Raw genomic sequence first — 254,182 nt, 5'->3', positions numbered from 1 at the left:
AAGATTTGATTGTGTTTAATGGGTCCCTAACATACAAATTCCATGGAGATAGTTGAGATCTCAATGATGGTAGAGCAAGGTGTGTTTGACCATCAAAATAAAGGCTACAAGAAAGAAAAAGGAAAGAAAAGAAAGAAAGAAAGGGAAAGCAAAGAAAAGCAAAGATACCCCTAATTGCTTCCCCCACCCACACTTCTTTGCCACAATGATGCACAAAATTAATGTTTTTTTTTTTCCTCAAAAACTCAATAGTTATTATTTTTCAAACACACATGTGACACAATAATTTATAAATCAGTAACACATACAATTCTATATATAAAGTCAATTTAAATAAATTTATGCTTGACAGATTAAAAAAGATAGAATCACTTATCACACAAATAGAATTCAGAGAGATATTGATGGCATGATGCATGTTTGGTTAGCTTTGCCTTGTTTCCTGAGTCAAAGGTGTTTTTACACTCATGTCTTATGGCATTAGTGTATGCAGGTCATCATGGCAAAATCTTTTTGTCCATTGGCTGTGTTGGTTGCTATTTTGGACTTTGGAAACTTGAGTGCCAAGAGATACAAAACATCTCTCAACACCAATTGTCAAGTCGATGCCTAGTAAAAGCAAGTCTGGGCTCACTCATTTCAAACCTCCTCCTCACTCTTTTAAGACATATCATCACCAATTTGACTTCTCTCTCTCTCTAAATCTATATTTGCCTTACTCTCTCTCTCTCTCTGTCTCTCTAAACCTTTTTTTTAAGAGATATAACTTTTACCTAAATTCCTCTCTCGAACTCAAACACCATGACTGAATTTTAGTGGAATTTTGATGTCATAAGAAAACTATGAATTGAATTACTTTCTTTCTTTTTTTTTTTTCAAATACCCTCATCTTTTAGATTAGTATACATGAATTCAGAAAAACTAATAAAATAAACCTTAAAACTCATGCAGTATAAAAAATAATACTAGTAGAATAAATTAGTTGAGATTATAGTTTTAAAATTCTGAATGAAAGTGTCAATCGACCATTTAGTTGTATATTTTTTTTTTATACCCAAATGCCTTCAGCATAATAGTGTGCCGCCTTCGTCCTTACTTAGCTACTAGATGCACTTCTTTCTTCGATTTTGCCTTCTCAAGAAATTTAAGAGAATAGTTCGTTCATTATCCGACGAGTTTTGTTATTGTATGGGTTTTTTAGGTATTAAAAAAATAATAGATCATTTATGCTTTTGTCGAGGGTGTAATGATTATAATAGCCAATCAACTCATTTTAATAGCCTTTTTCGCAATTCATTTCATGAATTTTATTTATGTGACCAAATTTTAGTTAGGTCTAGTGACCACCCTCTAACATAAGCAAATTAAAAAGACACCAAAATGAGGTCTCCATCTTCATAATTTTGTTTCTATCCTGTCACAAGTCATCCCTTTAGCATCCCAAACAACCGGTCAGCCATTCATTTCTTCGGCAACTAAATATATATAATTTTTTTGATGATAGATATTTTTTGTTAATATAAAATAATTTTTATAAATATTTTAAATTATTTTATAATATTATGTCATAAGCAAAAGTTTATTAAAAAACAAAAAAAAATCAAAAGTCTAAAATAAATTTTTGAGTTGCGTAAATTTTCCATACGTGGGGATCTCACAAAAACTCACAAACTAAATAACTCTGACATTTAAAAATCTTTTCGAATATTTAAAAAAATAATAATTATTCATAAAAAAATTTAATTCTAAAATAATTTCAGAATATTGGAATAAATATCATTCATAAGAATCATAATTCTAATGGGTTCCAAAATGTCAGAATCCTAATTCCAGTTGGATTAGGAAAAATCAGAATAAACATTATTTGTAAGAATTGTAATTCTAATAAAATTAAAAAAAAATCAAAATAAGCATAATCTATAATAATCCTAATCTTAGATTAACTAAGATTACTCCATATCTCTCTATAAATAAACAATCAATCATTTTTGAAAATGTACGTCTCTAATACTGATTTCAATACAATTTTTATTATTTTTAATGTCTGACTTAAGTATCAGAGTGTTTGTACGGGAATTTCTTCGCACCCTCTCATTGTTTTTGTTTTCATTCAACAAATTTATTATTGTATTCAGACAACACATAAGTAAATTGTTATGGGTATTTTCCGAACCATTTCTTATGGGCTGGACTCAACCCAGCAGGCCGACCCAATCTCCTGAAACCCAATGAGCCCAAGGCCGAGCTCATCAAAACAAGGTCACACGGCGTTGAGACCCGAGCTCAGAACGTGGAACCAAGCGAGCTCTCAGCTATGCTTCCATCTCATTGGCCTAATTGTTCAGCTCGCATAACAACAAAATTACTGAATAAATGGGAGTGAGACCCATCTATTTTACCTGAGGCAAACTAGATTCCTAGTAATACGGAATTCACTCCCAATTTTATGAAATTAATAAGGACACTTTGTCCCCCGTGACATTATCTTTTCATTTATGAATTTTGTGAAAATTGTAAACACCCCACATTATAAATAAGGGTCAAAAACACCATTGTAAGGAATGAACAATAAGAATGATATATTGTTACTTTGCCAGAATAATTAAAGAATAGTTGTGAACTAAGCATCATTCTGGCCGAACCACGTAAAAACTTCTCTATGTGTGACTTATTATTGGTTTTCATTAGTTCCTCTTTTTTGCATTTGTGCTCATTTTTCTTATTGCGAGCCTATGAATTATTGTCGACCAATTCCGAACGTCGACATATATAATATTATTTTTAATTTTTACTTTTAAAAACCTTAAATACAATAATATTATGAAACACAAATATTTAATTCTCTTATGTTGACAAAAATAAAAATAAAACAGAAAAACAAATAAGTAGAAACACACAAGACCAACCGATACAAAAAAAACTTGGGTCAAATCAAGCATGGGGGCATGCCCAGTGGTGATAACTTTTGTATGGTAGTCCAAGGAAGGGGCCCACATTTATCATCATTATGTCACAATACATCCAATGAGTTCAATAGCTACGGAATAAAGAGTGATTTAGGTGGTATTTTAGTAGCATGCATGAGCTAATATATAAAATTATATGATGGGTTCTTCTACAAAGATGACATAAAAATTTACAAAATAGAATAAAAAATAAAATTACCCTCGCTCACTTTACAAATTTGTAAAATAAGCCATTGCCCTATTCTCTCATCTCCCCTCTTATGATCGTTGCCTCGCCGTCATGTCTCGTTGCCATGCTGTCATTGCCTCGTTGTTATTGTCGACTCGCCTCACCAATCGTCGCTGCAAAGGCACGACGGCGAGGTGAGGACAACAACGAGGTGACGATCGTAGAAGGAGAGACGAGAGAGCAGGGTAATGGCCCACTTTATAAATTTACAAAGTAAACGAGGATAATTTCATCTTTTTACTCTCATTTGTCAAGCTTGTTTGGCTCTCAAAAATTTTCGGTATATGATTATTGCTATCGGTTGGTGTTACTAAATTGACTGTAAGAAATAGCTGGACACGAGCGGCCCTCATAAATGTCACAGAAACATTGTCGCTACTCTTAGAAGCATCACTGCCTTTGCAGCCCAAAACGTATGTACCCTCTGCAACCTCACTTTTGTCCTTCCAAGTTACCTACAAAAAGTTATTTATTTATTTTTTTTCCTTCCTTCTCAAATGAATAAAAATTTATTGCTAAAGGCATTAAATAATTTTTGTGGCTTTTGGGCAATTTTATAACTAATTTGGGAAGCATGGTGGTCTAAGCAAACTCATGAAAAGCGACAGCTCTATGGCGTTGCGTACGTCCGATATGGGCACGCACGCTTTGGCTATTATTATGATATTAGGGAAAATTACACCAATTTGTGTTTAAGACTCTCTCTCTCATCTTGGCCAATGGCCACCCGCCATGTATGGTAGTGCTTGCTAGGTTGAGCCGCCTCTTCCTGGAGACAGTGTTATCAATTATAAAAACCATTGCCAGTTGCTGTTTGTTTCTCCTCCCGCTCTCTCGAAATTAGCAGAGAAGGTGCATGGCTTGTCGGTTAGACCACAGTTACTGAATTAATTTATAAATTACGTAATTTATTTTTTTTATGTGTTCGATAATATTTAAGAATTTAAATATTATTTGAAATAAACTATCTCGACTTTTTTAAATAAATTTTTTGTGTTGATCAAATAAATTAATCATTTATCCTCAAACAAAACACATGTTTCTGTCGACATTCATGATTGGTCGATCGTGATTCGTAGGTTGTAATGAGAAAAATGAGCACAAATGTAAAGAAGAGAAATAGATAGAACAAACAATAAGCGGTATGCGGAGAATTTTTACGTAGTTCGGCCAGAATGATATCTAGTTCACGATTGTTATCTGGCTATTCTGGCAGAGTAACAGTTTATCATTATTGTTCATCCCCTTTTTACAATAGTTTTTTACACCTATTTATAGTGTGGGGTGTTCACAATTCACATAAAATTCAAAATAATAGGATAATGTTATGAAGACAATATTTCATTATCAATTCCACAAAATCGAGAATGAATTCTGCATTAACAGAGATCTGGTTTGCCTCAGATAAAGTAGGTGGGTTCCGCATTCGTTTATTTCTTGACCTTGTTGTTATGCGAGTTGAATAGTTTGGCCCACGAGATGAAAGTATCGCTAGGAGCTCGCTTATTTCTAGGGCTTGAGCTCGAGTTTCAGCGAGGTGCAACCTCACTCCAACGACCTCAGCCTTGGGCCTATTGGGCCTCAAGAGATCAACTCGGCCTGTTGGGTCGAGTCTACCTCATAAGATAGATGATCTGAAAAATACCCATAACAGTTTCTAACCCTATTCTTCTTCATCTCTCTGCCTTCTCATCCATCGTGCGCCATTGCCAGACTCATCTTCGGCTACCTCCAATCTCCATCGTAGCCTTCTCCATGTCTGTCATCGTCAATCATGCCCTAGCTCATCGCACCGTGCTCCATTTGCCTTTATTGATGTCGCTCCAATTTGTTTTTTTTATTAAATTTTAATAATTTATTAATTTTTTAAAATTAAATGTATAATTATATAAATAATAATTTAAAATTATATTTAGTTTATAAATTTAAATGTTACTCACCTTTTAATTTTTAGTCAAAGTTTAAAAGATGCAAAATAAAACGGTAAGCCAAACAGCCTAAGAAACCAAACCTTCGGAGTTACTGCAACTCTTTCTCTTTCTCTTTCTCTCTCTGATAGACAGTTTCTGCAAAAATTTAATTCCAACTGCAGGCACCAAAACCTATGCAAATTGACCGAAGAAACAAATTCAGAAGCACTGTTTTCAGGGAGCTCAAATTCCGAGACCACCAAAATTTAATCAGTGAAATACAACTACGAATCCCCATCCAGATTGCCCCTCCTTTCTTCTTCTTCTTCTTCCACTTCCCAAAGCAGATCCAACACAAAAGTCGCTTCCGATTCGGCCTCACAACTTTCCATGCCATGTATTGCGTGCCGGCCCGCTTCTCTCTCCTCCTCCTCATCTCCGCGATTCTCCTCGCCAGACCTTCCTGCTCCGTCGGCGTGTTCGCGAGATCGTTTCGAAGCTTCGCCGCCGCCCGCCCTTCCGCTGCTGCTTCTCCGATGAACGGCTCTCGTGGCGGTGCTCGGTTTGGAGATGGAGATGGCGGCGCAATCTTTGCCGATGATAAGAGGAAAATCCACACCGGTCCCAATCCTCTTCACAACCGATGACTACCGCATAAAACAGTACCTCTCTCTCTCTCTCTCTCTCTCCCTCTCCATTGTTGATTGTTGAAAACCTCTCTCCTCTCTCCTCTCTCAGCGAATCTGTTTTCTCTTTGTAATTTAGAAGAAAAATGTATAAATTTTCATATAATCTGAAAATTTTGTACTGAGATGTTAAATTATGATATTAAAATTATTACCTACATGCAACAATAATTAATACATGCATATCAATGATACTCTTTTGTTTCTAGGCAGCATATATATATATATATATATATAGTCTAATTATAATCATCCTTAATAACTTTGTCATCTTCTTCTTATAATTTCCTACTTCGAATCAACTTGGACTATGGCGGCATTTTGATTTTATGTAGAAACAGAGGGTATATATATATGATATCATGATTCCTAGATAGATAGAGCTCTGGAATTAAGTGACAAGTGTTCCAAATTAATTAGATATAGATGAAATGCCATTTTTTAAACTTAACATCCTATTTGGTCTAAGAAATGGGACTTGAAAATTTAATTAGTTTTGCCTGTAGAACCACATTTTTGACCCCCACTTTTTGGACCACATAAACATTTTTGTCCTAACACTAACACCTCATACATATACTCCTCCTTTTAGTCCTACAAAAGATGTAAGCAGATTTTTTTATTTTTTTGTAAATTAATGATACATTTTTTGAATTTTGGTCATTTGTTTCCAACATCTCAATTCTTGAAGTTTTCAAAATTAGTCATCTACTACTAACAACATTAAGTAAATTGATCGTATATTGTTGAATTTTGAGTTTTTGGCTCTCCTCCTAATGTTTTGTTTGTACCAAATCAATCTTTTGAACTTTCATGAAAAGGCCACGATGCCCTCTTAAATCCTATATATATAATCCCTGTGTAAGAAACAATTAAAGTTAGTTAAATTAATTTAAGTTATGATTATTCTTATAAATATATATTTAATTATGTCAAATTTAATGTAAAATAAAAAAAAAATAAAACTAAACAATTGTCATATCCAACTGATGGAATGAATTCCACTTAACCCCTATATTTGCCAAATCTTTTGCCTCCATATATATATAAGGTTGTTTTGTGTGAATTTACTCATTTTTGATGAAAGTATTAGCAAGTGATTTAGCTTTCACTCTTGTTTGAAGTAGAACAAGTTGGTATTTGTTATTATTGTGAACTTTTCTTATGCCAATAACTTACTTACAAACACCTCCTTTATAAGGATCACTTCACTTCACTTCCAAGGAAAAATACAAACAGTTTAACTATAATCTACTTTAGAGAAGACGTTAATACAAAGGCACATTTTTCCCTGTTTGTTTTATTCTTCTCTATTTAATTTCTGGAACTTTAATTTGGAAACAAATTCTTTTATGTAGTTTTTTTTTATTTTATTTTACATGATAATAATTTTTAAACTAATTAGAACATTTTTTTTTATTTTCTAAAATTGAGGTGCTTTTGATATAATCTGTTATCTGAAAATGGTTTTTGAAATTAATTCATCAAATGTAATCTAATTTACCTAAAAGAAAATTATATTTAAATAGATTTTTTGGGATCATCGTTCTTGCGTGGCTTCTGATACTCGTGTTCTCGATTACGTTAGGGGAGATAAATCGTAGATTGGGCCTTTAGTCATTGCGCAGAGCAAGGATCGAACTCGCAACCCACCGTATTGATACTGACATATTACTTATTCGACCACTCAATCTATGTTTGAGAATATATTTAAATAGATTTCATGTTATAGCATATCTTTGTCTTCGTTATAAGATGTTTAAATTTACACAAAGAGTCAATGTCTCATGTTCACTTGAGAGTGTCCTGCTCTCCCACAAAATTTGAATGGCTAGGTTGTTAAAATCGAAATTTTAAGTTGAATTAAATTTTGTTTATAAAATTAAATTGTAAAATTATAAGATTTTAAAAAAAAGTTAAAAATTTCTTTTTAATATATGTAAATATAATTTTATAATAACATAATTTAATAAAAAATAAATTAATATTACTTAATAACATAATTATTTCAACTTTGTTTCTTGTTATGAATGAAATGCATGTTACCTATTTCAAAATAGCTCTATCTTTTAATTTTAAAAATATTAAATAATATAAAATTTATAAATATTAAGTCCATTTATCATCATTCATTCATTCATCCATTCATAATGAAAATTTCAAATATTAATTTATATAATGTAAATTCTTACAAGTCTTATGAGTCGTAACCTAATATAATTATAAAAACAATACACATTGATAAACTTCTACATTATAAGTAATAATTATAATAAAAACTCCAATAAATATTTAATTCTTTAAAGAAACCATCAATAATCTACTTTCAAATTAAGAAAACCAATAATAATCAAATTAATGAAGACAAACGAAGAAGACACAGATGAAGCTGTGGCAAACAACAATCATCGATTAAACTAAAAAATTGCAAAAGAAAAAACAAATGAAAAAATTGCAAAAAGAAGAAATAGACGAAGCTGTATAATCTTTTAAGCTGAATTGACGATGGCACCGAGCAATCGAAGCTGTGAATCAATTTGTGTTGCATGAAAATAGAGGCATTAAGCAGGTGAGCACGAAAACGTCAATTTGTGTTTAGGAATCGACGATGGCTCAGCTGGCAGGTTGTGTTCGTGAATCAACAACACTAGCAATCGAGGTTGTGAATCGGCGACAACATTAAGCACTGAACAACCATGCAACAAGAGGAAACAATGGAATGTTGTGAAGAAGGTGTTTGAAAGAGATAAGGGTTCGCAGAAGCAGAGGGCATCCCTTGAATCATAATTAATACTATGTTGGTTAGAGACAAAAAATTCTGTCTCTAAACGAAATTTTTTTGTTTATAAAATTTATGTGCATGAAAGTTAAAATTGGTAAAATCGTTGTCTAACTCAAAATTCTACCAATTTTATTAGGTTAAATTGGGATTCACTCCAATTCTACTACAATTTATATTTTATATGGGTATTGAGTCGTTTAGAGGTTCCGAACACGTAAAATTGTAAGAGTTGAATCAAAATTTTGATAACCATGACAATAACACTCAATTTTTACTTAATATAATAACCAATTCTTCATAAATTTTGCAATATGATTTAATAATTAATATAACAATCAACAAAGTGTTATATTAGTCATTGTATTTTAGAAAATGCCAAATAAATTATTTTACTTTCAAAAAATTGCTAGACATTATCCATATTGCTAGTTGTACTTTAAGAAATGATAAAGAAACCATTGTGTTGTATCATAGGCAAAACCCCATTAAGAGATCAAAAAAGTCTAAAACTCCAAAATAACTTTTTGGGTTAAAATGTGCAAATTTTCTTGTACGCCAAGAAAGGGGAGATCCTACACAACACACAAACTAGATAACTCCAATATTCGAAAATTTATTTGGAAAGATAAATGTCATCTATAAGAGATATGCATTATTTGAAAAAAATCATAATCCTACCAACGTTAGGAAAATGCAAGATAGACATTATCTGTAATAATCCTAATCCGATTAACGTTAGGAAAAGTCAAGATATACGTGATCTATAAAAATTATAATCCTAACAGCGTTAAAAAAAGTTAAGATAGATGTTATCTGTAAGAATCATAATCCTAACAAAGTTATGAAAAGTTAAGATAGACGTTATCTGTAAAAATACCAATCCTAAACTATTTTGGATTACTCCATACCCTTCTATAAATAGGTAGACGCTCATTCTAAGAAATGCACGTCTCTAATACTAGTTTCAATATGATTTTCACTATCTTAATTATTTGATTTAAGCATCAGAGTGTTTGTGCGAGAATTTTCTCACGTCTTTTGACTGTTTTCTTTCTTGCAAACTTAGGCAGCTTGACGATGACGTTCCACATCAAATAAATTTATTGTTGTATCTCATTAACAACAATTGGTGTCGTCTGTGAGAGACGTTCAAAAAGTCTAAGTACACTAAAATAGTTCTTATACTATCTCAAGTCGTGAGTAACTGACATGACGAAGAGCATCCTATTGTAGATAGCTAGATCTCTTAATACTAATCTACTAAAATTCTGGGATTCACGAGAATAATCCAATCTTAATTAGCATGCTCATTATGATTTCAAAATCCTCATCACTTTTTGGTTCGAGTTTGGCCATCCCCTATGCTCAAACTGGGGAGCCAACAATACTATTCTAAAATGATAGAAAGGTTTTATTCAAGATGACTGACTTTTATACAACAATTCATCTGTGAAACTAAGGTGTGGTACTACTTAATACTGTCTTTCCATTTTACCCTAATCTATCTGGTTGATAAGTCTAAGGAAAACATGTTCAAATTGCAAATTACAAAGCCTTATTATTTAAAACCAAATATCGAAGCATGAAATATGTGAGAACAATCTAGGGCTCATTATTCAAAAATCTAACATAAAAAACACATAAAGCACGAGAATGATTTGGAATCAGAAATGCAAAAAACGTGAGAATGATCTGGAATCAAAAACACAAAAAGCATGAGAATGATTCAGAATTAAAAATGCAAAAAGCGAGAGAATGATTTGGAATCAGAAATGCAAAAAGTGTAAGAATGATCCAGAATAAAAAACCCATAAAGTGTGAGAATGATCTAGCATTATAAATAAGGGCAAGCCATGATACAATCTATTTTTTCCTCTGAGAAACTCGAATGAAATAGTGGGGAGCAATTATTGTGCCATAGGCAAAAATTTATTAAAAGACCAAAAAAGCCCACAACTCCAAAATAACTTTTTGAGCTAAAATGTGTAAATTTCTTCGTACGACGGAGGGATCCCACGCAACGTGCAAACTAGATAACTCCGACATCCAAAAATTTCTCCGAAAAGATAAACGTCATCTATAAAAGATAGATGTTATCTAAAAGAATTCTAATCCTAACGGAGTTAGAAAAAGTCAAGATAGACATTAACTATAAGAATTTTAATCCTACCAGAGTTAGAAAAAGTCAATATTGACGTTATCTGTAAGAATGTTAATTCTGGGCTACTTTAGATTATTTCATGCCCCTTTATAAATAGACAGACACTTATTCTAGAAAATGTATGTCTTTAATATTGGTTTTAATATGATTTTGATCATCTTCAGTGTTTAATTTAAGTATCAGAGTGTTTGTGTGTGGATCTCCCCATGCTTTCTAACTGTTTTCCTTTGTACAGACTTAGGCGGCTTAAAGACGACATGTTTCATCAAATAAATTTATTGTTGTATCTCGACAACAACACATTGTATTTTATTTTTAAATCAAGGATCATATTAGCGATTATGATAAATGTCGTCTTACATCATCAACGATGTTTTAATTCCATTAGCAATATCAATTATATCTATAATTAAACCCTAATTCAAAAATTACATTATAAATGAACATGATTGCGATCTAAGATTAATGTCATATGAGACGATGGTGAGTTTACGATGCTATTCGAATCTTACCTCGGTACCACAATAGCTAATATGACTACGAATATAAAAATATAATAATTTATTTAATTATTTTTAAGATATAATGACTAATTTGACCTAACATCAAAATACAATTATCAATTTAATACTCATACCTCTAGATGTATATCATAATGGTCAATAACGTACCCTAATTCGGATCAATTTTACAATTCCCGCCGTTACAATCGATTCCCAAATGAACATCAATCTGTTATAAAATCAAAGTATTTAACAAGGTAATTTCAGCGGCCGCAAGCACATAAGAAGGTGTTTGAAAACAAGAATATTTTCTGGGAACTGATTTTGGAGGTGGTTGGACACTCAAATCATCAAACAATAATTGAACAACGAGGCAGTTAAGGTTGGGTTGCCTATCAGAAATTAAGAATATTACTTAATACCTTAACAAGATGCTGCTAGAACATGTAACTTTAATTTTCTCTCAGTGACATAATTGTTTTGTGTGACTCTAAGATAGTAACTCTAGTTATGTCAGAAGAGATAAATCGTAAGTTAAATCTTTGATGTTTGTGCAAGGCGAAAATCAAATTCGTAACCCATCAAATTAATATCGATATATTACTTATTCAACGCTAGAACTTTAATTTCCTCTACAAAAGATTAGTAACAGTATAAAGAGATCCATATTTTCTACACTTCATGCATCTCCAACATATACAACAGTTTGGGACCTAACAAGTAGGAGAGGCGACCAAACCACCCACCATTCAAAATTACCTTGGGCCTTTATCCATCACCCTTAACATCTGCACTTTTAATGATTCATGGCAGCAGGCAGGCTTTTAATCCATCACCATTTCAGAGTGGGTACATGTAAAAATAACCAACATGGCCCCCCTGTACCAGACCGGGACGAAGAGACTAATGATGTATTGTTGTTGATGTTGATAGCTTAGAGGTCAAATCAATCTCTCTCTCCCTCTCTCTATATATTTTTGATACTTTTAATTTTTTTATATGATTATTTAAAATTTTTATTATTTTAATTATAATCTACATTTTTAAATAATTTAATTTTTATACTTTAATTTTTTTTGTAACAATTTAAATTTTTTATCGATTCGATTATACTCCTAAACTATACATTTTAAAATCAATTGCACACCTCATCAATTTATGATATAATTGCATTTTTATTATTTCAACTACATTTTTGAAATGTGTAATTGATTTAAAAATATAATCAAATCAATAAAAAATTTAGATTATCACACAAAAAAATTCAAAATATAAGAATTAAATTACTTGAAAATACTATCACGACCTGTTTGTTATTTTTATTTCTATTTTTACTTATTTTGAAATGACAATTAACTATTACTTTTATTATCTAATTATTCTCAATTATGGAACGATTTAAGAAATTATATAATAATAATTAAATAATAATTACTATAAATGTAGTAACTGTTCTATAGAATTGTAAACTACTTACATATACGACCATAACCCTTATGGCTAGTGATGGCAATATATAAATTATCAAGTTTATTAAATTTTCTTTTTTTCTCTCAAATTTTATCTATTTTTCTCTCTATATAAATTATCATTTCTATCAGTTCTCTCTAATTTCAATATATTCCCCCCTCAACTCTTGCTATTTCTCCCTCAATTTTCAATTCTATCTTTTAAATCATCAATTAGGACTAGGGTTCTAATAAATGCATGATTCAAATGTATAATTAAAACAACAAAAAATTTAATTGGCCATACGAAAAAAGAAGAAGTGAAAGTGCAGGAATAAAAGTATGAGTTTGGCCATAACTTAGCACTCGTAATTCATTATGGCTCGGATGGTTCTCAGGTGCAATATATAATTAACACAGTATCAAATTTGCTGTAAAAACACCAATAACTTCATGAATAGAACAAGAACTAGACAATGCTTAGTATGCATCTAATGTTCCCTTCTCACTAATTTAACCCTTTGTTTAAAAGCAATTGACTAGAAACCCGCAGAAGGTTTTAGAAGGAAAACATAATTTTTTATAGGATTGCAAACGAAGGTTTTACTTGGCACAAACCAAATTGGTGAAAGTCATATGCACGTGTGAAGAGCCAGTCCTCAAATTTGGTAATAAAATATAATCAGACAGAAAATAACAATTCCACACAAAGCAAAAAGGCCCATAACTAAACCCAGAATGTTCAACACCATATTTCAAAACTGCTCCATAACATAATCAAACAAGCTAAAATTTTAAAAGTACAGTCAGTCAATTTATTCTCCAGAACTCTTATATGAACTCAAAAAGCTTCTGGCCGCATCTGGACTCAACTCTTCATACACCTACATGATTGGTTGATTAATAGTTCATATATAGTGAAGTGAAATAGAAAAAAAATTAGTTCATCAGAATTGTCAAGTGGTGCTGGTTCACAAAGACAAGTACCATTCTTTAGATATTACAATATGCTTACAAGTTTCAAGTGAATTCTCTGGAAAGCCTTGCAAAGTCTTTCTGCCTCTGCTGCACCCACCTGTAACATGTGCACCAAAATTTTAGCTTTGATCGCAGTATTGACTTAACATTTTTCCTCTAATTGCATCCATTGTCGCGTCCTAATAAGATTTTTGAAAAAAAGACAAGGGATAAAAGGATGGCCTAACAAGAACAAATGGATAGCACAATTACCCTGCAATTTCTTCACAAAGCAAAGTGACAAAAAAATTTTAGTATGTAAGCCAACTTGATAGGTTATTTGTTGATTAAACCCCTTTAGGAGAAAAGCATATTGACCACTTTCAACTTTAGCCTAATTGCAAAACAAACTACAATATCATTGGTCAACAGGCACATGGAAAATGCTTGACTGAAGTTCTTGATTCAAACAAATTTGATAAAATCACGGGCCTTTGCCAACCTCAATTATTATTAGGCCCAATCCATGGTGTTACATTTGTACTTGGAGCAGCCTAAAGCTAGCCAAACATCAAAATGACATCATATCCACTCCAAGTTCAGCCCAAAATGGTTTTGCATGTGAAAATTGACACAAGATGCATCCTATCAGATCTATAACTATCTTGTTAATTTATAAAGAAAAAAAATTGACAAAAAAGAAATACATTGCAAAATATTGATTCTCCCATGGTGTTGCTCTCCAGACCCATCAACCAATTACACATCCAATTTATACTCAATCAATAGAAATTCCCAATATCGTTTTGATCTATACAGCAATAGACACTCAGACTAAGACCAATTTACAAATCCGATTTGTAATTAATTCATAGAATGCAGTCCCATGGATCCATAAACCAATTCCACAATAATCAAGAGCAATTGTCCAGGATTTAAATTCCCTTCGAAGAGGTAGAAAAATAATAATTGCAGCTAATTAGAAAACCAAGCACTATATGAGATTAATGAATGCAAAGTGCATCTAGGAATTATCATATTGACTCCAGCAATCCAAGATGCATGAGCATGGGTACAGCCACAAACACAAACAGAAACAGAGGATATGGTGACTTGAGAAAAAAATACAAGACAAAACACAATAGGGATACATCACCACCACCACCACTAAGTCCTAATCCCACTAGGTGGGGTCAGCTACAAGGATTTTAACTCATCAATTCTCTCGGCTCAATGATTGCATCTTCGTTAAGGTTATGATATCCCATGTCATGCCTAAGAGTTTGTCACAGATTCTTCTTTAGTCTTCCTTTACCTCTTTTGTTTGAAGCGTTTTCCATTCTATCCGCTCTCCGCCCATATGCACCCATTGATCTTTTTCTCATATGTTTAAACTATCTTAATGGGGTTTGGGTAAATTACATTTAGCACCCCTAAGCTTTGGAATAAATATAGTAGTACCCCTCACTACTATTCAGAAGTCGTATTAAATTAACTCTTCAGGTTAGATTTTTGTTATGCGAAATACCACTGAAGTTTATAAAATTACATAGTTTTCTTAACAATTATCTTACAAAGGGGAATTTAGTGTAATTTCTAGAATGTGGGGGTACACAACATAATTTAGTGAAACCTAAGGTGCGAGGAATGTAACTTACCCTATCTTTAGGATCCATTTCGACCTTCTTACGTATAACTCCATTTCAAATTCTTACTTCTCTAGTATGGTTGCATATCCGTTGTAACAACCTCAACTCATTTACATGCATATTGTGCACATGTTGGTACTTTTTGCCAAACATCTCATGTTGTATATCAAAACTGATCTTATAGCAATTTGATAAAAATTTCCTTTTTGTTTTCTAAAGAAATTTTAAGATCTCATAAGATATAGAAGCACCCACTTTAAGCATCACAGTTTTCTGTACATACTAAAAAATCTCTCCTTTTTGAACAATTGATCCAAGATCAAGTGTATCCTCAATGCACGAGACTTCTTGCTTGGCGAGGGTCATTTTTATATGTAATTGTACCTTTACTTTGTAAAGAGCTTGCTTTCACAACTCAAACTTGTGATTTGCCAGTCACAGAGCAGCAACCTTATTGTTGCCACCAAGACTTGCACTTTTCTTAAAACAACTTGATCTCCCAATCTCACCACAACATCAATGCATCTATTTTTACAGAACTTACATTCCATATATTTGGTTTTGAATCTCAATAGGCACAACTTCAGGGCTTTAGATTCTAAGGCGTCTTATTCCTCATCATAGCTGATCCCAGGCTCAAATGAAATATAAAAATTGCATTTGGTAGCCTACAACTAGTGTAAAAATAATCAAATCTTTTCAGCATGGATTTTAGACAAAAGGGATTCAACAAGAGAATTATCTTTTTGGTAGTTATGACTTGAATAATATCCAAAAACTATAATAAGTAATCAGAATATACCATTCAATTTAAAATTATTAAAAGTAATATACCAGATAAAAGTAATACTACTTCATCCATCATGCACCACTAGACCAAATGCAAAAACCATTTAAATTCAATAGTATAAAATTATCAACCAAAATTAAATAAACTACAAGTTAGAAAGAGAAAAAAAAAAAAAAAAAAAAAAGATCAAATCTCATAAGTTATTGCAATTTTCAGGAAAACTGGTCATCAGTCAATATTCATAGTAAATATCAAAAGAGAAATAATAAGCATGCATAAGTTCAAACTTTGACTCAACTTAACCAAGTCATGACCATTGGACAAGCTGCTTGATACTTAACGGGTTCCATGAGTTATCACCAATGTACAAGCCATATGGTGTACTGGGTACAAATTTGACATGCCCACTGGTTATGCATGTCATATGCATGTGGGATACAAAAATTGAACTAATTTTGGATTCCATAAATAACCACCTGTGAATACTTGTGCACCTTGCTTGCATTTATGTTTCATGTTTCCCCTGGTTAACTCACAGCATCAAGTCTTGATGCAATCCACAACCCTTTTGATCAGGATAAAGGGCTGCTTCATGAAGCACTTCTCATGGTAGATGAAGAATGAAATATGTATTATCTGGTGGCTTCAATTGTGGGGTTCTTTATTGGTCTCAAAAGCCAGTCTGAAGTGGGATGTATAAAAATAGGGACTTCAAACATTGCAGATGCACCAAGGCTGCTATCTGCTGGATTTTTTTAGGCACGAGCATCTAGATGAGACAACCAGGTTGCCTAGTAAAATATAATTGATGTTGTTGAATGGCATTTCAAACAAAATTACAGGTGGACGCCAGTAAGACTCGGAACAAGGCCAAAAGTATGCAAAGACCATGTTTTAATCTACAACGACGACAACAATCACAAGCCTTAAATCCACTAGGTGGGGTAGGCTATATGAATTCTAGATCTCCATCTATTTCTATCTATGGAATATCCTCTGTAAGGCAATTGTACTTCTATTGATTTTTTTCTCACATGCCCAAAAGACAAATAGGCATAGGTTAAAAGGATCATAAATTTTCATCACAATATAAGAACTGTCAACCAGCACCAAATTTCCATTAAAAATAGTGTTACAAAAACAACAAAATGAGTATATATGCCAAATTTTCAATATCAAAGTGGACCCAACTTCATCTAACTCAATCCCAACTACACACACCACGTGGCACATTGACATGTATTTCAATGTTTGAGTATTTCTTGAACATGGATATGAGATCCATTTTGGACTCTTCATACTACATAGGTTAGATATGAAATACATCATCATGAAGAAAAAGAAGGGTTTAGATATGCCAATACAAATTGGATATTCTATCTTTATTCCTGTGACACTTATCAGCAAACATCATCTTAATTAATATGAAGGACATTAGTTAAATATCAAACACCTAAGAATAGCTTACTATCGGACAACCCAATCAAATGTACTCATTTCACATAAAATGAAAGACAGGAGGATGATTACATTCACATTATAGCATTGCAAACCCAAATACATTCTTCGTTATCAAGCAATGGGGACTTAGTTATCAATGAAAAAAGCTTATCAATGAGGAAATTTTCCAAGTCAATGTTTTTGTAAATTAATTATCATGCTGTGAATATCCCATGTTCATAAAGTACAATTTCAAATAAGCATTCTTACCTTCTTTTCTGCAGCCATCTTTAATCTTTCCCAAAATGCATCTGTAAAGACACATCCACATAAAAATGTGAACTATAATTTCAGTATCAACCATGCAAATGCAGAAAGAATGTGTGCAAGTAGTCAACTGTGACGTGCCATGTTGAAATGTTTGCCTAAGGATTAGACTCGGACTCGGTAAAGTTAGGCCGGATAGAAGGAATTAGAATAAGTCTTCTAGAAGCCTGTTAGTTAGGGGTAGTTTTGTAACTGCAGGTGGTTGGAATAATTCTTGTAAATCCCACCCTCTATAGTCTATAAATAGAAGTGCTCGGGGGGGTCTCATTTTATTCTGTTTTTGCGATCTATCTTGTGGGAAGAGTATGTGTTGTGTATGTGCATGAGAGTAAAGGGTTTTTTTGTAATCTCTGGGTAGTGCTTGGTCTGAAAATAGGGCTGAGAGTGTGTTAACAGCATATGTAATCTTTGTTTCTGGTTTTCAAGATAGTGAACAGCAAGATCATACCAGTCTGGATGTAGGTTCTCTTTCAAAGAATTCCGAACCAGGATAAATCCTTTATCTTGTGTGTGAGTGCCTTGATTCTGTGTTGATTCTTATGTTCCTATTTTTTGTTCTTAATCGTGAGTGAGATATTGTGTTTGTCTTGAGAGGAAATCGAGTGTGTGTGTTGACAAGGATTATTACAACATGCCACCAGATAAACAAAAATGACAAGTGAAATAAGCCTAGAGAGAGAGAAAGAGTATAATGGGCTAAACACATAGGAAAAGAACAAATTTAAGTAATCACAGGACTATTGGGGATTAATTCCATGAATTATTAGTTGCATTAGATTCCAACAGGATTAGAGGTTTTAATGACAAAAAAAAGAAGAAGCATGTGTTTAGCTACATATTGAATCTCTGCTCCTCTAATTCAAGGCAGCTTCCCTTTCATATGCAGGGCGGCTGGAGCTTATCCGTGCTGTGATCCAAGGAGTGGTTTGTTTTTGGTGCTCCATTCTCCTGGTCCCAGCTGCTGTCATTGACCAGATTTTTAGCCTATGCAGGTGCTTCCTCTGGAACTCCAAGGCCTCCCTTGTCAGCTGGAAAGATGTTTGTTTGCCTAAATGTGAAGGCGGCTTGGGCCTTAAGGATCTTAAAAGTTGGAACTCTGGTCTGCTTGTTAAGATCCTATGGAACATTCATCGCAAGAAGGACATGTTGTGGGTTCAATGGATCCATCATGAATTCTTGCACTCGGTCTCCATTTGGCAGAGGCAGGCCCGGAATGATGACTCCCCTCTGATGAAGAGGATGATGCTTATAAGGGATTCTATGTGTGAGGTGCGAGGTTCAGCAGAGGCTGCGATGAGCCTGCTTGAGAGCTGGGCCAATGGTCCTCGGTTTGATGTGCAAGCTGCCTATGAGTTCTTTCGGTTGAAGGGACAAGTTAAGGTGTGGGCGAAGACTGTTTGGCATCCCTGCCTTTTTCCTAAGCATGCCTTCATATTATGGTTATGTGTCAGATCCAGCATCCGAACTCATGATAAGCTCTTATTTCTGGATATTGACCGCGCCTGCCCCTTGTGTAATGGGGTGGAGGAGACTACTAGCCATCTATTTTTCCGATGCCCATTCAGCTCGGCAATCTAGGAGCATATAAGAACATGGATAGGCATCTCTAGAGGCATGACTTCAATCCCGAGTGCCCTCAAATGGCTGTACAAAGAAGCTAGAGGATCCTCTTGGATATGCAAGGCTAAGAAAATAGCCTTGGCCTGCTCGGTTTACCAAATTTGGGTAGCTAGAAATCGTTTAATTTTTTATTTTGTTCAGCCTTCTGTGGAGGAGCTAATTCATAGGATCAAAACCTTTGCATACAAAGTAATGTTTACTCTGTATCCTTATGTTTTGGACCAATTTGAAGGCCTTGTTGTTGGCCTTTAGGTTTTGGTTGTTAGCCATGTTTCCTGGGTATGCCCAGTGATTACTTGTACATTTGATCATTTATACATATTTACCGATTTGGTCAAAAAAAGATATACATCAAACAATTACAATAATTCTGCAAAAAAATTATCAGAAAATAAATAGCAAGTAATGAAATGAAATTGTCTTTGTTTCAACATAAAATGTTATCCTGAAAATATTTTACCTATTTTCCGTTGATTGGCAGTGAAAAAAAGTAAATAAAATATCTTACAAGAAAAATTATTTTTCATTGAAGGCCAAAAATGACTAAAGATTCAATTTAGTGTAAGTCATTTAGATACTCAACTGCTTCTCTCCAAATACATGAGTTACTTGAATTTTCTTCTCAACCAGGCATGATCAAAGGCGGATATATTCCAAGGGATCAGATAGATAATTTACATACAGATTTTGTTGCTTTGTTGGTAGGTAATCAATAATGAAAAAGAAGAGAATTTTTTTTTAATATTAGATATCTGGTTCCCATGCAGACAAGGCAAAATACATTCTAGAAAGAATGGCATTAGTAAAAAATACCATTTATTGAAGTTCAATTTGTTATTCTCTTGGCAGCAAAACATAGGAAGGCAGAGTAGTACTAAGAATTTGTGTTATTAGTGCACATTCCATAAAGAAAAAAAATGAAGTTAAAATGTGAGAAACTAAAACTTGTGTCACAAATGCACATTGTGTCTTCTTTGATGCAAAAAAAAAAAAAAAAAATAGTATTGGATATTTACTTTGATGTTTATTTAAAATCCTAATGATTTATCTGAAAGTCTTCTTTGATAAAAATATTTTCCCAATTCCAAACAAAACAGAAAAAATAAGAAGGAAAATATATTTTGGTGCAAAAAAAAAAAAAAAAAATACATGACAGGAGTAAGTTTGTTAGAGAATGTTTTGCATTGCAACGAAACAGACTAATTGTTACCAGAAGTGAATGGGTTCTTAAACCTCATCATGAAACTCTACAAATAAATATGCTTGTCAGGATAAATGCCATTAAACGTGTTTAGCATGAGAATACCCTGTTTAATTCCTTGAATTGCAATTTCTTTTCTATCAGTCATATCCCATACATCCTGCCTTTCCTTTATCTGTTAAGACAAGGTTATAGATCAAAATGTAACCTCTACAAGGCAATGAGGGAGTAACATAAAGTTGTTTAGAAGAGTCCAGCAGTAGCACCTTGTTTTGTGCTGATTGAGCAGTCAATCTTCTTGATGATGCAGAGTTGGCCTAAAAATGTAAAAAGTAAGTTGAAAACAGTAGTGGTACGAGCTAGAACAGATCAACATATTAACATTTATGCCTACTAAAGTTCCAGAGCATATATCAAAACCAGAAACATAAGCCTATGTTGAGTGGCTAGGCTCTTCTAGTATAACTTTACAATCCTTACAACATAAGCAATCGTTTTGTCCAATAAGAAAGTAGTCTATTTGGGTGGCTGATAAGCCATTTTTATATATGAATAGAAGTTCATCCCACTTCTTGAACATGATATTATCTATGATGAGATCATGTGCAGAAAAGAGAACTAGTTTTCTCAAATTGTATTGCACTAAAATTCACTCTTTTATCTTTTTAGAAAAGAGCCAACTGGGAAATAAACTAAAAAGAAAGTTTGTTGGAACAAAATATTCATTTAAAAAAATGTGAACTGAATAATACTGTAGTCTTTTAATTTGTTGGAACAAAAAGCAAATCAAACCTCTAAATATGGATTTAAAAATTTTACAAATTCCAATGTATACATTTCATGAAAGGTTCTTCTTATCTAACTGCTACTAGTAACTAGAAATAATTTCGTGAATAAAACACAGATTCAGCGTAAGTCTAAGCCCACCCAACTAACCATAGTGACCATTCCGACCATTGACAATATGAAAAAACCTATTAAATTTTTGTTCCTCCTACCTTAATAAAGACAGACACAGTCATACAGTACTAAAGGTAAAAGGTTAGAAGATTTCAATTCATTATGCTATTGATTAAATCAGAGTACCGAGAATCTATGTTGAGCAGAAAGGTCTCTCAGTACTCATTTTATTATTTTTCCCCTTCCCTTTATGTGAAAATCTAGATCTTACACAATCCATAACAAAATCTGCATCCATTTAAGAAAAATGGATAAAAGAGACCCAAAAAAAGGGGGGGGGGGGGGGGGGGGGGGGTAGTGTTGTGAACTTTATTAATAAAGAAAAGAAAGAATTGCAGCCAATGGGCATCTCGGTTTTTACCCTTCAAACCTAAAATATAGAGCTTCGAACAATATGATATGACGCGTACTTAATTAGTTTCAGAAATTTTACAAAAATTGAAGGAAGAACTATTCAAGCAACAACATTCGAAACCATTTCTGTCTCAGGCAGGAGTTACAATGAAAACCCAACACAAAGGATCGCGAGGGCAAGTTAAGGAAAAACGAAAAAGAGGCCGATAATATGTGGATGTATTGTAGGTATAGTGTGTGGACAAAGAGGGTTACTTGATACTGATAATGGCGAGGACGAACAATTGGGAAGAGATTGAGAATGCGTTCGAATTCGAACTCATCCATTTTAGCCTTCTCCTCCGTTAATTGCTTGCAGCCTCTCACCCTTCTGATCAGTCTTCTTCTTCCTTCCTCGCTCAATTCTGGAAAACTCTCATTATCCTTTCTGCCAACAGAGTCTTCTAAATACTATTATTACCCTATTATTTTCTTTTTTTCCCCGAGTATAGGGATAATTTTAAGGAAAAATGCTATTGGTACACCTATTTTGTACACCTTGAGCTATAAAATGGGATATTATGACAAAAAACCCCTCATGAGGCGCATAGAGGCGCGTGAGGCTCATGGAGAGGCGCATGGTATTTTGGTCATAATACCCCTTGTGTAGCCCAAGATATACAAAAATGGTGTACATGTAGCATGATCCAATTTTAAGAGGGAGGGTTTTCTTAATTTAAATAATATTATTTTAAAAAATATTATTTTAAAAAATATTATCAGAATATATTGATCCAAAGTTATTTATTAAAAAAATAACAAGCTCTCATCTAATATGTCACGATCTAGGGGTGTTTGCGGTGCGATTTGGTCAGTCTGAATTATTTTTAGTACGCCAAACTACTAGTGCAGTTTTTCAACTAAACCAGACCGTGGTTTGGTTTAAGTTCGGCCAAACCGCACCAAACCAGACCGCATTTGCGGGTCTAGTTTGGTGTGGTTTACCGCAGTTTGAAATGTTACTTAAAATCACTAAAAAAAATATTTAAAAATGATAAATAAATACACAAATATTGGTAAATAAAAATAATTAAATGTAAATAAATAAGAGCAAAAAATAAAGATAAAATAGTGTAAAAAATAAATAGAATGGGGCTGTCAATTATTAGATTTTTATAATAATAATTTTTTTATAATTTTTTTTATTATTTTATTGGGTGGTTCGGTTTAAAATCGAATCGCCAACTGTCCAAACTGCAAATCACGCGATTTGGACAGAATCCAAACCGTTTTCGACCGCCAAAAAAAAAAAATCGATCAGTTCGGTTTGGTTCGATTCGGTTTGGCCGGTTTCTGCGGTGTACCGATTTTTTTGAACACCCCTATCACGATCACACGGAGTGTGGACGATCGAGAAGAAAAACTCTATTAAGGATAACAAAACTTAATTTTGAAATAAACGCTCATTTTAATAACGTTTTATAGATTTCTATAATTAAAAGAAATCAAGTAAAATGATTCTTTTTACTTTTAAATAAAAGGATTATTCTACTTTGCCCGAATTAGTTGACGTATGAGATGACTAAAAATATCAAATGTCAAAAATATCCTTACCTAGAAAACACCGCACGCATGTTTAAATAAAATCCGAGTGAATTTCTTCTATCCGCCAAAGTGAACTGGGCGAACTTCAACTGTGTTGAAGTTTTCCAGCGGATTTCATCTGCGATGAAATTCGTCCAATCCACAGATGAAGTTCGCCCGATAATTTTTTGGTAAATCTGTGCGTCAACCTTTTTCGGGCACTGTAGCACAGCTCTAAATAAAAATGCTCTTGTGATCAAGTGTTTCTAATTTTGCAAGAGCATTTCTACTATTTTACTAAGCATAATATGTTAATTTTTGTTATAAACACTCTTATGAAGAATGTTCCTATAAGTATTATAATGCTCATCACTTTAATTGATTGAAAACAAATAAACATTCACCACATAGAAACAAACATGTAATTGACAAATCAAACCAACCAACAAAAAAAAATAATTAAAAATTGACAAACAAGCACTCACTAAGAGCATAACACAAACATGTAACGTAAAATTCAAAAACAAATAATTAAAAGGCATGAATTTCATATATATTTAAAAAGAATAATGTTTATAAAGACCTCCAAAAAAAATAAATTATAAATCTAACTCGATTGACAGGTATTTTTATTTGTCTTGTGTTGTTGATTGGATCTTAATATATCAGTCTCGATATTGTCCATTTGTGACATGTTAATCTAACAATATTAGACAAATAAACTTGTGATGTTGATTCCTTAATATTAATAAATGTGACTATATATTTGTTGAATGGAGTTTAGAGGCCTAAGTGTCGATGGAAGTTATGTGTGACTTGAGTTGATGGTAGTGAAGACATGATCTATCTCATATAATATTTATCGACTTTTCTACTATTTCATCTTATCACCATGTAGTTTGATTTGGACATCATCACCATGGGTGACACCTGATTATTAATGTGATCATGTATATATTTCATTTCTTTTTTACATATGTGTATATATATGTATTTATCTTTTTAATTAATTTCTTTGCTCAAATATGCTACTTTCTAATTTCATACACACACATGTATATATATTCAACCAGTACTTTGGTCAAATATACTATGATATTTAATATCAATTTAATTTTGCACTTATTAAATCAAATAAATCTTTAATTTCCACTATTTTGTAATATGCACTACTATTCAAATTCTAATTGAATTCATGTCGGGTCTAATTACTTAAAGAGAAAATTCTCAAAATAAATCATTATCAAATTACTTTCCTAAACCACTTAAGTATCAAAAATTTGAATAATCATCAATCAAGCCTATTTAGCAATTATTTTCCTTGAAAATTAATTCTCCAAAAGTTCCATCAAATTTGATAATTATACTAACACTCGAATTCCCAAATAAACTATTTGATCATTTCTTTAATTTGATAATTAAACTATTTGGGTCTCGCGACCAGCTCATGCCTCGCGGCCAATCCGGATGCTTGCCGCAAGGCTAGAGCTCGCGTCCTGCCTTTAGCCGCGAGGCTGGCCCTCGTGGCCATCCCTTGGCCAAGCGCTGCCTCACGACAAGGCTGGGGCTCGCGGTGGTGCTGGCCCTTGCGGACAGCCTTTATCTTTGAAAAAATGTCTTCATTTTCCCCCATTTTTCATGGCACAACAATTACCCCCCACTCTTCTGTTTTTTTTCTTTAGACAAAATGAAAGAGTAAAAATATCAGCCAAGGAGTCGGGTCTAGCACCTAGACTCAACCAAGGGTTCCAGAATACCCAAAAGATCTTACTTCGATTGGGGGCTAGAGTACCAAATTATCTCTGGGCAACCATGCCCTCGATAGATATGCTCCACTGTGGAATTCTTGCCGGGTGTCTGAACTTGCTAGGAGGCCTAAGCGCCAGATCAATCAAGGAGTCAAGTCTAGCTTGGGAACATAACACCGAACTCAGTTAAGGGATCCCGACGAGCCTGCGGGCACAATCTTAGGAGCGTCTGGTGATCCCAAGATGGATCATTGTGTTCTCTATGTCTGTCTTTCGGGGTTAGTTTACCTCAGGCAATCTGGGTTTGGGCAGTGGTCTGGCGCGAGATTCCCACCAAACATCCGAGTTTGCTGGGAGACCTAAGCGCCAGATCAACCAAGGAGTTGGGTTTAGCTTAAAAGGCCTAACACCTAACTCAAGCGAGGGATCTGGGTGAGTTTACAGGCATAGGCATTGGATGTTCTGGTGATCCCAGGCTAACTCGTGGTCCTAAGCACCAGATTGCAACTGAGTGTCTCAACTCCGATAAGCGAGATCATGGTAGAACTGTCATAGGGTTGTCGCCTCTTCATGCATTCCTTAGGCCAGTCTACCTCATGGAATTTGGGTTTGGCCAGTGGTCTGGCACGGGATTCCTACTGGACATCCGAGTTTGTCGGGAGACTTAGGCACCAAATCTACCAAGGAGTTGGGTTTAGCCTAAAAAGGCATAGCACCGAACTCAAATGAGGGATCTGGGTAAGTCTGCGGCATAGGCAACGGATGTTCTATTAATCCCAGGCCAACTCGTGGTCATCGGCACTAGATTGCCACTAGGCGACTTAACCTTTGGGAGCGGGCTTATGCTAGAGCTATCATGTGATCACTTCATTTCTTTTTCGCCTTCCTAGGGCCAGTCTACCTCAGGAAATCTGGGTTTGGCCAGTGGTCTGGCATGGGATTCCTACTAGACATTCGAGTTTGCCGGGAGATCTAGGCTCCAGATCTACCAAGGAGTTGGGTCTAGCCCAAAAAGGCATAACACTGAACTCAAATGAGGGATCTGGGTAAGTTTGCGAGTAAAGGCATCGAATATTCTGGTAATCTCGGGCCAACCTGTGGTCATTGGCACCAGATTGCCACTAGGCGACTTGACCTTTGGAAGCGGGTTGTGCTTGAGTTGCCATACCTGCATGACACATACAAATAATCTAGGCCCATGGAGATTTTACGTGGTTTGGCTTATAGTTTTGCCTACTCCACTGGAATACAGGGGGTATATTCTTTTATTCTTTTATTGGGAGATGTTATTACAATGGAAAGTTAAAGACAATCTCGGCCCTTAGCTGGGTCAAGTAACGTTTCTAATGGCAAGCTCGACTCTACGTCTCGCGCTTCGTCCCCTTTCTTAGGGTTAACGCTGGGAAGTATTTCTCAATGCGCACGGTATTCCAAGATTTTCCTATCGCCTCGCTTTATAGTGTCGGTAGTGTGTACCTGTTGGGGCCTAACATCTTCTGAATTTTGTATGGTCCTTCGCACTTCGTGCTGGGTTTCCCTTCCTCTCCTATTATTTTCCCCTGCATCCAAAATTTCCATTTGGATGATAAACTATTCTGCTCGGTCGAACAACTCAGCCACATAATTTGGCTCGGAGAAGGCTAAGGATCTTCTAAGCAGAGCATATGCAGTTTTGTTCAGCAAGGACGCTGCCAATCCGACTGGGAGATCCCTTACTTCTTGCGTCGCGGCTCTGAATCGCTTGATGTATTGCTTTAAGGATTCATTCGACTTCTGCTGTAAGCTCATTAGATATATTGCACTCTTTTTTTTCGGGAGATAGACAGAGAATGCATTTAGGAATTCTTTCTTCAATTGTTCGAATGATCGTATCTGTCCTACTGGTAATTCAGTGAACCACTGCTACGCTTGTCCTGCCAAGGAGAGTGGAAAAGCCCTACACCTAGTGACCTCATTCCATCCATGTAACACGGCCACTGCGACAAAATGTTGTAAGTGTTTCTCGGGATCCTTCCTTCCTGAGTATACTGAAAGCTGTGGCAGTTTGAACCCTGGTTGTACTGGTTGCCTCTAGAGTTTCTCTGATAGAGGGAACCCTTTTGGAGGAATTACCTTTGGCACCATCATTACCTGTTTCTGCTCTAGTACTTCTTCTATGAGGAGTTTGATGTCAGACACGCTGAGTGTTTTTTGTTTCGCTTCATTTTGGCAAAGAGATGGGTCATAAAGAACTCTTGAGTAGGTGTTTTCTGTTGTCTCTCTATACGTGCGAGCTTTTCTTGCCCTCCTGTTATTTTTCCTTCTTGAGTCCGTTACTTCTAGGACTTGACTATTCAGCCCTAGAGGTCTGATTCTTATCCCTTGTCGAGGGGCCCTTGAAGGGTTGTCTTAGGATCTCCGATGTTCTGCTCTCGTATCGATTTATCCCATGTGGGGAATGTGAATGTCTGGCATTAGTTCACGTAACAAAGCAGTGACTTCCTGCAGTCTTCTCATATTCTCCTTATTGTTTATTCTGAGTTCATTATTTTGTTGTTTTAGCTCCTCAAAATTCTTCCTCAATAGTTCATAATCTAAGAGTAAGACCGTGGGTGGAGTTATTCTTGAAGTCCCCATGAGATTTCTATTTGGAATTGAAGACTACCCAAAGGAGTGTTGTTCCTGACTAGCTGGTGCTGCATGTGGGACTTACTTCTCTCACCCTATCGCATATCTCCTTAATCTAGCTATGTGTGCTTCTCCTTGATCTGAACTCTCCATGCCTCCAGTTCGGTGGTATGATTGCATTCGAGTACAGGAAAGTTCCAGGAATGCACATCGTTGTTAGAGTGATCTATTGAAAATTCTGGTGCTGTAGAGTGTACCTGATGGGGGCCTTTCGTGGCTCCCATCCTGGTACGAGCGCTCCGTCGGGCGGGGTCAAGCGGGTTCACCTAACCGGCTGATCTTGTCCCTTTCGGCATCTTGTGTTAAGATTGGCTTTTTATTGCGTTTCCCATAGACGGTGTCAAATTGTTGTTGCCAAAATACAACGATTAAAATTTGTGATGTGGGTTCTACTCGGGCTCAGTGTCGGGTGAAGTCAGGTTGCCGTAAGAGATGTTGCCTCAAGGGAGATTGCCGTTAGGATGCTAGCCGTAAGGATTCGCCACTAGCTCTTGCCATAAGCTCTTGCCACAACCTCTTGCTACTAGCTCTCGCCACAACCTCTTGCCATTAGCTCTTACCACAAGGTTTTGCCACTAGATCTCGTCGCAAGCTTTTGCCTTTGCCTCGAGATCTCGCCACAAGCTTTTGCCTTTGCCACGAGGTCTCGCCGCAAGCTTTTGCCTTTGTCGCGAGGTCTCACCGCAAGCTTTTTCATTCGCCACTAGGTTCATCGCAAGGATTTGGCTTTGGTGATGCTCAAAAAATGGGTTAGAAGGCTCGCGGGAATCTTTCCCCGCGAAGACCCCGATGCCAAAGTTAGTCTCGAATCCCAATGACTATTCACAAAAATCGTAAAAGTGCATTCAAAGTGTTTAGATTTTACCAAAATTGGAATGTTTATTAATGTCCTGTAGCTGGGTATTTATAGGGCATGATTGTCAAGGATGGCGGGCGTTGACACGTGTCGGTTGTCGAATAGGCCAAATTTAATAAAAGAAGGGAGAGGTTGCCACAAAAAATTACTGTGAGGCAGCTCGCGGCAGGCTGCCACAGGCCTGGCATTCAGGCTAGCCATGGCTCGTGGCAGCCTACCGTGAGTTAGCCCTCGTGGTTAGCCTGGCCGCGAGGTTGGCCATTGCGGCCAGCCTTGCCCAAGGGAAGGCCTCACGATAGGCTGCCGCGAGTTAACCCTTGTGGCTAGCTTGCGGCTAGGCTGGTCACGAGGCTAGACCTTGCGGCCAGCTACCGCGAGGCTGGCCCTCGCGGCTAAACTTTTTTTATTTTATTAATTTGGAAATATTTCTCATTTTTCCTACCAATTTTTCATGGCACAACAATTTCCCCCCACTCTTCTGTTTTGTCTTTAGACAAAATTGAAGAGTAGAATATCAGCCAAAGAGTCGAGTCTAGCACCTGAATTCAATCAAAGGTTCCAGGATTCCTGAAGATCTTAAGACGCCAGGGGCTTTAGGTACCGGGTTATCTTTGGGCAAGCATGCCCTCGAGACATAGGTTTCACTGCGGAACATTTGCCGGGTGTCCAAGCTTGCTGGGAGGCCTAGGCGTTGGATCAACTAAGGAGTCGGGTCTAGGTTGGGAGCATAGCACCAGACTTAATCAAGGGATCTCGACGAGCCTGCGGGCATAATCTTTAGAGCGTTCGGTGACACCAGGATGGATCATAGCGCACTGGCTATTGTGTTCTCCATGTCTGTCTTTCTGGGTTAGTTTTTACCTCAGGTAATCTGGGTTTGGCCAGTGGTCTAACACGGGATTCCTGCCAGACATCCGAGTTTGTCGGGAGACCTAAGCGCCAGATCGACCAAGAAGTTGGGTCTAGCCAAAAAGATATAGCACCTAACTCAAGCGAGGGATCTGAGTGAGTCTACGAGCATAGGCGTCGGATGTTCTAGTGATCCCAAATCAACCCATGGTCATAGTCACCAGATTGCAACTGGGTGACTCAACTCCGATAAGCGAGATCATGGAAGAACTGTCATAGGGTTGTTATCTCTTAATACCTTATGTGGGGCCAGTCTACCTTAGGTGATCTGAGTTTGGCCAGTGGTCCGGCGTAAGAATTCTACCAGGCATCTGAGTTTTCCAGGAGACCTAGGTGCCAGATCAACCAAGGAGTTGGTCTAACCCAAAAAGGTATAGCACCAAACTCAAACGAGGGATTTGGGTGAGTTTGTGGGCATAGGCATTGGATCATCTGGCGATCCCGAGCTAGCTCGTGGTCATCGGCATCGGATTACCACTAGGCGACTTGACCTTCGGGAGCAGGCTTATGCTAGAGCTATCATGTGATCACTTTACTTCCTTTCCGCTTTCCTAGGGCCAGTCTACCTCAGGGAATCTGGGTTTGGCCTGTGGTCCGGCGCGGGATTCCTACTAGACATCCGAGTTTGCCGGGAGACCTAGGCGCCAGATCGACCAAGGAGTTGGATCTAGCCAGAAAACATAGCACCTAACTCAAGCGAGGGATCTGGGTGAGTTTTCGGGCATAAGCATCGGATGTTCTGGTGATCCCAGGCCAACTCGTGGTCATCGACACGAGATTGCCCCTATGCGACTTGACCTTCGGAAGCAAGTTGTACTTGAGCCATTGTACCTGTATGACACATACAAATAATTTGGGCTTATGGAGATTTTACGTGGTTCGGCTTATAGTTTCGCTTACTCCATAGGAATACACGGGATATATTCTTTTATTTATCGGGGGATGTTATTATAATGGAAAGTTAAAGACAATTTCGGCCTCCAGCCGGGTCGAGTAATGCTTCTGATGATAGGCTTGACTCTACGTCTCGTGCTTCGTCCCTTCCCCTGAGGTTAAAGTTGGGAAGTACCTCTCGAGGTGCACGGTGTTCCAAGCTTTTCCAATTGCCTCGCCTTGTAGTGTCGGTAGTGTGCATATGTTGAGGCTTAACATGTTCTGAATTTTGTATGGTGCTTCGCACTTCGGGCTGGGCCTCCCTTCCTCTTCTATTACCTTCTCCTGCGTTCAAAATTTCCATTTGAATGATAAACTGTTCTGCTCGGTCGAACAACTCAGTCACATAATTTGGCTCGGAGAAGGCTAGGGATCTTCTAAGAGGGGCGTATGTAGTTCCGTTTAGTAGGGCTGATGTTGCCAATTCGATTGAGAGATCCCTTACTTCCTGCCTCGCGGCTCTAAACCGTTCGATGTATTGCTTTAGGGATTCATTCGACTTCTGCTGTAAACTCATTAAATATATTGCACTCTTCTTCTTGGGAGATAGACAAAGAATGCATCTAGAAATTCTTTCTTCAATTGTTCGAATGATAGTATGTGTCATGCTGGTAATTCAGTGAACCACTGCTGAGCTTGTCCTGCCAGGGAGAGTGGGAAAGCCCTGCAACTAGTGACCTCATTCCATCCATGTAACACGGCCACTACGACAAAATGCTGTAAGTGCTTCTCGGGGTCCTCTCTTCCTGAGTATACCGAAAGATGCGGCGGTTCGAACCCTGGTTGCATTGGTTGCCTTTGGAGTTTCTCTGATAGAGGGAACCCTTTTGGGGGAGTTACCTTTGGCACCATCACTACTTGCTTCTGCTCTAACACCTCTTCTATGAGGTGTTTGATGTCAGACACGCTGAATGTTTCTTGTTTCGCTTCATTTTGGCAAATAGATGGGTCATAAGGGACTCCTGAGTAGGTGTTTTCTGCTGTCTCTCTATACGTGGGGCTCTTCTTGCCTTCCTGTTATTTTTCCTTCTTGAGTCCGATATTTCCGGGACTTGACTATTCTGCCCTAGAGTTCTAATTCTTATCCCCTGCTGAGGGGCCCTTGGAGGGTTGTCTTGGGATCTTCGATGTTCTGCCCTCATATTGATTTGTCCCATGTGGGGAATGTGAATATCTGGTATTAGTTCCCGTAACAAAGCAGTGACTTCCTGTAGTCTTCTCATATTCTCCTCATTGTTCATCCTGAGTTCATCATTCTGTTGCTTCAACTCCTCAAAATTTTTCCGCAATAGTTCATAATCTGAGAGTAAGACTATGGGTGGAGCTATTCTTAAAGTTCTCACGAGATTTTCATTTGGAATTGAAGACTGCCCAAATGAGCGTTGTTCCTGACTAGCGGACGTTGCATGTGAGACTTGCTTCTCTCACCTTGTCGCATTTCTCCTCAATCCGGCTACGTGTGTTTCTCCTTACTCTGAACGCTCCATGCCCCCTAGTCCGGTGGTATGGTTGCATTCGAGCACATGAAAGTTCCCGAAACGCACTTCGTTGTTAGGGTGATCTACTAAAAATTTTGGTACTGTAGTGTGCACCTGATGGGGGCTTTTCATGGCACCCGTCTTGGTACGAGCACTCCTTCGGGCAGGGTCAGGCGGGTTAGCCCAACCGGCTGATCTTGTCCCTCTCGCATATTGTGTTAAAATTGTCCTTTTGTTGCATTTCCCACAGACGACGCCAAATTGTTGTTTCCAAAATACAACAATTAAAATTTGTGATGTGGAATCCACTTGGGCTCGGTGTCGGGTGAAATTAAGTTGCCGTAAGAGATGTCGCCTTAAGGGAGATTGCCGTTAGGATGCTCGCTGCAAGGATTCGCCATTAGCTCTCACCACTAGCTCTTGCCACAAGCTCTCGCCACTAGCTCTTGCCACAAGCTCTTGCTACTAGCTTTTGTTACAAACTTTTACCATAAGGTTTCGCCACTAGATCTCGCCGCAAGTTTTTTCCTTCACCGCTAGGTCTCACCGCAAGCTTTTGCCTTCATCGCGAGGTCTCGCCGCAAGCTTTTTCCTTCTCCACTAGGTTTGCCACAAGCTTTTGCCTTCGCCGTTAGATTCGCCGCAAGGATTTGGCTCTACTGATGCTCAAAAAATGGGTTAGAAGGTTCGCGAGAATCTTCCCTTGCAAAGACCTTTCGATGCCAAAGTCAATCTCGAATCCCAATGACTATTCACGAAAATTGTAAAAGTGCATTCAAGGTTTGAACTTTCCAACATTCCATGCACATTTGCACTTCCAACCCTTAAGCTATAAGCTCCCTTATTGCTTTATCCTACCTAACTTAATTTTATATTAATTAAGTGCTCAAATTTTTTCACTTTGTACTCAACCCGAGAAATATCATAATTTCTTATTTACTTCCCTTATTCAAAACACATTAGATTTAAAATTACTTTCCTCAAAAACAAATATACTCATAAATTACCTTCAACACACCAAATCACTTATTATTTATTTTTATATTTTTTTCCAAGGTCAAGGATGTTACATGAGGTTGGCCATTGCGGCCAGCCTTGCCGCGAGGCTAGCCTTCGCGGCTAGCACCTGCCGCGAGGCTGGCCCTCGCAGCTAAAATTTTGATAAAATCTAGACACTTTGAATGCACTTTTACGATTTTCGTGAATAGTTATTGGGATTCGAGACTAACTTTGGCATCGGAGGGTCTTCATGGGGGAAGATTCCCGTTAGCCTTCTAACCCATTTTTTGAGCATTAGTAGAGCCAAATCCTTGCGGCGAACCTAGCAGCAAAGGCAAAAGCTTGCAGTGAACCTAGCGGCGAAGGCAAAAGCTTGCGGCGAGACCTTGTGGTGAAGGCAAAAGCTTGCGGCGAGACCTTGTGGTGAAGGCAAAAGCTTGCGGTGAGACCTCGCGGGAAAGGCAAAAGTTTGCGGCGAGACCTAGCAGCGAAGGCAAAAGCTTGCGGCCAGATCTAGTGGCGAAACCTTGTGGCAAGAGATTGTAGCAAGAGCTAGTGGCAAGAGCTTGTGGCGAGAGCTAGTGGCAAGATCTTGTGGCTAGAGTTAGTGGTAAGAGCTAGTGGTTAGAGCTTGTGGCAAGAGCTAGTAGCGAGAGCTAGTGGCGAATCCTTGCAGCGAGCATCCTAGCGGCAATCTCCCTTGAGATGACATCTCTTATGGCAACCTAATTTCACGCGACACCGAGCCCGAGTGAACCCCATATCACAAATTTTAATTGTTGTATTTTGGCAATAACAAAAAGAAAAATAGGCAAATGTCCAAAATGGGTTTAATGAAGGCATTGTGTGTGTTTTAAAGAGAAGGGAAAGTGGTAATTAGCTAAGGGGGTGGTTAGAGAGCTAATGGCAACCCATTCCTCCCCCATACCTTCTCATTTTCCTTGTCTTTTCTTGTTTTCTCTCTTCTCTCCTCTCCCAATCGACCATCTCATTTTCTTCTTCTTCTTCTTCTTCTTGTTTTCTTCATCTATTTCTTCATCTTCTTTTCTTCTTCATCCATTGTTAATCTCCATTGAAGCTTCAAGTGGAGGGATTGCAGCTGGCTGTTTCTTCTTCTCTTGGTTCATGCATTATTAAGGCAAGTTCCCTTACCTTCTTGTTTTTTTTTTGGGGGGGGGCAAGTTCTCTTTCTAAATTCAAGTTCTATTATTTCCTTTCGTTTCAATGCAAGTTCTTGTTCCTTCTATGTCCATGGTGTTTTTCTTTGTTAATGCAAGCTTTGGTTCTTTTTCTCTCTTGGGTCAAGTTGGTTTTCTTCTTGGTTCATTTGTCTTTGATTCTTTTATTTTCTTAGAAGATCCAATCTTGAATCCAAATGATTGGTGGGTCTTCTTCTCATTCCTTTAAAACTTTGTATTTTATCATGATGGGTCTTTTTGATAGTTGTTGTCAGGGTTTAGTTCACCCTAAATTTCTCAAAGGAACGACACTTTGATTGACTAGGAATTTTAGTGAAGCAAGGTTTTGGTGTGCTTTGTTTGGGATATTGAGTTTTGTGGGTTGTCGTTGAATTTTCAAGTTTCAAGCCACTATCTATCGACTAAGTGGTTTCTGTTAGTCGACTAAATTTTTGCATATGTTCTTAAATGCTTGTCATAATTTTCCCAAACATTTTGTAGTGTTCAAATGAGCCTTAAAATGCTTCTTGATGATTTGTGGGTGTCTTAAGAGGGGAAATTTATCATGTGCGATAAGAAATGAAAACCATGAGATTTTAATAATGAATTTATACGATGAATTTGCTCGATATTGAGAAATGTGATGACCTTGGCATGGAAATGATTATTATCGATTCATGCAATGACATGTAATTGGAATTGCAATAAGTGATGCTTGAAATATTTAAATGGGCATGATAATCATCATGTGGGATTTTCCATTAATCATTTATGTTGGCATATACTCTTATGTTCATGAGAAATGGTATGGAAATGAAACTCAACAAATGATGTTAAATCTTTTGGACGAAAATATCAGTGGCTTATGGGAGGATATGATCTTGAAGTGTCTAAGTGAACATGATGATCATGATATGAACATCTCTACTAAAGAAGCATGTATGAAATATCTACTTGAAACCTTCATTGCATTGCATGGTGATGTTGGGGCCATGGGTTGTATGCATTTGGGGGTCATGCTTTGTATGTGGTGGGAGCGTGAGCATTGGTATGACACAATTGGCCTGTGAGTGCTGACTTGTGTATGATAGATGAGCATATGCATGTAGAGCATTTGCATGTGTGAATTACTATGTAGGTGTAGTATGGCCTGATGCTTGGTTTATGGGGACCTTGTTATCACGTTAATGTTGCAAGAGCCATTGCATTCCTTATATGCTGCATTACATGGTGGTGGAAATTGGCTTGTAATTGTGATGGGTAAGACTGTGGGTTGAGTCTCACAGTAGCTAGATCTTGTGATGCGTAAGACTGTGGGTGAAGGCCCACAACAGCTAAATCTTGTGATGCGTAAGACTGGGGGGTTGAGACCCACAACAACTTGTGACCTTGATGAGATTGTGAGTGTTGTGGCACATGATGACGGGGGTGATGGATATAATATCTATGGATGTGATATGAGAGCCTTGGGCTCATGTTATTGATTTGGTAGTCTGTCCTTGGCTATTGGCAGGTTTGTATGCAGGTCTTGGACACCAATGTGTGCATCTTTTGTGGGCCCCAAGAACCCTATATGTGCATTTATGATTATAGCTTGGCATTGTTTTATATGAGCACATGGCATGGTGTGTGATATGGCATATGATATATATATATATGTATGCATGTGAATGGAAGGCCTTGGGGGTCGATGTGATGCATGAGAATCTATGTATTCATGAGAAATGAGATGTTGCATAAAATGCATAATGATGATGGCATGGGGATAATGACCATGATGGGGAACTATTAAGTGATTCTTATTTGTATATGAGGAGTCGGGTGTACTCTATTTTTTGTCGATCCATGCTTTGATTCTATTGTTTCATTTGTTGTATATATACTTGCTAAACTTTGTGGTTCATCTTGTTTATTCTTGTAATTCCAAGTAAAAGAAAGATAGTTATGGAGGGTGAGTCTAATGGGGCTAAAGTCCAAGTCTAGATGTGTATAGAGACGTCTCAGCCAAAAGGTCATTGGGAGAGTTTTGTTGGTGTGCATGTAAAGTGAGGATTTTATTTTGTAAATTTTCATTAATGTCCATGTATTTTGATTTGTGTAGCCAATGTGCCCAAAGGGATATGTAAATCCAATTGTCGTTGGAAATGTATTATTTTGGCTCATGATGATCAGTAAGCAAATATAAAAAAAAAAAAATAAAAGTGTTTCATTGAGTTATTGTTCTGTAACCACTTTTGTGACAACCTATTTTTGAATTTTCTATGCTAGTAGGATTATCCGGGAGAGGGCCACTACATTAAGAATGGTAAGATGATCATATGACCTTTTGATGAATAATGTATGATCTCTATTGCTCTAATGATATCTAAAAATCATTACAATTTTATCGAATCCATCAAACCACACCTTAGAAGATTATTTCAAACCATACAAAGCTTTCTTTGATTCATAAAGTATTCTTGTAGTCTTATCAGATGAAAAATTACAGGGATTCCATGTAACTTATTCTTCAAGATTTTGATGTAGAAATGCATTTTTCACATCTAATTATTGTAAATCCCACCTTGATTGGTTGTATAAGATAGAAGGATGTAAGGGTAAAGTCATGATATTTAAGTAGTGGGGACAAACAACGATAACAAAAAACGTAAAACTTAAAATTATACAACAATTATCCACATTGATAAAAAAATATTATTATATAACTAGAGAACGTGAGAAGAGGGAGAGAGGATATTTAGAAGGAACTGGAATTATAAGTAAAATTATCATAATAATCTAAGTTTTCAAAATTTTTTGAACCAAAAGATTAGTTGGGGAACAAAAATGTAAACTCAAAATAAATATAATAAATTTTAAAAAAAATTTGTTAGGGTAGTGGGGGCAACTGCCCCCATAGTGGATCTGACATCGGAAGGATGCAAATTGAATTAATCTTGTCTAATGGTGCAATTGTTTCTTGATAGTTCAAGCACAAGGTATGGGTGAATCCTTTTGTAACTAATTTTAATTTTGCCTCGAGCCTTTCAACTCTTCAATTTCATTCATGCTTAACCATGGATACCTATTTACACTCTATTGCTATCTTTCCAACTAGAAAAATACAAAACTCTTGAGTATCATATTTTACCAAGGCTTTTGTTTCTGCCATCATGGTCTCCTTCCATTTTAGATCATCAATAACTTCTTTCTAATCTCATGAGATAAAAAAGACAAAGAAGAGACAAATATTTTATAGGAAGGATACAAAACCATCATATTTTCTAATCTCACGGATTTTTAATTCAGGTGCTGTCAACCACATATTTGGTAATTGATATGTTACTATATAAAAAAAAAAAAAATGACAATAAAAATAAAAAAGTTAAGCTAGCCCAAAAGCCCATAGCAAAGGGCTATTTCCAACTTGAATAATTTTCCCCCTATGCGGGGGCTCTCATGTAATGCGCAAACTATATAGCACTGACATCTAGAAATCTCCTCAATGGACCCACAAAAAGGATATATATTATCCTTTAGGAATCTCAATAAAACCTTGGTTCAAAAGGGTTAAATGTTATCTATTAAAAATCCTAATTCTAATAAGATATCAGAATATTGAGATAAACATTATCTACAAAAATTTCAAATCAAGGAGGTTTAGGATTACCCCATTCTTCTATATAAATAAGTAGGCTCTCATTCCATCAAAGATATGTCTTTGATACTTGTGTGAATACTGCTCTTGGACGTTGCATTTTCAGCGTTTAACTTAAACATTAGAGTGTTTACACGGGGATTTTCTTGCACCCTCTAATTGTTCTATTTCTTGCAGTCTTAGGCGACAATAGCCTCGGACGACTTGATGACGAAGTTTTTTACTTTATAAATTTATTGTTGTATTTTAGCAAGAACAATAATAATTCTTAGGTTTTTGATATCCATAGCTTGGGGTCTTTATTTACTGGTACATTGGTTGATAGTTCTCATGCCTCAATTAATGATATTGGGAGTGCAAAACCCTTTTCTATGTTGCCCTTGTCATATGTTTTTTATTTTCCATAATGTACCTTCAATTTGCTTTCCATCATTATACTTACTTGCAACCTAGACTACTCCATAACCTTTTTGTCCAATTTTGAATTTGTCTAGGATTAAAGGATTGGATGGATGATTAGAACTGAGTGTGAGTCTCAAGGATTATACGACTTGTCTTGAGGATTCTAAGTTTATTGTTGTTTAGGGCACCCATCTGTAGTTAGTTTGAAGAAAATGGTACCATATTTGTCTAATCTTTCATCATTAGAATGTTAGTCATGTCAACTTAAGAAACACAATTATAGTCATTTTCCTAGTCGAGTCAATAAGTGTGTTAGCCTTCCTTTTTCACTTGTTCATCTTGGCATATGGGGACTTAGTCTTGTTTCTTCAAAACAAGGGTTTCATATTGATGATTTCTCATGAACTATTTGGGTATATCTAATGAAAAATCGATTTGAGTTATTTTCCATCTTTACTACTCTTTTTGCTGAAATTTCTAACTAATTTAATATGATTATTCGTACTCTTCATAGTGATAATGCACTAGAAATACTCACACGTCTCCTTTTAATCTTACATGGCGTAAAAAGGCATTTTCACCAAACTTTTTGCCTTGGCATTGCCTAGCAAAATAAGGTTGCTAGACGGAAGGATCATAATTTCATTGAGCTAATGTTGTTTTGACAACTTATTATCTCATTAATTGGATGCCGTCTCTTGTCCTTATCAAGTAGGTTCCTCATTCTATTCCTTTTTTTCTTAGGTTGACTTATAATCTTTTCCACTTTGTATATTTGGGTGTACTTTTGTTTGTTAGCTTGCTCCTACCCATGAAATTGTTTGCTATGTCTCTCAAATGTGTTTTCATTGGTTATTCTTGTCTTTAAAAAGGACATCGATACTACTCCCTTTGAGTCATCTTGATATATTATTTCTGTTAATGTCACTTTCTTTGAATCCACCCTTTACTTCCCTCAATCCACTACATGGTTTGAGTCAATGTTTGTTAGTTTATCACTATTTATTCCCCTTCTCGATCCTTCATCTCTGTATTCCTCCTCCTTTCGGCTTATTCGCTCAGATCTTCAAACGTACTAGCATTGTCCTCAACCTTAGACTCACTGTTGGAGCTAATAGTAGATGCATCCATGGAGGCCATAGTTATCTTAATGGACCATTGCCTTCATCCTCCCTGCTCTTTAGTATGCCCCCATTTAGTTCCTCTCTTGATCTTGACTTATGGTAAAGGAGAGTTTGAATTTGCTTACATTTACACTACACAAGAGATTGAATATAAAGTCACATTTTATCATACACAATAATATAATAAAATAAACATAAAAATTATGAAGATGATTAAGAAACATGTTGAAAGCCAAAGGCACACCAAGTAATTTGTCTCATGCTTTTTTGTTTGTTGAACAGATCACCAAGAAAGTGGAAAAAAGAGAACAAGCTCTATCCACACCAAACCAAACTACTGTAACAATTAGATGATGAGAATCTAATATAAATAGTTGAAAATAAAATTCAACCAATAAGTATTTAAGATTAAGAAGGACTCATAAGAGATTGCCGGCATATGCCATTGATCCTGATGGAGATTTGGTCATCATGTAATGTTTGCAAATTGTGATCCAATCCAATCGCATTTGAGAGCATAGTTCAAAATGAAAAAGTGGATAAAATTCTAAAAAGAGGAGATGGCCACAATCAAGAATAAAAGAAGGGTGACACAAAAATGGGGTGCACGTCCCCGTCAATTTGGGGGTAAAAAAGTCACGAGTCTCTCTTCCCAAGCCATTTCCCTCTCTCCTCTCTCCCCTTCCCTTGCTCTCACTACCGACCCTTTTCGTCGCCACCTCATGTCTCAATGCCTTGTTGCCACCTCATCTTGGCTCTTGCGCGCTGACCATCGCTATATTCTCCCTCTTTGCAACGAGATGGGGTGGCAATGGCAATAAGAAGAAAGCAATAGGCTTGTTGAAGAAGAAGAGAAAAGGGAAGAAAGGAGAAAAGAGAGGACAAGAGAGAGATGGGGCCCACAAAATTGACGGGGCGTTAAAAGACTTGCCAATTGTTTGAATATTGAAATATTATTTAAGATTGAAGATGATGCTAGGGTGACAAGGAAGATACTTTGGATCAAGGGCGATGTTATGTTAGCTAGATTAATTATCTTAGTCTTACCTACAATTTATGCGTCTTCAGTTACAAACTCTCAGAAGAACTGGCTATATATACAAATCCATCTACAAACCTATATGCGTCTTCAGTTACACTACAATGCATTGAATCCATAGCCTTGATTGGTTGCTAACCCAACCAGAGACAGACATCTCATAACTATCAAGCTGAAATTTGAAACAATTAGAAGCCTATTGTTACTCAAGCACTCAGCTATAACCTTCAAAACAAAATTCACTAACAAATGATAACAAACTCAAAAATAATTCGAAGGTGGAAGAAAAAAAAAAAAAAAAAAAGAACAGAATAATTACAGTATGGCCGCCAAATGGCCAATCTAAAGCCGAGAAAGCACACGATTAAATTGTAATCCAATGAGATGTATAAACAATTCTAATTTATGAAATCCCAGTTAGTGATCTCCTCAATGAGCTAGATTCAGTAAATTAAAAAAATATATATTAATAATAATCATACTAAATCTTAATCCCATATATATTAAAAATACATTAATCACTCAGTTTTTCTGTGTGTCCTCATGGGAGTACCCTACTGATAACTTGCGAAAAATATATAATAATAATAATAAAAAAGAAAAGCACCACGAAGAAGAAAAGAAAAGAAAAAGGAATGGAACTGAGCTGCTGATACCCATTTCAAGTAAAAATATAACCCATGCGATGGGGTATCACTCTTTGTAGTTTCTTTTCACTGACAAGGCTTAAACTTTCAAGTGTTAGTGCATGAGACGCTATAATATATTTTCCAGAAAAGGAAAATGAAGAAGTTAGGACATGTGGATGCGTTCTCTTTCTAGGCTGTCAAGGATGTCAATGCATTTCTTTAGCAATGATTTTGCCTGCTCATTTTTTTCCGCTGCGAGCTGTTGAAGAAGCTCACTCTTAAAACTTATTTCTGTCCTGTGCACTGCTGGATTGGCGCTGTAGAGCTCAGTTAATTCCAGAAGGCACTCCGAAGCAGCGATATGAACCTGAATCATGCAATTAGTAAAATATCAAATGGGTTCATAAAAATCATCATTCCTAATAGTATCGTAATTGTGTCCAGCAATTGAATGCCACTCAGATAATTTGGCCCCGGGGGTGTTGGGGGTTTCAGAAGGCATTAGCTATTTCGCTTCGGAACAACTACGTTATTTTCCAGGAAAACACAGCTATATGACCCTAAAATCCATTTCAGGGTAAAAGGAAAGTTTAATCTGATGACTATAAGATCATCTTTGTTGTATTGACTCAAAATGTTGGGCAGGTAAGTACCAACGCTGTGACGGGGATGAATATGTTGTGATGTATGTAAAATTATACAAGAAAAGACAATACTAGAACTGAAATTATCTGATACAAGGTTGAAGTTGTGCTTGTTAAAGATAAGATGTGCAAATGTGATTAAGATGATCCAAATAATGAGAAGAAGATGATAATAGATGCACCTAAGATGCAAGCAAACGGAATGGAAAAAGTTCGAAATAAAAGACGTAGAAAAAGACCAAAAAGGCTTTATATATATATAACATGAGATATAATGGCCTTTATAGAAGATATGACCATGATTAGAGATAAGTGGAGTGCTAAAGATCATATAACCGACCTTACCTAGTAGGATTAAGGATTGTGAAAAATAATGATGATTTATGAACTATCTCGACTTTGAAGCCGTTTGTCTATATTGAAGTTATTTATCCAAATACCAAGGAAAAGTAGTGTTAATTATTATTAAAGAGTATGTGGCAAAAGAATAAACAGAAAAATGGACATACCTGGGCAATCTTGATTGCGTATATGCATTCAACAACCTTAGGTGATGCAGAGTAGAATAACTACAGAAAAACAGAATAACAAATTAGATTCCAACAGAATAGCATATTTAGCTGGCAAAATGAAAAGATTATCCTTGGACTATGACAGTACCTCATGCACGAAAGTAGTGATAGCAGCTTGCAAGGAAGCTTCTTCAGAGTTGTGCAGCCTTGAGCCAAGTTCTTTTATTAACAAGAAGGCTGACGTTTTGACTGCTCAGAAGATTACCATAGTTTATTAAAAACAATTCCTAGTTGTAAAATAAGGGGAAAAAAGGAAAAAAGAAAGCAGAAAAAAGCAAAAAGCAAAAAATGGATGCAGAAAATACCTGTCCAAGGAAAACCAGGTGACAGCAGAATTAAGATGACATTGACAAGGTTATTCTTCTGTTCAAGAATATCACTTACACGCCCCACATGGATGCATGAAGTAATGCAGTCAACAACCTTAGCATGAGGAATGGAAGTGTCTTCTGTCTTGTCTTTTTCTGAAGCCAAAAAGTAATGCCTGAACCAACTTGTACAGACTAAACCCCTTCTGTTCAATTTACGAATTCTACAGCACTACATTTAATGAAAGAAACAGGAACAAGAAGCAATACTCCTGAACTTTCTTGGTAGTTGGGAACAATCACGACTAAGACCTGCACGTATTCACCTGATTTTTTTTTCTTCCAAAAATTTGCACTTCTACGTCCGTATGTGATTGATTGATTACATGTATGGAAGGTTTGTTTGACTAAATAATTATTTGAACTATTAAACTATTAATAATCTGTTAAAATTTATTTCATATGCGAAATTGAATTTTCTCAATTTATTTTGGTAATATGCTTGGTCACATTTACACTAATAATATTTTATAAATTTGAAATCATATGGAATTTTGGTGAATTCAACTAAAATGAAAAAAATATTGGCTATGTTATGTTTGGATGAGTAGAGAATTTTAACCTTGGAAGTTAATTATCTACCTTTGACCAAACATATGAGTAAGGAATTAAAACAGGAAATCACTCACTTAATGATTTCTCAACAAATGTAATCAGTTAATGCCACCTTAATGCATGTCATGACCTAAATCCTACATTGCCACTCTAGCACTTTTGGGTGAGGATTCATGGCGTTACAAATGGTGTATCATCATTCCACACTATTGTTGTCGGCCCCATTGGAGACACCAAAGTCAAGGAAACTTGGGCTAGGGTGGTCCCTGCCACTCCTGGGGGTTATGTGATTGGGAGGGAAGAATGTTACATCCCACGTTGGCTGCAGATGGAGTGCCACACAAGACATATGTCACACCTAGAAACTCAAATTCCCTAGATTTTGGTTGACAACCCTAGTCTGTCCATCTGTTTCTAGATGATATGAAGTGAAAAATTTCAGTTTAATGCTTACAGAATGCCATAGGTTTTTCCAAAAATAATTAGTGAATTGAAAATCTCAATTAGAAACTATGGTTTCAGGAAAGCCATATCATTCTCGCATTATTTACATTTTCACAGATGACTCAAGTGTTGGAGACCAAGCTTGAATTAAAATATTAGCATGTAATTACCTGATTTAACATCATCACTTGTCAATGCTACTTGACCAGATTTGGTAGGGGCACTTGAATTGCTGCACATCTCAAATAATGATGGAAAGACCATATTGAAGAAATCCGGGTTCTTAAAGGCTTTAACGACCTGAAAAAACGGAAAGCACGAGAAGCTAACATGTCTTCCTAAGAAATATGGGTGGAACTTATTATATTCAAGCAATATTATAAGAGATAGCCCCAACATGAGAAATTCATGAAAACAAAAGAACACTAACCTCTTTCATGTCATTTGGAAAAACCGTCTGAGAATAAATAAATTTGCCTAATTTGAATGAATTGTTTGTTTAACCCAATTAACCAATTAATCCAATGATAAATTACATGTAAATAAATCATTTCAGCCACACAATAAGCACGCACAATTATTACATGAAAACTTAAAATAGGGTAAATCAGAACATAGTTTAGTAAAGTAATTAGCTATCAAGAACTGAATAATGTAGACTACTCAATCCTAAAGGGTACCTGATAGGACCCTTGTTAGTCACATGTACCAACAAAGAAATAGGAGGGAAGAAGTAGGGGGCAGAATAGGATATTGGGAGAGGGGGAAAGTGACAAAAACAGTTGAAGGGAAAAAAGGGGAAGAGCAGCCAAGGGAGCATGGCTGATAGCTGAGGCCGTTGGAGGGGAGTGTCGCTGGATAACAAACTATAAATAAGAGAGGCTAGGAGAATATTGGGGGGGGGGGGGGGGGATTTTGGTATTGAGTTCTTGGGAGAGTTAAGGGCCTCTCGAATGCCCTGGGTGGTCTTGTTCTTGACTGGAAATCCTGATAGTTGTTGATAATTGCTTGCTGTTTGAATTTTTCTAATTTGGTTCCCATCAATTTGGTATCAGAGCATTTCGATCCTAAAGGTGAACTTGACTGATCCAGTCGGTGATTTGGAGATAAGGGTGGAAGGCATTCCACTGGGAGATGATGCCATGAGGAGTGCGTTTCAAAAGATGGAGAGACACCTAGTGAACCTGCAAGAGCTGTTCGTGAGGATGCAAGCGAGATGGGAAGAACAAGAGCGGGCGAGCAAGAGCAAGAGGAAGAATGAGGAGAGACGAGAGGAGCAAGAGAGAGAGAGAAAAGGGAAGCGAGATAAGGAAGACCAACCTGCGGGTTCACCCTTGTCAAGGGAGGGAACGCCAGTAGCTGGAGGGAGAAGTGGCGAAAGGGGCGACTGGGTCGATGGTGTCGGAAGGCAGCAGTATCATGGGAGACGCCTGGAAATACCCATCTTCGAGGGAGATGATCCAGATGGATGGGTCTTTAGGGCTGAGCGCTACTTCATGGTGAACCAGCTGTCTGATGCAGAGAAGTTGGAGTCAACGACCTCATGCTTTGAAGGAGCGGCTCTGTCGTGGTTCCAGTGGGAGCAAAGACGACGACGGGTGAGGAGCTGGAAGAAGCTCAAGGCGATGTTGAGGGATAGGTTCAGGACTGCGCAAGAAGGCACGGTGGATGAGAGGTTCCTTGCGCTTCGACAGTGGGGGTCTGTCAAGGGCCACTTTATCAACGGATTAAAGCCGGTCATCCGAGCCGAGATGAGGGTGTCGAGGCCGATCGGGCTGGAGCAGATGATCAAGGATAAGATGGAGGGGATGCAGAAGGGAGTCGACGCTAGAAGAGGGGAGATGCAATCGACGGAAAAGAAGGTAGCAATCATGCTGGACCAGTTCGCATCGACGAAAAAGAAGGTAGCAATCATGCTGGACCAGTTCGCATACTCGAGGACAAAGTGGGCGGATCAAGAGCGAGAGCGGAAGAGCAAAGCGAAGGAGGGAGATAGACCTTCGGAATTTACCCAGAATTCTGAGGGATCACCTGGAATCGAAATGGGCAGGGAGTTTGAGGGTGGAATTGGAGGAAATTGGCGGCTGGAAGTGCGGGGAAGAAGGCTGGAGATGCTGAATTTTGAAGGGAAAAATCTGGATGAATGGATTTTTCGAGCCGAAAGATATTTCTCTATCAATCAACTGTTCGAGGAGGAGAAAATCGAGTCAGCTGCTCTGTGTTTCGAAGCAGGGGCTGTGGCGTGGCTTCAATGGGATACTCGACAAAAGGGAGTTCGAAATTGGGAGGATCTGAAGATCCACCTAAGTAAACAATTTCGATCTTCACAGGAGGGATCAATGGAGGAGAGGCTGTTAGCCCCCAGGCAGGATGACTCCATGCGGGAATACTGCCTCCTCTTTGAGACTTTGGCGGCTCGGGTGGGAGAAGTTTCAGTGGCCATACTGGAGGGCACATTTGCTAACAAGTTGAAGCTAAAAATCAGGGCAGAAGTTAGGGTGTTACGGCCATTAGCTCTATCGCAAATCATGGAGATAGCCTAGCAAATTGAAGACAAGATTCACATACTCCAAGCCCAAGTGGGTCTTGGACCACCTGGGAGCCCTACGATTTAGCAACAATTTCCTACTTTTCACCTTGAGGACAAGGTGAGTTTCATGGGCGGAAGTAATGATAGGACCCTTGTTAATCACATGTACCGGCAAAGAAATAGAAGGGAAAAAGCAGGGGGCATAATAGGATATTGGGAGAGGGGGAAAGTGACAAAAACAATTGAAGGGCAAAAAGGGGAAGAGCAGCCAAGGGAGCATGGCTGATAGATGAGGCCGTTGGAGGGGAGTGTCGCTGGATAACAAACTATAAATAAGAGAGGCTAGGAGAATATTGGGGGGGGGGGGGGGGGATGGTATTGAGTTCTTGAGAGAGTTAAGGGCCTCTCGAATGCCCTGGGTGGTCTTGTTCTTGGCTGGAAATCCTGATAGTTGTTTATAATTGCTTGCTGTTTGAATTTTTCTAATTTGGTTCCTATCAGTACCCTAATGCCTCAGGTGTTCGATTGAAGAACTTGGAAGTGTGTCAACCTATTAATGAGCTTCACAACATTGATTGTTATGACACAATTCTTCACGGATTACTAGATTGTTGAGATGCACAATAACAAATGAGTCAACAGAGAACTGGACTAGAATTAGCACTCTTCTTGAGTAGAACTCATTTCAAGATTAATCTTCTATGCCTAATGAGTAATCAAAACAACCACAAGTTTTTCGTAGTTTGGAGATTCTCCAGGATGGTAGGGCAAGTATTGAACTCTTGTTTGTAGTTAGGGATTCAAGAGAAGCTTGGTTTCCTCTTTTTAAGAGCTTCCAAGTCCAAACTGACTCAAATTTATCAAAAACTCACCACCATTAAAGCTATTGTTTGCCCCATTTAACAGAAAAAATTCAGCAGTCATCAGTAATGGCAGCCAGCTACAGCAGCTCATAATTGTAGCTTCAACTCTACTTATGACCAAGAAGATATTTTATTTACAACATTTCATGAAGTACAAAGTCATAGAGATTTACGTCTTATTTCAAACGTTGCACAGAAGCATGATAGTACAAAAAGAAACGACCAACTCTGAAGCTGTCTAAAATTGTATTCTTTTCCTCAGCAATTTTGTGCCACATGAATGGATGTTAGACCTTATCTTGAGAGCTGTAAAATCAATTTCTAAACCATCTCTAACTGGTCTAATGTTTTCCTATACAATCCATGAGATCTAAACAAATAACAACTTGAACTAGTCCTAGTATTGGCAATATGTAAGAACTTCCAACAAGCGCCTCTGTAGAGAGATTTTATGCCAACTCCTAAACAGTCTCAAATTCATCTAATTTGCCATGAGAAAAAAAGAATATCTAAGGTCTAAACAACAACTTGAATTGGTCCCAGGACTGGTGAGAAACTTTAACACTGCTTTCATACAAGTTAATTAATCAACTGGATATGATCACATAAGCACCTGTAGAACAAAGTAAAATTGGGGGAAATGAGTTGCAGGATAATTTATTGAGGTTAGAGATATTGTATCTAAAATAGATCTAGCTCAGCTTCTTCCAGTGTATATACTTTTAGTAGTACTCATAAATTATATGAGGCCATTGACACTATCATCTATTGCTATTTGAAATCCATTTTAGGTGTGGCTAATAACTATATTTCCTCCCAAAATGACACCGTTACTATTTACTACTATACTTTGACACAGGGTTGCTTCCTGGTCGGTTTGTTCAGACACTTGCATCTTGATCTTGATACCTGCTAGAGTGAAGACAGGACCTGGAAGGGCTGAAGGGGAGTCCTCCCCACCCAGGAGATGCTGCTCTAGAGGAAAGCTAACTGGCGGGGGATATTCATGATTGAACCCTTTGAAATGCCCTATTCCTTTTGGTGCCAAATCGTGAATGCTTTACCTTCATTCTCAGTCAGAGAGTCAGAAATATACCCCAATCAAACAAGGTGATTTAGCCTGTTGATCCAAAGCAGCAAGAAGGTTGACATTGGTTTTGTGGCACGTGGCAAGCTAAATGTGATTCACTCAGTGACTAATCAAGCGTTAATATCATTGGCTGGATAAGCATACCCCACAATTTATAAATGGAAACTCAAAGAAGCAGCTTTTTTCTCAAGAGGGTGTGACACAACACCTTGTTTTCACCACTACTCCATTGGAGGACACTCTATAAAGTGGTGGTAGCATATTCTAATAGGCATATTCCTCCAACTTTGAAGTGTCAGTGAGTGGATGTGACTCAACACCATGTTTTCACATACTTCTATGAGGATACTCTAGAAAGTGATGGTAACCTATTCTAATAGGCTAATCCTCCTTTAAGTGTCCGTTATGGAAACTTTAACCACCCTTTGAACCTTTTGCTTCCATTCTGCACATTCACAGACACAATGACGAGGATGAAGAATTCTAATTATTTCAGAATTTAGTTGTTCAGGAACTTCAGATGATAGGAGTCCTAAGTTCTTATTTCCTACTTTAATTTAGCTTCCTAGTTTGATAGGATTTTAATAGTAAAACAGATTAAGAAACCCAACAAGATTAATGTATCTTCTGCAAAAGGTATAATGAGGACACTTGCATGTCAATATAATATGGAAGCAATTTCTATAGACCCAGCAAATCTCTTTGATCATTGTATCTGCACTTTAACATAAAATTTTCTATTTCCTTCCGCTTTCTCTTTTTTTGGACTAAGATCGGAGACATTGGATACCCAATTCTAAAAGAAAATAAAGGACTTCCTTGTTCCTTCTTTACACATTCTTATAAATTGGACGACCTGGTCTAACTTTTGATTTAGTACCTGAGTAAACTTTACTTCCTTATATATTTGTGATACTTATTGCAAATATGGGAAAGCAAGAAAAGTGAAAGTTCTGGCCCCTGAGGGGGTGGCTTAGTGGTTTGAGAGACATATTTTATACATAAGATTCACAAGTTCAATCCCTGGGAGAGCAACTCTTGAGTGTTAAAAAATGTCACAACCTCCCACACCATCATATGCCCTTAACGGGGCTGGGGTCAGGCTATGGCTCAAATCTTTTAGGAGAGCTTCCATCCTTTATGGGTCCTTGGGGGGTAGGCCATTGTCACATTAGGTAGGCTGTCCTGCTCCTCCCCTCCCCACCTTCTTTTATATATAAAGAGGATAATAAAAAGAAAGAAAAAGGTAACATCTTAAGAAATTCTTAAAACTACCCATTTGCTAAGCACTCAACTTTTTCCTAGTTTTAGATGGAGCAGGCTATATACTTTTCAAAATGCATGTGTGGCTAGTTTTATATTTCATATTAGTTAATTTGTTCATTTCAACCAAATGAATTGATTTTCTCACCAGATAAGATATGTAAAAAGGCATCACAAGAAGTTAGCATTCTTGTTTTTCTATACAGGGAGAAGCAAGCAGGTGTTCCTTGGAAGCTCAAACACTTGGAAAATAGAAATGGATTTTAGCTATGTTAAATTCTGACAGTTTTGCTTCTTTTTTTTTTTATCTTTTAAATGAGTTCTAGATAATAAAGTAGATAAATGAAAGACCAAGTGAATTATACTTTCCAATATGTACATGATATTTACCTGCTCTAGACAGATAAAAGCTGCTTCACGATATTTCTTGACTTTCTTTGTGCATGCAGAAGCCATCAGACTTAGAACAGCATTTGGTGTGGTAGGATCATTGGCTAATATTGCTTTTTGGCAAGAAGTACACAGAGCAGCTAATGCATATAACAAAGCGTCCTTCCCCTGTCACCATATTGACAATAACAGGAAACTAGTAAACCAATCTACAATAATCTGTGTGTGTGTGGATAAGCTAACAATGTACAGTAACCTTGCTGTACTAGTACAACCTAGAAGCAAATTCACCACCAAAAAGATTGAAACATACATCTTAAAAACTAATAACCCTTTTTTTTTTTGGGTTGGAGTGAGGGGGAGGAGAAATTTAGAAATAAGAAAAGAGTACCCTGGCCCTTGATAAACATGAAACAAAGGGGAGACAATACTAAAGATTAATATATATGCACCCAGAACAAAATGAGGAAGAGAAATATGAGCAAGACAGCTGAGAACTGAAAGAGACATTGGAGGACACTCTTCAATACGGGATGAAACATAAAAAAGACAACTAGATAAACACAGGGAATATGATTTATACAAACAGCTGTTTTATTTGGAAAACAAATGAAGCCGGAGACTTAACATGAAATTTGAGATAGAACAAGTCACTGGAATGACCAGGGTATTTTTGGGTCTTGAATCTGTCATGTGAGCTTCAATGATAGTTGACAAAGGGAGGGAAACTAAAGTACAAACCCTTTAAAACCTAAAACATGGAAAGGATGTATGTACAATGAAAGTAAATGGGAGTTCATTCACTGGTAAGTATTCCACAAGTTGGTGAAAGACAAGAACACAATGAAAGAACAAAAAACATTTCCCAACGGATATATCAAGGCTGCAGTAGACAATTTGGTATTAATGTCTAAAGAAAGAATATTTTGTTACAGAATTGAGATATGATTATACTTGGATTAGCAGAAAGATAAGATAGTAATTAAGTTTAACAAGAGAAAATTATCTAAGTGACAAGTATCCTGCAACTTGAATGACTAATGGAAAAATATATTTCATTCTAGTTTTATTTTGTTCATCACATAGTTGATATTGTGAAACCAACTTGTACAACATGGAAACATGAATAATAGTAAAGCATCAACATGTAAAAGTATGAGCATAACAGAGAAGATAAACTTAAGGTGATAATAAGCAGCCATACGAGAAATGTTGAATTAAAAACTTGGTTATGCATAATAAAGTCAGGGTGGTTCTACTCGAGATAAGATGTGTGAGACATGATAAGATGATTTTTTCATGAGAGAAGAAGACTGATAGAGCCTCCATTGAGGAGGGTAGATGGAATGAAAAAAGTTTTTAGCAAAAGAGGTAAAGAAAGAAAGAAAAATTTGGCAGGAAACTCTTAGGTATGATAAGAGTTACAAAGGCTTTATAGAAGATATGAGCTGTGGATAGAGATCATTTGTGAGCTAGAATTCATGTAGTTGACTCCTCTTAGTGAGATTAAGGCTTGTCATATTGTAGAAAAAAAAGAAAGAAGAAAATCCAATATTGGTGTTCATCAACTTGGAGGAAGTATTAGAAGGCACATTCCAGGATAGCACATCAATTTTTATTTTTAAAGCAAGGGGTATTCCACTAGCCAAGGTGGCTAAAACATTGGGTTTAATTCTTGAATTTGGAGGTTATTGGATAACGATAAACTGTTTATGGTACTTAGTTCAATTTAACAATGAATCTTGTTCAGATAGAAACGACAGACCAGGGAAGTTGACTAACAGAAATTGAAGAAATGCTAATATCTGAAGCAATAAGCACACTGAAAGAAGATAAGGTCAATGAGCAAATAAGGGAAAATGGCTGACTTTTTATGATCACGTGATGAAAAGAAAAATGGAAAAGTAATTAGAAGTAGAGTTGATTAAAGTAACATATTACATACAGGTAAAAGGAAAGCCTCAATGAAGAGTGTGTTCCAATAAGATGGATATAGTAGTCCATAACCAATAAATGTCATGATTCAGAATTGCCCAGTAAGAACTATAGAGTTGTGATAAACCAGGGCTTATCTGCTGGCACGGGCATGTGCTGCATATGACATTGATGCACATACACTTTTTGACCCACTAACATGATCCCACCTTGCAGCAAATGTGGCTTCAATTAAATTTACTTTTGACTTCGTTCCACAACTGATTAAAAAGATAAAATGAAATAAGTAAATAAAGAAATGCAAATTTTCTTACCTCCCATAAACGACCAGGAAGTTCCTTCATAAGAGATTTGAGAAGAACCTCAATGTATGGAGATAGTGACTCACCCAAGATTTCACTAACCTTGCTAATAGCTTGGGCAGACTGCATGAACAAGTCAGATGTGTGAAAAAAAGAAAAAAAAACAGAAATCACTAGAGTTGGTAACAATCATCTCAAGATAAGTAAACTGCAGGGCAGTGGAGAATTTGTGATATTTAGAGGCTCAGATTGTGGGAAGAAGGGAAGATAAGGCGGAACATACCTTTCTTTTGCTTGCCCACGATGATGACATAATTCCATCATTAGTAAGGGATACAATTTCTCCCAAATACAATTGAAGAGTGACCCGCTCACTGCTCATATTTTCTTCCCACAATTCCTCAAACAAAGTAGAAACATTCTTGTCATCCTCAAATCTGCAAGAGAATTAATTTGTTATATTTCCTACCATATTGGCTTCAAGATTAACTAATGATGATAGCATGCCAAAAAAGATTAAAAAAGGAAAATTTTTCCACAAATTTTATTTTATCAGAGATTGGATATATATGTAGTTTCCAATTAAGTTCTTTGACATTCAAAAAATACAAAACAATGTTAACATTCACTCCAACATAATAAAAGACTTCCCTGTTCCCTACTAAACTTAAATTTTGAGAAGGATGGCACATCAAGCATGGAGTATGCTTCCAAATTTATTTTTTTGGGCAGACCGGATTGTTAAATTTCAGTTGGCAAATATTAGGTGTGGTATCATAAGTTGAGTGCCAAGAATCAAAGGAATATGATGTGGGTAATGACTATAATTTCACAAAATGTAGGACAAATGAAGGCGTGACCCAACAAAAGTATATGCTTTTATGTATTTTATTCAAAGATACAACCAAGAAAAGACTCCAACTTGTTTTACATGCAATGAGATGGGGCATAGAAGCATAGTGTGAGCAGTTCCAAGGCATGAGGGCAGAATCTATGTTTCAGATGTGGCGAGCTAGGACATCTAGCTAAGGATTGTTCGGCAACTAGGAAAGATTGGAGGCAACATACACAGCCCCAGTTGATGCAAACAAATGATGCCCAACAGTATCGAAATAGTACTATGCTGTGGCTTGAGGCAATGTAGGAATGTCATGAATAGGGAAGCAAGGTAATATTTTCATCTCTATGTCTGCTTGTGTGAGATAGCATGATAGTGTCTTACTATGCATGACTTGGATGATGCATTAACACCTGCATATGTGAGTAGAGTCCTAACCTAGAGTAAGACCAAGAGAGAAATGTTGCCCAGTGTTAACAGTAAATGGAATGAGATTATGCCTCAAGATAGATGCTGGTATGTTGGGAGTTAAGAGATCAATCGAAATCCCCTTTTATTAGTTATGTGATGTGAATACCTTTATACCCTTGAGGGATGTCTTAATTTGAGATCGTGAAGGTAATCAGAATAGTGCTATGAAAATGTGGTATAACTGTTGCTAAATTTCAAGGAAGAAGTTCTTATAACGAAGGGAAATTGTAACACCTTGCTGTTTCAGTGTGTTGAAAGCTCTTAAGTGAGATTACATAAGCTGGATTTAAGCCTAGAGTAGGCTACAATGCTCCTTAAAACTTGAATGGGTGCAGGTGATGGTAAAGAGCCAGCATAAATGGATGAGTATAAATGGTCAACAGTTAGTAGGTTATGTGGTGTCCATTCTGTTAACTTGTGTAGTACGGGTTATCATTGTCATTACCTACCATGTCCCATGGACTGACTTGAGTCACAAGGTGTGAGGCTTGTGATGGATGTGAAGAGTCCTTAATTAGCAACGCTTAACCCTTTATCTCATTGACATAGAACCTGTGCCAACAAAGTACATTTCTTTTCATTTTCAAATCCTTAGGGTCAATAGTTGATGTGACCAGTTAACTCTTCTTCCTTAGTTTCAGTTCAATGGATTTCTTGAATAAGACCCAAAAAAAAATGAAAAAAAAAACAGTAAAAAAAGTTCCATGCATGAAAAATGTTGGTTTAGTGCTCTATCATGTTTATATATTAAACACTTCTATGACATTCTACTGAAGAAAATATGAAAGGGACCTAATTTTATAATTCATATCCTTGACACGTGATTCATCTGTTTGACAATTACCCATTTGTGATTAACAGATCTAAACCAGAAAAATGAAGGTACATAACAGGGCACAACGCATCTTGAGATGATGACTCTGAGCAACAAATGTTGATACAGCAACAAACAAAAGTAAGTGTCCATACTCTAACCTTGAAACAAAAATAACAGGAACAACCACAGCATGATATCCACTCAATACATCTGAGGCCATGGACGAACAGCATTTCAATAAAATTGCACATGAAATCTGAGCATTCCTGTCACCAGAATGCAAGGCGGATGCATCTTCAATTAATTTTTGGGCCAGAGATGGAGCTGCATACTTTAGAACTATTGCACAAGCATTTCCAAATGCATGTTTGGATGAAGCACTTTTCTCCTCCTTAATGACCGGAAACAAAATCTTCAGTAGCATGCTTGTGAACGGTCTAATATCAACACCAACTTTTTGAACTAACAAACTAATGAAGTTTGCTACACCAACCCTGCGGCAACAATAGTAAATTGGAGAAGACAACTGTAAGATATTGATTGTCTGCATTCATCAAATAACAAAAAAACTGTAAAATAAAGAATCCTATCAACAAATGAAATTGTACTAAGTTTTTTGGTTAGATGCTTATGGATGTGATGCTTAATAAGATATTAGCTAGACATGAGCATATTCTGCTAAGAGGGGCTGTTCTCCAATATGCAAGTAAGAAAGCATACCCATCTCAATAAAGCAAATATCACATTAGTGCGATCTAGCTTACTTCTATGACAGTATTCAGCATTTTACATCTAAAGTGACAATTTTAAAAATTTAAGATTAATTATCATGAGTGTTAACATATTCTCCTATGACATACTGTAAGAAACTGAATAATTCCTTGATATGAACATATGTACATGATAAGTCCTCAAGGAAAGGAACTACATAGGAAACCTATATCACACAAGAAAGGAAAGATACATGTGTACACATTTAGGATTGAGTGTAACCCTTGAGCCCATAGAGAGCCTTCTTGAGCCTGCAGACTTTCCCTGCATCCCTTTCTTGAAATCCAAGAGGCAATTCCATGAAGATTTCTTCCTCCAAGTCTCCATGTAGGAATACATTCTTTACATCTAACTGCTGTAGCTTTCATCCAAAATAAGCTGTTAGTGAAAGAAGAATTCTCACAGTAGTCATCTTTGCCATAGGGGCAAATGTCTCAAGGTAATCTATGCCATAGGATTGAGTGTAACCCTTGACCACTAATCTAGTTTTATACCTTTCTAAGATCCCACCAGCCTTGAATTTCACATTAAAAATCCACCTGCAGCCTACTGGTGTGACTCCCTTTGGTTTGGATACCAACTCCCATGTCTGATTCTTTTTTGGTGTTCTTATCTCCTCCAGCATAACTTGTCTCCAGTTCTGATCCTTTAAAGCCTCATCAACTGATTTAGGAATCACAATGGAATCCACAAATGCTAGGATGCTCTTGTGGTTTTGGGAAGACAGCGGTAGGACAGAAAATTGGCTAAGGGGTGTTAAGTACAACTTCTAACCCCCTTTCTAATAGCAATAGGAAGGTCTAAATCATCAGGAAGTTTGAACTGAGGTTGAAGGCTATATAAAGTCCATACCTTGCCTAGGAACTGATGTTGGTGCATGCTGAGTTTCCATAGTAGGTTGCCTTCGTTTGAATACATAAGTAGATCCTTTATACCTTACCAAAGATGGCAGCTTACTCAATTGATTAAGATAAGAACTCGAGATGGATTCTATCTTATCAGCAGGTCCTCCCTCTTCTTGTCCCTTGTTAGATAAATAAGCTTGGTTCTTTGATGCCAGGCTTTTGAAGCCTGCCATTCGGCTTAGAACAAGCTCCTTCCCATGAAGCTTAAATCATGTATCTTAGGTGTGCCTAGGCTTCTTACAGTAAGTACACCATAGCCCTTCTCTATTGGAGGTTTTAGTTTGAACTTCTGCTTTCCCAGTTCTAAGCCTTGCTCCTCCTCCTTTATTTGACACCATAGCTGAACCTTCTGAGTTGGGTTCACTAAGCATGGCTACCGTCTGATTCTTTTCACTTCTAACAATAGCAAAAAGCTCGTTAAGGAAAGGGAGTCTCTCTCTACCAAGAATTTGCACTCTAACCTGGTCAAATTCTGTGTTGAGGCCGGCTAGGAAGTCCACAACCCTATCCCTTTCAAGTATTCGGTTGAGGGTGGCAGCATCCTCACCGCACACCATTTTGATGTTTTGATAATGGTCTAACTCTAGCCACAAACCATTCATCCTGTTATAATATTCTGTTACAATCAAGCCCCCTTGTTTAGTGCTACTAATCTTTGTTTTAACTTCAAAGATTACTGAGACATCTTGGATCTTAGAATAAGTTTGTTTTACTGTTTCCCAAATCTCTTTTGCTGAAGCCAAAAATATATAATTTTTACTCACCTCGGGTTGCATGGCATCCACAACCATGACATAATCTGAGAATCTACAATGTCCCACGCCGGGAAGGTAGGATCAGAGGCTTTAGGAGGAGGGGCAGTCAAGTGACTGATCTTTCCACAACCCTTGAGAAAGGTCCTTACTAGCTAGGCCCATTGCAAGTAGTACCTACTGTCTAGGTCGTAGGATTGATGTATTCCAGGCAGCTCTTTGGCTCCAGCTTCGGTCGGCTGATCAATTGGGGCTAATTCTCCAGTTGCCATGTATGGGGTGACTTTTGAAATCTCTGACATGCTCACTTTTGCAATCGGGTGAGCAACAAGGTAGTAATGAAGGCTTGATCAAAGAGAATAGGAGAAATAATAGAGACGTGTAATGAAGGCACACTAGGGTGTAGGGACACTAGGAAGGAATCGTAGGCTTTGATACCATGTAAGAAACTGAATAATTCCTTCATATGAACATATGTACATGATAAGTCCTCTTATAGAGGAGAAAAGGAACAACATAGGAAACCTATATCACACAAGAATGGAAAGATACATGGCAGACAATGCAGGAAGATGTGAAGCAGAAGCTGAAACAAGCTAACTCCAAGTATAAACAAGCTGCTGATCGATATCGCAAAGAGAAGTTGTTTGCAGTAGGTGAGGATGTGTTGGTGTTTCTGTGCAAAGAGATGTTCCCAGTAGGCACTTATAGTAAGCTGCAACCCAAGAAATATGGCCCTTAAAACAATCTTGAACAAGATTAATGACGATGCCTATGCCACGTGGGTTTGCCAGATTCGATGGGTATCTCCAAGACGTTCAATGTTGCAGATCTTTATGCCTATCATTCCTCCGATGGACCCTTGTATCCTAATCTTCATGGTAACTTGAGGTCGAGTTTTTCTTAGCTGGAGAGGATTGACGTGGAACGTCTTACAAGTGATTTTTTTGGACCAAATAGACAAGCAAAGACAATAATGTCTTGCAAGTGGGGGGCTCGTTTAGGCATGTTTTAGGGCCCTTACAGTTTATTTTAATTTGGATTGACTTTCTTTTGATTTCCTTTTCCTGCTTTAATTAGGATTTCCTTTTCTTGATTTAATTAGGGTTTAGGGTTTAGCCCATAAATACTCTTATTTTGAGTTTATTGGGCAGCTTGAATAATATCAAACCTTTTCTCCTAAATAGGTTCGTTCTTAGTTTTAACGTGAGACTAGTTATTACGTTTCCATGTTGCATTAAGGGCAATGTGGGTAGGGGTTTTGCACTCTTGATACCCTTAATTGAGGCTTGGAACCATCAACCAGTGTAATAGTACGTAAATACCTTGTGCTATGGGTATAAGAGAACAAAGAATTAAAACTAGATACGTGGTTGGTAGAACCTGAATCAGAATCCATGGGCTGAGAGAAGAGGATTGGGTAAAACATACCATGGGATTACTAGTATGGGCAAACGATGTAATAGATGAAGTAGCTTGTTGTGTAGCATAAAATTGAAGGAATTAAGCGTACTCTCCTTTTGAGATAGCCACTGGTAGAATTCTGGATATCTAAATTGTCACTAACAACTTGAGCTGTATTGGCCATGTGAGGTGGGGGACGATGAAGGTCCTAACAAGTCTCCCTGGTGGGGCCAATACGATATCTAAACTAGAATGGTCACCATGACAACCCCTCCATTACCTCCACAATTAGAATGGGATCCAGTCTAAGTTATGGCAAGGGTAGATTGTTCTTTAGGGACTGAACCACCATGATCAACAAAGACCTCTGCTCTAAATAAAATTATAGAGCAACATATATGGTACATATGTAACTGCTCCATAGGAGTCAATTATGAATTAGAAACTGCCAAACAAGGAAAAGAAATATCCTAAAAATAAAATTATAACAAACTGTACACTCTAATGGAAAATTCAAAATTGAATAACTAAATATTTTCTACACTCCCTCTGGGTTGTAAATGTTAAGTAAATCCATCTTGGATCTCATATCCTCAAACTAGATCTTAGGTAGAGCCATGATTAGAATGTTTGCAATTTGAAGAGCACTAAGTATGTAGGAAATATTGATAGTCCCATCTTCAACTTTTTCTTTTATAAAGTGTCTATTTATTTCCACATGTTTAGTTCAATCACGATGAACTAGATTTTTAGCTATGCTTATAGCAGCTTGATTATCACACAATATATTAATTTGATCACTTGATACAACTTTAAGTTCAAGGAGCAATTACTTTAACCACATTCCTTCGCATATTCTATGAGTCATTGCTCTAAATTCTGCTTTGCACTACTTCGAGTGACAACTGTTTGCTTTTTGCTACACCAAGTTACCAAGTTTCCTCATACATAAGTACAATATCTAGAAGTTGACTTGCGATCAGTAATAAAACTAGCACAATCTGCATCAGTGAATACTTCAATATTCCTCTTCTTAGTCATTTTAAAGTATAGATCTTCCCAGGAGTTTTCTTTAGGTATCTCAAATTGTGATACAATCAGTTCATACACTCTTTAGTGGGATTGTTCATAAATTGACTGGCTACACTTACTGGTAAAACCAATATCAGGCCTTGTATGTGATAGATAAATAAGTTTACCAACTAGTCTCCGATATCTTCCTTTGTCAGCAAGAGCATTTTTCCTTTTCTCTTTATCTTTAGTTACAATCTCCATTGGAGTATCTGAAGGTTTGCATCCAAGCATTCTGTCATGACCCTATGATCAATAAAAGGGTATTATTGTAATAGGATAAAATAGTTTGTTAGGGATATTTTAGCAAGTGGTTAGAAGCACATGGGAGCATGTGCTAGGCTGTTAGAAGGCAAATATGCCTATAAAAGATTGCTGTAATGGTTTGTTTTGTTATCCAAGAAATTAATGAATTGAATCTGATTTTCTCCTCTTCCAAATTCTCTCCCCTTTCTTGATCTTCATCTCCCTTTTTTTCTGTTCTCTAATCTCCTTAAAACTTCTTCTAATCTCTCCCTCATTCTTCCCATTTCCTCCCTAATTCCCTTCTGTTCTTGGCTTAGCTGAATCGGATTCTTCCGATTCCAAACTGATCCTAGGTTAAGCCCTAGGATCATGACACATTCTAGTTTCCTTAAATAGATCAAGAACATACTTACGTTAAGAAACTGCAATATCTGTCTTGGATCTTGTAATTTTCATCCCAAGAAAATATCTCAGATTTCCCAAGTCTTTGACTTCAAATTCGTTTGCAAGAAATCTTGAGTTTGCTAAATCTCCTCTTCATAATCTCTTGCTAGGATTATATCATCTACATACACAATAATAATAGATATTTTTCCACTAGGAGAATTGTTTATAAACAAAGTATGATTAGATTGACATTGTGAATAACCAAACTTCTTTATTGCTTTAGTAAATCTATCAAACTAAGCTCTAGGAGACTGTTTGAGACCATAAAGAGATTTCTTTAACTTATAGACTTTGTTTGAATTTGTTTGATCCTTAAGACTTGTAGGTATCTCTATGTACGCCTCTTCTAAATCTCCATTGAGAAAAGCATTCTTGATATCTAATTGATGTAATTTTTAGTTATTATTCACTGCAAGAGTTAAAAGTACTCAAATTGTATTTAATTTAGTAACAGGAGCAAAAGTCTCTTGGTAGTTAATACCATAAACCTGTGCGAAACCTTTAGCAACTAATCGAGCTTTGACCTTTCAACACTTCCATCTGCTTTGTGCTTAATAGTAAAAATCCATTTGCATCTAATTGGATTCTTTCCAAGAAGTAAATTGATTACATCCCAAGTTCCATTCTTTTCAAGTGCTCTAATTTCTTCATTTATAGCTTGCTTCCATTCAGGTATCCATAGAGCTTCTTGTATATTATTAGGAACTTGAATACCTGTGAGTTTAGTAGTAAAAACACGATATTCTAGGGACAACTTCTTGTAAGATAGGAAATTGCATATGGGATACTTTGTGCAAGACCTTACACCTTTTCTTTGGGCAATTGGTGGATCAAGATCATCTAAATATACCTCTTTAGAATGAGAAACAGTGTTACCTTTTTGTGTCTCTTTTGGAATTGAATTTGGTTCAGCTTCATGGTTAGTAGTGAGTTGCACTTGTTCTTCTATATGTCCTTGATCTTTCTTCCCTCTAGAATAGACAATTAACTCTTTGTTGTTAACAATTGAAGGAATACTCAAAGGCTGTAACTACTTTAAAGGAACAGTCAAAGACTAAAAATTTGACTGATTTTCAGTGATATGAGACTTTGGACTAGGAGTAGTAGAAGGAAGGACAGTAGCAGGAGATGATTCAAAATCCCAAAACCAAAATTCTTCAAAATTATCACTCTCCCCTTGAATTTTGGCATTAAATTGAGTTTGAACCAAGATGTGGAAGTTTTTGAATAGTTGACCTACCTCGGATTTTTCTTTCATGAGAAATAACCATGAGAGACAAGTGTGGTCATTTTTAAATGAAACAAACCACCTTGCCCTGGTTACACTTTTAATTTTAGAAAGTCCCCAAACATCATTGTGAATTAATGAAAAAAGATGAGATTCTTGGTAAGTTTGACGCGGATAAGAATTATGACCATACTTAGATAATTGATAGATTTCACATGTAACATCAATTGAAATTTATTAAATAAGGATGTAAGGAGTTCTTTGAGATACAAAAGACTAGGCTGACCCAAATGAGAGTGCCATAACATAATTTCACTATCATTACTAGACCTAAGAGTTGAAAAAGAGCATTTCCCATCAACTGTCTTTTGAGTTTGTCTTCTAGAGGACTTGTTCACGTTGAACATATAGAGCCCCGAATGTAACTCAACATTATCAATTGTAGAAATAGAAGTATTTTTGAATATAGAATATTCTTTGTATATCTTAGAAGCTATGTATATTCTGTGTATATTCTTCTTTCTGTTTTTGTTATTTTCCTTTTGTATTATTCTCTTCCTCTATAAAGAGAAAAGGGGAATTAGCGTGTAATTATAAGAAATAGAGAAATATATTTTCTTAGCTTTGTTTAGATGGTATCAAAGTAAGAATTAGGGATTAAATCACAGCCATTCACTGTGAAACCCTAATTTCTTCTATCCATCTGCTATACCCAAGATTTGCCGCCACCATTTCACTGGCCGCTTGTCACCGCTGCATCCTTAGGCTGTCGCCGCCCTTACATCGGCCACCGCCTCTAAGATCCGGCCATCCCGACCACTGTCGGCTCTATAGTCGTTGTCGTTCTCCAGTGGGTTCCCACCTCTGGAACGGCTTCGGCCTTCTAGCCTCTCCGTCGTTCGTGCCGCTACATCAATCACCCCTATCCACGGTCGCGAAGCTCGACTATGCATCGCACACCAGAGCCGCTCTATCCGCCGTCCTTGGTCGCGTTCATGCTGCCCCAATTCACGCATCAAAGCCGCCCTTGGTCGCTGTTCTTTGTTGCTTCTTTCACCCAAATACAATCTGGTTTCTATTGTTGAGATTGGGGACCTGGGTACCCAGATCTAAGCGCCCAAATCCGTGGGTTCTTACTAGCGGGTCCAAATCCGGTCACTGTGTGCAGATCCGGCTAGTGCTCTGCCTTGTTTTTGCTGCCCTGATCCTTTTTTTTTCCAGCCACCATGACTGAATCTGCATCTTCAGTCACTTCGACCTAGCGATCCTAGCCTTCTCAAGATCAGTTTCATGCCGATCCGGTCGCTGTTCGTTTCTTGATCAACTTCTGCAACTGCTAAAGCCTAATTTGTCCCCTGGTACACCCAATTGTTCATTGGCCTATTCAGGTAGAAATTCATTTGCCCTCTATAGCTCTTTTCCATGGATCATTGATTCAGGAGCATCTAATCATATGACTGGTTCATCGCATCTATTCAACTCGTATATTCCTTGTTCTGGTAGTGAAAAAATAAGAATAGCTGATGGTAGTCTTTCACCTATTGCAGGTAAAGGTCTCATTAAACTTGACAATATTGATCTTTAATCAGTACTTCATATTCCTAAACTTGCCTGCAATCTTCTATCTGTTAGTAAACTCTCTAAAGACTGTAACTGTCGTGTTATCTTTTTTGATTCCTATTGCATTTTTCAGGCCCAAAACTCGGGGAAGACGATTGGCAGTGCTAGAGAAATAAATAGGCTCTACTATTTGGATGGGGGATGTCTTGCGTAATAAAAAAGCTCACGGGTTGAGTGGAATTAGTTCTACTTCTGTTTCTAATCAAATAATGCAATGGCATCTTAGGCTAGACCATCTTAGTTTTCCTTACTTGAGATATTTATTTTCTATGTTGTTTAAAGGAGTGGATCCTTTTATGTTTCAATGCGAGAGTTGTCATTTATCCAAAGATCATAGTGTTAAATTTCTTCCAAAACCCTATTGTCCTTCAAAACCATTCTATTTGATACATAGTGATGTTTGGGGCCCTTCTAAGGTCTCCACTTTGTCTAGCAAAAAGTGGTTTGTTACTTTTATTGATGATCATACTCGAGTGTGTTGGGTTTACTTACTGCAAAGAAATTAGATGTGCCTAGAACTTTCAAGGATTTTTTCCATCCGATTGAAACTCAATTTAACACAAAAATCTGTATTCTTCGATCTGATAATGGCATTGAATATTTTAATGAATCTTTGGGGATTTTTTAAAGGAAAAAAGAATTTTACATCAATCCATTTGCCGTGAAACTCCCCAACAAAATGGTATTGCTGAACGGAAAAATCGACACCTACTAGAGGTTGCCAGGGCCATCGTGTTTTCTATGAATGTCCCTAAATACCTTTGGGGTGATGCAATTTTAACCGCTTTCTATCTCATCAATCGTATGCCCATTCGTGTTCTACAGTTTCAAACTCCTTACACTCTTTAACACAACTATTCCCTCTATGCCATATATATTCTAAGTTATCCTTAAAAGTTTTTGGATGTACTTGCATTGTTTATATTCCTCAAATATTTCGTTCCAAATTGGATTCTATAGCTGAAAAATGTGTCTTTCTAGGTTATGCACCAAATAAAAAAGGGTACAAATGCTTTAATCCTGTCACCAAAAAAACTTATATTAGTATGGATGCGTCTTTCCTCGAAACTCAACCCTACTTTCCCAAAAATCATCTTCAGGGGGAGCACATTGAGAAAGAAGATAATTTTTTGCATTCTAGTGTTGAGGAGGATAATTCCTTAAAACTCTATGATCCTCGTCCTATCATGATTGGTGCTCCTCTCCACTTTGATGAACAACTCAAGGATATAAATGTCCCAAATATTGTGGAACAGGGTGTCTAGTTCACAGGTGCCTAGCATGATAGGATTGAAACCAGGGGGAGAATATTCCTGGTTCAATATTCCTCTAACTATTGAACAATCGACGTCTTCGAATGATGGGCCTTCCGATAGTACTTCTTCTTCTCATAGTAATTCTAAACTCACTATTTCAGATTATTCTTCATTTGACTTGTCCGATCTTGATGTTCCTATTGCTACCAGGAAAGGAGTGAGATCTTGTACTAAACACTCGATTGCTAAGTACCTGTCATACCAAAAATTGTCTAATTATCATAAGGCCTTTCTTTCAAATATTTCTAACCTGCATGTCCCAAGAACAATTCAGGATGCCCTTGGTGACCCAGATTGGAAGTTAGCAATCCAGGAGGAAATGAGTGCTCTTAGAAAGAATGGAACTTGGGAGATTGTGAACAAACCAGAAGGTAAAACAATGGTAGATTGTAAGTGGGTATTTATTATAAAACGTAAGGTAGATGGGAGCATAAAAAGATATAAAGCAAGACTGGTTGCTAAGGGATTCACCCAAACATACGGCATCGACTATTAAGAAACATTTGCTCCAGTAGTTAAAATAAACTCCATTCGAGTTCTTCTCACCCTTGCAGTGAATTTTGATTGGCCACTCCACCAATTTGATGTAAAGAATGTCTTCCTAAATGGTGACTTAGAAGAAAAAGTGTTTATGGATCTTCCATCAGGATTTGAGAACAGGCTCGGTACAAACAAGGTATGTCATTTAAAAAAATCCTTATACAGTCTAAAATAGTCTCCGAGAGCATGGTTTGAAAGATTTGGAAAGACAGTGGAAAGCTATGGTTACATTCAAAGCCAAGTAGATCACACACTATTCTTCAAGCATGCTAGTGATGGTAAGAAAATAATTTTAATTGTCTATGTGGATGATATAATAATGACTGGTGATGACAAGGGAGAGATTGAAGAGCTTAAGAGGAGATTAGCTCATGAGTTCGAGATCAAGGACTTGGGTCCTCTAAAGTACTTTCTTGGGATGGAATTTGCAAGATCTAAAGAGGGGATCTTTGTCAACCAACGTAAGTATATTCTGGATTTACTCAATGAAACAGGAATGCTTGGGTGTAAGGTTGCTGAAACTCCCATTGAACTCAACTTAAAACTTCAACCTGTCAAGGCCAAAGACGTGGTAGAAAGGGAGAAATATCAAAAGCTTGTGGGTAGACTTATCTATCCCATACTCGACCAGACATAGCCTTTGCTGTAAGTGTTGTAAGTCAATTTATGCACTCACCTGGTTCACAACATTTTGAAGCTACTTACAGAATTCAGCGGTACCTAAAGGGAACCCCTGGGAAAGGTCTAATTTTTAGAAAACATGGACATCTTCATATAGAGGCTTATACAGATGCAGATTGGGTAGGCAGTATAATTGACAGAAGATCTACATCAGGGTACTGCACCTTTGTGGAAGGTAATCTTGTTACTTGGAGGAGTAAGAAACAAAATGTGGTGGCCAGAAGCAGTGCTAAAGCCGAATTTCGTGCAGTTGCCCATGGCATTTGTGAGGTCATGTGGACAAAGAGGTTCCTATCAAACTTGAGAGTCTCCACTTCCCTACCAGCTAAAGTTTATTGTGATAATAAAGTTGCAATCTCTATTGCTCATAATCCAGTTCTCCATGACAGGACGAAGCATGTAGAGGTGGATAAACACTTTATTAAGGAAAAAATTGATAATGGAGTAATTTGTATGCCCTACATTCTAACAGTTGACCAAGTGGCTGATATTCTTACAAAAGGATTACACAAAACTCAGTTTGAGAAACTTGTGAGCAAGTTTGCCATGGAAGATATCTTCAAGCCGACTTGAGGGGGAGTGTAGAAATAGAAGTATTTTTGAATATAGAATATTCTTTGTATATCTTAGAAGCTATGTATATTCTGTGTGTATTCTTCTTTCTTTTTTTGTTATTTTCTTTTTGTATTATTCTCTTCCTCTATAAAGAGAAAAGGGGAATTAGCGTGTAATTATAAGAAATAGAGAAATATATTTTCTTAGCTTTGTTTAGACCAATCATCTGTCATGAATTCAAATCTTGAAAAAACAATGATTTGGGAAAAATTTAGTAACAATTCTTTTCTCGAGGTAGCTGACTAATAGATAGTAGATTACAATCCAGCTTTGGAACCAATAAAATTGATTCAAGTGTAAAGTTCTTGGAAGGATAACATAACTTGTACCAAACACTTTTGATATGGAACCATTGGCAATACGCATAGTGTAATTTTTAGAACAAGGTTGGAAATCTTGGATTAAAGATATATCCACCAGTCATATGATTAGAAGCTCTAGAATCAATTATCCAAATACCATTGTTGTCCATCCTTTTAGCCTTAAGAGGGCAGTGGTTGGAGTGATAGATGTTTGTTGAACTTGGGAAATTAACTGTTGAATAATTTCCAATTGTTCTTTGTTGAATTGACGATTTGGAACTGCAATAGAATTCTCCTTTTGCACCCAAGAATTCTCCTATGTCCATGACTTTCTTTCTTAGTTCTTGGTTCCCAATCAAGGGGTTTGCCATGGATATTCCAGCATGTATCTCGAGTGTGTCTTGCCTTTTTGCAATGATCGCACCAGGGTCTGCCTTTCTTGGTGAGATGAGCATCTGTACCCTAAAAAAGCATGGCAGAAACTTCAGTAGTTAGTGGCTGATTTGTTGTGCCCATCATCACCTTCTTTTTACTTTCTTCACGTTGCACTTTTGAGGCAACTTCACGTAGATTTGGTAGAGGTTTGATGGCTAAAATCCACCCTCGGACTTCATCTAAATTCTTGTTAAGACCCAGGAAAAACTTATAAATTCGCTTCTTCTCAATAATCTTCTTGTATTTTCCAATATCGGTTTGACGTTCCCATGCCGTTGTCTCATACATTTCAAGTTGTTGCCAATATCTTGTCAGTAAACTAAAATATTGGGTGACAGTGAGATCCCCTTGATGAAAATCATGGAGTATTCCTTCAATTTCAAAGGTTTTCGCTGCATCTTTCATGTCGGAGTATGTCCCCTTGGTGGCTGTCCAGATTTCTTGTGCCGTCTCGTAGAGAATAAAGTTTTCACCGACTTGATTCGTTATGGAGTTGATAAGCCATGGCATGACCATATTGTTCTCTGTCTTCCACACCTTGTACATTGGATCATCAGTCTTCCATTTAGGGGCAACACTAGTGAGATAATCATCCTTTCCTCGACCACAAATGAACATCATAACTAAATGAGACCACTGCAGATAATTGTGGCCATTCAATTTATGTCCGATAATAAGAAGAGCAAAGGAATCAGATCCTCATGTTGGGGTCGAAATTGAGGGAATTTGAGAGGAAGAAGAAACTTTAACAGTAGAGTCCATTGTAGATGAAAAAACACGAGAAACAGGATCCAAATGCTCGATGGAATAGAAATGGAATCAGGTACATAATAGAGAAGAACAAATCAAAATTATCATATGCAAATTTGGAATGAAACCAGTCACAAACTTGGAATGAACAGATCGGTGTTACGACTGCTTTGATATCATCTAAAATTTGACAGAAAATCAACTTCCTTTCATTCAAAATTTACAAAGCAATATATATGGTATAGATGTAACTGCTCCATAGGAGTCAATTATGACTTAGAAACTGCCAAACAAGGAAAAGAAATATCTTAGAAATAAAATTATAACAAACTGTATACTCAAATGGAATATTCAAAACTGAATAACTACATATTTTCTACAGTAATAATAGGTGTGGTGAAAAAATACGAGACAATGATGATGATTGGGATCTTGGGTGACTAGGGTATTGTTGGCCTTGGTTACCATGGATGGAGATCAGATTTGAGATGCGTGAAAGATAGTCGGTGACAAGGATATTGTGCAAGACAATAAGATTGAGTCAGATTTAGGTCGGACTTGATGAAGGGGTGCTAGCGTCAGCAATGGCGACTCACATCCTAGTGAGGATGATTGACAACAGACAATTTGCTTGGGTGACTGGCAACCGACAAGGTTGAATGGCCGTTGACGAGATTGACCATGCAATCTTGAAAAGGCATGTGAGGATAGCTAGCAACGAGGACAAAGTCAACAATGAACAGTGTTAGCGATAGTGGCAAGGGCCGGCGATTGAGACAAGGCCAGCGATAGACGACGACTGTGATGGATGGTGGCTGTTGCTGCTTTTAACCTAACTAGGGTTAGGGTCATGGCTTTGATACCATGTGATAAGACAATCTATATTTTCCCTTCACCATTGAATGGTATGTACAACCTTTATATGCATGGACTTAGACTACTAAAAAAGGAAATAATATATCCTACATATATTCTGTATATCTCAATCTCAATACATATATTCTATATCCTACATAGATTCAATATATCTCAAGATATATGGTTACTATATTGTAGTACCTTGTAGAGAAACTATATAATCATGCCTTAACAGTTATAAAGGCTTTACAACGTACCTCGTGTTCAAGCCTACTCCAGATCGAACCAACTGAGCAAGACGAGGAACTAACAGCTCCAACGATTGGGTATCCACAACATCTATGCAACGATCAAGGGTTTCCCACATTGGAGAGCTTTTGGCTATTGAAATCCGCAAACTTTCAATTTTCTCCATTTGTATTCCAGCATTTGCTGCATGTAACTATTAGAAAAGGGGAAAAAAAATCAATGCATATCATAAAGAATGAAAAAAGAGGGGGAGAGGGGGCAGAGCCATGCAGGAAGATCTACTACAAGAGTTACATCATAAGACCTCAGATGAGCTGCATGTTCCAAAATGTGTGACAATATTTCAAATATCAGCATGGTACACAACAACAGACGCACCTGAACATAATTGAGGCCCTGGTCTTCAAGGCTTGATAAGCTTTCCAGCATGCAACAAACCAGATCAGATAAATGTGGACGAATTGCTACTCCTGCTGCCTGAAAATAAGACAGAAAATCTTAATATAGATCAATGAAGAGTTTCTGGTACAAACACAATTATATGTACATCACATGACAACTCTTAATCAAATGGCAGCATAATTCATTATTATATTATTCAACCATTTAGTAGTTGAAGTGTGGAAGAGGGCGATGGCAGCATTAAAAAGGCATCAAGAGGGAACTGGATCTGATCAGCTATAAAATCTTGGACAAGAGAAATCTAACTGTTCAAACATATTGAGAACATGGTGAAACATCAGATCCTTCAGAATAAAAACTTTCAATCAAATTCATAATGAAATTTGAATGAAAGAGCAGAGTTTCCCCACTAACCAAATAAATATAACAATAGTTTAGTTGTCATGCTGGGTTGAATTTCATTTGTCAAGAGCTGCAAAATAGAGAAATCCCCAAACTAACGTTTTACACATATACAAATGAAGTTTACTTTATCCACCGGTAAAAGTGCAAGAAAGGAAGTGCTTGGGTTTATAGACTCATCAACTCTCATTTAACAATTTAACATTTCTGGATTAAAGCATCCATGATGGAGTAGTATTTTAAGGCAAGAAGGTGATTATAATATATGAGTTTATAATTTGTTGCAACCAGTCAAAACTAGAACTGAGGCATCCAGAGTGCATAAGAGAGGGATTTTACATCTCTTATTACAAAAAAGTCTCTGTGTTGTTACCAAATGGGAAACAAGATTTCTTAGGTGCAGTGAATAAATTTTTGCTGTCTAATGACTGTTAAAGGGTAAATTAGGTTGGTGCTCTGGTGTAGGGCCATCAATATAGTGATGCCACTTCAAGATAATAAGTATTCTTCGGCCAAACAAGCTATTATCAACTGTTCTGAGAGGGTGCAGGAGGGGGCGGGGGGGGGGGGGGGGGGGGTGGGGGGGGTGGGGGGGACAGGAACCACATGGAGTGGGGACACCTGACTACTCAAGCAAGCAGGAGGACTAGAGAAGAAAATAATGGACAAGACAATTAATTTGGAAAATAAATATAAAGCTATAGACTGATGAAACTCAACAGTCATAGGAACCAAGATGACAGATAAAGGTCATCGATGCTACAAATCCCATGGATTATATTGGTAAACAAATGAAGACGGAGACATTAAGAGATATAACATTTCTAAAAAATATGGAGAAATTAGGTGTAATTTGCATAAGAAAAAATTATGTCAAATCATCCCAACTATTAATTCTAAAGAGTTTTGAGTGTAAATGGAAGGGATTAGACTTCCAAGCCATATATTAAGCAGATTCTTCAACAGGAACAGAAAAAGAAGGTTCTTTCATTTCATTTTAACATAGAAGGTTGAATACATATTAAGTGGCCAGAAACAATTTTGATGAAAAATGAAGAGCTTATTTACAAGAAACAGAACATATGAAGTGAGAAATTGGTGCCCCTGAATGATATGAAGCCTTCATATTGAGAATTAAAACCCAGTTTATAACAGAAGAGTTTAACCATGAAACAACTAAACATTATCTACACTGGTCTAATATCTCTAAATCTAGATAAATACCTTTGTAAGTTTCATAACCATTGCAATGGATGCCTTGCGAATATTGTCAACTTTACTCATTATTCCTTCTGTTAGCAACAAAGGCAAAATAATCTCCATTGCTTGTCTTGTGTCTGATGTTTCGGTCAAGGAGATATCACATAATCTTGTTGTTAATGAAGTAATGGCACGGCATAACCTGTCACCAGAATTGCGAACTGTCTCCTTTATGTCATCCATAGCACGAAATGCAGCTGTCCATATTCTTTTCAAATGCTTTCCAACCTGTATTACAAGGATCCATCAAAATATTAGAAACACATAATCACAATGATTAGCACTAATTATTGAAATGAGCCTGGTTTAAAGTTTTGCAACAATGTGCTATTTGACATAAGAAAAACATCAAAATTATTTGGAACTTCATGAAAATGTAAGAAAACAAAAAATTAAACCTGTCTAACTGTAAAATCCCAGTAAAAGATTAAACCTATCTATAAATGCAAAATGCCAATAAAAAAACTATTCAGTGCACTTTAATGAAAGGTTGATCCCATAAAAGAAAAGTGTGCTGAATCTAAAAATAATGTGGCCGAAGTTAATATGAAATGGAAACTAGTCAATTCTATTAAAATGTAGAAGATTTTAAGATTTTAAGGAAAGTTAGACCCCAACAATGTAACTTATAGAAACTTATGAAAACCACAATGATGATTGATCCCAAAACAACATCTATGAGGGGTTGGACATCAAATGAGGCTTAAGGAAGAGACCAGCCAACCTGGAAGTCGACTTTAAACATCAAATGTTCAAGGCAGGCAAAATCATTCCCTTATGTTACAGATTTCAGACCTCATGTTGACAATTGTTTTGGAGGATTTAATGGATGAATTTTTGTACAAAGTTTTAGTATATTGTACTCCAAATTGTGGTGAACTTAGGATGACAACTGGTACGAATTTTGGTGGAATATTGGCTGAGTAGGAATTAGGTGAAGATGGTAACCCAAGTAGACTGAAAGAGGAATAAAAGTTGAAAACTTATCTAAGTGTCGGGAGATAAGTTTTATTTTTTAATTTTATCTGATTGCTCTAATCTTGTTTTGTTTTTGAATAGGAAGTTATGGTTAAATCTGATCCATAAGTGGGCTGAGTCTTTATCTTTACCTTCTTGTCTTTGTTTCAAATTAGGTAGTTAAGTTAGAATCCTATTTTTAAGAAAGTGGGTGGTTGACTCTTCAAAAGCTATATTGAGTCTTCTTCTCCTAAAAATAAGAAATACGATTTTCTTGCTCAAATTCTGTCATGGTTTCAGAGCTGTTGGCTTTTTTCTAGAACGATATTACTCTTCTTCGTGTCCTTATGCCCCGCAAACTTGTACTATTGCAAGGATGAGATTCTACCCCATTTTTTTGACCCGAGAGATTAAGCGATTTTTACCTAAAGACCATGTCCACTACAACTGAATCCAGCCGTGCATCTAAGGCACCTGTTACAATACCTGTCAACGGAGAGTACAACGCCACAACTCCAACCGGGGAATTGCAAAATATCCAAACAGCCTATGGGTTAAATGGTAAGAATTGTCTGAAATGGTCTTAGTTGGTTCGCACATTCTTGAATGGAAGAGGCAAGTTGAGTCATTTACTTGGCACTAGGCCTAAGAAAGGGGATCCCACATTTGAAGCTTGGGATGAAGAAGACTCTATAGTAATGTCTTGGCTATGGAACTCAATACTTCTAGAAATCAGTGACATTGTCATGTTTCTGAACACAGCTTAAGAGATTTGGGATGCTGTTAAGCAGACTTATTCTAAAGTTTGGGATGCAAACCAGATTTATGAGATTAAAACTAAAATCTAAGCTACAAAGCGGGGGAATCGGTCAATCACAAAATACTTCAATCTTCTGCAAACTTTATGGCAGGAGATGGATCATTATCAGTGTATCAAGATGACATGTAGTGAGGATCTAGCTCTTCTCAAAAGGTTTGTTGAGAAGGATAGGATTTATGAATTCCTTACTGGACTGAATATTCAGTTTGATGTAGTGAGGGTACAAATACTTGGGAAAGAAGACTTGCCATCTCTAAATAAGACCCTAGTTATTGTTCATGCTGAGGAGGGAAAGAGAGGAGTTATGCTTGATACTCCTACAGTAGATAGTTCAGCTCTAATGACAAGAATAGTGACTCTACAACATCCTAGTTTTGAACAACAATCAAGTGAGGTTAAAAGGACACTTGATGGATCTCAATCAAATAAGGATCTCTTACGGTGTACTTATTGTAAAAAGCCTAGACATACCATAAAAAAATGATAGAAGCTACATGGTAAGCCTTAAGCTGAGAACAAAGGGTCATCAGACAAGCAGAGAAGACATGAGCAAGCATATGTGGGAAACACTCAGCAAATTAGGGAAAGGGATTCTCAAGAATCACTAACTGAGTTTAATAAGGAAGAAGTTACAAAGCTGAGATAGTTACTTGGGTCCTAGAGAAACCAACTGGATTAGGCACCTGTACCTTAACCTTTTTAGGTATTTCTTCCTTCTCTTATGCTCTAAATGCCTCGAATGTGACCCTCTCAGGTGTCTAGATCATTGATTCAGGGGCCATAGACCACATGACTTGTTCCTGTTAGTGTTGGTGCCCTAATGGTAGATTTAGATGGCATCTGACATTTATAATTATGGGACTAATGATGTAATTCTTGCAATATGTAATAAAATATGTTTTCATATTTTAAGGTCATATCTTCATTCATAACTCTCCAATCATTATATATGAATGAGTCCCTAGATTTCTTGTTAAAGGTCTTATTCTTAAGTGTTAAGAATATGTGACAATTGACCTTTGTAATAAAGATATCTTAATGATCATTAACAGTCCTTAGACTTCTCAGAAGGGGATTATGATTAGTCGATTACGGACTGACACATGGGATATTACATCTGATTAGTATGAGATGCTAATGATAAAGGATGGTGAGTCGCATGCCATAATCCATGAGATGGATATGTTGGAGACATTATCGTAGCTAATATATTGTTTTGTATTCTATTATAGCAGTTAGTTGCTTTTTCTGTTATGCTTCTTTAAGTTGTTGCTGTTAGTTTGTTATTGTAAATAGCTATATAAATAGCTATTCCTCTGTTTTATAATATTCATTGATCGAGGTTCATTTTCATGATTTCTCTCTCTCTTCTTTTCTGCTTGTTTAACTGAGAGAATAACATTCACATGGTATCAGAGCCTTAACTATCGTCTACGGCTTCCAATCGGAACCCTAGTGCCTCGTCCTTACCTCGATCAATGTGTTCTTCGGATTCACAAATTGATTTTCCTTCTGTTGCGAAATCCTTGAATTTTGTTCCGATCAAATTAGACAACAGTAACTACCTATTTGGGAAGGCGCAAATCCTAGCCACTATTTGAGCCTTTGATTTGGGTCCGTTCATTCACAACTCGTCGTCGCCATCAAAATATGTATCGAATCCTGATGCAGAAGTAGAAGGTTCGGACACAACGATTATTAATCCTGAGTACCTCATGTGGATTAGGTCAGATCAGCTACTGCTTGGTTGGTTGTTCTCGACAATGGATAAAGAGGTATTAGCTCAAGTAATTCATTGTGAATCTGTTGGAGAGGTATGGTCATCTCTTGAAACGCTTTACTCTCAGAAAACTATAACACAATCGTTTCAACTAAGATAACAACTCAGATCTGTTAAGAAAAATTCTCTGTCAATTAATAATTACTTTACGGATCAAAACTATCGCTCATGCCTTGTCGGCAATTGGCGAACCCCTAGGTGACAAGGATTTGTTGTTAGCTATCTTAAATGGACTTGATCATGAGTATGATACTGTGGTGAGTCTAATTACGTACCAAATGGATGAGATTAACTTGGAGAAAGTTCAATATCTTCTTCTTATGCATGAACAACGATTAGTTACCAATAACTCAACTGTTTCATCTTCGGTTAATTTTGATGCTGTTAATGTGAACGTTGCAACATCTGGATCTAAATCTGGTAGTAGTTATCCTAATCAAAATAGAGGAGGTTTTTGAGGAGGAGGATTTATGAACCAAGGTGGTAGAGGCCGAGGTCGGTTTAATAACAATAAGAGGTTTTACTGTCAATTATGTGGTAAACCAGGTCATCTTGTAGACAAATGTTATCATCGATATGACAAAATTTTTCAGAGAAGTCCTAGTCAGTTTCAAAACTATGAACAATTCAATCAAGGTCAGTTTCAAAACTATGGACAGTTCAATCAAGGCACTAATAGTGGTTTTCAAGCTGAACCACAAGCATATTTGGCCGGTCCTAGTGAAGTGAATGAAGTCTTTATGTTTGATTTAGGTTCTTCATCTTCTGCACATCAGTCATTTGCTCCATCTGCTGATGTTCAATCTCAGTTTTCTCCTCCTCCATGGTTTGTTGATTCTGGAGCTACTAATCATGTTGCAACAAGTCTCAACAATTTGTCTCTTTCATCTCCTTATCATGGCAATGACAAGGTTACTGTTGGTGATGGTAAGAGTTTGCCTATCTGGCTATCTCTCATATTGGTGCAAGTCATTTATATACTCACACTCATCCTCAGTCAGTTCTTTCCTTGTCTAATGTTCTGCATGTTCCTAAAATGAAAAAGAGTCTTCTTAGTGTTTCTCAACTTACAAAGGATAACAATGTTGTTGCTGAGTTTGATTCAACTTCTTGTTTGATTAAGGACAAAGCCTCAGGTCTGGTGTTACTCCGAGGAACACTTAGGAATGGTCTATATCAATTGGAGCCTGCGTTGATCTTCTGTGCCCATATCCAAGACCATTAATTCTTCCAAGATCTCAACTATTGCTGCCAATCTTTCCTCCAAGGTCGTGGATGTTACTAATTCTTTTTCAAATAAATCCACAAAACAACAGATTGTTCCAGATCTGCCTTTGAATGTAAATGTAGCTCAAACAAATTGTATAGGACAACAGTGGCATGCCAAGCTCAGCCATCCCACTTTTCATGTATTGAAACATGTTTTGAATAAAATTCAAATTGATTGTTCTAAATCTTCAGTTCCATTCTGTGATTCATGCAAAATTGGTAAATCACATCAATTTCCTTTTGAAAATTGCCCTATTACTGCTAAGCAGCCTCTGGAATTGATATACTCAGATGTATGGGGTCTAGCACCTATGCTTTCTGTTGAGGGTTTTAGGTACTATATCATTTTTGTTAATGCCTACACCCGCTACTCCTGGTTATTTCCGTTGAAATTGAAATCTGATTCCTTGCAAACTTTTATTACTTTTCACAAGCTTGTTGAATTATAGTATAATTCTAAGTTGAAAGCTTTACAAACTGATAATGGGGGGAAGTTTAAAGCTTTTCTTCCTTATCTTCAATCTTGTGGGATTCAACCTAGATTTTCTTATCCATACACACACCAACAAAATGGTGTGGCTGAACGCAAATATCGTCATGTTACTGAAATGGGATTGATCTTATTGACTCGTGCTCAAATGCCTCTAAAGTTTTGGGCAACAGCTTTTCAAACTGTTGTCTATCTCATTAATCGCCTTCCGTCAGCTGTGCTTCACTTTGCCTGTCCCTTTAAATTACTCTATCTCAAGCAACCTGATTATCTCAAATTACAACCGTTTGGTTGTTCATGTTTTCCTTATCTTAGACCTTATAATAAACACAAATTTGATTTCCGTTCATCTAAATGTGTGTTTATTGGTTATAGTATTGATCAGGCTGGTTATCGATGTTTGCATCCCACAGGAATAATATATGTCTCTAGACATCTTGAGTTCAATCCTCTTGAATTTCCTTACTCCTCTCTATGTCTACATCCTCAGGACCTTCAACTGAACTATTTCAGTCTCTTCCTTTTTCTTATTCAAATGTTCCTCGGGTGTCTCAGTCCTTGGTTTCACCTTTATCAGCTGCTGTCTCACGCAATTCAAGAATCTCATTACATGAAAATTCTGATCCTTTATTTCTTTCGTCCAATTCTCCGTTCATTCAACCTTTTAAACCTAAAGTACCTAAATATCAGTTACCTCCAGCTCCATCTATTCATCCTATGATCACTCGATCAAAACAATCTTTTGTTACCTCTCCTCATATCTTGTTAACTTCTCTTGAACCTAGATCAGTTCATGAAGCTCTTTGTGATCCTCACTAGACTAAGGCTATGCAGGAGGAGTTTCATGCCTTGTAGTCCAATCAGACATGGGAGTTGGTTCCCTATTCTTCGGAAATGAATCTTATTGGGTGTAAATGGGTATTTCGGGTCAAATACAATTTTGATGGATCTATTCTTAGGCATAAAGCTCGTCTCGTAGCTAAAGGATTCCTTCAAAAATCTTGGAATTGATTACAATGATACTTTCAGTCCAATTGTAAAAGCACCCACCATAAGAGTGTTGTTTTCATTGGCTCTCACTTTTGGTTGGGATATACAACAAGTTGACATCAACAATGCATTTCTAAATGGGGAATTGACAGAGAATGTATATATGTCACAGCCGGAAGGATTTATAGATGCTCAGTTGCCTAAGTTTGTCTGCAAACTTAAGAAATCCCTCTATGGTCTCAAACAAGCTCGAAGAGCTTGGTACACCAAACTTAAAACTGCACTGCAAGCATGGGGTTTTGTTCAATCAGTTGCTGATGCTTCTCTGTTTATTAAGCGCTCTTCTAGTGCAGTGTTGTTTCTTTTGGTGTATGTTGATGATATCCTTGTCACAGGGTCAGATTCTCTTGCTCTTCAGCAATGTATTCATGATTTGGATCAGCATTTTGCTCTCAAAACCTTAGGATCAGTCAATTACTTCTTAGGTTTTGAAGCACATTGCGATAAGACTGGTTTGTATCTTACACAATTGAAGTATACTGTTGATTTGTTAAATAAAGCTGGTATGAATGATTGCAAACCATGTAATACACCAGTTAATTTGGCAGTCTCCTTTACTGATGAAGGTGAACTTTTTCCAGATCCATCCTTGTATAGAACTATTGTTGGTTCTCTTCAATATTTGACCCATACTCAGCCAGATATCTCGTTTGTGGTGAATAAGTTGAGTCAATTCTTGGCATCCCCTAAATTACAACACTGGACAACATGTAAACGTCTTCTTAGGTACTTAAAAGGTACTATTGGTCTTGGACTATGCTTTAAATCTTCTCCTGATATGACTCTCATAGTCTTTACAGATGCAGACTATGCTAGCTGCAAAATATCTAGAAAATCTACTAGTGGTATATGTGTGTTTCTTGGTTCCAACTTGCTGGTTTGGAGTTCTCGTAAACAATCAGTAGTGGCTCGGTTTGTGGGTGAAGTTGAGTACTGTGCTATGGCTCAAGGTGTTATTGAAATCATGTGGCTGCAATCACTTTTCACTGAGTTAGGTTACAAGATTTCTACTGTTCCGATGTTGTGGTGTGACAATCTAGTAGCAAAATGCATAGTTGAGAATCCAGTGTTTCACTCTCGGACTAAACATATTAAAATAGATGTGCATTTTGTGAGGGAGAAAGTAGAGAATAAGGAAGTGGAAATTTGGTATGTGCCTTCACTGCATCAAGTTGCTGATATTTTTACAAAAGGTTTACTGAGAGACAGATTGAAGTTTTTATGTTCTAAGCTTGGTCTACAAATCTCTCCCGTTTGCTCTAATATGATAGCTAATCTGTTCTTGGGCAAAGACAGCAGCAAGACTAATCAGCAAAAAGTTATTCTACCGGGAGGTTCAGATTGAGGGGGAATGTTGGAGACATTATCTTAGCTGATATATTGTTTTGTATTCTGTTATAGCAATTAGCTGCTTTTTCTGTTATGCTTCTTTAAGTTGTTGTTGTTAGTTTGTTATTGTAAATAGCTATATAAATAGCTATTCCTCTGTTTTATAATATTCATTGATCGAGGTTCATTTTCATGATTTCTCTCTCTTCTTTTCTGTTAGTTTAACTGAGAGAATAACATTCACAGGATATAGTATACATATGGGTAGGTGTTAGTGAAACATTTACTGAATGTGACGCACATGATAAATCACATGGTTGAGAGGATCTATGGTCTATCACAACCTTCAATTGTTACTGGTCCTTAGACCGGAGGCAATACAATTGTCTTGTATGTTAGTACCAGGGATTTGCCGTTGCTAAAAACCATCCGATTACTGGATGGGACATACACTGTGTGGTCCCTATATAGTGGCATATGGAGGCAGGTGATTGTTAGTGGGATCCATCGATCTTTGGCGTTAGGTGAACATCCTATGCGATCAGTGGTGGTCTTGATTGTAAAAACCCCTGACAAGGGTACCCTTGATTGGAAAGAGTTCTGATGTGTAATCTCAATCACACCACACTGATTTTAGCATTGTCATCGAGTTAGTGAGTTTGATCAGTACTCGATCGGGGTGATAACTGATGGAGGGATTATAGTACATGATAATCGAAAGCCCAAATAGGTTTTATTCTGAAGTGAGACTTCATTATTGGTAGGATCGCTCTGACATAATACTAGTTGTCACTTAGGGTCTTTTGAGATACATCGAGGAGATGGAGAGATCCTTGTTTTAGACCAAAATGTTTGGTCAATGTCAAAGAGTTTGACATGTCTTGATTGCTACTTAGTAGTGAACCTAAAAGGTCACATGCATATCCGAGTGTGATGGTTGACTAAGCGATTAAGGCTGAAACCGTAATTAAGAGTTAATGATATTACCGTTAAGAGTTAACGGATTGAGTTCAATGATTAATTTATAAGGAGCAATCGTCGAGAGTTGATGTGCATGCCGTTATGTATTAACGAGGGCCTTAGTGTCATTATGAGATAATGAAAGTGCTATTAAGAATTAATAGCGAACGTAGATGCAATTTGTGGATGTTTTTGATAAAGGGACCAAAATGGTCAATAGCCTTTGGGAACTATCGACCGTTCCAAGATGAACTATTCACAGTTTCTGTCGATTGCGTTGACAAATTGCATGATTGTTTATCAATTCGTGAGGCGGAAAGGTTGGGGCACATGGCAAGGGTGAACGAGAGGAGGACGACGTGCGTCCTCTTGGTCTCCTCCATGTTCCCAGCACGATTTCCATGTCCCTTGTCTGTTGTGAGAATATTTAGGCAGCTAGGGTTTTGGGTATTGCATATATAAGCAAGTTGAGAATGCAAGGTAGTTAGTAGCATTGAATTTCTCTCAACCCTAGCCTGAATTCTTCTCTATCTTCAGAGCTCGAAAGACCCTCTGATTGCCCTCCTTCCATTGCTCCCCTTACTTCCTCATAGCTATTGTAGCTTATTGTTCTTGATTGTGAGACTATCAAGCTTGAGAAGCCACTTTGATTTGAACCCACTTCATTTCCAGCCCTAATCTCCCTTTGTCTCTCTGCCTAGCACAAAGAAAGAGTGTTGGGATTCACTATCTCACTAGAGCGTGGACTAACTAGGCCTCCCGTGTTTTCGGGAAATGGTTTGGTCTAACTGAAAGATTGTTCGGAAGCAGTTTGGAGCAAGGAGTTGCTGCCATCAGAAGGATTTCAACCTCTACATTGACCTTTAAGTGTTGAAAGGTATACCTACTAAACCCCCTATGGCATGGTTTAATTTTGGATAGCATATGGACATCGAAACGAGTCTTGCAAGTTGATTTTGGTTTATGTTTCTGCTGCCATTTTATTAATTTTTCGAAAAAATATTGAAAATCTGATTAAACCCTTGCATTGATACTCTAATAATTGGCGTTCCTCATCAGTTCCTCCCAGAAATTTATTTCATATACAGTGTGTCCTAGCAATAGAAAGATAACCATTGCTGATGGCACAAAAACCACAATAGCCGACCAAGGAGATGTTTACATCAATGACTCTCTCATACTAAGAAATGCCCTGCATGTATCCAAGTTGTTCACTAATCTTATTTCAATTCAAAAACTCACCACAGATTCTAACTATAGGGTGGTTTTTCATTCTTCTTATTGTGAAATTATGGAACAGGACATGAGGAAAATGATTGGACATGCTAAAGAGAGAGATGGTCTCTACTATCTTGAGGAATCTAGTGGACAGGAGGATAGGGCAGCTTAGTTCTTGCCATTATCTTTTCTGACTGAGTCCTCAAAGTCACGTAAAGAAAGAATCTAGTTACAACACCTACATTTTGGTCATCCATCTTTTAATGCTCTTAGATTGATGTTTCCTTTATTATTCAAAGGATTAGTTGGAGAGGTTTTTCATTGTGAAATATGTGAACTTGCAAAACATAAAAGAACATCTTTTCTAGTTAGTATGAAAAGAAGTTCTTCTCCATTTGCTCTTATCCATAGTGACATATGTGGTCCCTTACCTATTTCTAATATCACTGGGGCTCGGTGGTTTGTGTCTTTTATTGATGATTGCACTCGTGTCATCTAGGTTTACCTTTCGAAAAATAAATCTAAAGTGAGTTCCATATTTCCAATTTTCTATAATATGGTGAGAACTCAATTCAATGTTGATATTAAAAGAGTTTGTTCTGATAATGCTAAAGACTATTTCAATCAGTCCCTTTCTCCCTATTTTCAAGCAAGAGATATAATCCATGAATTCTCTTGTGTTAATACCCCTCAACAAAATGGGGTGGTTGAGAGGAAGAATGGTTATCGTCTTGCCATTACAAGAGCCCTTCTATTTCAAAAAAATGTTCCAAAATAGTACTGAGGGGAAGCTATTTTAACTGCTACCCATCTTATTAACATGTTGCCTTCAAGAAACCTTAATTCACAAAGCCCATAGTTTTCAATCTCCAATGGCCTTATTCCTAGAGTGTTCAGATGTGTAGCATTTGTACATTTATACTCTCAACATAGGAGAAAACTTGATCCTAGAGCTCTTAAATGTATCTTTGTTGGTTATTCATCTACTCAAAAAGGGTATAAGTGTTTTCATCCCCCAATCAAGAAGTTTTTTGAATCAACTGATGTTACATTTACTGAACAAAATCAGTACTTTGCTCAACCTTCTCTTCAGGGGAAGACCTCAGTACCTGAAAATAAGGCCAGCGATCTCTTCCTTCCTGAGTTTGCAGCCTCATCTATTCCCTCTGTTCCATCCCTACAACCTGTTGTTCCACCTTTACAACTTGTGTCTAATAATCACTCCCAGACACAAGAATTGATGCAGGAAGGACCAACTTAAGAGCCTACCCACCGTCCACTACAAGTATACTCAAGAAGAAAGGGACCAGTTGCTTATCCGATACCTATTAAATCATCAGACTCTACCCCCATTCTTGACTTTGGTCATAATAAGGTAATTACTTCTCCTTCTACCTCTCCTAATGAGATTGAACCTATTGTTGAACCATCTAAATCAAGTGATAGTGAACTTCCTATTGCTAATCGTAAAGGAACTAGAGCATGCACAAAGCACCCTCTACACCTATTTATGTCTTACAAAATCCTATCCCATAGTCATAAAGCTCTACTTACTAACATAAGCTCCATTCCCATACCAAAAACAATGTCTAGAGGCATTAAGTGATGAGAATTGGAAAAATGCTACGAAGGTGGAGATGCAGATGCAGATGCAGGCATTTGAAAAAAACAAGACATGGGATCTGGTAAGCTTGTCTAAAGGAAAAAAAACTAGTGGGATGTAGATGGGTGTTTACAGTTAAATATACCTCAGATGGGTCATTGGAAATGTATAAAGCAAAGTTGGTTGCTAAGCACTATACCCAAACCTATGGTGTAGATTATCTTGAAACATTTGCTCCGGTTGCAAAAATGAACACCATAAGAATATTGTTGTCTCTAGTGGCTAATCTTCATTGGAAATTGCTGCAATTTGATGTGAAAAATGTCTTTTTACATGGAGACCTAGAGGAAGAGATTTATAAGGAAGTTCCACTTGGGTTATGTCCAAGTGTAGGAAAGGATGCTATATACAGATAGATAAGGCATTATATGGCTTGATATAATCTCCAAGGACATGGTTTGGAAGGTTTACCAAAGCTATGCTCAATTTGGGATACAAACAAAGTCAAGGTGATCATACTCTATTTATAAGACATTATATTTTCGAAAAAGTACAATTTATTGGTATATGTGGATGACATCATAATGATAGGGGATGACTTGGAAGGAATGGAAAGCCTAAAGAAGTGTTTAATAAAGGAGTTAGGCAAGCTGAAGTATTTTTTGGGTATTGAAGTGGCCCATTCTCAACAAAGGATTTTTATATCTCAACAGAAATATATCATAGATTTACTGACAGACATAGGCAAGCTAGGGTGCAGACATGTTGAAACACCTATTGAGCCTAGTCATCGACTTGGTGATAGCCTAGAGGATGCAACAACAAATAAGAGCCTCTACCAAAGGTTAGTTAGGAGGCTCATCTATTTGTCACATACTAGACTTGACATAGAATTTGTTGTTGGCGTTGTTAGCTAATTCATGTGGCACAAGATACCTATGCATTCTTGGAAATGACATAGACCTCTCCTGTGGTTAAAGATACGGTGAAATGACCAATTTTCCCTTTTTAAAATCTCTCCTGAATTTTGGACGTGGCCAAACTAGTTTAGAGGTTCATCCATGGCTTAACCTAGTTCTCTTTCTCTCACAACCCAAATGATAGTTTCTTTGCAAGAATGCTAGCAATTGTTGGGTTCCACCAGAGAGCGTGAAAGAAAGATAGGAAAGGTGAGAAGGAGGCATAAAAGAGGTTGTCATTTGCTAAAGAAGATGGGTTTCATCATCACTAAGCCCTTTCTCTCTGTATGTATATCTTTCTTTACTCTCTCTTTGATTCTTGCTTGAGTTTGCCTATGGCACCATTGGTGATGGTTTCTTTTGTCTGTCTGTCTTTCTCTTTCTCAAACGAGATTGCGTTCTGTTTGTGACACCCCATAAATTTATTAATAAACATAGGAAGAGGGTACCTGACACTTCAAAACATGAGGAGCTATTATTAGACAGTTTCTGAAACAAAATATTTAAGGTGGCAAGCCAAGCAAGTGAAAAACCTCAGGTAAGCAGCTGAATTTAAAATCAGTTTTTGGGGACTAGATTAAGGGATAAATATCTGCATTTTTAATATGTTATTAGGCATAAAAAGAGGATTCCAATGATATGGAAATTAGTAATTTTGGTTAAGAATTGAGGAAGTTGGATTAAGGATTAAATAAGGGGATTATGGTTAATTAAGCAAGAACTAGTGAGGTTCCAGCTATAGGGAATCTGTAGAAGATTTTAGAAACATGGTGAGGTGGCTGAATTGCTGAAGCATACAGGTGAGGTGTCTTCCTACCTACACGAACACTTGCATCTATGGCTAGGTGGCAACAAAAAAGACAAAAGGGTGGCAGGTGCTTCAGTTGAAGCAGATAGCTGGCTGTCTCTGCAGGAAAATGCCACCAAACAAGAGCCAAGTGGCAGCCAGGCTGTGTTAGAGTAGTTTAAATATCATGTTCATGTTCTTTCTCTCAGTTAGCTATATGTATATTGCTCTTTGTATTTTCAGTTAGTTTTCAGTTCGTTCCTTTTTCAGTTAGCGGCTGCCTATGTGTATCTTGTTATAAGCGGTTGAGCTGTCTATTTAAAGGCAGCTCATCTTCCGAATCTATTGAGGCTTGATTATTCTTCTATCAGCTGAGTCCTATCTTTCATTCTCTCTATTTTATTTCTGTCCTAGTTGTTTCTTTACATGGTATCAGAGCTTCGGTTCGAAATAGTCGATGGCCTCCAATCATGTTCTCGATTCTCCCTCGTCTCCCTCTCCTCGTTCTTCTTCTTCATTATCGACTGGATCTCAGTTGGACTTCTCGTCTGTTGGTAAGGCGTTGAATTTCATTCCGATTAAACTCAATTTCAGCAATTATATTTTCTGGAAGGCACAAGTTCTTGCTACGGTGCGTGCATTCGATCTAGTGTCGTTTCTCAATAAAACGACACCTCCTATGAAGTTTCTGGCTCCTTCCGATGGTGAAGAAACGGAAGTTAATCCAGCCTACTTGAGCTGGATTCGATCCGATCAGCTTCTATTGGGATGGCTGTTCTCAACAATCGATCAAGAGGTCCTTGCTCAGGTGATTCATAGTGAGTCATCGGTTGAGGTATGGAGTATTCTAGAAAGTTTGTACTCTCGCTAAACTATAGCCAAATCCTTTCAATTAAAACAGCAGCTAAGATCTATGAAAAAGGACTCTGTCTATAAATGATTTCATTCTCAAGATTAAAACAGTCGGACACACTTTGGCAGCAATAGGTGAACCACTTAATGATAAAGAATTGTTGCTTACAATTCTTAATGGTTTAGATCAGGAGTATGAGACAGTTGTGAGCCTTATTAATGGATGAGGTCGATTTGGAAAAGGTCCAATATTTGTTATTGATGCATGAACAAAGACTTTCAGTCAAAAACTCCACTGCCAATTTTGATTCGGTCTCTACCATGCATGTCAATGTGGCTTCAATGCCTTCTGCTCAGAATTATAATTTCAGTAGCACTCGAGGAGGTTCGTCTCAGAGAGGAAATGGATATGGTAATAGAGGAGGAAGAGGAGGTCGAGGGAGGAATTCAAATAGGAGAATTTACTGTTAGTTGTGTGGTAAGCCAGGCCACTTTGTGGATCGCTGTTATCATCGATTTGATAAAACATTCCAGCGGCCATCAAACACAAGTTTTGGCAGATCTGATGGTGGTAATCCAACACAGTTTATTACTCAGCCTCAGTTTATGAATCAAGTTCCTTCAAGAGCTTACATGGCCTCCTTTAGTGACTCTAACGGGAACTACACTAATAATATGGCTTCAACACAAGGCACTCACTAAGGTAGTTCTTCTAATTCTTTCACACCTAACAACTTTACAGCTTCTCCTTCCCTTCCCGATTCAAAATGGTTTGTTGACTCTGGAGCAACTAATCACATCACCTCCAACCTTAACAACCTCTCTTTACATGCTCCCTACACTGGTGGCGACAAAGTTGCTGTTGGCAATGGTAAGCAACTTCCTATTAATCATGTTGGCACCAATTATTTGCAATCTCAACCAAATTTAGTCCTTCCATTATCTAATGTTCTTCATGTTCCTAGTATGAAGAAAAATTTGATTAGTGTGTCTCAGCTTACTCATGACTATAATGTGGTAGCTGAATTTGATTCCAATGTTTGTTTGATTAAGGACAAGGCTTTCGGACCGGTGCTGCTTCGGGGACACCTTAAGGATGGGCTTTATCGTTTGACTCCAGCATCTTGTTCTGCTGGTGCCAACATTCCTGCTTCATCTCTAGACACTTCTTTAGTTTCTTCTGTTTTTCCTTCAAAAACATGTAATAAACTAGCTATGTGTACAAGGTCAAACTCATTTTGTCATGAGTTCCCACATGTTGTAAATGCTGTTCAGCAACACACTCAAATTTGTCAACAATGGCATGATAAGCTGGGACATCCTTCAATGAATGTACTCAAGTTTGTGTTGAATAAAATGGGAATTTCTTGTTCAGGTTCTGATTTGTCCTTTTGTGATTCTTGCAAAATTGGAAAGTTAAGCTAGCTTCCTTTTTCAAGTCATGACATTACTGCAGTTAAACCCTTGGAATTAATTTATTCTGATCTCTGGGGACCAGCCCCCATTTTGTCTCTAGAAGGCTATAGGTACTACATCATTTTTGTTGATGCATACACTCGGTATACTTGGATATATCCCCTAAAGCTTAAATCAGATGCTTTGTCTGCATTCACTGTCTTCCATAAGTTTGCAGAACTTCAATACAACACTAAGCTTAAAGCTTTGCAAACTGATAATGGAGGGGAATTTCGAGCTTTCTTGCCTTATCTTTGAACTCATGGCATCCAATCTAGATTTACTTGTCCACATACTCATCAGCAGAATGGTGTCGCTGAACGTAAACACAGACACATCGCTGAAATGGGATTAACTTTGTTGTCTCGTGCTTGTATGCCTCTTCGGTTTTGGGTGGAGTCCTTTCAAACAGCAGTTCATCTTATTAACTTGCTTCCTTCTTCTTCCCTCAAGTCTTTGACACCATTTGAACTGCTATATAATAAACAACCTAATTACTTCATTCTTCAACCTTTTGGTTGTGCTTATTTTCCCTTTCTTTGTCCATATAATCAACATAAGTTTGATTTTCATTCAGCCAAATGTGTTTTTCTTGGCTATAGTCATACTCAAGTTGGTTACAAGTGCTTGCATTCATTTGGGAGAGTATATGTGTCTCGGCATGTCCATTTTAATCCTAGTGATTTTCCTTATCCTTCTTTGTTTTCTCCTTCTTCATTGTCTTCCTCACCTGTTTCTCACGGATATTCTACTGCATTTCTAGAACCTATTTTCACTCGCTCTAATTCTTCATGGTGTCCCTCGACTGCATCAGCTCCGGTTCCCACACAGTCTAATAGTCACATAAATGTCTCCTCTCTGGTTGTAGAACACTTACAACAGTTGCCATCTAATCCAGCTTCTTCATCTGCACCTCCGTCTAAACCTAAGACCTCCAAACCTATTTTTGCTCCCTCTCTTCACCCTATGGTCACCTGATCCAAGTCTCAACAGTTAGTTACTCCTTCTCCTCATGCCTTAGTGAGTTCTGTTGAACCTAATTCTGTTAGTGAGGCCCTTTTAGACTCACGATGGGTTCAGGCCATGCATGAAGAATATACAGCCTTACAGAAAAATCATACTTGGGATTTGGTTCCCATGTCTAAGGATATGAATCTGGTTGGCTGTAAGTGGGTGTTTAAAGTGAAATATAATGCTGATGGTTCTATTATTAAGTACAAAGCTAGGCTGGTTGCTAAGGGATTTCATCAAACCCCGGGTGTAGATTATGCTGAAACCTTTAGTCCGGTTGTTAAGGCACCAACCATTCGTGTTTTGTTTGCTTTGGCAGTTACCTATGGTTGGGACATCCAACAATTTGATGTCAATAATACTTTTCTCAATAGAGACTTAAATGAAGCAGTTTATATGGTTCAACCTGAGGGATTTGTTAATTCTCAGTTCCCTACACATGTTTGCAAGTTGCAAAAGTCTTTATATGGCCTCAAACAAGCTCCTCGAGCCTGGTATATGAAGCTGAGGACAGCATTACAGTCATGGGGATTTATTCGTGCTATGTCAGATGCATCTTTGTTTGTTAAGAAGACTGCTAGTTGTGTGCTTTATGTGTTGATCTATGTTGATGATATTCTACTCACTGGTTCTGATAATGATGCACTTAAATCATGTATTAGAGCATTGGACACACATTTTGCTCTTAAAACTCTTGGTTCGGTGAACTATTTTTTGGGTTTTGAAACTTATAGAGACAGCAGTGGTATCTACTTAACTCAGACTAGGTATGTTCTTGACTTACTGAAAAAGGCTGTTATGCATGATGGCAAGCCATGTGGTACTCCTTTGGCTGCTGGAGTTTCTTTAACAGATGAAGGAGAACTAATTTTCAATCCTTCTTTGTATAGAACTCTCATTGGCTCACTGCAATACTTGACATATACTCGCCCGGACATAGCTTTTACAGTTAACAAGCTTAGTCAATTTTTGTCTTGTCCTAAGGTGCAGCATTGGTTGGCTTGTAAGCGTCTTCTTCGATACCTAAAGGGCACAGTTGGCTTGGGTTTGGTTTTCTCTCCATCTCAAGATGATTTGTCCTTACAAGTGTACACGGATGCCGACCATGCTGGCTGCAAAGTGACTCGGCGTTCTACCAGTGGCTTTTGTGTTTATTTTGGCAAGAATCTCATTATTTGGGGTTCCAAGAAACAGACTGTTGTTGCTAGGTCTGTAGGAGAGGCTGAATATCGCGCTATTGCTTTGGGTGTGACTGAGTTGATGTGGCTGAAAACATTGTTTCAAGAGCTAGGCTATCCGTGTGCTGCTGTTCCTATTGTGTGGAGTGATAACTTAGCTGCCAAAAGTATGTCCGAGAATCCAGTTTTTCATTCTCGAACCAAACATATTGAAGTTGATGTTCACTTTGTTCGCGAGAAGGTGGAAAATGGTGAAGTAGAGGTTCGATATATTCCTACAACTAGTCAAGTGGTTGATGTTCTTACAAAAGGACTGCCTAGAGACAGGTTTAAGTTTCTACACGCAAGACTTGGTTTGGTGTTGTCTCCTGTCCATGCTGGTTCTACCGCTGCTGCTACATTCTCCACACTTGGTCACTCAACTTCTATGGAGTCTGATTTGAGGGGAAGTGTGAGTAGTTTAAATATCATGTTCATGTTCTTTCTCTCAGTTAGCTATATGTATATTGCTCTTTGTATTTTCAGTTAGTTTTCAGTTCGTTCCTTTTTCAGTTAGCGGCTGCCTATGTGTATCTTGTTATAAGCGGTTGAGCTGTCTATTTAAAGGCAGCTCATCTTCCGAATCTATTGAGGCTTGATTATTCTTCTATCAGCTGAGTCCTATCTTTCATTCTCTCTGTTTTATTTCTGCCCTAGTTGTTTCTTTACAGGCTGCCATGCACTCAGTTGCCTCAGCAGAGAAGTAGGCTGTTTCCCTTGCCTATGAATAGGCCAGACCTTTTTTATTTCAAGAGAAAACTGAAATGAGAGTGGGAAGATCTCCATAAGAAAGAGCTTTAGAGTGAGAAAGTTGAAGGATGTAAGGAAGTTATGCTGGGAAGCGAGAAAGGAGCTGAGAAATAAGAAAGGTCTGCTAGAAAGCTAAAGGAAGCTTGAAGAAACTAAGTCTTAACTTGAGGTAAGTGCATACTTATGGTTATTGTTCAAAAGTAAACCAGTAATCCAATCTATATTCTCTTAGAGAAGCATTCCCCAAATATATACAGTTGGTAGATAAAGAATAGAACAGAAAGCTAATCTCTAAAATCGGAAATTCCCTAAACCTAATTTCCTATAATCGAGTCTACTGAAATTAGGAAACAAATAATGGAAAGAATAAACTGAATCAAATCCCTAACAGCCTGTGATATAATCAACCGAAAATATAGTTTCCTAGGAAAGAAAATTGTATATTCTAATACTTCCCCTCAAGATGATGAGTGAATGCCTTGCATTGCAATCTTGCTTATTAATCTTTGACACACGGTGCTAGGAAGTCCTTTTGTGAGAATGTCGGCAAATTGATCACCGGTGGACACAAATGGGGTGCAAATTAGGCTACTATCAAGTTTCTCTTTTATAAAGTGTCTATCAACTTCAACATGTTTTGTCCGATCATGATGTACCAGATTATGAACAATGTTGATAGTTGACTTATTATCACAATAGAGCCTAATAGGTTCCTTCCACTTGATTTTTAGATCTTCCAAGATTATCTTGAGCCATAGTAATTCATATATTCCCCGAGCCATTGATCTGAGCTCAGCTTCTGCCCTTGATTGGGCTATAACATTTTGTTTCTTACTTCTCCAGGCCACAAGATCACCTCTTAGAAATGTGGAATGCCCTAATGTTGATCTTCTGTCGACAATCAACCCTGCATAGTCTACATTAATATAAGCCTCAAGAGACAACTCTTCCTTTTTCTTAAACAATATTCCTTTGCCTGATGTCCCCTTTAAATATTTTGCAGAATCTTGTGTATTGCTTTGAGATGTGTTTCTTTAGGATTATGCATGAACTCACTTACCGCACTCACAGCATAAGCTATGTCTGGTCTTGTATGTGACAGGTAAATAAGTCCTCCAAGTTCCAACAAGCCTTTGATAGGACCCTTTATACACTGCCCCATCTTCTGGGACATCTCCAAGTTGGTGATTAGGCTCTATGGGTGTATCAACAGCTTTACTTCCCAGGCTACTAGTTCCAGTCAACAAGTCTAGGATGTATTTTTGTTGGGATATGAAGATACCCTACCTAGAGTGTGCAAGCTCAATACTCAGAAAATATTTCAACCTGCCTAGCTCCTTAATCTCAAATTCTTCGACCAAACAACTTTTTAATTTTTCCATTCCTTCCATACCATCTCTAGTCACTATGATATCATCCACATATACCAGCAATGCAGTCACTCCCCTTGAGACTACGTGGTTTACAAATAGAGTATGATCACCCTACTCTGTTTGTACCCCATACCACACATTACTTTGGTGAATCGCCCAAACCATGCCTCGGTAATTGCTTCAATCCATATAGAGCCTTTTTCAACTTGCACACCACATCTTCCCTTGTCTTTGATTCAAAGTCAGACGATACTTCCATATAGATCTCCTCCTCAAGGTCTCCATGTAAGAACGCGTCTTGACATCAAACTATTGCAATTTCCAGCCTAAGTTGGTAGCCAAAGATAATAGCATTCTCACAATGTTCATTTTAGCCACTGGAGCAAATGTCTTAATATAATCCACTCCATATGCTTGTGTATATCCCTTAGCAACTAATCTTGCTTTGTACCTTTCTAACGACATGTCTGGTCTATACTTCACTATGAATACTCATTTGCATCCCACTAGGTTCTTCCCTTCAATAATTTCACCAATTCTCATGTTTGATTTTTCTCAAGTACTTCCATCTCTGTCTTCATAGCATCCCTCCAATTCTCATTACCTAATGCTTCGGATAAGGTCTTGGGTATGGGAATTGTGTTTAGGCTGGTGAGGAAGGCTTTGTGTTTAGGAGACAGGCTTGTATAGGGCATGAACAAGTATAGGGGATGTTTGGTAAAGGTTCTTGTTCCTTTTTTGATAGCAATAGGAATGTCAAGATCACTCTGATTGGGTTCAATTACACTAGGATTGGGCATAGTGGTTACCTCAGTGGCATCAGGATTAGGACCCTGTTTGGATGATGGAGCTTGCTAGGTTAAGTGGCTGGTGTTTTTCTTCTTGAATACATCTGTAGTGGACAAGTCGATGTTGGTGGTTGCTCCCCCTTCATCATTTCCTATGAGTCACTTTGAATGGATGACTGGAACTCAAGTGATGGAATAGGAATCGAATATTGGCTCAAAGAAAGGAATTCAAGGAGAAAGAAATCATTGTCCTTGTCTTCTAAGAATGAAGTCTCCCCCTGAAGATAAGTATGATCAAAATATGAATTATTTTCAATAAAGGTGACATCAACGGACACAAGAAACTTCTTTATGGGAGGATGATAACACTTATACCACTTTTGGGTGGAAGAATAACCAACAAAGATGCATTTGAGAGTACATGGATCAAGTTTGCCCCTATGTTGAGTGTGTATATGGATGAAAGATATGCAACCAAAGACTTTTGGGAGCAGCCCATTGGAGGCATTGAAACTTGGGAAGAATTTTGTGAGGAGTTGTATTGAATTGTGGGAATCTAGGCTCCGTGAGAGTAGTTTGTTTATGAGGTGAGTGGCTGTCAAAACTGCTTCTCCCCAATACAATTTTGGGACATTCTTTTGAAGTAGAAGGGCTCTTGTGATAGCTAGGAGATGACCATTTTTTCTTTCGGCCACCCTGTTTTGTTGTGGTATATTAACACAAGAGGACTCATGAATTATGCATTTTTCTTGAAATAAGGATGATAAAGATTGATTGAAATAATATTTTGCATTATCATAACGAAATCCTTTTACTTTTGACACCGAATTGGATTTTGACCATATTGTAGAAGATTGAAAAAAGTGTGCACACCTCAAATTTGGTTTTTAAAAGGTATAAGCAAGTTACACGAGTGCAGTCATCAATAAAAGAGATAAACCATTGGGCTCTAGAAATATTAGGAACAGTTGAAGAGCCACATATGTTCCTGTAAATAATTGCAAATAGAAGAGAACTTTGTCGAGAGTAACTAGTAAAACCAACCTATTTCACTTAGGGTAGAATTACCCAATTATATATAGTTGGTTAATGAAGAGAAGATCATAAACTAATCTCTAAATTAGGCAATTGCCTAACCATAACCTACAGAAATTAGGAAACACATGCACCTAGAATACAGCCAGTAAAATATAGTCAAGATAGAGATAAGATCTCCTAGAAAAGGAGTATGGAAATATGGATCTCGGGATCCTCTAACACTCCCCCTCAAGATTGTGAGTAAATGTCTTGCATTCCAATCTTGCTCAATAATCTCTGACACACATGGCTAGGAAGTCCCTTTGTAAGAATATCTGCAAGTTGATCGCCAGTAGGCACAAATGGGGTGCAAATCAAGCCACTATCTAGTTTCTCTTTTATGAAGTGTCTAGCTACTTCAACATGCTTTGTCTGGTCATGTTGTACGGATTATGAACAATATTAATAGCTTATTTATTATCACAGTAGAGTCTCATAGGTTCTTTCCACTCGAGTTTTAGGTCTTCTAAGAGTATCTTGATCCACAGTAATTCACATATTCGCAGGGCCATTGATCTGAACTCTGCTTCAACACTTGATCGGGCTACAACACTTTGTTTCTTACTTCTCCAAGTCACATTTGAAGTAGTGTCTAGCTACTTCAAATGTGTAATACCCCGATGTTGATCTTCTATCAACAACCGACCTTGCATAGTTAGCATCAGTATAGGCCTCAAGAGACAACTCTCCCCCTTTCTTAAACAATATGACTTTTACTCAGTGTTGTTAAAGGCGCGCCTAGGCGCAAGGCCCTTCAAGGCACAGCCATCTCGCCTTGCCATACCTAGGCGAGGCGAGATCCAGCCAGGCGTGCCTAGGCCCTTTAGGCGCACCTCCCTCAGGCACACATCCATCAGGCGCAGCTGATTTTTCAGCATGTTTTATTTTTTAAACATTTTTCTGTTAAAACTTAAAGAGAAAGAAAATAATAAAATACAATATTGAAAAGTCAACAAAACTCAAAAATATCATGCTCCAGCTCATCTGATTTCTAGAAGGCCAAGAGACTACACCTCCAAGGCTCCAACTCTCTTACGCAACACTCTCTTCTCTCACGCAACGCAGCAACTGCAACTCCTCAAGTTCTTCTCTAGTTTTCCAGTTCTAATTGAGGTGCTTCATTGCTTCTCCAGGCTAAGGTAACATATCGACAATCCCTGATTCTTCTCTTCTTTTTCTTCTTCTTACACTGCTGGTAGCTGCTAGCCTGCTTCTTTTTTGGCAATCCTTGTTGCTTCTTCTTCTTCTTCTTATTACGCGGTTGCTTCTCAATCTTACATTGCTGCTATCCTTCTCCTTCTTCTTCTTCTTCTTACACGGCTGCTTCTTACGTTGTTGCTATCCTCTTGCTCCTTCTTCTTCTTCTGCTATCCTCCTTCTTCTTCTTCTTCCGCTGCTGCTAAACTTCTTCTTCTTCTTCTTCTTCTTACACTGCTACTACTGCTAGCCTGTTTCTTTTTCTTCTTCTTCTCAATCTTACATTGCTGCTATCATTCTCCTTCTTCTTCTTCTTCTTCTTTCTTATTCTTCTTCTAGTTTATTATGTATATCTAGTTAATCCTAATTAAAATTTAGCCATTTAGGACCTATTAATGGTTTAAGGTTGATCATTTAACTTTTTCTTTTAAGTTGACTGTTGACTTCAAAGTCTTAAAACTAACATTTTTTGGTGGGTTTTGCTTAAGTTTAATGACATTTTTAGAACTATTTTGTTGTCTTTTAATTATATATGTCAAATACTATTTTTTTTTTTTTTATTTGTGGTGTTTAAATGTCGATTCCTTTTTCTGATTTGTTGAAATATGGTGGGATTTAATTTGCTGAAATTTACAGGTATGTCATGAAGTATGTTTATGTTGTGATTTATTTAATATATGTTGAATTCTTGAATTTTTTGATAACATAAATGTTGATATGTGATTAGGATCTATTTTATGACATATTATTCAATTAAGAAGTATATTTTTCTTTCTTCTTGGTCAGCATGCACCTTGCACTTGCCAGGCGCACGCCTCGCCTTGCGCCTTAGGCTCCAAGACCCTTTGTACCTTAGTGTGCCTTGGGCTTTTAACTGTTAGTGTAGGTGCTCTAGACCTAATCAGATTGGACAAATTGTACATTGACATTTGCAATCATATTTATAAAGAGTTATTTAATTCTACAAGAAGTCGTTCTATTAGTTTCTTGTTATTAATGTAATGATCGGATGAAACTAGATAGAAGTCCATATGATGTATGCTATGATTAATATGTAAAGATGTGAGATGATGTATCACAGTTTCTCGACATCATTAAATGTCCCAAGTTGTAGCAATGTCAAGAATGAACATTGACAATTGCAGTAAGACTTGTATGTGCTATGTTTTTGTTATGTGATAGCAATGGGGGTCTCACACCCATAGACATGGAGATGCCTAGATAAGTATATAGGTGACCAATGTTGGAGAACGTGTCACTGGACATGACTCGCCATGAGATTCCATTTTGGTTATATATTGATGGTATTCTCATACAAGATGGGTGTAACTAATCCTTTGACTTGAGGTTATCATGGTCATTTCAAAAGAAGATTGGTATGCTTTGACATCGTTTCGATGGGCCTAGATAAAGGCTGCAAGTGGGCGATTGTTGGGCATATCGTGAGGCTCATGGAGATGGGTGCATAACCAAGATGGGACTTATCTATCCCTTGATAGAGGATGATGTATCTAAAGCGCCTTTGGTGGATATTTACTTTAAATTCATGACCATGGTGAAAGAGATCGATAAGGAGTTATTGATTCACTTTCTAATAAGTGAAGCTATCCAGATGACCGAAGAAAAACTCATGTGATCATAATCAAGCAACACATTGCCAGACTTGAGATCACATAAGATACATTGACGAGATGATCGAATTACACGGTAACCATGCTCGTGAAAGGTTATTTGCGGATTATGAATTCTTCTGAATAATTGGGTAGGCATGATGCCTTGCTAGAGGCCAATCTTGTCTTATGTGTTCGTATCGACACATTGCCAACATATTTGGAAGCCTAATGAGTCATACGCAATAGGCATGGTCCCTGGCTTAAACCAGGAGAGCGGACGTATGGTTAAGTGAGACACTTCAGCAAGAAGTTGTGCCGTCGTAGGTTCTCACGGGAAAAGAATAAATAGATGTAATGACATTGATATGACGAGGGGTCGTCATAAAGGAAAGAGTTTCCTAAAATAACAATTGATTAAACTAGAAAGGAGTTTCTAATTTAATAATTTGGGCTTAATTTAATACTTGGGCTAAATAAAGTACTTAGGCCAAATATTAAATTAAATTAAATATTTGGGCTAAATTAGATTTGAGTCAAATATTAAATAATAAATATTATATTTGGGCTAAATTAGCTTTGGGCCAAATATTAAATATTTAGACTTAAATTAGATTTGGGCCAAATATTTTATAAATGAATTTGGGCCACTTTAATTTCTAGTTGGACTAAGATTAGCCCACATAAGGTTCTAGTTGAACTAGGATTAATGGGCTACCCCAATCCATGTCTATTAGGGTTTAGAAAACCCTAGGAGGTTGTTCCTCTATAAATAGCCCTTTATGGGATGCCCAAATTAAGCTTTTATTTTATGGTTTTCAAGAGTTGAAAATCCGTTCTTCTCCGGTCCATTCACAAGCCTTGTTAGGAGAAGGAGCTAGCACTCCCATTTCACTCTCCTCGCTAACGGACGTGCGCTGCATATCACAAGTTAGAGGCCGGACGCTTGGACGGCTCGAATCTGCGAACGACTTAAAAATCTAAAGGTTAGATTTATTTTATTTTGTTTGTGAATGTTATAATTTCGACGTTGATCCAGTCGCTGGGATCGGGGTAAGGTTCAAAATTTTTGAACTACGCTGCTTGCCCGGTAGCGATCTTGCTTCACTTTCATTAACAACACTGGTTATAACCCAATCTCACATTGGTAGTCTATTGAGAAGATCTTGGGTATAAAACTTGTTAAAACTTGGGTGAGGATTCAGGGTGTTCACACAACATGACCAGTCAATTGTGGAGGTTGACTACAAGCAATCGGAGGTCAACTGTTTAAGGCAAAAAGTTCAAGACCTAGACTATAGAGGGACAAAATCAAATATGGGGTCGACTTCCTACTACAATAACTCAGGTTGACTGATGGTGGGAAAGCCACTTTTGGAGGTTGATTAAAGATGCAAAAAGAGCCAAAGAGGGAGAAAGGAAATGGATTCACACCATGCACAACAAGAATAGAAGAGGGACTACTAAGCCACACTTGTGCCACATGTACACACCCAACGGCTAGACAATGGGGACAATAGCTTCCCATGCACGTTATCTATTGTTCCATCATCCACTGGAGGATGATATTCAGCCAAGGCAAGAGAAAAGGGTGTGGGGTTGTAACAGGTTATGGTACCGAGGGGTAAAGTAAAAAAAGAAAAAGAAAAAAAAAAAAGAAATCTCACGAAGCAACAAGTTGTGGTATCAAAGCTCTAGATGAGCTGTTACAACAGTTTGTCAGGTTATGCCTTCCAGTAGGTGAACAGATTAAAATGATAACTAATTAAACATTTTGGAAATATAAAACTGTCTCACTCTACAAAACAAAGCCAACCTGATCAAATTTCCGTCCTTGGATAATATCTGCTAAAGCAAGACAAGAAGATTCACGCGAACGCCACAGCCTGGATCCACATTGTATTAATAAATCCTCAATAATAAGGTCAAAGTGTTCATCGATGGTTCTCTTAGAGTCTGCCACCAGTGATTTCCAGATGTGGGCCATCGCATCCTAAAGCAAAGGATTAGAAGCAATAAGAACAGAATAAAAGTATTTATTAAATTTTGTTGCCAGACTTTTCCGTACCAAAAAAAGAAAAGTAAAAAGAACTGCACATACCGAATGCAGTGAATCAAATATTGGCAAAACACAAAAAGAAACCACACTTTATATTCTGATCAATATATACCTTACTATAAAGAACACAGAAATGTATACCTGCACATTTTTATCAGGATCATATTGGTAACGGACAAGCCTTGGAATCAATAAATGAAGGTGAGGTTGTAGAGCATCCCCTGCTTGCTTGGCTATCTTAGAAAAACCAAAAGCAGCACCCCTCTTGGAATTTAAAGAAGCTTGATAATTAGCCAAATCCATGAACTTATAAATTAAGTCTGGTTGCCCCATGTCATTTGCCAGATTGCAAAGCTCCTTATAAGTGCCAAGTTTTCCTCCACTGGGACTTTCACCAACAGTGCCTTCTTGGAATACCTCTGAATCTTCTACAAGCTAAGCAGATGAATGAAGTTTTAAAAACTGAGATCTTTTATTAATTGTTTCAATTCTGTTTTCTTTTTATGTGGACAGCCAAAGTCAGAGCAGAATACATATGAGAAAATGATATAGGAGTTGGTGCTCACCTTGACAGCTCTTTTCCTTTTTCCTGAACCAGTTAGTGTGCCGACCAGTGCATTTACTAAATTTTTCTTCATAGATGCATTGCCAAGTTCATATACAATACTCAGTCCTTGGGATGCCAGCTCCTGTGTGAGATCATTTTGCTCACCTAATAGGTGAGTAAATGCCTCCTGAAATCATGTCAATAAGGTTTTGAATTATGTTAGTCTGTAAAGCTGGTTGGAGAGTTACCTACAAATTTAATAGTAATAGAGTTCATATCACCTAAAAAGTTATTCAAATCATTTGTTTAACTCATATACGTCACCATGTAAGAATGCATTCTCGATATCAAACTGTTGCAATTTCCAGCCTAGGTTGGCAGCCAAAGATAATAACACTCTTACAGTGTTCATTTTAGCTACTGGAGCAAATGTCTCAAGATAATCCACCCCATATGTTTGTATATATCCCCTAGCAACTAATTTTGCTTTGTACCTTTCTAATGTCTCGTCTGATCTATACTAATGTCTCATCTGATCTATACTTCATTGTGAACATCCATTTGCATCCTATTGGGTTCTTCCCCTTTGGTAGTTTCACCAACTCCCATGTTTGACTTTTTCCAGTATTGCCATCTCTACCTCCATGGCATTCCTCCAATTCTCATTGCCTATTGCTTTAGAAAAAGTCTTAGGTATGGGAATTGTGTTTAGGCTAGTGAGAAAAGATGTGTTTAGGAGACAGGTTTGTATAGGACATGAACAAGTGTAGAGGGTGTTTGGTACAAGTTCTTGTTCCCTTTTTGATGAAAATAGGAAGATCAAGGTCATTTGGATCAGAGTTAGTGACAAGTTCAATTCCAAGAGTGGGAATGGTAGTTACTGTGGTAATACCAGGACCAGGACCAGGACCAGATAATGTAGCCTGTATAGGTTGAGGAGCAGGCACTTTCCTTCTAGAATACCACCTGTAATGGACAAGATGAAGTTGGTGGTTGCTCCCCCTATATCATGTCTTGTGAGTCCTATGCGTTAGAAACCAAAGGAATTGAAGAGGAAGGAAAGTCGAGAAGAAAGAGATCTATGTCCTTGTCTTCCAAGAAGGAAGTCTCCCCATGAAGATAAGGACGATCTAAATAGGAATTATCTTCCACAAAGGTGACATTAGCTAACACAAGAAACTTCTTAGCAAGTGGATGATAACACTTATATCCCTTTTGAGTGGAAGAATACCCAAAAAAGATACATTTAAGTGCACGGGGATCAAGTTTCCCCCTATGTGGAGTGTGTATATGGACAAAAGATAGGCAACCAAAAACTTTGGGGGCAAGACCATTGAAGGCATCGAACCCAGGAAAGAATTTGGTGAGGAGTTGGATTGGACTATGGGAATCAAAACTCCTTAAGGGTAATCGGTTGATAAGGTGAGTGGCTTACAACCTTTCCCCAATATTGTTTTAGGACATTCTTCTAAATTATGAGATCTCTTGTAATAGCTAGAAGGTGACCATTCTTTCTCTCAACCACCCTATTTTGCTGAGGAGTATGGACACAAGAAGATTCATGAATTATGCCCTTTTCGTGAAAAAAGGATGACAAAGACTGATTGAACTACTCTTTGGCATTATTAGAACGAAATATTTTTATTTCAACACTGAATTGAGTTCTAACTATATTGAAAAAGATTGGAAAAATGGTGCACACCTCAAATTTGGTTTTCAAAAGGTATAACCAAATCACACGAGTGCAGTCATCAACAAAGGAGACAAACCATTGAGCTCCAAAAAATATTAGGAACAATTGAGGGACCCCATATATCATTGTGGATGATTGTAAATGGAAGAGAACTTCTTTTATTAGTGATAGGGAATGAAACTCTCTTTTGTTTTGCAAGCTCACACACATCACAACGGAAATCCTCAACATCTAATCCTTTAAACAATAAAGGAAACATCAATTTAAGAACCCTAAAAGAGGGATGACCAAGATGAAAGTGATGAAGCCATAGCTTATCTTTATTGGACTTGGAGGACTCAACTATGAATGATAGAGGGGAAACTCTCCCTTTATTAACTTGTCTACTAAGATCTTCAAGATAGTAAAGCCCATCTCTCTCTCTAGCACGCCTAATCATTCTCCTCGTGACTTGTTCCTGAAATTCACAAAAGGATGAATGAAAAATGACAATACAATTGGAGTCTATGGTAAGTTTTTAAATTGACATGAGGTTAGTGCAAAGCTTAGGGACATGGAGAACATTTTAAGGGGTGAGGTGACTGTTTATGAGGACATCTCCTTGATCAGCCACAATTGTTACTGATCCATCTGCTATGGTTTTTTTCATGTGCTGGGATATGGTGTATAGGATATAAATCTATGGAAGGAACAAATCATATGATATGTGGCTCCTGAGTCAAGTATCCAGGTATTAGAAAGGGTTATATCCAAAGCATGAAAGGCATGAGAAGAGGAAGACATACCTGTAAAGGCTAGAGTGCAAGTACTTGTCCCAAGTTTCTTCTCCAATGACCCCAACAAACTTCTTAGTTTTTCAATCTCTTCCCGGTTGAGCTCCACTGGACTTGCCTATTCTTGGAGTTTTTCCTTCAGTAGGTTGTTGGCTACTAGCCACATAAACCAGTCCTTGTCCTCTTAGTTGCCCATTCTTAGAAGGCTTACCATGGAGCTTCCAACACTTCTCTATGGTATGACAGGGCTTCATGCAATAGTTGCACCATAAGGAGTCCTTGTTCATTTCTGATGAATCAAATGGCTTCTTATCCTCTCTAGATTGCTTGTCTAAGCTAGGACTCTTCACAGTTATAAGAGTTGAGTTGTCTGTAGAGGAAGTCTCAAGCATCACTCCCCTCCATCTTTCCTTTGCACACACAATTGCAATTGTTTCATTTAAAGAATGTAGATCCTCCTTTCCAAGGATCTGAACTCTTACAACATCAAACTCTAGATTTAGGCTAGCAAGGAAATTATAAATTCTTTCTTTCTCAACAAATTGTTTTTGAATAGCTACATCATCACTACATTTCATCTGAATGTATTGATAGTGGTCCAACTCTTGCCACAATGTTGGCAAGAGGTTGGCATATTCGGTGATTGACCGAGATCCTTGCTTGGTAGCCATCACTTTTGTCTTGATCTTATAAATTTGAGTAGCATCATGGACCTTGGAGTACATGAGTTTAACTACATCCTAGATTTCCTTGACAATGCTTAGGAACATAACCATGTCATTGATCTCTAGAAGGATGGAGTTCCATAGCCAAGACATGACCAATGAATCTTCTTCGTCCTAGGCTGCATATGTAGGATTATCCTTCTTAGGCCTGATTCCAAGTAGATGACTCAGCTTCCCTTTGCCATTTAGAAACGTACAGATTAATTGAGATCACTTCAAATAGTTCATTCCATTCAGTCGATATGTTGGCTACATGTTCTGCAACTCCCCACCCAAAGTTGTGACACTGCTTCCAACAAAAGGTACCTTTGTTGTATTGCTGGATTTGACTGTGTCTATCATTGTTCAAGGGTTTTAGGATGCTACTAAAGTGGATTAGATGCCAAAACTAGCTACGACCAAACAAAAAAGACTGAAGGCAGTGCTCAATTCCAGGAATATGGACCTAGGGCTCAGATACTATGTCAAGAGTAACTAGTAAAACCAATCTATTACACTTAGGGTAAGAATTACCCAATTATATATAGTTGGTCAATGAAGAGAAGAACATAAACTAATCTCTAAATTAGGCAGTTCCCTAACCATAACCTTTGGAAATTAGGAAACACAAACACCTAGAATACAACCTATAAGAAATTGTCAAGATAGAGATAGGATCTCCTAGAAAAGGAATATGGAAATATGAAAATATGGGAATATGGATCTCGAGATCCTCTACCAAACTTCTTTTGAACAATAAAGGAAACATTAATTTAAGAACACTAAAAGAGGGATGACTAAGATGAAGATGGTGAAGCCAAAGCTTGTCTTTATGGACAACTCAATAATGAATGATAGAGGGAAAACTCTCTCTTTATTAAACTGTCCACTAGGTTCTTCAAAATAGTAAAGACCACCTCTCTCTCTCTAGCATGTCCAATCATCCTCCTTGCGCCCTATTCTTAAAACTGACAAAAGGATGAATAACAAATTACATTGCAATTAGAATCTATGGTGAGTTTTTGGATTAACACAAGGTTGGTGAATAGCTTAGGCACATCGAGAACATTTTTAGGGTGAGTTGATCATTTATGAGGACATCCCCTTGTCCGGCCATAGTTATTATCGAGCCATTTGCAATGGTTATTTTCCTAGTACAAGGACATGGTGTATAAGAGATAAATCTGTGGGAAGAACATGTCATATGATCTTGGCTCCTGAGTCAATTATCCAGGCATTTGGAAGGGCTATATCCGAAGCATGAAGGACATGAGGAGAGGAAGACATAACTATAAAGGTGAGAGTGCAAGTACCTATCCCAGTTTTCTTCTCTAATGATCCCAACAAACTTCTTAATTTTGCAATCTCCTCCTTGTCAAGAAAGACGTGGGAAAGATGGTTTTACAATCTTATTCCCCTTTGAAGGGTAGATCAAACTATATACAAGACTTCCTATTAAATTAGGAAGTTTCTAAGAAACCAAATAAGAAAGTTACCAAACCTAATTTTAGAAGGAAAATGCTATTGGTACACCCATTTTGTAGACCTTGGGCTACAAAATGGGGTATTATGACAAAAAACCCCTCATGAGGCGCATAGAGGCGCGTGAGGCTCACGGAGAGGCGCAGGGTATTTTGGTCATAATACCCTTTGTGTAGCCCAAGATGTACAAAAATGATGTACATGTAGCATGATTCATTTTAGAAACCTATATAACTGTAGGATACGACAAATAATGGAAAGATACAACCACTAATAGAAATATACAACAATCCATCTTCTAGAAGATACATTCTATGTTTTAGGAAACAAATAATAATCATTGCCAATCAACGCTGATTTGATCTTGTCGGAGAATAAGGACAAGATCTGGTCCTTCATCGTCGACACTCCCTCTCAAGATTGGGAGTGGATATCATACATCCCAATCGTGCTCATCAACCTGTGGAACACAACTGCTGGTAGTCCTTTAGTTAACACATTCACCAATTGGTCACTTGAGGAGATATAAGGGGTACAAATTAGGCCACTGTCCAATTTCTCCTTAATGAAATTTCTATCCACTTCAACATGTTTTGTTCTGTGATGTTGGATTGGATTATGGGCAATACTAATTGCCGATTTGTTATCACAGTAAACCCTCATCGATGCTGTCCACTTAATCTTAAAATCATTCAACAAAATTTTTAGCCATAGTAACTCACACATCCCTAGAGGCATGGATCTAAATTCAGCCTCTACACTTGACCGAGCCACTATACTTTGTTTTCTGCTTCTCCATGTGACCAAATTCCCCCCTAAAAAAGGTGCAATATCCTGATGTGGACCTCATGTCCACAAAGGATCCTGCATAGTCAGCATCCGTGTAAGCCTCAAGTGACATGGCCTCTCCTTTCTTGAACATAATACCTTTCCCGGGGGTTTCCTTCAAGTAATGTAGGATCCTATACATTGCCTTTAGGTGAGCCTCTCTTGGTTTGTGCATGAATTGGCTGACCACTCCCATTGCATAGGCAATGTTTAGCCGACTATTAGCTAGATAAATCAACTTTCCAACCAGCCTTTGATAGGACCCTTTCTCAACCATACTATCTTCTAAGACTTCTCCCAACTTGTGATTTGGTTCAATGGGAGTTTCCACTGCCTTGCAACCAAACATTCTAGTTTCAGTTAGGAGATCTACTATATACTTTTGCTGAGAAATGAAAATTCCCTCTTTTGAATGTGTCACTTCTTGACCCAAAAAATATTTCAACCTCCCCAAATCTTTAATTTCAAATTCACTGATCAAACACTTCTTTAGCTTACTCATGCCTTCCTCATCATTGCCAGTGACAACAATGTCATCCACATATACTATGAGAATTGTCACTCCCCTTGTGGCCAAGTGATGGATGAATAAGGTATGATCCCCTTGACTTTGCTTATATCCCATACTAAGCATCACACTTGTAAATCGGCCAAGCCAGGCCCTTGGGGACTGCTTCAGTCCATATAGGGCCTTTTTTAGTTTGCATACTATCTTCTCCTGTGTTGCTGGGCCATATCCCGGTGGTACTTCCATATAAACCTCCTCCTCTAGATCCCCACGCAAAAATGCATTTTTTACATCAAATTGTTGTAGTGGCCAACCTAGAATAGCAACCAAAGATACAAGTACCCTGATTGTATTCAGCTTAGCAACCAGTGCAAAGGTATCTAGGTAGTCTACCCCATACACTTGTGTATACCCCTTGGCCACCAATCTTGCTTTGTACCTATCCAATGACCTATCAGACTTATATTTCAATGTATAAACCCATTTTCAGCCCACTGGATATTTCCCTTTAGGCAACTGCACAAGTTCCCATGTTTGGTTCTTTTCTAGGGCTACCATCTCAGCCTCCGTGGCATTCTTCCAATTCTTATTCCCTATTGCTTTAGGAATGGTATGGAGATTGGTAAGGAAGGCTTTGTGGGGGGATAACAACTTAGAATAGGATAGGAATAAATGTAAGGGATGTTTGGTGTAAGTTCTAGTACCCTTCCTAAGTGCAATTGACTAGTCAAGATCACACTTAGAGATGTTTGTTTCACGTATGGGTTCAATAGGTTTAGCAGGCCTATCATCAAGTATTAAAGGATTAGCAAAAGAAACCTAGTGATTTTTTAGAAGGATTGACAGAATTGTCAGTGATGTCTGTAGTAGGATTAGGGCTTGCTTTGGATGTTTGGGCTTGCATAGGAGTAGAGTCTAGCCTTTTTCTCCTTGAATACACCTGCAGCAGTCGAGGAGTCCCTAGTGAAGGTTCCTCTGATGTCATACCCAGTGAGTCCCTCAGAATAGGAGATGGAATTGAGAAGGATGATAGGTTAGGATCAGGAAGAATAAGAGGCTGATCCCTATTAGTCAAAGGTAGATTCTATTCTTGTGAGTTAGGATGTCTAAAATAAGAATCATTCTCTACAAATGTTACATCTGCTGACACATAATTTCTTTGAAGGAGGATGATAGCATCGGTAACCTTTTTGAGTAGGGGAGTATCCAATGAACACACACTTTAGAGCACAAGGATCTAATTTTCCTTTGTTAATAGTAGGGACATGAACAAAGGCTACACACCCAAATATCTTGGGTTTCCAATAGCTAGACACATGAACATCAGGAAAGTGTTTGGTTAACAATTAAATTGGATTGTGAGACTCGAGATTGTGAGGGTAGTCTATTGATAAGGAAGGTGGCTATTAGAGTTACTTCTCCCCAATAATGTTGAGGAACATTATGGTGGAATAGAAGAGCTTTGATAACAGCTAGGAGGTGGCCATTCTTTATCTCTGTCACTCCATTCTGTTGAGGAGTGTAAGGTCATGAAGAATCATGAATGATGCCCTTCTGTTGAAAGAAACAGATAGGGATTGGTTGAAAGAATCCTTGGCGTTACCAGACCTAAACTGTTTTATTTCTACTCTAAATTGATTCTTGATCATGTTGTAGAATATAAGAAAAACATTGCCTACCTTAGACTTTGTTTTCACTAGATATAACCATACAACCCTTGTGCAATCATCCACAAAAATAACAAACCATTGTGCCTCAGAAATATTAGGACAGTTGATGGGCCCCAAACATCACTGTGGATTAAGGAGAAAGGAGATTTAGTTCTTTTATTAGATGGAGGAAAAGACATTCTCTTGTGTTTTGCAAACTCACATTAAGCAAAATGGAAATTCCTAATGTCTAGACCCTTAGATAATTCAGGAAACATCACCCTAAGAGTTAGGAAAAAAGGATGACCAAGTTGATAATGGTGTAACCACAATTGGTTTTTGTTGAATTGAGCTAGGCATGACACAAGAGGAATCTTCTCCTTTTTTGTCTTGCTCACCCAGTTCCTCAAGGTAGTAAAGTTTAGCTCTAGCCCTAGCAAGCCCAATCATCATCTTCATACCCTGTTTTTGTATCTCACAGAGATTTGAATGAAAAACAACACTGCAATTAGTGTCCAAAATGAGTTTCTGGATAGAGATGAGATTGGTAAACAATTTAGGAACATGAAGGACAATTTTAAGGGTGAGATGTTCACTAAGAAGAACATTCCCTTGACCAACAACAGTGGTCAAAGAATCATCTGCCATTGCAATCTTTTCGGAGCTAGAACAAGGGTTATAGGTGATGAAAAAATGTGAAAAAGGGATCATGTGATCTGATGCTCCAGAATCTAGGACCCAAGAATTTTGGTGAACAATTTCCGAAGCATGTAGAGAAAAACAAGGGAAAGAAGTACCTGTAAAGGCAAGAGAGCAGGTACCTTTTTCAGCTTTCTTGTCAAGGGATCGCAAAAAATTCCTCAATTTCTCAATCTCAGCCTTGTTGAGCTCCAAGGCATCTCCCTATTCTGAATCTTTCTGTTCAAGTTGTTGGAGGTTGCTGGCCATGTACACATGTCCTTGCCCTTGTCTCCTTGATGGTCCTCCTTTGGGTGGCCTTCCATGGAGCTTCTAACATTTCTCTATGGTGGGCCTAGGCTTTTTGCAATAGGTACACCATAGAGAGTCTCTGTCCACAACTTTCTTCTCTTCTCTAGGCCCTTCACTCTGATTATGAGCTTTCAATGACACCAAGGCAGAGCTTTCCCCTGGGGAAGTTTCGAGCATAACTCCCCTTCCTCCTCCTTCTGCACGAACCATGGAAATAACTTCATTCAAGGAAGGCAAATCCTCCTTACCAAGGATTTGTACCCTTACCGCATCAAACTCTATGTTGAGCCCAGCTAGGAAGTCATACATCCTCTCCTTCTCCACAAACCTTTTATGTAATGCAGCATCCTCACTGCACTTCATCTTCAAGAATTGGTAATGGTCCAGTTCTTGCCATAGAGTTTGGAACAGGTTTGCATACTTTGTGGTGGACCTTATACCTTGCTTGGTGGTTGCCACTTTAGCCCTTATCTCATAGATCTGTGCCACATCACGAACCTTGGAGTAGATAAGCTTTATTGGCTCCCAAATGTCCTTGGTTGTTGTTAAGAACATCACCGTATCGCTGATCTATGGAACCATGGAGTACCATAGCCAGGACATCACCAGGGAATCTTTCTCATCCCAATAAATGATTGAGCTTCCCCTTTCCCTTTAGGAATGTGTAGATAAACTGGGACCACTTCAAGTAGTTCTACCATTGAATTGGTAAGCTGCTTGAAGGTTCTATAATTCTCCCCCATGAGCCCCCACTATTGGTTCCAGCAAACGACATTTCTGTCGTATTGCTGGAATCAACTGAGTCTAGTATAGGGTTTTGGGTGGTAGACATATTGTCTCATGAAGAAGATTGATGAAGGCCACGATTGTCTCAAAAAAATGGTGACTTAAGATCCTATGGCTCTGATACCATGTTGAGAAAGATGTGGTAAAGAAGGTTTTTCGATCTTATTCCCCTTTGAAGGGTAGATCAAACTATATACAAGACTTCCTACTAAATGAGGGAGTTTCTAAGAAACCAAATAAGCAAGTTTCCAAACCTGATTTTGGAAACCTATACAACTATAGGATACAACAAATAATGGAAAGATACAACCACTAATAGAAATATACAGCAATCCATCTTCCAGAAGATACATTCAATGTTTTAGGCAACAAATAATAATCACTGCCAATCAACGCTGATTTGATCTTGTCGGAGAATAAGGATAAGATCCGATCCTTCATCGTTGACACTCCCTATTGAGCTCTACTGGACTTAATTGTTCTTGGGGTCTGTCATGACCCCAAGGAACGCCAAGGATATATTAGTAATACATGTCATGTGTTTTCCTTAGTAGTTGCATTAGTTGCATTTTATGTTGTTGTTGTTAGCATCTTCAATTGTAAGCCTATAAATAGGCTTGAGTAGTTAGAGAAAGGAATGAATGATTTGAATCTCAATTCCCTCTCTCAATACTCTCCCACGGCTTTTCTCTCTCTCTCCCTCAATTATGTTCTATTCTTCCTTCCCTCCCTTTCTGCTCTCCCTTCCTCTTAATTCTTATCCAAATTCCTTCCTAAACCCTAGTTAAACCCTAGGGTCATGACATTTGGTATCAGAGACGTCGTTCCTCGGTTGTGATTTCAATCAATCGAGACACTAGGCTGCAGAATCTACTCTAGGCTGCTTCATGAGTCCTAGTGACGAAACTAGGGTGAAGTGGAAGAGGAAATAACGATTGCTGAACATCAGAGTGCGGTTCAGTCTGGGGGAAATTTTCGGCTGACTTGATTGAGTTAATCAAGTCCAAAATTGGAGGCGAAGTAGATCCAGATCTCGATGGATCTAAGTGAAGCAGATTTCAGCGATTGTCAGCCAAGGCAGAGATAAGTGAAATTTCGGTGATTACGGATCCCTGTGATTGGCGAGTGGTTAAGGCACGGCGTGGAAGTAAGTCCAGCGGTCTTGAATTTGTAGTGATGACAAGAAGACGCAAGCGAGTTTGACAATGGGCAAAACCGTAGTGTTAGGTTCGGAAATTGAAGGCTGTCTTGGCTACGGACACAAAGCAGGAGGGTGACTGTGAGAAACAAGTTCTTGCGGACTGTAGGCTCTGATCGGCAATTCAATTGCGGATTAGAGGTATTGAATTCGGAAGAATAGGAAGCCGAGCCGCAACGAATTTGATACAGAACGGGAGGATCGGATCTACATGCGCGGCCATATGCAATTGATTTCAGTGACAAACTTAAACTGGATAGGAAGAGGAGTTACGCAGCGGAAGTGCTTCAGAAGCGAGATAGTGGATGGTGATTGGGTGGCAATCAAGAATTACTTAGATTCGGTGAGTAGAGAAGGCGCCACAATCCTTGGCAGTAGGTTTGGGAGTTGAGCAATGAATTCCGACGATATACAGTAAGTTTTTACAGAGATTGGCATCATTCTGGGACTCGTTCCTGCTAGTCTTGTTCAACATTTTGTATTTCCATGCACGGTGGCCGAGCGATTCCGACTCCACTGGGCTAGCCTTAAATCAGTTTGATTTCAGCAAACTCATTGCATGTGATTGAGGTGAAAGGCAGGAGCGGTCGGGTTCGGAAATAGTAGACGAAGCAAATTATTAGAAGGCAGAATTGCAGCAGCTGATTCTCAGCTACTGCATCGTTACTCAAGCTTTGCGGCTTGGAATTGGGATGGTCAAACCACAGCAGGTGACGAAATGGATTGGACAGTGATTCTTGAAATTTCGGCAAATTCAAGAAGTTCTACGAAGAAGAATCGGACCTGAAGATTGTTCTTGGTGGCGACTAAGATCAAGTGATTATCGAAGGCAGCAGCAACAGCTGAATTTTGGAGCTAGGGAATATAAGGTCACGCAGAAGGCAATGACCCACAGCTGGGAGGATAATGCAGCCAGCAAAGCAAACATGCGTTGGGGACTAGCTACCTCTCAAGAAAGAGTGCAGAGAGACTTGGAGAGGCATCAGAAGATGATGAAGCAACATGTCGAGCGGATCAACAACATGTTCAACATGCTGTCACCAGATTTTCCTCCCCGGGCTGCTGATCCAAGTTTGCCCAAACATGGCACCCTTCCTATGACCTATGGCTTGCAAGAAGCAAGGGAACTACAGGCCTTGAAATCGGAAATTCAAGTAAGATGTTCATCTTCCCACACTTCCAATCATACTCCAATGTCTAGGAAAGGGGAGATCAAGTGGACTGATCTCGCTGGAAATTTACATGACCAATTTGGGATGAAGAAGAACATGATTAAGGTGACTAAGGAGTTCAACAAATTAATTCAGGAGGGATCGGTGACAAATTATTGGGATAGATTTGAGGAATTAAGGTCCCTATTGTGGAGTGCTCAGCCAACTCTAACAGAGCACTATTTTGTATCAAGATTTATTAGTGGTTTGAAAGACAAACTAAGGTCAATGGTCAGAATGATGATGCCGACAACTGTGAAAGAGGCAGCCGAGAGAGCAAGGCTGCAGGAACTCGCTTTGAAAGCCATTTTTAGAAAGCAAGAGTTGTAGCCTAACAGTTATATTAAGGGCAGCCAACTGATTGAGGGAGCTTCTAAGACTGCAAATTATGACCAGCAGGAATCTGAGGAAAATTTGGAGCTGGACTGGCCAATTAAAACTGAAAACTCCAGCAATAAAGAGAGATCAGACATGGATATTAGCGAAAATTACAGCTTATATTTGCAGGAAACGAATGGAGTAACTTCGGAATATGAGGATGACGTTGCTGATAGGTTCCGTGCCAATGATGAAAGACAGCCACGTAACGAGGACTTGGACCAAAGGAAGAAGCAGGAGGTTGAGGACTTGCACAATCCTGCAGCTGCTGTAAGTGATAGTCTTGCTGTTACTTCAAAGGGTGCTTTAATTAAAGTTAATGGCCATTGGAGTACAATTCAAGGTTGGTTAGAGATTAACAGAGGCTGCTTATGCTTGGAAGAAATTTCCGTTGAGGGGAACAAAATTCTTGCTGTTTTGTTTATTCCTCTTTCAGTTGGAGAGCTGCAATGCCGATTCAAATTTTGGCTTGCAACGAAGTTGGAGTTCCTTTCTATGAATGGAAATGATATGGTTGCAGTTATAACGGATCAATTGGAAGCATTCTCCATGGAAATCAGGATGAGGGGATGGCTGGACTTGCTGTTGCAGCAAGTCATAGTACTAATGTTTTTAAAGGAAAAGACACGAAAAGGCAAAAGAAAAAGAAGATACGAGATAAGCACAAGAAAAGGCGAAGAAGAAACCAGATAGCTAGGGCTGGAATCGGTTGAGGAATGGGGTCAACAACTATCAATTCTTGGGGACAAGAATTGTTTGAAGGGGTGGGGATTGTCATGACCCCAAGGAACCCCAAGGATATATTAGTAATACATGTCATGTGTTTTCCTTATTAGTTGCATTAGTTGCATTTTATGTTGTTGTTGTTAGCATCTTCAATTGTAAGCCTATAAATAGGCTTGAGTAGTTAGAGAAAGGAATGAATGATTTGAATCTCAATTCCCTCTCTCAATACTCTCCCACGGCTTTTCTCTCTCTCTCCCTCAATTATGTCCTATTCTTCCTTCCCTCCCTTTCTGCTCTCCCTTCCTCTTAATTCTTATCCAAATTCCTTCCTAAACCCTAGCTAAACCCTAGGGTCATGACAAGGTCTTCCTTTAGCTGGCTTCTATATACGAGCCACATAGACCTGTCTATGTCCTCTTGGTTGTCCATTCTTAGGAGGCTTACCATGAAGCTTCCGACACTTTTCTATGGTATGATGGGGCTTCCTGCAATAGGTATACCATAGAGAGTCCTTGTTGTTCACTTTTGATGAATCAGATGGCTTCTTATTCTCTCTAGGTTGCTTGTCCGAGTCAGGATTCTTCACAGTTGCAAGAGTTGAACTGTTTGCAACGATTGTCTCAAGCATCACTCCTTTTCATCCTTCCTCAGCACACACAGTTGTGATGGTCTCATTTAGGGAAGGCAGGTCTTCCTTTCCAAGGATTTACACTCTAACTGCATCGAACTCCAGATTTAATTCAGCAAGAAAGTCATAAATTCTTTCTTTTTCAACAAACATTTTTTGTAAGGCAGAATCATCGCTGCACTTCATCTAAATGCATTGATAATGGTTCATCTCTTGCCACAAGATTTGCAAAAGGTTGGCATATTCAATGATTGACCGTGTAACACCCTGGTATCTTAGGAAAGAATTAATTTATGGGGCTATGATGATTTATTGGTTATTTGAGAGTTTGAGGATTTTAATGGGAGAAATTATAATTATCTGTGTTTTATTGGTGATTTGTGGCTTTGAGGAATTTAATGGAAGACATTAAATTTATTATATTTTTGAATGGGAAAGTGATTGGAAGTTATCGAATTTCTAGGGTTTAAATGTAATTTCAGAAACTAGGATCTAGATTAGTATATAATTAATTGTGGCACATATATATAATGAGGAAGCTTGCAGACTGGTGGTGGTGCGCATGAGGATAGGTATTTGCTTGCAAGTTGCGGATTCGATTTTTTGTGGGAGCAAGGCTGGATTTTTTTTACTGAAGAAGGCTGCCACCTAATGCATTATTTTATTTCTTTTCTGCAAGCACATCTCCCTAATTCATGATGATGCTGCTGCCACTTTTGCAAGATTCCCTCCTTAAATCAAAAAGTTGTAGAAAATTAAGGAAAAGTTTAGAAATTTAAGGGAAAGGCATAGGATTATAGGATTTTAAGAAGACGTGGAATGCTTTAATTGTGGCTGAAATGTGTGTAAATTGGCTATAAATAGTGGAGAGCAAGTAAAGGGAAAATTAGAAAGAGGGGAAATTAGAAAGGAGAAGGCCAACGTGAATTTAAGGAGGGATTAGAAGGAAGAAAGCAAGCTAAGGAGCAAAATAAATAAGATATATCTGGTATTAGATACATTTGGGTCTAGTGGTACTTATTTAAATAGTTCTTTTTACTTATTGAGTTTAATTGTTGTTAGAGAAATTTTGAAGCGTGACGTTGGTGATTCTAACGACTTAGAGGAATTGCCAAGGAAGGCAATAGATATTACTGTGTAAGGGTTTATATGTTTTCTGTGCAAATTATATTGTCATGACTTGCATATGATGATAGGGGAGTGATTAGGCATGAGGCTATAGATTTTGGGGACTATACAAAGCTCGTGTTAGGGTCCATGGAAAATCATATGGGGTCACCAAGAGTCTAGGATGGATGAGGTGAACAACCCTGCATGCATGATTCACTTCATATTTTTTTATGTTTGTTATGAGCTATGATTTGCTATTTTACATATTGCCTTTACTGAGTCTTGAGACTCCCCCCCCCCCCCCCCTATAGCTAACCTTGTAGATAGCCCGTAGCAAGAGAAAGGTGATGGTGGTGGATGCATCACTGTTGGATGCTAATAAAGGGCTGTGATGGCATCTTGTTCTGAGCAGTCTAGCTGCTGGTGGGTTGAGGTTCCATATAATTGTTTATTTTGTCATTTGGGACATGAGTTATACGGTTATTTTTATAGTTTGTAATAAGTATGTGTGAGGTGAACGAGTACTAAGCATATGGTTTGGGTTTTGACTATTTGCTAGGAAATTATGGATTTTATGTAAATTTGCTCTCATGATCTCATTATGTCTCTGTAACAGCTCTGAGAATTCAAGCGCATAGCTCGACGGAGATTCAAGTGCCCTCCACTAGCTATTTTCTCTTGGGGCTCAAGTTCTCAGTAAGGGAAGGCGACGAAACTTGGATCCCACCCAGGGCGCCCAAACTTGTTGGGGCATAGCCGACCTTCAAATTTGGCCAGTGGCCATGGTTGTAACTATGGGTTATGGTGGCACCCCGAAGGTGTGGCCGGGGGTGCCATAGACTGAGATCCTTGCTTGGTGGATGCTACTTTCATCTTGATCTCATAAATCTGAGCAGCATCATGAACTTTGGAATATATGAGTTTGATTGCGTCCCAAATCTCCTTAACAGTGCCCAAGAGCATAACTGTGTCATTGATTTCTGGTAGCATGGAGTTCCACAACCAAGACATTACCAACGAGTCTTCCTCATCTCTGGTTGCATATGTAGGATCATCCTTCTTAGGCCCGGTTCCGAGTAGGTGACCTAGCTTCCTTCTGCCTTTCAGAAACATGTGGATTAACTAAGACCACTTCAAGTAATTATTTCCATTCAGTCCATATGCTGCCTAAATGTCACGCAAGTCCCCACTTGAAGTCGTGTCATTACTTTCAACGAAAAGTGCCTTTGTTATATTGCTCGACTCGGTTATGTCCATCATGATTCCACGAGTTTAAGGGTGATACTAAAGTGGATTGGAGGACGTTATTGGTTACCAAAGTTGCATAACCAAGAAGAAAGAACAAAAGCAGTGCCCGATTCCAGGAATACAAACCTAGGGCTCTGATACCATATTCAAAAGTAAACTAGTAATCCAATCTATAGGGAAGCACTCCCTAAATATATACAGTTGGTAAATGAAGAATAGAATAGAAACCTAATCTATAAAATAGGAAATTGCCTAAACCTAATTTCCTATAATTGAATCTACTGAAAATCAGGAAACAAATAATGAAAAAAATAAACTGAATCAAATCCTTAATAGCCTGTAGTATAAACAACCAAAAATATACTTTCCTAGGAAAGGAAACTGTATCTTCTAATAGTTACTATATGTTGATATTATGCATGAAATGATTTTATGGAAGCCTAATGCATAAAATGACGTGTTCATGATATGCGTGCATAATGTGGGAATGTTACATGAAAGTATTGAGTCAAGCATGTGTTGTTAATGCTTGAAGGTTCAAGCCATAAATGTACTGTAATGATTGTTGTTAATGTTTGGCTGGTGGAGCCCTTAGGTTGTGTAGATGATGCCAAAGGATAATGGGAGGGCTTGCACCTAAGAGAGGGAGCAGCTGGTGAATGGGAGAAAGTTATGATTTAACGGCTGCCAGTCAAGCCTCGAGAAAGAGGCTTGAGTTCGACTATTTGAGAAGAGAAAGAGAGAGAGATCAGAAAAAGAATTTGGGAGGGAAAGTGAGAGAAGAGATTAGAGAGAGAAAATTAGAGGGAAAGAATTCAATTCTCATTCCACAATGAATTCCCATCCTCCCGCTTAAGAGCCTTATATAGGCTATTCCTCATGGTTTACATGCACCCGAGGGTATTATGGTAAAGCCACTAATAGAATCGGTTAGCTCCCTCCAATTCTACAACTGAAAATTTAAAATGCAATTAAAAATTACAAAACAGCCCATGGGGTTGTGACATTCTCCCCCCCCTTCAATTACATTCTTGTCCCCAAGAATCCTTCACAGTAGGCCGGCCACTCGTGGGAACCTTGTCAACAACTCAGGTAGGTACTCCCATGTAGTATGGTTTGATTGTAATTGCAACCATTGGACTAGAACTTGTGTTAGGGGTGCTGCTCCTTGATAGACCACCCTCTTGTCTAGGATGGCCACGGCTCTAGGGTCTCTTCAAGCTCATTTTCTGCTGTCAGTAGTTGTTGGCTGCTGGTGGCCCCTAGATCAAGGGATTTCTTGAGAAGTGACACGTGAAACGCTGGGTGCATGTTTATTCTTTCAGGTGACCTTAACTTGTAGGCTACTTTTCCTACTCTAGCTTCAATGACATAGAGCCCAAAGTACTTGGGACTGAGCTTTGATGCCAGTGTGGAAGTGAGCGGTTGCTATAAAGACCTTCTAACCTTAAGGAACACCTTGTCCCCAATCTCAAAAGTCTTGTCCCTTCTCCTCTTATCCGCTGCTTGTTTCATCCTGTTTTGAGCACCAGCCAATTCCTTCTTTAGAACAGAGAACATATCCTTCCTTTGTTGTAAGTACTGCTCTATTGCTACCAGGCTAGAAGAAGTGCTAGCTATAGCCGACAGTAAAGGGGGTTTGTATCCAAACACAGCCTCGAAAGGACTTCTCTTGATGGCACTATGAAAATAGGAGATGTACCACCACTAGGCTAGCGGCAGCCATCGGTTCCAACTCTTGGGCCTTGTAAAACACATGCACCTTAGGTATGCTTCGAGACATTGGTTAACCCTCTCCATTTGGCCATCGGTTTGAGGGTGGTAGGAGGTAGATAGCTGCAACCCAACTCCCAGTTTCTTGAACAATTCTTGCCAGAAATTACTACTGAATATTTTATCCTTATCTGATACTATTATCTTAGGGACCCCGTGTAGCTTTACCACTAAATTCATGAAAATCCTAGCCACCTCGTGGGCAGAGAAGGGGTGCGTGAGGTTGATAAAGTGCCCAAATTTTGTTAGTCTGTCCACCACCACTAGAATCACGTCTTTGCCTTCAGATTTTGGTAACCCCTCCACAAAATCCATAGATATACCTTCCCATGCATGTTCTGGAACCTCTAAAGGCTGCAACATGCCTAGATATGGCACTTGCTCATGCTTACATCTTTGGCACGTCTCACATGCTAACACAAATTCTACCACGTCTTGCTTTTATTTTGGCCAAAAGAACAATTGTTTGACCTTGTGGTAGGTAGCTCGTATCCCGGAATGACCCCCTAAAGGTGAGCAATGCAGTGACCGCAATATCTTTTCTTTCAACCCTTTATCATCTCCCACCACCAGTCTACCTTGAAATCTGATGAGGCCGCTGGACAGTGAGTAACCTTTCTCGTTTGTAGTTTGTATTGCCAATTTGGTTAAGAGTTCTTTCACACACTTAGTATTCTTGTAACTTTGCACCACTTCTTTCATCCATTCTGGCACCACTGCTGTGATAGCGTGGCATTGGCCTTCCTTGTCTCTATCCTCCCTTTTGGATAGGGCGTCCGCCACTATATTTTCCTTCTCATTGTGGTAAGAGTATGGTATAATCCAGCCCTATGAGCTTGGATACCCCTTTCTTCTGTAGCTGGGACTGTAATCTTTGCTGGGATAGGAATCTAAGACTCATGATTTGTTTTAATCACAAAAGGGTTACCTTCTAAATAATGCCTCCATTTGTCTATGGCCTTTAGTACTGCTAGCAGCTCCTCATACACACTCCACCCCAAATGCTTAGGTCCCAGAGCCTGACTGATATAGGCAATAGGTCTTCCCTCCTGCATTAGTATCGCCCTTATTCCTTTGTCACAAGCATCCGTCTCTACTATGAATTGTTTGGAGAAATCGGGTAGAGCCAATACTGGTGCTTGGGTCATTGCTTTTTTGAGAGTCAAGAAGGTTGCTTCTGCTTGGGGATTCCAATGGAACCCATCTTTCTTCAATAGATTTGTCAGAGGCCTGATAATTACCCCATAATGCCTTATAAATTTCCGGTAGTAGCCTGTTAACCCCAAGAATCCCCTCAGTTCTCTTACGGATCCAGGCCTTGGCCACTCCACCATTGTTGTGACCTTGCTGGGGTATGTTTTAACCCCTTCCTCCGATATAATATGCCCCAAATACCCCACCTCATTCCTGGCAAAAATACACTTAGATAGCTTGACATACAATTGGTTTGATCTACGGATTTCAAATGTGGTTTGAAGATGGGTTAGGTGTTGTTCCAGGTTTGGGCTATAGATGAGTATATCATCAAAAAACACTAGGATAAACTTTCGAAGATAGGGAGCAAAAACCTGGTTCATGAGTGCTTGAAAGGTAGCAGAAGCATTAGTAAGACCGAAAGGCATGACTACAAATTCATATAGACCTTGGTGGGTTCGAAAGGCGGTTTTGAGGATATCGGTGGGTTTCATTCAGATTTGATGATATCTGAATCGAAGGTCCAGCTTAGAGAAAATTTTGGCTCCTGCCAACTCATCCAACAGGTCATTTATAAGGGGAATAGGAAATTTGTTCTTGATGGTGTAAGAATTGAGTTGACGGTAATCAACACAAAATCTCCACGAGCCATCCTTCTTTTTAACCAACAACACGGGTGATGCGAAAGAGCTTTGGCTGGGTTGTATAAAGGAAGTGGCTAACATGTTGGAAATTTGTTTTTCAATCTCAGCCTTTTGGGTGGGTGAATAACGATATGGTCGAATGTTTACTGGTGTGGTTTGAGGTTTGAGGGGAATGGCATGGTCCAAAGGTCTTTTGGGTTGTAGAGAATTAGGCTCATTGAACAAGTCCTTATATCTTTCCAAAAGTAAGTTCAAGCCATCTATGGTAGTTACCTGGGAATAGGTCGTGTAGCATTCTCCCTTCTCACATCGTTGAGGCTCCATTTCTTCATCTGATTCTTCCCTTTCTATCACTTGGATTGAGTATAACTGTGTGATTTGTCCCCATTTCTTCTGAAACAACTTCTACAATTTACTTCCCTTAATCATCTTGCACTCCCCCTGTTCCAGGCTACCCGTTAGTTTTAATCTCCTTCCCTCCATTTCTACCATTACCTCCAACTTGTTGAAATCAAAAGTAAGTGGACTGACAGTCCGCATCCAATCCACACCCAAGACAATATTGCATCCTCCCAGCTCTAATATTCTCAAATCAGCCTTGAACTCATAGCAATGCATCACCCATTTGAAGTCAGCACACTTACAATGGTTGTACATCTTTTGCCCATTGGCTACGGTCATTGATAGTGGAGTGGTGTGGATCATTTGGCATTTCAATTTGTGGCTAGTAGCTTCGTTCAAGAAGCTATGAGTATTGTCACTATCGATCAACACCAATAGCTTCTTATTTCCTACCTGCCCCACCACCTTGATAATATGTCCCATAGGGCCACCTTTAAGAGCATGAAAGGAAATTTCTCCCCCTTCTTGCCCTTAATCGTCTGCATAATCATCCTTTGCCTCTTTATCTTTTTCTTCATGTTCTTCTTCCGCTTGGATTTCCTCTTCCTTCCCTTTTGTTCCTTCCATGTTAAGCAGGTGCCTCTTACACTGATGGTTAGGTCCGTATTTATCACCACATTTGAAACATAATCCCAACATTCTCCTTCGTTCCATTGTTGGAACTCTGTTAGCCGTGGTACTAGGACCCCCTTTTACTCCTGTCGTAGGCACCGCAGGCATCAATGCCTTAGTGTTGCCCCATGTTAGGTATCCAGCCATCGGCATTAGCCCCGATGTTGATCTATTCCTCTTATATGTGGCCTCTAGAGTTAATTCTTGCAACCTGGCCTTATCTGTCGCTTCCCTCATAGTGGCCAGTAGGGACATTTTTACCATGGACCTTAGCTCGTCTTTCAGACCACTAATGAAACTCGAGACAAAATATTGGTCTGTGAGAGTGGGTTGAGCACTCCACATCAATGCCACCAGCTCCTCGAATTTTTCCTGATACTCCATGATCGTCTCTTCTTGCTTGAGTTTGTTGAATTCCTCAATGACATCGGTCATGTTCCTTTCTCCAAATCTCACACACAACTCTTCTGCAAAGTTAATCCATCTCTGCCCCCACACCCTTTGATTTGGACCACACCCTTAGTACCAACTATCGGCCACATTGTTAAGATATGCCGTAGCTATGGTTATCCTTTGATTCTCGGGTATGTGATAGAATTGAAAATACCTCTCACATCTTCAGATCCACCAATGCAGTTTGGATCCTTCAAAAAGAGATATCTCTAGCCTCACTAGATGACCTTGGCCAGATCTAGAGGAATTCAACTCTCTTACCTAATCACGTGTCTCTTTGAATTGTGATTCTCCCGCCTCCAAAACTCCCTGTGGTCTTGGTAATATGCCGGGTCCCGATGATCCCATCTCCGACTCTACTCGGGGAGGAAACTCCGATGGCAACCGGAATTGAGGCAATGCGGATAGTATGTTAATCACGCTATTGATCTGTTGATCCATAGTCTCCCCCTGCCTTGCCAATTCCCTTAGAACTCCATCATTAGATGCTGCAATATCCTCTTGCAGCTCTTCCCGAATCAATCGTATTTCTTCCCTACTCTATGTAACCACCTTCTGCGTTTGAGTGAGCCCGACCTCCATCGCCTCCATTTGATTCTCCAATTGCTTCATTCTAGTACCTTCTGCCATTTCTTCCGACGCCTCCTAGATCGTCAACCCGCCAATTCTATTACCTCTTCACCGAATCACAGCTGAGAATGATCGGCTCTGATACCAATTGTCAAGCCTTGAGAAAGAGGCTTGAGTTTGACTATTTGAGAAGAGAAAGAGAGAGATTAGAGAGAGAATTTGGGAGGGAAAGTGAGAGAAGAGATTAGAGAGAGAAAATTAGAGAGAAAGAATTCAATTCTCATTCCATAATGAATTCCCATCCTCCCGCTTAAGAGCCTTATATAGGTTGTTTCTCATGGTTTACACACACCCAAAGGTATTATGGTAAAGCTACTAACAGAACTGGTTAGCTCCCTCCAATTCTACAATTGAAAATTTAAAATGCAATTGAAAATTACAAAACAGCCCATGGGGTTGTGACACTGCCATCATGAAATACATGGATGATATTATCGATGTGTGATTGCATTGCCATGATGTGACTTATTGAAAATTCTATTCTCATGCCTTGCATTTTAACATTCCAGACCATGCCAAGGAGGGGGAGATCGACCAACCAAGGGCTAAGAGGATGAGAAATATACAAGACATAATGTATGTGCTTTTGGTAGAATGCTTTGTATAACTTAAATGCCATTGTACTTAGTTGAATATGTGAGATAAAGTGCTATGTTTTGGAATCATGCTTGGAATCAAATTCCTCTATCACTTACGAGTATGTTTGGTTGGAAACCAAAACTAGAAACCAATAGAATAAAAGGGGACACTTCTAATGAGGAGATTGAGTAGGTCCTACTCAATGAAGTAAAGACTTTTCATGTCATCACTAGCCGAGGATGTACCTTGGCTTTGTGACCCAAGTCAATCTACAAGACCTGGTAGGTCGCGCCCATGTTGATATACTCAAAGGTAAATCAAATAAGAGGCACACCTTGTCAAGGAGACGGGGCGCAACACCTTTCACTATCGTTGGGTTCCATTCCGTCCATGGTAAAAATTCAACTACAGATGAATGTTGGGTTTATGCCTCTAATTCAAGCCCAAATCCCATTTTGGGCCCATTATCTCTTAATAAGATTATGGTCTTGCATTCTCTCCTATATATATAGAACATTTCTGTATGTATTAAGGGTGAAGATAGAGTTAAGGGAGAAATCATTGTACCCTAAACAATTCCATCTTAGTGGATTCGAGATTCTCCATCCTGTGGACATAGACTTTCCCTGAACCATGTAAATCTCTCATGTCCTTATTCCTTCTTTTTTTTTTTTTTTGAATCATACACATATATACATTTACACGTGTATATACACAGAGAGGCACCTATAATACTTTTTTATTATTTATTTATTTTTCTGTAGTTATAGAGGAGATATAAAGATAGGAGAAAGAAAGGAAATTTTTGGGCATTTTCAATTTAACAATCATTTTCTCATGGCAGAGGGAGTGATGTAGGATCAATAAAGTCAAGAGACGACATTGTCATTTCCAGAAAACATGAGTAATTTCTAGCTTTCACCAAACCTCAAGAGTGTTAGGTGCAATATACCCTTTTAAAAGTTATTCCTATGCATGATTGTAAAGTGTTCTAACAAGGATATTATTTTTTTAATTGTTATTTGAATATATATGACATGTTGAAAAGTGAAAATAAATTAAGAGCATAGACTTAAGCATTGGCATGTTAAGAATTGGAAAAACACATTTCTTGGTGTTAAGATGTGGCTATGTGATATAATGGCACCATTATGGAAAAAGCAAGTGATAGGTTTAAGCACTACATGTGACTCAACGATGACTTTGGCTGCTCGAATCCATCTATTTATGTGGCACAAAGGATGTTCAAGTTTCTCAATAGTTGGGGAAAAGACTAGTGATATCCTTGGTGATTTCACTTGGTACTTGTGGATATGGACCTAGGCTTTAAGCTGAGGCACCCCAATACATGTGGATCCATGGGCTACATAGAAACACTCATTAAGATGATTATATTATTGATATTGGATTATTAATTGATGTGATTAATGGTTTCTGGTGTTGTACATGTTTTACATACTAAAATGGATATATGCAACAGTATTATTGCTACACCATGTGAAATAATTGAATTATATTGCATTGAAAATATTTTGGAAAGAAATCATTTTTATTGTATACATATGGAAATGCAATAGTTTGGGATATGATCTATTACATACAAATGCTCATATTTTAGCATGAGCTAACCACTCTACCTAACATTTTCGTATGCCCAACAAGATGCTTCATGTCAAACTTCAATAGGGGATTTTCCATGGACTATTAAGGGCCATCTAAGTTACTTTCCTACATGAGACATTGTGCCTTGGTGTCTTCAATGTTCATATATCATTGTTGATGTTCAATGATTTGGGTGATGGGTGGATGATATTAGGCTTCATGCTTCTTAAGTTTTGGCTTAGGGTTCATCGTTGGTCATACTACCCACAAGAGAGGGTTTCACAACATCTATGTAGACCTTGTAGCAAGCTATGTTAGTTTTGATTTTCTCTTGTACCTCTCCAATCCACCACCATGACTCATTTTTGGATTGGATTTTTTCTTTTTCTTCGACTCTTCTGAAACAATTTTCTGCAATGTTTCAAGGAATAGTTGCCATATGAATCTACATCGTATTAACCTTCCTTCTACAATCCAATCTTTTCCATCATACACTTTTCCCTCAAAGATAACTTATTTTCCACATCTTAAATCCCACTATTTGATTCTTCAATTGGAGAAGAGATTTCCTAATTACCAAATTTACTCAAAAGATCATTGTAAGTAATACTCATAGCAATTGTCTTCCATAAATGCCTCCAAGTTAAGATAAAACAATTGTCTTACATAAATGCCTCCAAGTTCAGTTAAAACAAGTACATTTACATACATTATTGACTTTCACATATAAACGGAAAAAAAAAAAAAAATTCCCAGCTTCAACCAGTGATTTTTGTCACAAAAATTGACTCCAACTTGGGCCATTAACTAAGTTGTACCCACCACCACAAGCTACATTAACCATGGTATGTACCTCTCAACAGAAGTATGGCTTGGATATTTTGAGAAGGAGATTGGCATGCTTGATTCCCTACCTATAGATACCCCTATAGATCCTAATGTTAAGCTTGTACTAGGATAGGGGGAGACATTAGAGGATCCTTTGCAATATAGGAGACTAATTGGGAAAGCTTAATTACCTCCCATTACATGATCCAACAACTCTTTTGTTGTTTGTGTGGTGAATCAGTTCTTAGACACTCCTTGTGATAGCCACTAGCATGCTTTAGTATGTGTCCTGATGTACATTAAGAGTGCTCTTCACAAAGGCTTCTTGTTTGAAAACAAAGGATACCAATAGATTGTTAGATATACAGATGCAGATTGGGCTAGTTGTCCCAAAGAGAGACGTTCTACCTCAGGCTATTGTGTCTTGGAAGAGTAAGAAACAAAATGTTGTGACTAGATCTAGTGCAGAAGTAGAGTATCAGAACATGGCTTTAGCCATATGTGAGTTGGTTTAGCTGAAGCAACTTCTTAAGGAGTTGAGATTTGGAGATTTAAGGTCTATGCAACTTATTTGTGATAATCAGACAACCCTTCTTATTACATCTAATCCAATCTTTCACGGGTAGGCTAAACACATAGAGATAAACTGTCACTTTGTGAGATAAAAGTTTATTTCTGGAGAAATTAGTACCTCTTTTGTTGGCTCTAATGACTAGCTAACTTATATTCTTATAAAGGCATAACGGGATTCACAGCTTGACTACATTTGTACCAAGCTAGACACATATGATGTATATGTTCCTGCTTGAGAGGGAGTATTAGCTTTATACTGTTGTACATGCTTAGCCTTGTACAAAGTTATTAGCTTTCCTAAGTGGTGCCTTGTAGAGTAGTATACATACCTAATACATGAATAAAATAATACACATTTTGTCTATTTTTAAAACATGAAGCAAGGCATGACAATGATCTTTTGGGAGAAAAAAGTAAACATATAACAAGCAAAAACAAGTTTGTTGCAAAAAGACAAAACACCCTAACAAATGACAGGTTTTGGCTTTCTGATGTGTCATCATGCTAATGAGTAACCTGGATCTCTGGAAGCAGTTGTTGGATGCTTGGGTCATGGCCACAATACATTGTTAATGATAGTAACCAGACAGTTCCAGCACAACGCTCCTCTTTTCTGTTACTGTACAAAAGACCATCAAATAGCTTTCTGGTGATGATATTTCTAACCACGATATGGCAACCTTCATGGACCTCAGGCTTTATAGAGTTATACATTGGCAGAGATGCAGATACATCTACCATTAGAAAGTTTGAACTCATGGAAAGGGAAGTATAGTTCGTTTTGAGAATCACATCAGCAGTGACAGGAATACCACCCCACAAAAATGAGAGAGCCTCTCCAGCAGCAAACAAGATGTCCTCAACCTGCAAACTCAATGTGCAAGAAATGGCAGTTTGTCAATGTTTATGAGAATTCTGCAAAATTCAATACACGATGACAAAGATAACCAAGAACTTTTAAACTACCTTTGATCGGGAAAGACTGAAGATCAAGTCAAGTGCAGTATTTACATGTGAAGTAGATGATTCCTTCACAGACATATGTCCCAGAGCGAGAACAATTTTTTGAATTGCATTCGTATCGTCACCTGATAGTAGTTTGCTCAACTTTTCACGCAAAGCATCCAAGATGGCACCTGCTAAATAAACAATAGGTGAATAGCATCATTGTTTCTTAATCAGTTGAATAACATCAGTATCAGTAATAAAAATTAGCTCATAACAGAAACTCAACTACTTCCACCTGAACAGGAGTGATGAAGAGGAGACAGTGGGGCACGTAATCCAATATGACCTATGGCTTCAATTGCAACAGAAGCCAATGTAGCAGCCTCGGAATTAACAACATCAACCAGGCACTTCAGGGTACTCTGAAGCAATGATTCTGAGACCTGCAAGACAATGAATAACTAAAAACATCTTGGCTGGAAAATTCAGATAAGGATTCATTACTCTAATCAATTGGCAAGATTCATAACCATGGAAGATCTAAAATGATTTCTTCCAAATCCAATCAACTTTTTCTACAAGGTTCAAACACAATGCTTTTAACGAGCACCTTGAACCAATACAGAGACTAAAATACGTCAGTATGCACCTCAAAGGAAAACGCCCATTTTTTTTTCCAGAGAAATAATAATATTCAGACCAAGCTCGGCCATGTGAAACTGGATTCCAAATGAAAGGTTAATCTAAGCTTATCCATGCAGTTATACACTAGTATAACAACAATATATCAAGTTGTGGGGTCAGCTACATGAATTCTAGCTCACTAATCATTTCTGTCTATGGCCATATCTCTTACAAGGCTTTAAAAACTCGTATCATATCTAAGACTTTCCCAACAAGTTTTTATTGGTCTTCCTTTACCTTTTGCTGAAGACTTTTTGCTTTCATCCACTCTCCTCAAAAGTCTCTATTGGCCATCTTCTCATGTGATTAAACCATCTTAATCATGTCTTAACACATCTTACTTTCAATAAGAGATACTCCGACCTTAATATGAATAACCTCATTTCTAATTCTATTTTTTCTTGTATGGTCACACATACATCATAACATCCCCATCTCTATAACACTTATCTTTTGCACCTGCTAGTGCTTTACAATGCAACATTTTGTACCATACAACAAATTTAGTCTTATAGCTATCTGATAGATTTTTCTTTTTAGCTTTAACAAAATTTTACAATCACATAGGACATACTTTTCAATATTAACCATACTGCCTAAATTCTATTGGTAACACCTTATTAACCTCCTTGTCTTTTTGGATGATTGATCCAAGATACCTGAACAGATCTTTTCTTGGATGACTTGATCTTCAAGTCTTACCAAAACATTATCCACACTTGTACTCAAAATATCAGTAGGCATCAAGTTGACAGGATTAATGTTGATACACAAGCATTCAGAAAATGAAATGGCCTTCCTAAACTTCCTTTGATTTTCTTTCATTTTGTCTAGCTCTATGTTCACCTAATAAAGACACCAATTTCTCTTTGTTTTGTCTTCCTCCACGTATATACATATAAATTCACATTCAGTTATATGTTGCCTCAATAGCAATCTTTCAATGAATGGACAACCAAACATTAAGAACCTATTCCACTTAAATTTAATGTTTTGCAAACTAAAAAGGGCACATTATTTGAAGATGATATTGTCCTTATGGCTGGGATAAAGAAGGTATGATAATAAACTTAAATTATGGATGAACACCTTAAAATCCAAAGGTTTTAAATTAAGTAGATAGAAAACTAAGTACAAGAAATGAAAGTTCAGTAAAAATACAAGTGTATGAAATGATTGTCAAACATGGAGATCAACTTATCCCCCTCCCCCCAACCCCCCCCCCCCCCCCCCCCCCCCCTCCCCCCTCCCCCCCAAAAAAAAAATCAATTTCAATATCTTGGATCAATTGTTAGAAAAGAGAAGGGAAGATTTTAGAGGATGCTACGCATAGAATAAAGTTGAGATGGTTAAAGTGGAGAGATGGGTCTACTTTTCTATGCAATTATAAAATCCCTTCATAGCTAAAAGGAAAGTTTTATTGTACCACTACATAACCATCTTTGTTGTATGGCTAATGTTGGGCAATAAAGCGCCAACATGTGCAAACTATGAGCATAGCTGAGATAAGAATGTTATAGTTGATGTGTGGCCATACAAGATGAGACAAAAATAAGAAATGAGATCATATGTAGCAAAAGGGAGAGGAAACCAGAGAAAACTTGGTAGAAAACTCTTAGACATGATATAGGATATAATGGACTCATAGAAAATATGGTAATAAATAAAGATGGTCAGATATCTAAAATTCATATAGTCGATCACACCTAGTAAGACTAAGGCCGATTGTTGTTGTTATTAGGTAGGAAGGGTAGAAAGCTAACTCAAGACTACCCGGTTAAGGAACATGGAGGGGCATGGAACATCGTGTTTTGCCTGTTGGTACACATGGACAACCTCATACCCTGTTAGCAAAGTCACCCCCCCCCCCCCCCCAAAAAAAAAAAAAAAAAGAAAAATCCCACTTAAAGCCGTGAAGCTTATGGTGTGAAACCAAACAAAAATTATTTGAATTCTATTTAGTTTTTATTAGTATCATTTCATAAGTAAATACTAAACGATTAAGTGGAAACATTGCATACCTATTACAATCCTATAGTTTCTGATGGTTGTTAATAAAAGATGAAGGATAGAACCAACAAGATCGTGGGAAATGGCCTTAACAAGTTAAGGTTCAACCAAGGCAAGATTTTTTAATTTAAAATTTTTTCCTAAATGATAGGTAAATATGCAATATATTTTATATACAAATGCAAAACTAGTATTTGTATAGATTTGAGAGCAGATCTAGATCTGTGAGATCCAATCCATGAGATCTTATCGAATTCAAATGGATTTGGATGAGATCATTGTTGAAGCATATACCGAATAAGTGGTTGATTTCCTTTTAATTGTTGATGAGTTATATTTGTATAGGCTGTTATATTGTTATGTTTTCTGTACTGTTAGTTTATATTTCAACTTGCTATATAAACCCGAGCAACGCTGTCATTTGTAGGTTTTAATTCATTTTCAATAATTGAAAGTTTCTCTCTCTTGCATTTCATTTCTTTCTCTCGAATTTGATTTCTTTCCGTATCCAAGTTTCATTATATGGTATCGAGCCTCTATAGCTCTACTTCGATGGCATTTAATTCGACTGTTAGTTCTTCTTCTCCACCACCTCAATCTTCCTCCTCTCTGTCGTCTGCATCGCAATATGACTTTGCAGCGACAGCCAAAGCCTTTAGTTTCATTCCATTTAAGCTCGACTCCAACAATTACATCTTCTGCAAGGCTCAGATTCCTTGGACAGTTAGAGCCTTCCATCTCACATCCTTTCTTAACAAGTCGACGTCTCCAATGAAGTATGTGCAAGATCCAGAAGAAGGAGAAGCTGGATCTCAAATCAAAAATCCGGAATATCTGAATTGGCTCAGATCAGATCAACTACTCCTAGGTTGGTTGTTCTCCACCATTGACAAGGATCTTCTTGCGTAGGTGATTCATTGCGAATCATCTGCTGAGGTATGGAATTCACTAGAAAGTCTTTACTCAAGGCAAACTACAAAATATAGCTAAGTCTTTTCAACTAAAACAACAATTACGAGCAGTCAAAAAAGAATCACTCTCAGTGAATGATTATATACTAAAGATAAAAACTATTGGTCATGCTTTAGCAGTGATTGGTGAACCATTGAATGATAAGGAAGTTCTACTTGCTATTTTAAACAGCTTGGATTAAGAGTATGAAACTGTTGTTAGTTTGATTACATATCAGATGGATGATATTGATTTAGAAAAAGTACAGTATCTATTGTTGATGCATGAACAAAGAATTAGTGCTAAGAATCTGCTGATATCATCTGGTCAGTTTGAATCGATTATGACTTCTCCTATGTCAACAAATGTAGCTTCAAGAAATGCTGGTAATTTCAATAACACTAATGATAATGATAATAAAGGAGGTTATCCATCTAGAGGTGGTGGTTATGGTGGTCATGGCAATCGAGGTGGTGGTAGAGGTCGAGGTAGAGCCTTTGGTCGAAGGTTTTACTGCCAATTATGTGGCAAACCAAGACACTTTGCTGATAGATGTTATCACTAATATGACAAAAAATTTCAGAGACCTAATTTGAATAAAAACTTTAACAGATCCAATGGATTTGTTCAGAATGATCCCAGAGCTTAAATGACTTCCCTTAGTGAGTCTAATGGATCTTACATGAATGAGATAGGTTCAGTCCAAGGAGCTTCCTATGGCAATTTTTCTTTACCTGAAAATCTACCTCAGTCTTCTTTGGTAGATCCTTAGTGATTCGTTGATTCTAGTTCTACGAATCACATTACATCACAACTTAACAATCTCTCACTACATGCTCCTTACAATGGTGCAGACAAAGTAATTGTTGGAAATGATAAGAATTTACCAATCTCTAATATTGGGATTAGTCATGTTTACACAACTCATCCTAGATCAGTTCTCTCTCTTCCTAACATTCTTCATATACCAAGCATAACTAAAAATTTACTAGGTGTGTCACAGTTTACTCATGATCAAAATGTTGTTGTTGAATTTTATGCTGATTCTTGTTTGATAAAGGACAAGAATTCAGGACATGTGTTACTCTGGGGACAACTTAAGGATAGACTTTATCAATGGATTCCAACATTTGCTCATGCTGCTTCCAGCTCTTCTGTTCATCCTATCAAGCAGCCTATCCAACCTTTTTCTTCCAAACCTGTTTTATATTTGAACCAAAACAATAGACAGCATTTGTCTATGAATACTTGTAATAAACAGTCTCCATTTGGTCATGGACTGTTAGTTAGTGCTAATGTAACTCAAAGTCAGAATGTTTGTCAACAATGGCATGCTTGGTTAGGGCATCCCTCATCTAATGTACTGAAAAGTGTCTTGAATAAAATTCAAATTCCTTTTTCAAAGTCTGAAATTTCTTTCTGTGACTCTTGTAAAATGGAAAAATTGCATCAGCTTCCTTTTGCTGATTGTCCAATCAAATGCACAAAACCTTTGGAGTTGATATACTTTGATCTATGGGGACCCTCACCAGTTGTGTCAATTGAAGGATATAGATACTATATCATATTTGTGGATGCCTATACACGTTACACTTGGCTATATCCCTTGAAACTTAAATCCGATAGTCTCTCTACTTTTATTGTTTTTCACAAATTTGTTGAACTTCAGTTTCAAGCTAAACTGAAATCCATTCAAACCGACAATGGGAGAGACTTTAAAGCCTTTTTACCCTATCTTTCTAGCCATGGGATACAACCTCGTTTCACACCTCCTTAAACTCATCAACAAAATGGGGTTGTCGAAAGGAAACATAGACATATCGCAGAAATGGGTCTAACTCTATTAGCTCATGCAAACATGCATTTGAAATTTTGGGTAGAGGCTTTTCTCACTGTTGTTCACAATATCAATTTGTTGCCTGCCACTCATCTCAAGTTAACTACTCCATTTGATCTTCTATACCATCGGCCACCTAATTACCTATATCTTCAACCTTTTGGATGTGTTTGTTTTCCTTATCTTAGACCCTACAACAGGCACAAATTTGATTTTCATTCTACAAAATGTGTATTCGTTGGATATAGCCAAACTCAAGCTAGTTACAAGTGTTTGCATCCATCGGGTAAAGTGCATGTATCGAGACACATTCATTCCATCCAAGTGAGTTTCCATTTGCTGTTCTATTTCCTTCTCAATCATGTAATTCAGACATTGTTCGGATGTCAACTAATGGGTTATCAACCTCTTACTTCCAATTTTTTCCTTCTCATTGTTCCCAGGTAACACCTCCCTTAGCTCCTGTCAAAAATTCTTCAAGTTCTTCTTTTGTTCAGCATTCTCGTCCTATATCTTCTCCACCTCCATTTGTTCCTTTATCTCGTTCTTTATCTTCTGCACCTACACAACCTGTTCCTAAACCTATTCCTGCACCAGACCCTTCTATTCATCCAATGATTACAAGATCTGAGTCTAAACAGTTAGTGACCTCTTCACCTCACGCCTTAGTAAGCTCTTCAGAACCAAACTTAGTTCGTGAAGCTCTTTTAGACTCACAGTGGGATAAAGCCATGGAAGAGGAACTTTCAGTTTTGCAACGTACACATGCATGGGATCTTGTTCCTTCTTCTGTTAATATGAATTTAATTAGTTGTAAATGGGTTTTCTAGGTCAAGTATAACTTTGATGGGACTGTCCTTAGACATAAAGCCAGACTAGTTGCAAAAGGCTTTCTTCAAAATCCAGGTATAGATTATGCTAACACCTTTAATCCTGTAGTGAAAGCTCCTACCATTCATGTTCTTTTCTCCCTAACAGTATCTTTTGGTTGGGAGATTCAACAAGTTGACATCAATAATGCCTTTTTGAGTGGGGATCTAACAAAAGATGTTTTTATGACTCAACCTAAGGGTTTTGTTGATTCTAAGTTTCCCACACGTTTGCAAACTAAGAAAGTCTCTCTATGGACTTAAACAGGCTCCTCAAGTCTGGTATACAAAGTTACGAATTGCTTTACAGAGCTAGGGTTTCTCTAAAGCCACTTCGGATGCTTCATTATTCATCAAACGCACTATTAAATTTGTGTTGTTTATCTTAGTCTATGTTGATGAGATTTTATTAACTGGTTCTGATCCTACTTCATTGAAGTCTTGTATTCATGAGCATTTTGCTCTTAAGACTCTTGGACCAGTTAGTTATTTTTTGGGTTTTAAAGCCTATAGAAATTCCAATGGTTTATACTTGACCCAGTCCAAATACACAATGGATTTGCTAAAGAAAACTGCTATGCAGGATTGTAAACCCTGCTCTACACCTATGGCGTCGGGTGTTTCTTTAACTGATAAGGGTGATTTGTTTGCTAATCCTTCTTTGTATTGTACTATGATTGGCTCTTTGCAATACTTGACTTATACAAGACCGACATAACATTCATGGTTAATAAACTGACCCAATTTTTGTCTGCTCCTAGATTACAACATTGGTCAGCTTGTAAGAGATTATTGAGGTATCTTAAGGGAACTGTTGGTCTAGGATTGTTGTTCTCCTCATCTTCTAAGGATATGTCTCTAACCGTTTATACATATGCAAATCATGTTGGCTGCAAGATTACAAGGAGGTCAACTAGTGGCTTTTGTATATATTTGACTACAAATTTAGTCATGTGGGGTTCTAAGAAGCAATCTGTGGTAGCTCAATCGGTGGGAGAAGCTGAATATCGAGATGTGGCTCTAGGTGTTACTGAACTTTTGTGGCTTCAATCTTTACTTTCTAAATTGGGTTATGCATGCTCAACCACATCTATTGTGTGGAGTGATAATTTGGCTGCTAAAAGCATGACAGAGAATCTTGTTTTTCATTCTCGAACAAAACATATAGAGATTGATGTTCATTTTGTGAGAGAGAAGGTTGAAAGTGGTGAAATTGAGATTCGGTATGTGCCTACTACTCATCACGTTGTTGATATTCTCACCAAGGGACTGTCAAGACATTGATTTCTATTCCTTTGCAAGAAGCTTGCTTTGGCTTGATCTCCTACACAACACAATCCTAAGTCTACTGTCAATATTTCAGAAATAGCTCACTCCAAGGAGTTTGATTTGAGGGGGAATGTTGAAGCATATACCGAATAAGTGGCTGATTTCATTTTAATTGTTGATGAGTTATATTTGTATAGGCTGTTATATTGTTATGTTTTCTGTGCTGTTAGTTAATATTTCAGCTTGCTATATAAACCCAAGCAATGCTATCATTTGTAGGTTTTGATTCATTTTCAATAATGGAAAGTTTCTCTCTCTTGCATTTCATTTCTTTCTCTTGGATTTGATTTCTTTCCGTATCCAAGTTTCATTACAATCATTACTTCAATAGATCCGCACACAATCAAATCCGGGTCGAATCTGGTCCAGATTAGGACCATATATATTCCTAAGCCAAGCACAATAAAAAAGAAAGATGAACCTACTACGTAAAATATAAGGTAAATTCCACCGGCCCTTTTGTTTGGGCCATTTTTACAAGCACTCCATGTGTTTTTAGTATTTTGGACCTCTATGTTTTATTATTTTTTCCCCTCAAAACAACTCCTTCCAATAAGTGAAAAAACTGTTTATCTTGCAAAGTGTGTTTAAAAAGTAGAACATAGGAGTGTTTGAAAAAATGGCCCAGACCACAGAGGGTCTAGGCGGAATCTACCTTAAAATATATTTACATGCACTTCAAGTAGTTAGAAAAACATTAATTGGGGTAATGCATATGCCACATACATGTTACAGGTAGGACAGAATGCATAGAATAGAAAGCCTAAACTTAAGCTTACAGTAGGAGTCCTTGTCATGCAATCTGCAGCTACATATCCTAGTGCACATAGCACTCCATGCTGTGTTTCAAACCTAATAATATATTAAAAAACTGTATGGTAAGAAACATAAGAATAGAAACATCAAAGTAGATTGCAAAAACTACTAGGAAAAATAGGGCAAACCTTGGCTTGCGGGTTCCATCTATTGAAGAAATCAGTTCATTTATAAGTGTGGTCAAAGCAGAGACATCAAGAGCATGAGAAGCAATTCCTAATAGGCGTGCTACAGATTCACGAGTATCAAGGTCCATGTGACCCAGTAATTGCATTAACCATGAAATTTTCACAGCATATCTTGATGCTATCATCTATAGATGAAAATTATTTGTCAGCAAACTATGGGTAAACAATCCAAGGAAAAAGAAAAAGAGTCCCTGAAATAACCTCTGCAAAATGAGATCCAATTGTAATTAGTGCCTTCGATGCACATGAATGCAACTCATTAGTCCCTTCATATGCCATAGCATGCTCCAGCAGCAAACACATATTTTCCACTGAATGCCAATATTCACCAATTCTTTCTTCTGTCTTATATTCTTCAACTTCTTCCTCAAAGCACCTTAACAAAAATTTGACCATAACAACAAATGTTTTTGATGGGAAAAGAAGTTTAACTCCCCTTATTTCAGTAGAATCTATCAATGCTGGCTGTTGTTTAAGAATATAATCAAACATATCTCCAAGTTTTGGGTACTTAAGATTGGAAGAGTCACCAACAGCTCCCCTTTGATCTTTACCAAGAAATAAACCTTCAAGTGACATTTCCCTACAGAGAAAGCAACATAATCATTGTCCAAAGAATACAACAAATTCATGAGCACTAACCAAATTATGGCACTTCACTGATTAAATAAGATTCAGAGTACATCATAGTGACTTGCACAACACAGTGCATCGCTGTTTAATTGATCCCCCACCACCCTCTCCTGGGGGTAGGCTTGCAAGTTACTTTTGGAACATATTTCTATAAATAATTAGACACCCAGAAAAAATAATACAAAACAGTCTAAATTTTCTTCAAAAAACACATCTCAGTTCATTATATTAGAATTTTTTTACACTACTAAGAGAATATTTGAGGAAATGTAACATAAAGAGATCAACTTGGATAGCAAAATTCACAGTTTATGAGGTCCACCATGTCTAGGTACAACCATAAATTCACATATCACTAATAGAATTTTATGATATCACATGTCAGTCAGACTCGTCTTGTCTTTGTTTATTTTTAATTCTTGTAGCTAGTCCCTTTCAGAAATCACCATCAGATATTCTGATTTTACAGAAATAAAGGGATATCACACTTGTAAACCAACCATGTCACAGGATGTCAGTCCTCTGATTACATTGGTGTGGAGAATTTTCAAATTCAAGGATTCTACTTGTACATCTTAGCTACTTCACTCCATGAAGTCAGAGATCGGAACTAAGGCAGGCAAAGAAGAATGCTGTCTCTGCTTCCTAATTGTGCCTGAAAACTATTTAGTGGCCCACAACCTTATAACGTAAAAGATACCAATTTTAATGAAATCAAGCAGCATCTATTTAGCAACTTTAAATTCTTGGGAAATAGTTGATAACCATAGTTTTCAGGCAAGTTGCCTGGAAAAATTTCACAAATAACCTTTAAGATCAACTACGACTTCAAGGCAATTAAGAAACCACTCAAATCAAATCTGCAAATGTGACTCAGGTACCGATGCAAATACGTGAAAAGGTGTCTTTCTCTTTCTATTCCCACCAGGTGATTGGCATAGGAACTTTAAGTTACAGAACAAACTCTTACTATTCCTATTCCTGCTCTTGTATGACTACAACAACTATTAATATGATTATTGGTACACATAAATCATGGTATCAGAATGGTTAGGCTACCTTATATCCATCTTAGGATCTGCAGCACCAAGCATACAAATGAATCGGCTTGGACAGTGCTGCAAGTTGAACAATGATGTTGCCCATCTGACAGCACAAAAACGAACTTCACCTTGTTCCTTGCAAGCAGAAAAAAAAGTAAAGTTCATTGGAAGAGAAAAAATTAACAGTGAAACTAGAAATGCAAAGAGCAAATTAGTGGAAACACCATCATCCCAACATTATTAAGAAAAAAGAAAAGATGAAAAGGCAGCCCAGTTAAACAACAGATATAAAAACGGACCAGCCCATAACTGAATCATACCACTTGACAATTTATCAGCAGAAGTGCTTCCAAATCATTTAAGACAGTTGTGGGTGCATCCTGTTATGAAGGCAAAAATCAATTGTAAAAAAGTCAATACATAAAAGAGAATTAAACAAGGAATACCATCAATGCACTCACACAATAATGTCTAAGAAGAATAAATAATGACGTATATGTCTATTGAGAGTGCAAAAAATAATATAAAAGATAAAGTTGACTTTCCAGCTAACAGCTTAAGCTTTTAGAATGGATGGTGGTTAACAATTTAACGTCAAAGGATGACAAATGCAACCAGGTCAGACGTGAAAATTTTACTTGTTTCCAATTAATTTAACTTGCATAATCATATACTCACACAACAAATAATGTGGAATCAATATAATCAGAAAATAATTAAAAGATATCTCTTAAACCAAGATGGACAGAACTGACACACCCTGTATGCAAGAGCAAGGGAGTTTGTTGCCTCTTGGATGGTTAGACGAAGAAAGGGAGCCTCTGATTTCAGAGCATTAAAAAACCGAATAGCCATATCAATTTTCTCCCTGATAGGAACACAGTTCATCAGATTATTCTGCCAATAGGATAAAGGACGCGACAGGATGCAGCTAGAGAGAGAGAGAGAGAAGAGGGGGGTGGGGGGGGGAGCTTTTATAAGAAAAAATAAAGAAGTGGGGAACAGAAAACAGCAAAGAGTAAGGGAGAAAGTACCTGAAAAGTTGAGGCATGCGCTGTGCAAGCAATCCAATTGCCTGATAGGCAAAACTCTTGGTGTCCCTAGCAATAGCATCTGAATGAATATAACATATTGATCCACATAATTATTTCTATCAACTTCTAGCAAAATAGAGAAAGCACCATAGACAAATAAAAGTAACTATTTTTTTTTTTTTTTTGTGCTAGGTAGACAAGTAAAAGTTCAAAAAGTACAAATTGCTTCAGAAGTAGACCTGATTCCGAAGTTGAATAACCATCAAGGGACTTAAGAATTCCATTCAATATAACAGGACCCATAAGCTTAAGCTGATCCAGTCTTGTCTGCATACAAGATAATAGCCAAGTAACCATTATAGAGAGATTTTTATCCAATTTGTCAGACTTGAAGGGAGAAATTTTGGGGGCAGAGGGGAAAATTCATGAGTCATGGATTGCAAATATTAAAGAACATTAGATAATATATGTGAAAGTTGGGAAACTAACCTTCCCCATATTATAGGGAAGCGAATGCCAGATAGTGAAGAGGTAATTATGACATTATCCACCACAAATATGAGTAGCAACTTCAGATTTTGCAGTCAAAGATGTACTTCCAGCATAACGATAGGGAAAAGGAACAAAGTGGACGTTCTAAGGTAATAAAACTATCCACCATAATTTAATTCAATAGAAACTCCATGGCTACAAACTGTGGACACTTCTAAAGAGGTTTCACATCCTTGTAGTAACAATCCAGAAACTAGAGATCATCAGCCAATCCCAGCGCGTGTCAGAAACAAATCTAGAAGTGTCCTATTTTATCATTTTTTTCCTTCTTAAAACTGTACGCCATTCAAACACTAAGGAAACACATGCATTCATTGGTTAACACATGTTTAATGATAATCTAACTTTGCATCAACCTACTGCGTCACTAGGATTCAACAAAAAGACATAAGTCAAACTATGACTATTAGCTCCAGAAAGAAGACAAAAGAAAAAATAAGGTCAATCTATAGCTATTATTGAGCCACGCAAAGGTAACACCGGCATCTATGGGTAAAATATCAGTATATTTCATTTAGTTTAGGTCAAATCACTACAAGCATACAAAATGGACAAACTCTGAAGATAGACACTCTACCTATTTGACTGTAGATTCACAGTTGTTACAAACCATAGAAGCCTTAAGAACTCATGTACAAGGCCATTCCTCATTCCTGAACATAAGTAGACAGGTAGACTTGTTAAGTACTTGAGGACACATGCTTAGATTTGGAGTTGAGTTTAACAAATTCTGCAATTATCAAGGAATTGTCACGCATCGCATAGTTCCAGGTTCACTTCAACAAAATGGAGTGGCATAAAAGATGAACATGTAGCAATATTTTATTGATAAGAGTATATGTTAGTCATATTCTTCTTTCCTCTTTTATCCTTTTCTTCATGTTGTTCTCTTCCTCTATAACTTTTCAGTCTTTCTTATCTTTTCATGGAATTATTCATCAAATCTCATGTCCATATACTCCACAACAAAATAGAGAGGCATAGCATAAAAATTGCCATCTCATTAACATGGCTCGTACTCTTTTGGTACATATGCAAGTTCCCTTTCTTTTTCGAGATGTTGCAATCTTAACTTGCTATTATCTGATTCATCAAATGCCCTCTACTGTTCTTCATGGTGCTATTCCTCAAGCACTTATTTTTCCTCAAGAGACTTTGTATCCCATTCCACTTTGCATTTTTTGTTCCACTTGTTTTGTGCATCTCCTTTCACTAGGTCGAGATAAATTGTTGTCACAACCCTAGCGGAGTAGTATGCAACATTGTAAAATGTAGGGCCTCAATGAGGAAATAAAGGAGTTTATAGAAAAGTTGTAAACGGTTAAGCTGTCGGGTAGTTAGAAGTCAGTTGAGGCAACTAGAGGTCCTATAAAACATGGACCTACGACACTTTGAGGGTTATCTTGAAAGTGAATAATCAATTACTCTCTCTCTTGATTCTCTCTTTCTCTCTTCTATCTTTCTACTCTCTTTCTTGCTATCAGTTCCTACGTTCCTATCTTACCAAATTGCAAGCCCTAATTCAAGGGCTTGACAAAATGGTATCAAAGCCGGTCGGTCTGACGGTGGGTAGTAGTGATAGTAGCGAAAGGAACAAGCGCGGCCCAGTACGATCGAGGATCACAAAGCAATGGCCGAAGGAACACGCTTGAGGCAACTAGAGGTAAGATTGGAAACCATGGAATTATGAGTGAATAACACCTAGGAGGTACTACGCCAAACAAGGGAACCAGTGTTTGGAGGCGTATTTCAGGTGTATGTGCTTCAACCACCCCAATGTCATGACCCAAGGGTAATTAGAAGGGCAATAATGTAATTAGTTACCTTAGTTTGTTAAGAGCTATTTATGTTATTCTGTTACAACACATGGGGCTGTTATTCTAGATGTTTCTCTCAGTTGTATAGCCTATAAAAAAGCTCGAGTATGTAAAGAAGAGTATGCTTGAATTGAATGAATTCTTAATTCTCATTTCTCTCTAAGACTTCTCTCCATATCTCCCTTTCTTTCTCTCGTTTCCCCCTAAATCTTCTTCTCTATACTATTCTCCCTTAATTCCCTCCCTCAACTCCTTTTGATTCCTCTTTTAACCTATCACGAACCCTAAGTTTGTGACAAATGGTATCAGAGCAGTCGTCCTCGACTGTGAGTTCGGAAATTCAATAGTGTCCGATCCGATTTGGAGGTAATCCAACTAGAATCGAAGCAGAGCTGGTAGATCGCGACAGAGGTAGGCAATTTATGGAAGTGGTCAGAGTGTCGGAATTCGGGTGGCTTGGAAGCTACGGGTAAGGTGAGTCAGCGAAACGAGACTGCCGATCCACAGAAGGTAGTGCGATCAAAGCGAATCCCTTGGAAGGCAGTGCTAGAGTCGATCTCCTAGCCGCAACTATGACTGTTGATTCAACAGAAGCTATCAAGCAGTGTGCGTAGACGATTTTGAAGGAGAAAACCAGTTGAATCTCGAAATTTAATTCCAACGCACAAGGAGGGAATTGGTGCTGCAGGTTCGGCTGTGAGATATGAGATACAATACTGCTCTTTTGACAATTGAAAGGCGAAGAGCCCCGGCCAATTCTGTGAACATCCTTAGCCTTCAATTCCAACGGCTTGTGTAAATTACAGCTGCCCTAGTGGTTGGATCCAAGTCGTTGTGTAATAAAGGCAAACAAACCTAGGCGATGGACCTCAGCCACTGCTTCATAAGTTTCGATCACTTCACGGTCAGCAATTCAAGACATGAATTTTGGCGTGATTAAGGTCCAAATTGTGAGGGCGGTGCAGGCATTGTCCGACAGTGCTTCCAATGACTACAGAGCAGTCCTTAACCTTCGATTTCTTTTGTTTGTGCAAGTCTGACTGTCCTAGGGCGGAATTCAGTGAATGATTCGTCGAAATTGAAGGCAGTTCTAAGCCGATGGTTATCAGCTATTGCATGGTGACTTAAGTGAAACCTATAGGTTGAATTTAGCTGAGATTTTTAGTGATTCAGAGCAGTAGAGTTGATTAATTTGACAGCAGGCAATTCATAGCAGTGATTCAGTGAAACGGATTCAAGGTTACTAAATTGAGAGGAGATCAATTCTTAATTAGGCTGAGCATAGCAGCTATTTTGGAGTCAATTGATTTTCTGGAGGCTGTAACAAAACTGATCGAACTCGCAGGAAGTACCTGTCATGATCCTAGGGCTTAACCTAGGATCAGTTTGGGAATCGGATGAATCCGATGCAGCTACGGCCAAGAATAGAAAAAAATTAAGGAGGAATTTGAGAGAATGAGGGATAGATTAGAAGAACAGAAAAGAGGGAGATGAAGTTCAAGAAAGGGGAGAGAATTTGGAAGAGGAGAAAAACAGATTTCAATTCATTAATTTCTTGGATAACAAAACAAACCAGTACAACAATCTTTTATAGGCATATTTGCCTTCTAACAGCCTAGCACATGCTCCCATGTGCTTCTAACCACTTGCTAAAATATCCCTAACAAGCTATTCTATCTTATTACAATAATACCATTTTATTGCTCATAGGGTCATGACAGTACCCTAGGCTTCTGGTTCGACTTGTGGAGGAGAAGCGAAAGGTTTGACTGCGAAGGCGGAGCAGCAGTTGATTCGCTGCTGTGTTCAAGCTGCTGCAGTCGCAGTTTAGGAAGGCGACCTCAGCAATTATCGAAACAGATTGACCGGTGATTTGGGAGATTCCGATTAGAAGTCCGACAACGCATATCAGCAAATCAGTGAAGAAAATTCCACAGGTAGTGATTCCAATCGAAATTCTAAGCTGTAAGTAAGGGGAAACAAGAGGCAGATTTCAACTGTGAATTATTGTTAACTTGTTTCGAATTACCTTGGCTATTAAATTGTGTTCAGGCGATTACAGTTTAGAACCGACTAGTTCACAGAAGGGTGTGGATTCGTCATGTATAAAACTCCTGCTACTTGGACTTCGAAGTATATTGTTTATGAAAAATCGGCCATGGAAAGCAAAGTAAGCATGAGGCAATTGGAGCCTTAATGGCAGCAGAAGAAGGCTGCAATTTCAGCTGGAAACAATAGGAAACACGAGAAGGGGATCAGCCAATTGGACAAGGGAACAAGAAGTGTGGTACATGAATCGAGCAAGGAATTCAGCTGGATGCTACATGAACAATTGCAGAAGTTTGCATAATACTTACTAAGAAGTATTGTTACAGTTTTTCGACTGAATTCTTCAAGGATTATCAAAGTCTTAACAAAGAGGACTTCCTTAAAATGGAGCAGCCGAAGGAGAAAGCAATAAGTCGAGAAGCGGATTCACTGCCTATTTCCAATGTGGAGTGGAAGAAGTATACCGATTTTAGCAGAATTATCAAGGAGGAATGCGACATTAGTGATCATATTGGTGGTGAATGGCATTATCCAAAGGGAATCTGTGATGAACAGATTGATAGGGCAGCAAAGGCAAAGGAACAATCTGAAATTGTTGAAAAAGAAGTTCATATGGAGGGAAATTCCAGCAAACACAAGGAAGAAGGAGTTGCTGAATTGTTTACATGTAATCTGGAGATTCCGACTGAAACTTCAGTCAATATTAAGGAAGTTGGCGCTGAAAATGAAGCGAACAAGTCAATGGAAACTCAGGATTCTAAAGATGAAAGAAGATTGGATGAGGAGATTGGGGTAGACCACACTTTACAAGAGCAAGAAGCTGATAATCCCGATGATGCACAGCCTAATCTAGCTGTAAAATCATGTTAGGGAAGAAGGTTAAGTTGCAGTAGCTCCTAATGCTAATGCTCACAAACAGCCTTGGTATGAGTATCCAAGGCAAATCTGCAATCCTCCATTGCTGCATTTCAAGAATGTTGTTGATATCTTTCAATGCGCAGCTATGGTGCACAGGAACAATTGTTGTTGGTATTGAACTTGAACTCTATCAAGTTGCTCCTATTGAAGTTCTAGGCTAAATTACAACTCGGATTGATCTTGGACACTTAAGAACGAAGAAGAAGAAAAGGCCTAGAAGGAAAAAGAAAGAAAGAAAGAAAAATCAGATAGAGAATGCGGAAATTGGATGAATAAGAACGGCTCAACGCAATAAGTTTCTTGGGGACAAAAAACCTTTCAAGGAGAGGGGATTGTCATGACCTAATGGTAACTAGAAGGGCAATAACCTTAATTTGTTAGAAGCTATTTATGTTATTCTATTACAACACATGGGGTTGTTATTCCAGATGTTTCTCTCAGTTGTATAGCCTATAAATAGGCTCAAGTATGTAGAGAAGAGTATGCTTGAATTGAATGAATTCTTAATTCTCATTTCTCTCTAGGACTTCTCTCCATATCTCCCTCTCTTTCTCTCGTTCCCTCCTAAATCTTCTTCTCTATACTGTTCTCCTTTAATTCCCTCCCTCAATTCCTTCCAATTCCTCTTTTAACCTAGGGTTCATGACACCCAAGAGTTGGAATAAGTGGCTACCATTAGCACAATGGTGGTATAATTCCACTTATCACAGTGCCATTAGAAGAAGTCCCTTCGAAGCTATGTTTGGATATAAACCTACATTACTGCCTACACTATCAGGGTCTCAACCTACTATGGCTGATGTGGAGCATTACTTCCAACAGAGACAACAGCTATTAGAAATCCTAAAAAGAGAATTAGCTATTGCTCGTAACAGAATGAAATAGCAGCGGACAAAAGACACAGTGAGAGGATTTTTGAGGTAGGAGATAGGGTTTACCTCAAGGTAAGGAGGTTTTTAAAGCAACCCTATACGTCCCTACTAGTCTCTAAACTAAGTCCAAAGTATTTTGGACCTTATCAAATTAAGGCCAAGGTAGGTCCAATGGCATAGAGGTTGCAGCTACCGGAAGGAGTGAACCAACATCTTGTATTCCATGTATCTTTGCTAAAAAGAGCAAAAGGAGTGGTTGTATCTGTTGGACAGGACCTACCATCCAGTGAAGAAAAGGAAGAGGAGATAATTGAACCTTGAGCAGTGTTGGAGAAACGGGTACAATACCAAGGGTAACTACCTCTAGTTCAAGTGAGGGTGCAATGGTCTCATTTACCACCGGAAAACACCATGTGGGAGTATCTCCCGGATCTACTGAAGCAGTTTCCTCGAGTTGTAGGCCTTCTTTGAAATTCTTGGGGACAAGAATGATTTGAGGGGGCGAGGATTTGTCACGACCCTAGTGGAGTAGTATGTAATATTGTAAAATGTAGGGCCTAAATGAGGAAATAAAGGAGTTAACAGAAAAGCTATAAACAGTTAAGCCGTCGGGTAGTTAGAAGTCAATTGAGGTAGCTAGAGGTCCTATAAAACATGGACCTACGGCACTTTGAGGGTTATCTTGGAAGTGAATAATCAATTACTCTTCTCTCTTGATTCTCTCTTTCTCTCTTCTATCTTTTTGTTCTCTTCTTTCTATCGGTTCTTACATTCCTATCTTACCAAATTGCAAGCCCTAATTCAAGGGCCACCTTGATCTCTTAGATATGTATTCTTGGGATACTCATGTCTTCAAAACGGATATAAATGTTTCTTGTCGTGTACCTAGGGTTTAGCCTAGGATTGGATTGGCAATTAGAAGGACCCGATGGAATAGAACCAAGAACAGAACGATTGGAGAAGGACATTGGACTAGAATGGGGAAAGAATGTAGAGAGAAATGAGGGAGAGTGCAAAAGAAACGAGAGGGGGATTGGGAGAGAATTGTAGAGAGAGAGAATTAAGAATTCAATCAATTAATTCAAGCATCAGAATCCCATTTGTTTACAGTAGCCTTATATAGGCACATCTGGCTCCTAACAGCATGCACAACATGTTGAAAAAAATGATAACAGATAGTATTTTGCATTTCTGTTTTTTTATTTAGCTATTGTTTCTGTTGTATTTTAGTTAGCTTTCTGTTATCTTATCTTGCTGTTAAGGCTTAGCGCCTTCTGTTATTAGTTGAGTATAAATACCAGCTAGCTCATTTGTTGTTATTCATTCAATAGAAGATCGAGGCATTCTTGTTACTCTTTTCTCTCGTTTTCAATCTTCATTAATTACATGGTATCAGAGCCACGTCTATGGCTTCCGATCCAAATTGCAGTGCTTCCTCTTTTCCTCGATCTTCCGCATCTTTTCATTCAAATTCGCAACTTGATTTTCCTTCAGTTGCCAAAGCTCTTAATTACAGTCCAATCAAGCTAGGAACAAGCAATTATTTTTTCTGGAAAGTGCAAGTTCTTGCTACGGTTAGGGCGTATGATTTGTCGGAATTTCTCAACAAACGTCCTCCTCCTCCTAAATATCTTCCTACTCCATAATCGAACTTGAACTCTGAGTCGAATCCAATTGGAGAAGGTTCAGATGACTCAATTCTCAATCCTGACTATATGAACTGGATCAGACCAGATCAGCTGCTTTTTGGATGGTTGTTCTCAACAATTGATCAGGAAGTACTTGCGCAGGTAATCCACTGCGAGTCTTCATCGGAGGTATGGCTTTCTCTTGAGAATTTATATTCTCAGCAAACCGTTGCAAAATCCTTCCAGTTAAAACAACAACTACGATCGGTAAAGAAAGACTCTCTGTCTGTTAATGACTATATTCTAAAAATTAAGACAATTGGACATGCTTTGGCTGCCATTGGAGAACCCCTAGGTAATAAAGATTTACTATTAGCCATATTAAATGGATTAGATCATGAGTATGAAATTGTAGTCAGCCTGATCACTTATCAAATGGACCCGCGGTTTGGCATGGGTCCAGCCACTGCCATGTTTGTTGCCCTCTACCTCCATTGTATTATTACTGTTAGATTGAGGATGTTGAACATTCCATCTTGAGCGCTTATCTAATTTGGTAGATCTTATCACATGTCCTCCTCTCATTAGCTTTCTTGATTTTGACTCCTCATCAACTTTTGAATTCATTCGTAGATTTTTCTTGCCTGAAAAAGTATTCTTTTGCAATTGTTTTGAATAAAGGCTTATTCCCTGACTACCAGCAGTCTCTCCATCACTTAAAATATTGATGCTTGAATCCTCTTCTGGTCTAAGCACTTGATCAGCTATAGCAACAGCTGTTACAACATTCTTAGTTTCGGAATCTAATTTCAGATTAATATCAAAAGCAATTGCACTACCCGAGTTAACTAGCTTAGGAGATCCAACACCCCTATCCACAAAGAGACCCATGTGACCATCTTGCTTTTGCAATTGTGAAGGTGAATATGTTCCCATTACCTTCGATTCAACCATGCTAGAGCTTAAATAAACTGTAGAAGGATTTGCTACCATGACGTGCATCTCCTTTATAGTCGCAAGCCGATCAAAAGAAACACCACCATTCTTGGATTGCGAAGCAATGCCTGAGCCCTCGGGACTGGAAAATACCCCTGTATGAGTCAATAACCTTGGAGTTTATGTGATGTTAGCAACATAAATCAGACCTAAGTTTGCAAACGTTGAGGTTGTTGGGACAACATAATCTTCAAAATCAAGCTCCAAACTCTTCGAAAAGCCATTCTTTAGTTTATACTCGTCGTTTCCCCAATGGTTGTGTTACTGCGCATTCCTCCTAACCACTTTACCACTAGGGTTAGCTATTATACGACCAAGATCATCCTCATCGTCGCTATCATCAATCATTGGTCTTCTAGGATTAATGAGGACAGGATTAATGGCTGGTCTTCCCAATTTAATGTAGCCAGCTTGATTCATGCCATTAGTCCGGTTCCGATTATCCTTAACTCGTAAAATGCCCAATTGGTGGCAGATTCGCTCCAATTGCTACTCCATTATACGAGTTATTTCTCGTTGTTCTTCAATTGCTCTCCAAACCGCAGGCAGCCCCCAATCACCGTCAAGAGGCTGGTTGTTACCGTTATCTTCAAGATTGGCCATCTGATTGGTTGATGAACCGCTCTGATATCACCTGACGCAGCGTGTAACGCGTGTGTGAAAAAACACACCAAAATAAACCCTTGAAAGAGCAAACTTCAATTGGCAAAGCTTGGCTTTCAAGAAGACGCAAAAATAAGACTGTTTTGCTAAGAAAACTCAAATAGGTTGCTAAAATTTGATTGAGAAAACTTGATTACAAACTCTAGATCCTAGGCATATTTATAGTATTTGGCTAATCCAAATCCATCTAATATTTGTAAACAAAATCCAACTAAAATCCTAATAGAAATAAATCCTAAGTAAAAGTTAACTAGGATCCTAATAAAAATAAAACCCTAATCAAACATGAAGTAGAATCCTAAATCAAGTAGAAATATGAAGTAGAATCCTAAATCAAGTAGAATCATGAAGTAAAATCCTAAATCAAGTAGAAACATGAAGTAGAATCCTAAATTAAGTAGAATTCTAAAACTTAAGAAGTATTAAAATATTGTTCCGACGCTACTATTCCTGTGATACTGTTCCGGTTTGGTTGGGTCGAACTTGGGCCAGGTCTTGATTGGTGACCGCATCACCAAATTATTTGAGGAAATCATCCCCTTTTCCGAACTATCAAAGGCATGAAAGCCAACCTCATAGTAGTTCTCATCTCCAATCTATTTGTAGACTGATCCTCAACCAAATTTTCAATTTCCTACTCTTGCAAAATGTGGTTTGCACAAATCTCTTTATCCAAACTTCTTTCTTCTTCGGGATCTTGCGTTACCCTTGATAAGTTCACTTCAGTTCCAGCACTCTCTTCCTTAATATTGACTGGATTTTCAATTGGAACCTCCTAATTCCCTGCAAACAATTCAACAACTCCCTTTCTCTTGTGTTTGCTAGAATCTCCCTCTATTGCTGCCTTATCCCCCTGATCCTTACAGATTCCCTTTGTATAATGCATTTCACCACCAATATCCTCTTTGATGTTGTAGTAATCCTCCTTAACAATTCTGCTGAAACAGGTATACTTCTTCCACTCCATATTGGAGGTAGGTAGTGAATTCGTTTCCCACCTTCTTGACTTCTCCTTCGGCTGCTCCATTTTAAAGAATTCCTCTTTGTTAAGACTTCCACGATAATCCTCTTAGTAAGTCTCATCGCAAACTCTTGCAACTATTCGTGTAACATACATCTGAATTCCTTGCACATTCCATGTATCCCACTATTGGTTTTCTTGTCAATTTAGCTAGACTCATTATCCAACCTTTCCCCTACCTAATTCTTTTGGCTAAACTGTTCATGATTCCTGTTATTGCCAACTGAAAATGCAACCTTCTCCTGCTGCCATTGAGGCTCTAATTGCCTCATGTGTGCATTGCCTCTCTTGGCTTCACGAGCAAGACACCCCATTGAAAATGCAGCATTCTTCTACTGCAATTGAGTCTCCCATGGCCTCACATGCATACTGTCTGTCTTGGCAAAACTTTCACAGGTGGAACCAGCCTCAGACCAAGAAACTGGAACTCTTTCCACCCTGCTTCGCCTCCCAAATTCACACGTCCGAACCGAGGGCTGCTCTATCGCTTGGAAATTAACCATGTTGGCCGGTAATAACCTAAACGTATCGGAATTGACCTGGCTAGCTTGCCGACGAAGTCCGCCTCTTGAACTCCAATCCTTAACACTACGATAGTCGTCTATCACCCCAAGCATCTTAGTCAATTTTCAAAAATAATCCATCTCCAGTACTACTTCCAGTAGCTTCGGAATTAAGCGACTCTACCTGGATTCTTCCAGATCCAATTCACTAGCCGAAGAGTTAATTGGCTCAGTTCAGTCTCCTACAAGTTGCCTCGCTCTGTGACACCTTACTCGTAGCTTCCAAAGTCACCAGAGCTTCAACACTGAATTTCGTTTCTATAAACGCCTACCACAACACGTTCAACTTCTACTTTTCCCCCACAATTTGAACCCAGACTCCTGTGTTAAAAATTAATCACATCGGTAAGCAATAGCCTAGGATCATTTAGAACTCACCTAGCTAGATCTTTGTTGAATTCCACCTTCCGAACTCCATTGACTCGACTTTGTCCTCAAAATTTGATCTTAAATTAGATCCGAGGGACAGTTTGCCCATTCTGAATACACTAATCAAGCTCCGAGTCCCTCCTTCTTCGAGTCAGTTTAGGTTACCGATTTGCTTGGCCTACAATTCGCCACTACTCACCAGATCTATTCCAATTATCAGCCGAGTTTTATTCGTTTGAAGCATCGAAAATCGTCTGGCTCGTCGGACTTGCTTGCTCGCACCACCTCCCCCAATCATCGTTCGTCTAGGTTAAAATCGTCGATCGATCGAAGCAACAGCACCAGCAACTCACTTGATTGAATTCGCACTCGCCTCACCCAATCATCGTCTAATGGTCCACCGGCTTCAATGTACTCTTCTCAGAATCACAGCGAAGCTCACCTGATTGAATTCACCAAGACACAGCTATCGCCGATGGTCAATGATCATCAGAATCCCACCATGCTTCTCCTGCGTCTTCGATTCTGAGTCTAATTGATCGCCTATTGCACCTTGCAGTTACCTCTGCTTCCCATCACAAAGATTTCAGTCCGAGAATCACTTGCTCATTTCAAATCTGCTAGTTAGAATTCCCAGTCAGACATTGTCGGAATGACAACTAGAATAGTTTAAGTCACAGCCAAGTACCGTCGGTATTTCTTGACAGAGAGAACCGCTGAGGAACGAACTGCTCTAATACTAATTTGTCATGTACCTAGGGTATAGCCTAGGATTGTATTGGCAATCGAAAGGATCCAATGGAATAGAACCAAGAACATAACGATTGGAGAGGGAAATTAGACAGAAATGGGGAAAGAATGTAGAGAGAAATGAGGGAGAGTGCAAAAGAAACGAGAGGCAGATTGGGAGAGAATTGTAGACAGAGAGAATTAAGAATTCAATCAATCAATTCAAGCATTAGAATCCCATTCGTTTACAGTAGCCTTATATAGGCATATATGGCTCCTAACAGCATGCACAACACACCCATATGCTTCTAACTAATTGCTAGCATATCCTCTAATAACTATTATAGACCTATTACCCTATTGCCCCTCTATGGATCCTTGGGTCATGACATTTCTCTACGGCTTTTGATTGTTATTTTTCTCTCTTCTGATGTGACCTTCTTTTGAGTATACTTCTTTCTTTGTTTCTTCCTCTTTCTTCTTCCTTGTCTCTTAATGAAGTACTTCCTGTTTCTATTCCTTTTGTAGTTGCTCCTATTTCTACTCATCCCTTTCTGACTTTTCAACACAAACATTGTCATACATCAACTTCTTTACCTGTAGTTCCCACTTCTATTGTTAACCCTTCAACTTCAGATCCTCCTTTTACTGCTCCAGGTCCAGCTTCTATTTCTGTACCAATAGCTCTGGCTCCTATTAACTATGTTGTCTCTTCCAATGGTGCCATTGTTCCTTCAGCCTCCAGTCCTATGCAACATCCTCTTCGTCAAGGTACTCATTCTACCAGAAATCCATATCCCATTTACACTTGTTTGAGCTATCATCGTTTATCTTCTATCCATTCTACAGTTGCTTCTGCTCTTTTCTTCTGTTTTTATTCCTAAAACACATGCAGAAGCTCTTGCTCATCCTAATTGGTACTATGCTATGGATCAAGAGATGTCAGTTTTACCTACTAATGGGACTTGAGATTTGGTTCCCCTTCTAATGGGAAAATTCTTAGTTCTTGTTGTTGGGTTTTTACTGTTGAAGTTGGTCTTGATGGCTCCATTGATCAATTAAAAGCTCGTTTGGTTGCCAAGGATTATACACAAATCTTTGTTCCATCCTATGGTTACCTTCTCCCTGGTAACTGGGATTACTTCAGTTAGTTTGTTTCTTCTATGGTTTCCATTTAAAAACTAGCCTTGTTATCAACTTGATATTAAGAATGCCTCTTCATGGTGACCTTCATTGAAGAAATTTATATGAAACAACCTGTCAGGTTTTGCTTAGGTTGCCTCAAGAAGTAATTATATGGCCCAAAACAATCTCCTTGGTGCTCATTTGGTCACTTTGGTTATGTTGTTCTATCATTTGGTTTAACTAGGAGTGAAGTTGATCATTCCATTTTCTATGTCTTGCTACTTGTGGTGTCATCTATTTAGTAGTTTATATGGATGATATTGTCAGCCCTGATGATAATGAACTGGGGATATCTGAATTGAAGGCTCAGCTTCATTCCCGTTTCAAACTAAGGATCTAGGTCAACTGTGGTATTTCTTGGGAATTGAAATTGCACAATCTAAGCATGGTATTTGTATATCTGAATGGAAGTATGCCCTTGACATCTTGGAGGAGACATATATGTTGGATTCTAAGCCTATTGATACACCTATGGAACCAAATACAATGCTGGTTCTTGTTCAAGGGGAGTCTCTTTCTGATCCAAGACAATATAGGAGATTGGTTGGGAAGCTGAAGTACCTCATAGTCACTTGGCTTGACATTGCTTTTATTGTTAGTGTGGTTAGCCAATTGTTGAACACACCTTGTGACAGTCATTGGCATGCTCTAGTGCACATCTTGCGATATATCAAGCATGCACCAAATAGAGGTTTGTTATTTCAAGATAAAGGCCATATGTAAGTTACAGGTTATGCATGCTGATTGCGTTGGTCGTCCTTTTGAAAAACGGTTTACTTCAGGTTATTGTGTTCTAATTGGAGGCAATTTGATTTCTCAAAAGAGTTAAAAAACGCATGTTGTGGCTAGATCTAGTGCAGAGGCGAAATATTGGGCCATGGCACTAGCCACATGTGAGCTGCTTTGGCAAACAGCTCACAAGGAGCTGCAGTTTGGAGAATCAGGGTCTATGCAGCTGAGGTGTGATAATCAGGCTACTCTTCTTGCCTCTAACCCTATTTTTCATGAGTGGACAAAGCACATCTGAGATAGATTGTCATTTTGTGCATGAAAAATTGGTTTCTGGTGAGGTTACTACTGATTTCATTGGGACTAATGACCAGCTGGCTGACCTGTTCACTAAAGCACATCGAGGACTAAGGATTAACTACATTTTGTGCCAAACTAGACACATATGATATATAAGTGCTCACTTGAGGGGCAGTGTTGAGAATACAGTTAGTGTTGCACAAAAGTAGTTAGCTTATGTGTTGTACATAATAGAGCTAGTTAGCTTATGTGTTGTACCTTTCAAGCTATATATACCTGAAACCTAACTGAATACAGTTTGAGATCTGAGTTTTTTGCTCCTCTCTCTCTCTCTCTCTCTCAAACTTCAAAACTAGAAAAATAACATAAATCTCAAGGGAAAACAAGATAATCAATGATTAAGTGAATTCTAAAAGAACTGATTGGCTAGTGTATTAAGCCCAAGACGTGTATAGTCACACAAAACATAAGGTAGCCACAATTCAGGCAGGATGACGACACATTATGAATTCTACTTTGTCTAAGAAATGCATGCCAAAGACTTAGGGATTGAGTTTAACCAGTGTTACTCAGTCCAAGCATGCAAGGTTATTATTTTCTCCTATATGATTACATTTTTGCTTAAACTTTATTTCCGATTGTGATAACTCATATAAGTTCAACCAGATTTTACTTTGTCCCAGTATGTAGGCTTGTTGTGGACTTCTTCCTTGCAATCCTCTTTCTCTTCTATATTTGCTCTTTCTCCTATTCTTCCTTCTTCACATATTTCTGCTCTCCTTATTCTTCTCATATCTCTCTTCTTCTCTTTGTCCCATTTCTCCTCATCCTTCTTGAATCCTTCTCTATACTTCTTCATTCTATGGTTCTATATCAACCCAGTACCAAAGCAAAACTAGAGGAGCAAGGAGTGAAAATATATGTGAAGAAAAAAGGATAGAGAGAGCCAAACAGAGAAGAGAAAGAGAAACGAGGAGAGAGGAAATCCACCACAACCAATATTCAATTCAAAAATCCAGATCTGCATAGTGCTTGCAATAGTTCAAATGCTTATACAAGCCTATCACAATAGGAGACCAAATTTAAGTAGAAACAAAACTAATATAGAATATAAAATTCCTAAAACTCAAACAAATGAAACTCCCTAATTAAACACTAATAAAAACCCAAAATGGTGATACTGCTTCAAGTGACTTCTTCTACTTTAAATGACCATTTTTAAAATTGTTGTCTCAGATGGGTTTTGTTGATGACATCCATTGGACCATTTTTAAATGCAGAAATTTAAATTAAGTTTATCTTTTTTCTAACTTGGAAGGAACATAACCCACTAACTTCCACATAGCTTGAATTAGATGAATAAAGAATAAAGTACTTACGTGTTTAAATACCCAAACAGTGAACTCCATACCCAGCTGCTTCAACTTTGATGTGGTAGCACTTCCTATCACAAGCCAAAAATTTAAACAGAGGGAAGTTTCAAAATATTGGAAATGAAGTTGCAACAGAAATTTTACCAAACTAATCAAAGAAAGATCCATAAAAAGGAAAAAGGAAAGTAAAAATTGAGTGAGATTCATTTTTTTTTTCCTTTTGGTACGTAAGAATAAAACATCACTGAGATTCTGCTTTAAAAGGGAAAAAAAAACCCTGTTCAAAATAATAGCCAAACAAAATATGAATAACCTAAATATTTGCAAGGGCCGAAGATATACAAAGATTTACATGAATATTAGAATATTATCATCTTATTATTCCCAATATGTAATTTAAATTTTAACTTTCCAGAGAGAGAAAAAAGAAGCCCCTCTAAAGGTAAAATTAGCACTTATACTTGCAATAAGGGGATCTAGTAATGCACAGCAGAATTCCTCTTTCTTGTGAAGCAAGAAGATAAATCATGTTGACAACGGACAAAGATCCTATATTCTTTTTTTTATCTTAGTAATAAAAGTCTCCTATGAACAGCATACAAAACAAGATAAAATTCCCTCATTTTTATGTCTACCTACATTGAGATTAAAGTCAGCTACTAAGTACCATATATGCAGCCAAAAATGCATTGCAAAGTTGATGGGAAACTATTTGCGGCAGTAATTGACCGGCAGAAAACAGACATCAATCTTGCTTTCAGAGAAGGATTGCCAGGAGTTACTCTAGATTCTGGAGCAATACGTTCAACTTCAGTGTTACCTGCACAAGTATAACTCGTTCAAGATATGCTACAGTAACTTGAAGGAAATCATCCCCATACACAGAAGTCATTCCAATGCAAATCAAAAATAATATGATATATGGGCTATGAACTGACTAGAATCATCAAAATCAATTAGACAACACCTTCACTAAAAATATCAATATCTTGCTTAAGCAAATATTAAGTGGGTAACAGCAACCTCTTAACTTTTCTTGTGTAAGTAACTTCAGTGACTAAATTACATATATGACAACTATGAAACCAGTGACATATATACCAAAGTGCCATGTCCAAATCAAGAACATATGTTACATACCTAACCAAATTATTGACTGGGAAAAAAGAAAAGTCAAGATGTGTTGGACACATCCAAACTAGCTAAGAGAAGATTAAAAAAAAAAAGGTGATTTGAACAAAATGAAATGCATAAAGACGAGAACCAAAAAGTACTAGTAAATGAGAAAGCGAGCAAGGAGAGAGAGAAGGAATATTATTTCTCTAAGTTATTCAATGAAGGTGGAGAAATAAGTGTTATGTTGGGACATCTTAATATATCTTTAAAGGAAATAAGATCACAATTTTCATGTTCTAAAGGTGTGTATGACCAAATTAAATAAAGCAAGTATTGAAAAATATGAAGAATAGAAAAGCAGTTGGACCAAATAATATCCCTGATATAAGCATGGAAATACATGGGAGAAGAAGCATTTTCTTCGTAACAAAATTATTTAATGTGATCCTTAAATAAAAAAAAAAAATGATGGACAAGCAAAGGAAGAGCACTTTAGAGCCTAATCATAAGAATAAACAAGATATTGAAAGTTGTGGAAATTATAGAGGGGCCACTGCCATCTCTTCTTTGGTGCAGAGAAATTTGGTGTGTTCTTCTGTTTTAGCACCTACGGAAGGAGAGGAATAGTAGATGCTTTCAAGAAATGGAGGATGCATGCATTTCCCCATGGGCTCTATTGTTCTCTTGTCATTTTTCTAGATATCTAGTTCAGCTTTCTTTCTGTTGTCTTCACTCATTTTCAAAATAACTGGTTCTAGTTTCAGTGTTTCACCTTGCCTTGTCCAGCTAGAAGGTTTATGCATGTAGTTAATCAACTAATACCTTCAATGTAGAGCTGAAGTTTACTCAGGAAGTACAAGAAAGTTAAGATGTCGAAGGAAAATCACTAACCTAGCCTTGACATGCAAGTTGATTGCCTAATGAGATTATGAAATAAATTCAGAACCCAAACTGACAACTACACTAATTCAAAATGTTGGTGGCTGCCAACATCAGACAACAAGAACAATCAAAAGCCTGCAATGCAGCCCATTAATTTACAAACCTAAAAATTCAGTGTCAACCCCACAACACCCCCCACCCCAAAAAAACAATTTGCAGACATTTCTATGTTAGATGGTTTTAACTTTCAAGGGATGCTTTTATGTATGGATCAAGAATGTTTGAAGATATAGATGAGATATATTAAACTATAATAAACAAAAAGAAGCTTATTGCACAAGAAGGAATAAGCCCTAACATTCCATACCGTTAAAGAGTAAAAACAGTCTGCTTATTAGGTTTGTATCATCTAAATTAACACCAGATGCCTTCTTCTTTAAAAGCTCCTCCCCCTTCTTTACTACAGGCTCTTGACTTGTAACAGCCACCAAAAATGATGCCAAAAACCAAAGAAGAGATTTATTAGATGATATCAACTAAAACAGAAAAGAAAATGTTCTACAATAAGAAAGAAAATCCTCTACAATCAGAAAGAAAGAATACCTGTCTGTGCAAGCAGCAAGATAGAGAGGATAAACTGCTTCAGGTGCCAGCTCTAGAGCTTCAATAACATTCAGGATTCCTAACTAAACATAAGAATTAGGATAACAGCGAAAAAGCTGGTAGAACTTTTTTAACTAAAAAACAAAGGAAATGTCCATAAAAGTAACAGAGATCGTCACGTCAGGATATTAGTGCTGTTTGACTTGAATTATCATAAGCTTCATTGTATTCACCTTTCTAGTTAAAAGAACATCTGTTTTCAATGGCTGCTTCCCAATTACACGGTTGCTTTGATTAACTGAAAGCCCAGGAGGGCATCCTCCACTGCAAAGATAGAGTGAATTCTTCTAATTTAGCAATGAAAAAAGATTTAGGGTTGACTAATTTACTGGAGCAACAATAACTCAAACCCATACCCATGAGATGGTGGTTGATATAAAACAGTGTGAAGGCAAAATTCAAGAAATGTTTCACTGTTTGGATAACCAATAATTGCTCTATATTTTGCAGAAATTTCATCACTAATTTGAGTTGGATGACAATCACCAATCACCTGAAACAAAGATGGGCTTGTCAAGGATAGAAGGGACAGGGCAATAGGAAAGCATAATTTACTGTCATGAAGTATGGAGTACATTACCAATACTAGTTAATTGAAACAAATTGTATGCAGTATACATCCATTTATCACTGCTTATTAAATAAGACAGCAGGGAGAAGAGAAGATTAAGAGAAATTTTCAAGGAGATCAATAGTATTCAATCATAAAGTCTGAATAGAAAAGGCTACATTATGTTGCCTATTTACAGGCAATTAAAGATAACCTATCTAAAAGATGACACTAATCTCTAAAATCAAATATAACTGTAAATAAAATTCAACTAAAATTCTATCAACAGAACAAGATAAAACATGATAAAACCTAATATAAATCTTATCTTAAAATCAAAATCTCCCTGTCGGTTGATTTATATTTAAAGAAAGCTTACATCTCAGACATAACAATAGTGTATTGTCACGGTAACTAGCTAAGTAGTCTCTGTAATAAGGCTGCCATAACTTGTAAGAATAAGACCATGTTTGGCATAGCTGGAGGAATGTTCTAGTATGCCGTTAGATTGGTTGTAAGCGCAAGTGGGCAAGTTGGGCAACCGTTTTGGCACCTAAACTCAGCCCAGATCAGTATAAATAATGTAACATCCCGCTCGAGCGATAGGAAGAACTGGAACAACTTACCCTGATGGGCCTACATGAACTTCCCAGGGGGGTCACCCATCCCTGGATTACCCCAGGTTAAGCACGCTTAACTTGGGAGTTCTTTGCCAACATTCAGCCAAAAAGGTATCCAGCTGGTGTTGTTTCCTTTCTTACACTATCCTCGATATATACTAACTTCTCTGGGCTCTCGGGATATTACATTCTCCCCCCCCTTAAGCACATGACGTCCTCGTCATGCGACCTTACAACTGGTCCCAAACCTTCTCCCCTTGGGGGCTGCCATCCTAGAAGCCTGCCAGAAGCCGCTCCTTGTACAGGCCCTCAAGCCCCGGCGCCACTCCCCGCCCTCATCGGACCGCCTTCGCCAAGGGTCAGCTCTGATACCACCTGTAACATCCCGCTCGAGCGATAGGAAGAACCGGAACAACTTATCCTGATGGGCCTACGCGAACTTCCCAGGGGGGTCACCCATCCCTGGATTACCCCGGGTCAAGCACGCTTAACTTGGGAGTTCTTTGCCAACATTCAGCCCAAAAGGTATCCAGCTGGTGTTGTTTCCTTTCTTATACTATCCTCGATATATACTAATTTTTCTGGGCTCTCGGGGTATTACATTCTCCCCCCCTTAAGCACATGACGTCCTCGTCATGAGACCTTACAACTGGTCCCAGACCTTCTCCCCTTGGGGACTGCCATCCTAGAAGCCTGCCAGAAGCCGCTCCTTGTACAGGCCCTCAAGCCCCGGCGCCACTCCTCGCCCTCATCGAACCGCCTTCGCCAAGGGTCGGCTCTGATACCATTTGTAACATCCCGCTCGAGCGATAGGAAGAACCGGAACAACTTACCCTGATGGGCCTACATGAACTTCCCAGGGGGGGTCACCCATCCCTGGATTACCCCAGGTTAAGCACGCTTAACTTGGGAGTTCTTTGCCAACATTTAGCCCAAAAGGTATCCAGCTGGTGTTGTTTCCTTTCTTACACTATCCTCGATATATACTAACTTCTCTAGGCTCTCGGGGTATTACAAATAATGTTGCTCTGCTCCTAGCTGAATATGTTGAATGAAATTGGAAATTAGTTTCCCTCTCAATTCTCTCACTCCCTCAATTCTCGTTCTCTCTCTCTCTCTCTCTCTCTCTCTCTCTCAATTCTCCCCCCTAAATTCCCCAATTCCCTCGCAATAACCATTCTCAAGCAATTGAGAATCCCCTTGTCAGATTATGTATCTGACATGTATATTAAACAATGAGGAAATCAAGTCACAGTATTCTTAATTCTGATTTGAAGAATAGCCTTTCTGCAAAGATGGGAGATTTATATTGGTTTGTGAACTTCTGCTTTTGAGAAACTGATGAAGAAGAAGAATGTCATAATGAAAATTACCCCGATGATTAAAAAGTTACAAACTAATAAGAGAAACCAATACATAATTTCATCACAACAGTTCAATCTCTCCAGCACCACCCAATAGACAAAGCTTGCATATAAGTCCCTCTTACATTTTCAATTCCACAAGCCCTGGCTGCAGTTACAAGGACAAAGCTACGTGGGATACAGTTGTAGAAAAATTTAAGAGGTTCAGTCAGGAGGAGGTAATATTAATCAGAATGGTGTTGTTTGACCTCATTCTCTTCACTGTTATGTCCTTGATGACTGAAAGGTATGAAAAGTTTCTCACTATAATTTTGCAAAATTTAATTGGCATTTTTAATTTTTTTTTCCAGAGGGCATGACAAGTCCAAATATCATTAGGCTCCCTCCATCCCTCCGCTCCTCTATCTTTACCTAATTGTCCAACCCAACTTTCTGTGTCTTCTTACTCACTCTCTCTTCCTATCTTCTACTCCCTTTGGCTTATTCATCCTCCTTCCAAACAAACCCATTCACCTCCAATCAGAGACTCAATCTATTGCCACCAACCTAATCCCCCTGCCTGCCCACCCTAGTCCCACCGCCACTGACAAAAAATTGGGTAAGCAGCTCCAAATGGACTAGGGAGAGAGTTTTATATGCATAAACATAGAGCTCTATGGAATGAAATCGTTTTACAGAGAGGGCGAGAAAGAGCAATAACGCATTCTATTTTCTTTTTCTTGTGTGTGCCGTTTGGTTTCCCTTTACCTTTTCTTTTCTTTTCTTTTTTTATTCAATGCAAGAATGGAAAGGCATTCCTATCCCCATGATGATATAGTCTCTTGAATGGACTTCAGAAGTCCAATTAACTGCATATTCCCCACCCACAGATAGTTTAGGTTCAGTTAGAGGCAGTCAATAACAGTGAGTTTCAGATATCCAAAAGCGCAATGAAATAGCTGCCAACTATAAGCAACAATAGCAAGGTGACAATTTCTGGACTCTTCATTTGGCTAAGCATTATGATAAGGTATTGTGGGTATAGTACTGTAGCCCCCATCTTCATGAAGATTCTTGTATGTTTACCAAATCCTAACTTATTTCCCCTTTTTGTTTCTACTCCATGTATAAAACCATGCGACACCTTTCCCCTTTCGGGTTCCGTCTCTCCAGTTGTTTTATGTGCTTATCCTTCTCTTATACTCCTTTTTTTTTTTTTTTGGGGGGGGGGGGGGGGGGGGGGGGGGGGGATAATATTGTTGTCCAATTTTTGAATGAAAAGAAATTTTGTAAAGTGTAATTGTTTGTGAGGAATAATCACAAACTAGCAAAATGATATATGCCACCTTCCAAAAAGAAATGATAGATAAAATAAGGCCACAAGACAAACAGCTAACCATATTGCACCAATCTCCTGAGAACTTCAAAGGATCTACAAAACCTTCTAAGTCATAAAAAATAAACAAGAATGCTAAAAGAAAAAAAGTACAGAAATGGTTCTGCATGCTGAATATGTGAAACAAGTTACAACCACATGAAAGGCAAAGAAATATCAACAAACTTTTAAAACTGGGCAGAAATTTAACATGCCTTTACAGTGATTCTCAATATTATCTCCTGGTGTTGAGAAGGAAGCTTTGAAATATTAGATAGAAGAATAGGAGCCACAGTTTCCTTTTCCTGCACAGATCATCTGGTATCAGTAAGCTGATATTTCAAATCAAGCAAGCCACCTAATTTCCAAAGAAACCATAATTAGAAGGGAATTCATACAGACCTCTGCACGTATACGTTCCAAAGCCATCTCAATATACACAATACAAAAATTCTTAACCATTGAAACTGAATGATCATCCATGTATAATTTCCATAACTCTGAGAATGGCAAACCAATCCCTGGCTGGTGTTTGACTCTCTTATTCACGTGACTCAGGATCTCCAAAACCTATCATGACAAGCACAATTGCATTGTGTGGGAGCCAAAGAATCAATAACAAAACTTGCACCACCATTATTGAAATGCTGAGTGAACAAGAAAAGTTACAATCAAATCACATATATATGGATGTAAGCATGCATGTAGATTATTTCTTTTCTTTTTTTTTTTCCCTGAAAGAGGTTAGATTACTTTATATTAATGCATAAAAGCAAGGCCACTAGGAGAAGTGACACAACAAGCCTACCTAACAAGCAGCCCAAGAAAGCCTGAACTAAAAAATATTGAATATAAATGCTTGTAACAGCTGTGACACATTAACTTTAATCAATATTAAGCCACGAAAACAGGTGATGCAGGACCTTCAAAAAAGGGAAAACTAAGCAGCTCGAAAAAATACAGATCAAATTAGATTTGATATCAATCAATCTTGTCGAAGTTATTCATCTTATACAGTTAGGTAGTGTTTGTTAATCAAGATATAGACCGAAAAAAGTGGGATATGAAAAGCATCCTAAACAAAAGTGTTTTCCATTGTGTTTGTTAAATTTTCTAAAAAGAAGTCACATAATTTTTTATCTTGAACTTTCAAGATAAATTTATCCCTTCTCCCCCTTCGAATAACTTACCTTGAACTTTACAGATAAGTTATCTTGATAGAAGCTTATCTTACTCATTTTAACAAACACTACCTTAATAGGAACCAAGAATAGAAAAGACAACCAAATAATCAAAAATCAATATTTAAGATGTTCATGCATTTGTACGTGATTGAACAAGTCCATTTTCATCCTATATGACTATGCAGCAAAGCTGTTCCAGAATGTCATTTTGACATAGTCATTCTTGTAAACCACGCTATAGAGTTCTTTACTCATCAGAATTCACTATTCAGCTAGAAGATTACAAATTTGATACTTCCTAATCTCAGAAGCACAAATCTTTCTATGCACTCCCATGACTATGTATACCCAGGAAAGTGCACCACGGTTAGTATTTTGAAAAGCACTAAGCAAACTTAAGCACATGAGGCCAATGGAGCATAAGCGCATAGCACAAAGCGAAGTGCATATAGATAAAGTAAAGAGTAAAAACTTTTATAAGCATACAAAATATATAATTATTAAAAAAGCAATCATTAAGAAAAACTAAATAAGAATGAGGGCTGCAAATTTAACAAAAGATAAAATACCATTTTTCATTTAGGGTGTGTTTGATAGCATTTAGTTAGAAAAGAAAACATTTTCTAACTTGCATGGAAAACAAAAACCATCTCCCCCCTAGATGGAATTTTTCATGGAAAAGAGGTCAAATGATGCTTTAATGGTTGTACCATGGAATTCAATTCCATGAAAAATGTAGTGTGTCAAACAACAAAGATGGAATCCAATTTCTTGGATGGGACATTTTCTATGTATTTTTCATACTATCAAACACACCCTTATATTTTATAAAAGGATACAATCTAGTCATATGGCACCATAGCAAAAACACATAGGGACATATAAAAGAATACGATATGGTCAGCTGTTGGTCCTAATGGAACTTGGAAGACAAACTGGTATGCACTCTTGATTGAAATGATCTGAATATACTAATGCTTCTACTTTAATTTTTTATTTTGTTGAGTCTTCGTTTGTTTTTTGTAAAATTTTGGCAAAAAAACCCATTCTATTTCATTAACATGATTTATACAAAGGATCAAATAGAAGAATAAGGAAAAAAGATGATCCCTAATTTACAACAATCCCCACTTAATCAATCCCTAATTTTAGCAATCCCCAATCAATCAATCCCTAATTTGCAATCAAACAACACTCCCTAATTTACAACAATCAAGAATCAATTATCAATCCTTAATTTAGGGCAATCTGGAATCAATCATCAATCCCTAAATTACAAAAATTAGGAATAAATTAGCAACCCCTAATTTACACCTAATTACATGTTTCCTTCAATTGTTTTTGCTTGGTAAATATAGTTGAGTCTTCATCTATTTACAAGAATGTATATATGATTTTATTCAGATCTTTCTAAGATCTGATAATAGCTTTTTTTGGGTAAGGATTCCATACAAGCAGCCACACTATTGCAAAAAATTCAACAAATACAACCATCCATTATGTTTGATAAAAAAAAAATACCCAAATGTATTTTCAATGCACACTTTATTATGCTTCAGAGCTCAGGAAAAAACGCACTTTAATTGCGCTCAACTAATGTTGCTGAGCTTCACACACAAAAACCCCCAGCATGCTTGGGGAGTTTTTCTATGAGAAGCTCAATGACTGTAACTGAGCGCAATTAAAGCGCATTTTTACCTAAGCTTCGAAGCACAGAAAAGCACACTTCAAAAATACGCCTGTTTCTTTTCTTTTCTTTTCTTTTCTTTTTTATTAAACAATATGAATGGTTAGATTTGTATAAATTTCTACAACGATGTGGTTGCTTGAATAGATAATATCATATATACATTTGAACAAAAAAACAAAAAGAAGACCCGACTATATTTACTGAGCAAAAATATTGATGGAAACATGTAATTAGAGGTGAATTAGAGATTGCTAATATATTCTTGATTGTTGTAAATTAGGAATTTATGATTGGTTCCTAATTGTTGTAAATTAGGTATTGATTGTTTGGGGTTTACTGTAAGTTACGGGTTGATTGATTGGGGATAGGAGTAAATTAGAGATGATTGTTTTTTCCTTACTCTTTTTTTATGATTGTATGAACTTGTAAATGGGTATAAAATATAAATGAATAATGGCATCTCATCATTCGTCAAATTTACAACCCTCATTCTTAGTTTTTTTCATGATTGCTTTTTTAATAGTTTATATTTTTTATGCTTATAAAAGTTTATACTTCTTATTTCTTTTATGTGCACTTCACTTTGCCTAAGTGTGTGCTTCACTTTGTGCTTTGTGCTTAAGCACCATAGGCCTTTTGTGCTTAAGTGCGCCTAGCGCGTTTGAAAACACTGGTATACATGATTGGACAAGTCACAATGAAAAAAAATCAATATTGAAGATGTTTATGCATGCATACATGATTGGACAAGACCATGCAGTATCTTATATGGCTATGCAAAAGACAGTATCCAGGATGTCTTTTGCATATAATAATTTGACCAAGCTAGAGTTCTTTAGTTATCAGAATTTGATTAGAAGAATATAAATTACATACTTCCTAATCTGAGAAGCACAATGTAGTAGAAATCCACTATGATTACATGGACCACATACGTGACAAGCTCAAATGATATTAGGGTTATTAGCTAGGCTATAAATATCCCCATGATCTGTAATTATCTCCATGATTAGCTCCATCATTGATTGTAATTAACCTATAAATAATATAATTGAGAGGCTAATCTCTCAAGTTTTCTCTCCCAATTACTCTCACAACTACATCCCTTACCACACCTACTACCCCTAGACTTGCCCAATCAATTGAATAGCCCCACAAATTCCTGATGAAGGCAAGCGTTAACTCTTCTACCCTAAATTCCTAAAGACACAATACCTACTTTCCATTTCCTAAGCAAACTTTTAACTAACTATCCTGTTCCTATAGGGGTCATTTAGACCCCTAACTTTCCCACAAACAACCCTAAGTTTCATACCTCTGAAGGTGCAACCATACCCAAAAGCTCCTTAACTCCAATGTTAGGTCCCTCCCCTTTTCCATAATTCACATGGGTAACTACCTTTCTAAGCTCTCTCTCTCAACAAGAACTTACAAAATTCCTCTTTATATCAGAGAGCAGCTTCAAATCCACCTGCTCACACCCTTATGGGAAGCATCAGAATTTTACTAAACATTTTTATCCTCAGTAGAACCCACTTCAAGGCTTTTTTTCTCAACTGAAGCCTGCCTCTCAACCTCAACCAGCCTAGCAAAATCTAAAGGAACAAAAACAAAGCCCCTAGCCGCACAGCTACAAACTAATATCCACTCACAACAAAAGCTAGGTTCTAGAGGTAAATAGCCTTCTCCCCTAACTACTAGGACCCATTCCTAGACTGCATGCTACAATCAGATGCAAAATTAGAATCAAAAGTTATGCTAGCAAAAGGAGAGCCATCATTACCATTTGAGGCACCAAAGAAAAGCCTAAGGCATTATTCCAAAATTAGAAGAGAAACCTTCAAAGCTTGGGAGTTCATTGGGGGTGAAAATTCCCAAAAAATGCACAACCCGATCTCATATGTTCCACAGGAAAATAAAACTTTCAACCCATTGCCAAGGCCCAAGTCCAAGGAGAACAAAAGGGTTTACACATGCCTAAGTTGCCCAGCAATGATGGATAGTGCCACAACACCACCAGCCTTCTAAAACAACTACAATTGGCTCTAAATGACACCATGAGCTAGATGCTTCAATTTAGGAAGAATTTTCAAGGATTAGCGCAACCACTTCTTGGGCCTTAATTTAAATTACAAACCTCAACCCATCCTGGAGGCCATATCCAGTCAAACTACAGGCTATATCCAGTCAAACTATATGCCTTGAGGAAATAGGCCAACCCATGCAAAGCAGGGAGCCTCGTTTACGAAATACACCCTTAAGGATTTCAGCATAATCTTTCAGTGACCTTCATTTTATTGCCCTTTTTTCAGTTTATGTGTGTGATTAATTAGATTGCGTTAAATATTTGCCAGAGACTGGCAAATGGACATCTTGGAATTTTTCATTAATATCCAGTAAATTTTGGCACCTTTTATGGAGTTCATTGCATGATTATCTTCCTGATTTTCTTTCTAATCAAGAAATTAAACTGTAAGGATGGAACCTAACGATGTTAAATTGAACCACCAACTTCTGATATATTGTCAACCCACAAAGAACAAAACATTTTACCAGCTCTGAGTGAGAAAGAAAACGCCGCACAAATAACATTGCAATTTGCCACATGGCAGCCTTTTGTTTACAAGTTCACTTAGAGTATGTATCCAGCCAGCCTATAGAACTATACCCTATGATTTTTTTTTTTTTTTTTTTATTTCTATCAGAAAGCCAATCAGAATTCACAGTCAGAAAGCATTCTAGGTTTATCTATCCAGGAAGTTCTTAATGTGATAGTTCAAAACTAAACAAATAGAGCATAAAAAAATAAGAAAATAACTTCTCATCTTCAGTTTCAGCAGAGAGAATCTACCCTACTTTCTAAAACCGAACCCCTTGAGTATGCACGATCATTTCTATTCATCATCTGATAGAGGTTTATATTCAACTCAATCGGAAAATAAAGTAAAGAATCATCTCAGAAAAAGAGGGATAGAGAAGGAATCTGAGACCTTGTTACGGACGGCGGAGGAGGAAGAAGAGAGAGAAGAGATGGAGAGGGGAAGAAGATTAGAGAGCAAGCCTTCGAGTTTGGAGTCGTCGCAGAGTGCCAACCGAGTAAGCATCCGATCCAGCATTTCCAATATTTCTTCATCCGATTTCGCCATTATAGCCGATGCAGCCGAAGAAGAAGACGACGACGACATCATTGGTGCTCTCTTGAGTCTTGACTCCCCGGAACAATCAGAGACAGACACCCGAATCGAATTGGGGAAAGGAAATTGATTCAGTTTCGAGTCCCGTAGTGTTTTTGCACTTTATAGCTTTGAGTGTAATTTCCAGAATTTTTTTTTCCCAGAAGTAACATTATTTCTTGGCAGTCAAGAAAAACTGATATTATTATTTCAATAAATATCTTAAAATATCACCAACTTTCAACTTATTACTCAATTCGTCATCTCGCCGCTTTTCATTTGAAACCTAAACACATACACAATGTAATATATATATATATATATATATGTACAATCCAAAATATAAACACAAACAGGGCGATAAAAATGATTAATCTAAATAATAGCCTAGTCCAATTGTAAAAATTGATGGTCTATTTAGTCTAGTAGAAAAAATTAATCCTTTTTAATTTGAAATGATGATAGAACCGTGAACTAAGTGACTTGCCCTGATTCTTCTCTCTCTCCCTATGAATTATTTTCAAGAATTCTTACTAATATTGAACCTCATGTTATGGTTGAGGTTGGGTAAAATAGATGGTTAAGGGTGATTTTTAAGGTTGAGATTTAAAACTTCATTATCACCAACAATTTGTAAGGCTTTATTTTATATGTAGACCATATATAGTCAACGCACTCCATTGCAAACACAAAAAAAGATAGAGAAGTCCTATCTCCAAACACGCAAGCACACTAAGGGTTGAATCCCTTTATTCGATCATTTTAGAATTTTCTCCATCTACAATTTCTCTATCCCCAAAATAATTTTTCATGGGGATCCCTCAATAATCAAGCTTCTTTTATATTCCACCATTAATCACCCTATTACTACTATGTTGGGTTTTTATTCTTAATCATTCTCTTTCAACCACTTTTACGATCTCTCTCTTTTTCTCTAACAAAATATTTGTGTATTTGTTTTCAATGGATACAAAAACCCTAGCCTCGTTGTGATGTTGTGTTTGTGTCATTGACTAAAGTTGTCAGGTATACATTATTCACAATTTCTATCAAATCTTTGCTTGATTCGTCTTTGTGCATGTAATATCTCAAAATTTTTGGAGACAAATGACAATTATTAATTCCAATATTTGAGGTGATTTATTTATGATTTACTTGGGATTCGTGGTTGTAACGCCCCGTTTTTCTCGGGCGCGTTATAAATTAAGACAATTCCGGGACAATAATTTTTTTTTTTTCAAATGCTAAAGCTAAACCACATCATACCTCGAATTCGCCCCAGAATTCCCATACTTTAATCTCGAAAGAGAATCACTATACATATCAAATGCGGAAGCAAAGATCGAAACCTGATATCTTAACATAAATCATAAATAAATTCTTACATTTTCAACATTTCTCAAAACGTTCAGAATACCTGAGCTACATACATTTCATTCTTCATGCACCCTGCTAAGTGCCGTTTCGTGCCTCATTTATCCTTGAATCTGCTACAATCTCCACCTAGAACGTTTGAATATTCCAGAGACAAAACCCAAATTAGATGATGAATCATCTAAGTAAGGGTACATAATACTATGTCATGTGTGTATGCAATGTCTTACCTCGTAGGTGTCAACTGCACCCCTTATGCTACCTACCATTTTAGCGGCCCCCTTCTTTCGAAACCGAGGTGTATGGGTACACCCTTGGTAAAGTAGCGGTGCTAGTTCGTACTCCCTACGGTCTCAAATGCGAGTGATCAATGATATCAACGTGTATTTATACATTTCATAATCATGTCATGGATGCAGTCTACGTATTGGATACATATCAGGGCATGTCAATATGATGTAAACATTTTCGAGGAATATAAACCAAGCATTTTTCATAAAACTAACTTTAATTGGGGAGTACCACCTACCTTCTAGAACTTATCGGGCTACCTCGATATTCGTGTCTTGCCTCGATTTGCGTGCCAACCTCAAAATTTGAGTGAGTCTCTTCAAATTAAACTTCAAAGCATCCTAATCATCATAGGTATTTAAATAAATATTAAAACCTATTTTTTCATAATTTCTGGCATTTTCTATAATTTTCTCTCTATTTTTTCTTATTTTTCCTCAATAAATCCAGATAAAATATTTATAAAATATTTTCTCGAATATTTCACTACGATAATTTATAAAATAATATTCTTGAATTTTTGAAATTTTCTAAAGAATTTTACTCACCTTGACTTAGCATCTCCGGTTTCCTCGATATGCATGTCATATTCTCGAAAAGCGTGCTCGGGCTGTTTTTCTCACCAAAATCTCCGGGATATCACCGAAATATAATTCCTTATTTTCTAGAATTTTTTTGGGATTTTTATAACATTTTCTCTATTTTTTCCTAATTTTTCTTTCTTCTTTTCTTTTCTTTTCTTTTTCTTTTTCTTTTTTTCTTCTTTTCCTTCTCTCCTTCTTCTTCCTCCCTTCTCTGCTTCTTCTTCTTCCGCCATGCGTGTGCACAGCCAGCTCCGCCGTCCCTCCGTCCCGCGCCCACCGGCCACCGTGACCGCCGTCGCCGGTCTTCGCTATCTTCGCCGGCTACTGCGCCGCCGCTGGCCACCGCTCGCGGCCGCTGATGGTCGCGGCTGGTTGCAGCCTTGCTGCAACTGGTCGCGGCCATGGCTGCCATGGCCCGACCGCTTCCTCCGGTCGCTTCCCAAGCCTCCGTAGCATCTTCCGGCCGCCGCGCCACCATGCTCGACCTTGCCAGCTCCCATCGCGGCCGTTGCCGCGCTTGCAGCTGTAAGCGGCTGCTTGTTGTCCGCAGCCATGGCTGCTGCCATCAGCTGTTTCAGCTTCTTCGGCCACCGCTGAATGTCCCCTTGAGCCTCCTTGCACCATCGCGAGCCACCCCTTCGGCCGATTAGCAGCTTAAAGCTGCCCGCTGCCACCGCCATGCTTCCCCTGCTTCGCGACCAGCTCACTGACTCTGCTCGAGCTTGCGGCCATGGCTGCCACAAGCTACTGCCTCCCACTCGGCCCTCTCTGCTCCAGCACACTCACACTCTATCTCTCTCTCTTCCTCTCTTTCCCTTGCGTCTCGGATTGCCCAGCCCTTGCACCTCTCGCCCTCAATCACTGCCAATTTATAGGTAGCCATTGTGGCTCTCCATGGGCGTATATACATCACATTAATTGCACAATTCCTCAAAATCGGTTGCCATATCCCTTAAATCCAGCTGCAATTCTCTTCCTTAATCCTTGCTGCCATAATCTCCCCATTTTGCGGCCGAAATCTCGGCCATTAAAGCTTCACAGAAGCTGGCCACTGCTCATTCACGCCCACACGCGCACACGCATATTTGGATATATATATATACTATATATTATATATTACATTTAATATATATAAAAATTATGCATTAACCCCAAATTTTATCTTAAATTCATTAGAATAATTATCTAATTACAATAATATTCTCAAACACTGAATTAATTGACATTACGATACTGAAGACACAAAATTAATAACTTGAAGCCTAGTTAAAAAGGACGATTTCGCCCCAGTGTCCTTATCGAGCTGTCGATTGATCCCAAAACCATTGAAGGGTTGCTCATTACAGAAAATCAAAGCCCCCCTAGGGTTCCGTTAATTTTTCGGGAGTCTCCTACGACGATTCGATTTTACAGCCTAATTAGTAGCTGTATTTTAGCTGTACCGAAAACTGTTCCCGATTCGATTTCTTTTGATACCATAAATCCTATTTCGGAACGTTCGTCGAAACTATATTATTTTCTTTAGACAATTTTACTCCGAGACATTCCCTGCAGTTGATTCGGTACCTGAAATTGCTATAAAATCTATTTTTCGGTATCCTAAACTTATTAAAATTACGTGGCAGCCTTATCTAAACATGGGGTATTACAGTGGTTTTAAGAAATTTGATTGAAGATATTAAATTTATTATGTTTGTAAGTGGAAAGGAAATTAAATAATAAAGTGAAGAAGAGTGGAAGAAATTGGAAATAGGAGGGTGGCATACACTAGTGTACATAAGTATATGTGCAATATATATGTATTAAGTAAATATAAAGTATATTAATATTTTGTGGATGCTTGTGTATGCAAAATCAAAACTGATTATTACACTTGGAAATTGGCAAGCTCATGATTATGGTTGAAAAGTCTCAAATTGGAGACTTGTTCAATTGCTTTGTGGCCAAGTAAAGCTTAAAGTGGAGCAAATGATGTGTTTAAGGAAGGCAAATGCAGAAATTACGTGGATGGAAATTGGCATAAGCTAGGTGATGATTACATAGATAAATATGCAATTGCTTTGTGATAAAGCAAAAAATGTGATAATTAGCCTTGGGAGATGAGATTAGAAATTGTGGCCGAAAATGGGCCATGTGAAGCTAATTATGATGGTGGAAAATTGGGTAACTTGGGAAAGAGGGAAACTCGGTGACTAAGACACATTAGAAGTATAAATAGGAAGTAAAAAATAGGTTGCGAGCAAAAGGCTATGGAAGATTAAATTGAAGGAGAAGTTTGGGAAAAGAAAGAAGTGCTCAAGCAGTAAGGAGATTAGGAGAAAAGATAAGGATAATTGGGGTTATTTAGCACTTAAAGTGATCCGGTAAGTAAGATAAATTATTAGAGACATCACACATTTAAATTATAGACTTTACGTGGTTAGATTTAATTATCTTATTATTTTTTATAAAACATATTACTTCAAAGTAGGAGTGCTAGAAATACGAGAATCGGTCGTTTAAAGGGAATTTCCATATCCTCTCTTCATGCTCTTCAATCCCTATGCAAGTTCATGTCGTTTCACATATTTTATTCTCTTCCTTACCATGATTTGGTTCCAGGCATTAATTATGTAAATACGAGTGGGAACCACTTTATAATATGTGAGTTGTTGTTGAGTCTATAGACAGTGGGTTTAAACTAAATATGTGACTCCTGGTGATGTTTATTCCTAACCACCACGAGGCTTTGTGTCACCCTTATTTCCTTGAGAATGATGCTGAACCAATGTAGGGCTAGATTCTTAGAAAGTTGGGGAGACTTGGTGTGGCTGTGGCAGTACGAGTATGTCTACATGGTTGTCCTATAGGACTGTGGCAGTCAATTGACCAGCCTCAATTGACTAGTCTCTGTTTAATCTTTAATATTATCAAATATTCTAAACCAGTCAAGAATATGAGTAACGACAAACGTTATCCTTAATCTTGAAAGTAAAGTGGTACAAATACTTATGTCGTATAGGGGTTCATATCTTGACCCCGAAATCATATAAAATATCAACATATCGACCTACAAATATTAGGTTGGAGCCTAATACCATAAGTGTATCAGAAACGTACAAATAAGGATATAATGAAGTGTTGCATAAAATATGGGGAAGTGTGTGCTTATGCATGACATTGTATATATGTGTATTTAATGAGTTTGTTTTTACATGATGGTTTTTGTCCCATCAGCCTCTGAGCGAGGGTACTGCTATCATTTTACTGGTGACGTCCAGACAGGTTAGGCATGTGCTACCATGCCCAAAAGGGTGATGTTTGGTTGATAAGTATTATGGGTTTTAATATTGTATATGGTATTGTTAAGCATATTGACAGGTGTGAGCCTAAGGGTTATCTGTATTTTGTGAACATGTGCATGCGTTGCATTATGACATGAAACCTTTCATGGGGGTATATGATATAAAAAGAAATGTGAACATGAATATGTATGAAGGTGCACGACATACAATACGAACTAGGCCTGAATGGCCATTTCCATAACCATGAATATGTGCCATATAAACTTGAAACCTAGCATGGGCATGTAACGTAAAGTATAACAAAAATATGAAATAACTAGAGGCATGACGTCGGAACGTATGTGGGAAGCCTTGTTATGGCTAGTAGCAGTGATTCATTTTTGTTGCAATGTCCTGTGGTGCCCCTTCATTTCAAATATACTTGTTAAGACTTGTGCTCACCTTGTTTTTAACATCATTCCAAGTTAAGGAAGGGAAGTCCAAGGATGAATTCAGTGATATCAGATCCTTCCAGATAACTATGTGTACGGGGCTTTCCTAACCAAAGAGATCTCTGGGGATTAGTGTAGACATGGGCTCAGATGGGTTGTTTTGTTAGAATTGACTAGTTGATGCCTATGATGTGTATATAAAAGCCCATGTAATGTGTAGTTTTAATCAATTTACTTCCACTGTTGTAAATAAAAATTGAGGTGAAAAATTTGGGTCGTTACAGTGCATTTGGGGTTTTGTGTGTTCATTTGATTGATAATGTTGGTGTAGGGATTTTCTACTATTTTCTCTCAACATGTATTTCATGCTCATCTTGTTTGTGTGTTTACAGTATAAACATATCCTTGCAGCACGACCCCTTGTGACCTTCAAATTTACAAGGCTAAACGATAGGAAGGTTATGCCTAAGGGTTGAGGCTTAGAGTCCACCATAAGAGATGATCGTTGATTGGTTAAAGTAGGTAGTTTGGCAATGGAAATCGATTATAAAATAAGGGTTTCGAGCAAGGTTTTGGGCATGAATTCAATCATGCTTCAACTAATTTGAGAGTTGTGGTTAAAAAACTTTGATTAGGAAGTTGTGAGAAGGAGATTGAAAGAAATTTGAGAGAAATTAGTGAATGTTTGAGCTAGTTTTGTGTTTATCGAAAAATTGTGACCTTGTTGGGAAAAGTAGTATAATGAGGTAAGATAGCATTTGTAGCAACTGTTTTAGTCAGAGAAAGGGATGCGATGAAGAAAAAAAAGGAAAGAATAACAAAAAATGAAGAAAGAAAGAGAAATAAAACATCTGTAATTAGCAAATGATGGGAAAGACATTGAAAAAGAAGAATGATGTTCGGGCTTAAGTGTTTGTAGATCAATTGCTAAATAGCAATTGCTTGCCCACTAGGGTAACGCACAGGTGATGCTCATGCGCCAATATGAAAAAATAAAAAAAAATATGAAATAGTTTCAAAAATAAAATATTTTGAAGTTTAAAACACGTACCAAGTCAAATTTAAGGCTTGGGGATCTTTTTAACATGCCAAATGAGGAACGACACACATTGAGATGACTACTTCAATAGGATACATGTCATATAGGGTACATGTCATCGAGAACAACACACATTGATATGATACATGTTATATAGGATCCATTTGCACGACATATTATTTTCCGTAATGGATATGACGCATTTTTAATTTGTCATACTATAATATATGTTGTTTAGTAACAATGGGTTAGGTCATCATTGGTAATAGATGTTATTCCCTCCCATTCCTAGCATAAAGGGTTGTATAAAATAATGATCTACTACGAGTACTCTTATCCTTGCATCACTAAACACAAAGGAAAAAAATACATCATTTTACATACATACAGATGAAAATCATTTTAAACCCTCACTAAATGATTCTATTTGATTTAGTATTTTTAGACATGGCAAGTGACTCGAGTAAAAGGAAAATAAAATATGTATGATTAACCATTTCTTGTTGGAAAGACATTTTTGTAACATTAAACTTATTTTCCAACATGATTATGTTCTCATGGAAATTCATGGTGTAATAATTGTACCTTGCCATGATTTCTTTATAAAGTCTTTTGATGTAATAATAAATATTCCATTTGATGTGATGTAATAAATGTTGTGTACCTTTATTTGACTATATTTATTGTTTAGGTTTGAAGTACGTCATTTTCTGTATTTATACCTTTTTTTAAAAAGAAAAACTAATTTTCCAAGCCTATGACATCCATGGCAAGTGGGGTGTTACATGGATTTTCATACCTATCCTTATCCCCTAACTCAACTTGTTAGGTTATGTTTCCAAATAAGGCCCAAGGCGGTGATAATGTTTTGGGTGAGTATGATCTTCATAGGCCTCGCCCTGTAATTGAAGTATAACCCTAATATCACCACTTATTGGCAACCTAATTAGAAGTCGGGCCATAAGCTCATTTATCATCTTTTTGGAGGAGAAATGAGCTTTAGCCCATTTGCTCAAGAGATGGAGAAACCCAACTCATTACTTATGTTAGCCTATTTGTTGTGTGGCCCATTTGCTTTGTGCAAGCCCATATGTTGTGTGGCCTATTTGCTTTGTGAAAGCCCATTGTTGTGATACCCTAGTTGCCTCATATAAATACTTTGTTTATCTCTTTTGGAGATTCAAGTCTCTCTCTCTCTCTCTCTCTCCTCTGGTCGGCGCCAATGTCTCCTCATCATTCACTAACTTTCTTTGCCGCTTTGTGCCACATCTCCTTGTTGATTTGCTTCCTTGCTGGTTTGTGTGGTGATCTCCTTGCCATTCTTGGAGTGTGCCTCACCGATTTTCTTCTCTATATATTTGGTATGGTCGATTCTTTGGAGGTAAGCTTTGACGATTGATTCATTCTTATTTCTTGCTCTATCTTTGTGATTCTTGTTCCTTTGTGAACTCTACTTCGTGTAGAGCATTATGTTGGCAAGAGGGTTTTATTTTTAACCAAGAGAGAGGGGCGATTTGGGTAATTTGGGGTTAGGTTTTCGTTGGGGCTTGGTGGCCTTATTCTTGGACTTGCCTAAGTAGTGATATGTTGAGTAAATCTGAGCCTTGAATGCATTAATTGTGATAGCCAAAGGAAGTTTTCATATGCTTTGTGTATATTTTCGTATTTTGTTTTGTTAATTATATTGCACTAATCATTTCTTTTGTAGATCTTCCGCTCACACAACTCATTATTAGATAAGGATTAATTTACCTATCCTGATCCCCTAATTTGACTCACTATTAGATAGGGATTAATCTTAGAGATTTTCTCTCCATAAGATTATCCTCACATTATCTTTAATCTAAACAAATGAGATAAAAACTAATCACAAACAAAAATAGAATTTTATGAGTTATCTCAATAATTCATCCCTCGACTCAAATTACTAAGCACTTCAACCACCTCAAAAAATCGGACACGTTTTATCATCTTCTGAATCTTCTTTAGATTGTTATTTCCAATCTTCATAGGCAAAGAATGACCATAAAAAAAATACACCTTATTTATATTTTGTTTCTTTCTTAATACCAAGTTATCACCTCTATGTACTTTGCATCAATTTCTATCACCAACATATATGTATCCTCAGGATGCTAACTCACCAACAAGATTGTGTTGACATTGTCATCATACACATGCCTTACATTTGGAAGTCTTGTCACAGAATCTATTATAAAGTCTCAAGTAGAGGCATCCAGCACTTTCAATTTTCATCTTTAACTCATTTTTCAAATTGATGAGGACCAAATCTTCATCAATCTACAAAGTATCAAACAAACCTCAGTCTTTAAAAACATATATTGAAGTAGCCAAATCCATCACCTAATGATTCTCAGTAGAATTACAAGAAACAATAAATTCATCAGTAGCCACAAAGATATCTCCATTATCCACTAAATTAACCAACTTTATTAAGGAATCTTCACAGAGTCATCGTCAATCTTTATCTTGCCTTTCTTCTCTTGCAATTGTTGCAACATCTTAAAATTATCAGATAGGTTTAGGCAATGACTCTTCTCGTTACCCATCTTTTTATTATAATAACACTCCAAATTATTGAAATCTCTTGATCAAGATTTTGATCTCCCATGATAGTCATCTTTCTTCCTTTGTTGATTTCTCCTCAAACAAAACTCTCTAAAGTTAGAGTTTGATATCCACTAGATGTGCACTCTTACCTTGTTATCCTCTTATTCTCATGCAAAATCATGGTCACATCATAAGCTATTATTTCCAACCAACATTGCAAACACCAACACTTTGTGCAACAAGGGTAAATACCCTAATAACAACAAGACTTGTTCTTCATCCTTGAGCTTCACATCTAAATTAAGAAAATGACACCTATTTGGTTAAATGCACTAAAATGATCATGCAAGCTACCTCATTTCTCCATTTTGAGTAAGTAAAGATCTATTCTTAACCATAAGCGATTGGTTATTTAATTTGAGGCATAAATGCTCATTAGTTTATCCCAAATCTCCTTCATAGTCTTCTCCTATGTCAACTAAGTGATGGAACACAACCATATCAATTATCTTCATTCACCACCATCTCATGAAACTTCTCCATATGAAAATGGTGTTGAAACTTCATTTCATTATTACTCCGCCAGGGGATATTATCCACTGCCGGTCCCAAGCCCAGATAAAGGAGGAAGGTTGCGTTAGGTAGCCGACAGTCAGCGTAAAATCTAGTCGGATCCAAATATGAATTCTAGACAAACTATCTATTGGGATATAACCCACATAGAAGTCTAGAATTCATGTAGCCAACCCCACATAGTGGGATAACGGCTGGATATGTTGTTGTTGTTGTTGTTATAGTCTTCTCCCATGACAAGGTGAATTTTATTTATGGGGCAAGAGTCAACCTGATGGTACTCACAATCTTCCTCTAAATGGACTTCCAATTGCTATTTGTCACTCTAATGGGTTTTTCATCTTTCAACATAGCTTCAAGATCTTGGTGCACCAGAATGTCTTCAATCATATTTTTCATAAAGAATAATTGTTTTTTTCCTTTAGAGAGCGGGGAACGTACTTCATTGATTCAATAGTCATTAGAAGTATTAAAACCTATCACAATCAACTAAATTAAACAACACAATAGATTAGGGTTTCACTAACTCAAACCCAAAAATTTACCCACAACAAATCCCCAAAATCTTTCAAACTAATGTAAATCACTCAAACAATAGTTTTACCAAATTGTGATGACCAACTTGTTTGTCTTTTTCCTTAATGGAAGAAACATATATGTTGTTTCGCTTTCGATGATGCTTTTGATGATGAAAACTTTATATATTTGACATTTGAAATAATTATATTTTATCTTTAAAAATAAAAAATGATCAATTCAATCAATGCCAAAGAACATATATGCTTTCAATGCTTACAAAATATTTTATATTTATTTTGTAATCAAATGTGTTAACAATGTCAAAATATTTTTCATATCATAAACACTCAGAAAAACTGTCAATCGTTTTATACATGTAATCCTTTGGGCTGTTAAAGGCAAGCAACTATCGACCGTCTTTAAAAATCGATCAATCGTTTCCTTGAAAGCTCTCGATTGGCTTATTATGCCTGTCAACCAATTAATTGCATGCTCTTGGCCACCATTAGTCAACAACCACTGCATTAGATTTGGTTGCCTGTTTTTGAAATTAGTTGACCGATTTCTTCAACCTGTCGACTAGTTTATGTGCATTTCTAAAAACCAGTCGATCTATCTTCTGAATCCATAGTCCGTTTTAGTCGTAGATTTCTTTAACGGTTAGTTTTTGCAGGCTTCAATGGTTAATAATGGCTAGTTTTTCTTCAAGCTTTGGAGAAACCTATAAATTCAACCTAAGAAAGCACTTTATAAGGCTAATGAATGAAAATAAAGTATCAAGAGATTACCATTGTATTCATTCTTCTCATTAGTGCTTAAACTTTTATTTTTTTCTCTCAAAAGGCTACATATATCAATTGTATTATCTTGTTTTTAGTCTGTGTATTTTGTTTGAGAGATATTGTAACGGAGAGTGTCAACTCTTATATCTTCTTGATTATATTTCTTCTTGTAATTCATAACTTGTATGCTAAGGGCCTACTGGTTTGATAGGAGGTTTATATTTCTAGAAGTTTCTGCTAGAGGGTCTACTTGGTTAAGTAGGAGGTTTTAGTAGATTTGAAATTCTTTGTGGGGACTTAAAGTTAGGTTGGGTTTAGTCGAACTATTATAAATCTCTTGTATCATTTATCATTCTTGTTTTATGTTTTTCAAGCATTGCGTTTGACATTTTATATTTTTTGTTTTAACTCACTAAAACCTCATTTCAACTAAAGATTTTCAAATTTTAAGTAATTTTTAAAACACCCAATTCATCACCCATCCTCTTTTTGGGTGTGTGGTGCTATACTCTGTGCCAACCCAACAATATACTAATGGGTCTTCTTTTCTGGCGAGGTTCACCCTCAAGTGGTCTTGCGACAATCGACAAGCGACCATGTAACACCCAAAAATATTTTAGAATATTTAAAAATTTAAAGAAACAAATTTGGGTTTAATTTTATAAAAAAATTATTTGACTAACTGAGTGAGTCAAAATGATTTAAATCCATGTAGATATATGTATATGTGTGCGTGCACATGCGCATATATATATATATTAATAAAGTATAAAAGTATATATATATATATTTATATTAAATTGTACATAGGAGGCCAGCGGGCTGGCAATTGAACCAGCTTGCCAACCCTCTCCTTGGATTTTCCAAGGGGTCATTTTCATGAAAAGGGACCCTATGGCAGTGAGTAGCACAAAGCCGCTCACCTATATGCCCGCCCATGGCAGCCCCCTTTACACCTACAAGCCATCCCCCATTGAAACTTTGACTCATTCTTCTTCCTTCTTCCCCACATGTTTTGTTTCATAAAAATGAAAAGATTCCAAAACAAAAATAAAACACAAAATCTCTCGTACTAATTTACTTCTTGATATGAAAGATTGAAAAAATAATATAGGAGCGTACATTAAGAGGATGAATTGGATGCTTCAAAACATTTTTTGTTTGATGAAGAATTTACACAAAAACTATTTTATGCTTTTTTGTAGCTTGAAAAACTATGTTGGAAATATAAAACTGAAAATGTACAATATATGAAAATCAAATGTAAAAAAAATAAAATAGATAGCACACAAGATTTATAATGATTCAGCCCAACCCAGTTTATTCCACTACTTTGATTCCTCACTAAGAATTTTTCAAAGCCACTAAGGAAATGCTTGTTTAAAGAGGCGAGCACTATTTTTTATAGTGGTAGCTTTTTATAGGATTAGCTATAACCTTTTAATAGGATTAGCTATAACATTTAGTATCTTTTTCAAGGCTTAGGTACAACCTTTACAAGTCTTTTATAAGGATTAGACAGTAACCCTTATAGTAGATTTAGAGAAAATATTTGAGCAACAACTCATAGAGAAAACAATTCTCAAAGACTTATGAGTAAAAGCTCACAAGGAAAATGACCCTCAAAATGAATATGAATGAAAAGATCAAGAGGGAATTTTAAATACATACAAAGAGAATTAAAATATAAGAAAATGAAAGCACTTCACTATTTCTTGGAATAAAAGACTTTGTCGACAATTGACAAATGAACTCAAAGGATGATGTATTTCTGCCCAGCTCTTCTTTTTCTCTCTCTTCTTTCTCATTCTCCTCAAGAGAGCATTTCTTATTAGCTCAACAGCTTCAATCTCGTGCATGTCATGTGTATTTATAGCTTTAGTTTCTTCAATGCACTTTTTAGTTTTGTCCAAGGGTAAATGAATTAACTTGTAAATCAGCAAAGAATAATCTATTTTTGCATTCCAATGGTTAGAATTATGTTATTGAAGTTCAAGCATTGTTTATTTTGATAAAAGAATGTTTAGACAACTTTTTGTAATGGTCTGATAGTGTAAAACGAAAAACTATGTACATTTAATGTTGTCTGTAACGGCTAATTTTTTGAATATTAGTCTAGTAACATTTGGTATTACTCGAGTAAAACATGCAGTCACTCGAGTAAACTTAATTATTAGTCAATTAAGTTTAGGCATTATTCAATTACTGAATAAGGTTACTTAATTAAACTTGTCAACTACATTAGCCACTGCCTAACTAAAAATTTGGATGTTACTCGACTACAAGATGATAATATTCAATTAAAAGCTTATCTTAGTCGATTAACATTTCATCCAATAGTAACTTCAAATTTGTTACTCGATTAAGCATTTTTGTTACTCGAGTAAAATATAATTTTACTCAACTATAAGTTTCATTTAGTTTATTAATAATTCAAGTACAAAGACTCACACTCTGTTTGATAATTTTTACTCGACTAAGACACTTAGTTACTTAACTAAGAATGAAGTTACTTGATTAATAATGCCTTCTTAGTTGAATAAATGCTAAAATACATACACTTGATATTTTGCTCATGAATTATTACTATTGTAAAGTTTCTGGTTACTGAACTAAGTAATGAGTTACTCGATTAATATTTCTTCCTAGTCCACTAATGATACAAGTACAGAGACTTGTCATTTTGTCCCATATTTATTACTCGATTAAGGAGTATAGTTTCTCGACTAATATAACACTTAGTCGATTAACATTTTAGTTACTCGAATAATGTAATTTCATCATATATTTGAGAATACTAGTGCAGAATCGATTAATCCCTTGAATGTTCAGGTCTTACTCGATTAAAAGAATAATTTAGTCATATACAACACTTGTTACTCAACTAAGCATTTTCTTTACTCAAAAATGATAATTACTCTATTAAGTTCATACATTTGTTAATTAATTCTTCAGGTCCCAGTATGTCTTACTCAATTACAAATATTCAATTACTTGAGTAATGTTTGAAAGTTAGTTACAATTGAATTTCCAAACATAATTACTCGATTAACATTTGAAATTTACTTGAGTAAAAGATGCGTTAATTGTTTAATGAGCAGTCTTACTTGATTGACAGCCTAGTTTTAGTTTTAAGTATATGTTTACTATTTGAAAGCTTATCATCAAGGTTCATTAAAGTTTTACTTAGATCTCATCATTAAAACATTCTCAAAATCAAACTCAACAAAGATGAGGAGCTCGGTAAATTGGGGGAGGATATCTCATTTGAGAGATTTGAAGTAAGTGTAAGAGAAGAGAAAAAATAAAGGAGGAAGCAAGGAAGAGAGAAAACAAGTGAAAATGGATAAGAAACTTGCCATTAAGATGTCCAGGGAGAGGCTGGAAAGCTAGGAAAAGCAAGCGAGATCTTCTCCAATGAGACCTTGAGGTGATGTTCTCCCCCTCACAAACTCTTATTTTATGGTTTTTTGTATTGCATAATAAAAATGGGTATTGGAAATGTACTTTGTTTTAGTTTCTCTTTTGCATCCATGATCATGTATGCCCATGCTATTTTGCTTTAGGCTGCTTAGCAAAGTGATATGGTCGAGGACCTTTGTAACACCCCAAATTTTTCGGGTGTGTTATAACTTAGGATTTCAGGAATATAAAAATTTTTCATACCACAATCGTTGCCATACATCACACAAATTCTCAAAAACCCTAATTTTCACATTCTCAGCTTAACAAACCCAATATTAAATAGCTAAGACAAGTATTAAAATTTTAAATGCGGAAGTTAGATCGAACCTGATATGGTTCCCAACCATAATGTTTTATTTATCATAAATAAAATCATTCAAAACGTCTACAAAATGTATTACATGGACATCATCTCTCGCAAGTGATAAATAAACGTCTTAAACATATCCAAATCATACATAGGTTCGCAAATAAACAAAAATATGCTAATCATGCTACAAACAGTAATTTAAGCTAATTCTTCAGCTACCTCATTTCCCTTAGAGCCGCTGGTCGAACCTGGAATATTTGAATATTCCAGGGATATAGTCCAATTAGAAGATGAATCTTCTAGTGAGAAACTCCAAAAACAGTTTATATCGATGCATGATCAAGTATAAAATGTATGAGAAGACAAGGAGAACTACTCCAAAGTGCCTCGTGAACATGTCAGCCTCCTCCAACAAGAGCTTTCTCAATAACGCACGCATAGCGCCTCTCGGGAGGTCCCTAACCATGTCACTTTGGCCCGACTTCATAGCACTCATGTAAGCACCACATCCGTTATTCCTTATGCTCACGGTCTTCCCCATGAGAGCTTTCTCGATAGCGCACACATAGTGCCTCTCAGGGGATATCCGACTTTTGCCCTCGGCCAACAACAAATAGGTACAACAGTATGGCCACACGAATTTTATAAATGCAACAATTAAAAAGCCAATAGCATATGTTTTCCAGAAAAATACATTTCATATATGCAACATGATTTCACGTAAGAGAATAAGAAGAGTTTATGTATAAGAACTTCACAAAACACGTCTCATGTAATAGAAGTCTCTCATAAGAGAATAAAAAATAGGATTTGGAGTATAAAAGTCTCACCTTGTTGGTTTATCTCTTCGACAGTATAATTTTACAGCAAACGGCCTAGGTTTCTGCAGAAAACATGCATTTTGGTAAACCTAACCTCAAATATTTTTACATAGTATGGAAGGATATTAAAGTAGGGGCATAACTGAAAAATTTTTAGGAAAATGGACCCCTCATGCGCCCTAGGAAGGTGGCTCACGCGCCTTCACGCGCAGCCACTTCCGACACGTGTATCTCACGTGCTACTACCAGATTTCGGACAGCATTGCGTCGTTTTCGTATTTCGGTCATATCTCCCTCGTTTTAACTTCGATTCGACCCTTATTTGAACCTACGCGACCCTATTTTCCCCCTCTATAGGATTATAAAAAATAATTGGACTTACCTCGCTTTTTTTCTAACTTATTTTGATGAACTCCGGCGAAGGCTCGTAACTCTGACAAGGCTCGTTCTCCCTGGCTTCTCCTTCGATTTCTTCTCGCTTTCTTACCTAGCTTCCTCCTCTCTTTCTAGAGCAAGCTCCTCCTCTTAGAGTGCCTCAACTCTCAAACTCGCTTGGAATGATATGAGAACAACCCATGGTGCCTATTTATAGATTTCTTCAACCAATCACATTATGCCACTTTTCACAATCTAAGCCATGGACTCCAAAGACTCAAAGATATATTTGAATGGCTTTTGAAATCCAAAACTAGAATGGATTTAATTTTTGAAATCCAAGCTAATTCCCCAACTTCTTCCAAATGACATTTTGGCCCTTATTTCAAGTTCTCAAACTTTAATATTTTACCACATAAGCTCCAAATTTCATCCTTATTTTATTTAGATAATTTTCTAATTACAATTACACCATCAAACATCAAATTTATCGAGATACTTAAAATTTTAAAATTAATAACTCAAAATTACTTGATATGTACGATTTTCGGGAAGCCCTTACCATCATTCGGTCTTTTCAGGTTATAACTTAACTTAACCGAAAACCGTCTCTTATTTTATTTCTTTCAGCGCCATAAATATTGCCTCGAGATGCTCGTCAAAAATATACCTTTGTCCTTAGGTATCTAAGTTCCAGGGCACTCCCAGTGACCGATTCGGTCACTTGTTGCCATTTCAAGCATATTTTTCTATATTTTAAACTCACTTAAAATACGTGGCAACCTTACGAAAATATGGGGTATTACAACCTTCCAAGAGTCGCTTGCTGTGCCAAGTGACACCGTTAAGGAGGTCGACACAGTCACAAGTGACACCGTGACGTGGAAACTTGTATTTTTCTTGTCCCTAAAGTCCGAGGTGACATGGTCGGGGACCTTTCAAGAGGTGCTTCTGGCACTAGTTGAGAAAGCTTTTGTAAGGAGGCCAACACCATTACAAGTAACACCGTAGAGTAGAAACTTACGTTTTCTTTCTTGCACACATTTTATATAAATGTTCTATTTTTGGGGGGTTCCTTATTTAGAAGGTTCATCTTCTAACTTGGGTTCATCCCCTAGAATATTCAAACGTTCCAAACGAAACAAACAACTCGAAGGGGAAAGAAATACTTGAATACCTTAATGGCAAGTTTCCCTCAGGGTCTCATTCAAGAAGATCTCGCTCGCTTTTCCTAGCATCTACATACCATTATATGCCACATATAGATCTTCTCCAATGAGACCTTGAGGTTTTGGAAAGCTTTATAATTTTTGTGGCATGTAATGGTATGTAGATGCTATACGTGTTTTTATGAGATGTAATGGTATTTACATGTCATATTCTTGTGATATCAAGTGTAGTAAACATGCCAAATTAGTTATATGAACTTGGTTTTCATTCAAAGTTTGTTATTTTATTTTGGTGGAAATAGATGACTCTTACGTTCATATCTTAAATCATGGAGATTTAGAAATTTACATTGAGGATGTAACACCCCGCTTTCTCGGGCGCGCTATAACTTGGGATAATTCTGAGACAATAAATTTTTTCTTTCAAACTTAAAGCTAAATCATATCATTCCTCAAATCGATCCCAAAATTTTCAAACATTTTCTCGAAAGAGAATCATTATACACATCAAATGCGGAAGCAAAGATCGAACCTGACATCTTAACATTAATCAAAATTTAGATCTTACATCATCATTCCTCAACATAACTTAATACAATGCATAAGTTCTCAACTAACATTAACCCTAAATAAGGTTTTACATCATCATTAACCAAATGGTTAAATATCATCATTCCTCAAAACGTTCAGATTTCAAAGTAGCAGAACTTAAATACATCGGCTACATTATATATATTTCATTCATCATTCAATTCATCATGCACTTTGCTAAGTGCCATTTCATGCCTCATTCATCCTTGTATCTGCTACAATTTTCATCTAAAACGTTTGAATATTTCAGGGGCAAAAGCCCAAGTTAGATGATGAATCATCTAAGTAAGGGTACAGTAAACATATTTCGTGCATGAATACAAAATGCAAAATGTCATTTCCATATCATTTTGGTTTGAGTCAACCACACCCAACTGCTGCTCCCCATTTTTACAGCCTCCTTACTAGGTCGAGATGTATGGGTGCACCCTTGATAGAGCAGCGGTGCCAGTCCATAATCCCAAACCCTTATGCGATGCATGATCAATAATATCACCGTGAACATATACACATTTCATTATCAATACATGTAAATGCAATCTACATGATATATTCACATCAAGGCATGACAACGTGATAAAATCATTTACTTAAAATCGGGTTTTGGGTTGAAACACTTACAAACCAAGCATTTTCCATAAAACTAAATTCAGTTGGAAAGTACCACTTACCTTCTCAAACTTATTGAGCTACCTCGATATTTGTGCATTGCCTCGACATTCGTGCATCGTCTCGATTTACATGCCAATCTCAAAATTTACACAAGTCACTTCAACTTTAAGCCTCAAAGCATCCTAACCACCATATTTATTTAAATAAGCATTAAAACCTATTTTTCCATAATTTCTTGCATTTTCTTTATTTTTCTTTCTATTTCTTCCTATTTTTCCTCAATAAATCCAAACTAAATATTTTTCAAATATTTCACTATGACAATTCATAAAATAATATTCCTGAATTTTTGAAATTTTCTAGAGAATTTTATTTACCTTAACTTAGCCTCTCAGGCTTCCTCGGTATGCATGTCATATCCTCAAAACGCGTGCCCGATCAATTTTCTGGCTCTGTGCATGCTCCTCTAGCCCCAAATACATTCATATTCTTCTTCCTACCTCCCCTGCTCCTGCAACGCGCACTGCCTGAGCACTAGCCTCCGTCGCCCGTCACTTGGGTCTTCGCCGCTTACTACTGGCCTCGTTGGTTGCCGCACCATCGCCGCCATCATTGCTTGCTTCGTTGGTAGCCTTTGATCGCCATTCGTGGCTATTTTCGTGTGGCCATGGTTGCAAAACAACAGCTTTGCTGCTGCTGCCATGGACGATTTCAGCCATTTCAGGCCCCTCCTTCTTGGCTCCAACACACACACACACACACACACACACACACACACACTCTCTCTCTCTCTCTTGGCCTCCCTCAAGCTCTCTGCCCCAACTCTCATTTCCTTTTTCATTTTTCCCATTTGCTCTCAATCTCTCTTATTTATAGGCATCCTATAGCTTGGGCACAAAGCTTCGTATGTACTTCTCTACTTTGGCCATACCTCTTGCCTATACCTCTCAGCCATACCTCTCTGCAACTTGGCCACCAAGCTTTACAGAAGCTTAGCCACCACGCACACACAGCCATGCATACATATATATATATATATAACTACATATTACATTATAATATAAAGAAATTTACACATTTAATCTCAAATTACATCTCTATTTCACTTGAGCAATTCCTTAATTGCAATTATACCCTTAAACATCAAATTAATTTGCATTACAATGCCGAAAACGCAAAATTAATAATTCAAGATTACTCAATAGTGACGATTCCGCCCTGATATCCTCACCGAGCTATCGTTTCATCCGAAACCACTGAAAGATTGCTCATTATAAAAAAATAGAGCCCTCTCAAGCTTTTGTTAACTTCCCGAAAGTCTCCTACAACGATTCGGTTTTGTAGTCTAAATGGCAGCTGCATTTTAGTTGTACCAAAAATCATTCCACATTCGATTTCTTTCGATACCATAAATCTTATCTCAGAACGCTAATCGAGACCATATTATTTTTCTTAGACAATTACACTCTGAGGCATTCCCTATAGTCGATTCGATATTTATAACTACTATCAAGCCAATTTTTCGATATTCTAAACTTGCTTAAATTATGTGGCAACCTCATGAAAATATGTGTTTTTATAGAGAATTTCTAAAGATTTTTAGTTAGGACACTCAAAAAGTCCTTTTTTCTTTTTAACTCTATATTTTGAAATTATTTGAGATTTTGATTTCTTAATATGAGTTATAACTTAAACTAGGTTCGATCCATTAAAATAAATGCACTCACAAAGACTTTGCCTTGATGAATTAAACAAATCGCAAGAGTTTGGTGGAAAGGCAAGGTCACTAGAGGTAAACCCCCTAAGTATTGCTTAGGAGAATAATCTCTAGTGAATTTGAGGAAAATAAATAATGAAAATGAAATGTTATGCAAATGAAGGTTTTGAAAATAGGATGTAAATTGTAAGGGTTGGCGAAGGCCCCTTTACAGTAAATGTTTAAAAAAACAAATCACAAATTATGATGTGCAAAACACCCTAAAAGAGAGATGTTTCAGACCACAACTCAACAATGGTAGATTGTGATCTTTAACCTATTGTAGCAGTGGCAATGGCAGGAAAGTAGCGACTCTCTTTCATGATAGCTTTTCTTCAGGTGAACCAAAGTCAAGAACATGGTGTTTTTGTGCTACAACACACCTACCAAAATCTCCTACAATAACCTTTATTTTTTTGTCACAAATTTTCTCACACTCAACTAATCGATCACTATCTCATAATGAACATCTCATGTAATAATTTTCGTGTTTTGTTACAAATTTCTCACACACTCAACTATTTTTATAACCAAGCACAATCTCATAATCAAACCCAAACAAGACTCTAATACTACTTGTTAAGATCGAACTACCCAAATCAAGAACATAATCACAAATCAAATAAGAAAATAATGACATAGGAAATTAATGTGGTTTAGCTCAATAGCCCACACCCATGATCCCACCGCAAAGAGATAATCCACTAATCAAAACAAATAAATTAACCTGATGACTTCATACGACTAGTCACACCACACAATGAAATAGAGCAAACACTAATCCTAAAAGAACATGATTAGTTGGTTCCTCCCTAGGAGGGTATTTGGCAGATGGTTTGGTTCTCTCTAATCCTACTTATCCAATTTCTTATTTCTTTTTATAGTAGGATATCAAATCGAAGATGAGAGAGAGTTAAAAGTGTTAATGGTTGGACTAATCGAACAAATACTCATTTTTATTAAATATATAAAAATTAATTGAAACATAGATATACAAAATAAATCTCATCACACAATATTACAATAGGCATAAAAATATAAAAACAAAAAAAAAAAAAAAATGGTTTGAAACAAACCAGTCTGATTTCATTCTTTGCACCCAATTTTGTAAGTCAATTATTTGCACCTAGTTAATAGCAATCATTCAACAATTCTTCAATGCTAACCTGAAGCCTAATTTTGTACATTAATTAGCTGCACCCAATTAACAAGACAAATTTTTGAAACAAACAAGCCTAAGTGTTAATTGCACAAGTCTCCATGTTCTAAAAGCAATAAACATTAGCACAAAACATCAGGGAAACAAACACAAAACTCAAAATTGACATAATAAACCCAACCTCATTTCCCTTTGAATCCCATGATATAACTACATTTAGAATAAGAAAGCACACATATCAATGAGTTGAACACTTGTACGGGAAAATAATCAGTCTTTCTAGATATCCACAAATGCACAAACCAAAAAAAAAAGGCAAAAATTTAAGTTCAAAGTCATAAAATTAAGATCACAAACTTGAAGTTCAAATGTTGTCTAATGATTAATGTTTAACACAGTTAATCTCTTGGAATCCCTTCAAAATGTTTCTCTTCATATCATCCCTTCTTTTTTTGATTCTTTGTCTTCGGCAACCATGATCCTTCTCTGAGAATCCGCATCTCCAAGTAAATGGATTGTTGGCTTTCTTCTTGTTTGAACTCGCAAATGCACCTGTCCTCTGGTTTGAAATTATTCCACTTACAAAAAGCTCTCCACCCTCGGGTGAGCCAAGTTCGACCGTCACCCCAAACTATAACATTTGTGGTCCATTCCCTCCCTCTTTCATCAAGGAGGATTATCGTTTGAGGAAGTTTAATATGATGATCTCTGAGAACCTCTTGTGGAACATACTGCATTCATTGGTAAACCATTAGAGAAAAAAGTCACCACATTTGACAATAAAGTGACATCTATAGAGCAAAATGATTATCAACAATCATATGCTTTGAAAAGAAAATTCAAGAACACTGATTGTAGTGCCACAACATCATGATTGTTTTTCCCATTGCAATCGTTACTCTTCCAATAGAAGTGAAAAAGTTTAATACTTGATATTAATTGAACAAAAAGGAACCAAAGCAGCCTCCCAAGATTAACTAATGTTCATTAATGAATCAATTAAACAAAATTCTTTGTTTTGACAATAGTAGAGTTGTTTATAGTGCAAATTCGAAGCAATCAAAATAAATAACATATATACCACATAAGAATAAAGAGAAATAGAAAAAATTTCTCAATAGAATTCACTTTACCAGTTCATTCTTTCTCTTATCTCGAACAGTTGCCACAAAATATGGATTCTTTGGCCGTGAAACCATTCCGTATTTGAAAACATCCTCTTCATCGCAATATTTGTTTCTTTTTTGACCACCTTGAACTTTAGAGCCAACTTTTCCTTTAGAACCATCAAAATCAAGTAAACCTGAATTGGTTAGATATTGGGTGAGTAAAAATTTAACTTCGACAAACACGTAGAAATAGTGTCAAGATTTTATGTAGAAGAAAAGAAAATGAGAACTTACGATTAGTTCCTTTACTGGGGCTTTTTAAGTCCTTAGCTGAGTTTCCCTCTTTTCCCTTTAATGTTTTCTGTCTAAAGGCCTTAGCACCAAGTTCTTCCTCATCAATGACCTCCTCCACTCCCTCGTTTCCACCTTTTCCCTTCAATGCTTTCTTTCTTAAGGCCTTAGGTCCAAGTTCTTCCTCATCAATGGCCTCCTCCATCCCCTTGTATTTCTCATCCTCATCGTCACTATCCTCCTCCTCCTCCAACTCGTAATCCTCATCCTCCTCTATTATGGAATTTAGAGATCTAATCTCTTGTTTTCTTACTCCATTTCTGCCCCCATAAATTTGAAAATCAAAAACATTGTCACCATCATAGTCAAAAGTTAAAAAATCTCCATTTTCTATAAAGTTACCCTCAATGAACGTTAGCCAACCGTTCTTAAAAAAGAACTTATTTCCAATTTTGCCTATATCTATTGGCCAAAGTTTGTCATCAGAATTCCTCAAGAAAACATGTTTTGGCAGTACTTCTTTCACATACGCAACAAAAGCCAAGGGAATGAGCTGGAAAAGAAAAAAGAACTTTCAATTAGAAACAATCAATTAAAATAGATACTGTATCAAGAAAAGCATAAATACATTGTATTTTCTATGGTTCATTTTATGTGTTCTTTTACGTATTTTAATTATTTTCATCATTTCTAGTGAGTTCAAATCATAGCTTCCTATGCAAAGGTAAATGTTAAGATTAAAGTCATAATTCTAAATAGCAAAAGAAAGAAAAATAATCAAAACAAACGCGAAGAATATACAAGATTTATAGTGGTTCACTCTCAATATGAGAGCTATATCCACCAACCACCGCTGCAAAATTTTTCACTATAACTAAATTGGAGATTATAAGGGAATGCATCATAACACTCTCTAAGAATCACTCATATAAGCAAAATTAAGGCAATGAAAAGTACATGTGTGAAAACTCAAAATTATCCTTATTGTAAAATTACTGACTCTATGTAGGGATAATATGTGTCAAAGTGATAATTAAAGTCCACACATTAAGAATAAGTTTGTCATTCACTTCACTATAAGTAATTTTTTCGCATGCAAGATAATGTTATGTTTCTGTAAACAACTGAATTCAGAATACCAAATAATCCAAGAATTAAAAGGAATAAGTGAAAAAGTTTCTCTCCACACCCTGAGGCAGAAAGATGGAAATTTTCTAAATAGTAATAACTTTTAAATTGCTAAAAGCACAATCTATGTTTTTAGATTTAGCACCATCACTCATTCAGTTTATGTATCTGATATTAACAAGATAACTTTAATTTCTCATGCAACCAATAACGTACAATTACTGTATTACTTTTACCAATATTAGTACTCTGAACATTGTAATCCTTCTAGTGTTATCACTAGTCTCTGCTTAATTCACAAATTATAAAAAGGAGTTTAAGATATTAAACAACTTTTTCAAGGACTAGTTGTTTAACTTAATGTCACATCCAATAATAGAACCCACAATTAGATACTTATCAATATATAATTAACTTGATTAACTAGCCATGCAATAATGACCTATGTAACATAAATGACAGTATAAACCAATTCTTGACCCCTTAAAAAGTCTAATCTTTGTTCTTAAATTACACAGAATTTTAAAATCTTTGAATTGTTTCACTATACCCAAATTATTAAGGTACTGAATCAAGCAAGATCCAGTACTGAATCTTATTTGGATAAGTGATAACCAAAACAACATCCATAATCCTGGTTTGGTTTTGAGTCTTCTAAAACTTTCATAGAGGTATTTTTAGGTATTTTTCAAAACAATTTGGCATGCATTAAGAATATTAAAGTTAAGCTCTGAAAACAGGGAGAGAAAAATTGCAAAGCACTACAAAATTATCTGAAAACTAAATATATATTTTATGAATTAATTTTTCTCAATTTCCAATTGAGTCTCCAATCACTTTCTCAACAACTTTCCCACAAAATTTGAAGATCTTACATATTAAATTTCTCATTCATTCTATACCTTTTTCCCTATACTAGTTTTGCCATGTCTCCACTTCAATTTCTCTTACATTTCTCAATTATATGTTTGTATTGTAGTTGGAAAAAAGGGATATAAAGCACTAAAACACATTTAATAGATCTAAATCACCATTAAAAAAAGGGATAAGTGAGGAAGAAGCATTCATGGGGGTACCAGCTTCTCAGAGCTTTCTGGAAGGAGTAAAATCTTGAAAAAACCAGGGATCTTCTCCATCTCTCGTCCTGCAAGCCTGCTTCTCTACTGTGAGCAAAAATACCCAAGCTAGTGAGGGTAATATGAGAGATAAATAAAAGTAGTAGTAGAAATGGTAAACCATAACTATTACAACCCAAATTTAGGTCATGACCGACTGTACCCTTTGATAGGAACATAGACCCCATTAAAAAAGTAGCAAGTCTCCATACCATTCAGGTATATCAATGAGAATGTTCATTTCATCCAATTTCATAATTAGATATTACAAAAAAAACTAATCATGTCTCAAATAAAAAAATTATTTTTAATTAATTTCTTGGAAAAAAATATTTTTAGCCCATCAAACAAATTAATTGCACTCTATAATCACTTTATCAGTTTTAATCCTGCCAACTAATTTTATAAATCTATCCTTTTATTTAAATATTTTGACCCTGCCAATTTTGACCCTACCACGTTATCAGTTTAGGTACATTCCCTGAAAAAAAGTGATTATAGAGTGCAATTAATTTATTTGAACGATTATATCATGTAATTAGTTTGTTTGAGTGGATAAAAATAATTCTTTTCAGGGAAAGGATTAAAAATGATTGTGTCTATTTATTTTTGGTTAATTATAAATTCTATAAACCAACATATGACCAATTTAGTAAGACTGAATATTATTTATAAATCAAGTGCGTAAGTCTCACAATAAAGATACTAATAACAATGAAATATGAATATGTACTAGTCACCCTATAAAAGTCAATAAAATAATATGGTGTTATTCACATCCTAACAAGTAATCACTTTCAACCAACTATCAGTGCCCAATCTAAAGTCAATGTCACTGACCCTATACTAAGAGCGCACCTATGATATTAAAATTTTCTCCATAACACAAATGAAGCTAATATTTGTCTAATGGGTGGTCTAGCACTATGCATGTTGGAATAAACCCATTGAACAACCCAAAGGCTTTTCTATACATGTGTACTATTAAAAGGACCATATAATCTAAATTGTAACACATAATGTGAAACTCCTCAATTTTATGAGCATGATGTCAAGTTAAAACGTATGATGCTATATATGAATGTACAATATTTCAAATAAAACAATATATAGGTGGTAGTTACCGATTATGTTGCACGGAAATACCTCGTAGGAGTCATTTTCCCGTTTTCGAAACGTTTCATATTCCCGTTTCGAATTCTATTTATGCTTATTTTTTTAGAAGAATGTCCGTTTCCACGTTTCCGTTTTCTATCAAAAATGTTTCCCGTTTTCGTTTCCGTGCAATATAGGTTATCAAAAACTCTCTCAATTTATTACATTACAATAATGAAATAATAAGCAATACATTATTTGAATTACAATAATTTGATCATTGTAGTTGGGATGTTTGTCTTGATTTTTTGTTTTTCATGTATTTAAGTCAATTGTATTTTAGATCATCCCATTCCCACAATAGCGCTTACAAGTGTTATACATTTCTTACATATAATCTAGTTTATTGTATGTCCATGACCCTCGAGTAAAAATTAAAAAACGTGTATAACACTATCTTACTTTTATGTGGGATCTAAAATAGTAGTTGTTAAATAAAGTGGTCGAATTCTACCAATATATTCTAAATTGTTCTTCTAATTGTTAAATGAATTGTAGAGGATTATTTTCCTATCCACATCGAGTTTGCCCAACGTGAACATATAGGGGAGAGGGGGGCGGAAGAGAGGGGGTGTAGCTCACGCCCTCTCTAATATTACTCACGTTAGACAAATGTTATATTATCTTAAAAGTGTAATATAATAATTTCGATAAATTGTACTATAAGTGGAATAATCCACGTGCTTTTCAAAATAGTTAATAATATTGTAAATTTTTCATATAAAAATATAGGGTGAAGGGTAATACTCAAGAAAATGTTTTAGATGCATTACAGAATTGTTTTAATACATGTAAATTCATACCTACTTGTTCCTAATAATGTTGTAGTTGCAATTTCTCACGATAAGAAAGAAATGGACACTTACTTCCCCTTCTAATGCAAGTTAAAGGATGCAAAATGTTTATCTTGAATAGGCAATGAAATAATCATTAAATAAAGATGATAAATGAATGTCATAAACCACCATTACAATTACAATATGATCTATGATCTATCACAATCACCTCAATAAAGTAGATGAAATCCTCCTAGTTTCCTCTTGCTTGGGGATGAACCAAAGCCACCTAAACAAATTAAATATACGAAGCAATATGAGAAATATTAATAAATGTACATTGACTAAAATACCCTTCACGTGAAAAAAAAAATAAAAAAATCAAGCGCCATGATTGTAAAACTGAGTTACACGAATGGAACAAGTGTGATAAAAATTGAGTGAGAAGGCTTATGGAACAATGTTGACATCAGAAGAGTGATGTCTTCTGGTTGGGTCGTGTCAGGATTGCGGTTTGGGTTAAATTTGAGCCAAATTCATTTTCTGTTGGCCAATCGACTTAACGTTTGGCCTATGCTAACTTAGCATAGGCTAGACTATTAGTTAATTGGTTGAGCTTAAGTTAAAATAAGAGGTTCTAGGCTTATGCAAGATTTAAAAGAGTTGGGCTTATTCAGAGCAACAAATTTAGGCTTATTTTAAGAGAGGAGGAGAACTAGGCATAAGTAGGGATAAAAAATTTGGGACTTTAAAGGAATGGAATTGGGCCAAATTAAAATGAGAATTTCGGCTTATTTTCAAATCAAGGAGTTGAGCTTAACCCAAATATAATTAAATCCAATCAAGGCTAGGAAAAACCAGTGTAGGAATGGGATAAACCAAGTCTAAAATAATTTAACCCAAACATAATTAAATCAAATTAGGGAAAGGATAAACCAAAAAGAAGGTTTTGAAGAAAGATTTTAAGTATGAAGGATCAGTTAGATAAAAGGATTTAAGTTTTTCTTTTCAGAAAAATCAAAAGTATAGTGAGAGTTTAGATGAAAAAATTTAGGGTTTCTCTCAAGAAGAAGATGAATAGTGAATGAATGACCTTTTAGTCAAAATGCACAATAAACAAAAGAGTCCCCCCAAACTAAAATTATGAGAACTAATAAAATCAAGATACACTGATGGGAAAGTTGAGTTGAGAGATTAGGGTTGAGACACAATATAAATCTTGTCCCCAATTAACAATACCCCCAATTTAAATAGAAAGAGACTGAATTAAAATGAAGTACACAAAACCAAAATCAAAGCCTTTAAGAGATTCTAACACATACCTGCAAATTCTCAACTCAAGGCTCAATGTGAGATGCAAGAATAGCACAATGAGAAAAGAGATAGGGAGAGGTTGTCTAAGAGAGGGGTAGAGATTGAGATATAGAGAGTAGTCGAGATAAAGATTGAGATAGAGAGAATCGTGAGGAAGAGGGGAGTTTTTATATTCAAAATAAGGGGATCGAGGGTGAAGAATATTGTTTTCCAATTTTGAATCCTAGAGGTTTGAATGGTGGGCCCTATGATGGGTCTTGACGGCTTAGAAATATTTGAAAAGGTAAGGCCCATTACTGAGCTTTACAACAATAATTAGTGTTGTCAAAAACATATTTGTATACAAGGTTGGAGTGACTGATATGGAATTTCATGAGAAATTAAGATAATTAGTCCAAAATTCTTTAGCCCTAAATGTTGGATCTTTCTTTTTAGAGTCAAGTGGTGAGCCCACTTCCTTATGGACCTCTCTTTTTTTGGGAAGTTTTAATTAAAAAAATTTCTCAATAAGACGAATGAAGCCAATATTTGTCAAATGGGCAGTCCAACATTGTGCATGTTAGACTAACACACTGGACAACCTAAAGGCTTTTCTATATAGGCCGAATCGACTCGTTTACCCTAAACTTAGGGTCATATTATAATTTTATCCAGTTTTGAACTTTGTTTTAATTTGGTCATCGAACTTTAACTTTGATTTTAATTTTATTCTCAATCGGCCAAGCATGTGTTCTAGCATACGTGGCAGCTGAAGAGGCGCACTGATGTGTCCAATAATGGATAAATCAGCAAAACGACATCGTTTTGCTCGACTCTTGTTACAAACCATAAGGCAAAACGACGTCATTTTGGTGAAATACCCTGGATCGGGTAAACCAAATCCAGATTTCATCCAGTGGGTCGACCCAACACCTAATGGGTCAAAACACATCTTTTTCCCCATTTCAATCACTTAGGGTTTTTTGGCTTCCACCTTACATTGTTCCCACCATCGTTGATTCTTCTTCGTTTCTACCTTTCATCACCGTCAACTGCCTCCTTATTTCATTTTCATCACCAGCGGCTCTGACTGCTGGCTTGCCATCTTTGTGGCATGGACGTGGTGGCTTTGAAATTATAGCTTCTTGTAGAGTTATTGCCTTTGTGTGCTAGAATGGGATGGCTTCCTTCCTTCATTTCCCTTGATCCTCAAGATTTCATATGAAGAATAAGATTGCTTGTTGAATGGAAGAATTGAAGCATATCAGTAGTTGGGGCTTTTTATATCTATCTACCTATATATGTGTGTGTGCTAGTTGCTGATAATTGTGGACATTAATTAATTAATTACAAACCATCGAAGCTCCTTGGCGAAGGAAGCTATTTGAGCTGGATGAGTTGAGTTTTAGCTTTTCATTTGCAGAAGGGCCTACTTAAACTTTAGTATCCAATCCGGTGGTCAATGATTAAAGCCATTAAAGATGGCAAGCTGGCAATTAGAACCACTGGTGATGAAGGATGAAAAAGGGAGATGACTAGCAACGATTAAAGGTAGCAATAGAGAAGAATCGACGGCGCAAGGTGGAAGCCAAAAAACCCTAATTGATGAAGAGGAGGAATGTAACACCCCGTGTTGCTGGTGTTAAAAGAATGAGAAATGAAGTAAGAAACTTCTAAAAATGCTTTTGAGAAAGGGATGGATCCTTGAGAATAATGGTGCCCTATGAGATGGGCATTTTGGTAATTTGGATAGCGAAGTCCAATAAAGGGTAATTTGGTAAATTAGAAATAATTCCTAGGTGGAATTAAGTATGAAAGTGAATTAATTTTTCATTTTTGTATTTATGTGGAGATAAATGAGATTAATAATTCACAAAGGGCATTTTAGTAATTTAGAGTGAAATTCCATAAAGGAATTAAATTATGAAAAATAGGAAAAATAGAGAATATTCAATTATGAGAGAAAATAATTGATTTTTCCTAAATTGGTGAATTAATGTGGTGATGTCACATAGATGGTTGTGATGGAAGTTTCGAGGGAAAGGCTTGTGTCTAAATGTGACAGTTGGCAAGTTCTCCTCCCAGAGAAAGGTGGAATTAAATAATTCCAAAAGAAAAGAGAAATTGTTCTTGTAAGCATTTAATGAGAGGTATGATTATGGTGAATTAAAGAAAATTCAAAAGAAAATGGTAATTAGTCACCATTAATGCATTGAAAAATATGGGGATTTAATTAAATGAGAAAGGAAATGGAAATTCAAGATGATTCATGGGTGGAGGATTATTCTTGAAAATGGGAAGTGATCTAAGGGATGAGATAAAATCCTTCAAGTTGGCATGGATTGCCAACTCATTTAAGAAATCTTTTTAAATTGATTTTGGATGGTGGAGATCATGGGCTAAGAAGATGGAAGGCTAGGATTAAATCCTAGCAAAATAATGGTTGAGATCTTCTCTTGGAAAGTTAATGAAATTTAATAGATGAGATTAAAGAAGGTTAGAGCACATGGATTGTGCTTTCTTTGGATGGTTGAAATTTAACCTTGTAGAGTGAGATATAATCCAATGGTGGATATTTCACAAGATTAAGTGGCATGGATTAAACTATTTTTGTGGTTGACATTTATTGTCACCAAATAAATCCAATGGCTAGGATTTATTTTTGAAGGATTGGGTGCTAGTATAAATGAGCTAGTATATGGAAACCCTAATCCTTTTGGCAAAGTTTAGTGAAAGAAATTGAAGAAGTCTCCCATCTTGTAGAGAGAAAAGAAGGAAGAAAGAAAGAGAGAAAGAAGAAAAGAATCAAGAAAAGAATTAAAAGAGGTAAGCTTTCTTTTGTATTCATTTATGCTATGTGATGGGAAGAAGAAAAGAAAGAAGAGTCTTCTTACTAGTTTATTTTTTAGTCTTCAAGAGAGTGATTAATGATCAAAAGCTTTATTTTTAAGGGATTGGAAGCATGAAAAAGTCTTGAAAGCAAAGTTGGTGAAGCTCTTAAAAGAAAAGAGGTAAGGGGTAGCCTCATGGGAAGGTGGCTAGCAAGGTTGTAAGTATGGTTCATGAATTTTTATGTGTGCATTGGCATGTTGTTTGTGTTCAAGGACCTATGCCCATGAAGCCTCAAACCAAGGTGGTTGTGAAGATGTGGAAGCCCTAACTTTGTTGCATTGCATGCATTGGCATCACATTTTATATTCATGTTCATGCTTATTGTCATTGCACTGTTACTAAGCTTAATAGCTCATGATGTTTTTACCCTCACATATAGGTTGTCAAGGCATGGGGAAAGTCAAAGCAAAGATGGAATAACATGGGATAGCATGAGAATGAAAATCCAGGACCATTGTATGGCTTATGGAAGCCTATTTTTGGTTGTATTGATTTATGTTGTAATAAGCACCATGAGTGGGTGTAAGAAGTAATATTTTTCCTTTGTTGTGTAAGCTTTATGGAAGAAGAAAATTAGTATTTTTTTTTTTTTTTATGGAATGAAGTTTTTTGGCTTGTTAAAAGTGGGTATTGAAATTCTGAAAATTTTGGGCTAAGAAGCCTAAGAGAAAAAAAAAAGGGGGGGTAAAAGAGTGAAGAAGGTAGCAATAGTAGAAGCCGAGGCCACCAGATGGCCCATAGGGGGCCACGGGGGGTGGCAGGAGTGCGGGCACGCAAGGACGCGTGGGGCGCACAGATGGGCGCTTGGACGGGATCGTGGCAGGCGCGCGCATGTCGCGACTAGCGCACCGCAGGGCACGGGCGCACCAACAGGCCCTACTGGCCAATTTTTTTAAAAAATTGGAAATTTTGGAATTTTGGGGCATTTCTTGGTTGATTATGGGCCTCGGAGGAATTTTCAAAAATTAAGGAATTTTTTGGGCCTTTTTGGAGATAAATGCTGAATTTTTGGAAAATGAAAAATTTGAATTTTTCCTTGAATTTTGGGAAAACCAATGGGTTGTTTGGAATTTTGAAATATTTGAAGCCTGGTGGAATTCTTGGGAAAAAAAAAGAATTAAAATAATAATCATGATGATTGGGCAAACTTAATGTAAATTTATTTGCCAAGTGTGGTTTAGTTAAAGCTCAAGTCTGCTAATTGATCCTGGGATTGAGAGAAGGGAATGAAGAAACCTAGTTCCCACTTAGGGCGTTTTATGTTAAAACATAATCCACCCTTCACAAATGGTCGGGCATGTGAGCAGTTTAGGTAATTGTTCACGAGTGGCACCCGTAAATGGGAGCGGGGCGTTATAGTTGGTATCAGAGCAGTGGTTAGAAGACCTAGTGGAGGATGCTTGGCATAAAGTGGAAGAAGGTTGACCTGAAGACCTTGGAAGTAGGACCACATGTCAGGGGACCTTAGGAGTTGGGCCGGGGCATTAAGGTCTATGGCAATGTGAATAATGTGCTCGGATATTCCTGTTATAGGAATAGGAAAATATCATGGGTTGCGATAATATTCCATAAGAGGTATACGAGTCGAGCAAAGAAGAATCAAAGGCCCAAGTATGGGTGTTGGTGTCGAGAACCCAAATGTGGGAATTTAGGGAGCATGAAGCGTTTTAAGGATGAGAATTCCTTGTGATTGAAGTGTTGAGGTTTTGTGTGGAGACACGATGCAGAGTCATGAAGGGGCAAGGAGAGCCTGAGGTATATCTAATATGGGAGAGATTAGTGGAGCATCCCTATGTTGGGGAAATGGTCAAGCACGTATGAGGGAATGGGGTTGTTCCCTTAGAGATGGTGCGATGAGGGTTGTGTGCTTGAGAAAGAGTGAGCTAAGGTGAAAATTAGCTCAAAGCACGTGGAAAGGAGTCATCAACGGGTTGTGTGACGAGCTCCAGGAAGGGAGTAAGATAATGTTGCTTGCAGTGAGGCTCTAGGTGGAGCGAACATGTGAAGCATATGAATGTCATGGCCAGGGTAGGTATGGCGTTAGTAGCTTTCGGAAGGACTCTGGGGGGAGTTGGGTGTAAGGTATGCATGATAAATGTATATGGTGTGAGGTGATCGTATTGTAGTGGCGACCCCGAAAGGGATGTGCCTAGGGTATGGGTAGACCTTAGTTGGTTTCATGATGAAACCAGATCTATCCTAAGGAAGGATAGTTGGGTGGCAAATAGACCCTAGCGAGCTTGATAATGAGACGGAAAATCCCTAGTGGGTTGAGCTGGAATGCAAGGGAATCTAGATTGGGGATAAAGGAGTTGGGTATGCGTGTCAGAGCCATCTGATTAGAAGTCCTGGCTATGAAGGGCCAAGTGACCGTTCATGTGATTCATGGATGAGGGGCCAATTAAATTCTCATGGTGACGCTTAGGGTCAGGTGGGACGCCTAAGGTCAGGAGATCCTTGTTGGGGAGACGAGGAGGTCACCCAATGAGAGGTATGAACGGATATGTGGGCTGAGGGCAATGAGTTGTGGCAACAGGACATCCATGGGCTATGTGTGCATCGAAAATTCCAACTTTAGATGCCGAGTAGGCAGGGGCGTGGTGAGTGATGTAGAGGCCTCGGGTTTGTAATTTCAAGTCATGGAAGCCCGAGTGAGGCGTGTTGGAAGATCAAGCTGGGCATAGTGACTGAATGCATTCATAGGTGTGCAAGGAGAGACGAGAGGTCTCGATTTACCTGGAAGGTAAGGGTAGGTGCTCTAGGTTATGGGTGTTGGAGCTTGAGCGGATTGAGAGATCATTGATAGTCAAGCTCTGGGATGAGTTGGGTGGCGAAGTGAATCACGATGGACCTAGATCCATTGTTATGGAAAGTTGGAACTTTCAAATGTTGGTTGGAAGCTGTGAGGTATGATCTTGTGGGGTAAGATTAAGAGGCCTCAAGAGGCCGAGTGGTTTGAGATTCTCTTAGGTTATAAGAGATGTTGAGTCTTGAGGAACGAAGCTTATGCTGTGAGCTTGAGGTTATTGTTGGTCGAGGGTGGTGGAGCCATCGTAGCTCGCAGAGGCTTTATAGTAACATAATGCTACGAGTGCAAGGCTCGCAGTAACTGATCTGATGCTATAGACCATGTGACAGAGGACTAATGAGTTGGCTCGCGACGAGGACAGGTGGCTCACGAGCCAGAGCAACTTAGTGAACTGCATGTGACGATTAGATGCCGAAGATCTGGAGTAGCACCTTAGGAAATTTGGTCAGGTGAGACCGATAGCCTCCTACAAGGGATAAAACAGCTAGAGTAGTCCTATGGAGGAATCGCGGAATACGGTAATGTTCCGATGGATTAGTAGTCGAGTAGGAAGCTTGGTGGGGATAATGGCTGTGAATGTGGTGGGGTAGCCACACCAGGTTCGATATCAGAGGTGGGACCGGAGGGCCTAGAGTCATATTACGGGTGGGAAGCAAATAAGTGATAGACCTGAGCCATGCTGTTGGGAACTGTTGTTGTGCCAGTGTAAATGGGCAACACGATAATGATGACTAGGTGTTGACTCACCTAAAGCACAAGGCAACACAGTGATTATGTAGATGGTCAAGGGCTAAAGATCTGTGAGATGCACGATAGGGGTGACGAAAACTATGGTCAATCCCACAACTCAGCTACGGGTAATGAGAACTGTCGGGGCGTTACACCCAAGTGGGGGGGAAGGGTTAAGCCCTTTAGTTTGGTAAAGTGGTGACGAAACGGTTTGGTGAATGTTCAGGTGTTATAGTGTCTCGAGATTTTTAAGAAAGAAACCCATGGAAAAGAAACGGGTCTAACATGGGAATAAAGCTATGGTTAATGCCTACCAGTGACGAATCTAATGCTAGGGGCCACTGGATACAGACGGTTAGTTCACAAGAGGGACAACAACTCTCTATGTGGAGTAACCCGTCTGTGGTGGAGATGATTAGACACCGAAGACCTGGGGTGTGTTTTAGGTTATGTTTGAGCTAGACTTAAATTTTCGTGAGGGTTGAAGTATCATGGTAGTGCCTTTAGTTTGTCATGGCAGTTAAAAGGTTTGTGGATTGATTGGGTGATATCTTGCGGTGTGATAACAAGATATGTGGCGATACTCCTTGCTAAATGAGCTAACGCAGTTGTGGTTAAGCTTGATCGAAATTGATTTGGTAAATTGGGATGATGGACCCAGTGTGACCTTACGGTAATGCGGGAAGATGGGTTGATTGGTGGAGTTAGTAAATGGCTCCAGAATGTTAAGTAAGTGCTGTGGAGGATGAAACTTACGAGATGGAAGCCAACCATGAGATGGGAATACTGAAGCGTGCGAAAGTTTCAAGTAAGGGGATCTCTAATCCTGTGATGTAAGTTATGGTAGGCTGAACACGTGGCTAAGGCATGGTTCGGAATCTGTGAAGGCTCGCAATGGCACAATCTAGTGTTACTTTTGAATGTGTCGATGTGAAAATGAGGAAGTATCCTCATGTAGCACTAGATGAGTTTTCAGTTGATGACACATGATCAGTTGATAGGTGGTAGCACCTAATGGCAATTATGGGAACGTGAGGCTCGAGGGCTGTGATGTAAAGCCTTGATATAAAGGTCCAGCGAGTCCTAGTGGCTAGACCAGACAGATTTTGAGAAAGAGATCCAAGGTTATAGAAGATGGTTAGTCGGGGCAGAATTGTGCCGCTTCAAGGAGTGTTACTCCAAAATGAGGGTTATAGATGGTAGTGTTGAAATGTGGCCGGGGTAGAATTTGAGATGTTTTGCCAAGAAAAATGGGCAACAACACTAGATGAACTTCTTAATGCATTACAACTCTAGCAGGATGGATCACCCGAGGAAAGCCAGCGTGATGCCAAGTGTGTAAGTAGGAAGGTGAGTCCTACAGTATTGAGTGGAAGTGTGAGTTCCACAAGAGTGGCGGGGATAATTTCCAGTGGGTGGAGTTTAAATTGAAGTGATAGTTGATGATTGCAAGTGTAGTGCCAGGAGGAAGGTTGTGTTGGTTGTGAGCCGAGGGATTCGGCTAGAGCTAATCGAGTTGGTTAGATGAAAGTTGAAGGCGAATTGGAGATGTCGCCATCGGGTGATGAGAGCTCGAAGGAAGAGCTTATGAGACAAGATTGGTTCCTAGGAATGGTGTTTAGGTGATAAGATCACCTGATGGTTGTGATTGATACAGTTAGGGGCATGCCCTGGTGTAGGGCCAATTGATGGAAAATTAATCTCATGGCCAAAGGTTAATGGTTGTGAATGGAAATCAGCTAGTGGAGCTGTTGTGGCTTTTGAGCCAATGTGGTCGCTCACCGAGTAATGTGAGCTGATTGAAGCAAAAGGTATAAGAAGGATCCGGGAGAAATTGGAGTTTTACAAGGGATTAGTAAGCCATCAGAGAAATGGAAAGGTGATAGAGAAAAGCTAATCCAAGATTAAAGTTGTGTGGGTTAAGTTGACTTGTGAGAGTTGAGATGCAATGATCGTGGAAGGAAATTCGTTGTTATCATGGTATTGTCCTTGTCGAGAGGGATAAGGGGAACTATTATGCATGGTTTAAGTCAGGTGTCCATTGCGGATTGAGAATGAACCTGATTAAGATGGCCAAAAAGTTTCGTGCCTCTAGAGTAAGAGGCTCTGTCGAGAAATGATGGAATTTGAAAAGTCCCAATGAAATTGAAGCTAGGCGAGTGAATTTGGCTAGAAGATTGCTACAAGGGTGGGGATGTAACCATGTTAGGTTGTTATGGTACGGGACCAAAGGCACGAGTCATCCTACAGGTGCAATGCAATAAGTAATTATGCAGATGGTAAAGAGTCGATCACTTGTGCCACACACTGTGGGTGATGATGAGGGCCGATTAATGGTTCCACGCCCTTAAGCGCAATGGTAGGATCCCTGACTCATGGTAAGGTTTGACAGCTAAGGTAAGGCCTAACATGGGACATGATTGTGGAAGCTAAAATTGGGTGAAGAATTAAAAAGGGTTACTCAGTGAAAAGTTCCTTAGTATGGATATGAGACCCCTACTAGCAAGTAGTATCAGCTAGTAAGAAAGGATTAAGTATCTTTGGGTGCTTATGGTTAGTTGATCAGTAATGAGAAGTTTCCATGAGGATCGACTCAAGCTATGCATGCATGTGAATAATGACGGCATGCCATTGTGGAATGGGTTTCAAAGTGTCTTGTGGGTACTAGAAGTGACATTACTGCGGACGATTAGTGTTAAGACGTTGCTGGTTGGACCAGCGTAAAAATCGTGGCCATGTGTGATTGGCAGTGGGAAACGTTGTCTTGTGTGATCGGTGTAAAATCATGGTAAATTGATCAGTGATGCAATGTTAGCGAGTGTCGGTTTCGGTTGATAGAAAAATGGAAAGTGGACTGCAAAGCGATGCTTTGAGGCAGAGAAAATCCATCAAGAGATGAACATCGTTGCAGTAAGCATGACCAGCGACCAGTGGTGCGGTTTGGCGGGAGGCCAAAGCGGGATTCGGTTGATGAATGTCCTCGAGAGTCAGAGGACCAAAAGCCTAAGTGAAGCCTTGAGGTGGGAGTAGCCCGAGGTAAAGGTGAGAAATGGTTAGGCTATGAGGTTCTCGAGCATGGGAATTTGGTAAATAGCCCGAGAATGTGATTATTTTGAGCAAAAGAGTAAGGTAAAGTGAATTTCGGGGACGAAATTCTTTTAAGGGGGTGCAATGTAACACCCTGTGTTGCTGATGTTAAGAGAATGAGAAATGAAGTGAGAAACTTTCAAAAATGCCCTTGAAAAGGGATGGATCCTTGAGAATAATGGTGTCCTATGAGAGAGGTATTTGGTAATTTGGATAATGAAGTCCAATAAAGAGTAATTTGGTAAATTGAAAATAATTCTTAAAGGGTAATTTGGTAAATTGAAAATAATTCTGAGGTGAAATTAAGTATGGAAGTGAATTAATTTTCCATTTTTGTATTTACGTGGAGATAAATGGGATTAATAATTCACAAAGGGCATTTTAGTAATTTGGAGTGAAATTCCATAAAGGAATTAAATTATGAAAAATAGAGAAAATAGAGAATATTCAATTATGAGAGAAAATAATTAATTTTTCATAAATTGATGAATTAATATGGTGATGCCACATGAATGGTTGTGATGGAAGCTTCGTGGCAAAAGCTTGAGTATAAATATGACACTTGGCAAGTTCTCCTCCAAGAGAAAGGTGGAATTAAATAATTCCAAAAGAAAAGAGAAATTGGTCTTGTAAGCATTTAATGAGAGGCATGATTATGGCGAATTAAAGAAAATTCAAAAGAAAATGGTAATTAGTCACCATTAATGCCTTGAAAAATATGGAGATTTAATTAAATGAGAAAGGAAATGGAAATTCAAGATGATCCAAGGGTGGAGGATTATTCTTGAAAATCGGAAGTAATATAAGGGATGAGATAAAATCCTTCAAGTTGGCATGGATTGCCTACTCATTTAAGAAATCTTTTTAAATTAATTTTGGATGGTGGAGATCATGGGTTAAGAAGATGGAAGGCTAGGATTAAATCCTAGCAAAGCACTTGGATTGTGCTTGTTCCAATGGTCGATATCTTCTCTTGGAAAATGAATGAAATCTAATGGATGAGATATAATCCAATGGTGGATATTTCACAAGATTAAGTGGCATGTGGATTAAGCTATTTTTGTGGTTGGGATTTATTCTCACCAAATAAATCCAGTGGCTAGGATTTATTCTTGAAGGATTGGGTGCTAGTATAAATGAGCTAGTATATGGAAACCCTAATCCTTTTAGCAAAGTTTGGTGAGAGAAATTGAAGAAGTTTCCCATCTTGTAGAAGAGAAAAGAAATGAAGAAAGAAAGAGAGGAAGAAGAAAAGAATAAAAAAAGGTAAGCTTTCTTTTGTATTGATTTATGTTATGTAATGGGAAGAAGAAAAGAAAGAAGAGTCTTCTTACTTCTTTATTTTCTAGTTTTCAAGAGAGTAATTAATGATCAAAAGCTTTATTTTTAAGGGATTGGAAGCATGAAAAAGTCTTGAAAGCAAAGTTGGTGAAGCTCTTAAAAGAAAAGAAATAAAGGATAACCCCATGGGATGGTGGCTAGCAAGGTTGTAAGTATGGTTTATGACTTTTATGTGTGCATTGGCATGTTGTTTCTATTTAAGGACCTATGGCCATGAGGTTGTGTGGGGTAGGGTAGGTTAAAGCCTCAAATCCAACGTGGTTGTGAGGATGTGGAAGTCCTAACTTTGTTGCATTACATGCATTGGCATCACATTTTATATTCATGTTCATGCTTATTGTCATAGCACCCTTACTGAGCTTAATAGCTCATGAGATTTTTACCCTCACATATAGGTTGTCAAGGCATGGGGAAAGTCAAGGCAAAGATGGAATAGCATGGGACAACATGAGAATGAAGATCCAAGACCATTGTATGGCTTATGGAAGCCTATTTTTGGTTATATTGATTTATGTTGTAATAAGCACCATGAGTGAGTGTAAGAAGTAATATTTTTCCTTTGTTGTGTAAGCTTTGTGAAAGAAGAAAATGAGTATTTTTTTTTTTTTTTTTTATGGAATGAAGCTTTTTGGCTTGTTAAAAGTGGGTATTGAAATTCTGGAAATTTTGGGCTAGGAAGCCCAAGAGAGAAAAAAGAAAGGGGTAAAAGAGTGAAGAACACAGCAGCATCAGCAGCTGGGGCCACCAGATGGCCCGAAGGGGGCCACGGTGGGCAACAGGTGCTCAGGGATGCACGGCCACACGCGGCATGCACGGCCAGCACACCATAGGGCCTCGGCCGTGCCAGTAGGCCCCGCCAGCCAATTTTTTAAAAAAGGTTAGAAATTTTTGAATTTTGGGGCATTTCTTGGTTGATTATGGGCCCCGGTGAAATTTTCAAATAATAGAGGGATTTTTGGGGCCTTTTTGGAGATAAATGCCAAATTTTTGAAAAATGAAAATTTTGAATTTTTCCTTGAATTTTGGGAAAACCAATTGGTTGTTTGAAATTTTGAAATATTTGGAGCCCGGTGGAATTCTTAGAAAGAAGAAGAATTAAAATAATAATCATGATGATTGGGCAAGTTTAATGGAAATTTATTTGCCAAGTGTGGTTTAGTTAAAACTCAAGTCTGCTAGTTGATCATGGGATTGAGGGAAGGGAAGGACGAATCCTAGTTCCCACCTAGGGTGTTTCGTGTCGAAACATAGTCCGCCCTTCACAAATGGCCGGGCATGTGAGCAGTTCAAGTGATTGTTCAAGAGTGGCACCCGTAAGTGGGAGCGGGGTGTCACAAGGAAGATAGGTTTTGACTTATTAATTGTTGGGTCGACCCACTGGGTTGGATCTTGATCGGGTTGAGCCATCCAAGATATTTCACTAAAATTGTGACGTTTCGCAATAAGAGCCAGACAAAATGATGTCGTTTTATTAATGTGTTCATTATTGTACACATCAGCACACCACCTGTAACATCCCGAAATTTGAAAATAAATAATAATTATTCAGCCGGTGTTTGAGGGTATTATTGAATATTTAGGAATTTAAGCGAAAATATTTATTTATGTGGTTTTGAGAAAAATAGGGAATTAAAGGTAATTAATTGAATTACTTGGGAATGGTTAATCATTATTAATTATCTTATCGGTGGTGATTATTGAATATTTGTGGGTTAAAATGAAATATTAATTTATTTGGGTGTTTGGAGATTTAAGAAAATATTTATTTATGTTATTTTGAGAAAATAATTATTTATTGGGGAGTATTTAGGAAAAGATTAAAATAAAGTAAGTTAAGAGAATTTCTGGAATGTTTGGGGTACAAGTGTAAAAGGGGAAAATGGAGTTTGGGGTGTATGTAGAGGTTTTTGAAAGTTGTGGGTTTAAGCGTAAATTTTTGAAAATGGCTGAGAGTCGCTTTAAAATCAATTAAGTGTGTTTATATGTTGAAGGAAGCGGCCAGCCCAGTAGTCGCGTGCACACGGGTGCTGGCGTGAGGCGTGGGATTGATTAGTGGTTAATTTTGTAAAATTTTATTATAATTATAACCCCCGTTTTGATTTTAAATTGGTTTAATTGAGTAGTTATGTGTAATATATATATATAGATAATATATAATATATTATAATAAACATGTAAATATAATATATATATTATAACATAATACATATACTCAATGGAGTGCATACATGGAGCATCTATATAATATATAAGTATATAATATATCATATAATATATTATATAAATATATACATAATATATAATTTAATAACACTCAATTGCTTGTTTGTAGGCATGAAGAAGGTGGACTTGGAGATTCAAGTTAGATTGAAGAATGAAGAATTCAAACCCAACCCATGAAGAATTAAAACCCAACACATGCCCATTAAATTGAAGGCCCAAGGCCCAACACATGTTTAAGGCCCAACTTGAACAAGTTCATGAAAGACATCATTTGGAGAATACCCAATCATTTTTTTTAATCCTAATGAAGACAAAAAACCCAATTGTAGAAATTTTTTTTATTTTTAAATATTTATTTTAGGAGTGCTTTATTAGGTGTGTTTTTTTAGCTAAAATCCATTTAACTATTAGGTGTGTATTTTAGTTAAAATCTATTTAACTTTAAGTGTGTGAGTACCCATTAAATATAATTATGTCTAGTTGAATAATTGAAATTATGTGGTTTGTATTACATCTTGTGGATTATAAATAGCTCACTTGATTGCATTTGTAAGGGTAATTATTATTCTTGAATCAAAACTTAGTTGTTTTCTTAGAATTCTCTCTTTGAGAATTATTTTTGTTCTTTCTTATTTTCTCTATTATTTTCTCTTGTGATCTTACTTTCTTTCTTTATTCTCTTAAATTCTTATGTTATTTATTTTTACTTTATTATCCACCGCCTAAATGGCCGGTTAATTTATGTCTTTAAATTTCTGGAATTTTAATTCCTGTCATTTTATTATTCACCGCCTAAATAGTCGGTTAATTTCTACTATTTTAATTCCTGTCAATTAACTTTTAAATAGAGAAGAGTAGCTAAATCCAATCTTGAGTTAAGGTAAGGACAGTGTCCAACGCCAATGATTCCCAAAGAAAGCTGTGGTTAAAATGAGTGATATTAATTTAAATTTCAGTATGGGTGTGTAGTAATTATTGAGAAATCACTAGGTTTGGATTGGAGCGTAAGACTAACTTAGAGCTTTTATGCCATATATGGGAGTTACTAGAATTGGAAACACTATCATACCCAAAGCCGGATGATTAATTTAGTTGTTTTGTGTATTAATTGCAATTGAATTTATGGTAGTTGTTTAAATTAGAGTCCCGCATATCATGTATGGGGATTGCTTAAACTAGAACTATCATCATCTCTAATTGCATTTAATAACAAACCCTCATATATGAAATTAAATTAATATTACTAATTTTTTCTGCTAAAATTTAGGAATCAACGGGTTGGAGCTGAAATTGTCTTAACTCAAGTACTATCCAATTTCATATACTCATATTTAGCGTTTATTTCAACTTATGCCTCGCTTTATTTCATAGTATCTGTTATCTAAAAAAACCCATAAAAAATCTTGTTACCAATTCATCCAAATGCGTGTGCATGTGTGTGACATTTTTTTTCTTTTGCCATAAATAAATCTCTCAATGGACGACCTGGAATCATCCAGAAAATATAAATTTAAATTTGGACTACAACTGCACTCGTACACTGACGAGTATAAACCTCTCACCTAAATAAAAAAATATAAAATTTTTATTGTGTTTTGTTTTGTGTTTTAATTGCAGGGTGAGAGTGTAGCCAAATTTTGGAGCCGTTGCCGGGGAGATTAAGGCAAAAACAAAAAGAAAAAAATTATAAATTAAAAAAATTAAATAAAAAAATATATTTAGATAACTATTAGTTACTAAACAGTGTAAGAGACTATGGTCAGGTATGATTATTGAAACATTAATTGATTCATTAGCATCATTATCTGTCGTTGAATTGTCATTTTCATATTCTTTATGTCTCAGTATTTTAGCATTTATGTGTCTTCTAATGCATTTGACCATCCCGATTCCAGTGAGGGGAGGTTTTCTTTTAACTAGAGTCAGATGGAGAATTCTTATCTGTCGGGCTACGACCCGGATCTTTACTCTGATTACCCCAGTTCTTATGACCATTGGAATTATCCCTGGAACGATGACTCTTTGTTCCAATCTCATGAACTTTTCTCTCTAGTATCTCATCAATTAGAGTTAAAACAAGGGGTTAGATCTGATACTTATCAACTTCAGGATGAAAATTTTTTAGAGGACACCCTTTAGGAGTTTATGCATGGTCAAATGAGTTTTAATGCATAAGTGGCTGAATTTTAAGTACAAACCACTAGGGCCATATGTGACATTTTAGAATAATTGATTGAGCTTACACAAACCTCGAGCGTGAGTGAGCCTGGATAGTTTTCAAACCAACCCAATCAAAATTTCGAAGGGGGAAATCATCATTCAATGCACTCATAGGTCAAGAGTTGGTCAAATTTACATCCATCCTTAGGAATGATGAGCCAATTGAGAGACTTGATGAACCTAGGATGGTACAAGCAATCATAGAAGAAAAATTGGACTAAAATGATGTGAGAAAAGAAAAGCCTCGGAGGAAGAAGAGGATAAAATTCGAGAGCCAAAATGTGAAGATGTTATAGGTCTATCCACATTTAAGCCTAAATTTCTATCTTTTAGGCTAGTCTATATTATTGGAGATCAAATTAAACCAAACATGTGTGAGGTGTTTGTGCGAATTAATGTGCTGTACTCTGATGTAATAAAACCAACACCTTCGGATGATATGTTTTCAAAATATGTATGTGCATTCATGAGAAAAATCAATTTACATAATTTTGAAAATAACTTTAAAAGTGGTGTAATGAATGAGAGATATTATACGATTAGGTGGGCAACCACTCATTTGATCCTTAACTGGAAGAAAAGAAAAAAAAAACTAAAATAAAATTTTGTTTTTTTAATAAATAAACAAATATATATATATATACAAAAAAAAAAAAGATAGAGGGAGATAGAATTGACGTTGGTGGTAGCCATTTTTCTTGGGTAGTGTAATCACACTGCCCTATAAAGAAAGAGGCACACTGCCAAATGTTGAAAAAAGAGGTGCCAAGCGTTGAAAAAAAGAGGCACACTGTCAAATGTTAAAAAATGAGATGCTAAACGATGCCAAGCCTGACGGTGTAATTATGGCATACCTCGAGCCGAGTGTAGAATGGTGATGCCCATTGCTCTATAAGAGATTCCATATCTGTATGAGGCAAGCCACCCTTCTTGAGTTCAGTCTTCTCTTCTTTGTGTTATTCTCCAATCAGGGCATACAAAAGGAACAAACATGGAAGGCTAGTTAGTTTGTCGAATCAATACCATATGTGTACTTTATGGCTCTTAACTTAGGAGCGATATTTGTTACGCACTTGCAGCAAGCGAACTTGGCCAAAAATTAGGAGAGCGAAAAATTAATTTGGTATATGGAGGGGGAAGTCGTGGATTGAATGGTTGTGTTTTACAAACTGCACATCTTGAAAAATCATGTGTGGTAGGTGTAATGCCAATCCCTTTGGTTGAACCACATATTTTTGGGATTATATGCGGTCAACTTATAGAAACGACTTCTATGTCTGAGTGCATGGTTTGTAAGATTTATCAGTCAGACGCCTTCATTGCTTTACCGGGAGGTTTTGGAACACTTGAAGAAATCTTTTGTATAATCTCCTAGGCCAAGAGTAATCTGCATACCAAATCCATTGGACTTTTAAATGTTAACCATTTTTTTGATGGGTTGCTCTCTTTTCTTGATCAGGCTGTGGACCAAAAGTTCATTTCTCTTTCAGCAAGAAAGATTCTCATTTCAGCATCCACCATTTAGGAGCTACTAGAGAAATTACACGCTTATGTTCCACAGCACGATCCTCATGAGCCTTGGATAGATTGATCTAAGGTAATTAGTAACAAGCGCAAAAGGGGTTTGATTAATTTAGATTTATCACTATAAAGAGTGCTATTTGTTAAGATGACTGAGTAAGGAGTACTTTTTGTATTCTTGAGACGCATCTATTTATCGTACAACTTGCAGAATTTTTCTTGGTTGTGTTCCTAAAAAAAAAAAATTAATTAATTAAAAAAAACTGTGGAATGTTGTTAGGCAAGTCTATGATAAGATGGCTGAGTAAGGAGTAATTTTTGTACTCTTGATACTCATTTTGTTTATCTTATGACTTGCATGAAATTTTTATTTTGGTGTGAAAATATAAATATATAAATATATATATGGTATGCTCATTTGTTTGTTTGAGTTTTAGCAGTTCACAGTAAATCTGTGGACTTGTGGAGTTACAAGTATTCCTAACAACCCTATTTTATTACTGCAATTCAGGTTTGGGGGTGTAAGGTCAGTTATGAATTATCTGATTCATGTTTAACTGCAAATTTACTATTATTTGCTTATAGTTTTGTGTGAATTGATTATCTTTATCTGCTCTTATTATTAAAAAAAAAAATTATGTGTTTTAAATAACGTTATTCCTAAAGATTTGGATTTATGCACTGATAGTCGGTTAAGTTTGTAATATGAAACATGAATGCATTGATTTTTTATTTGAAAACGTATATGCATTAGAACAAGTAATTTGCATTCATCGGGTATTCAAAATTTAAAAATTGGTTATTGGTCATAAAGTCAAAGATAACAATAATTAGCTGATTAGTACATTGTATGATCCCTCAATAGAAGTGGAGACTATTACCCACGTGAGTGTTTGAGCCTAATAACCGTTAATTCTGAGTAAAATAACACTTACTCTAAATATGCTTTATTGTTTATCTCATCTTTTCAATAGTTTCAAAACATCAATTCGCTTTGAATGTCTAGTATGATAGCAGATGAATTTGACTGGTTTCAAATTCTGAATTAGATGACTGAGTAACATCGTTTTGTAGAAGCATGATAGGGGGATCAATTTCTTTTATTTTGGGCTTATTAACCTTTTTCTTTCTTTACATTAACCTCCCTTGCTAGCCTATTTGAGCCATTTGTAGTACAATTCTTTTCATTACCCTCGTTTAACCCATAACCATATCAATTTTGTTTTCTAATTTGGTGTGTTTTTGAGAATTAGTCTATCTAGCTATTTTTATAAAAAAAAAAAGAAGAAAAAAAAAGAAAAATTCTCTTATCTATTCAGCACAATTGTTTCAAAATAAATGCTGAAAAAAAAAATTCTCGACACACCTTTTGCACACTCTACCTTTTATTTGACAATCCGTATTAACCTCATAGCCCCATTACAACCCGGTCTGGTCCCTCTTGATGCTATAAATCATGTAATCTCAAAATTCGAGTTTGGAGTAGGGAATCATGTTTAAATTCAGAAGCTATTCATTTAGGGCATTATTCCAGTCATGAAGCTATGTCAATTTCTCTATTCTTTCCTGAAAATACATTCCTTGTATTTGGGATGACATCGAGTTTTGAACTTGTTTTGCATTTACTCTTATAACGGTGCACCCTATTGTGTGTGCACCTGAGGAATCATTTTTATTGGAGGGAAAATCTATAGTAAGGTTTGAAGTCAAAACTTCGAGGGAGTAAGTCTGTGTGTTGGTTATCCTAATTGCCATTCTTGAGATTGTATGACCTTTAACCAAAAATCTGATTTAGAATGCTAAATTATTTATTCAATTTTATGCATTTCGGTTTTGAATTTGAAATTTTTACATTCATATAGTTATTGCGCATAAAGCTTGGCAGGTGTATAGTCTGATTGCTAAGGGACTAGCAATGTTTAAGTTGGGGGGTATGATTAGTGGTTAATTTTGTAAAATTTTGTTATAATTATAACCCGCATTTTGATTTTAAATTGGTTTAATTGAATAGTTATGTGTAATATATATACATATATAGATAATATATAATATATTATAATAAACATGTAAATATAATATATATATATTATAACATAATACATATACTCAATGAAGTGTATGCATGGAGCATCTATATAATATATAAGTATATAATATACCATATAATATATCATATAAATATATACATTGTAATATCCTAAGTCATTACGAATAAATTTAATTTAACTAAGTTATGCTTATATGATATATTTATTTAGTTTAATTAAATTATGCTATTTAAGTATGCTTATGCCAGAAATTATGTATAAGTGTAAATATAAGTATGTATAAATAGGTAACAAGTATAAATTATTTTATTTAGTGTTTAAATAGGATTTTTGTGTTGCTGTATGTATGTATGTATGTATATTGCTTGTTGTATACATAATTTAATATGTATGTATGCATATGTATATAGCTTGGTGTATATACAAGTATGTATGTAAATTTGTATGTATATATAATATATATCTGTATATGTATATATATATATATAAAATCAAAAAAAATCCAGAAAATCTGGATTTTGCAGAGCAGACACGCGGCCAGAGCATGGCCGCGCCAGCAATCGGCCATCTAAGATTAAGGGGGGGTTTTTAATGCTTGCAAGGACGCCGGGTATTGCTTCTAGGGCACGTGGGTGCTTCGATGGGACGTCCCGTGGCAGAGTTTTGGCTATAAATAGCTGAGGTCGAATGAAGCTTCTCATCCGAAAATTTCGAGGCTTAGATCGGTCGATTGGGAGAGTGTTTGAGAGATTTAAGAGCGAGGTCTTGGTCTTTGAGTCGTGGGCAACATTTTTGGTAACTTTGGTGGCCAACGGAGCTGTGAGGAAGGAGAAATCGACCATGCCGGAGTTTTGAAGCTTCGCCGAAGCTGAGGGGTATTTCGATAGATTCAAGGTAAGTTTGACCTCTTTTTTTATTAATTTTTGTACCATTTTGTTTGTAATATCAAGATCTAGAGGATAGGAGGAGAAAATTTGAGTTTTGAGGTTGGATTGCCGACCGGCGGCGAGGATGCTCGTCGGAGAAGAAGCCCCCAGTCGGGCACGTGTAGCCACGAGCCCGCGAGTAGGAAAAAGGCGCGTGGCCTTCACGCGCCCGACAGAAAATAAAATAAGAAAGAAAAGAAAAAAAAAAGAAAAGAAATAAAAAAAATAAAAGAAATAAAATTTTGCAAAAATTTTATCTAAGTCTGGAATATTGTTTATGTCTTATTTTGTGAAAAATTTTCTGGAAAATGCTAATTTTATTAATTATTTAAGTGAGTTTTTCTATTATGGAAATAAAGAAAAAATAGGATTTTTATTTGGAAAATTCCGAGAAAATTTCAGAATGTTAGAAGTATTAATTAAGAAATATTAGTGAAGGGAAATTGAATAATATGAAATTTTAGATAATCATTATGTAATAGTTATTTATTTAGGGAATTTGGTTATTATGGAAATAAGGGAAAAATAGGAATTTAAGTTGGAAAATTTCAAGAAAATTCCAGAATTTTAGAAATATTATTTAAGGAATTCTAGTAGAAAGAAATTAGACTTTATAAAAGTCTAGATAATTTTTATGCAATTTTTGGAAGGATAAGGCTTAGAAATAAAGAAAAATTTTAGAAATTATGGAAAAATAGTGAAATGACATTCTAAAAATAAATTAATGTTTTAGGAACCCTTGAGGGCAAGAAGATTGAGAAATAGCCGCTCTGCACGATTTTTGAGGCCGACACGTCTTTCAAGGCAACTTAGCTGTAAGTGTACTATTTCAAGCTTAGTACGATTATATCTTTAATAATGTTTATGTCATATTGACATACTATGAAATGTACCCATCACGTAGAATGCATCCATGACATGACTATGAAATGCATAAATACAAGTTGATATTGTTGATCACACGCATATGAGGTCGTAGAGAGTACGAACTAGTACTGCTGCCTTACCAATGGTGTACCCATACACCCCGGCTTCGAAAAAGGTGGCCGCTAAAATGGTAGGTAGCATGAGGGGTGCAGTTGACACCTACGATGAAAGACATTGCATACACTTATGACATAGCATTATGTACCCTTACTTAGATGGTTCAACATCTAACTTGAGTTCGCCCCTGAAACATTCAACGTTCCAGTCGGGACTTGCAGTGATGATACCAAGGTTGGAGATGTGTAGTGATGCGAGACGTCAAGAAATAAGGAAATGTGTCATGTTATGATGTAATATGAATAGTTTAAGAATTATATACAATTGTTTTATTTTCAGAAGCTTATGTAATGACTTTGTAATAAATATTATGTCCAGATATTCATGTATGTATTGCCATGAACAGGTTCGATTCAGCTTCCGCTTGTATTTATTTTCTAGTGTAAATGTCTCGTCTAGCACTAGATAAGGTCTTAGGAAATTTTGGGGATAAAAAAAAAGAAAAAAAGACCAAATTTCCTAAGTCATAACACGCCCTAAAGAAGTGGGCTGTTACATACATAATATATAATTTAATAACACTCAATTGCTTGCTTGTAGGCATGAAGAAGGTGGGCTTGGAGACTCAAATTGGATTGAAGAATGAAGAATTTAAACTCAACCCATGAAGAATTAAAACCCAACACATGCCTATTAAATTGAAGGCCCAAGGCCCAACACATGTTTAAGATCCAACTTGAGCAAGCTCATGAAAGATATCATTTGGAGAAGGACAAAGCATTTTTTTCTAATCCTAATGAAGACCAAAAATCCAATTGTAAATTTTTTTTTTAAATATTTGTTTTAGGAGTGCTTTATTAGGTGTGTTTTTTAGTTAAAATCCATTTAACTATTAGATGTGTATTTTAGCTAAAATCTATTTAACTTTAGGTGTGTATTATATCTAAAATCCATTTAACTTTAAGTGTGTGAGTGTCCATTAGATATAATTATGTTTAATTGAATAATTGAAATTATGTGGTTTGTATTGCATCTTGTGGGCTATAAATAGCTCACTTGATTGCATTTGTAAGGGTGATTATTATTCTTGAACCAAAACTTAGTTGTCTTCTTAGAATTCTCTCTTTGAGAATTACTTTTGTTCTCTCTTATTTTCTCTTGTGATCTGATCATACGCAGCGGGGGTTTGTGTTAGAAAACATGATTTGATCATACGCAGTGGAAAATAAAATCTGATTTTATTGGTATCACGTTTTTCAAATCTTACGGTTAAATCGAAGACACAAAACGAAAAGTTACCTCGAAACGAAATTTGATTTCGTAGCCGATAACCCGCCTGATGTCTCCCACACGTGAGATGCCGAGTCTGTCCACCCGAAACTGTCAAGACTTCAATAGACTTGAGAGAAAAAGGGACTTGAAAGTTTTCTCTAAAATTTCTATTCTGATTCAACTGATTAATTAATTTGGATTCTGGGTTTAATGTTATATTTGTAGACAAAAAACCCTAAAACCCTAAGTGTTATTGGGTCGGGCTTTAGGTGCTAGCAAAAAGTCCAATCCAAATTAATAATTAAATAAATAATCATATTACTTTTTAATTATTCTTATTTCTTAAATAATTACACTTATAATTTAGTAATTCCATAATTACTAAATTTGCCTATTTTCTTTTAAAACGATTTCTATTGGGTGAGACTTTCTGGGTTCACAATTAAATTGGCAACGATAATTAATCAATTATTAATTCTCATAAATCATTAGTGACATCTAGCAATATGTCATAATTACCCAATTAATGTGAAGTAGGAATGTGAACCTTACACTACGGTGCCTTGCAATACAGTCCCTCTATCATACTATATCCCGACGAGATATGAGATCACGGTCAACAGGTCAAATATCTCGATCTCGTCGCATGACCAAATCCAGTAATCACACTTGACTAATATGACACAACCTCTACGGAATTCAAATTTCGTCGTCATATTACCTTAGCCAAGGATTTATCGTCAAGTGACCACTGGATCTGTAACACCCGGTGTTACAGGTGTTAAAAGAATGAGAAAGAAAATGAGAAAATTCCAAAAATGCCCTTGAGAATGTGTCGGATCCTTGAGATTGAGGGTGCCCTATGAGAGGGACATTTTGGTAATTTGGATAGCAAAGTCCAATAAAAGGGTAATTTGGTACATTGGAGATAATTCCAAGGTGGAATTGAATATGGAAGTGAATTAGTTCCCATTTTGCATTATGTGGAAATAAATGGGATTGAAAATTCACAAAGGGTGTTTTGGTAATTTTGGAGAGAAATTTCATAAAGGAATTAATTATGAGAAAATGAGGAAATTAATTATGGGAGTGGAAATAATTAATTGGTAAATTATGTTTATAATTAATGGATGGGTGAGATGGAAGACTTGGAAGCCAAGTTTGTGTCTTAGAGTGACACTTGGCATGGTCTTATTCAAGCAAAATTAAAGGATTTAAATAAACCAAAAAGAATGGAAAAGATGAGCCATTTAGCCCATGTGAGTGTAATGATTTTGTTGCAATAAAAAGAAATTGCAAATGAAAAGAAAATGGTCAAGCATTAATGGGGGAAAATGGGAGATTAAAATAAATGGGAAAAAAAAAGCATTTATGTCTCTCCAAGTTGTCTTTCATATTTAATGTGGTGAAATTAGTCCCAATTAAATAAATGAGAAATGGGATATTTATGGGATTTGAAGACTTGATCCAATGGTGGAAAATTAGTCTTGAAATTGGAATTTATCTAATGGTAGAGATTTAAGGCCTTATGTTGGCATGGATTGCCAAATGGGATGCAAGGATCCAATAGAAGAATGAGATGGATGGTGGAGATTGGATCTCCAAAGAAGTCCATGGCTAGGATTCATTCTTGAGAAACACATGGATTGTGTTAATTTGGATGGTGGGGATTTAGTCTTCCAAAATGCATCAAGGGTTGAGATTAAAGAAGACTAAGGGCTATGGATTGTGCTTCTTCCAATGGTCAAGATTTATTCTCAAAAGTAAAGGAGAAATGAAAGGCTAGGATCAAGTCTTACAATTGGGAATATCAAGGCTAGGAAAATAAATCAAAAAGAAAAGAGAAAAGAAAGTGTATAAAAAGGGAAGTGGACCTTCAAGCTCAAGTTTTTCCATTTGAAGAGTCTTGAGAAAGAAAAGAAAGGAAGATGGAGGAAGTCTTCCCTTTAGCCATTTGAATGAAATAAAGAGGAAGGAAGAAGAGAGAAAGAAGAAGAAAAAGGAGAAGAAGAAATCCAAGAAGCCTAGAGGTAAAGGTTACATAATTTTCTTGTATTTCTCATTTTAAAGGATCTCTTTATAATCCTAGGCTTGTTTTTCATGTAAGGAGTTTGAGGAAATTAAAGAAAGTGATTTTGGAGGCTTGAAGTTGTTGGAAACTTGAAGATCCATGGAGTATTGAGGTAAGGGGAAAGCCCCAAGTGGATGGTGGCTAGCATGACTTTTGTATGCATTTTAACATTTTGTGCTTGCTTTGCATATACTTGTGTGTATGAGACTCATGGCCATGAAATTGTGTGTTGGGATGGGAATGTTGAAGCCTTTAACCTTGAGGGTTGAGGCATTGAAACCCTAGGCACTTGCATATGGCATTGACATCTATATTGTTAATTTCCATACTTTATGTCATTGCACCCTTATTGAGCTCTTGGAGCTCATGAGGTTTATTTGACCTCTTGTAGGTATTGAAGCATGCTATGGAAAGGTTTGGCAAGAGAAGGAGGCTTGAGCATGAAGACATTTGAATATTTTTTTTTCTAAATGTTGAAATTTTTGCTTAATTTGTATATGCCTTGTGTAAGGATTTCTTTAAGCCCAAAGGGTACATTTTGATGTGTATATATGGAAAGGAAATTCTGGAGAATTTGGGCATTTTTGGGGTGTTGGAAAGTTGGAACTTCAAAATAAGGGAGTTGCTGGAAAAAATTGGGGGGCAGCAGGTCAGCAGGCAGCAGGGGGCGCGAGCGCGGTAGGCGCGCGGGCGCGCGCGCGGCAGGCGCACGGCCGCGCGGCCAGCGTGCGCGGCCGGCCCATGCTGCCGCTGCTGGGCCAGCCCGCGTGGCCGCGGCCGCCCCAGGCGCGCGCGGCCGGGCCCAGGGAGGGCCCAGCCGGCCTTGGGGCCCGCGCGCGAAAAAAAAAAAGGGGGGGGAAAATTTTCAAAAATTAGGGGAATAAAAGGGGAAATAATAGGGCCCAATTTTGGGAGATTTTGGGCTATAGAAGAAATTATAAAATCCCCGAAGGAGTCCCCGAGCGATGAAGTGTTGGAAAAATTGGAGGATTTTTCTGAGTATGAGTTTTCCCCTTAGTCTAGCCCGGTGTTAAGAAGCATCTTGAAGCCCTTGGGCGGTGTAGCGGGTTATTTCTTCATTCATAAGAAACTCGCGAGGCCCTAGGGTGTTTTATGGATCCTGGGTAAGCGAAGGGCCAGACGAAGCCTAGTTCCCACCTAGGGCGTTTCTTCTTGAAACATAGTCCGCCCTTCATCTCAGACCGGGCAGGTGAACAGTTCGGGTAATTGTTCACGAGTAACTCCCGTAAGTGGGAGCGGGGCGTTACAGGATCGCATAAGATATCCTCCTCATATATCTCGGTGTGATAGATTCCATGTCTGATGCACACATATCTCGTGTGTCACTGAACTAGGCACATATATATGTACGGCTATCCCTGATTAGGACAACCATATAATATCGTTGATATCCTAATCCACAAACACACAGATATCCATGTCATCTCAGGTCTAAGGACTAATGCAAATCCGTAGTTAATATTGAATCATTGACGCGTGAGATAAAACCCATGTGATTCAATATTAACAGTCCCGTTCAGTGAACTCGTCTTCCTTTTGTATCTTACACAGAGTGGTATGAGACCTACCAATCTTGTCTTTTTGTATCTTATACCAAACAAGGAGGAAGACGATGTGCCGGCCTTTGCGTGTTACTAATTATCCAGGTTAGGAACTCTATGGCCAGGAACATATTTATAGTATAACGTATTGTGGATTATCTGTCTTGATTATTCTTAACAATTAAGAATGGTATCCACTCCTTATTATACTAAAGGATATTTGTATATTCAATTCAAATCATATTGAAATTTAAATTAAACATAAAACTTGCCATTAAATAAGATTTAAAGAATTACAAGATCAAGCCCTATTGTGTCACTAGAACTGGTCTTAAGGGCTTATATCTAACAGTTTGTACCGCCCCTACTCCTTTCGAAATGATGTCGAACCCAGCTTGGGGACTAGGTTCCTAGACATGCGAGTTTATTTACGGTTTTCTCGGCTTTATTTATGGTTCAGTTAAAGCTATCGAGCATTGAGGCATGGGTCAACTGTTTGGTGACGTTGGGGTAGACTATTGTACGGCCTTGAAGTGGACCGTCGGGTGGACACTCCTAGTCACAAGCCGTTAACCGGTGCCGGACACTGCTGACTTACTCTGCGTATTACTGTTCATGCTTTGATATGCACATGGGTACGGGATGCATGTTGGGATATTCATTTATTGAGTATGCTTGGACACGAGCATCCTAGTGTGGTTAGGTTGCATTCGGCACGGACATATGCATCGCGTGTGGTTTACTATGCGGGCGAAGCATGGCTTGATGTCTGGAAGTATGAGCCCCAGTGTATCACGTTGATGCTCACTACGCCATTGCATTTTTATGTGCATTGCATGGTTACCGGTAGTTTTCAGATCTCGGACGGGAGGACCGTTCCGAGGGAGCCTATGGCTCGGTTATTCAGAGGCTCGGATGTTGGGAAGACCTACGCGAGCATTCGGGTGACAGGAGTACCGACCCAAGACGACGCTCAAGTTTGCTAGAGGTATTTGTTGCCTTCCAGGGCAGCGGCAGGTTGGTATGGGACTTGGGTGCTATGTGTCTTGTGTGGGCCCCAAAGACCAGTATGTGCTTTTATTATGTTATTCTACTGTGTTGTAGTGTCTCATGGATTTTGTGTGCTTGGGGGTTGGTGTTCTGGGAAAATTTTATTGGATTTATACAGCCTTCAGCCTTCCTTTCCTTATGCTTGTTGAGTCTCTCGACTCATTTTGCTTATCCATCATTCCAGGTAGTGGCAACGTGGGTCAAGGGCAAGGGAGATATTTCCTAGCAGCCGAGTCGGTATGGTGTACAAGCAGTCCCGTCAATCCATGTCAACTCTAATGTTTGAGTAGGATTTACCCTATTATTTTTACTATGCCAGGTCATTCCTCAAGTCTCGTGTATGTTGGCACAGGAGTCTGTATTCATTTATTTATCTTGTGACCGCTGTGGTAGCGGTGTTCCCGTAGTGCATGCATATATATAGCTTCACTTCCGTTGTTTTAATTCTTGTTTATGCATGTCAGGATAGTTTTGTCTTGTGTTTCATTCTTTTCCCTTCTGTAGGTGCTCCCGTTTGGATAGTCCGGGCGGTTGGGATATCCGGGCAGGGGTGCTTACACCACCTCAGCCGCCAAGTATGTTAAGGGCACACATTTGGCCAATTGAGGATAAAATTGAAACTGAAAGAAAAGATAGACACCCAAGAAGGGGGTGAATTAGGTTTTAAAGAATTTTTCTTAATTTAAAAAGGGCTTCACAAAAAACAATTTGGAATTTTACAAACTAATATTTCAAATAAATCCTTGATAGAAAATTATAAGAGAAATGTAGAAAAAGTTTTATTCAAGAAAAATGATCCTCTTAAAGGTTTAAAAAACTGTTGTTTTAAGAATTAAAACTGAAAATAGATTAGCAAAGAAAAATTGGATCTTGCTAAAAGCTAAAATGAAAGTGCTAAAATATAAGAAATAAAGCAATGCAGCACACAAATTTATAATGGTTTGGCTAACAAGCCTACTCTACTCTCTTGGCTCCTTACCAAGGATTTACTCAATTCACATAGCTTTTCTAGGCTCAGCTATAACCTTAGTTTTTCACATGTGCAGTTGTAACCTTTGCTTTTAACTTGCTCAGTAGTAACCAATACAATCAGTTTTTAAAGGTTCAACTAAAACTATTGTCTTTTCACAAGATTAGGCGTAATCTCTTACCCTTTCAAAGGATCAGGCGCAACCTCTTGCCTTTTAGGGATCAAGCATAACCATAACAAGATATAAGATAATTTCAAGATATAACACTTGAGAAGCTTTTACAAAGATAGAGTACAAATGACAAGAATGTCTTCTCATATCGAAAAGAGAGATAGAAAGAATAAATAGAATGTAATCACTCATTTTCTCTTTTTTTATTTGAAGATGAAAGCTTGAAAAATCTCTTTGGCTCAAGTCAATAGGAAGAATTCCATAACAACATCCCTTATCTTCAATTTCATCTCCTTTTATAGATGCTAAAAAATGATATATCTACAAGAACATACTTCTTTTTTTTTAATATAAAATAAACATTAAAATATTCAAATATCATGCTCATTAATATTTATGAAATATTTAGAGCCTTTTTGGAGCCTAAATGGTCCAATATGTGCATTAAAAACACATGCAACGGCTAGTTTAACGACTATAAAATTTGAGATCAGCAGCCATTCACTTGACTAACTCAAGCTCTCACTCGACTAATGAAATTCTATACTCGATTATATAAGCTTCATACTCAATTATATTTTGTCAGTACTCTATTACTCATTAGATACTCAAATAAGCTTTTTAACAACTTGAATAAGCTTGAAATACAGAGAGTTTGCATATCATACTCGACTATCAATAACTCATAGTCAATTATCCATCAATATACACTCGATTGTTCTCAAAACATACTCGATTAAAACTATATAAGCAATCACACTTGAGTAAGGAAGAGAGATACCCGATTAATACAAGAATATACTTGATTATGCACAACTCTTAGTCGATTAACAAGATAAATCACTCGCTATCACTTTGATCACTTGATTATAATTGATATAGCTGAAGCCTTGGAATAAATATTTGATTAACAAGAGCATTCACTTGAGTGACATTAAAACAATATATATTGTTTTGAATACCATCACCAAAACAAACTTCTCATAAAAATATAAGCATTATGCTTATCTAAGAAACACACTTAACTTATAGACATTGAGCTTAGAATATAGAGCACATTTTTCTCATAGCTAAATGTAATGACCCGGAGGTCCAATACAAGGCCCTATCACCAAACTGCAAAGGTCTGCCTTCGGATGTCCTGCTAGCAAAGGAATTCTGAGGGAAAGTCCACACAAGATGGGATCAGAGTGTAACTCAACCAAGGTTACTCACACCATTAACAACAAATAGTATCGATTCCACTATTTTTCATATAGAACGAAATAAACATAACCATTTACATTCCATTAGGCTATCCCAAAGGAGATATAACAATCCCAAATAACAAAAAGTACATCCACTAGCATGTCACAAACCAACAATGTCCCCAAGACCTTTTATTCATGTGAGCTTTGTACACATATACCAAATAGATCATACCCCACAAAGACCCTTCTCATTCTTCGCTTTACCTATACCTAGAATGATGCAAAGAGAAAGAATGAGCCGTAAGGCTTAGCAAGTATAACACAACGAAGACTCAGTAAGCAAACACAAGCAATACATGGTAGGATTATAACATAGCGTATTACTAACAGACAAAAAACAAGGAGCACCACAAGAAGGACATAATAAAAATCATTGTAGTCTACCTAACTAACCAACTCCTACCATAAGTTAGGTACAATTCGGTGACCCTTCCACCACATAGTATCTAGAACCCACATAATGCTCTAAGCACCACATTCATTATCTTGCAGTAACATAGTATTCATGCCATAAGGCACCCCACTCTGAGCTCATAAATCCCATTCATTCTGCGACGCTAGCACACATCTATGGTACCACACACCAAGTATGCAGTGGCCTTACCGTAATAGTGCCCTCAGCCCGCTCTCAACTTTGCGGTCCTAGCACACGCCTATGATACCACAAATCCAAGAACAAGGGATAATACATACACACGTCCATGTCCAACGCTACATGCCTAGTTAATATCGGACACTCGAGGCCAGATAGCTCTACCCAAGGTCTACATACACATCAGTTAACCCTTGGGGCTGGACAGCTCAACTTTAGGTTAACACTGGAGGCTAGCCAGCTCCACCCAAGGTCTATATACACATCGACTGAAACTTGGGGCTAGACAACTTAACTCCAGGTTAACACCTAAGGCCAACCAACTTTACCTAACTCATGCCACGAGGTCATTGAGGCCAAATAACTCAACACCTAGGGTATGCTCCCATACACATGCAACCCTAGAGGCCAATCAACTCCACTCAATGCCTTGGCTCGCCAATATAACATACCCAAATTAACATATATAAACAAGCTTATAATATTTCACCGAATTACCAAACTCATGTAACCCCAAATCATGTCTCAACCATACCAAAAAATGCCTAAATAATCCCTTAAGAGAATCTAAACATTCTTAGGGATCATGAAGAAATCACCCCCATACTCATCCTTTCAACGTAAGCCTATCATGAACCCCAACTCCTCTAAACATGCTTTGGAACCAAGAGAAAATAATCAAAATGTATCCATATGACTTTAATTCTATTCTAAATCGAAGCTTATCGAGTATAGTTTACAACTCAACAAATGGTTCTCAAACCGAAATTTTTTTACTAAAAATTATGCACAAAATAGTAGAGCACGTGTAGATTGCCAAAGCCAAAAATGGTCGATCGTTTCCTCCAAAACTATCGACCAAAGGCAATGGAGCCTCCTCAATTCATCCTCTAACCCAAAAGCACCATTCCTTTTAGGATTTGTAGGGTTAACTAACCTACTTTGAGACCCAAGAAAGACCAATAAGAAAAACCCAACAACAAATGAGAGTTACAAAGGTTTCTACATAACCTTCAACCCAAGCTTCTTTTGGGAAACATAGGAGATTCAAGCTTAAATCCCCAAACATCATTGCCAGAAGCTTAAGAGAGAGATAAAAGGGACTAGAACTTTCCTTAGAAGCCTTTCTTGATGATCCTACTTGAGAAGATGTTCTCCCATAACCCTTTACTTCACACTTCCAACAAAAAAACAAGCAAGAAAGGAAGAAAGGAAAAGAAGATGAAGTGATCATTAGCCTCTTAAACCCTTTGGAAATCAAACAAACACAAGGAATGAAGGAGAAGAAACTCTACCTTGGTCCTCCCCCTCTCCCAATCGGCCTTCCTCCTCTTCCTCTTCCCTTGCCTTTTAATTCTTCCCTTACAAGCAAAGATGGCCCATTTCTCTTATATATATATATACTCACATATCCATAATTACTTAAATACCACTATGGCTTAATCACTTAACTGAAAATCTTTCTAATATTAGATTGGACACAAATTAAACACCAAATAATATTTCAATACCTACCTTGATTTATTTTGGGTCCCATCTTCGACGAAGTCAAACCTTTGACTTTCCCATCGTGTTGCCTTCTTCGCTAATTCAACTAAAAATATCACACATAATCTTTTAAAAGTTATGGCTCAAACAAAACAAATATTTTATTTCCTTACATATTCCCCAAACCCACTAACGGGTCATTACACTCAAACAACCACAAGTGTTATTTATGAAAGTTAGATAAAACTAACTTTTCAATCACATTTACTTGGATACATAAGAAGTCTTAGAAGAGCCAAGATAATGAGATATTCTCAAGTACATGGCTTTGAGAACAAGTTGAGAACACTATATGTTACTCAACTACAAACTTCATTTATCTAGGATTTAAATAGGAGTCATTCTCTTAGACTCATACATTAATACACAACATGAAAATACAACATGCATAAATACATTCACTTTGTGAATTATGCTCACATGAAACATTCATAAGTCAAGTAATTCCCTTGCTACTTGACTGAAACAAAGCATATAAAACAGTGAAAATGTTGAGCACAAAATATATTACTCAATTAACTAAACTCATCATAAAAGCACCAAGATGCAGTTGCTTAAGCATCATGATTTCTCATTCATCAAAATAGAAGCACATAATCATATTTCATAGAAATTCAATCACTTAAATATCTTAATCATTTATACTATCAATTATACAGTCTTGAAACACACATAAGCAAATCATATAGAATATTGCAAATATGTTGATCACAACATATATCACAAAGAAACCCTAACTTGATCATTATGAAATCTTTATCAAGACAAGAGCATACATATAAGATAGACAAAACATATGTGATTTCTAAGCTCTAAGCTATCATACACAAAAGCTACTAATGCATACTTTGAATAATTCTTGAAAGATATGCATTTTAGAATTCTTTTACTCAAATGCATTGATTATAAACATGAGCAACACTAGAAAGTATTGGTTTTAAAAACATACAACGTTTAAATTATATCTAGATGCTCTAAAATAGAATCACTCAATACCATCTATATTCTTATTCGAGTGATTAGCCCATCACTCGACTAACAGCTTTAGAAGACAACTTTAAATGATGTTTGAAATCAACAAGCCTATAAACACATGAATTAAAACAACAAATATTCAACTAATAAAAGCTTAAATGCTCTTTCATTAAATTTCAAAGCATTGAGAGCCTTGGGAATTTGATGCTAAATATCAAATAGACAATTTAGGCACTATGATATAGAACTCAGAATCACTTGTCTAAGTATGAAAATATTTGCTCAAGAGCAAAGATGCTAGATACTTATTTATCAAATAAGGCACATTTCTTTTAGAATAGAGAGATGCTTCCACATATTTTGAGTACTTAAGATATTTTCCAATCTTAAGTTTACTCTAATTAAGCACTATGAAGTCCACATGACACTCATGCAATATGGATACATAAGATATCCCTTGAGATCCTAGAGCAACAAATTAAGCATATGAACAAGAGCAAGATAAATCACAAATATATTAAGGTTGTTAACACAACCTTATCATGAAGAATAAGGCACAATAAATCCTATCAATCGAAGCTCAAGTACATTTACTTGAGTATATGATCTTTTACTTCAAAAGACATGATGTTGACTTGATGTTTAACACTAAAACATTAGACAACATATATATAGAATACATTACTCTAAAACTTGAGTAATGCTACCACATAGAACACTTAGCGTAAAAAATATCATGAGTTTCCACAAAGCACTCATGCATTCCTAAAGAAAAGCTTAAAAATATATATCAATAAAGCATATGATTAAAACAAGTTTAGCATATATAGATACATTATACTACCGAGATAAACTTACCGAGCTAAACTTAAGATAAGCTTAACATATCTTTAAACATTAAAATACATTAATAAACCTATAAGAACATAACATAAGGTGATATTAAAGTTTTGGCATAAATGCAGTTATCACCAAAACATATAGATCATGAACTCAATAGAAACCAAAGTTAAAGTTCAACAACCAAATTGAACCAAAGGTCAAAACATGATAAAATTGTAATATGACCTTAAGTTCAGGATAAACGAGTTGATTCGACCTTCTATATATGCATATTAATTATTAAAAAATACCACAAATCTAAATTTTGATACATAATTTAAAACTCCTCAAATTTATAAACATGATGTCAGGTTAAAAGTGTGAATCTATGAATGTGCAATATTTCAAATAACACAATAATTTGTAGTTTCTTAACAACCTCTCAATTTATTAAACTACAATATTTCAAACAACTAAGTACAATAATGAAATAATGACCAATACATTATTTGAATTACAATAATCAAATTGTTGTAGTTGGGATGTTTGTCTTAATTTTCTATTATTCATGTATTTAAACTAATTCTATTTTAGGTCCTCATATTCCCATAATAGGACTCATATGTGCTATACATTTGGTATACTAAATTTCTTACATGTAAACTAGGTCATTGCATGTCCATGATAAAAATAGTTCAACACTTTATCTAAAATGGTAGTTATTAAAAAAAGTGATCAAATATTCTCTCAATATACACACTTTACCCAAGTCTTCCTACTTAGACACAAGCCATACAACATTTTACATACCTCATGGATGTTGATTAATCTCTATCTATCTTGATATCATGAGATTTATATCACTAAAAGTCCACTATTAAAGTTGGTGAGGGAATGAAAACAAGGTCTTTCTCGATGACTTGGGATGAATTGATGGATTTTGAGAAATTTTATTTTGACATGCTATTCCCAAAGGCATTCCGTACATTTTGTGTATTTTAATTATGAGAACTAATAAAATCAAGATACACTTATGGGAAAGTTGAGTTGAGAGATCAAGACCAAGACAAAATATCAATCTTGTCCCCAATTAACAATAGCCCCAATTTAAAGAGAAAGAGATTGAATTAGAATGAAGCACACAAAATCAAAATCAAAACCATTAAGAGATTCGAACACATACCTACTAATTCTAAACTCAAGGCTCAATGTTAGATGTAGTAATGCCACAAAGATAACACAACAAAATGTATGAAATAATTTAGCATAATGAAAGAGAGGGAGGGGGAAAACTCTTTAAGAGAGGGGTAGAGATTGACGGATATAGAGAGTATGTAATTGAGATAAAGATTGAGATATAGAGAATCGTGAGGATGAAGGGAGTTTTTATATTGAAAATAAGGGGATCAAGGGTGAGGAATAATGTTTTCCAAATTTGAATCCTAGAGGTTTGTATGATGGGCCTCTAGATGAGTCTTTTTGGCTAAGATATATTTAAAAAGATAAGACCCATTACTAAGCTTTATAACAACGAGTGTTGCCATAGATAAGGTTGGAGTGATTGATGTGGAATGTGATGAGAAATTAAGATAATTAGTCCAAAATTCGAATGTTGGGTCTTTTTTTTTTAGAGCCAAGTGGTGAGCCCACCACCTCATGGACCTCTCTCTTTTTGTCAAGCTTTAACAAAAAAAAAAAAAATTCAATAAAAAGAATGAAGCCAATATTTGGCAAATGGGTAGTCCAATACTGTGCACGTAGGACTAATTCACTGGACAACTTAAAGGCTTTTCTATAAATGTGTATTATTAAAAATATCACAAATCTAAATTTTAACACATAATTTAAAACTCCTCAAATTTATAAGTATGATGTAGTTGAAAGTGTTAACCTATGGATTTGCAATATTTCAAATAACACAATAATATGTGGTTACTTAATAACCCTTCAATTTATTGAATTATAATATTTCAAAAAATTAAGTACAATAATGAAATAATGACCAATACATTATTTGAATTATAATAATGCCATTACGTGTTGAGTTACATGCGATAGAGTGGCATGTTTCATTTACGAGAGTGGAGATTGTTAGCAACATGTGAGTATTTGTAGAGACAAATATTAGAATATGTGACTACAAGAATACTTTTAGACCTATCACCAAAAGAGTATATATTATTAATGTTATTGAAAGTTCTTTAAACTTGAGATTGTTGTTAAATCTAATATATGAGTTATATAGTCTTGATATTGTCAACTAGTAATGCCTAATAGGTGGCTAATAATTGGACATGTTGAATTATGATATAATGAGTATATAAGATTAGTAGTTAGTTATTCAATGAAGAACCCACCACTCATATTGTAAGGGAGAATATCCATGATTCTCTTTTGGATTTTGGATAAAATTTAGTTGGTTAATTTGGAAAAGATTTTATAAATATTTATTTTGTAGAGTATATAATAAATATTTTGTGTTTAGTTTTCTAAATTGTTTTAATGTCCAAAATATCTTAACATAGACACACATATAAATTTGGAAGTAATAATTATTGCATTGCCTTAATCCCATAATTTATATGAAATATTAGTCGATGGAAGGATAATTATGTATGGGGGTCCCACAATAAGTCGTTAATTCTTTATTATTTAAATTATAAATCCATTGATGAACATAATTGTAATAATGATTAATATATTAGGGGTAATTCTTTTAAGAAAGATGATTATTATGCCAAAACAAAATACTTGTTTTCAGCATAATAATGATTATCATTTCTTAATTTAATATCATATCACATCATATCTTTAAGTTACAAATTAAATTTTTTGCTATACTATATTAGAAAGATTTGTTACTAAACTAAGACATGAATAATTTTTAATGAATTTTGCAAATGTTCCCATGAAAAATTATACATGTAAGATCAATAAGAAAATCTTTTAAGTTTGTTTTAGCTTAAATATTTTTTATGAAAAAACCCATCATCTTGATTACCAAATTTTTGAAGAGATGATTGTTCATTTATCTTTGCTTTAACTTGTCCATAAATATAACTCACTAAAACTAACTTTAGGCTAAAAATATGGATGTAAGAACTATCAATTAATCATATGTATAATTCACATAGTTAGTATTAGAATTATAATTGGTTTAGAGTATCTAACCTAAGAAGCTAAGTTTTAATTGTAACATTCAAAAATGATATGTAACATTTTGCCATTTTCTATTTTTAGATACTTGTGATTTTTTTTTCTTTGTTTGTCTACTATATAACCCAACAGTCATTTGCGAATGATGAAGACAAATAGGCGGTCAAAGAAGATGAAGGTGAACCAATAATTGATTATAGTTATTGAGTCAATGGTGAAGGGGAAAAATGAAGAGGCAGTCAATAACAACAGTGAATAGGTGATTGACGACGGTTGGCAGAGATGGAGCATAGGCGACTGAGGATGGCGACAAGAAACCTTAGGTGACAAAGAAGATGAAAGGTTTTAAATCTGATGGCTGATATCTACCAAAATGCTAATGCTTTGATCCAACACTTCTGATACCAGTTTGTTAGCATTTATGATAAAAAACAAACGACAATCAAACTATCAAACACACAAACGAATACATAATTTTAACATGAAAAACCCAAATTAGGAAAAATCATGGATATAAAAAATAAAATATTACTAAAATGACATTGCTATTACAATAGTGATATAACTACAATAATTTCAAAGTATTGGGTATCTATTTATAAATTTAGATGTATACAAAAAAAAAAAGATTAAACAAATTCATATTCTAATTAGAAGATGAGTCACAAGGATAATCTTCAACTGTAGATGTATCCCAATCACAATCAAATTTGAATTTTGAATGACGGTCAAATTAGAAATCCAAATCATAGTCAAATTTGAAATTTGGGTCATAATTATAACACTTATGAGACTAAGTTTAAACACATTTGATCACCATTCCAATCTTTTGTACTCATGATTATCATACGAAGTATATCGTTTGAGGTAATAAGATACAAAATTTGAATGATATGATTTCAGATAATTTTTTTGGTAATCTAGATAAATCCATCTCTTAACTTAACACTTTTTTAGACACATTTTCCATAGCCATATATTTTTGGCCATTAAATGATATTCTAAAGTAGTGAAATCCATACTCAACTTCAAAAAATGATTCTTGGTAAAAAGACATGGATTTAAGGTTTCACACAATGATAGATAAGAAACTATCTTGTCACTTCCTTAAAGCAGTTAAGAAGTGCACGTGATATGTAAACATGAGACGAAACTCTCATTAAATAGCATTTGCCACTCTCAATGTCATACGAATGTTGGTCCAATCACTACAAAGGCATTAAGCCAAGTAACCCAACATATGAGCAATCACATCTGACTATAAACAAGCTTGGTATGAATTTTTATATGAAAATCTACCTAGCTTCCTCTCAAGAAGTCTCATCTTAGATATACTAAAGTGACATGCATTTGCTCGAACACCTTTTCATTCATAAAGGAACTTACACCAACCATCTCACAAATAAAAGTGTACTCAATCTCATCCTACACACTACACACGTGTTAAGACAATTTTTCGTGTGACATGATTGATTAAAGCCTAATGACATACTAAGGAAATATGTGGCACAATTGTAATTACATTTTAAGCTCAATAACAACATTCAAAAAGATATATATATATAAATCATGAATAGATAACAAATATATATATATATATATATCAATACTTAACATTAAAGGTCTAGCATGTGATTTTACATAAACTCTAAACCTACTTAATCCCACATGTCTAGCATGAGGTTCAAAAATATTCTTACTAAGTGGCTTAACCACCATTTTAGTAGTAGGAATATGCCTCAAGATGACAACACCTTCCTCAATCTATCTTTTATTAATGTAATGATATCTTCATCATATGCGTTTGCTTTTCATATGAAATTTGTAGTCATTTTCAAAATATGTAGCAACCATATTATCAATGAAGATCTCAATAGGCTCCTTAGCTTGAGTTGTAACCCTAATCTCTTGTAGAATGGTGCTTAACCAAATTGTCTCTTATCTTGTTGTTGAACACAACACATACTCAACTTCTATAGTTGATTGTCTTAGGAATGGTTGATATTGATTTGTACAATCAATGTTTGAGAAGTTCACCCATCTCCTCAATATAAGGTTTTGGTCTTCCTAGTTGAGATTTATTCATTCGGTTATGAAATGATATGGGACATTAACAACTTAAAGTGAAAAAGTAGGTTCTTAGAATATGCAATTCTTTTTGAAACCTTCCAATAAATTGCTTATTTGATATGAAAATTTCATTTGATTCTAATGCATAATATATCATTGAAAATCTCTCTTAACGAGCTGCGACATACCCAAAAATCGTGAGAATTTGAGATCATTTATTCATTTGAACTACAATTCGAACTTGATAATATTTGTGAAAACTTTCAATAGGCTCCCAACACATACACAACCAAATGAGCTCTCAAGTGATCAAGTATACTATTTTAAAGTTTCTTTCTAAGATTACAAGGTGGATGTCATCCTTATTCTTTGGCAAAAGCTATTGTAATTTGTAAATCTTCTGAAAAATGTTACTCTCACTCCAAAGTGTTAATCACACTCCATTGTTGTATAATTTACCATACTACAATCGAGTGTGATTAATAGTTTTTAAATTGATAATAATAGTATTCAAATCGTCTTTCATATTTGAGTTTATATTTCCATAAACTAGATTTTATTAGCAAATAATTGTTCTCACAATTTGTGTTTCAAGCATTGCCTTACTCGATACCGTTTGTTAAAATAAGTAAGATAAGATTGGAATGCTTTTCGGACCAAAATATAGAATAGTCAAGATAAAGCTCGGAAGTATTTTAAGATTTTTATCAAATTGTTTGTTTAATTTTTAAAATGTACTAGATGATACAAGCGTCATTTTATTTTATTTGTAAGATTCAGAATAAATTTTTCTAAAATAGAGAGAGATAAATTTATTTGAAAAGTTCAAGATAAGAAATCACTTTTGTTTATAACAATTTTCATATATCATTTTTTTCGATCTATATCTTATTTAACAAACACTACTTTAAAGAACAAAAATTATCAAGATTGGGATGGCTTTTCTTTGGAGTTCGAGGTGTTTCCTTTTCTAGATGGGATTAAGATTGGGCTTGTCTTGCAAATAATAAGAATATATAAAATGGGATGAAGTCCAAGCCCATATAAATTGGGCCCAGGAGTGCCTCACTATGAGCCCTTGTTCGTTTTAGGGACAGGCCATGTGAACCCAATTAGGCCCAACTTTAGGCGAATTAAGGCTTAATAAGAATTAAATTAGGCCCAATTAAAAGTAAGTATGTGTTGTCCCACAGTGTAATTGGGGCTACCTAACATTGAGGGTGAGTTATGGCTGTTTGTTTCAACCCAACCCTTGGGGTGGGTTAATTAACTATAATCAGGTTAATATTAAATGGATACATTTAATAATTATAAATTAAAATAAGTGAATAATAAATTAATAATGAAATGATTTACCTTTCTTAAAAATTTTAAATGATAAAATTTTAAATAATAGTCCCATTTCATATTGTTCTATTTCTTGAGTTCAAATTTAATTTGTAGTGATGAAATTTTATAATTAAAATAGAAAATCAATAAAAATTATCATACTGTGTGTCACACAGTCTCTAGGTGCCACAAAGAGCTCACAACTCACAAATGAATGAATCAAAGCAAAAGAAAACCTTCCAAACACTCAGCTAGCTTATGCTTATACATAAATATATGTATCTTCTGCTTTCTTCTATTCCACCCCAAAACCTCTCAAAATAACAAACCGACCCCCGACAATACCAAAATTCCACTTAATCCCCAACCGGAGACCCGTGACAAAGAAACAGATCCCGATCTCGCCGAGTCGTCATCGCTGGTCTCCTGAGGATGGTCGAAATTCGACGGCACCAGCGTATCCGGGACAGATTCTTCGCCGCCGGAATCAGGACTGTTCGGCGCCGGAGCCTCGTCGGACGGGTCCCTCAGGCTCGGTGGGAGCCCCTGCCCGTGAGCCACGTCGATCTTGAAGCGCTGCCCGTTCTTGCACTGCTCGCCGTCGTAGAAACCAGAAAAGAAGTAATTGGTCCCTTCCTTAACCAGAGGAACGGGCACCGTGACCGGTTGAGGAGTGGTGGCGGAGGGATCGGTTGCCGACCACTCGATCGTGTCGTTCTCGGAGGCGTCCTCGTGGTCGCAAAGCTTGTACGTCGTCGCATTGTACGTCTGAACCACAGAGTGGTTGCTGTCCGTATTAAAAACTGCCACAACAAACACGAATTTTGAGTAATTACATGGCCGAGTCGAGTCGAAAGATAAAAATTTAAAAAAAGAAAAGAAAAGAAAAGCTCTTTGTACGATCTTTCTCAATTATGGAGAATCGGGATGTGATGATCAATGAATGATGAGGAAGATGAAAGCTCTGTGCTGAAGTTAACTTCTGGGCGCGATAAAGGATGATTAATAATACGGATACCTAACTTGTGAAGGCAGCTTCAAAAGAAAAATTGGAATTTGGATGGAGCATCACATCAAAAATGTACAGCTGTTCAGACGCTTTTTGGCTGGTGCACATGCAGCTGTTGTAAGTTGACTGGGCCGGGGAGCTTCATGACAAACTACATTGCCTCACCCACAACTGTGCGAGGAGGAGGATACATACATATACATAGTTTATATATATATATATATATATATGTATGCTGATGTAAAAAATAAAAAAATAAATATTTATAGAAAATTAAGTGAAAGTACTGTTTTACTGCTTACTGTGAAGATTTGGTTTTTCTGGTCTTGCAGTAGTACTAGCCATTCTTGGGAGTGAGATTTCTTAGATGTCAATCAGAAGATGCACAATATATATAAAAGATTTATCATAGGGGTTTTCCTAATGTCAAAGATATGTTACAATTGGCATCAAATTAGTTCGATTTTAACTTGAAACGATTTGCTTAATTGATGAGAAGCATATATATGGTTGAAAGAACTAGAAGTGAAGAGGGAGGGAGAGAGAGAGAGAAGTTAAAAGGTTTCTTACTGAGAAAATCTCCCAAGCTGAAGTTCTTGGCGGCAGCCCATTTCTGGTAGTTGACAGTGGGCTTCAGGAGGTTGTCATACCAACCCAGAGAGTCGCCAACTGTGTAATTCTTGTAAGCTTCAACAGATTCTGAAGAAGATAGAAGAAGAAGAAGAAGAAGAAGAGTACAAGAGAATAGAAGGCCAAAGCAGTAACCTGTCTTCTCCATCTCTCTCTTTCTGTCTCTCTCTCTCTCTCCTCCACAAAAATAAAGGCAAGGGAAGTCCTCAGATACCTGGCTTCCTACTTAGCCCGAGCCTCCCCCTCACTTTTCCTTGGAATTACCGAATTGGTCTCTCCTTTATTTCGCTTCCCATCCCCTCGACTTTCTTTATATAATTAGTTCCAAACTAAAGTGAGTCACCTGCACTCATAAATGCCAATCCGACTAGCCTCGGTGGATACCTTCAAAATCCATCGAGTCTGAGTACTGACCCTAACTCCAACAGTGTTTTTTATTATATTATAAATAATTTAATTTTTATTTTAATTTTATTTTAAAAATTATGCCAGTTCCAACCGCACTTCATATTTTTTTTATTTGATTCTTTATTTTATTTATTTATTAATAAATTTTAATTCTATTTATTTTACTTTACATATAATTTTTATTACTATAAAAATTTATAATCAAATATACAAATTAATAATCAAATACGAACATATACAAAATCAATAATCAAATACATAAATACACAATATCACTCATCTAATACAAAAATAAATACAAAATATCCCAAAATCATATACATACACAAACCCAGATGTTGGTTGCTGCCTATTCCTCTTCCGACACCACTAGTCTACTCATCGTCATCGTTGTCGCTAGTCTGCTCGTCGCTGCTTGGTCGCTGGTTTGCTCGTTGGCTCCTGGTCTGCTTGTCATTGCTTGTCGTCACCACTGTCAATCGTATTCTCTAACCTCTTGGACCCTCCGTATGCCTCTTCCGACAACAAATCAACTATTGAGATAAGAGATATGGCAAGGCTTAGTCGGACGCGATGGATCGCCAAGTTTGGTGAGATTTTAGTTCCTCGCTATCAATTTGGCAAATGAATTTGGCGATGTCAAGTGCTATTAGAGTGAAGAAATTGGCTTGGCTCTCTAAATTTGTTGCTTGATGAGTTAATGGCAAATTGTTGGAGTCAACCTAACAAATTATTATTAGGTTCATATCGGACCAAGTTCAAAATTTTGATCAATGACACGTCGAGCTTGAGGATGGGTATGTTTAAAATAATAATTTTTGTCCTTAGTTACATTCATTCTATTTCTAAAGGAAAATTTTATTATAGGTAAGAATGTTAATTACAATGTCCAACTCCATCTTTAATATTAAGTGTTTATCTTGTTTTTCTAGAATTAAGATAGATTTGTGTTAATCTTCGCTACTCTACTCTACTCTACTCTACTATACCTCCCTTAAAATGTATCTTGTAGTCAACATCTCCCTTATATCACTCTTCTCTTATTGTAAAAACCATTACTTAATTTGATATATATATATATTATGTGGGGGAAGGGGGGTGTACATGTGGCGTGTGAGTTTGTGCTTTGAATTTAATCTGGATAGGGGGAGTTTGTGTGTCGATGGATGTTTAAGCTGGACCAACCCAAAAGTCTGCACTTGAGAATCACACACATTCCCTCTTAAGAACATCATGTGAAATAAATCAAACAACCAAGTTATGATGGTACCAAGATTTAAGTCAAAACAAAATCAAAAAAATGAAAATACTCACACAACGCACACAACGAAAACATAAAATGAACAAGGCATGTACGTGATTAGATTCGAAAGAATCCTACTCACGACAGAAATTCACCCTAGTCAATTCACTATGATAGTAATAATAGATTTACAGAATCGATATACAAGAACTCTCATAAGATCTCACGACAACACTCGCAAATCAAAAAACACAAATGATACAAACGCAAATAGAGTACATTGGTCTATCACAGAACAATCCCAATACTCAATCTCACCAATCTCTCTCCTAATTACATTGAATAAACAAGTGATACACACTTACATAGAATGAGATCGGATTTACCTTGCGTTGTTTTCCTCTTCGATCATCGAGTTCTTCTTTCGATCTTGCTTTTCTTCGTTTTGCTCTCTCTCTCTCTCTCTCTCACTCACGCGTTTAGGGTTTCTTAAGATTGAATATTAACGATCGAAATGTCAACCAGGGAAGGGGGGGCTTATATACAAAGGGGAGAATACTTGCGGCTACTTGATTTAGGGTTTGATCAACGGGCCACATAGCAACCAGTTATTATGCATATATATATAAAGTCATATGTAACCCAAATGCAATGCAAATGCACATGAAATGAAACCCAAATATATATAAACAATTATTAATTATTTTTGAATCATATATCAACATTCCCTTGTGCCAAACCAGCCAGTACCACATAACTATCAATGATTAATTAAAGAAACATTATCTTCCAATTAAATAATTAATTAAAGTAGAGGATACATGTGGGTTATAGTTATTTAATTTAATTAATTATTGAATTAGGTTGCTCTCTCGTCACTTAATCATCGAGTAAGATCTGTGTTAAATTACAAAACAAATAAGGGGTTGGTTTGGTCATTAGAGAATTTGGCAAACAAACTCGAGAGAATGGCTTTCAAGTAATTGGCTGCCCTTTTACCAGTGAACCCTTATCATTTTGGTGGCGTCTTCCTCTTGAATTTGGTAATTGGTATTGTGGAGTTAATTAGTTAATCAATCAACAAGAGTTTATGTGGCCTATATACTGGCTTTCACTTCATTGCATGAATGGCATTTTCGCAAAATTGTGCAAAACCAGTGGTGATCTTTTTAGTTGCACCTGATGTCGTGTCAAAGGCCAAGAGCCGGAGAGAGATAACGTGACAGATTTTTGGGGTTTACTAGCGTGCGGCCTCGCCGCATGTCCATTCTCTACGCTTCAAAACGTGGACTAATGGAGAGAGACCAGAAAATATCAAGACGATGTTAAAGGAAACTGTGATATTATATTATGGTGCACTGCACGTGGCATTGCAATTTAATATATTTTATTTAAAAATATTATAATTTTTATCCAAAATTAATATATATTAAGAATAATGGTTAAGTACAATATTCAATAAATTAGAATTATGTTACTAAAATTTTGACGATTAATTTTTTTAATTAATAGGTGGTGGTGTTGAAATATAACAATAAATTTATAGATGTGAGACAATATTCATCTTCAACTTTTAATATTTCGAGATTTATGAGATAAAAGACCGTCCGAAACATGAAAAGGCATCTTGTCAAGTGGAGGGATATCCAAATTTTTTGAGATTGTTTGTTATGAATTTTTAGGCAAGGATCTCAAAATTTATTAGATGTATTTTCATCATGTCGTACTACGAAGGATTCTTCAAAGATTGTACCTCTCGAATTCGAAAAAGAATTTTGGGAAGGTTTCCCGAAAAGTACTCGAGAGAGATTTCTAAGATAGTTTCTTGAAAATTATATTATCCGAATGTCTCTTTTCTGGACTTCTTTCTCTTAATCCTATATTTGGACTTGAACTCACTTTGTTAGGTATAACAATAAAAAATATTTTCCAAGTAGGTTAGGATAGAAGGATAATTTTTTATATATATGTAATAAATAAATAGAAAATAATATAATTTGTGATTTAAAAATATATGAATATATGTATATAAAAATATTATTGGTGAATGTCGGTGGCTATGTGGACTGTGCAAAATGATAGGATAGCTGGCTGTATTTGCTTTATTGCACGTGGCCTACCCCCTAATGATTTGATAATTACTTCACATGCCCCCTCTCTCAAATAATGCAAATTATTCACAAATTTTTAACAACCTTAAAGTTGAACCCCTGGCTACACAAAGTATCTTTTATTTTTTATTTTTTTTGAGTTAACAACACTAATCACCCATCATATTTAGCCCAATTATAGAGAGTATTATTCAATGATAAAAAAAATATTGGCCAGCTATTATCATGGAGAGAAAAAAAAGTAAGAATGACGAACCTTTATGTAAGAAAAAATTATTATTATCGTTGAACTTTGTTGTTATCAAATAAAAAACAATCGATTGGTCTGTGGGTTCAACAATTCATGATAGTAATGGTGGACATTATGATAGAGTTCTTACTCTTTAGAAATGTTAGTAGATTGTAACGATTACTAGTACGATTTTTTCTACTCGATAGCATTGATCAAAAACGATTTTTTCTACTTGATAGCATTGATAAAAAAAATAGTCTAGTTTTGTGGCTAGGCACGGTCATCAAAAGCCCTACTTGCAATAAGCCTTTTCCTTCTTTGATCAATGGCAAGATGCAAAAACTCATTAATTAAGGGAGAATATGATTTCACGTCTTATTAATTTATAATAGAAGAAACACCAAAAGTGGAGATAGAGAAAGGAAAAAAAAAATGCTCAAAAGAGCAATGGAAGGAGAAAGGATGAAATATGGGAAGAGAGAAAAGGTGGCATTAATTTTTAGTATTTAAAAAAAATGAATTATCATTAAATAATAGTAAAGACAAAATATTACACATTTTATAACTCAAAAGGGATTAATGTAATTTATAATGAATAGATATTTTAACTAAATATCAAGAGTGTTTGTTGTACTTGTATTAATACATCTAGGGTAATTTTCTACAACCCAATTGGGCTTATTTTGTGAACCAGTTAGGCCACTAGATTTTGTGCCTATATTCCTCAAAATATTTAACTATTTTAACCTAAATAAATAAATAAATAAAAACCTCTTTATGAGGCCCAATTCCCTAACTCAAGCCTACAATCCTAAAACACTTTTGGGCCCATTCCTCGGCCCAAGTTCAACAACATTTCTTACAACTCAAGGTCGGTTTTGATTTTGCTTCTCTAAATTTACATATTATTACATATAGATTCATTCTCATATAAAACCCTACTAAAATGAAACCCATGTGGCTTAAAAAGTTACAAGAGCATAGACTCATGATATATATGAAACCAAAGCTAAATAAGATGTTTAACTATACATGCTTCATATTCAAAATTCATATTCCTTTATTTGATAATTTTTTTCTGGTCATTGAAAAATATGCTCCCACATCTACATATATATATATACATATTTATTTATAAATATTTTTTTTTATGATGAGTTATATATTTATCAAACGTTACGTAAATATTTTGGCATATATTGCATTTTTAACAAAATTTAAATGCATCAAAACAATCACATATAGTACTTATTTTGCAAATAATACCTAATAAACATATGTATACCAATTTTTAATATTTTTTTACAAAGTATTTAAAATAATATTTCTGAAGTCAAATTATTATGTTAAATAATGTAAAAAGAAGTTGCTCATGCCCTATATCTTGCTTTACTTGAAGAAGATTTGCAAGCTTCTCAATTTTTCTCCCCTTTCTTTTAGTCAAATCCCTCTTCTCCTTAACTAAGTATCTCCTTTCTTCTCTATTATTTCAACTTTGATGTCACCCTCTCTTTAGTCACTAAAGGTGGAAGACCACCCTCTTCTCCACTTTAATGTACTCTCAAATTGTTTGCTCTAATTTTTCATTGAAAGACCAATTAATTTGAAGACTTTTTACTTTATTTTTATTATTTTTTAAAAATTGTGTTTCTTGTGTAATTGACCCTTTAAAATTTAATTTAGCTTATTTGCAGATAGGAGGGAACTATAGAGAAAAAGTGGAGTTTTATTACCATTCCTTTTATAAAATTGTAATATGAAAAATTAAATAAAATTAAAATCTCAAAAAATAGGTGATGGAACCTATGGTTGCATTGGCTGCATGCATATCACATTCCTGCGCTATAACCCATTATTATATATATATATATATATTTATCTTTTTTTTCTTATATATATATATATTTCTCCTCATATATATACAAGCTTTCTTTTAATTCCTTTGATCTAACAGATAATTTTTCAATTTTTTCATATATATCTGTACATGCATATCCCAGCATTATCTGGGTCAATTATTTTACTTGTCCAATACCATGTTAGGATCCTTTGCTTTTTTTTTTTTTTTAACAACTAGGCGGCATGGTGGATATTTACTCAATGAGAAATTTCATAGGTTCCCAGATGGTCGTCTAGTCGCCTGAACCACATTTAAGACAAGTTTGATGCTTTGGTTTAGGATTGGGGCAGAGCTATGTACAGCCAAGGGTAGACAATTGTCCACTCTTTAATTTGAAAAATTGTTACTGTATATATATATATATATAATTTATTTAGTTTTTAATTTTTCCCTAAACACCAAGCCACCAATGGTTGTAATTGCCCACCCTTAAATTTTAAAAATTATATAATTTATTTTCTTTTAAGATTTTTTATTTTTTCTGATTTCAGAGAGCCACCCACCTCACCTAATCTAACTTTCATTTTCTCTTTCTCTACTCAGATGGACAGTTGGTCTATGGGGGTCGAACGCCCCCATTTTTTAGGCTATGTTTCTGGTTTGGTTCTAACCGAATGCTCATAATTGAAAGACATGCAGATGAGCTTATTATGGCTAATCTAAAAAAAAAAAAAATTAACAACTTGGAAAAGAAAATCATACAGACAGTCCAACCCCTCCCCCCCCTCCGTAAAAAAAAAAAGACATTTTTGGCATGACGGATCAAAGTTCATCGACAATACTCAATGCTGATGATGTTTGCCGAATACGAAGGATCCAAGTTCATCGACATTTTCTTCTAGGATGTATCCAAAATTTCTGGCAAAACTTGAATCCAGTTCTGGAATAGGGTTTGAATTGGTTTCCGGGTGAAACCAATTTTGAACATCTTAAGGGTTGCACAAGAGTTTGCAAACTCCTTCAATAATGCTAGATAAACTTGCAGATTGTCGACCTAAAAATCATACATTAACAAATTAAGTTCAGAAACTCAAAGAGATTAAGGATTTAGGGTTTCATCATACCTGCTGTTGGAGGGCAAAAATTTCGAATACACAGCCATAAATGGGATCTTGAAGCCTAGCATATGAGAGTGTAACGGTAGCCGCATAACGATCACTTACCGGAAGGTGGGCCAGGAGCTTAGAGGTATTTCTGGCACCAAAAATTGTGTGGATAGCTGCAAAAGAAATAGGTCCTTGTTCATGGTTGAAGTGAGGGGCAAAGACACACCCTTGGATACATTTTCTTCTCAAGAACTTGCAAGCACCGCATTGAGAATTAGATGTTGGAGTTGTGTCTGGAGCTACAACCGAGGCAGCAAAGAAGGTTGAGGGAGCAACATCGGAAGCAGTAGTGTCGGTGGCCATGATAGTTCTTGAAGTGGTATTTGCTCTCTGTTTTTTAGACAGAATGAAGACTGGAAAAACGACAAAGGCTCTCGATTTTCAGATGGTAGAAGAGCTATATGGTGAATAGTGAAACAAGAAGAGAGAATTGTAGAGTTCGGATATATATAGCTGAATTCGACTCGGCCATGAAAATCGGCCACAAAATCTGGAAAACAGCACCAGAAAGTCCTCGCGAATGCTGGAAAGATATCACGACACGTTGGAGAAATTTTCGAACGCAGTTGGGACCATGACAACCACCACTAGACATTCCGGAGATGCGTGTAGGAAAATTGGAAAGTTGAACGCGTTGAGAACAATTGTAATAATTTATCGATATTTTTTTTAATATTATGTTATTTTAATTTTTTTTGTGTTATTTCATTTTTACCCATCTTGCCTAAAATACCTAGCTCTGCCCTTAGTTTAGGACAACTTTTTTTAGCATAGATGGTTAATCTAATTTGCAATTTGTCTTATTCTTGATATCCTATTACCCAAATTTTCTAGCTTTAATCCTTTCAAATAGTGGATACACTTCGTTCTTGGTTGGATTTTGTAGGCCTAGCTTCTACTTTAGGTAGTCTAAGTTGTTTCATAGCTTTTGTAGGCCTAGCTTCGACTAGAAAATCACTACCACACTTTTTATCTAAACTGACCAATTTCATGGACCAAAGTTGACTAGTGTACTCTGTGCTCCCAGTGCCACATTTTGTTCAACTAACTTGCTAGTTTAGTAGTCAATCAAAGTTGATGAGTGTGCTCACTTGTGTTAGTTCTATATAATGGCAAGTATATCCTAAGGGAGGGGGGGTGAATTGGGATATAGGTAAATTTTTGATAGATTAAAAAACTTATAGTATGCAGGACACTATGTTTCGAAACATGAGGAAGTATGTTTTGAAATAAACCTTTCTATTAAGTATGTTTCGAAATATAGGTAAGTATGTTTTGAAACCAAACTTTCTGTCAAGTATGTTTCGAAACCTACTATGATAAGTTTCGAAACCTTTCTCTTTGATTTGCTAATTTTGAAACTCCTTTAGCTTTTGAAAAATGATTCTTTTGAAAACATAAACAAAGATAATAACAAGTAGAAATGAGAAATCAAGTGCACACAAGATTTATTGTGACGACCCAAAATTTTCCTAGATTATTATCTACAACCAGTTAATAACTTAAATGCATGGGCTAAAAATTTTGCCCCATTATTATACAACAGCGGAAACAAATTAAATATAAATACACACCCTAGGGGCATTTCCTTACATAATAAAGCATCAATCAATCAAATACAACATATACATTGTCAGAGCCCCTGATCACAACTTACACCCCAAAGATCTTTTCGGCTGGGATTGCCCTGTACACACAAAATCCAAAGAAAATAATAACAATCGCCATAACAACCATCCCCGAGCACTGTTCCTCTCAACTTGGAATGATGGTAGAACAAAGTGAGCCACAAGGCTCAACAAACATAATAGAAGGGATATGGTAAGGCTAGGAATAAATCTCTCACACTGAATACCACCCATGAAATGTCATGATGGAAATCAAAGTGCCATGCCATGCCATGTATTATAACATGCAACTATCAACATAAATAAATAAACCAATGCACATAGTGGCAGTCCTTGGGGCCCACATAATAAATGCACAACCTGGCACCCAAGTCTGCATACAAACCTACCATTGCCATGGACTGGCTAGCACACACCATATGGGCCTGAGGCCCTAGTATAATTCATATGAGCTCGAGGCCTTGGCTAGCATAAATATCCAGTATCGTAACTATGCAATGCAACAAGTAATAAATGTAATGACTTCTGCAGCATTAACATGATGACAAGGCCCCCATAAGCCAAGCATCAGGCCATGCTATGCCCCACATAGAAATTCACACAAGCGAATGCTTTAAATGCATATGCTCACCTAATATACACGAGTCAGCACTCAGCAGGCCAACTGTGTCATGCTAATGCTCACACCCCCAACACATACAAGCATGATCCCCATTGAATGCAAACCCAGTCCCATGCTCTACAATGCCATGTAATATGTAACATAATGGCAGAGACGGTCGACAGTGACTAGGCACCGATCGACAATCTGTGACTAAGGATCAACCAATCAATGACTGTCCCTGGCCCGGTCAACGGTTCGCTCCAGGGTCACCAAATGGTCAACACATCACCTCACTGGTCAACAGCTCATGCCTCCAATTATCCAGACTCACACACGCGGGACACTATAACCACAACCCAATCCCGCCAATCCACTAGGAACCTAGCCTCATTTCAGGTCTGGCATCATTCCCAAAGGAATAGGGGGTGATACAATACCCCGTAGGCACACAACAAACAAAACCACAACGAGTCTCATATTCAATTTAAATTAATTCATACTAATAAAATCCTTGATTCATATAATTAATACGCGAAATCGACTCGAATTAAGGAAAGGCATGGGATTCATAAAATGGAAGGAGCTCACAAAGTAAAGAGCTTGCCTCGATTTAACAGATTTCAGTGTTTTTACGCTTGCATGCCACCAAATTAATACATGCTGCAAATTAACATAACCTCCCAAAATTAACAAAATCGCACCAAAAACCAAATTTCAACCATATAGAATTATTAATACACTTTTCACTACTCGCCTGGCTATTTAAACTTAGATTAAACCAAGTTTAATCTTGTATTTTCCCTTAAAATAGCCCCTAAGCGCTGCTTCATCTTTTCTGTTTTTCCTTCCCTCGTTACTTCCCGATTTTCCCCAATTTCCTATTGCAATTCGTAGCTTAAAAAGGCCAAAGAAGAGGGCAGCGGTTGCCGTGTGGCAGCCTAGCTGGTGCCACTGCCTTGCCCAAAACGACCCTGTTTTAGGCAAGGTTTTGGCTGAAAATTCAGCCAAAATACCATCCAGCGCGCGCACCAGGCTAACCTCGAACCCGCGACCTAGCCTTACTCCCTTGCGCGTGCAACCGTCTGCGCTAGCTGCCATCCTTAACATATAGGTGCCCCAAATTAGTTTTAAAGTAAACCCACGATAGTTCTTGGAAATTACATTTAAACCCCACTACTTCTAGAAACTTTCACATACACCCTACTTAATAATAACTTTTATACCTCATATTTTCCAACAATTACTTTCCCAACTCTTTAATACAAAAATAAATTAATATTCCTCTTAAACCCACAAATATTTGATAATCAACTTATACGCAATAATTAATAATTATCAACTGTCCACTAAATTATTCAATTCCAATAAATCAAATATCACTTCAAATGCATAATTTAATAATTATTAACTATTCCCAAATTATCGGGATGTTACATTTATAGTGGTTCGACACCCGCCTACTTCACTACCTTCAAACTTATCCACTTGAAGGATTTACAAACACAATCACTTTCACTAGTGATTAACGACACCAAGGGTTTGACCATAGTTCACCCTAAAACCTTACACAATGAGTTTTTACGGGCTCAATTCAAACCTTACAACAAGATAAATAACACTTATCTTTTACAACCCAACAAAAATTGAATGTATTTGAATACCTTACCAAATAGTTATTACAAACCTATTGGTATGGAGTGAGAAGAGCTTGAAAGGATGAGAGCTTTGGTTTCAGTTTGCTTCTCCTTTTCACACCACAATGCACGCCAAGGAATGATTGAAAGGATCTTCTTTAAGAGCTTGTTTAAAGAACTTCATTTTCTTGTGCTTGTGGCAAAATCTCTTGTAGATGTGTAAACTTGTGTATGCTTGTAAGTGGTACTTCTTGTCTTCAAAAAACTGATATATATATCAAAGAGATAGAGTTTTGGCTAATTATAACCGTTAAAGATAGGATGAAAAAATAGGTTTCGAAACATACATTAGAGGTTTTGAAACATCACATTTTTACATAGAGGTTTCGAAACATACATACCATGTTTCGAAACATCCAGCCTTTACAGTTGGATATGCACCAAGAGACAGAAAGAGTGGGAGACATTGCTTTAAAACAAAATGATTTTGTTCTATTCTCCACTTAAAAAATATTTGAAATTAAAACATCAGGGTATGAAGATTATTCCAAAAGTAAGCTTTTAAATAGCTTTTGAAATAAAGGCAAAAAGCATGATAGTTTTTTCAAATATTCTTCTGACAGAATCAAATGTTTTGAAACATGATATGAAGGTTTCAAAACATACTTCAGAAACATAGTTTTTTAAATACTCTGTTGTCAGAGATGACAGAGGATTTGAAATATACTATATAGGATTCGAAACATATGCTTATTTTTCAAACAGGTTTTGAAATACAACATATAAATTTAGCACATATTGAAACCTTAACAAAAGACATTTCGAAACATGTATAGAAACATGGCAGAATGATGTTTTGAAACATGGAAAGTTAGTTTCGAAACATGATGCATAAATATTGAATTTATTTCAAATATAACAGAACTATGTTTTGAAACATAAAAACATGGTTTCAAAACATGATACATGGATTTTGGATTTTTCAAACATTTGAGCTTTTGCGCCAAAACACTAATCATGCTTGTTTCAAAATATAGAAAACTTATTTCGAAATATGAGATTTTCATAAGGATTTTTCATTCTAAGGTTGTTTTTTCATCAAACACATTTTCTCATATATCAAAAAATATGATACAACAATTCTCCCCCTATTTTTTGATAATGATAAAAACCTTGAAAAAAAAAATTGAATACTAGTTTGAAAATATTTCTAACTCCCCCTTATTCTTGTACGGGAGGTAGGAAACAAACCTTAGGGCGGCATGTCCTCTTTTGGCTTTGCTTGAGACATTACAACATAAATATTTGGTGTTACCAACCGTTAGTGCTTCAAGACTTTGTTAAAAATTCTTGATCCCAAGTGATAGCTAAGTTCAAATGTGTTTGAGATTAGAACATGATTCATTTTCAAAGTGAGCATGCAATCATTTTTCTCACATTTTTCTCCCCCTTTTATCATAGACAAAAAATATGATCATCCTTAAACAAATAAGAACATCCATGAAGGCAAACAAGATACCAAGACAAAAGCAAATGAAAATTCAATACCAAAACAGCCAGTAGGTAATACATGTCAAAATATCCAAAAATAACAATTCATAAATAGGCAGTGTAAAAACATCTAAAGTTTAGGGAGTTGGGGAATCAGGAGAACTAGCCCTCGGGTGGCTAACTACTAGCTCTTCTAAATTTCCTATTTGTTCTCTAAGACTATCAAGGTACTCCTTCGTTTGGCAATGATTTTTGTCGACCTTGTCGTTTAGAAATTGCAACTGAATCCCGAAAGAAGCTTGTATAGCTAATACATCATCAAACTTCTGAGTCATGGAGCCAAAGCTTTCAGCCATGGTGGAATGAAGCGATGCTAACATACCAGGTGTGACTTGAGTGGATGACCCAGCTTCGAAGGCAGTAGGAGCATCGTCGTCTTCATCCTCCTCTTCTTATTCTTCCTCGGCTTGCGCATCCATCACAAAACTAAATCTTTGGTGATGATGGATGATTTTGGTGTATCTTTGATTTACATCATCATACTAATATCCCATTTTGGTAAGAGATGTGTGATTAAAGAGAGTAAGTTTTGATTCAGGAAGAATGGATGAAGATTGGATATTAGGAAATTTGGATTTGATAAATGCTGAAAGTAAGCAACCGTAAGGAAGTGATTGCATGCGGTGAGTACGGGCGTTTACTATTTTGTTGCACATGATGGAAGGAAGATTGATTAGCTTATTGTCGATAATGTTTTCTATGAACCATAAGTCCTTAAGCTAGAGTTGAGCATAATTGCTCTTCCTTGGGTGCAAAACTTAGCAAATGATAAGATGTAAGATACAGAAGTCAACAGATAAGGCGTTGATTTTTTTGAAAGCCTTTATAAGATTAGGGTTTCCCAATATTTTCTTTCATGCATATAAGGATTTGAATGTATAGGGAACATAAACATCGCCTGTGTTGGGAATGTCCAAAAAGGTAGCAAGGTTTTTGAGGTTTAATTTGATTTCAGTATTTTGGATGAAAGTTTTAAAATGGTTGATATAATCATGCCCATCAAATGAAGTTTGAGCATTAGAATAGAAAATACGAATATAATCTTGAAGGACAAGAACTTTAAGTTCAAGAAGTTGTAACCAATTTCTATTACGAAGAGCAGTGACATACAAAAAGTTAGCTTTTCCTAAGACATCAAGATCAAAAAGCAGTCGGGGTTTACCTCTCATTTTTTGAATAAGGATTAGAAGATCTGGAAGGATTCAACGATAGGAAAGTCATCGTTGTACTCTTGGGGAGGTAGAGACGACGATAGTTGAGTGTGTTGACGCTTGCCGGCGGATCTCTTTGACCTTACCATGATTGATTTGAGAGAATGGAGTAAAAGATTGAGAGAGATTTCGAGTGGGTGAGAGAAGGAGAGAGGTTTCGGAGGCTAGGGTTTCGAAATAGGCAAGAAAACTTGGAAGAAATGAGGATTTGAAACCATTCGGGTATTTATAATCCCGATTTTAGGTTTTGAAACATGGTACATATGTTTCGAAACATAGATCAAGTATGTTTCGAAATAACACTCTCTGGAAAACAGGTTTCGAAACATGGGACAACATGTTTCAAAATACAACTCTTTGGAAATTTTTTTTCGAAATAAACTGATATGATGTTTCGAAACACAATATTCTTGGTGTAGCACATGTTTCGAAACTTGAAAGAGATGTTTCAAAACTTCTTTAAGCAAAGACACTTAGATTCAAATTTTATAGAAGTGAATCTAGAATTTGATTTCCAACAAATTAAGGCACGATCTAAAGTGTTCAAACTTTGTACTCTCCAATGGTTTGGTGAAGATATCAGCTACTTGATTGTTTGTATCTACGAATTCTAAAGCAATATCTTCTTTTCGAACATGATCTCTTAAAAGATGGTGTTTGATTTCAATATGCTTGGTTCTTGCATGGAATACCGAATTTTGGATAGAGTTATTGTTCCTCGTGTTATCACACTTGATTGGTATTCTTTCTAGATGGATGCCATAATCTTCTAGTTGATGCTTAATCCATAAAACTTGTGTGTAACACAAACTAGCTGCTACATACTCAGCTTCGGTTGAGGATAAGGCAACAATATTCTGCTTTTTGCTAGCCCAAGACATTAAAGAGTTCCCTAGAAAGTGGCATATTCCACTTGTACTTTTCCTATCAATTTTCATCCTCCATAATCAGCATCAGTATAGGCCTTTAGCTTAAAATCTTTTGATTTTGCATAGAACATACCTAAGTTTTTAGAACCTTTAACATATCTTAAGATTCTCTTAGTGGTTTTCAAATGAGACTCTTTCGGATTGGCTTGATACCTAGCACACATACCCACACTAAATACAATGTTGGGTCTAGAGGCCGTTAAATATAACAAAGAGCCAATGATCCCTCTATATAGCTTTTGGTCTACCGATTTCCCTTTCTCATCTTTATCAATGGTACTTGATGAACTCATGAGGGTAGAGATAGGCTTACACTATTTCATTCCAAATTTAGCTAAGATTTCTTTTACATACTTAGCTTGACTTAGATAGGTTCCTTGAGGAGTTTGCCTAATTTGAAGACCTAAGAAATAAGTTAATTCTCCCATCATGCTCATTTTAAATTCATTTTGCATTATTGAGGCAAATTCATCACATAGACTAAGATTTGATGATCCAAATATAATCTCATCAACATAAATCTGGACAATCAATAAATCATTTCTTTTCTTTTTGATGAAACGTCTTTGAAATCCATTTTCTGTAAGAAACTTACTTAGCCTTTCATACTAAGCTCTAGGAGCCTGTTTTAAACCATATAGGGCTTTAGTAAGCTTGTATACATGATTTGTATATTTTGGATCTTCAAAACTGGGTGGTTGTTTTACAAACACTTGCTCCGAAATGAAACCATTTAAGAATGCATTTTTAACATCCATTTGATATAAAGTGAAGTTCTTGTAGTATGAGAAAGATAATAGGATTCTTATAGCTTTCAATCTTGTTACCGGAGCATAGGTTTCATCATAATCAATGCCTTCCTCTTGACTATAACCTTGAGCAACTAATCTAGCTTTATTTCTTATGATGTTACCACTTTCATCAAGCTTGTTTCTAAAGACCCATTTTGTTCCAATGATAGGATGATCTGATGGTTTAGGTACAAGACACCAAACTTCATTCTTTTCGAATTGGTTTAGCTCATCTTGCATAGCTTTAACCCATTCATCATCATTTAAAGTTTCTTGAACATGTTTAGGTTCTATTTGAGAGATTAGAACTAGATCAGTATTTAATCTAAGGGAAGATCTAGTTGATACTCCTTTACTAGGATCTCCTGAGATTTCATTTTCTTTAACGTAATTTCTTTCTCTTGGAAATGAAACTTCTTGTTGATTTTCTTGATCTTGAATATTGCTTTGATCTATTTCTTCATTGATTTGAATCTCATTCATCTTGTTTGGAATGTCTTCTAGATCATCATTACTATTGATTATTCTAGGTTTGTCATCAGACACTACATGAATTGATTCTTCTATCACTAGCATTCTTTTATTAAATATTCGATAAGCTTTTCTTTGAGATGAGTAACCTATAAGTATGCATTCATCACTCTTAGCATCGAATTTTCCTAAGTTATATTTACCATTGTTTAAAACAAAGCATTTGCACCCAAAGTGATAGAAATTAGAGATATTTGGTTTTTTGGGTTTATATAACTCATACGGAGTTCTTTTAATAATTGGTCTTATAGATACTCTATTTAGAACATAGTATGCTATATTTATAGCTTCAGCCCAAAAGTATTTTGGCAAGTTACTTTCTAGCAACATGGTTCTAGACATTTCTATAAGAGATCTATTCTTTCTTTCAACGACACCATTTTGTTGAGGGGTTCTAGAGATCGAGAAGTTATGATGAATTTTGTTTTCTTCACAAAAGGATTGAAATTCTTGATTTTCAAATTCTCCACCATGATCACTCCTTATTTGCTTTATTTTTAATTCTTGTTCATTTTGAAGTCTTTTGCACAATCTAGAGAATGCTTTAAAAGCATTACTTTTATTTCCTAAGAATAACACCCATGTAAACCTTGAGAAATCATATACTATAACTAGGGTATAGGATCTTCCTCCTAAACTTTGAGTTCTCATAGGGCCAAACAAATTTAGGTGAAGCAATTCTAGAGGTCTAGCTATGCTAACTAAATTTATGGATTTAAACGAAGATCTAGTTTGTTTTCCTTTCATACATGTAATACTCGGTATTACATGGTATTAAAAATAAATAAGTTTTGACTATTTTGGCAGGGCCTCGGGTGGTCCGGGAAGGCCAAAAGTCAAATTCGAGTAATTTATTAATGAAATTTGCCGAATTGGCGATTGGGAGTGCCTCGGGACTTAGATGTCCAAGGAAGAGGGCAAGAGATCGATGAGCGTCTCGAGATGAAGCTAATGACGCGGGTGGCGGTCCGATCGGGAATGATTTTCGAAATAAATTTTGTAGAAGCCCGAGTAGATGCCAATACCGAATAATCAGAGGGGACCTCCTGGAAGCTGAGGGGACCCTAGGAGTGGTTCGGTTTTCTAAGTAAGGCAACCCTTGAGTGTTTTTGGGTCGAATAAAGGTCCCGTGTAGGCGTAGGGACGAGGCCGGTATTCCCGAGTAGCAGTCGGTTATAAATTTCGAATAAATTGAGATTTTGAGTGGCTTAATTATAATTAATTTAAGCATTGGGAGGGCCCAAGTGTAATTATAAAAATCCTCAAAGTGCAATTATTAATTGGTTAAGTGGGATTATAAAAATTAAATGGGTTTAATGTGTTATATATGCATTATATATATATATATAAAAGGCGTGGGTATATATATATAACAGAGCCGCGAACTTGCTACCATTTCAAATTTGAAATTTAAAAGCTAAGGAGAGTGAGCGATCGGGAGAAAGCATGGCCGGTCGAGGCTTCGCGCATGAGAGAAATCGAGAGAGAGAGAGAGAGGTGAGGCCGATTTCTGAGGCGGAGAAGGCAGCGGCTAGCGGCGTCCATGGCGAGTTGCAGAGGCTTCAGAAGGCAGTGTCTATAATGGTTTAGCAAGGGTCTATGGCGAGCGGGAATGCACGGAGACAGCCAGCGAGGTCGCGACCATCAGCGATAGGAGGCCATTGGGTCGGTGAGGACGGCTGGATGAAGCTGGAGTGGCCGGTTGCAGCGACCATGGCAGTAGCAGGCGGCGCTGGAGCAGCCACGAGGGGCTGGTGGCGACCATGGCCGTGGTCGGCGAGGCCAGTGGAGGCCGTTGCGGCTGCTAGCTAGGCCGAAGGCAACCCGGAAGGCCCAAACAGCAAGCTTCCCGTGCGCAACCATGGCGGTTGTGTTGAAACGGCAGCACGCAGGGGGCGGCTCGCGGTGGAGCTGGGCGTCCAAGCGACAGCGGGGCTGGCCGTGGCGGCGGCTAGCGACGGCGAGGCAGGCAGGCGGAGTGGTCGCGGGGCCGTCGGGCGTTGCAGAAGAAGATGCAACGAAGAAGATGAAGAAGAAGAAGGAGCGTGCAAGGGAAGGAGAAGGAAGAAGGCGCTGGAGAAGGAGAAAAATAAAAGAGAAAAAGAAAAAAAAATGAAAAAAATGAAAAGAAAATAAAAAGAAAGGAAATCTGGAAAAAATGGGAAAATAGGAGAAAAATCCCAAAAAATTTCGGAAAGGTTCTAAAAATTATTTCGAGGCTCGTGGAGCATACTGGAAGCTCGAGAATGGGATTTTGGGCTTGAGAAAGCAGTCAATGAGGCAAGGCCGATGTGGACGTTTAGTCACTTTTCTCTCCAGATTAATCGAGGTAATTAATTTATTTCTTTTCAAAATAATTTTATTATGTGAGATAATGAATTGTGTCGTATTGGTTGGATCAAACCCTATGTTGGGGTTGTTTGGAAAGCTATTAAACGGCTGGAGTATGCCGTGGTTAGTGTTGTTTGGAGAAAGTATTTATGCGTGATTTTGCGGTGTAAGCAAAAACGAAGGCATTGGTTAATGCTTGACATGGTGGGGTTTTGCCTGTTTGTCTCTAGGTTCGACCGGGAAGGCAGTGATCCTAGAGGAACTTGAGATTCAGGCTGGAATTCGTGCCGAGGCTGGGATGAGGCTTCGAGCCAGGTAAGGGATGGCCCCATGTGGAGGTGGCCTTGCAAGTTGGTAAATATGCTTGATAATGTTTTTATGTTGCACTGGCATGTAGTGGTTATATCTTGTGTGATGCAAGAACTAGTGGACCTATGGCCATAAGGAGGACTAGTGGTGGGGGCTGATAGGTTGATGCCTCAAACCTTAGTGGGTTGTGAGGATGTGTGAGCCTAGCCTCATTTGCATGCATTTGGCATACATAAACATGATTATATTCATATTTACATGCATTGCACCCTTACTGAGTCTTATAACTCATGAGGTTTTACCTCATGTGTAGATGATACAAGTCCAGATGCAAGCAGGGATGGTACCGAGAGGCTGTTGTGGCAAATAGCTTGTTGCCTGTGATGAGTAGTTATGGAATCTCCTTTATTCTTTATTTGTATTCATGTAATTGAATGTAAACGATATTGAGCACTAGATGTATTTAATTGTTGAAATCATCGTAGTGTGATAAATGATTGGGAGATTGTTCGTGGCATATGGCTTACTCGGAGAAGCCAAGTTTCGGACCGAGTCAAGATCAGCAAGGTATGTTCTCATAAATCCCCAATACTCAGCGAAGTGTTTGTATGCTAGTCTTGTGCCTGGGTCACCTCTGGCTTGCTATAGGGTGAGCTGAAGAGAGGTGAAGCTCACTCAGGTTTCGGGTCTTGGTCCGCTGGATTTTTCTTATTTGAGTTGGACCGATTCCTGAGTGGAGCGAAGGGAAGGACGAAGCCTAGTTCCCACCTAGGGCGTTTCTTGTTGAAACATAGTCCAACCCTTCAGTTGTTGTTGTCGGGTGAGTAATCCGGTCGATTATTCACCGGTGGCGCCCGTAAGTGGGAGCGGGTCGTTACACCAAACAAATTTAGGTGAAGCAATTCTAGAGGTCTAGCTATGCTAACTAAATTTATGGATTTAAACGAAGATCTAGTTTGTTTTCCTTTCATACATGTATCACATACACGATCCTTTTTAAAGTTGATGTTGGGTAAGCCTCTAACTAGTTGTTTTCTAGCCAATGTGTCAATTAAGCTTATGCTTGCATGTCCTAGATTCTTATGCCATAACCAAGACAAGTTTGAATTTGATGCAATAAGACAATTTTCATGTTTAAGCACTACATCATCAAGCCAAATAACATATACATTTCCATGTCTATTTCCAGAAAAAATAAGTTCATTTGATTTCAAATCATAGACTTTACATTTGCTTGATTTAAAATTGACTCTATGTCCTTTATCACATAATTAGCTTATACTTAGCAAGTTGTGTTTTAAACCTTCAACTAGGCATACATTTTCAACTTTTGTTCTACTTAAACCAACTGTACCATAGCCAAGGATTTTACCTTTAGAGTTGTCTCCATAGACAACATTACCTCCTTCTTTGTAGGTGAGAGATACAAATTGATTCTTGTCTCCTGTCATGTGCTTGGTGAATCCACTATCAAGATACCACTTCTTCTTTCCTTCTTTGGATGCCAAGCTTACCTACAAGAAACACATAATATTTGTACTTTTGGTACCCAAGTCTTTTTGGGTCCATTAATGTTAGTAAACATGTCATTGTTAACTTTTAGAATCCAATTCAAATTTAATCTATGAGCATTTTTTCTATAAAAACATTGTTTAATATGGTGTCCTTTCGTGTTACAATAATGACAAGTTAAACTTGTTTTTCTATAGAAACCTTGATTATGTTGGATAACATGTTTTCTAAATGAATGGGGTTTGTTCAAAGCCTTTTCTTTAACAAACTTAGTTGTTGAGGTAGATGGTACATCGTCTATATATCCAAGACCTCTTTTATCTCCAAATGGTTTTTGATTTCCCAAAATCATTTCCAGTTTCGTCTTTCCTTCTAATAATTTTTCAAATGAATCTAATAAGTCATTGTTTTTCTTTTCTAATTTTGAAATTTTGATTTTTAAGTTTGTATTTTCTTTATTCTTTTGTTCAATAATTTGCTTTAAGTCATCATAAGCAATCTTAAGATCATTGCACTTTTTCTTTGATTGTTGAGACATTTTTCAGAACTTCGTTTTTAGCCAACACTTTGTTATACGTTTCTAAAAGTAAGTTGTATTCATCTTGTAAAGAATTAAATGAAAGAGAATTGCTACTAGATGAACATGAAGTTACCTCATTTTCTTCTTGTGCCATAAGACAAAAGTTCGCAGCTTTTTCTTGTTGGCTCAAATCGGAAGAGAGGGAATCTTCTTCATTCAATGTAGCTAGTGACTTCTTTTTCTTGATCTTTTTTAAC

General features: G+C 36.9%; 5 protein-coding genes across 6 annotated transcripts; all 5 read right to left on the bottom strand.

The window, feature by feature from the left end:
- Positions 1-13,349: 13,349 nt before the first annotated feature.
- Positions 13,350-22,418, bottom strand: LOC127810417 (uncharacterized). The gene is made up of 6 exons (XM_052349903.1): positions 22,239-22,418; positions 20,936-20,986; positions 20,775-20,844; positions 17,792-17,832; positions 13,701-13,760; positions 13,350-13,569 (listed from the first exon to the last, which is right to left on the bottom strand). Exons 1-6 carry the CDS (start codon positions 22,308-22,310, stop codon positions 13,501-13,503), a joined length of 363 nt encoding a protein of 120 aa, XP_052205863.1. The 5' UTR covers positions 22,311-22,418; the 3' UTR covers positions 13,350-13,500.
- Positions 22,419-41,142: 18,724 nt separating this feature from the next.
- On the bottom strand, positions 41,143-163,680 carry LOC127810408 (uncharacterized). 2 transcript variants are annotated; one of them, XM_052349889.1, is made up of 35 exons: positions 163,361-163,680; positions 157,899-158,066; positions 157,712-157,801; positions 153,965-154,101; positions 153,782-153,872; positions 153,549-153,631; positions 153,313-153,419; positions 151,615-151,767; positions 150,954-151,018; positions 135,423-135,510; positions 135,184-135,262; positions 134,909-135,017; positions 134,470-134,529; positions 134,166-134,284; positions 132,675-133,056; positions 132,414-132,598; positions 132,249-132,321; positions 124,076-124,232; positions 123,808-123,977; positions 123,358-123,705; positions 97,659-97,826; positions 97,234-97,527; positions 96,850-97,026; positions 70,446-70,709; positions 68,796-68,894; positions 68,426-68,610; positions 54,386-54,721; positions 52,385-52,538; positions 52,114-52,224; positions 49,865-50,032; positions 43,899-44,028; positions 42,667-42,825; positions 42,450-42,550; positions 42,299-42,358; positions 41,143-41,512 (listed from the first exon to the last, which is right to left on the bottom strand). In XM_052349889.1, exons 1-35 carry the CDS (start codon positions 163,556-163,558, stop codon positions 41,309-41,311), a joined length of 5,472 nt encoding a protein of 1,823 aa, XP_052205849.1. In that variant the 5' UTR covers positions 163,559-163,680; the 3' UTR covers positions 41,143-41,308. The 2 variants fall into 2 exon arrangements, with proteins under 2 accessions (XP_052205849.1, XP_052205851.1); XM_052349891.1 differs by having other exon boundaries at positions 124,085-124,232.
- A 22,006-nt stretch (positions 163,681-185,686) lies between these two features.
- Positions 185,687-188,913, bottom strand: LOC127808543 (B3 domain-containing protein At5g60140-like). The gene is made up of 4 exons (XM_052347128.1): positions 188,854-188,913; positions 186,653-187,202; positions 186,383-186,552; positions 185,687-185,980 (listed from the first exon to the last, which is right to left on the bottom strand). Exons 1-4 carry the CDS (start codon positions 188,911-188,913, stop codon positions 185,687-185,689), a joined length of 1,074 nt encoding a protein of 357 aa, XP_052203088.1.
- Positions 188,914-231,831: 42,918 nt separating this feature from the next.
- On the bottom strand, positions 231,832-233,655 carry LOC127796621 (blue copper protein-like). The gene is made up of 2 exons (XM_052328860.1): positions 233,315-233,655; positions 231,832-232,538 (listed from the first exon to the last, which is right to left on the bottom strand). Exons 1-2 carry the CDS (start codon positions 233,520-233,522, stop codon positions 232,051-232,053), a joined length of 696 nt encoding a protein of 231 aa, XP_052184820.1. The 5' UTR covers positions 233,523-233,655; the 3' UTR covers positions 231,832-232,050.
- A 6,451-nt stretch (positions 233,656-240,106) lies between these two features.
- On the bottom strand, positions 240,107-240,677 carry LOC127808472 (LOB domain-containing protein 6-like). The gene is made up of 2 exons (XM_052347075.1): positions 240,432-240,677; positions 240,107-240,262 (listed from the first exon to the last, which is right to left on the bottom strand). The coding sequence occupies exons 1-2, from the start codon at positions 240,675-240,677 to the stop codon at positions 240,107-240,109; spliced, it is 402 nt and encodes a 133-aa protein (XP_052203035.1).
- Between the last annotated feature and the right edge of the window lie 13,505 nt (positions 240,678-254,182).

The sequence above is a fragment of the Diospyros lotus genome, chromosome 1 (genome assembly GCF_014633365.1).
Source record: "Diospyros lotus cultivar Yz01 chromosome 1, ASM1463336v1, whole genome shotgun sequence".
In the NCBI taxonomy this organism is placed as follows: Eukaryota; Viridiplantae; Streptophyta; class Magnoliopsida; order Ericales; family Ebenaceae; genus Diospyros; species Diospyros lotus.
Note: the sequence above shows the minus strand (reverse complement) of the source record. Positions and strands in the feature narration are given on the sequence as shown.

Excerpts from the sequence above, each read along its gene's own strand:
- LOC127808472 (XM_052347075.1), bottom strand. The coding sequence starts at position 240,677 with ATGGCCACCGACACTACTGCTTCCGATGTTGCTCCCTCAACCTTCTTT. Across the intron at positions 240,263-240,431 it reads AGCTCCTGGCCCACCTTCCG|GTCGACAATCTGCAAGTTTA; the intron begins GTAAGTGATCGT and ends TATGATTTTTAG.
- LOC127796621 (XM_052328860.1), bottom strand. The coding sequence starts at position 233,522 with ATGGAGAAGACAGGTTACTGCTTTGGCCTTCTATTCTCTTGTACTCTT. Across the intron at positions 232,539-233,314 it reads CAGCTTGGGAGATTTTCTCA|TTTTTAATACGGACAGCAAC; the intron begins GTAAGAAACCTT and ends TTGTTGTGGCAG.
- LOC127810408 (XM_052349889.1), bottom strand. The coding sequence starts at position 163,558 with ATGATGTCGTCGTCGTCTTCTTCTTCGGCTGCATCGGCTATAATGGCG. Across the intron at positions 134,285-134,469 it reads TGCTGATAAATTGTCAAGTG|GAACAAGGTGAAGTTCGTTT; the intron begins GTATGATTCAGT and ends TCTGCTTGCAAG. Across the intron at positions 124,233-132,248 it reads GCATGACAAGGACTCCTACT|GTCTCAGAATCATTGCTTCA; the intron begins GTAAGCTTAAGT and ends ATTGTCTTGCAG.
- LOC127810417 (XM_052349903.1), bottom strand. The coding sequence starts at position 22,310 with ATGGATGAGTTCGAATTCGAACGCATTCTCAATCTCTTCCCAATTGTT. Across the intron at positions 20,987-22,238 it reads CTCGCCATTATCAGTATCAA|GCCAACTCTGCATCATCAAG; the intron begins GTAACCCTCTTT and ends TTACATTTTTAG. Across the intron at positions 20,845-20,935 it reads CTCAATCAGCACAAAACAAG|ATAAAGGAAAGGCAGGATGT; the intron begins GTGCTACTGCTG and ends TTGTCTTAACAG.
- LOC127808543 (XM_052347128.1), bottom strand. The coding sequence starts at position 188,913 with ATGGAGAAGATCCCTGGTTTTTTCAAGATTTTACTCCTTCCAGAAAGC. Across the intron at positions 187,203-188,853 it reads CAGAAAGCTCTGAGAAGCTG|CTCATTCCCTTGGCTTTTGT; the intron begins GTACCCCCATGA and ends TTTCTTTTCCAG. Across the intron at positions 186,553-186,652 it reads CCCCAGTAAAGGAACTAATC|GTTTACTTGATTTTGATGGT; the intron begins GTAAGTTCTCAT and ends TAACCAATTCAG.